This window comes from Salvelinus alpinus, chromosome 33, assembly GCF_045679555.1.
Source record: "Salvelinus alpinus chromosome 33, SLU_Salpinus.1, whole genome shotgun sequence".
NCBI lineage: Eukaryota > Metazoa > Chordata > Actinopteri > Salmoniformes > Salmonidae > Salvelinus > Salvelinus alpinus.
In genome coordinates this window covers 6,838,807-7,074,241 of record NC_092118.1, presented here as the reverse complement: position 1 = coordinate 7,074,241, position 235,435 = coordinate 6,838,807, and the positions used below count along the sequence as shown (strand labels likewise).

The following is a 235,435-nucleotide window of genomic DNA, read 5'->3' as shown; positions in this document are numbered from 1 at the left end:
CCAGTATATGCTTTTAAAGATGTTGATGATGAGTATGACATGTCTCCTCTCCAAGGCTCAGTAAGCTCCGATTCAAACTAGACAGCTCTGCAAGCGTTATGATGTCAAAATAGGTTCGTTACTCACAAAATAAAAATGTACACGCAATCGAAAGAGTGCCTATTCACTCACATCCCAAGGATCCCGAATAGCACTAACCTTACTGCTATGCAGAAGTCGGAAGTCTACGACAGCTCAATATATTGGAGGTGCCGAAGAGTGTTTTTTCCCTGTTGCTTGTAAAATATTTTTGTATCTTGTTTTGGAAGTACATACTGGGGGTCACGGGAGTAAATTAAGCTAGTTGCTCAGCGAAACCCCACATTTGTTAAATACCGAACGTATTTTTACATAACGCTTGCAGAGCTGTTTAATGAGAGTTTGAATATGAGTTAACTGTTAGAGAGGAGACACTCGTCGCTGACATCTCTAACGCACAGATACTAGGTAATTAGCCTGTTAATTGCACAGATATTGGGTAATTTGCCAGTTAGGTTGAATAGTACCTCTGGAACAACACGTTTTCCTACCAGTCATTTAGATGTTGTTGGTTTGGGCCATGCATTTATCTCGGATTTGGAATTTGCTTTAACATTGGTGCTGACTACGCTGTAAATTTAAGTGTGAACGTGTCTGGCGCATTAGCAAGGATACTGTTTTAAATTATTTAACCTTTAACTAGGCAAGTAAGTTAAGAACATTCTTATTTACAATGACGGCCTAACCCGGACGACGCTGGGCCAATTGTGCGCTGCCCAATGGGACTCCCAATCACGGCCAGATGTGATACAGCCTGGATTCGAACCAGGGACTGTATTAAGGCCTCTTGCACTGAGAAGCTGTGCCACTCGGGAACCCTGTAGACCCGAAGCATAAAGAGAAGCACTGCCTTTTAAATCAATGACTAAGGAGGTAGCTAGCTGATGAATGTTAGTTATGTGAACTCCAGTCCAGTCTACTACTTTTAGCTGGCAGGCACGCGCTACTGATTTTGTAATGGAGAAAAAGAAATTGACATCAACATTATTTTCTACTTCCAGCTGGTGCAGATGTAAAGATATATTTAAGTTGTTCAATTCCTGCATAAAATGGGTATTATTCCACCTGGTGGATTACTGTGTTTACATTGTCTAATACACACTGTAATAAAGGTATGGGATTCTGGGTGTTCCATAGCTCTATGGAGAGTTGCTGTAGGTGAGTTGAAAGGTCCCGGGATAGAAATGATATCGTTTCATCATAAAATCCACCTTTTACATCAGCAATGTATGTTATTAGTAACACATGTTGTTGGTGTGGCGTGAAATAAGCCACTCTTTATGTTATTTGCCGAATCTTAGTTTGCCATGTGGGTTTTTTGCTAAAGTTCCCTCTTTGAAGTTGGTAGCTAACTTGAAAATGCATATTCTTTAGGAGTGTTATTTGTATCCCGTCGACTACTCATCATGCAGCCATACTGTGTGTGTCCCATGAGTGCAGGTAATTTATGACAAATGTATAAAGAATGTTTTATACATTTATGAGCACCAGCTAGCAGCGTTTTGGCCTGGTTTTGTTTGCTTAGGAAAATATGGTACATTCTAGGTGTATTGAATTTCTTCGCCACAAGAGTGTGACGTTGAGTGATTTGTCGGGTTCATTTGATATATGTTGAATACTTAAGTGGATGATCGTTCGTTCTGATGTGAATATGAGATTACACATGGAAACAATATATTTGTATTATAGTGAATTAGGGATTGTTGAATCCACTATATGATAATGACTTTGATAGACATTTCCATTGTTATTTTGTTGGTATATTGTACCGCAGATCTATGGAGAATTGCTGTGGGGGTGCTATTTATATCCAGTTGACTACTCATCATTCATCCATACTGTGTGTGTGTCGCATGATTGCAGCTTGGAAATAAATGAACAATCCATCCATTACTCCTTCCTGTGTTGACTCACTGACTTGAGGGACGGGACCAGGAAGGTCACACAGACAGAAAATGTCAGGTGGGTGATAACCATGAATGAGGAATATGAAACAAAATTCTTCTGCAACTCAGCTGAGGTGAGCTGATGATTTATTTCCTATGGAAATCTAATGACCCTCCTCTTGGAGAGAGATGTGGACTCATTTCAGTTCTGCTCAATAATCTACCTACTCAGCTGCTAATCATCAGGATTTTGATAAACTGATTCAGGTGTGGTAGAGCAGAGTTAGAACAAAAGCCTGTCTAGGTGGGTTCGCCCTACTCTATCTGTTTGTACAGTAGCTTAATTGCCACATAAATACAGAACCTCTGATTTAAAAACAGGAGCTTCGTGGTGCTCTTGAACACAAGGTCAGGGACATGTCTGGTATGTTCATGTGGGCAAGAAACATGGCTTGTGAGTTTTATCATAGGAAATGTGAAGTTGTATTAGAAACAGCTTTGTTTGTTTTGAAACTGGAGTGGAAAGCTGAGGGGGTGGCGCAGCTGCGACTCAGCACAGTGGACCTGACCGGGGTGCCCAGTCTAGAGAACCTGCACAGAGGAGTGGAGTTCGCACTCAGTCACCGGGAAAAGGGCTCCAGTGTCTACGTCCACTGTAAGGCCGTCGCAGTGCTACACTAGCTGCTGCATACATCATACAGGTGAGTCAGTGGCTTTGGCCAGCAAACGACAGTTTGCTTTCCATAGATTGCCACTGCTGGCTATCCTGATCATCACTAGTACTGAATTAGTTATCTATCGAACTTGTACATCAGTTTGTTGGTCTGTTTACAGGTACACTGCTAGGGTCCAGAGGAAGCATGTCAGATGTTGGCCTCTGTCCGACCACATGTAATAATTTGTTCTACACAGCTGGAGATGCTTCGGCGGTACCATCAGCAAGTCTGTGGTGTGGGGTTCCATTTAAGATTGTTGAGAGGCTGCCAGCATACTTTATTGCACTCCTACAGAAACTGTAAAATGAGCTTTGTCAAAACAAACCATATTCTTCTTGAAGAGTTTTTTGACCTTGAGCTTATTCTTTATTACATTGTTTTGTTACTCAACTGGATCAAGTGCATTGTATAATTCAAATGTTTTATCACAGCTCATCAGAACATGAGGTATAATAAAATGCAATCCCCATCAAAGTACTGACAGGTGGGTGAGGGGGTGGGGTGGGTGTATTTTAAAAGCATGTTTCTACATAACATTTTTTCTTCCTTAATAGGAAATTTGATTACAATTTCTATGTTAATTTTTTTATTTTTTTTACAAATTTCACTGATTGTGTGTTTATGTACAGTGGGGAGAACAAGTATTTGAAACACTGCCGATTTAGCAGGTTTTCCTACTTACAAAGCAGGTAGAGGTCTGTAATTTTTATCATAGGTACACTTCAACTGTGAGAGACGGAATCTAAAACAAAAATGCAGAAAATCACATTGTATGATTTTTAAGTAATTAATTTGCATTTTATTGCATGACATAAGTATTTGATCACCTACCAACCAGTAAGAATTCTGGCTCTCACAGACCTGTTAGTTTTTCTTTAAGAAGCCCTCCTGTTCTCTACTCGTTACCTGTATAAAATACACCTGTCCACACACTCAATAAAACAGACTCCAACCTCTCCACAATGGCCAAAACCAGGGAGCTGTGTAAGGACATCAAGGATAAAATTGTAGACCTGCACAAGGCTGGGATGGGCTACAGGACAATAGGCAAGCAGCTTGGTGAGAAGGCAACAACTGTTAGTGCAATTATTAGAAAATGGAAGAAGTTCAAGGTGACGGTCAATCACCCTCGGTCTGGAGCTCCATGCAAGATCTCACCTCGTGGGGCATCAATGATCATGAGGAAGGTGAGGGATCAGCCCAGAACTACACGGCAGGACCTGGTCAATGACCTGAAGAGAGCTGGGACCACAGTCTCAAAGAAAACCATTAGTAACACACTACGCCGTCATGGATTAAAATCCCGCAGCGCACGCAAGGTCCCCCTGCTCAAGCCAGCGCATTTCCAGGCCCGTCTGAAGTTTGCCAATGACCATCTGGATTATCCAGAGGAGGAACGGGAGAAGGTCATGTGGTCTGAGACAAAAATAGAGCTTTCTGGTCTGAACTCCACTCGCCGTGTTTGGAGGAAGAAGAAGGATGAGTCCAACCCCAAGAACACCATCCCAACCGTGAAGCATGGCGGTGGAAACATCATTCTTTGGAGATGCTTTTCTGCAAAGGGGACAGGACGACTGCACCGTATTGAGGGGAGGATGGATGGGGCCATGTATCGCGAGATCTTGGCCAACAACCTCCTTCCCTCAGTAAGAGCATTGAAGATGGGTCGTGGCTGGGTCTTCCAGCATGACAACGACCCGAAACACACAGCCAAGACAACTAAGGAGTGGCTCCGTAAGAAGCATCTCAAGGTCCTGGAGTGGCCTAGCCAGTCTCCAGACCTGAACCCAATAGAAAATCTTTGGAGGGAGTTGAAAGTCCGTATTGCCCAGCGACAGCCCCGAAACCTGAAGGATCTGGAGAAGGTCTGTATGGAGGAGTGGGCCAAAATCCCTGCTGCAGTGTGTGCAAACCTGGTCAAGAACTACAGGAAACGTATGATCTCTGTAATTGCAAACAAAGGTTTCTGTACCAAATATTAAGTTCTGCTTTTCTGATGTATCAAATACTTATGTCATGCAATAAAATGCAAATTAATTACTTAAAAATCATACAATGTGATTTTCTGGATTTTTGTTTTAGATTCCGTCTCTCACAGTTGAAGTGTACCTATGATAAGAATTACAGACCTCTACATGCTTTGTAAGTAGGAAAAACTGCAAAATCGGCAGTGTATCAAATACTTGTTCTCCCCACTGTATATATTGGAAAATAATGACTTATTATAAAAGAATAGCTATTGATACTTCATCCATGGAAACATAACCGGAGTGAACATGTAGCCTAATTATCTGGAAAGACGATGTTGAAATGAGCGTTTGAATCAGGAAAGTTCTCTCACGATATTCAACCAGGAGGTTGAATAAAATGATATGTTAACGTACTTAAGCAGTTTGTGCAGTTGGTCCTTTTGGCGGTAAGAATGTGAGACAATATCCACAGGACAGTATCGAATTATGCTGAACAAAAATATAAATGCAACATGTAAAGTGTTGGTCCCATTTTTCATGAGCTGAAATAAAAGATCACAGAAAGGTTCCATATGCACAAAAAGGTTATTTCTCTAAAATTGTGTGCACACATTTGTTTGCATCCTTGTTAGTGAGCATTTCTCCTTTGCTCAGATAATCCTTCCACCTGACAGGTGTGGCATATGAAGAAACTGACTAAACAGTGTGATCATTACATAGGTGCACCTTATGCTGGGGACAAAGGGCCACTTTAAAATGTGCAGTTTTGTCACAACACAATGCCACAGATGTCGCAAGTTGAGGGAGCATGCAATTGGCATGCTGACTGCAGGAATGTCCAACAGAGCTGTGGCAAGAGAATTTTATGTTAATTTCTCAACCATAAGCCACCATTTTAGAGAATTTGGCAGTACCTGCTACTGGCCTCACAACAGCAGACTACGTGTAGCCCTGGATATCAGTCTTAACATTCCACAAGGAGTTGAATGTACCTGAACAGAGACCAGCAACCAGGCTAGTATACATTTTGGATAAAAATTAGTATAGTATCAGATAGCTCTTGATGAGATCTATCCCATGTTAAATTACCTGTCTGAAATTTGCATTAAAAGTAAATGGTAAAACAAAGACCATCAACCGTTGATTCAACTGCATCACTTCATCTGTAAATGGCGGTGATGCAAAAACTTTTAACAAAGATTTATATAACTAAACCAAGATGGACCACAGCCTGTCGTTTACAACGTGAACAAATTAGTCATAGTGGGCAGAAAAAGCAAAGCCAAGCACGACCTAGCGAGATCCTATCCGCGCGTACTAGCACTCATCTGCATATTTCCGCCAGGGAACGCCTACTCTAAAATGCGGATGTGCAATAAAAAAAAAACAGAAGAAAATGGATTACGTCATTGAAAAAACATGGCGGCATCGTTAGTGCGTTTTGTTCGCGGAGGTTTCAGCAGGACTTTGAATCGTAAGTACATTTCGAGTGGTAACTGTGCACTAACATGCTGTCTTAATGTTTAGTTAATGTGCGTGATAACGTACTTATATTGTTAAGATCGCGCTATCTGTAGTCGGCCGATTCTCACTTGACCTTCCATCAAATTTACTAGCAAGTCAGTGGTTATGTTCCAGGTCGGGATTTTAGTTGTCACTGCCCATCTAGAAGCTTGTGAACGCAAGTCCGATTTTGATTATCTGCGCAGTACGACTGAAACAGACGACGTCTGGAACGCACATTGTAATGTCAGTTATAAACTGACACTAACAGGCATGTATGCCTTGTATACACTATATATACACAAAGGTATGTGGACACCCCTTAAAATTTGTGGATTCGGCAATTTCGGCCACCCTTTGCTGACAGGTGTATAAAATCGAGCACACCGCCATGCAATCTCCATAGTCAAACATTGGCAGTAGAATGGCCATACTGAAGAGCTCAGTGACTTTCAACGTGGCACCGTTGTCAGTTTGTCTGCTAGAGCCGCCCTGGTCAACTGTAAGTGCTGTTATTGTGAAGTGGAAACGTCTAGGAGCAACAACGGCTCAGCCAGGAAGTGGCAGGCCACCCAAGCTCACAGAACTGGACCACCGAGTGCTTTAGTGTGTAAATATCGTCTGTCCTCGGTTGCAACACTCACTACCTAGTTCCAAACTGCCACTGGAGGCAATGTCAGCACAAGAACTGTTCGTCGGGAGCTTCATGAAATGGGTTTTCCATGGTCGAGCAGCCACACAAGTCTAACATCACAATGTCCAATGCCAAGCGTTGGCTGAAGTGGTGTAAAGCTCACTGCCATTGGACTCTGGAGCAGTGGAAATGTGTTTTCTGGAGTGATGAATCACGCTTTACCATCTGGCAGTCCAACAGACAAATCTGGTTTTGGCGGATGCAAGGAGAACACTACCTGCCCTAATGCATAGTGCCAACTGTAAAGTTCGGTGGAGGAGGAATAATGGTCTGGGGCTGTTCTTGGTTCGGGCTAGGACCCTTAGTTCCAGTGAAGGGAAATCTTAACGCTACAGCATACAATGACATTCTAGATGATTCGGTGCTTTCAACTTTGGCAACAGTTTGGGGAAGGCCCTTTCCTACTTCAGGATGACAATGCCCCTTTGCACAAAGTGAGGTCTATACAGAAATGATTTGTTGAGATTGGTGTGGAAGAACTTAACTGGCCTGCACAGAGCCCTGACCTCAACCCCATTGAACACCTTTGTGATGAATTGGAAAGCTGACTGCGAGCCATGCCTAATGCTCTTGTGGCTGAATGGAAGCAAGACCCCGCAGCAAATGTTCAAACATCTAGTATAAAGCCTTCCCAGAAAAGTGGAGGCTGTTATAGCAGCAAATGGGGGAGGGACCAACTCCATATTAATGCCCATGATTTTTGAATGAGGTGTTCGACAAGCAGGTGTCCATATACTTTTGGTCATGTAGTGTATTAGCTAGCAATATTCTTGTTATGACAATGTTATGTAGCCATAACTGAGTCAAGTAACGTGAAAGTGTTAGTAACTTAGCTGCTAGTTAACGAGCAGTCAACTAGCTCAGAGGAGAGGACCATGCTGGTAATCCATGCTGGTAAAAGATCATCAAGGACAACAACCACCCAAGCCACTGCCTGTTCACCCCGCTATCATCCAGAAGGCGAGGTCAGTACAGGTGCATCAAAGCAGGGACCGAGAGACTGAAAAACAGCTTCTATCTCAAGGCCATCAGACTGTTAAACAGCCACCACTAACATTTAGCGGCCGCTGCCAACATACTGACTCAACTCCAGCCACTTTAAAAATGGGAATTGATGGAAATTATGTAAAAATGTACCACTAGCCACTTTAAGCAATGCCACTTAATACAATGTTTACATACCCTACATTACCCATCTCATATGTATATATACTGTACTCTATATCATCTACTGCATCTTGCCATCTTTATGCAATACATGTACCACTAGCCACTTTAAACTATGCCACTTTATGTTTACATACCCTACAGTACTCATCTCATATGTATATATACCGTACTCTATACCATCTACTGCATCTGCCTTGCCGTTCTGTACCACCACTCATCCATATATCTTTATGTACATATTCTTTATCCCTTACACTTGTGTGTGTGTGTAAGGTAGTAGTGTGGAATTGTTAGGTTAGATTACTGTTGGTTATTACTGCATTGTCGGAACTAGAAGCACAAGCATTTCGCTACACTCGCATTAACATCTGCTAACCATGTGTATGTGACTAATAAAATTTGATTTGATTTGATTTGATCCAACCTGTTTTAACATTAGCTAGCCATTGTGTATGTAATGCTATTTTATGTAATATGTTACAGTTGCCAATCAAAGCCCATGTCTCGTGCAAGCGAGATCCGAGACTACTGAAACAAAACGTGAGTATACCAGTGTATAATAGAATTCACCCAGGCCGTGGCATTTGTCTTTATGGTGTACATTGCAGATAATCATCATCATCAGTATGTTGAACCCGCAAAGTCCTAGTCCATCCCCAATGTAGTATAGTTATCTAACCATTTAGCTTTCAATTCCGTCAGTGATCTTTGCGACACTGAATACAATAGATGATTGAGTGCAACAATAACTGTATCGCCTCTTCCTTTATTTGAATCAATTTCATGTGCCCATCTCTATGTAGCCACTGTCAGACCCAAGGATGCGGTCACCCATAACCAACTTGCTACTTTTGGAGAATATGTGGCTGAAATGCTTCCTAAATATGTGCAGCAAGTCCAGGTAAGATAATGTAATTGCACCAACTGTAATGAATACAGTCAGCTTTAACACGAAGACATCCACACAATCATACCATGATTGAGCAACCATTTAGGGAAACTATACTGTAAATCCTAAATGCGTATGGTGCATCTAAAACATTGGGAACATACACATAAGGCTAGAAAGGAGCCCACACTTGGGAATTAAGCTGGCAACCGGAAAGTTGCTGGTGTCAAATCCTAGATGCCATTGTGCCCTTGAGCAAGGCCCTTAACCCCCCACAACAACAGGTCCCCGGGCACCCAGTGTGGCAGCCCCCCGCACCTCTCCAAAAATTTGAGGGTTTGGGTTAAAAGCAGTTAATTTCGGTTGGACCTTGTGTACAATTGACCACTAAAGTAATCGTAATCTTAATTTACCTTCTTAGAAAGCTTGATGTTTTGTATAGCTAGTTGTATGTCATTTTGAAGCCATATGAGCTTCACAAGGATGCATGTTATATCTTCAGGTGACGTGTTACAATGAGTTGGAGGTGATGATCCATCCTGACGGGGTTGTCCCTGTGTTGACCTTTCTGAGAGACCACAGCAACGCTCAGTTCCGAAACATGATTGACCTTACTGCAGTGGACATTCCCACCCGCCAGAATCGCTTTGAGGTACCATTCCTTCCATACCCCCAGCCCCATAAGTAAGAATTTAACCAGATTGTTTTGACGAACCCTGATCTCTATTCAGAGTTTTTTTTTTTTTTTATATATATGCCTAAGTCTGTTTTCTTTGATGGTGAATAGATTGTGTACAACCTGCTCTCCCTGCGCTACAACTCCCGGATCCGTTTGAAGACCTACACCGACGAGCTCACCCCAGTAGACTCCTCTGTGTCAGTCCACAACGCAGCCAACTGGTACGAGAGGGAGGTAAGTCTGACAGTGACATCGTAAGAATGCTTTGCTTGAAGGGTTAAAAGATTTTAATGTACCATTTTTTTGTGTTGGCAGCTCAGGATTTATGTTTTGCCTGCCAAAGGCAAATGCTCATGAAAGGATAGGTTTGTAAAACTAGCAGTAATTTACCAAAGTTACTGGAATCTTCGGTAATTAACAGGTAATCTATGGAAATCTATTGTAACTTTGGTCAGTTATACTCTAATAAAAAATTCTCATAGTATACATTTTTGTATCTGTTCATATTCTACATGAGTTTTTAGTGGAGGCCATATGGTTCAATAGAAAATACATAATTATTGATAAAGAGCATCTAATCAACAATGGCATTATTTCAATTAACTCTTTTAATTAATTAATTTTTCCAACTATTGAAATTTTTCACAACTGCCAGCAGTTTGGCACCAATATATTTATAACAAATACATATTGACATAGTAAATTAAGTGTGGGGGGGGAAATATAATGGATATTTCATACTGAAACTCATATATTAAACAATGATATTCACTAAGTTGATGGCCCCACAGAGTATAAGGCCACACAGAGGGCCAGCTATAACTACAGACACCTGGATAATCTGAAGTACCCAAAAAGGCCACTAGATGTCATAAAAACAACATGAATGTTACCAAAATTCTGGTAGTTTACTGGGAAACTTAGAAAGTTTTCAGAAATATACCCTCCCTTTCCAACACTATGAAAGGATATGTTTTGTGCTTGTCATTAGGTGTGGGACATGTATGGAGTTTTCTTCGCCAACCACCCTGACCTGAGACGTATTCTGACAGATTATGGGTTTGAGGGGCATCCATTTAGGAAGGACTTCCCACTGTCTGGATTTGTGGAGGTAAGGTCAGATGTGAATGCTGAGAAGTGTCCCATGTAGTTTACATGCATTAAAGGCCGAATTATAACCTAATGCTATCCTAAGATCTGTACATGTGACTTCACATTACTGAAGTGTTGTATCTACCACAGGAGGTTGGTGGCACCTTAATTGGGGAGGACGGGCTCGTGACAATGGCTGAATGAGTGGAATGGTATCAAATGCATCAAACATATGGTTTCCATGTGTTTGGTGCCATTTCCATTTGCTCTGTTCCAGCCATTCTTATGAGCTGTTCTACCATCATCAACCTCCACTGGTATCTACCATATTATTCATTCTGTCCATCTGGTACATCTCAGGTGCGTTATGATGATGAGGTGAAGCGTGTGGTGGCAGAGCCTGTGGAGCTCTCACAGGAGTTTCGGAAGTTTGACCTGAACAGCCCATGGGAGGTGTTCCCAGCCCACCGTGAGGCCAAGGCACCTGAGCTGCCAGCTGGGGATAAGCCAGCTGACAAGTAACCATCTACCAGAGATAAAATGCCCACACCTATATATAATGACTGTACTGTTGATGGACCCATGTCCCGCTTGAGCCCACTTAAATATTTATGTAAATAAAAACAAAAGGTAAACATTTATTTGTTTGTCTTTGATATTTATTTATTAGTTGGATGTGCTGAGTAGAGATTACATTTTGACTGTATGTTTAAACTCTAGTAGACTGTAGCACTAGTAGAAACAGACCTTACCTGCCATACCATAGCAGACCAAAAGAGGGCACTGTGTGCATGTTAAAAAGCAGTTCCGTACAGGTTATATAGAATTTTTTTAACACTTTTATATTCAAGACCACAAATGATTTAAATGTTATTATTGGATTAAATTGATTTGTATATTTTGAATATTGTTGAGGTTTAATGTCTCATGAGTCGATTAGCATCATGCTGCTATAAGCTCTCTCTACGGGCATGTTCAAGTTCACTGACATAGATGTGCCTTCTACCAATAAGAGTACAGAAAAATAAGCATTAACTTTATTTATTCTGCTTCACATGTTCCAAAGCATCCATTGTATAAGAAATATTTTTAACATCTCAAGGAGCCAACAAGAAGCAGACTACTAACACATGGGTTGAATGTACCCAGGGCAAAATTTTATGCAGTTTACAATCATTCCTTTGTAAGGACAAAGATATAAGCACAGGTCACCAATGTGTTATTTACAACAACAAAAAGTTATGGATAGAAATACGGTCTCATTACAAAGATCTTCAAAGCTGTTAGACGATTATTCTCCATGACAGCATGCATGAAATTATTAGTCAAAATATTCTCCAAGACTCAATTCCCAATATCATAATGCCGGTTATCTCTCTGGAAATTGATCTCACTGAGCTCTAAGAAATAATACTTTTTGTGGGTTCGTTAATCTCTCAAGTTGTCATGCTAGTGGTTTTTAAATATAATTAAAGCTGTTCTACAAATTTGGTCCACTCAACACGAGGACTATTTCCCATGCACATAATGATTAAAATTAGAACTACAAAGCAAATGCTAAACTACAATTTTCCCATACAAATTGAAAAATTATACATCTGTTTCATATTTAATAAATTTGCTGTATCGAAAAAGTCATTCCAGCCTCAGGGTACAAAAGTTGCCACAATTAGTGACACTTGGGCATTAGGGAGTCAAGAGTGTGACGAAGGATGTGCTCTAAAAGTAGGTTGTGTAAGGGCAGCAGCACCACAGGAGTGAGTATATGCCTGACACTGCAATCACAGGCAGGTAAGCATTATTCTTCAAGAATCTTGTTCTGGAGGCAGCTCTGCTGAGTAGTCACTAGCTGGCACAGCCACAAAGTCATACAAATCTGATTTTAAACATAACCTTAACTACACTGCTAACCCTAAAGCCTATAACATTTTGACTGCAGCTAGCGGAAATGGCTCAGTTCTGCCTCCAGGGCAAGATTCATGACAAACATCAACCTGCTGTTAGCATAGTAGATGACCATTAAGTGGGAGACTAACTATTACTGAAATAGTCTCATTATTCAGCAAGTGTCACATTTTGTGTTAATTCCTTTTGATAAGATGCTAATTCAAACTGAGAAGGAACACTACCCAGAGATGGTGTACATAACCCAATAGGCCCACACAACTCAGGATGTGACCCAGATGCAGACACAGGAGGCGGATAGTACAGTTCTCGTATTTATTATACAAGGGGGCAGGTAGAGGTCAGTAATCCAGGGGAGAGTCAAGGAGGTACAGAACGGCAGGCAGGGTCAGAGCAGTCAAAACTGGGAAGACTAGAAAACAGCGACTCAAACAGGGAAAACACGCTGACAAGACTAACTGGCAACAGACAAACAGAAAACACTTGTATAAATACACAGGGGATAATGGGGACAAATGGGAGACACCTGGTGGGGGGTGGAGACATGCACAAAACAGGTGAAACAGATCAAGGTGTGACGTGGAGAATCAAAATACAGTATTTGCTGGAGTGTAAAATTATCATTACAATTGGACTATATGCTATTTTTATATGTTTAAAATCTCAAACTGAGACTGTAATTTGCTGAAGTCTGGCACAATTTTAACAGCATTTTTCTCTCTTGGGGGTGTGTGAATTAAACCGGCACGATTATCATAAGGGATGATATAGGCAATTCAATTTTCTCCACAGCGGTCACCATCTGAGGAAATAAATTAAACTCTGCTAAGTTAGAAATCAAATTATGAGCCTGGTGCCCCGAGGTCCAAAACTAGCATGTGCTCTGTGAGAATGTGCTCAGACTTCAAGCTACAACCAGGATGAGTATGGTGTCTGTCCAATGGACAGCCCTGCACTGTAAGAGGACATTTATTCTAAATGTTGGTCATGCTTTTAGGTTCAAAATGCCATTTTATTTCATTGTGATCAGACACTGGCCTTAGCAGAAACTCACTCTGAAAAGAAGGAAAAATACTCATTTTGACACAAAACAAGTGTCCCCATTATTTGACCATGCCTTTCAAGACATTGATAAAGGTATGTTAAAAATCCAAATAAGTATTAACTGAGACATCATATCCTGAAAATATCAGAAATGCTAGCACATAATAACATCTTCATTAATGCAAGACTGCAAGTTGGAGTTTGACAAAGTACACCCATTGAAAGAATTAGCTGGACATAGAATAATTGAGTGTAGTAGGTCCACAGCCAACTGTGTTCTTGACACTGTCCCTTCCGGCTCTGCTGTTACTGCTGATTGGTGGCTGGTTTTTGTATTTCTGGATAGACCAGGAAGCCAGTGAAGGTTATATACTTGGCATGGTTGCTGTATGCTCCAAAGCCATTGCGTTGGTGGCTATAAAGCCAGACGATATCACCACGGCGCAGAGACAGCATCAGACTTTGGCTCTGCAGAGCCTTCTCAGTATCACTGTCATCGTAGATCATGGCCTGCACCTCCAGGTGGTTCTTCATCAGCTTGATTGACAGGGTTTTGTGGGGAAGCTTGCCAGCATTGAAGGAGAAGAAGTAGGCTCCTGGAATACGGCAGGTGAATACACCTTCGGTGACGTTAAAGTCAGCGCCAATGTTGACAAAGTCTGTGTCAAAGGCGATAGGACGGTGCTCTGTGAAGCCCTGGTCCACCCCTACGATGCTCTGAGTGCGGCCAACGGAGAAGGCTGACCTCTGGTCCTCCTCTTTATCCTCTACCTCCTCTCTCTTCTCTACGTTGTCCCTTTCTCCCAGCCTATCCTGGTCTGTTAGGGTGTGGTCATTGGCATTCGCCTCGTTTCCATACTTGGGAGTTGGGTCCTCGTGCTTGGGGTCTTGGAAGGTGTAGGTGTCAGGGTAGATTAGGTAGCCGTTAAAGGTGGTGTAGTGACCTGTGTTGCTGTAGATGGCATAGCGGGGATCACCGTGAAGGCGGAGCCAGACTGTGTCACCAAAGTCCAGCTGCAGCATGGCGCTTTGGCTCTGCACTTTACGCTCCTCTCCCGCATTCTCATCATACACAATTGCCTGCACCTCATTCCTGTTCTTCATTAGCATGACTGACAGGTCACGACTGGGGAACTTCCCCACTGTGAAGGAGAAGTAGTATGCTCCCGGGATGCGGCAGCGGAACATGCCTGCCTTTGGATCAAAGTCCCCACCGATGTTAACATACTCCTTGTCAAAGGTCACCACCATCTTTGGTCCACCCTCCATGCTGCTGGTGCGTGCCACTGAAAAGGCAGAACGCAGTTCTGCATCCTCGGGCAGGCGAGCGAAGGCCCACGTGCAGGTTACCTGACACATCAGGCCAATCAGGAGACGGCTAGCTGATATAGTCATCTTTCCTGTTGGGAAAAAGTTTGGCCCAGTTAATTAAACAACAAAGTCAGGTGCTTAATCTCAATATAATACACAACAGATATACCATAACAGACCAAAAGAGAGCACTGTGTGCATGTTAAAAAGCAGTTCCGTAGCAGTGTGATACCATGGTGCAGGGTATATATAAATTGACTGTATGTCAACAATCGAATAGCTCAAGTCTTTGCCAGCTCTATTGAGAAGTAAAATCAGAAACAAGTGAGATTGTTATTCGTGATTCAATACCACCTGGATCCATTGAGGATTCAATCTTCTCTGAGACACTTGCTTTGAAAATATGTTTACCCCAAACGGAAGCAGCATTTAATACGTCCCTAATTAGCATTTCATTTTACTCGGGCTAATGAAGGAACAAAAAGATAGACAAGAATATTTGCCCTCCGCTGGCCGAGGTGCCAAACCAACTGGAGAAAACACACATTCATCTTCACCCAAAGTCATCCGTTTACTCAACATCAATTATATCACGACTTAATTCTCTCCTGTCTCATCACTACAGTACATTGATCCCAATATCTTTGTAAATGTGATAGTGCTTTGACAAAGGGGCTTGCTTTGAAACACGCCAGCGATCATCGTCAAGGCTTGATCCAAATCACACTAATCGGACTGTTTCTTTTTTATTGAGGGTAAACAAAGTCTGGTCTACTAGGTCCTGTCATCTGTCAAATGTCTGTGTGTGTTGCAGTAAATATTGATTTTAGGATCAATGCAGGCAGATTTCGATATCATACAGTAATTTCCTAGTATGGCTACTAAAGTTCAAAACACTAATGAGATCTTCTCTTCCTGCCTGTGTGGAGTCATCACTAAAGCCATAACAGAAGTGGACCTGTCAGAAGGAGTTTCAGACCATGTCTTAAATTGACTTTATCAACATACAATAGGTTATTCCATGGGGAGTCTTATAATTTCAAACAGAAAAGAAGGAATTAAACAGAAAAACATGAGATCCCATGGGATTGATATTACTATTTATAAACAGCACTTGGACTGACATGAACACAATACACATAGTTATCTTCCTTTCCTCTGTCATTGAAGGGGGGGTTGAACGAGATTTGCGTCTTGGCGGTGTGTTTCGATGTGGGTGTTATGTTTGCTATATTGTACTCTAGCAGTTATTGCTGCTTGTCCTTCTCGAGTCACGGTCGCAAGATTTCGCCCTCAAAAATAGTACGAATTAATCTAAGATAAATCAAGAAATCTCTAATTCATTTGGACTTTTGGTTTTTTCAACTTTCTCACTGTCTATTACCGGAGTGTCCGTCTGGCAGAGTTTCATAGCAAATCATGTTATACAACAAGATGCTTGCGAATTGGTATGCATTTTGGAATATTGACAAGTAGTTGGGTTGTGTGCGCAACGTCTCAATTCTCATTTTGACCAAAACAGTGATCATTGAGTCTGCCACTGGAATGCGGTACAAAGGCACTCCTCCCGGTTGTTCTGGAGAAGTTCCCAACGCCGTGTTAGACGCAGTGGCGAACCACAATATCCATTCATCCAATTACATGCGTTAACCCTTTACTGGCTAGAGACGAGTCTGTAGCTCAGTGATAATTATGGTCAGGCCATGTGAATCAAACCTTTTTCATTATAACAGCTGTTGCAAATCTCAGTTTTGGAAGATACTGACTTTATGATAAAAATTATATTATTTACACATTGTAGTACATTTGTACACTGACTAAAATCGATGCAACATACGCCGTTTTCAACTAGATACATATTTTTTGGGGGGGAGGGTTTCAGCTGCTGTGAGGCTATCAGTGAACGACAGTTCTAGTATTGTGTGACAGCAGCCTCAAAGATTTGTTGCATTCTGCATTTGACTAGCCTGCTGCAAAGAGGTTGCTCATTTCTTCATGGTTGATGCAGAGTGACATGTTGAAACCTGCTCCATGAGCGCAGCATCCCTGTTTCCATCCAAAGATGAATCAATCGCTAGTGAATAAATCTAAATGGCAAGCTGACTGAGGGCTGAGTCTTGCCCTTACAGTGAATGTGACATTGTCTGTGTAGATATTCATCACATCTTCAATTACATTGGAGGCATTTACAATTATGTTTTTCTATTCAACCTAATATCAGCAGAATACATAATCACTTCTATTTTGAATGTTGATAGCTTTGTTGGTAATTATTTAATATTTTGAAATCTATTTTGAGTGTGTGCATGTTTTTTTTCGGGACACTGTGCAATAACCAGGGGCTATGAGAGTCCAAAATAAGTTAAGAGTGAGCAGCATTTCCTCACTTTAATGCTGTTGGTGAAAAGCATTCCACCACGCTGAGCCATCTGCTAGAGGTGACAACAAACAAATGCTCAGAAATGAATAAGTCCCAATGGTGGCCAAATAGTCTCATCCCTGGAGTGTGGATGGATCCAAAAGTGGGCCTAGGTTGTAGAATGTTAATTTAGATACGTGCAATAGTAGACTCTCAGTTAAGGGATATTACTTAAACGTAAATATTAGCCTATCGTACGTTTGCAATGATATTAATCAATTTCTGGAAGTATATTCTCGTATACTCAAGTAAAATGTCACATAATATATAACAAATATAATATGTTATATGTGCAACATACAGGGCATTCGGAAAGTATTCACCCTTTACCCCTTTACTTATTCCACATTTTGTTACGTTAAAGCCTTATTCTAAAATGTATTAAATTATTGTTTTTTCCCTCATCAATCTACACACAATACCCCATAATGACAAAGCAAAAACAAGATTTTTTTGCAAATGTATTAAAAATAAAAAACACATACCTTATTTACATTAGTATTCAGACCCTTTGATATGAGACTCAAAATTGAGCTCAGGTGCATCCTGTTTCCATTAATCATCCTTGAGATGTTTCTACAACTTGATTGGAGTCCACCTGAGGTAAATTCAATTGATTGGACATGATTTGGAAAGGCACACACCTGTCTATATAAGGTCCCACAGTTGACAGTGCATGTCAGAGCAAGAACCAAGTCATGAGGTTGAAGGAATTGTCTGTAGAGCTCCGAGACAGGATTGTGTTGAGGCACAGATCTGGGGAAGGGTACGAAAACATTTCTGCAGCATTAAAGGTTCCCAAGAACACAGTGGCCTCCATCATTAATAAATGCAAGAAATTTGGAACCACCAAGGCTCTTCCAAGGGCTGGCTGCCCATCCTAACTAAGCAATTGGGGGAGAAGGGCCTTGATCAGGGAGATGACCAAGAACCCGATGGTCACTCTGACAGAGCTCCAGAGTTTCTCTGTGGAGATGGGAGAAACTTCCAGAAGGACAACAATCTTTGCAGCACTCCACCAATTAGGCCTTTATGGTAGAGTGGCCAGACGGAAGCCACTCCTCATTAAAAGGTACATGACAACCCACTTGGAGTTTGCCAAAAGGCACCTAAAGTCTCTTAAACCATGAGAAACAATATTCTCTGATTCTCAAGATTCTCTTCAATGACATTTTAAACCTCTCCCTGTCCGAGTCTGTAATACCAACATGTTTTAAGCAAACCACCAGTCCCTGTGCCCAAGAACACTAAGGTAACCTGCCTAAATGACTACCGACCCGTAGCACTCACGTCTGTAGCCATGAAGTGCTTTGAAAGGCTGGTCATGGCTCACATCAACACCATTGTTCCAGAAACTCTAGACCCACTCCAATTTGCATACCGCCCCAACAGATCCACAGATGATACATCTCTATTGCACTCCACACTGCCCTTTCCCACCTGGACAAAAGGTACACTTATGTGAGAATGCTATTCACTGACTACAGCTCAGTGTTCAAAGCTCATCAATAAGCTAAGGACCCTGGGACTAAACATCTCCATCTGCAACTGGATCCAGGTGGTAAGGGTAGGCAACAACACGTCTGCTACGCTGATCCTCAACACATGGGCCCCTCATGGGTGTGTGCTCAGTACCCTCCTGTACTCTCTGTTCACTCATGACTGCATGGCCAGGCACGACTCCAACACCATCATTAAGTTTGCCGATGACACAACAGTGGTAGGCCTGATCACTGACAACGACGAGACAGCATATAGGGAGGTCAGAGACCTGGGCGTGTGGTGCCAGGACAACAACCTCTCCCTCAATGTGATCAAGACAAATGAGATGATTGTGGACTACAGGAAAAAGAGGACCGAGCACGCCCCCATTCTCATTGACAGGGCTGCAGTGGAGCAGGTTGAGAGCTTGAAGTTCCTTGGTGTTCACATCACCAACAAATTAACATGGTCCAAGCACACCAAGACAGTCGTGAAGAGGTCACGACAAAACCTATTCCCCCTCAGGAGACTGAAAAGATTTTTCCTCAGATCTTCAAAAGGTTCTACAGCTGCATCACCGAGAGCATCCTGACTGGTTGCATCACTGCCTGGTATGGCAACTGCTCGGGCCTCCGACCGCAAGGCACTCCGACCGCAAGGCACTACAGAGGGTAGTGCGAACGGCCCAGTACATCACTGGGGCTAAGCTCCTTGCCATCCAGGACCTCTATACCAGGCAGTGTCAGAGGAAGGCCCTAAAAATTGTCAAAGACTCCAGCCACCCTAGTCATACACTGTTCTCTCTGCTACCACACGGTAAGCGGTACCAGAGCGCCAAGTCTAGGTCCAAGAGGCTTCCAAACAGCTTCTACACCCAAGCCATAAGACTCCTGAACACCTAATCAGGCTATTTGCATTGCCCCCCCCCCCCCCCGCCTATTTTACACCGCTGCTACTCTCTGTTGTTATCATCTATGCATAGTCACTTTAATAACTCTACCAACATGTACATATTACCTCAATTAACCGGTGCCCCCGCACATTGACTCTGTACCAGTACCCCCCTGTATATAGTCTCGCTATTGTTATTTTACTGCTGCTCTTTAATTACGTGTTACTTTTATTTCTTATTCTTATCCGTATTTATTTCTATATTTTTTTTTACTGCATTGTTGGTTAGGGGCTTGTAAGTAAGCTGTAAGGTCCACACCTGTTGTATTCAAGGAATGTGACTAATACAATTAGATTTGATGAAACCAAGACTGAACACTTTGGCCTGAATGCCAAGCAAGTCTGGAGGAAACCTGGCACCATCCCTATGGTGAAGCATGGTGGTGGCAGCATCCTGCTGTGGGGATGTTTTTCAGCGGCAGGGACTGAGATACTAATCAGGATCGAGGGATAGATGAATGAAGCAAAGTACAGAGAGATCCTTGATGAAGTCCTGAGCGCTCTGGAGCAGGTTCTCAGACTGGGGGCGAAGGTTCACCTTCCAACAGGACAACGACACTAAGCACACAGCCAAGATAACGCAGGAGTGGCTTTGGGACAACACTTTGTCTGCTGAATCTTGTAAGCAGGAAGACAGGATCACAAAAACCTCAACATTTGGCATTGACCCACAAAAACATGTAATCAAGCACAAACTAATTTTCGCAAGCACATGACCATGGCAATAGCACTGCTGTCAAGGGTAAACATCAACAGTGTTTATAATAATGCCCTGATAATTAGGTTTTCAATAACCCAGCATAACCACCTCTTAAAAAGAACCTAAAAGTAACAGCCAACTAGGAGTTGTTTATATAGGATTATGTTAATCAGACATCATGTTGCTACAGCATATTTCAGGTTCATGTTATATGATACACAAGGTTTAAATGAAATAGGCACACAGAAACACAGTGGAATCATATCCATATTCAAAATTTGACCAAAATCTATATTTGTTTATTGCGTTCTCATTTTTCTTTGGTCTACTTTCAAATATGAGAAGTGGCTTCTCTTATTTATTCCTATTTTTATTTTATGCTTCTTATTATATTTCCACTTACAGGATATACTACACAGAGGATAATACTGTATATCCCACTCGTGAAAATCAACAGAGAAAAAACAAGTTAAAAGCCTACATTTTCATAGTAACTAAAATTAGATTTATGTGTGAAATGTGTTTTTACACTTTCAAAGAACATCATTGCCACACAACCTAAAGGTAATGAGAGGCAATCTCAATGAGCGAGCCACTCAATCTCTCTCATAGGCATAAAGTGGTGAAATAGTCCCCTCTCTCCCATATGATCAGCCTCTGAAAATAACCTGCTCAATCCTAATTCCAGCATAATAGCATCCTTCTGTCAGCTATCTGTGGTAATTCATGTAAATCATGCATGACAATGAGGTGTACCGCCACTATGCCATAGTTACAACCCTGTAGGCACCAGACATATGGCTGATACCATAACTTTTGTCATCCGATCATTGATCTATGAACAACAGTTCATTTGGTTAGTTGGTGCATTTATCAATGGAAGATGTGCGTACATGACATGTTATTGTAAATTTAAGATAAAGTTAAGTGTTGACTGTAGATTTTCCTCTCAATAAACTCACCACCCTTCTCTGCATTTCCAAAATGTACATTTCTGCTTAGCATCACCTACTTCTGCTGTCACGCCCAGATCTGTTTCACCTGTTCCTGTGATTGTCTCCACCCCCTCCAGGTGTCGCTTATTTTCCCCAGTGTATTTATCCCTGTGTTTCCTGTCTCTCTGTGCCAGTTCGTCTTGTATGTTCGTCAAGTCAATCAGCGTGTTTTTCCCGTACCCCTTTTTTGCTATTCTCTTTTTGATAGTCTTCCCGGTTTTGACCCCTGTCTGACTCTGGACTACTTTCCCGCCAGCCTGATCATCCTGTCTGCCGTGACCTTGATTCTGCCTGCCCTTCGGTACCTTTTGGACTCTGAACTGGTTTTGACCCTTTTGCCTGTCCACGACCATTCTCTTGCCTTACCCTATTGGATTAATAAATATTGTAAAACTCCAACCATCTGCCTCCTGTGTCTGCATCTGGGTCTCGCCTTGTGCCATGATATCTGCTTTGAATAAGGATGTTTTTTATTATCTTTGCACCACTGACATTGGGGATCAGATGGATATTTTCTTCGACCGCGCAGGTGACTGACCAATGGTTAAGCCAATTTTAGTACATCTACCCCTGAGTGTGGATGCATATCAAAGTGAAGACTTCAGAGGACCCTGGTATCTGAGATCATATGACGGGTCCCTGCCGCTTCTGTCCCTCTTATTAGTCACATCCTCGTCAGATGTCATCTCACTGCTCAAGTGGAGCCTTAACACGAGGCATGGATCTGTCACCATCTGGGGTCATTGGCTCAAACGAGAGAAAAGGGGTAGGAGAGAGAGAACCAGCAACAGGGGGAAATGAGAGCAAAGAGCTTTTTAAAATGTCAGGCTTGAGAATTAATCTGTATCTGTGAAACTATTTGATGTTTTGCGCATACCATCATGATTAAAAAAACGGAGAGGAAAAGCTTTCCCTGGACTGGCCCTTGATGCACAGTCCCATCATTTATAATGGGACAGCAGTAATGACTCAGGAGTACACAGACACAGTCCATTAACAGCGAAGCACGGTTTGTGTTCGATCTACACCCTACCAACAGGAGCAAGACACCTGGTGAGTATCTCACATATTGATTGTGTGAAGAGAAGAGGCTCACTGAGCAGTTGACTTGACAGCTCCCCAAACGGGTCCATAGTTGGACTGGATTCAAATGGATCTCAAGATTTAAAGTGCTGAGGAAGACTCACAGCAAAGAGTATCAAACACAGCCACTGTTTGGGGACTGAAGGGACCTCTACACAACAACCACTGCCCATGGGACAATGTATGAAACTCAGTGGTGGAAAAAGTACCCAATTGTCATACTTGAGTAAAAGTAAAGATATCTTCATAGAAAATGACTCAAGTAAAAGTGAAAGTCCCAGTAAAATCCTACTTGAGTAAAAGTCTAAACGTATTTGGTTTTAAATATACTTAAGTATCAAAAGTATATATCATTTCACATTCCTTATATTAAGAAAACCAGACAGTGCTATTTTCTTGTTTTTTTAAATTCACGGCTAGCCAGGGGCACACTAACACGCAGACATCATTTACAAACTTTAGGATGTGTTTAGTGAGTCCGCCAGATCAGATGCAGTAGGGATGACCAGGGATTCTTGATAAGTGTGTGAATTAGACCATTTTCCTGTCCTGCTAAGCATTAAAAATGTAACGAGTACTTTTGGGGGTCAGGGAAAATGTATGGAGTTTTCTTTTGGAATGTAGTGAAGCAAAAGTTGTCAAAAAAAAAACAAAAAAAATACGACTTTAGTACTTTCAAGTATTTTTACTTAAGTACTTTACACCATTGATGAAACTGTCAGGCCCACTTCTCTCTTTCCTTGATGAACATGGTATGGGTACTCAATATACATGATACTCCCATCAGCATTATCATCAAATCAAATTGTATTGGTCGCGTACACAGTTTAGCAGGTGTTCTGGTGTGTGCAGCGAAATGCTTATGTTCCTATCAATCAATGCAGTAAATTATGCACAATTATCCTTCCAGATCCCTCTATCCTACAGTATCATAAACCTCTGCAGTAGGGCAAGATTAGTTGCGTTGGAACATTTTAAAATTAGGAAGATTTAATATTAGCAACAAAAGATAAAATACCATAATGACATTGATATTACCTCTGTGTGAAATATCAAACACTTTGTCGTTTAACAGTCTTGTTTTGTATTGTAAACTTTTGTGGTTAAAACCAGTGATCTAGATACTTAGCTACATGCGTAGTGACAACTCTGTCGAATGTGTGTATGACTGAGCCTGTAATCCTCCCACTCACATTTAAAAAAAATAAAAAATGAAAACACTAACTCTCTCTGACTAGGACACCTGCCTGACCGAGTTTGCGTTTGTCTCTATGTTTCTTTCTGCTTTTATGTACCAATTGGAATTGGTTAAGATTAAAGCCCCCTCTGCGTTTTATCATCTCCTTTCTTCTCTATACCTCCCACTGCTGTTGACAGATCAACCTGAACCAGGGATTGGGTGGGAGATGATAGCATTCTCCATGTGCTGTAGATGAATATTCTATATACCATGCCCACGCATCCTCCTGCGAGATGTTATTACCTTCTTCTGGTCTATGCATTGGAAACACTCAAATATGAACAAAGGAAGAGAAATTGAGAATACAGCAGGGGATGTACATAGGCAGAGAGCATTGTTGCTGGAGTCACCTAATAAACCACAATCTCAAGGCTACAGCGATCCTCTCACCTCCCTGAGATGAAGAGGGGTACATGATAGATAAAATGATAGTCCTGTTTACTCAGCAGTGTTTGGCACCCCGTCCAGAATCCGTATTGATGTTGCTGTAGATCGGTGCAGACAAATAACGCATGTTGCTTAGACGCAACAAGATTCTAAAAATGCACAACATCTACTTCATGCAAGAGAAAAAAAAGTAACCCCCTCTATACTGCAGTAATCCTTCATTCAAGGTGTCCTTACCTCTTTGTAGTAGACTGTGCTGTAGGAGAGAAATGCTCAAAGTTCTCCAAAAGAGCTCTGCACCAGGAAGCGTTCACTGTCTTTGTGTGTATCAACCTGCTGCTGCTGTCTGGGAGGCTGTGTAAGCAGCACACCCACATATATATACACACTCACTGGAGGATATGAGAGTGATGAAGGGGCTCCTCATCTGATCAGGGAGACTCTGGAAGTGCAGAGCGCTCCTCTACTAAGGCATTTTCGGAAGCGGGGTGACACAAGGGGGGATTGGAAAAGGTGGGGGGGGGGGTTTTGATGTGATATCTTGGCATGATCTTCCATGTATCTCAAACAGATAGTGTTTCCAGAATGTGCCTATGTTTTCTAATTGGATGTTTGTGAATGTTTGTTTGCGTGTGTGCATAATGGCTGTGTGTGTGTGTGCGTGCGTGCGTGTTCACATGAAAGGGGAGGAGAGAGCCTGTCAGGGTTTAATCACTGAAGGGCTTTGTTATATTGCAACAATGTTGCCAATTTCACACTCATCCACATTGTTATAGTCATTATCCTCATTCTCAGTGGGGAAGAGGGTGGAAGAAGGATAGCATGTAATGCCCTCAATTTGAAATGTATCTGACAATACTTATTTTATATTCTCATTCAAATGTCACATTATGTTCCTACTGCACGTATTTAAATGAGCAATCCTTCAATGTGTAACTTTCCCAGGATTTGGCACACACGGTGTTCCAGCAGCAGGTGCTGCTAACTCAGCACCATGTAGACCTCCATTCTGTTCATGTTTGCAGCAAAATACCAATTTTGGCTCAGAACAAACAAGGGGAGAGATGATGCCACCAAAGTTCTCTCACTCTTTGTGATCAGTAGCCCTCCATTCTTCCTCCACTTTCCTGGGTAATCAATAAGACCGGAGTCAATATAAATGCTGCATGCCTGGTAATGGCTGGCACATAGAGGTTCAGGTTGACGTTTGATGGGCGTTTAATGGTCTCTAGTGTGGATTAAAAAAATATTTACTGAAAATGTATTGGTATATGTTCTGGTTTAAACAGAATCTCATTGAAATATCGTAAAATGCGAGTAGTAATCAACAAAAACATTATTATTATTATGAATGGGAAATTACATTGAGCTGCACTACCTGAGCCACTTGTGTGGGTTGTAGACTCCGTCTCATGCTACCACTAGAGTGAAAGCACCGCCAGCATTCAAAAGTGACCAAAACATCAGCCAGGAAGCATAGGAACTGAGAAGTGGTCTGTGGTCACCACCTGCAGAACCACTCCTTTATTGGGGGTGTCTTGCTAATTGCCTATAATTTCCACCTGTTGTCTATTCCATTTGCACAACAGCATGTGAAATTTATTGTCAATCAGTGTTGCTTCCTAAGTGGACAGTTTGATTTCACAGAAGTGTGATTGACTTGGAGTTACATTGTGTTGTTTAAGTGTTCCCTTTATTTTTTTGAGCAGTGTATATATAAATATATGGATGAGCAATGACAGAGCGGCATTGGCAAGATGCAATAGATGGTATAAAATACAGTATATACATATGAGATGAGTAATGCAAGATATGTAAACATAAGTGGCATTATTAAAGTGACTAGTGATCGATTTATTAAAGTGGCCAATGATTTTAAGTCCGTATCACTGAACTTATTTACCGGGCTGGACTCTTTTTATGCCCGAGGTACAGGACATTTCTAAATGAACATAAGTGCATTGATTTGTTATATTGTGTGTGGGGGTGTGTGATCATTTATGTTGTTAATACAACTACGCAAAAGAATACACTTGTTTGAAGTTCTTTCCAATGTTTTAAGGGGTTTATGAAAAGTATATTTCCATCTTGACTTTTATATAAGTCCTTTGTATTGGTGTGACTTGACGGACCAGATGGGACTCATTCCCTCCCAAACTAAAAGGAGAAACCCATGCTTTCTCTGGTAGGCACAACCTACCTGGCACCCCTATAAATAACCTCAAGTCAAAACCGTTACAGTAGGCTGCATACATGGACACTCTGTGTTAGTGATGGCTGTTTAACAGTCTAATGTCCTTGAGATAGAAGCTGTTTTTCAGTCAGTCTCTCGGTCCCAGCTTTGATGCACCTGTACTGACCTTGCCTTCTGGACGGTAGCGGGTTGAACAAACAGGCAGTGGCTCGGGTGGTTGTTGTCCTTGATAATCTTTTTGGCCTTCCTGTGACATCGGGTGCTGTAGGTGTCCTGGAAGGCAGGTAGTTTGCCCCCGGTGATACGTTGTGCAGACCGCACCACTCTCTGGAGAGCCCGGCAGTTGTGGGCGGTGCAGTTGCTGTACCAGGCGGTGATGCAGCCCGACAGGATGCTCTCAATTGTGCATCAGTAAAAGTTTGAGGGTGTTAGGTGACAAGACAAATTTCTTCAGCCTCCTGAGGTTGAAGAGGCGCCTTCTTCACCACACTGTCTGTGTGGGTGGACCATTTCAGTTTGTCCGTGATGTGTACGCTGAGGAACTTAAAACTTTCCACCTTCTCCACTGCTGTCCTGTCGATGTGGATAGGGGGGTGCTCCCTCTGCTGTTTCCAGAAGTTCACGATCATCTCTTTTGTTGTATTGATGTTGAGTGAGAGGTTGTTTTCCTGATACCACACTCCGAGTACCCTCACCTCCTCCCTGTAGGAGTACAGGAGGGAGCTGAGCACGCACCCTTGTGGGGCCCCAGTGTTGAGGATCAGCGAAGTGGAGATGTTGTTTCCTACCTACACCACCTGGGGGCAGCCCGTCAGGAAGTCCAGGACCCAATTGCACAGGGCGGGGTTGAGACCCAGGGCCTCAAGCTTAATGATGAGCTTGGAGGGTACTATGGTGTTGAATGCTGAGCTATAGTCAATGAACAGCATTCTTACATAGGTATTCAGTGTGTGCAGTGTGATGGCAATTGCATCGTCTGTGGACATATTGGGGCGGTGAGCAAATTGAAGTGAGTCTAGGGTGACAGGTAAGGTGGAGGTGATATGATCCTTGACTAGTCTCTCAAAGCACTTCATGATGACAGAAGTGAGTTCTACGTGGCGGTAGTAATTCAGTTCAGTTACCTTTGCCTTCTTCGGTACAGGAACAATGGTGGCCAACTTGAAGCATGTGGGGACAGCAGACTGGGATAGGGAGCGATTGATATATGTCCGTAAACACACCGGCCAGCTGGTCTGCTCATGCTCGGAGGACGCGGCTAGGGATGCTGAGCCTTTTCTATCCTAGCATTTGTCATCCTCCTTTTCTCCTTGGTGTAACATGTCACACATGACTTTGACATCATGGCTATGGAGGGTAGGGGAGAAAGTTGGAGGGAATGTTTATGAGGAAAAACCTGACGTGTTTATTGCTTAAATATATCTCTTCTGGTTTCAAATCAGGGCCTATTGAGCGAATACTTATTCATGCATGCCAAGCATAAAAATGTAATGCAGAGGGATCTATTTGTTATTTTGGTATTTTATTAGGATCCCCATCTATGGAAGGTATCTGCTGGTGGCATGTGAATAAAAATAAAAAATAAAAAATAATTTCACCTTTATTTAACCAGGTAAACAAGTTAACAAGTTCTCATTTACAATTGCGACCTGGCCAAGATAAAGCAAAGCAGTGCGACAAAAACAACAGAGTTACACATGGGATAAACAAACGTACAGTCAATAACACAATAGAAAGATCGATATACAGTGTGTGCAAATGTAATAAGATTAGGGAGGTAAGGCAATAAATAGGCCATAGTGGCGAAATAATTACAACTCACCATTAACACCGGAGTGATAGATGTGCAGAAGATGATGTGCAAGTAGATGAGATGAGCAAAGGAAGGACTGGTTTGATCAGCAGAAGAGGATGGAATATTCCCATAGGACAGTGATGTAACAAGTGATTTCCATTAAAGCGATCACAATTTCCCCCTGGTTAATAATTCAGGGTAGCAATCTGCAAATGGTTACTCAATGTTGCACTAAGGACCTCAATACTGTCCCGAATAGTTTCTGTATTCTTGATTTATAATAAGAACGCAGTCACAGTACACAGTCAAAAGCCAGTGCTTTTTCGCCTATTGTTCACATCTCTCCTAAATGTGCACTGTATATGTGTGTCATAAAATGACGCTACTCATAAATGTTTTTAATCTCAACAATTAACATGAAGGAGATGAAAGGAGCATCCGTTTTATCTTCAGGCCTCACAATGCTGCGCGCGGAAAGTATTGTTCTACAAACCACGTGCCCCTTTGAAATGTACGTACTGTTGGAGGTGGCATGGGGACCCTTTGAGACCGTATACCTAAGACCATGTTTGAGAGTTGGGCTGGCCTACTTTCCTCATTAGCTGTTTTTGTAGAACAGTCTGAGGAACTAATTGGTACACAATTTGTTATTGGCAATGGATCTTACGGAGATTCGAGATGATCCTTTTGAAATGAAGACAGATTAGCCACAGCAAGAGGCAACGATGGAATACAGAAATAACACTGGTCATGAGTGTAGTGTTGGAATCCGCACACGATAGGAATATTCAACCGAGGTGAATATCATCCCTGGAAAGAGAATCCACAACCCCATGTCCACGTCATTCTTGTCCTATGGTTCTGATTTATTTCTATCTCACCTGACAAATTGTGGCCTTCATGCTTCACATTCTGAAGAATCATTTCCTGACTCCAGTCTATAATCTTGTTACATACGGAAGTGCTTTCACCCAAAACCAAAGGGATTTCACACGCCTGTCCTATCTCATCCCCATCTCCAAAGTAAGCTAACATTCCAGGCATAATTATTCCACCTGCTATGAAAATAACAATGTGATTTTCGTAATCTGATCCATGTAATCTAATTGAGCATGATCTGTATTGATGTAATTAGGATATATATTACAGCAAGGAATGTACACTGAATTTTTAAGGATGAATATATCGACAAAGGGAGGACACATACCATAACACTTAGATCTACTGGACTGACAGACACAGTTCTTCCTCAGTGTAGAAGAACAGACTGTACAGGCTTGGTGGCATTAACAAGATGCCCTTGCAGGTATAAGCAGTCCACTGTCTAACCTCAAAAGCACAGCCATCATCAATCTATGACTCACTTCAGCTTGGCTGTGACATAGCCTTGCCCTACAGAGGAGAAAAGGGTATCGTGACAAAGGGAGTCTGATTTTCTCCACTTTACTCTATTCACAAGAATGACAACAGCATGAGGAATCAGTTATTGGAAGAGATTTTTTCACACCCTCAATTGACTTAATTTATTCCCTATTTTATGTAACTTTTTTTTAACATACTGCTTTCTGCTTTAATATTCTGGCACAGGGAGGGAAGTTATGAATCCCTGTTCCCATAACATCTGACAGTTTGGCAGATGGAGCGGCAATTATCATGCCTCTATAAACTCCTGCGGGCTCCTGAGTGGCACAGTGATCTAAGGCTCTGCATCTCAATGCTAGAGGCATCACTACAGACACCCTGGTTCAAATCCAGGCTGTATCACAACTGGCCGTGATAGGTAGTCCCAAAGGGCGTCGCACAATTGGCCCAGTGTCATCTGGGTTTGGCTGATGTAGGCCGTCATTGTAAATAAGACTTTGTTCTTAACTGACTTGCCTAGTTAAATTGAACCCCCCAAAAATAAAAAAATAAATATCTGCTCCTTTCAAAGTCTCTCAGTTTCACTTCCCCACATGCTATCAGTAGTGGGGAGATGGCCTATTGGTTGCAAGCTGTGCAGGTGAGGTGAGGTGCCTTATTACAAACACGCAGGCATGCAGACAGGTCACAAGGTTACAAATAGCAATCAGATGAGGCATGTGTTTTTCTTTTGGTATATAGAGTGAAATACAATGATGATTGACTGATTAGACATGAGTTTCGTTTTTAGTAAGACATTCACATCATGGTCGTAAATCCAGGTCTTTGGAACATTATCCCGACATGTAAGATAACTAAAGGCCTCATGTGGAGAGGGCTGAAGAGATTCTCTTCCAATAAATTATGTCACGCCCTGACCGTAGACATCCTTTGTCTCTATTTTGGTTGGTCAGGGCGTGAGTTTGGGTGGGCATTCTATGTCTGGTGTTCTATGTTGTCTATTTCTTTGTGTTTGGCCATGTGTGGTTCTCAATCAGAGGCAGCTGTCTATCGTTGTCTCTGATTGAGAACCATATTTAGGTAGCCTGTTTTCCCACTTTGAGTTGTGGGTGATTGTTTTCTGTTTAGTGTTTTCGTCACCTTACAGAACTGTTCGTTTGTCGTGTTGTTTTGTTAGAGTGTTCATATTTATTAAAATAACGTATTATGAATACTTACCACGCTGCACCTTGGTCCTCTTCTCCTTCTCCCGACGACAATCGTTACAAATTAGAGCTCAGAGACGTTTTAAAGTCATGCAGTGAGGCATTTCAGAATCCAGTAGGGTCGGGACAAGGTCTACAGTGGTCTGCAGTGAAGCCAATGTGATTTGCAGCAGTGGCTGAATATGATGTATATTAAGAACACACAAATGTAGCATCCACCTATTTAGAATTGAATGCAGGAAAAGACAGGGAGCAATTTATTAATTGCTCAATCGATCCCTTTACACATGAGGAATACTTTGAAATTGATGGTCATCTGCTTCTTAAAGGGATATCAATGGGAATATTGTCATAGATAGAACCATTCAAAGGATACAAAGTCTCGGGATACTGTTTCAATTAAGAGAGAAGGCTGTTACTGTGAAAACTACCACATTAGATAATTACCTAGATAATTACACACTACGAATGATGTCAGTTTAAGGGGTAAGTGTTTGGACAAGAAAGGCCATATCATTACCATCAAGCGATAATGAATATCTTGCTAAAACTGCAACAGAAAAAAATGGGTGGCAAGAGGGGAGACCTGAATGGGAGCGAAGGGGAGGATAGAGAGCTAGTAGTCATACAATATTTAAGAATTTCATGCCTTTCTCAAGGTCAACCATGTGTGCAGTTCCCCGGTGCTATTGGTTCCTCGCATGACTCACACGTAGCTCTCCTGTGGCTTTCCAATAGGCTTGCATGTCTCCTCGATCTGTTCTGCCCTATCTCGCTAATAGGATCTGACAACTCTAGTCTATAAGCTGCAGTGGTTACACACTTTGGTGGGCATGGCTATTGGAGATACACTATACCATTCACATCTTCATTTCAATTATATATTTTTCCAGTGATTTCTCAAGAGTCAAATATGCATGAGATATGAAGGGCTCGCTCAAATTGTGTCACAGTTTCCCATGCACTCAAATAACTAATTGTCTATACACCTGCCACATCAGATACTTCAAAAGTATTGCTACACTGGAATCACAGTTCTATACACTTTGAGACCAGAGGGCTGGAAGAATCCAAATCTTTTAAAGCAGTGAAAAAATGTCTCCTCTCAAGTTGGTCATACAGGGTTTGGCTTTGTTAATGATTCTGCTGCTGCAAACCAACCTTGCCCACTTAATAAGCATGAATGAATTATGCAAAGGAATGGTGCAGCACTTTACATTGTATAATGAGCATCAATGCTGAGTGCAAACAGTCATACAGCACCATTCACGCTCAAACAAGCAAAAACAATTGCTGGACAAAATTCAAATGTGATGCTGTGCATATTGTTTCCACATCAAAGACAGAGCTATGTGCATATTTAATCATTGTCAAAGCTCACACGTTGCGCATTTATTTATCTAGAACTGTCTAGAACTGTTCATGCTAGTCCTCAGGACAACTGCTGGCTGAGTATCTCTTAAACAGTAGCGAATGAAGTTTGCAGTAGCTTTTTCTTGTGTCGTCTGCTCATCTCATCACCCAAATCCCCGACCTAGAGCGTCCTGCCTCTGTGCCTGATAACAGCTTCAGAACAACCCAATATTATAATTGACTTTCCTCTCTCTACATTCAATTACCGGAACAATGAAATTCAACAGACACCGGGTCAAGTTGGGAGCACGTGGTACCAAAACACTGTATCCACAAATTTTTTACATTTGTGTTTTTTTCATCAGAAATGATTGCTTATGTTTGTGTAAAACATTTCTGCTCTCAGATTTTTAATTAATAGATTTTAGATGTGTATTCAAAATGTGTTATTTTGCTAAATGATACATATCCGTTGTTTAGCTGGAATGGAACGTTCTATAATGTATATTTGACTGTAATATGTGGATTTCTCACCTAGCTAGCTTAAGATGAATGCACACATTTTACGTTGCTCTGGATATGAGCATCTGCTAAATAAATAAAATGTCAAATGTAAATGTTTTGCATACAGATCACATATTATTGTATTTATACATTTTGTTTTTAATATATTGATGTCACAAATGTATAATTTGTACAGTTCTTTATTAAAAATGTAGTTCTTTGTTACATTGTAAAACCTAGCAGTTATACTAATTTCTCAGAGTGAGGCGGATATATGGCATTTAGCAAATTCTGAAATGAAAGATTTCAAACAAATACATGTCTGTCACTGAAAAACCGCATGTCATGAATATAGTGAAAAAGCACCAAATTCTTTCAAAAGTTATTTAAAACAATAAAAGCTCATTTACCAACATTTTTGAAAATGGATGTATAGTGTTCTGGAATTAAACTCTTAATTTGCGGGTAAATTACTTTTGTTGATTTCCGCCATTTTCATGCTAGTTCCCTAAAGCTCTTGAGTCCCACCATGACGCAGGAGCGTTTTGGACTTCTAACCTCTAAAGGCCTCTACACTGTTTATGTGCGTAGATCTATGCACGTGAATGTTCTTAGGTGGAGATGTTTTTTGGGGGCAAGTGTAGTGGTCTTAAACACCCTAGAGTTGATGTCCGCGCCCCTGCAAAAAAACAAAGTAGCATAATAAAAACATCCACATCAAAATCCGTCTGTTTAAAACCTGTCTGGCTCCGGGGTTCCGCTAGCGGAACTCCTCCCACATTCCACTGAAAAGGCAAAAAATATATATTGTTTAGAAATATTTAACTTTCACACATTAACAAGTCCAATACAGCAAATGAAAGATACACATCTTGTGAATCCAGCCAACATGTCCGATTTTTTAAATGTTTTACAGCGAAAACACCACGTATATTTATGTTAGCTCACCACCAAATACAAAAAAGGACAGACATTTTTCACAGCACAGGTAGCATGCACAAAACCAACATAACTAACCAAGATCCAACCAAACTAACCAAGAAACAACTTCATCAGATGACAGTCCTATAACATGTTACACAATAAATCTATGTTTTGTTCGAAAAATGTGCATATTTGAGGTATAAATCAGTTTTACATTGCAGCTACCATCACAGCTACCGGCAAAAATAGCACCGAAGCAGTCAGAGTAATTATAGAGACCAACGTGAAATACCTAAATACTCGTCATAAAACATTTCTGAAAAATCGATGGTGTACAGCAAATTAAAGACAAACATCTTGTGAATCCAGCCAATATTTCCGATTTTTTAAGTGTTTTACAGCGAAAACACAATATAGCATTATATTAGCTTACTACAATAGCCTACCACACTACCGCATTCATTCATCAAGGCACGTTAGCGATAGCAATAGGCACGTTAGCGATAGCGAATAAACCAGCAAAAGATATTAATTTTCACTAACCTTCATAAACCTTCATCAGATGACAGTCCTATAACATCAGGTTATACATACACTTATGTTTTGTTCGAAAATGTGCATATTTAGAGCTGAAATCAGTGGTTATACATTGTGCTAACGTAGCATCTTTTTCCCAGAATGTGCGGATATTTTTATGACACTCAACTATTCTGACCAAATAACTATTCATAAACGTTACTAGAAAATACATGTTGTATAGGAAATGATAGATACACTAGTTCTTAATGCAATCGCCGTGTTAGAATTCTAAAAATAACTTCATTACGACATCCAGCTTAGTTATAGCAAGAGAGTGCCCAAAATCTGGGCGCAAACTACTAGTTCACATGTTCGACAGATATATGAAATAGCATCATAAAATGGGTCCTACTTTTGATGATCTTCTATCAGAATGTTGTACAAGGGGTCCTTTGTCCAGAACAATCGTTGTTTGGTTTTAGAACGTCCTCTTCTCCAGTCAATTAGCACGGAAAGCTAGCAAAGTGGCGCGAAGCTCTCCTTCCTGAACAAAGGCACACAACGCAACACGCCTAACGTCCCGAAAAAAATTCAATAATCTAATAAAACTATATTGAAAAAACATACTTTACGATGATATTGTCACATTTATCAAATAAAATCAAAGCCGGAGATATTAGTCGTCTATAACGACAGCTTTACAGAAGGCAATACCAGGTCCCTTCTCGCGAGTTCCAGGAAACAGGAAATGGGTGTCACGTCATGCCAAGAGCTTTTATTCCACCTCAGATCAAGATAAACACTCAATTTCTTCTCTCACTCCCTAATGACATCTAGTGGAAGGTGTATGACGTGCATGTATACTAATATATATCAAGCCCATTTATAGGCAGGCCCTAGAACAGAGCATCGATTTCAGATTTTCCACTTCCTGTCAGGAAGTTTGCTGCAAAATGTTTTACTCACAGATATAATTCAAACGGTTTTAGAAACTAGAGAGTGCTACAACAAGTCACAGTAAAACATACATTTTTTTACATTTTTTTGTATACAATCTACATTAACAATCTAAATGGACCAAAAACAGGCAATAGAAAAAACTGTCAATGGCAATGTGAGAAAATTATGGTAACTAGTCTGGCCCTAATTCAGGTAAAAAAAAAAAACATGTAAGCCAGGGCGGGATCAGCCAGCGGCGGCTTCCCGCATGCGCGATTCATTTGCAGTCTGGATGCAGAGGGGTGAACATCTCCTGCTCTGACTGCAGCTGGGAGGGACTGCTGCGCGAGGACTGGGCCGCCTGAGTGTTTTGGGATGGGGGTAGGGCCCACGGCAGCACCCGCTGCTCGTTGAGAAGAGTAAGAACGATATGTGCTTTCAGGTCAGAGTCTCCAAAAGTCTCCAATAACCCTAGAAAAGTCGCTAGATTTGTCGCAAGTCGCTTTTTTGAAAATGTGTCGCTAGAGGGGTCTGAATACTCGCTAAATATAGCGACAGTCGCTAAGTTGGCAACACTGAGGGAGAAACCCGTGCCAATATATCTAACAAACACTGGCTTCTCGGGCATTATCAATTAAGTCAGCTGTGGTGGATAACAAAGAGAATGTATGGTTTCATTTATTAAAATCAGCGTCATGGATTGTCTTTCTTTTGGCTGAACAGTGTCCTGACAAGAGAGTATATTTTTTCTGCCAGGCAAAGTCGCTCATCATAAGCTCATTGTTATGGATGTATCCAAATACATCTTAACTAGAAAACAGCTTAAACAAATGCAAATGCAGCTACTTTGCTGTTATTCTGGCTGCACCTTTTGACGTGACTGTAAATTAGCCGTAGTTGGCTAGCTAGCAAGCAATGGATAATAACGTTGCCAGTCAGTATGGCAATGGAACATTTAGAATGAACGACTGGGTCGTGTCCATAGACACAGAACAAAAAGAACGAACGACTGGGTCACGTCTCTAGTGTTGGGACTATATCTTGTGGAAGGATGAAATAGTACGAATCATTTTTTAATGAAAATATGTCAATCATTATTTGAATATGTTGGTAACCCGTTGTATAAAAGTGATAATGCCCTCGAAGCTGGTGTTTGTTGGATATATTGGCACAGTTTTCCGGCCCGAGACAACACCCGTACCAATATATCCAACAAACACTGGCTTCTCGGGCATTATCACTTAAACATACACTTAGTATTACTTTCCTAGCTACAGTATACATACAGTATCCTGGCATATTACACAATTTATGCAGCAGCATACAAGACATATTTTGGGACTCCCTGTTGCTGTGCTCACTTGAACAGGAAGGTGGCACAGCGGTCCTTCTTGTGAGCAAACTTTGTCATCATCTGGATTTATGGTGCTTTCAAGATAAGTAGGAACCCCCAAAAAAGTTCCCAGTTGTCTTGAGTGGACTGAAGTCGGAGATTTCCCAGTTGCAAGTTGTTTTGAATGCGGCAGAAGTCATGCTGGATTGACAGCATGGCCAATGTATTCAACCATTTCTGGCTCATGGTGTGTGAATGTTTTATAATTTTAAGCTTGGAAAAGAAACACTTTCACACAGATGTTTTAAATCCTTAAATCCAGAGTTGGACCACACACCCTCTCCACTGAATATCAGGCAGGGGAAGTAAAATAGTGATTGCTTTGCAACACTCCCAGTTAGCCACTGATTCCTTCCAAACCACTCATTGTTGAATTTGAGATGTCAGACTTGTTGTGTAATGTTTATGTCCAATGGCCAATGAGCACCGATACATTTTATCTATAATTTCTCTTCGTATGACAAGGATTGAAAAGTATTTTGCATCAGATAGTCGACATGATTCATGATGATGACTGTTTGTCTAGCTGGCTAGCTAAGATTTTGAAAGTATGATGTTGACATGATCAGTCCAATCAAAGCTACGGTAGATATGACATGATTTTAACTGTGGCCCAAGGTGAACTGCCTAGCTCTCCCTGTAGATTCTGTAGGGAAGTAGTGTCCCAATGAGTGACAGAACACTGAGCCAATCACGGCACAACTAAAGATTACACTACAAACACGACTCCAACACAATCATTAAGTTTGCTAATGACACAACAGTGATAGGCCTGATTACCAACAACGATGAGACACCCTATAGGGAGGAGGTCAGAGACCTGGCAGTGGGTTGCCAGGACAACAACCTCTCCTTCAATGTGAGCAAAACAAAGGAGCTGATCGTTGACTACAGGAAAAGCAAGGCCGAACAGGCCCCCATTAAAACCTCTTAGGGATCCCTTAAAGCGCCAATCCCGTTAGCGAGATAGATTTGACAACATCCAGTGAAATTTCAGAGCGCCAAATTCAAACTACAGAAATATAAATATTCAACATTCACGAAAATATAAGGGTAATACATCAAAATAAAGCTTAACTTCTTGTTCATCCAGCCGCTGTGTCAGATTTCAAAAAGGCTTTACGGCGAAAGCACACCATGCGATTATCTGAGGACAGCTCCCCGCATACAAAAACACGAAAATCATTTTTCAACCAGGCAGGTGCGACACAAAAGTCAGAAATAATGATATAATAAATGCCTTACCTTTGAAGATCTTAATTTTTTTGCAATCCCAAATGTCTCAGTGACACAATGAATGGTCGTTTTGTTCGATAAATTCCTTCTTTATATCCCCAAAATGTCAATTTATTTGGCGCGTTTGATTGACCAACATGACTACAAAGTATTTAATAAGTTACCTGTAAATTTGGTCCAAACATTTCAAACAACGTTTTTAATCCAACCTCAGGTGCCCTAAAATGTAAATAATCGATACAATTTAAGACGGGATAAACAGTTTCCAATACCGAAGATCATTCTGCCCTGAATGATGGGTCTCCACTGCATGAGACATCCCGAAAATCAGTCTTCTCACGAAAACGTCTGTAGGATCTGAACGGTTTGGCCTGCAATATGTCCACTCTATGGAAAGATGAAACTCCACGACCCAACAAGCTCACGGGACTCGTCTGAAGTCTGCACCGCCGATCTGACAACTTCTGTCTGTAGCATCCAAACAACTTGGACTACTTACTAATATGAACCCTCTATGGAAAGATGAGGCTCTCACGAATACATACAAGTTTTGCTTTAGGGTGCCCACAAGCCTCACGAGACTCGTCTGAAGGTTGTCAGGTACCAATAATTTTAAAAAATGTAAATACTGTACTGTATATATATGGATATATGGAATTAGTTTAGTGCCACACCAAAAAAGGGGTTAAATATGGGTAAAAAAATGAATTATAATTTCCTGATCTTTCTTATACAGTACCTCTCAGACATAGGACAGACACTTTAAAATAAACTTCCTTTTGATATTTTTTGACTTTGTTTTTCCATGTATGAATCTGTTATTCAATGGGTTTCTATTGGCTAATGGCAGTATATATATATTTAATATTCTAAAGGGGTCCTAAAACTCAAAATCAAATAGCTATGTGATCCTTGGTATGACCATCTTAAAAGGATTTGGTACAGACTGTTGGGCTGTTGCACTGGACTCATCTACTTATTCTACATCCGCTGACACCAATCATTAGTCGTGTGATTATCAGGCGCTGAGCTAGACAAGGGTGGATCCCGAAAACGGTCTTCTCACAAAAATGTCTGAAAAGTCAGAGTGGTTTGAGCTACAAATTATAATGACCCATCTATGAAAAGCTGAGACTCTCACGAACACACACCTCTATGACGATCAACAACAATTTCTGTACTTACAACATTCTTATAAATGCATTTATTTATTTTTTATGTCTCCATTTGTCAATAAAACTCATAAATGCAGCTGTTTATGTCAAATTGTTTTGTGTTCTACTTGTTGTCCTGAAAAGAAAATGGTACAACACTTCAATGTGAGGCTAAATATGAGGACAGAGCAAGCAGATGAATGAAAGTAGCGCTGTGGGAAGCCTGGTTTCAATGGACTTAAGAATAAAACAAGGATCCTTTGAACCTGTTTGTGAATGTTTGCTTTGCACCTTGCTGTCTTGCCTTACAAGTAGAATACTAAAATAGTTTGTGTGATTTTATCTGCCTTAATTAGGAGTCTGACTTATTCCGACAGAGAAAGACAGAAATGACAGAGTTGGATTGGCACAAACCAGGAAATAATGTGACCTTACCAGCTAAGTGTCTCCTTCCCAATATTATCCCCAAGACCAGTGTGATTGATTCTCTCTGCTTATCTACAGGCTACTGAGTTTTGTGGGAGGGAGAAATGTGGGGTGTCAAATTTCTCTCAGTCCCCTGAGGAATCAGTTATTGTTTCACAAAAGGATATTTATAGAAATGGATCTTTGGTAGACAATCCTATTTTACTTAATAGAAAGCCTGCAATGTGCCATTGCTTACTGTATCTTACTGTGTACAGTTTACTGTATCTACAGAGGATGTGGTTTCACTTGAATGTTATTATCTTACAGCACACTTATGACTACAGTATTTTAGAGATTACCAAGGAATATTAAGGTGGCAATATTTTCAGACGGCATAATCTTAAAAATGTAAGCGCTTCTCCTTGGTGCCCAATTATAGATTCTCTCTGTACTGTGGCAGACAGCTGCCAACCCATCTACAGCCACATTTATTCCTTCTCATCCTTGTGTAACTCAATAGAGATATACTGAGGTTCAGTTTTTATTTAATTGAGTGTTTTATTTTTTGCACTAATAATCTGTGGTGAGCTTGTTAAGCACTGCATCCAGAAAATAATGTATAAAGATAAAGTGATGAATGAAAAAAATGCAGCAAATTATCAAGGGTCCTTTGAAACAAAACTAGAAAATATTCAATTAAATGTTGAAATAGGGTCAAAAGATATTTGGTAAATTATAATACCACTCCTAATAAATTATAATAATTAGTAATATCACACTCAAGGGCCTTGCATGAGATAAATACTCCCAGTGGATTTTTTTTTTGTTGAGAGACAGTACAGCTGAGGTTCTAATATACACTTCTCTTCAACCACCCCTCCCTCCTTCTCTTATCCTTGGTGTAAAAAGCCAGTAGACTGGCAAGACTGACCCAATACTTGGGAGATTTCTTCCAGCCCATTTTCACCCCGGTGGTGGAGGGACATAATGTAGAGAGGTCTGGCGGAAAGTGATACAGAAACAGAGAAAGGTATTGGAACTGGAACTACTATGGTGAAAGTGGGCTACAAAGAGAATACAGGGAGTGGAGGGAGAGAAAATAGTTCCCAGCTGCTGTTCCAAATACATTTCATTCAAACCTATAGTTTGTTATGGTCATTAAGTACAATATAGCCTACTGGGGGTAGAAAACAGAAAGAAAACAATGATTGGTGAGACATTCTGGAATTGTAGTTAGACTTCAAACCATGGCAAATACACTCAGTCCTGCTCGACACCCCTTTGTCATGAAGGGATGCACCTGATCAGCAACCATGTTCAGATACGCTGCGGTGTTCAATTGTTGCTCAGTTGGTATCAAGGGACCTAATGTGTGCCAGGAAATTATTCCCCACACTAGTACACCACCGCCACCAGCCTGTACCGTTGACACCAGGCAGGAAGGGTCCATGGACTCATGCTGCTTACGCCAAATCATGACTCTGCCATCAGCAGGACACAACAGGAACCGGGATTCGTCCAACCAGGCAATGCTTTTCCACTCCTCAAATGTCCAGTGTTGGTGATCACGTGCACACTGCTTCTTCTTGTTTTTAGCTGATAGGATTGGAACCTGGTGTGGTTGTCTTCTGCATTATCCCATCTGTGACAAGGATCGACGAATTGTGCTTTCCAAGATGCCTTTCTGCACACCACTGTTGTACTGCGCTGTTATTTTTCTGTTTGTGGCCTGCCTGTTAGCTTGCACGATTCTTGCCATTCTCCTTCGACCTTTGTCATCAACGAGCTGTTTTCGCTGTCAGGAATGCCGCTGACTGGATGTTTTTTGTTTGTCGCACCACTCTCGGTAAACCCTACACACTGTCGCGTGTGAAAAGCCCAGAAGAGTGGCCGTTTCTGAGATACTGGATCTGGCGCCTGGCACCGACAATCATACCAAACTCAAAGCCGCTTAGGTCACTCGTTTTGCCCATTCTAATGTTCAATCGAACAGTAACTGAATGCCTCGATGCCCGTCTGCCTGCTTCATATAGCAAGCCATGGCTACGTGACTCTGTAAGAGCGATTCATTTTTTGTGAATGGTGTGGTGTACCTAATAAACTGGCCATTGAGTGTGCATGCCATCAAGAACATTTAGTTCAAATATGGCTAGCAAAGTATCATGTAGGCAATTGCTTTCAAAAGCAGCCTACTTTACTGATTCTCAAGGGATGAGAAATAAATAGCCTTTTCTCTTTACTGTAGTAAGCTATCATTCCATGGCTATCCACCTTTCATAAAATGTACTATGTGGAAGCTCGCTATAGCACTCTGGAGCATCGTTTTCCTCGACATTCTCTCTTCTCTGTTAACGTGCTGTTGCTAAGAGACCAACCAGCCTCCTCATTCTCACTCCCCACTCCCACACACTCTGAGAGTGAGCATGTTCCCTGTCACAGACCCCTCATCTGATGTTCAACACTGTAAACTCATGAAGTGTGGAGAAAAGAGGGTTGGGGTAGAAGGGGTCCCTACACAACTTCATTGTGCTCTTCATCTCAACCCCCCATTCCTATCTGGTGCACTTTGTAAAAAACCACATCTCCATACAGGATTTCATAAGAAAGGTTTTTGTTTGGTGGGAGAGAAATCTGGCATTTTCTATAACCATGATTATCTACATGATTTATTCAAAGAGTGATTTGCATTATTTTCTCGAAAGAAAATTCAGGAAGCAAAAGAGAACAACTAGTAATGGCGTCTTTTTGTAGGCAAAAACTCCGCCACGGCTCGTTGGACAAAGCCAATAAGGAAATTGAGTTTTTGAAAATAAGATCTGTGGTAAACACAGGCTTAGGAGATCTTATACGTTTTGTTCTAATAGATCATCTTCATCAGCTAATGTCACTTTTTCTGAATTTTAAAGCATTTATGTAATTTTTTTTAAAGCACATAAAGGCTTCATTATTCATAAAAGTATAAGATCTCCTAAGCCTGTGTTAACCTCAGACATTTTTTCTGCATTGAATGAACCAGTGACTAATTTCTGGTTTTTAGAGCTACAAGCTGGCAAGCTTTATTGTCACTAAGAGAGCCCTCTCTAGTTGGCCTAGCATACGGTACCCATCGACATCCAATATTGTCAAAGACCAAAAAATACAACTTCTGAATTATTCATGTGTACGTGTGTTGTGCCATTGGCTCTCCATGGGGTTTTGACACTCATGTTGGTCAGTGGCATATAGGGAGGATCCAAGGCTATTCCGGTGCACATGGAGTTAGGTCAACAGCTTTTGTAAAACCTGATGGCTGTAATTTAAATGGCAAATAACTAGAAAGAATACCTAATTGTATTAAATAAATTAACTGGATAATTTGTGCAGACCAAAAAATGTACTGAATGTTAAATATGTATGCCACTTGACAAAAAAAAGTGATTACGTCATTTTATTTTAATGTCATTTGAAACCGCTATTTGGTTCAGTGTCTTTCTCCTCCATTGCCCATCTGTAACCATCACACAACCTAAGTCCTCCTGGTTAGATAATGGATTTTAATTGCATATTTATGACTGGCATAGGCAAACTTAAGGTGCCATTGATCACATGGGAAGTTTGTACATTAATCATTTATCATGAGACATATAAGGGTTTCAAAATACTCTATCCGCACACATCCTTCGATGCTCTTCCTTTATAAGCCTAATGTTGGGAGCTGCAGTCTGTCATCATCATAAATAATATAAATTCAACTAGTTTCCTTATACAGTTAATAATTAGAGGAAAAATACAGGCCAGTTTATTAGACCCTTGGAGCCATTTGGTGTGTGTATTAACAGTAAACACTACTTAGGTTACAGAATGTTTGCAAGAGTTGACAAGCAAACATGCGCCTCCAAAATATAATCTCCAGCTCTGCGGGAGAGTTTTTGTTGATGTTTATACATGACTGTACCTCAAATTAATTCAAAGCATGACAAAAAAATGGCAGAGTATGGAGTGAAAGGCTCATATAAAATGTATTTGCTAGTGTGTTGAGTCATTTAACTCAAGTAAAACAAGAGCAGCAGGAGGGAAAGGAGAGAGAAAGAGAGAGATTGCGCAAGGGAGGGATGATTAAAGTTATTTTATCAGTTCAATGGATGAACATTCCGCTGTGCTTTGAACCACTTTTCAATCCCTGTGCCAGACACCCCTCCTCTCCAGCTCACAGTCGGAGCCGAGCAGGAGGTGCTGAGGCTGAAAGTAAATTGGGACTGTGCGCTGTCTAACTCCTCCGGGCTTGCTAAGCTCAGCACTCACTCCAAAGCATCCTGTCACGGCTTACAGCAGTAACACAACCACATTTAATTTGCCATCCTTTTACAATATCGTCACATTTTGTGTCCAATCTACTGAACGTTCGCATTCCTGTCTCTAAAAATAGCTAAAGTGGAGGAACATAAGATAGTTATACAAGCCCATTTAACTTGTAGATGCTGCACATAAAAAAAGGGACAATTGTATTTGGTGCAATGTTTTCTTTTCATTGTCCCTGTTCTTCTAGGTCTAAATAGTTCTGTATGGGTACAGTACTTGACTCGTTTCCCCTTTTTTTTTGCGGCCTCCTTCTAACCCATCACCGAATGTGAGACCAATTATCAGGTTGATGATGGTACCAGCGAGTCACTGACAGATCCCAACAGTCTGACTTACCTGGAAACCTACAGAAAGGTTTCAACTTTTGGAAGATGAGGCAGACATTTTTCAGTATATTTCTGGATGCTTGGATGTACGGATTATATATTGTGTCCAAGGTGGCTTAGCAGTTCAGACGTCTTTTTCTGTTCCGTATTGTTCGTGTCCAGTATATATATATATTTACACCTTTCTTCGCATATCTTTTATCTATTTTATTATCCAAGAACTCAACTACAAAAGCTTTCCTGCAAAAGCTTTCCTGCAACCCGCTTCACCAATTACAAAAAGTATTATTTACCTCAATCTGAAAATCCATCGTGGAAGCTAGCCAGGGGCTAATTCAGAAGCTAGCCTGAAAGCTAACCAGAAGCTACTCCGATAGCTAGCCAGAAGCTAATCTGTAGCTGCCCCGAAATTAGCCGGTTTGCTGGCTAGCGTTGGTGTTTCAGCTGCCCACGTTTAGTGGTCATCAGCTATTCCTTTAGCTCGATAATCTACCGGCACTTTTGTGCAACGCGACTCGGACCGGAGCATTCCGGGACTCTTTTTCTCTCAGTTTCCCCGGATTCCAGCCGCAGGCTCTGGACACTTGTACCTTGATTTCGCAGCTAGCTAGCTGCAAACCGTGTGACTATTGGCTTACGTCGACCCCGGAGCAAACTCTAATCATTCTGGAGCTAGCCAGCTGAGGAGTTCCATCACCATCCGGACCCGTTTCTTTTGTTGCTGCTGCAGATACGGAACCCCACCGGGCCTTCACGACTGACTGCCGCGACTGACTGCCGACGTTATCTGCCCGAGGGATTTATCCAACTGGCACCTCCGTCCCGACGTTACCTGAACGCTCATCTGAGGCCCGCTAATCGTTAGCTGTCTTATCGGCTGCTATTTGAACAAGTATATTGGACAACTATTATTATTATTATTATTTATTTATTTAATTTTTTCCTTGGGTCACTATATCTATTTTGCCAATTTGGATTGATCCCCTCTACCACACGGAACCCCACTACACGGAACCCCACTAACCTACCGACGGAAACGCACGAGGTATCTACAAACAGACCTCCATCCTATGCTGCTACCGATAGCCATATACCCGGCCAGCTGTCTGGATCGCCACGACCCCAACCAACCTCTACTCACTGGACCCTTATTGATTACTCGATTAGCATGCCTCTCCTTAATGTAAATATGCCTTGTCCATTGCTGTTCTGGTTAGTGTTTATTGGCTTATTTCACTGTAGAGATTCTAGCCCTGCTCTCTATACCATATCCAACCTCTCAGTTCCACCACCCACATATGCGATGACATCACCTGGTTTCAATGATGTTTCTAGAGACAATATCTCTCTCATCATCACTCAATACCTAGGTTTACCTCCACTGTATTCACATCCTACCATACCTTTGTCTGTACATTATTCCTTTAAACTATTTTATCGCCCCCAGAAACCTCCTTTTACTCTCTGCTCTAGTAGCTCTAGGCGACCAATTCTCATAGCTTTTAGCCGTACCCTTATCCTACTCCTCCTCTGTTCCTCTGGTGATGTAGAGGTGAATCCAGGCCCTGCAGTACCTGGCTCCACTCCTATTCCCCAGGCGCTCTCTTTTGATGACTTCTGTAACCGTAATAGCCTTGGCTTCATGCATGTTAACATTAGAAGCCTCCTCCCTAAGTTTGTTTTGTTCACTGCTTTAGCACACTCTGCCAACCCGGATGTTTTAGCCGTGTCTGAATCCTGGCTTAGAAAGACCACCAAAAATTCAGACATTTTCATCCCCAATTACAAGATTTTCAGACAAGATAGAACGGCCAAAGGGGGCGGTGTTGCAATCTACTGCAAAGACTGCCTGCAGAGTTCTGTTATACTATCCAGGTCTGTTCCCAAACAATTTGAACTTCTACTTTTAAAAATCCACCTCTCTAAAAACAAGTCTCTCACCGTTGCCGCCTGCTATAGACCACCCTCTGCCCCCAGCTGTGCGCTGGACACTATATGTGAACTGATTGCCCCCCATCTATCTTCAGAGCTCGTGCTGCTAGGCGACCTAAATTTGAACATGCTCAACACCCCAGCCACCCTACAATCTAAGCTTGATGCCCTCAATCTCACACAAATTATAAATGAACCTACCAGGTACCACCCCAATTCCGTAAACACGGGTACCCTCATAGATATCATCCTAACAAACTTGCCCTCCAAATACACCTCTGCTGTTTTCAACCAAGATCTCAGCGATCACTGCCTCATTGCCTGCATCCGTAATGGGTCAGCGGTCAAACGACCTCCACTCATCACTGTCAAACGCTCCCTGAAACACTTCAGCGAGCAGGCCTTTCTAATCGACCTGGCCGGGGTATCCTGGAAGGATATTGATCTCATCCCGTCAGTAGAGGATGCCTGGTCATTTTTTTTAAATGCCTTCCTCACCATCTTGAATAAGCATGCCCCATTCAAGAAATTTAGAACCAGGAACAGATATAGCCCTTGGTTCTCTCCTGACCTGACTGCCCTTAACCAACAGAAAAACATCCTATGGCGTTCTGCATTAGCATCGAACAGCCCCCGTGATATGCAACTTTTCAGGGAAGCCAGAAACCAATATACACAGGCAGTTAGAACAGCCAAGGCTAGCTTTTTCAAGCAGAAATTTGCTTCCTGCAACACAAATTCAAAAAAGTTCTGGGACACCGTAAAGTCCATGGAGAATAAGAACACCTCCTCCCAGCTTCCAACCGCTCTGAAGATAGGAAACACTGTCACCACCGACAAATCCACTATAATTGAGAATTTCAATAAGCATTTTTCTACGGCTGGCCATGCTTTCCACCTGGCTACCCCTACCCCGGACAACAGCACTGCCCTCCCCTCTGCTACTCGCCCAAGCCTTCCCCATTTCTCTTTCTCCCAAATACAGTCAGCTGATGTTCTAAATGAGCTGCAAAATCTGGACCCTTACAAATCAGCCGGGCTAGATAATCTGGACCCTTTCTTTCTAAAACTATCTGCTGAAATTGTTGCCACCCCTATTACTAGCCTCTTCAACCTCTCTTTCGTGTCGTCTGAGATCCCCAAAGATTGGAAAGCAGCTGCGGTTATCCCCCTCTTCAAAGGGGGGGACACCCTTGACCCTAACTGCTACAGACCTATATCTATCCTACCCTGCCTTTCTAAGGTCTTCGAAAGCCAAGTCAACAAACAGATTACCGACCATTTCGAATCCCACCACACCTTCTCCGCAATGCAATCTGGTTTCAGAGCTGGTCATGGGTGCACCTCAGCCACGCTCAAGGTCATAAATGATATCGTAACCGCCATCGATAGGAAACAATACTGTGCAGCCGTATTCATTGACCTGGCCAAGGCCTTTGACTCTGTCAATCACCACATCCTCATTGGCAGACTCGACAGCCTTGGTTTCTCTAATGATTGCCTCGCCTGGTTCACCAACTACTTCTCTGATCGAGTTCAGTGTGTCAAATCGGAGGGTCTGTTGTCCGGGCCTCTGGCAGTCTCTATGGGGGTGCCACAGGGTTCAATTCTTGGACCGACTCTCTTCTCTGTTTACATCAATGATGTCGCTCTTGCTGCTGGTGATTCTCTGATCCACCTCTACGCAGACGACACTATTCTGTATACTTCTGGCCCTTCTTTTGACACTGTGTTAACAACCCTCCAGGCGAGCTTCAATGCCATACAACTCTCCTTCCGTGGCCTCCAACTGCTCTTAAATACAAGTAAAACCAAATGCATGCTCTTCAACCGATCACTGCCTGCTCCTGCCCGCCTGTCCAACATCACTACTTTGGACGGCTCTGACTTAGAATATGTGAACACCTACAAATACCTAGGTGTCTGGTTAGACTGTAAACTCTCCTTCCAGACTCACATCAAACATCTCCAATCCAAAGTCAAATCTAGAATTGGCTTCCTATTCCGCAACAAAGCATCCTTTACTCATGCTGCCAAACATACCCTTGTAAAACTGACCATCCTACCAATCCTCGACTTCGGTGATGTCATTTACAAAATAGCCTCCAAAACCCTACTCAATAAATTGGATGCAGTCTATCACAGTGCCATCCGTTTTGTCACCAAAGCCCCATATACTACCCACCACTGCGACCTGTACACTCTCGTTGGCTGGCCCTCGCTTCATACTCGTCGCCAAACCCACTGGTTCCAGGTCATCTACAAGACCCTGCTAGGTAAAGTCCCCCCTTATCTCAGCTCGCTGGTCACCATAGCAGCACCTACCTGTAGCACGCGCTCCAGCAGGTATATCTCTCTAGTCACCCCCAAAACCAATTCTTCCTTTGGACGCCTCTCCTTCCAGTTCTCTGCTGCCAATGACTGGAACGAACTACAAAAATCTCTGAAACTGGAAACACCTATCTCCCTCACTAGCTTTAAGCACCAGCTGTCAGAGCAGCTCATAGATTACTGCACCTGTACATAACCCATCTACAATTTAGCCCAAACAACTACCTCTTTACCTACTGTATTTATTTATTAATTTATTTTGCTCCTTTGCACCCCATTATTTCTGTCTCTACTTTGCACTTTCTTCCACTGCAAACCAACCATTCCATTTTTTTTTTTTTTAGTTTTTATTTTACTTGCTGTGTTGTACTCACTTCGCCTCCATGGCCTTTTATATTTTTATTTATTTATACATATATTTGTTTGCCTTCACCTCCCTTATCTCACCTCACTTGCTCACATTGTATATAGACTTATTTTTTTTTTCTTCACTGTATTATTGACTATATGTTTGTTTTACTCCATGTGTAACTATGTGTTGTTGTATGTGTCGAACTGCTTTGCTTTATCTTGGCCAGGTCGCAATTGTAAATGAGAACGTGTTCTCAATTTGCCTACCTGGTTAAATAAAGGTTAAATAAAATAAAAAATAAATAAATATATTTTTTGTATGTTTGGCTTATTCATGTCTGACACCCATTTGTGTGTTTGTGTGTGTGTGTGTGTGTGGTATGCATTCACTATATTACCTTACTTATTGTGCTTATTTTTTTGTAGAAAAGTCACTAGTTTCATTGGAGGTGTAGGGGAAACCACAAAATCTGTCCAAATGGTAAGGAATTCTCTACGGTAACGGAAACAGTTGGTTTTAAGACATTAAATAAATAATGTATACACTGTACATGAGATTCAGATGCCACCTAGTGGAAGGAATACAGAGAATTTGGCGTATATACAGTTAACTTTTTTTGAGCAAATATGAATGCAGCTAGATACAGTACAGTAATAGTAAAGATTCCCGAATTCTAATAAATGGGGGAAACATGGGATATGAAATCACATTAACATTACCCATACAACCAACCCAATAAAACAATCATTACTGAATGTCTTACAATCACCCAAAATAGTATCCACAATAACAGTGTCAACATGACACAAATTGGGTGGTGAAGCATCCACAACACAATTTAAAGCAATGACTGGGATGAGTATTGTGCGAAGTGAATTTGACCTCATTCAGAAGCTAATTGATTAGCTGGTATTTGATTTTGTTTCGAATAGTTGTTGTTTGAAATCTCTGATGTAGTCTTCCAAATGTATTTATTCAAGTGTCCTCCTATTGGGGTGAAAATACAAAAAACTAAAAAGGGACACACCATCAGCAGTGTTGACAAAGTTGACAAAAGCAATCCTTTATTCTCAAGTTATGAAATGCATGATTGAAAGTAGTGATGCACTGATATTACATTTTTGGCCACTACCGATATCTGATATTTTCATTGCACCAAAACAACGATACCCGATAACCGATATGTAGAATTTTATCTGCCTTTTATGCATTCTAGTACAGTTAAATAGTTAACACACACACATGGACGCAGCGGTCTAAGGCACTGCATCTCAGTGCAAGAGGCATCAGTACAGTCCCTGGTTCGAATCCAGGCTGTATTAACATCCAGCCGTGATTGGGAGTTTGTTCTTAACTGACTTGCCTAGATAAATAAAGGTTACACACACACACCACACTGACCAAAAGGTTATTTTGTTGGCATTTACATATGTCCCCATTACCAGTAAAACATCAACTAAATCTATTTATTTCACTTACTTGCTGTGCTGTTTCGTTGTTAATTTGTTCAGTCGTTTCATTCTCAACCAGGATTTCTATGGAACGGCGTTTGGGTCTTTGCGTGTCAAATAACAGTATTTGACGTGTCAAATAAGCTTGTTGACTAATCAGGACCTGAATATGACTTCATGTCACATAATAATTTAACGCATTCATTAATTTTTTACATAGTTATTACACATTGATTACACTATCACTCGTATTTCATATGTCACAACGATTCATCGATACATATGCTATGATGCTGGTAAAGTTGTCTCGCGCACCTACAGTGCTGGTCATAAAAAAAAGCTAGCTAGCTCATGAATGCAAACAATGTTCTTCCCCAAAAACTATGTAGCAAAACTACATAATCTGTTTCAGTAGCTATAGTTAGCTAACTATATAGCTAGGTGTCATCTAAAATAACCCTAATTTATAAAACAGTTATTCTTTGAATAATGTTGGTCTGGCCCATCTATGTGAAGCTAGCCACAATTAGGATTAGCAACAATTGTGGATTTTGCGGTTAGCCTTCAAAATAAAAGTATGGAATAGTTTAGTTTATTAATTCGGCCATTTAAAAAAAAACAAGCACACATACAACTTAAAAGCCATACATGCCCATGAATAAAATCATCGAGGATAACACACAATAAAGTCTGGGACTTATTTCCATTGTGGTCCTCTTGACACAAGATGGCTAGACAAGATCGAACACAGAATGGCAGTGAAATAATAAAACAAAAACATAGAAGAAGAACATCTACCTCATCATTCCAGTTACATCATAGGGGTTATTCATATGGGCACAGAAGGCACATATTTTTACTTTATTTTTTAAAGCTGTCCAGAGAGGACGTTGTTTTAAAGGCAGAGGCAACTAATTCCATTCCAAGGCTCCAGTATACAAGAAAGTACCTTTCCCAGCATTACTCCTGAACCTGTATAAGCACACATCAGCAACACCTGATCTGGTGCTGTGATAGTGTGCATCCCTAACACGAGGAAAGTAACACTTAGATATCTGGGAGCAGGACCATAAATACTCCTGTAAACCAAACCTAGTCTAATCTGGGACACCCTAGCCTCAACAGGCAGCCAGTTTAGTTCCTGAAAGCAGCTCCTGCCTATGTGAGTACGTGGATTCACCTTCATACTACCCTGATCAGCTTATTCTGGGCTATCTGGAGCTTCCCCTTCATAAATTTAGATAAGCCCCCAAACCAGGAAGTACTAGCATAGTCAAAATGGCATTGAATGTGGGCAGTAGCTAGCACTTTCATGGAGTCCTTATCAAGCAGCTTGGACTTTCTAGCCAAAAACTTAGTCCTGGCATTAACCTTCCCTAGCACCTTATTGGCCATGCTCACACCTCCCAAGCTTCCATCAAGGATACATCCCAAGTAGCTGACAGAGGTTTTAGTAGTTGGCACCTCACCCCCTAACTCCACTCTGATTTCAGACGACCTACACAATTTAGGTTTGGATCCAAAAATACTTGCTTCAGTTTTCCCTAAGTGCAGAGATAGCTTATTATCTCCAAGCCATTTGCTAATGTTAGTAAGCTCTGTGCTAAGTATGCTCTCCAACATAGTTTTACTTTTGTGAGACACCAGAAGTGTAGAGTCATCTGCATAAAGAAAACGTGGTTTTGCCTGAGACAGTGAACCATTAACCTCTACTACTTGCTCCCTTCCTGATAAATAGGACTTTACCCAGCCTAGAGGGATACTGCTTAACCCCAGTGCCTCCAGTTTGGAGATTAGGAGACAGTGGTTAACTGTATCAAAGGCCTTCTGTAGGTCAAGCAGTACCATTCCACACAGATTTCCCTCATCAATCTCTTTCCTGATGAAGTCAGTCAAGTAAAGTAGACATGAATCAGTGGAGTATGTTTTTCTAAAACCCGACTGAAAATCATACATTAGACCCTGTTTGTTAACATATTCATACATTTGCTCATGTACAATTCTCTCCAGGATCAGCAGAATCTATTAGAAACCTTGCAGGAATATTACCCAGGCCTGTGGCTTTGGAGCATTTAAACTCTGCCAGTATACTGACTATTTTGGCTGTTGCTACCTTTGCAAAAGAAAAAGAGTTTGGCTGAAACCCTAACTCTACATAATACTTCTTGACTTGGTTGCTTCCATACATACCAGAACTGGTGGGCAGCTTGCTAACCAGCTTGCTGGCAACAGAAGTAAAAAAAGAGTTGAATTCATTGGCAACCTCTGCTTTTTCATATACCATCTCCCCTTTGATTTTCAGTATAATACTGTTTAGTTTATTTTTGGTAGTACTACTACAGCCTAGTTCCTTAAATGATTTCCAAAGCTTTTTAGGGTCATTTTTGTTTTCAAATATTTTCGAAGCAAAATAACCCCTCTTAGCTTCATCCATCCTCCTCTGTGCTTCATTTCTGTGACGTTTATATAGGACAAAATCAGGCTGTTCTTGAGAGTTCTTAAATTTTTTAAAGGCCTTATTCCTTGCTTGGATAGATTCTAGAATCTCATGATTAAACCAAGGGCTAGATCTCTGCTTTACCCTGACCCGTCCCATGGGAGCCATCACATTCACCCCATCAAGGAATCTACATTTAAATACTTCCCAGGCACTGTCTACCCCTACACTATATAGCACAGGTGACCAGTCAATTTTACCCACTTCCTCCCTAAACTTTTCTACACAGTATTTTCTGAGTCCTCCGATTCTAATGGTTTTGTGACACTTAAATCTTAAAAAATCCTCCTTGTGCAAAATGTAATAAAATGATCACTGATTCCATAGACTATTACTCCACTCTGAGATATTTTAGATTTATTAGACATCAATATTAAGTCAATTGTACTATTTGCATAATTCTACTATTTGTATTCATTTGCATCACTGTCAATGACATACTTTTATTTTGAAAGCAAACCGCAAATTCCACTATTGTGCCTAATCCTTATTGTGGCTAGCTTCACAGCACATAGCCCGGTCTGGTCAAGTCTGATCAAGCCAGATGAAGCTAGCTGGCTGCTTAAAATGTTAGCTTTGGGCAACAGGGTTAAGTAGCTGGCTAGCTATTTATTTTCCTGAACTGAAGTTCAATTTCAATAAGCGAACAAAAAGTGGCAACCTAGCTAATACCTACTTACAAGAATTCCTAAATCATTGCTAAGAACAATGAAAATGACTGCAGTTTCTACTGGTCATTGTTTTCAGGCTGGTTGTATTGGTGCTAGCTAGGTACAAAGCTAAAGCTAACTAGCCCAGAAGTTGTGGTCGAACAAATTATGCTTTATTACCAACGCGGTATTGTAGACACATCGTTCATGGGCGGTGTTTGCTGGTTTGTAGACTTTTTTGCACAGCTTTGACAGTGCTACTGTATCTTTTTTGACACGCAAAGACCCAAACGGCGTTCCATAGTATGTATGTTGTGAAGCTAATAGCAGTGATGCTATTACTGTGTAACTCCTGTAGGGCAACATCTGAAAAATAGCGCACTTGGTAGTGTGTACTGGTGCTCGACCAGTCGGGGAAAGCCAACATCACCCATGACAGAGAACGGTTGATTGTCAAGGGCAATGAAATCCATTATCTTGGTTTTAATGGATTTCGCCTTTGAGTTGTCTTGCTGAAATTTTCTTACTCTTTCAAATGACTGCTGGACTTGTTGACTGCTCGATCCACACAGCAGACATTGTGGACTAGGTTAGGAATGCTGTGTTGCATTTACATTTACATTTACATTTAAGTCATTTAGCAGACGCTCTTATCCAGAGCGACTTACAAATTGGTGCATTCACCTTATGATATCCAGTGGAACAACCACTTTACAATAGCACATGTAGCACAACATTTTACGTGGCGGCGGTAGTTTTGTATCTAAGTTATATAGGTATGCACGGTAGCTTTGACATCGGTTTTTAACAACGGTGTAAAACTACACATCGGGCAAATACCGATGTTGGCATTTTTAGCTAATATCGTCCGATTCCGATATGTTCACTGATATATCGTGCATCCCTAATTGAAAGATAACTTTTATTTTCTATTGTAAGATATAGTAAAATAAAGCCAAATACTCACTGCAGTAGTACAACCTGTTGACCCTCACGATGTCCAGGCAACTCATCTGTCGAGCCCTACCAATTTGAACATTAGATTCTGGCTTTGGAATGATGGTTGGCAGTTTACCATAATTTTGAGAATGCATACCTGAAAGCAGTGGCTGTTCCAGCTTGTATGGCTCCCTGTGCGAATGTCTACTTGTAACATACTCATTTCCAGGGTGGAAATGCAAATAATCTTGATCCTGCTTCCACCACACAAATTGGATGCAGGTAGACAGGTGGAAGGAGATCAGTCCTTTTATGATGATATCTCACTGCTCTAAAGCTGCAAAGAAAGAATAAGACGATGTTCACAGCACTGAATTTAGGACCCTTGAAATTAAACAGCAATCATAATGAAAGTAACTTACTATATGAAGAAGAGATATACACAGGCACAACCCCATTCCTGCTTTTGGGCCACTTGCAATCTCTAGCAGTGCATGGGGAAGCATTCCGAATCCCAGTTTCCATAGCAATGTCTCCAAATAGGATGAGTGGATCATGACTGTCAATGCCTATGGTAGGAAATAATGGTAAACACATCAATCCAGAGTTCTTTGCCATGGTTTCACCTTGTGTCATTATTGGACCACAGAAATATTAATTAGAATGAAAACATATTTCTGTGCATCAGACAGCATAGTGGACACAAGATCCAATAGATTGTATACACATTCTTGAAGTAAGATCTTACCTAAGTTTTTGTTCGCTGCCTCAATTACGTCGGAGACGTCAAGATCACTGTCAAATGTATCTGTAACGAAGACAAAACATGAAAGGCAATCTAGAGTAATCATCGTACAATAACTGGATCATGTAGCAGGTTGAATTAATGTTTCAGATGTTATCTTGGCTTGTCTTCTCATTACAAGAAAATATGATTTATGGCCTACCTGTGGTGTATATGTCCTCATTTCCAGTTGTCACCTCATTCAAAGCCTGCAAAAACAAGGTAATACATAATTACAACCAATAAAATAACACATGCAATTTATTTAGTATGGCAATGGAAGCAGTCATAATATTTGTTTCACTACAGCCTGTGTTCATATGGGACTCCCAATCACGGCTGGATGTGATGCAGCCTGGATTGAAACCAAGATTCAAGCCTCTTGCACTGAGATGCAGTGCCTTAGACCGCTGCGCCATTCAGGAGTCCTTAAATGATGAAGGTGCTCTGGTCAAAGTGTTTTCCCTCTTAATCGAAGAGACATTCAATAGTTTAGACATTCAATAGTTCAACTATGCAATATTACTCAGAAATAATCAAATGTGAAAATAAATGTACACATCCAATACCTCCAACGTTGAACAAAAAATAACATTGTAAAAAGTCAGTCAAGTATCATTCAAAGTATGGTGTAGGTACTGAGTACTACCGTAGCTTCGTCCTTCGAGAAAGAGCAGTTTAGCACTTGCCTGATGTAGGAAAAACTGCAGGTGAAGTGATGAGCACGATCTCTTCTGCTGTTATACACAGATACCGCAAAGTAGGAATGTGTTACCTATTTAAGCTTAATCAACTAATTTGTTTGAGATATGGATCACGTGATACTGAGATTATAAAAATGTTTAAACGTGAGAGATTGTGATGGTTCCTTGGAATCTAGGTAGATACGATGTTTTAACTGCTGAGTGGTTAAGGTGCAGGCTACTGTAGCCTTCCAAGACAGGTGATAGCAAATTATTATTTAATTTTGTTATTTAGCCTAACCTGGGTCAAATATTTTAAAATATTTGTCTTTGTCTGACAAATTTTTGCCCTGAAGAATAGATCCAATGGAATAGTACCAAAATTGCAAACTCCAAGCTAAATTAGGTGCACCTCAAATAAATGTACTTGACCCAGGTCTCTGGGGTTATCACACATTTGTCAAAGCCATAATCCAGTTGTCTTTGAAAATATCAATGAATGTTTTGGTTGTGGAATAAACATAGAAATAACAAATAAATCCTGATAGATGATTTAGATAAATAATTTTGAATTGCCTGACACTTTATAATCAATAACACTCATCTCAGACTTGAACATGTGCAGCCAAAATAGTCTGCAGACATGCACCCCCCCCCCCCCCCAAAATCCTTCCTCTAAATTGCCATGTACATCAAACATTAGGAAAACCTTCCTTTGCCCTCAGAAGAGCCTCAATTCGTCGGGATATGGACTCCACAAGGGGTCGAAAGCGGTCCACAGGGAAGCTGGCCTATGTTGACTCCAATGCTTCCCACAATTGTGTCAAGTTGGCTGGATGTCCTTTGGGTGGTGGACCATTCTTGATACACATGGGAAACTGTTGAGCGTGAAAAGAACTGCAATGCTGTTGGGTTTGACACAAACCGGTGAGCCTGGCACCTACTACCATACCTCGTTCAAAACCAACATTTTTTGTCTTGCCCATTCACCCTCAATGGCACATAAACAATCCAGGTCTCAATTGTCTCAAGCATTAAAAATCCTTTAACCCATCTTCTCCCCTTGATCTACACTGAGTGGATTTAACATCAATAAGTGATCATATCTTTCACCTGGATTCACCTGGTCCGTCTATGTCATGGAAAGAGCAGGTGTTACCGTTATGTATACTCAGTGTATGTATGAAAACGATGGTTTACAGTTGATGCTTTTCACACTATTTTTTGCATTTATATTCAAGTTTTTAAACTTCAACAAACATCAACTTCAATGCATCCCTTAAAAATAAAATGATTTCAGAATTCGTTTACAAACAATAACCATCATTACTGTAAACACGGTCTTTGTTTTCATTATGTTTTGGTTCAAACGAACACACAAGTCCAATGCTATTGCAAAGCAACTCAGTCACTACATTGCAGGAAAAGTATTCTATATAAACGGTTCTGTACACTACTCCTGGGAAGGCCAGTGCTTTAAGGTCATGTTATCAGCGCAAATGTAGATTTACTACCTACTACAAATGTGCAGACTAATATCCAGGAAGTTCCAATATTTGTATGCCCATGTGACAAACACTGGAGTCATTTTAATGGCTTGTTTGTTCACTGGTTTATAGTAAATCATTCTGTTTCTCACAGGGCATGGTTCACCAATGAATGTCTAGACATAAGTCTTAAAAAGTATCCTTCAGGAAGATGTGTAATGAGAAAATGTGATATTTATTTCATTTCACTTTTTCTATTAAACTCCAGACAGATGGTTGTGGTTCACAACTCATTTCCAAGCATAAGAATCCATTTGACAATACTACTTGATTAAAAAGTGAAAATAAGTCAGCTGGTGGATTGGGATATGATTTAAACGGTTTATTTCTGAATTGTACATAGATTAGCTTGTTGCTTGTTAGTAGTTTCATGTAAAACCATGTTCACAGTGAGCGCAGAGCAGTGGAGACAGACATGTTCACGTCGCCCTCAAAACAGTCTCATAGCGGTACACATCTGCATCTCACTTCTTCCCACAGGTTTAAATCAACTTATACAAGTCTTACTCTCCCTGGTTTAGTTGGTTTAGTTCATATGCAAAAAATGATAATTAAAATGATTTAAACAAGAAAAATAAATTAAAATGCTAATAAAAGTGACTGTAGGTAAAGATTTGCGATATGGAATTACTCTCATACCCTCATCTAACAAGTATGGCTATTTGACTGAAAAAAAGCAAGCACATCGAACCAATGTGGGTTTGAATGCATTGTAACCTTAATCTACTAACTATCCCAAACATACCCTTATCAATATTATGTGTATCTACGTACTTTTACATACTAAAAGTTAGGGAAAATGAACATGTGAAGTACACAACATATTGTAAAGAAACCGCAAGTAACAGGTGAAAAACTGTGCATACCATCTCATCTTAATAAATACTTGAATTGTGAATTGTGCTTTGAGTGAAAGCTATTGAAATGTCAAAAGTTGACACACAACTGAAGTGTGAGATCGTTTCTGCATCCTTGCAGAGGCACCCTCTCGTGATCAGTTAACTTGCTGTGTACCATCCTGTCCTCCAGGGGTCGCTCATATCGTCACCCAGCCTAAACCACTGCCGAGTGCTGCCAGTCACATGGCAGAGGAGAGCTCTGCAAACATCCTTCCCTGGTATCCTTTTCAAAAGGCACTGTACTGGTTATGTCTCTCACAAACAGAGGATAAAGTCCATGGGATAATGACCTCCATTCTTGGTATTAATCCTCTAGTAGTTACGGAAACAGTTTTAAAATTTGGACTGTATTCCCGTTTCATTATTCTTGAAATTAAGAGCAACAGCTGTCTCGACAAATACAACAAGTAGTCTTCTGGGGGACTGTCTGCGCTGGTGTTGCTGTCGGTAATTCTCATGATGTCTGTACTCTGTGGTACCATTGGCTGCATTTTTTTGCCCAGGAAGGGGGTGGGTCATCAGGATGTGACGACCTGGACATAGTTAGCAGGGTAAAGGCCCACATCTCCGTTGGCCAGCTGCCCTTTGCACCAGCCCTGGTCGTCCTCCTCACCCATCTTCATTAGCTCTTCACCTGAGTGATGAGAGAGCAGAAAGCACAGGGGAACATGCTTAATAATAACTCACACTGTTTCTTCCAGTCCCATGCATTTCTAGAATATTCCACTGACACCACCTGTTGGGAGTGTGAAACATCTTCAGTGCATTTCATGCATCCATATTCATGTAATGCACTTCTGAATCTCAGTTTTGTTACAGGGACCACCACAAGGCGGCAACATAATTACCTGTGTACATCATGTTCTCGCCATATCCAAATGAAATTACTTAATTATTGACTATATCACCTCTTAGTTTAGTCTAAGGTGCTCTTCAAGAAAGCAACAGCTTATTGTGTAAGGGCTTATTCCTTCTCCAAAGGATTGTTAACCCCTGCCCTGTTTCAAATAATTTGGATTTTTGTGATCCATCAAGACTGGAACCAAAGTAGACCAAAAGCAAGGCCACAGTGCAGATCAGAGTTAAAGTAAGGTCTACTAAGATATCTCTACATGGGCACTTCAACTCCTATTATCCTCTCCAAATCCAAGGGTACACGACCGCCCTCTGTGTAGACATCTACTAATCTAGGAGATCGCCCCAGACAAGGACATTAGCTCGCAGTTAGACTGGGCTCTAACGGGGGCTCAGACTGGTTAAGCTCCACTGGGAGGGAGACTTTGGAGTGTGACCCCACCAATCAGAGGGGCCAAGCACTGCCTTAACGACAGCTTTATTTTCACTAGCATAACAAGGGGGTCCCCCTGGGGTCGTCGTGATCATGGGAATTAGCTGCTAATCAAAATAACGGACAACGTTACCCTGTGCCTTTTGGCTGGCAGGAATCATCTAGGACAGGGGTCGGGAACCTATGGCTCCCGAGCCAGGTGTGGCTCTTTTGATGATTGCATCTGGCTCGCAGATAAAACAAAATATTCTCACTTGTTTTAATCCATCCATCGATTTTTCACTGCTCATGTCCTGTTCAGGGCTGCAGGAGCAATTGTCCATTATTTTAATTAAAGGATACTGGCCTACGTTGGCCGTTGCTAGGTAAAACCTCCTTTTGAATCAGTCTGCTCGGTCATTAGCTCAAAGCTAACCCTTCGACGAAGAAGATGGCGAAAAGAAAAGATGACGAGTATCGTACATTTCAGGACGAATGGACCGAAGAATTCGCCTTTGTGGAGAGAGCAGGTTCTGCGGTGTGTCTAATTTGCAATGACAAAATTACATCGATGAAACGGTCGAATGTAAAGCGGCACTTCGACACGCGCCATGCTACCTTTGCATCAAAATACCCTGCGGGAGACAGCAGAAAGAAAGCGTGCCAAGAGCTACTGAGCAGGGTGCAAGCTAGCCAGCAGCAACTCCGCGTATGGACCCGGCAAGGTGACTATAATTCCGCTAGCTTTGCTGGATCTTTAGCAATAGTGAGGAACGGAAAACCATTCACAGATGGCGAGTATGCTAAAACGTTCATGCTGGATGTAGCCAATGAACTTTTTGATGATCTTCCGAACAAAGACAAGATAATTAAACGGATACAAGACATGCCTCTGTCGGCAAGAACTGTTCATGATCGTACCATCGTGATGGCAAACAAAGTGGAGGAAACGCAAGTGAAGGACATAAATGCAGCGCCGTTCTTTTCCCTGGCTTTGGATGAGTCAACAGACGTGAGCCATTTGTCGCAGTTCAGCGTGATTGCAAGATATGCTGTTGGTGACACACTGCGCGAAGAAAGTCTTGCAGTTCTGCCATTAAAAGGGTCCACAAGAGGTGAGGATTTATTTAAGTCTTTCATGGAGTTTGCTCAAGAAAAAAATCTACCTATGGATAAACTTCTCTCAGTTTGTACTGATGGTGCTCCGTGTATGGTGGGGAATAAAAAAGGATTTGTGGCGCTTCTCCGTGAACATGAAAATAGACCCATCCTAAGTTTCCATTGCATTCTACACCAGGAGGCACTTTGTGCTCAGATGTGTGACAGGCAGTTTGGGGAAGTGATGTCGCTGGTCATTCGTGTGATCAACTTTATTGTTGCTCGAGCCTTAAATGATCGCCAGTTTAAAACACTGCTGGATGAAGTTGGAAATAACTATCCTGGTCTGCTTTTGCACAGCAATGTGCGTTGGTTGTCAAGAGGGAAGGTGCTTAGCCGTTTTGCGGCTTGCCTGAAAGAAATCCCGACTTTCCTTGAAATGAAAGGCATCGAGCATCCTGAGCTAGCCGAAACTGAGTGGCTCCTCAAGTTTTACTATCTCGTAGATATGACTGAACATCTGAACCAGCTCAACGTGAAAATGCAAGGCATTGGAAATACAGTGTTATCCCTTCAACAAGCTGTGTTTGCTTTTGAAAACAAGCTAGAACTTTTCATCATGGATCTTGAAACAGGTCGTTTACTACATTTTGAAAAACTGAGCCAATTTAAAGATGCATGCACAGCAAGTGAGCCTATTCAAAACTTTGATCTCCACCAGCTAGCTCGCTGCACATCCAGTCTCCTACAGTCCTTCAAAGCACGCTTTGGAGAATTTCGTGAGCACACTCGTCTTTTTAAGTTCATCACCCTTCCAAACGAGTGTTCACTGAACACAGCCGACCTGAGTTACATTCCTGGTGTCTCCGTCAGAGATTTTGAAGCAGAAGTGGCTGACCTGAAGGCCTCAGACATGTGGGTGAATAAGTTCAAGTCACTGAATGAAGATTTGGAAAGAATCACACGACAGAAAGCGGAGTTGGCGAGCAAGCACATGTGGACAGAAATGAAAGAACTTCAACCCGAAGACCAGCTGATTCTCAAAACTTGGAACGCGCTTCCTGTCACATACCACACACTGCAGCGTGTGAGTATTGCTGTATTGTAAGTCGCTCTGGATAAGAGCGTCTGCTAAATGACTTAAATGTAAATGTAAATGTATTGACCATGTTTGGATCTACGTATGCATGTGAGCAGTCATTCTCACATCTTAAAAACATCAAGTCCAACCTACGATCACGTTTAACGGATGAAAGCCTCAACCTCACCAAGTACCAACCAGACTACAAAGACATCAGCAAATCCATGCAGCACCAGAAGTCGCATTAATGGTGAGTATTATAACAACATTATTTAAGAATAAATTCAGAGGCTTATTATACTGACATTTAGTTGAATTCACTTTTAAAATATATTATATGGCTCTCACTGAAATAAATTTCCAAATTTTTGGCTTTCATGGCTCTCTTAGTCAAAAAGGTTCCCGACCCCTGGTCTAGGATAAAGAAGTGCATTTTGTGAAGTCTCGACCAATGACGTGGTTCAGTTCAAGGTAATTCATACACATTTCAAAAACCATAATCGTCATGACTATCAATTGCAACACTTACCTGCAGTGTTGAGGTGTAGGAGTGTAAAAAGGATAATCATTTAGCTTGACACACCATTTATTGCATTCTTATTATGTACACATCCATTTTGAATGTTAAACATCCAGAATTAGGATGAGTATCTTCAACCAAAGCTGTAAATACAATAATGTTTCAAACAGGATATCCTATGAAAATGATATCAAGGATATATCAGGAAATAAATCAGACCAACGGGAACCAAGGCTGATCCTATACAATACATACATTTTTTTTTTTTTTTTTTTAATAAAGGTAAGTGGTAGGATACAAATTATATTGCTGCAGTGTCTTCAAATCTGATGCTCATGTTGTGTAAATCACACTTGTATTAATTCTCCCACTGTTTGTCCTTAAATTTTCACCATGTTGACCAAATTAACAAATTATTATAATTTTTTCTTCCCACAAATGGTGAATTAATATCCACGCCACTAGTTTAATAAGACAAAGTGAGCTGTGGCTGCCATGCAGACATTGGTCCTCGTGTGTGTGTGTGTGTCTGTGTTGATGTCCAGTGACATTAATAAGCATTAGTAGGGATTAATACCTGCTTTAAAGCTCAGCTCATCGGCCTCCTGCCCAGTGTAATCATACAACGCTCTAACTCGTACACCTTCTACCTTCTCCTCTTCCTTCTCTAACCCATTAGCAGCGATGACCTTTCTGGGGATGTCTTCGTCAGACCAGTCTGATGAGTAGTCTTTCACCCCTCTGTTGACAGGAAAGGGGAAAAAAAGGGCAGAGGGTTAGTATACCTTGGCAAAAAAAGCTAAACAAATCTATTACTTTGTGTAGTCCTACAAGGACTGTATGAAGAAAACAATTAAAGTGTCATTTTAGATTCCATACATGGAGACTTCAACCAGAAATCAAACAAAATGTCTTGTAACACGGGGCCATGTATTCTCATTATATCACTGTAGCAATAACTTTAACCAACAGAGGGTGGTAGCGACCACAGGTTTCCCCCCCCCAACAAGTTCTATGAAAGGTGACACATTAAATCAATGTACCTTCATTTGATCTCCGTGCTCACACGCCAAGTTAGAGCGACACTGTATGAACATCTACTGTGACTGGTGTATGTATGTTTAACAGAACACGGAGGTTAAATTCAAAACGCATGAAAACAGGCACAGACACAAGGCCTCTGACTCAGCACTAGTACAAACACTAATTAGAGGCCGCAGCTCTCTGAGGATACAGGAAGTTAGTAACCGTGGTCCCCCATGGAGTTAAGAACACAAGACGAATATAGTAGCAGAAGCCAAACACAGTTTTTCAAAAAGCTGGAATAATTGGAGTTTAAACACCTCAGAGGTATACGTCTTTGGAGCAAACCAGCGTTGGCGCAAACCAACAGGAAGTTAATTATTCTTATGTTATGTCATCCTTTTGTTTGTTATGTTATTGAAAAAAACAAACACTTGGCCTCAAGTACCAGTGTTAATTCTTTATTACAAATAAAAAATAAAGTACTCCTCAAACAGCCATTGTCCCGTGGGAACAGTGAGTCAGAATAACAAGACACTGTACTCCACTACTATTATTAGTCTTTCCTGCTCCATGCACAAGGCAGCTATTGTATTATAGAAGAGGAATGTCACACTAACATTGTTAAGTACCTGTCCTAAAGCTGAGAAGACAATTCATGAATAGTGGTGCAGTCGGACAAAGAGTCATCTCTAGCTCTACATTTGAACAACTCATTTGGTACAGAAGCTACAGTGATAGTGCAGGGCGGATAGGTCATGTGCAGGTCACAGAGCGCACAGTTACCTGGTGGTCTCCTGAGGGGTCTGGGGTGCCTCCTCGCTTGAAGGGACAATGTTGGTCAGGGTGACCACGTCCTCCGCCCGGCTGTTCCTCGCCTTCTGGTTGGAGATGGAGCGGTTTGACTCAGGGGACCATTCCTGGACAAACATTTATATGAGACTTCAAAAAGCATGGAACTATTTGATGTTTTCTAACTTTCACCAGCTGGTAACATACCGTTTACTCACACATACAGAGGCTTCTTCTAAACAGTATAGTTTATATTGAACACCACCGAGTGAAATATCTATTGTACTCATCTGGCTTAGTGTGTTTTTTTAATCAATACCGTCAAAACCACACCCAAACACCACAAAAGAACAGCCACCTCACAGACCTGTAATCTAAACCAAATCACCATACAAATGAAAAGCGGAGAAAAAAAAATATACAAAAACAGTTAACTGAGGATACAGTTTCACCAGTCACATGTTGATGCATCATCTTTGGGATGATACTAAATAACCAGAGGGCTTTTGAAGCCTTGTGCCTAGTGCTGGATCCACTACAGAGAGCTATGCTGCTCCCCAGCCAGGACAAAGGGGCCCCTGTGTCTGGGGAAAACCAGTGGGAATGCCAAAAGATTCCTAAGGCGACAGAGGAGAGCTGCCTCATTCTCCACAAGCGTCACAGTGGCTTTGCCTGGAACTGTAAACCAATGCCGGTTTCCAGATCAACATGCTCCTGCGTGCCAGCCAGCTCTCGCCAGCTTTAAATTGATCATTATGAAGTAGAGGATTTTTTTTGTTCACAGTAGCTGGAATTTTCCACAAAATAGAAAAATTGCCTGCTGCATATGCAGTAGAGTTAAGGTGGTGACTGAGGAGCAGTTTTAAAAATGGACAGTTCTTAGGAACCTTGGGCAGTGTGTGGGGTGGTCAGCGCAGGCTTCAGCTCTGAGAACGCACTACAGCATTGCAGAACCAACTCAGGTCCACATGTCACACAAGGGCCCATTCAGTGTCATCCCAATTTGGAATTTACCAACAGTTTAAGCAAAAGCTCAATATGGCTCTATGGGGAAGATTTCTTATTTATATGAACAGTGAACACCTTTTACAACATTTCTTTACCAGATCATTTGGGTTTCATATATACTATTTGATAATCAGTAAACGTAGGCAACATATTTATTATTATAAGCTTACAGTATGCAATTTGCATTGTAACTCATGTTTGCTCAAAGTCAATAGACAATTTGTTTACATAAAAAGGTTAGACAGACAATGTCCTTCACCTCAAACTGTGGCCAGTTCATGCTCATGCCAGGCCCATGGGTGTTTCTCCACCACCTCAGATCTTCGCTGTCATTGGCTGCAGTGATGGTCTGGCCCAGGTCACGGTACAGGACCTTGAATCTAAGGGACAAATTCCTCTGTTAAATCACCGGAGTCACATTATCCGCACTTAACACAATACTGTGGTCAATGAGCAAGATGGTTCAACACGTGTGCGGATGCAAAGCGCAATTATCTAATGTGAACATCTTGGGTATGAATACACAGGATAACAGGGGTATGTGGAAAAATGAGGGCACACGTTCCCAAAAACATTTCATTATAGGAACATTTAAAAAAAAAAAAAAAAAAAAAAAAGGGGGAGGATATGCTGAGCTCCACAAATAAAACTGAAATCACAGTAACATTTTGTTGGAATGTGTGACGGAGGGTGTTTTTGTTGTGGGATTGGTGGACTTCATCCAGTCAAACCCATAGCTCAACTTTTACTTTACTAGGTTCGTCTCAATCTCTGGTAATAACAAGCGATAAGACTAAATTTCACTGAATATTTGCTCAGCCGGAAGACCAGACCAACCATCAACAGTTCCATGGTGACCTGGCCCTTGTCTAAATAGAGTAAGGTCCTGTTATGAAAGACTGGTATGGTAGTTAATGGACAACACCAGCGGTTGAACATTCCCTCCTTGTGTACACATACTGTTGAACAGAAACGTAGGCTAATTCTACGAATTAGTTGCACTATTAGATGCCCAAAGTTAACTGTTCAATCTTGTGCAATTTATGCAACTGTTAAACATGACTAATGTCTCAACGTCCTACCTGTAAGCGGCAAAGAATGTCCAGTGCCCAACTCAAGACGAGGAAGATTGATTTTTGAAGAAATATATTTATGAACCAAGATACGTTTGTTAACTATAAATAGATGTGTCCGGAAACCAAAAAGATGACCTCACTCAAGATATTTCACAGTTGACTTACAAGGGTAGAGGTACTAGTCAGCAGAAGGAGTGATTGTCATACCCATCCTTGCTGGAGAGGTCCAAATGTTTGTGAATGTCCAGCAGGACCTCCTTGAAGAAGCACAGTCTGTTCTTCTCGGCCTCCTGGGTGATCTCAAACACCTGCTCCATGTCCTCCATGTATCGTGGGTTACAGCGGTTCAGCTCCTCCAAAGCCTTCTCATAGCGCTCCTTTGCCTGGAGTTAAAAACCAGACACACAACCCACTATACATCTAGCTTCAGACACAGATCACAGCATCGCCATCTTTACGTGCACAACAAAAAAGAATGGGAGTAATTGGTAAAAGCGCATTAGCCATATACGTTTATGTACTTTGTCCTGTTATACCATTTGAAATATTTATAAAATTTGAAAGACTTCCTGTCAGATGCCAGGAAGCACTTGGCTTTGGTGTGGCTAATGATGTTCGGCATGTTGGTTATCAGAGAAGGAGCCTTCCGTCCCTGAGCAAACAGAGAGCTGTTACGGGGTGTAGTCTCAAGAGATTAGCTGTGGGCAAGTAAACCGACAAATCCAGTTTCTCAGGACTTACTGTATAAAATTACAAACTATCCCTACATTTTAAATTAGGTGGAGCTCTGTTTATAGGACAGCTTTTGATTACGAACTCGACTTCAATGGGACCTTACAGTGCACTTCCTACAGCTCATTATAGTTTAGACATGGTGGAAGACTAACAGCCTCCACAGATCCAGCCAGTCAAAAAAAACAAGAGCTCTCGGTCTTTCTGCTTGTCACTGCAAGGCTGCCACCTGACAAGCCTCATCACGCCAAACAGTTATGTTTAAAAAAAAAGGAACGTCGGTATGTGCTTCCCCACCCACAATTTCACACTTGAGGACAGGCTGCCTCTAGACAGCACACCAACTAAAACAAAGCTTTGTAACTGCACCAATTCCACCGACACATCCACTATTTAGACTGGTCGGTCCCATTAGCTGAACCTATAAGGCTGGTAGAAAAAACATATTGAATCCTCAAGAGGTTGGCTTGTTACTTGTGTTCATGGGTTAACAGTAGGTTCAAATAAAGGTTCAGGATTCCAGCTAAAGTACAGCATGTAAGAAAAGAAGAAAAAAAAAACGAAATGACCTCAAGCCTCTTGACTAAAATAAATGTTATGGAACCTGATGACTACCTAGATGAACACTTATTGTTCACATATGTGGAGTTTCAGTACCTTCTCTGCTTCCTGGTTGCATTTCTCAACACGGTCTGTAAATTTGCGGACCTCTTCCTGTGACTTGGTGGGGTCAGCCTTGGCATGGGTCTCGCGAGTCAAAGCAGTCTTCTCCTCTTTACGGGCCTGCTGGTAACTCTTCTTAGACGACTCCACCTTGGACAGGGGAATTCCTCTGTTTACATCACCAACCACACATCTATTGTATTTGGTACAAGTCATTCCCTAGGATCTAGACCTCAGCTGAATCTGGTAATTAATAGTGTGGCTGTTGAACAAATCGATGAGAACAAATTACTTGGTGTTACCTTAGATTTGACAATGACCGTTTGAAAACATAGATTCAATGGTTGTAAAGATGGGGCAAGTTCTGTCAATAATAAATAAAATGCTTTTCACACCACACTCCAAAAAGCAAGTCCTGCAGGCTCTAGTTTTGTCTTATGCTGATTATTGTCCGGTCGTGGTCATGTGCTGCAAAGAAAGACCTAGTTAAGCTGCAGCTGGCCCAGAACAGAGGCACATCTTGCTCTTCATTGTAATCAGAGGGATAATATAAATAGTCTCTCTTGGCTAAGAGTTGAGGCGAGGCTGTTTATAGAAAGAAGGGACGCAGTCAGTGTTAAGTTCTTAAATGTTGTTTGCATATTCAACTAACACACAGCTCTGAGACACAAATTCAAAGCGTACAGTATTATATAGAGCCATTATTGCATGGAACTCCCATCGCGTAAATCAACAGCAATCCTGGTTTCAGAAAACAGATAAAGCAACACCTTACGGCACAACGCCTCTCCCCTATTTGACCTAGATATTTCATGTGAATGTTTTTGATACACTACATGACCAAAAGTATATGGACACCTGCTCGACAAACATCTCATTCCAAAACCATGGGCATTAAATATGGAGTTGGTCCCCCATTTGCTGCTATAACAGCCTCCACTCTGCTGGGAAGGCTTTATACTAGATGTTGGAACATTGCTGCGGGGACTTGCTTCCATTCAGCCACAAGAGCATTAGTGAGGTCAGGCACTTATGTTAGGCGACTACTCCTGGCTCGCAGTCGGCGTTCAAATCAAATTTATTTATATAGCCCTTCGTACATCAGCTGATATCTCAAAGTGCTGTACAGAAACCCAGCCTAAAACCCCAAACAGAAAGCAATGCAGGTGTAGAAGCACTGTGGCTTGGAAAAACTCCCTAGAAAGGCCAAAACCTAGAGAGGAACCAGGCTATGAGGGTTGGCCAGTCCTCTTCTGGCTGTGCCGGGTGGAGATTATAACAGAACATGTCCAAGATGTTCATAAATGACCAGTACGGTCAAATAATAATAATCACAGTAGTTGTCGAGGGTGCAGCAAGTCAGTTCCAATTCATCCCAAAGGTGTTCGATGGGCGTTGAGGTCAGGGCTCTGTGCAGGCCAGTCAAGTTCTTCCACACCAATCTCGACAAACCATTTCTGTATGGACCCCGCTTTGTGCTTAGGGGCATTGGCATGCTGAAACAGGAAAGGGCCTTCCCAAAACTGTTGCCACAAAGTACAGAATCGTCTAGAATGTCATTGTATGCTGTAGCGTTAAGATTTCCCTTCACTGGAACTAAGGGGCCTAGCCCAAACCATGAAAAACAGCCCCAGACCATTATACCTCCTCCATTAAACTATGCATTGGGGCAGGTAGCTCGCTCCTGGCATCCGTCAAACTCAGATTCGTCTGTCAGACTGCCAGATGGTGAAGCGTGATTCATCACTCCAGAGAACATGTTTCCACTGCTCCAGAGTCCAATGGCGGTGAGTTTTACACAACTCCAGCCGACACTGTGCATTGCGCATGGTGATCACAAGCTGCTCGGCCATGGAAACCCATTTCATGAAGCTCCCGACGAACAGTTACTGTGCTGACGTTGCTTCCAGAGGCAGTTTGGAACAACGGTAGTGAGTGTTGCAACCGAGGACAGAATTTTTACGTGCTACAGCACTCGCCTGTCCTGTTCTGTGAGCTTGTGTGTCCTGCCTCCTCGCGGCTGAGCCATTTCCACTTCACAATAACAGCACTTACAGTTGACCGGGGCAACTCTGGCAGGGCAGGAAAATGCGAACTGACTTGTTGGAAAGGTGGCATCCTATGACAGTGCCACGTTGAAAGTCAATGAGCTGTTCAGTAAGGCCATTCTACTGCCAATGTTTGTCTATGGAGATTGCATGGCTGTGTCCTCGATTTTATACACCTGGGTGTGGACGAAATAGCCAAATCTACTAATTTGAATGGGTGTCCACACACTATATACAGTGGGGAGAACAAGTATTTGATAACCTGCAAAATCGGCAGTGTTTCCTACTTACAAAGCATGTAGAGGTCTGTAATATTTATCATAGGTACACTTCAACTGTGAGAGATGGAATCTAAAATCTAATCTAAAAATCCAGAAAATCACATTGTATGATTTTTAAGTAATTAATTTGCATTTTATTGCATGACATAAGTATTTGATTACCAACCAGTAAGAATTCCAGCTCTCACAGACATGTTAGTTTTTCTTTAAGAAGCCCTCCTGTTCTCCACTCATTACCTGTATTAACTGCACCTGTCCACACACTCAATCAAACAGACTCCAACCTCTCCACAATGGCCAAGACCAGAGAGCTGTGTAAGGACATCAGGGATAAATTGTAGACCTGCACAAGGCTGGGATGGGCTACAGGACAATAGGCAAGCAGCTTGGTGAGAAGGCAACAACTGTTGGCGCAATTATTAGAAAATGGAAGAAGTTCAAGATGACGGTCAATCACCCTCGGTCTGGGGCTCCATGCAAGATCTCACCTCGTGGGGCATCAATGATCATGAGGAAGGTGAGGGATCAGCCCAGAACTACACGGCAGGACCTGGTCAATGACCTGAAGAGAGCTGGGACCACAGTCTCAAAGAAAACCATCAGTAACACACTACGCCGTCATGGATTAAAATCCTGCAGCGCACGCAAGGTCCCCCTGCTCAAGCCAGCGCATGTCCAGGCCCGTCTGAAGTTTGCCAATGACCATCTGGATGATCCAGAGGAGGAATGGGAGAAGGTCATGTGATCTGATGAGACAAAAATAGAGCTTTTTGGTCTGAACTCCACGCGCCGTGTTTGGAGGAAGAAGAAGGATGAGTACAACCCCAAGAACACCATCCCAACCGTAAAGCATGGAGGTGGAAACATCATTCTTTGGGGATGCTTTTCTGCAAAGGGGACAGGACGACTGCACCGTATTGAGGGGAGGATGGATGGGGCCATGTATCGCGAGATCTTGGCCAACAACCTCCTTCCCTCAGTAAGAGCATTGAAGATGGGTCGTGGCTGGGTCTTCCAGCATGACAACGACCCGAAACACACAGCCAGGGCAACTAAGGAGTGGCTCCGTAAGAAGCATCTCAAGGTCCAGGAGTGGCCTAGCCAGTCTCCAGACCTGAACCCAATAGAAAATCTTTGGAGGGAGCTGAAAGTCCGTATGGCCCAGGGACAGCCCCGAAACCTGAAGGATCTGGAGAAGGTCTGTATGGAGGAGTGGGCCAAAATCCCTGCTGCAGTGTGTGCAAACCTGGTCAAGAACTACAGGAAACGTATGATCTCTGTAATTGCAAACAAAGGTTTCTGTACCAAATATTAAGTTCTGCTTTTCTGATGTATCAAATACTTATGTCATGCAATAAAATGCAAATTAATTACGTAAAAATCATACAATGTGATTTTCTGGATTTTTGTTTTAGATTCCGTCTCTCACAGTTGAAGTGTACCTATGATAAAAATTACAGACCTCTACATGCTTTGTAAGTAGGAAAACCTGCAAAATCAGCAGTGTATCAAATACTTCTCCCCACTGTATACACACAAAAGTATGTAAGCTGTGTGCCATTTTAAAATGGATGAGAATGTTCTTGTCAATTAATTATTATTATTATTTTTTTTTTTTACATTTTCAGTCATTTAGCAGATGCTCTTATGCAGAGCGACTTACAGTGCATACATTTTTCATACTGGTCTCCTGTGGGAATCGAACCCACAACTCTGGCGTTGCAAGATCCATGTTCTATCAACTGAGCCACACGGGACAAGCAACATTAATGTTCTGTAATATGTCATATTTGGTGTGGACCCCAGGAAGAGTAGCTTCTGCTTTCGCAACAGCTGATGGGGATCCTAATAAAAAAAAAACAGATCTAACCACAATATGTACAACTAATCTATTATTGGTCATTCAGGGTTGATTATGTACGAAGATTAAACTGGTTTAAAAAAGCAAAATAAGTAGAGCAACACTCACGTCTTTCAGTTTCCGAACCCAGGGTTTTTGTGCCTTGCGGAAACCTTCCTCTGCATCCTTTGTCTCCCGGAACCCTCCGATCATCTGCTTGTGGAAGGCATCTTTCTGCCAGTTACGGACCTTGTCGCTGTCCTCCACAGCCAGGTGCTCCTTCAGCTCCATGTGGATCTCACTCAGCCTATCAGCGGCATTCATGAAGGCATGCCACGCCTTCTCCAGGGTGCCATACTGAGGCCCTTCAGGTAGGGAGAAGTCACAGGGTTAACGGACACGTTTCACTCCAATAACACATGGCTCCAAGTCATTCAATGAGAGTCAAGTCATTATACAACCAGTAAAATGACCTACACTACCGGTCAAAAGCTTTAGAACACCTTATTTTTTTACTATTTTCTACATTGTAGAATAATAGTGAACACATCAAAACTATTAAATAACACAAATCAGGTAGTAAACAAAAAAAGTTAAGATATTTTCTATTAAGGTGACTCGAGTAAAAGTCACCCAATAAAATTGTACTTAAGTATATTTTAAAACAAATACTTTTAGACTTTTACTCAAGTATCAAAAGTGAAAATATAAAATTCCTTATATTAAGCAAACCAGATGGCACAACCATCTTGTTTTTTTTATTTACAGAAAGTCAGGGGCTCACTCAAACATTTAGACATAATTTACAAATGAAGCATGTGTGTTTAGTGAGTCTGCCAGACCAGAGGCTGTAGGGTTGACCAGGGACGTTCTGTTGATAAGTGAATTGGACTTTTCCTGTGCTGCAAAGCATTAAAAAAAAAATTTAACTTAAAAAGTCCCCCCACTACCAGGCCAACTCACCTTTCTCCACCACGCCCCTCCACTTCTTGGCCCAGTCACTCAGCTGCTGGGAATATCCCTTCTCAATCTTGGCCCGCTCCGTGAAGCAGCTGACGAGCTCGTTGCACAGCTTGTGTCCATCGTCGATACGCTTCACCGTCCTCTTGTAGTGCCCCGGCTAAGTAAAGACGGACATATACTTGTGTAAGAAAGATCTGCTAAATAGGGAGAAAGTTGTGGAAATATGGCCGTTGACTTGTGGTTTAGTCAAATTTACCAGTTAGAGAGAAGACTGGGAAAATTTGACAACCCACAGTTGACCTCTGAATACAGAGAGCACATGAACATCTGGACAGTCATCAAGAGTGGCCTTAGGTTGCAGTAAATGTCAGACAAACAGCTGTCAATGCCTCAGCTTATTTTGTTGACTGCTGCAGAGGATACGTATCTATGAAGCCATTCAAAATGAGCTGAAATTTTAACACGTTTGTACCTGTCAACATAGCACACAAAAATCAGACGGATTAGTTTGCTGGTTAAATGGGAATGCCACAGGCCAGGGAGAGAGATTTGTACATCGTTACAACACTATATATATACACACACACACGACATTTGTAATGTCTTTATTCTTTTGAAACTTCTGTATGTTAAATGTTGACTGTTCATTTTTATTGTTTATTATCTACCTCACTTGCTTTGGCAATGTTAACATATGTTTCCCATGCCAATAAAGCCCCTTGAATTGAGAGACATATTACATAATCAACCACTGGACCCTTTAATGCATAGAGCAGGTGACTAGTGCTGCTAGTTTCCCTCAGAGCAAGTGATAACTTGATGGGGTGGGGCAAAAGAGGAGCTAATGAGGGGAGGAACCTCTTGTAGCTAGGTACATGGAAATGTATAATCAGCAGGGACTCATTATGCGTGTTGCCCATGCGAACGATGGAAGGCTGCCCGAGGGGGCAGTCCCGTGGTAGTCCCACTTCCACACTAGATTGGTCAGCTCCACAGGGTTGGCAGCCCTGAGGGTGTAGGGTGCAGTTGTCGAGCTTACCTCCCAGAAGCTTTCGCAGCTCCCGACGTCTCGCAGGTCTCCATTGGAAGACATCTCGGGGTCGCCTTTACAGCACAGAATGATGGCGGCTATCTGTTACAACCGAGGAGAGAACAACATGTAAGACTGTCGATGGACTATGGAGCTGGATATAGTTATGTGCAACCCACTCAAACTTCTGGGAGTCAAATTCAAGAGAAATGCAGGAAAAATTGCCAAAAGCAACAGCAGCAACTACTATGTCATCACAAGGGAAAAGTAAATCACTGCCCTACTTGGCAAGCATCCATAGGGTTAATACCAGAGCAGTGGCTGGGCAGAATATATATATATTTTTAAACAGTATTAAGTATTTAGACGGTATTTTTATTTCCCCCCTTCTTTCACCCTGACCCTGCTAACTTTCATGTATTTTCTGATGAAGCGATCCACTGGCATTACGCCACATCCTTAGTCTGTAGAAAAGGCCCCATAGCTTCTCCTCACAGAGCTAATGAGTCTACCCTAAAGGTGTAATCCAGTAATCCCGTAGGGTGAGGGGAGAGAAAGGAGCAGAGCAGGTCTCACCTCTGAGTGTCTGTCTCTGTCAGAGGATTGAGCTGAGGCAGACTAGTTTTAGCCAGGCTGGGGTTGCATGAGATAGAAAAATGACGCCCTGTCATTGAGTTTAACCCACCACCACACTTAATCAGCCATATTAATAGCAGGTCTTATCTAATGCCAACCCCCCAAAAAAATTCTCTAACACATCCACATTCCTTGAGCTCGCATATGCCTGAAAACAACACTTGTTGCGTGGTCAATTGACCAAATTATTTAATATTGAATTTAAAACAATTGTCAAAACAAAATCTAGATCCATTTTTAAAATTCCCACCTCAAAAAAATGAACTGTGTACAGAGTTCACACTTCCCTATACATCCACTTCCCCTGGTCCCGTTCCTGATTGTATTAGCTAGTGGTGCCAAGGTCGAACCGCTTCCTTTGACAGACAACAACTTGGAAGGAAGACTGGGGATTCTGGGGACATTCATTACCAAAGCTATACGGTGTGACTTTGCACTGCTAAACACCAGCCGCCTCCCTATCAAGTCTGAAAACTCACAATTGAAAGGAAAAATGAATAAAAAAAGTAACTTTGCAAAAGGATTTGGCCACAAACCTGTGGACTTCGTACAGCACAAACGCTGAACAAAAATATAAACGCAACATTAAACAATCTGTGGCATTGTGTTGTGTGACAACTGCACATTTTAGAGTGGCCTTATTGTTCCCAGCACAAGGTGCACCTGTGCAATGCGGTTTAAAATCAGCTTCTTGATTTGCCACACCTGGTCATGTGAATGGATTATCTGGGAAAGGAGAAAATGCTCACTAACAGGGATGTAAACAAATTCCTGCACAACATTTGAGAGAATTAAGCTTCTTGTGCTTATAGAACATTTCTGGGATCTTTTCTTTCAGCTCATGAAACATGGGACCAACACTTAACGTCGCACTGCATGGGGCAAAATGGTGGTCACACCACATACTAACTGATTTTCTGATGCAAGCCCCTACCTTTTTTTGAAAGGCATCTGTGACCAGATGCATATCTGTATTCCCAGTCATGTGAAATCCATAGATTAGGGCCTAATTAAATTGACTGATTCCCTAATATGAACTGCAACTCAGTAAAACATTAAATTGATGCATTTATATTTTTGTTCAGTGTATACACACACGTCGACACCCCATTAAATGAGTGGCTTTGGCTACTTCAGCCACACCCGTTGCTGACAGGTGTATAAAATTCAGCACACAGCCATGCAATCTCCATAGACAAACATTGGCCCGTACTGAAGTGCTCAGTGACTTTCAACGTGACCTTTCCAACAAGTCAGTTGGTCAAATTTCTGCTCTGCTAGAGCTGCCCCGGTCAACTAAGTGCTGTTATTGTGAACTGGAAACGTCTAGGAGCAATAAAGGCTCAGCCATGAAGTGGTAAGCCACACAAGCTCACAGAAGGGGACCGCTGTCTGTCCTCAGTTGCAACACTCATTTCCAACCTGCCTCTGGGAACAACGTCCGCACAATAACTGTTTGTCGGAAGCTTCATGAAACGTGTTCTCTGGAGTAATGATTCACGCTTCACCATCTGGCAGTCTGCCGGACGGATCTGGGTTAGGCGGATGCCAGGAGAAAGCTACATGCATAGGGCCAACTGAAGTTTAGTGGAAGAATATTGGTCTGGGGCCATTTTTCATGATTCGGTCTCGGCCCGATACAGTATACAAGGACATTCTAGATGATTCTGTGCCCACTCCTGTTTCTGCATGACAATGTCCACATTAACAAAGAGAGGTCCATTCAGAAATGGTTTGTCGAGATTGGTTTGGAAGAACTTGACTGGCCTGCACACAAAGCCCTGACCTCAACCCCATCGAACACCTTTGGGAGGAATTGGAACGCCGACTGCGAGCCAGGCCTAGTCGCCCAACATCAGTGCCCCGACCTCACTAATGCTCGTGGCTGAATGGAAGCAAGTCCCCGCAGCAATGTTCCAACACTAGAGGCAAAGCCTTCCCAGCAGAGTGGAGGCTGTTGTAGCAGAAAAGGGGGGGGGGGGGACCAACTCCATATTAATGCCCATGATTTTGGAATGAGATGTTCGACGAGCAGGTCATGTACTGTACATGGGCTACACCATTATTCTGAGAATTTATATAGGTAATGGACCTACAAATATGATAGACAACCATAATTCCATCCAGTTTTATTGTAATCATATCGTACGTAGAAGAAAATCACGACAGCTGAAGGAAACCGGACGTTTTGGTGTAATTTTATAAAGGCCGAATAACAGGTATCTTTTGGTTATCACTATGGCAACAGCATACAGGAACAATAAAAAAGCTCAATATTTACAACTTGCAGTTAAATGAGAAAATAAAAGGAACATAAATGTTATATTAATTATGCCAGAAATGGTGGTAGAAACACCTTTATGTGCAAATATTGATATAATAGCCATCATATCGAAGATAATTTAGAGTCTAGCGTTGATATGGTGTTTGGTTCTCCCACTACGACTCAGGAAACCATGCAGTTTATTAAGATAGATTAATTAAATGAACCTCACCATAATAAAGCGCTGCTCTACCATCAGGGCAGGTCCTACAGGCCCTAGATGTTGCACCTGGACTACTGTTCAGTCATGTGGTCAGCTGCCACAAAGAAGGACTAAGGAAAATTGCAATTGGCTCAGAACAGGGCAGCACGGCTGGCCCTTGGATGTACACAGAGAGCTAACAATAATATGCGTGACAATCTCTCCTGGCTCGAAGTGGAGGAGAGACTGACTTCATCACTGCTTGTATTTGTGAGGTATTGACATGTTGTATGCACCGAGCTGTCTGTTTGAACTACTGACGTACAGCTCAACCATCCATGCATACCCCACAAGACATGCCACCAGAGGTCTCTTCACAGTCCCCAAGTCCAGAACAGACTATGGGAGGCACACAGCACTACATAGAGCCATGACTACATGGAACTCTATTCCACATCAAGTAAGCAGTAAAATTAGATTTAAAAAGGCATTACACCTTATGGAACAGCGGGGACTGTTGCTTAATGTGTTGTGAATGTATTGTAACATTTAAAAATGTTACAACTGCCTTAATGTTGCTGGACCCCAGCAAGAGTAGCTGCTGCCTTGGCAGGAACTAACGGAGATCCGTAATAAATACACGGCAGTGAAAGTGCACGGTGATGAGCTTGATGCTTCTTTCCAATAAATATTGAGGCTCTTATTCTGGTGACATGACCAATGCTTGACTGTCGTTTGACAAATAAAAATGTTCTTATCCATAAAAATCAAATCTGTAGACTAGCCAACCTGCACTGTATCTGGAAGCTGCTGGCTAGAATGCAGATGCCAAGACCAGAGTAGACACATTTGCTATTTAACACAACAGTTTGACAAAAACTAAAAATCGGTAGAGTTGAAAATGCAATGGGAAAACAGTGAACTTCAGATTTATTTTATTCGGTACATGAAAACATAAGCTTAACGGTACATTGTGTGTACTTCATCACGCACTGATTTTAATCCACAACAAGTCCATTTGGTGTAAACATACCACTGGCTGGAAAAAACACATTTTCTTTATGTGGATTCTAGAATAATTCACATGGAAATGTCCCAATTGGATGGAAACCTAGCTAATGTTAAAATCGCAATTTCCTTAGAATACCCTTGGTGAGTATTGCAGTTTAGACATTCAATATCCTTGAACTTCCTGCTGGCAAGGAGAGGGGTGGTGCTAGCAGGAGAGGCATTTCCCACAAATACGCCAAAACAGGAAAATGAGAGGCTCACTTCAGCAAGGCCTGCTAATTGAAAAGTCAATATCTCAGACCCATCTCAGAGTGGAAAAGTTGGGTGGTGTGGGGAAGCAGCACGACAACAGTGATTGAGGCCCTGGGGTCAAGTAATATAACCCCTGAACGATGATGGAAAACAAGCAGCTCGTAAGGCGGGGTCAAGTGAGTCAACCACCACTAATCTCCATTCAATAACCAGCTGACGGCGTAAGTAAGACATTTCAGCAGCTTGAGTAATCTAGGTCACATTGGATTCAACATACTGATACAAATTCAGTCCCTGGAGGGGCCAAAGGCTCAGATTCAATAGATACTAATATGAAATGTTTTTCTACAGATGCCATACATTTATGGAATCTAGGGATATTATAGTGTCCATTATCGGGGGTGTATATTGAAATCACAAGAATAAGAGCAGAAAGCAGAGCAGCCACCTATAGAGTACACACAATTCATACTACAAAAAATTAAGTCTGTAAACATGACAGGCTGCAGAAACACACACTCAGGTATCTGGGTCTTTTTGCATGTAGCCTCTACTCAGAGATTACATGCTCAATCTTTAGCATTTCTGGAACCCTATAAATTACAATTAAAAAAGTCATGTCGAAAAACAATACTCAAAAATAGAGGTGGAATGAATAAAATGAAATTCCTTGCCGGACTTCCTTTTCTATTCAATTTATATTGTGTAACAAAAATCTTGAAAGCAACCTTTCTATAGAGGACCATAAAGAGATTTCCTAAATGCTGTGGAAAACAAAGTATATGACAAGCATTAAGGAAGACCCCTGACACTTGAAAGAACATAAGTGAGCAACAAACTTCCACATAGGCCCTGTAGGCAACAGACCATGTGCTCCCGAGTGGTGCAAGGCACTGCATCTCAGTGGCGTCACTACAGCCCATGGTTCGAATCCAGGCTGTATCACATCCGGCTGTGATAGAGTCCCATAGGGCGGCGCACAGTTTGCCCAGCATTATCCAAGTCGATTTAAGAATTTGTTCTTAAATCGACTTGCCTAGTTAAATAAAAATGTGCTACAGGCCTTCATTTGGACATCATCCCTGTGTCAGAGGATGTTTACGTTCCACCGGTCACCAACTTTGTTTAGGCAGTATGCTCAGTTCATCCAGATCACTTAGCAGACCTGGAATTTGTCTGTTTAAATCTCGGGGAGATTAAATCCTCAGCGGGGGCATGGCTGACAGAAGACAGCAGGTCCTGTTTAACAGAGGGTTTTGGGTCGAACACTGCTGAACCCTTCATGGAAAAGGGCACAAGTCGTCTCAAGTCAGAGCTGGAAACAAGTATTTGTGGGCAAGTAGGCCGTGGACTGAACAGCATAGAGGTAAACTGGATACCAAATGGCAGCACATTCAGAACCCATTATGGATGCTTTCATCCCTCCCCCTTAGACGTGGCTTTGAGAACATGTACCATGTGGAACTGGTTAACTTACATTGCTTAGACAAACATTCCAGCTAGATTAATCCCCCCAAAAATGACAATCTAGAGATAGAAACACTACCTGGAGAGATTAAGTTCTAATGTACATGCAGAGTACTGAAAATGGCTCTTCTCAGAATGTTACCCATGCTGACCGAGTAAGAGAATGAACACAGGCTCATGTTTTCTTCCAAAATTGGGTCAGATTAACAAGAAGCCAAGAGCTCATAAACCACACTGGAAACTTGTAGTCAATCTGATTAAATGTATACGAGCAGCATGTGCAGCTATTATTTTCACTGAAAACGCAGTTTAAAGTCTGAGCAAGCATAGAATGTTCTGCAAATACTTTCCTTGTTGGATTTCTGCAACACAGTGCAGTCAGAAAGTATCCAGACATCTTGACTTTTCCACATTGTTACGTTATAGCCTTATTCTAAAATGTATTTAATACATTTTTCCCCCTCAATCTACACACAATACCCCATAATGACTAAGCAAATAAATAATATTTTTAAGTTTATAAAAAAATATCACATTTACATAACTATTCAGGCCCTTTACTCAGTACTTTATAAAACGTACCTTTGGCAGCGATGGGGAGCATTGCTGCACAGCTATTTTCAGGTCTCTCCAGAGATGTTAGATCGGGTTCAAATCCAGGCTCTGGCTGGGCCACTCAAGGACATTGAGACTTGTCCCAAAGCCACTTCTGGGTTGTCTTGGCTGTGTGCTTAGGGTCAGTGTCCCGTTGGAAGGTGAACCGTCGCACCAGTCTGAGGTCCTGAACGCTCTGGAGCAGGTTTTCATCAAGGATCTCTCTGTACTTTGCTCCATTCATCTTTGCCTCGATCCTGACTAGTCTCCCAGTCCCTGCCGCTGAAAAACATCCCAACAGCATCATGCTGCCACCACCATGCTTCACAGTAGGGATGGTGCCAGGTCTTCTCCAGACGTGACGCTTGGCATTCAGGCCAAAGCATTCAATCTTGGTCTCATTAGACCAGAGAATCTTGTTTCTCATGGTCAGAATATTTAGGTGCCATTTGGCAAACAAAGCGGGCTGTCATGTGCCTTTTACTGAGGAGTGGCTTCCGTCTTGTGAGTCTACCATAAGGGCCTGATTTGTGGAGTGTTGCAGAGATGGTTGTCCTTCTGGAAGGTTCTCCCAATTCAACAGACGAGCACTGTCAGAGTCACCATCGGGTTCTTGGTCACCTCCCTGACCAAGGCCCTTCTCCCCAATTGCTCAGTTTGGCCAGGCAGCCAGCTCTAGGAAGAGTCTTGGTGGTTCCAAACTTCTTCCATTTAAGAATGATGGAGGCCACTGTGTTCTTGGGGGCCTTAAATGCCTCAACACAATCCTGTCTCAGAGCTCTACGGACAACACCTTCGACCTCATGGCTTGGCTTTTGCTATGACAGGCACTGTCAACTGTGTGACTTTATATAGACAGGTGTGTGCCTTTCCAAATCATGTCCAGTCAATTGAATTTACCTCAGGTGGACTCCAATCAAGTTGTAGAAACATCTCAATGATGATCAATGGAAACATCTAAGAACAATTTCGAGTCTCATAGCAAAGGGTCTGAATAGTTATGTAAATAAGGTAATTTTTATTTTTAAATAAATATACAAAAATGTCAACAACAAAAATAATTGCTCTTTGTCATTATGGGGTATTGTGTGTAGATTGATGAGGAAAATGTGTTATTTAATACATTTTAGAACAAGGCTGTGTCATGATATGGCCCTTTCTGGGTATAGATCGTGGCATCCACCTCTCTCTCCTACACCCAGGTTCTGTTGTCTCAGGTTGTACATTCCTGGAGGAGACTCTCTCCCCTGGCAATGCAAAAAGAGACACAGAGAACAAAGGATTTCACATGGCGAACTCCTAAATCCCCAAATGGGAATTTGATACAAAATGCCCACTTGTGAGAAGGTAGGATTGGTCCGTGGACACTTAAGGGACGGGTATGACGAGTGTGTTTCATTTGGTGACCTCAGAGAGGACAGGAAACACATAAATGTAGATATTCAGAGAGATAGTTATCAATTATGGGGTTTGCATCCAATTCTTGTGAAATGATGTAATGTTAAACCTTTAATGTGAAAGAATTGTATTGCTACGAATAAAAACCCCTCCTGAGGAAATCCTCTTCAGACCACGCATACCTCTGTGTAAGCTGAGGTGGCACAGGTTTGAGTACCAAGACTAAGCAAACCCAAAGCGTGAGCTGTGATTGCGAAAGGTTATTGAATTCCTAACCATACCATGTGGAGCATTGGCTACACGGCTGGAAATTGTTAAACTGAGACTATCGATCCCTACAGAATAAGAGCAAATTTTAGATACTAATTACTAGTCTGCAGCTAGAAATTATGTAAACCTGGGATTGCGAATGCCGACAACCTCCGAAACATCTATTCTATGAGAACATATCTGAATGGTACACTGGAGTATCCATTCTAACCACGAAAGACTTTGATCTTTAGGGAAGCAGAGAGAGAGAGACGATGAACTGACTCTCCAACAGAAGGACTGATGCTTTCAACAAAGATCACAACGACACACTGGTCGTAAATATATATTGATTGTAATTATTCCCAAATGAGTGAGCGTTCATGTGCAAAGGATTGGCATTTCAATTAATATAATTATCAACTGTGAAATGACTCCTTTTGTCTTTCCCGCCCTTTTCAGTCCACACCCACTTCCCTTTGTCCACCAAGCCGTCATATCGGCTTAGCCCACTAGGGAACCTCCCCTATCATTTCCTTGTATCCATATCTACTGTGTTGTTTGTTTATGCATTTCTGTGATTATTTAGTTAGTAAATAAATGATTAAGACAATTGGTGTATGGATGATTCATAATAAAAAGGCTCGGTTCGTGCAGATAACCAACAATTTACGATGTTTGGAATGAGACTAACGTGAGGTAAAGAATAATTCATGAATTAGACGACTAATTGATCAGATTTTAAATATCTGAAGAGTTATTAGGAAAATTATAACTTTGTAATCTGAAGATTTTCCTTGGTGCCCCAACTTCCTAGTTAATTACATTTCCATGATTAGTGTAATCACGTAATTATTATTACAGAGAATTGATATTGATTTGATAAACAGTCTTCACTTTAATGATGCCAAAGACACGACAGCTGTAAGGTAACATGTGGTAAAGGGGTCTGGATACTTTCCGAATGCACTGTACAACTCCTAAATATAGAGCAGTCGTGCACTGAACACAAGGTGATACTCCCACAGAATTTCACAAACCAAAGCAAACAGTTGCGTTGCTACACAGCAAAGGAAACACTAGTGGTGCATAGTACTGAAGCATTAAATTGTATGGCATGTAAGAACTCACCAGATAATATTAATCATTGATTGCTATCGATAGTGACTGAGTAACATCTTTTTTTGCGGAGAAAGACTTCACACATTCTAATTATCGGATTAGAAGCCAGGCATTCTTATGTGAATTATGGTATAGAGGTCGACCGATTAAATCGGCATGGACGATTAATTAGGGCCGATTTCAAGTTCTCATAACAATCGGTAATCAGCATTTTTGGATGGCGATTATGCCCGATTACATTGCAATCCACGAGGATTGCTAGCTAGCATTAAACTTCTAAAAAAACAAATCCTCACAATCACTAGTTAACTACACATGGTTGATGATATTACTAGTTTAACTAGCTTGTCCTGCGTTGAATATAATCAATGCGGTGCCTGTTAATTTATCATCGATTCACAGCCTACTTCCCAAAACGGGTGACGATTTAACAAAAGCACATTTGCGAAAAAAAGCCCAATCGTTGCACCAATGTACCTAACCATAAACATCAATGCCTTTCTTCAAATAAATACACAAGTATATCTTTTTTTAAACTGCATATTTAGTTGAAAGAAATTCATGTTAGCAGGCAATATTTACTAGGGAAATTGTGTCACTTCTCTTACGTTCTGTGCAAGCAGAGTCAGGGTATATGCAGCAGTTTGGGCTGCCTGGCTCGTTGCGAACTGTGTGAAGGCCATTTCTTCCTAACAAAGACCGTAATTAATTTGCCAGAATTGTACATAATTATGACATAACATTGAAGGTTGTGCAATGTAACAGCAATATTTAGACTTAGGGATGCCACCCGTTAGATAAAATATGGAACGGTTCCGTATTACACTGAAAGAATAAACGTTTTGTTTTCAAAATGATAGTTTCCGGATTTGACGATATTAATGACCTAAGGCTCGTATTTCTGTGTGTTATTATATTATAATTAAGTCTATGATTTGATAGAGAAGTCTGCCTACCACCGCTCAGTCAGCAGCAGGGACGTAAGCATTCATTCAAACAGCACTTTACTGCGTTTGCCAGCAGCTCTTCGTAATGCTTGAAGCACATCGCCGTTTATGACTTCAAGCCTATCAACTCCCGAGATTAGGCTGGCAATAGTAAAGTGCCTATAAGAACATCCAATAGTCAAAGGTATATGAAATACAAATGGTAGAGAAAAATAGTCCTATAATTCCTACGACCTAAAACTTCTTACTTGGGAATATTGAAGACTCATGTTAAAAGGAACCACCAGCTTTCATATGTTCTCATATTCTGAGCAAGGAACTTAAACGTTAGCTTTTTACATGGCAGATATTGCACTTTTACTTTCTTCAACACTGCGTTTGTGCATTATTTAAACCAAATTGAACATGTTTCATTATTTATTTCAAACTAAATAGATTTTATGTATGTATTATATTACGTTAAAATAAAAGGGTTCATTGTTCATTCATTATTGTTGTAATTGTCGTTAATACAAATATATATTTTTAAAAGAAAAATTGGGCCGATTAATCGGTATTGGCTTTTTTTTGTCCTCCAATTATCGGTATCGGCGATGAAAAATCATAAAAATCGGTCGACCTCTAGTATGGTAGAGGAAGACTGAGGGAGATGACAAACCTCATAGCAATATCCCCAAAGGTCAGACAAACTACCCAATCCAAAAATATTCAGTCAGAGCAACAACAAAAAAAATTACATAAAAAATGCATTATCCACAAATTGCATAGGAGTGGAACCCGAAGAGGACTTACCCAAGATTAACTTAAATGAGATGGGATGAGGTCAAAGATGAGGTCCCTGTCGAGGAACTCGGCTTTCTCTGTGGTACTGGAAGAAAGAGGAAGTGTGTGACAGGGAGAATAGAGGAGCACAGCATGAGCAGTGGAGGAGAACCACTCACGGTCAGTGTGACTGAGGCTGGCAGTCAGATGAATATAATACATCCTGGCTCCAAAAGGTGGCAGATTCTGAATTAGAGAGTGAAATGCCACACACAGAAGTATTGGATAACCAGTCATGGGTGTGCTGGAAACCTACGCAGTGTGGTGGTCTTGGAAGAGACCCTCAAACTATGGAAGGTCATGATCACAACTAAAATAACCTGCTAAGAATCAAATAAAGAGAAGGAATCCATTTTAACACCATAGAAATGTTGGAACTTCAGCCCCAATGTTAAGTTACCAACCCTGGGCTGGGGGGGGCTTAGACATGGTTACTTACAGATGAAGTCAAATATATTGGCACCCTTGCACTTTAAAATGGAGCAGAAGTTCAGTTCCCTTTAAAACATTTTTTTTTTTTTTTTTTTTTACTGGTCGAATGGCTATTTTTACCTTGTTGCACCTGCAACTTACCAGAGGTGAGAAATTATACGAACGAGAATCACTTGCTTTCAACCATATTTATTGAATCATTTAGTCCAGGCCTTTTTTTACTTAAGTGAATAATCTTACATCTAATTTAAAAATATTGTCCTTTGCAGTTGTAAATCAAACAAATACATGTGAACACTAAACATTCTCAATTTCAACAAGGGATTGGAACACATTTTTTAAATACCTGATGGCAGTAGTAACTACTGTAGCTACCTAGCCAGCTAACCGCTCTGATTCAGAGGGGTTGGGTTATATGCGAAAGACACATTTCAGTTGAATACATTCAAATTGGACAACTGACTAGGTATCCCCCTTTCCCTAACCTCTGTAGCCAGCAAGCAACGCTAAAAGGGATTGCAAACGGGTTAGCATAACTCTAGCCCCCCCAAAAATACGTTTTTCTAAATATTAGCTAGCCGAATAGCATAAGGCCAGCAAACACTTTCCTCATACTCTAGGAATGTATTTCCGCAAAATACGTAACGAAAGGTGCCTCTCGGTCCCAAAACTAAAGTTTTCTGGAGACTTGTGGGAGGAGTGCTGATGACGTCGCCCACTGTATGCGCTTTCGGTAGCCTGATTCTGTCCAGAATGAGGAGAAATCCGCAAACAATGCATCCCAGAACAACTCCTGAAGTGGTCAGCCAGATCTGAACACAATCAGACAACAAAGCAAATTGTGCATCTAGACCAGTCTTTTCAATGCGATCTTTGAATTCTGATAGCAGAAGACGCATGTAAGTGTCAAGTGTAGACACGACCAAAGAAACTGAAAGCAGGTGACACCGCCCCCCCAAGGCATATTAGACATTGCTTCGCTACATCAGGCTAACATTAATCACGCTTCTCTCATACGGCCGCTTAACAGAACCGAGACATCCTCCCTGTCAACAAACTGCATTTCCTCTACTTAAATTAAAGCTTTCCAGATATCCATACATTTATTGCAAGTTACTTTAAGTTGATAGACATGTTAGGGGCACGCAAACAGGGATCCAACCACTCAAACTGTTTTGCACTCAAGGATGCTAATACTAAACCAAACCCACGTTGAGTATCTGACCGTTCTGTTGACGTTCTAGGTAGCCCATCAGAAATGGAGTAAATTAGTTGAACAAGCCCATCCCTTAGAATGAACAGATCCAGAGGGCCCTCCACTGAAGCACATGACTTCAGTGATCAGGCATGTCAGTCACTGACAACTGAAGTCATGGATTATTTCAATGAGTGACATGGCTTAATTACATAAGCAGGCAGGCTAAAGGATCTAGATAGCACAGTTTCCCCAAATGTTTTGGGTTTTTCCCTAGCACTATACAGCCGATTCAAATAACCAACTCATTATCAAGCTTTGATTATTTGTAATCGGCTGTGTTGTGCAAAGGCAAAAAACTAAATATGCACCTAGGGGGGGGGGGGGGCAGGACAGATTTTTGGAAAACTCTGGATAGGACAGTGATGCAAAGTGTTCTCCACTGTCACCAAGTGATACAGGAATGTTTACAAATTAATGTTGTGTATACAGTTCCTGAGGTGAATCTCATACTCTTATTAGATTGTTTGAAAGATTAAATAATATTTAGTGGCTGGTCAGTTGCACACGCAAGAATATAACTAAAATGCCACCTCAATTCAAGCCCAATGGTTTGCACTGCTGCAAATCTTCCATGGAGCACTTACCCCAGTAAAAGGATCCACTGTTTGGCCACAGCACAGCTCCATGTACCCTACCCTAGTGGGCCAAGTGAGCCTCAAATCCCAGTGTTGGTAATGTGAAACAAAGATGTGTTTGTTCCACAACCAATGTCCAATAACTTAGAACAAAGGAATAAAAAAAAGCATACAGTCATCTGTGCTAAAATCTCTGATGTGTCAATAATCAAAACAGGTTGCCTACAATGAAAAAAAGAAGACCAGCAGTACTGAGGCCCTCAACGACTTTGAATATCTCTGTACTTTAGTTTCAAGGATTGTAAGTGGGAATAATCTAATGTAGGAAGGAGTTAAAAGCAATGTCAACTATCATTGGACTGCGGCTCCCGAGTGGCGCAGCGGTCTAACAGGCCGATTACAATACTCTCGTCGTGTGTGTGAGCGTTTCAAAATAAATTCAGAAATCTATATTATTCAATTACTGAGCCAACGACCGTCTGCGTTGTCAAGGGCTAAATTAGAAGTCAGCTCTATTTCTGACACAGATCGCACTGCAAGTCCTGCCTCTCCCATCTCCTCATTGGTTTATAGGAGCAGGTACCCACGTGCAATCTCCTCATTCGTTTTACCCACGTGGGTGACTGAAAGACGAACGAGGTCAGTGGCGGTAATGCACCTAATTTATGAAAGTTGCCAAACGCAATATAAAGTCAAGAGAGGAAAAATCCTGGAAGGAGGAGAGATGACTAGAAACGATTCGGTTGACCGTTTTATGTGTGGATTAATTGGTGAGTAGAGGTCCTTGTGCAATTCAGGTAAAATAACTAAAAAATACATTTGTGCACAATTGCACGCGCCGCGCCGGTTTGGGTTCTGTGTAATGCATTGCATCTCAGTGCTAGAGGCGTAACTACAGAACCTGGTTTGATTCCAGGCTGTATCACAGCCAGCCGTGATTGAGAGTCCAATAGGGTGGTGCACAATTGGCCCAGCGTCACCAGGGTTTGGCAGAGGCAGGCATTTGTAAATAAGAATTTGTTCTTAACTGGCTTGCCCAGTTAAATTAAAGTACAGTTAGTACTGTCCTACACAAAACAAGCCAAAGGAAAGGCTGATTCAGCCTTATTTTAGCTACTCATTTCTAAACCACAGTTCTTATGGTGCAGGATATTCTCAATGACAGCTCTCCCGGCTCAAGATAGAACAGCAGGAAGGGTTATTTAAGCAATGAGAAAGCTTGGCAGCAAGTGTGAGACCACAACAGGCTACATTAGACACACAGGGTCTAATGCATTGTGCCTTAAAGTTAGGCAAGGGCATTGTCTCAATGTGATGTGTCATACATTAACATATTGTACCAAGTCCAGGCCAGTGTTTCCCAAACCAGTTCTCAAAGAAGGGCTGGGGTTCCCAGGATAAACATATAAGCTACACAGCAATACATGAGACCAGAATAAGATCCAATTCTGTTGGATAAAGGAAGCAGTTTTGCTGAACAATAACTAGCACAAGTATCAGACTAGCCATACTCTAAAATATTCTGTACCGATTTTCTTGCTTCGTCAAAGTATGCTGGGATCAGGCATATCAGGGGTCGTGCTTATAACGACTCAAATCTATATTTCTATGAAATTACACTTGCTTTTAAAAAGGGTGGGGTTGTTCTCATATTGCAACAGAGAAATGCATATTCAATAGGAGGTTCCTCAACTTATCCTGTGTAACTTAGCCTATGGATATTGGCAGTTGTTCTGCTCAACAATACAACTAATAGACATATTGTTGATCGATTGGAAAAGATTGAGCAAATGCTTTGTCTGTCAGTTGGCCTACACAACGTTTATTAATCTCAAATTCACTTCACAGTTTTACACAAACCGACAAATCTTGAATGTTTTCCAACATAGCTTGCTGTCGAATAGCAGTAGCATAATAGTTGATATCACATGTGAATCCAAACAATGTGATAATGTACCGTGAGATAGTCACCCATCAACACAATTCACGATGTATGTTTGATCTTACATTCATGGAGTCGTAGTTACGCCTATGGTTTAGCCTAGCCTGGGTGATAACTCTAGGTCATTATCGACAATGTAACTTCTGTTCAAGGCAACAATGGAACAAACGCAAACACGAGTCGAATTGTAACAAAACTGTAACAATTTGGCGACCATAATAGAATAGAACGTGTCTACTATTGTTTCCATCCAGTTTGCGACCTACCTGTTGCAGCTTCAAATCCTTCGTCACTCGGCGCTGGAGAAGCTTACCAACTCCGGAGTGAAAATTCCCAAAGCAATCCCTTGATCAAACCAAATAGGCGAGAGATGCAAACAATATTATTCTCTTCATAACCGAGAGTGCATCAACAATTTCGCTCAAGAACTTTCCCGAAGAAAGTGAAGGCCATCGTAGATACCACTCTGCCATTGCAACGAAGTTATAATTATTCGATTTCCTGCCCCTTCAAATTCACGAGGTAGGCCTAATATCATCATCGGCGTTAAATGTACTTTAGTCAGAAACTGTGCAACAGAAGCCCCAAACCTTGTGCTATCCGACGGGCCTGTAGGTACAGGCAATCCTCCCGGATGTTCTGGAGAGGTCTCCAACGCTGTGTAATTAGACGCGGTGGCGAACTACAATATCCATTCATCCAATTACATGCGTTAACCCTTTTACTGGCTAGAGACGTCTCTAGCTCACAGTGATAATTATGGTCAGGCCATGTGAATCAAACCTTTTTCATTAATTATCACTCAACACATAGGCTACAAGTCTACTTGACATAACATACGTGTCTGTGGAATCAATATATTTTATTGATTTATGCCAAACAATTGTTGCTTGGTCAACTACCTTATTCAATTACTTGTGAACAGCACCATCTCTAGGTCATCAGGTAAATCACACAATTAGTATTTTGTCTGGTTTCTGTTGAAATTAGGCTACTGTAGCCGAATGACAATACTTTTTTCAGTACAATAATCTTCAACAGACCACAGCAAATAGTGTGAGATGATTTGAGGTTGGATGTGATCTATGAGTAAGGAAAAACAAATGGATGATATTGACCTAAACTGTAGGCTACATACAGTAGAACTATTATTTGACCTCAATCTTTTGGAAATATGCTGAAGAGTGCTGTAGTATGTCCTTCTCTTCTGACATAATGCTTAATTCACCCTGAGGGACTTTGAGGAGTCATTGGGCTATCACATGCAGATCTTTGGCTGTAGTGTTAATGTTAGAGCAGAGAGATTATTCTAGAAACACCACTCCCACACCTCTCAATCTGACAGATCTGTTTACTGGTTTACCTACTATAGCTCACAGTTGCTGGAGGACATTAAAGGCACAATCAACCATGTGTCTCTCATATAACTTCTCAGAAATAATAATTTCTATCAAATGGACCTGAGAAGTTATAGGAGAGACACATAGTTGAGTGAACCTTCAATGACCCCGAGCAACTGTAGGCTAATGAAGAAAAAGAGGAAACCACAACGGGGTTGTTCTATGAGAAGAAAGCTGTACTGATTTGTGATGTTCCCTGGAACACATCCCCACCCACTACGTTTAAAAAAAAAAAAAATACTGAACAAAAATATAAACGTGTAACGGATGTGAAATGGCTAGCTAGTTAGCGGGTACGCGCTAGTAGCGTTTCAATCAGTTACGTCACTTGCTCTGAAACCTAGATGTAGTGTTGCCCCTTGCACCGCAAGGGCCGTGGCCTTTGTGGAGCGATGGGTAACGACGCTTCGTGGGTGACTGTTGTTGATGTGTGCAGAGGGTCCCTGGTTCGCGCCCGGGTCGGGGCGAGGGGACGGTTTAAAGTTATACGGTTACAAACGCAACATGTAAAGTGTTGATCACATGTTTCATGAGCTGAAATAAAAGATCCCAGAAATGTTCCATTACGCACAAAATGCTTATTTCTCTCAAATGATTTAGCACAAATGTGTTTACATTCCTGTTAGTGAGCATTTCTCCTTTGCCAAGATAATCTATCCACCTGACAGGTGTCATATATGTAGAAGCTGATTAAAACAGCATGACTATTACACAGGTGCACCTTGTACTGGGGACAGTAAAAGGCCACTTTAAAATCAATTTTAGAAGAAGGCTGTAACGTAACAAAATGTGGAAAATGTGAAGGGGTCTGAATACTTTTCCGAATGCACTATATATAGCAAATTTAACCCAACGCGGTTTCACTTTGACTGCTATACAAATTCTATGTATTGCTTTGTGATTTTTTTGCCGCTGGAAGTTTCCTGTACAATGTGGACGATGCTGAACTACACTGAACAAAAAAATAAACGCAACATGTAAAGTGTTGGTCCCATGTTTCAAGAACTGAAATATAAGGTCCCAGAAATGTTCCATATGCAGAAAAATCTTATTTCTCTTAAATGTTGTGTACAAATTTGTTTACATCCCTGCTAGTGAGCACAATTGTCAGGTGTGGCATATCAACAAGTGGATTAAACAGCATGATCATTACACCTTGTGCTGGGGACAATAAAAGCCCCTCTAAAATGTGCAGTTTTGTCACACAACACAATGCAATTGGCATGCTGACTGCAGGAATATCCACCAGAGCTGTTGCCAGATAATTTAATGTCCATTTCTCTACCATCACCGGCCTCAAATGTCGTTTTAGAGAATTTGGGAGTACATCCAACAGGTCTCACAACCGCAGACCATGTGTAATGGGGTCGTGTGGGCACCCGGTCATATGAAAGTGGCTCACTTTTTAGCCAGGTCAATTTCTATGGCAATGAATCCTTCAGAACTAACCTACGCCAGGCTAACTCCACTTAGCCTGAATGAAATGGCTGAGCTGTAAATTGAGGACTAATTCAATCAGATTCCCTCCAGTTTGCAAAGATTTCATCATCCCCTTCATTTGAGGAAGATGACTGATTCCATATTTTATTAATCAAATGTATTTTGTGTAAACAAATAAATCATATTACACATTTAGTAATGACAGAATGCATTTTAAACTTCACGCACAGTAACACTTGTATGACTTAATAAATAAACAAATATTGATAGGAGTGGGGAAAAACATTTGCTTGTGCATTGATAAGCACACCAAAGACGGCATTAACGATAAGTTATAAAATAAAGACGGCACTTCTGAAAGCCTATGTCACACCATAGCCTGTTGAATTTGCACGATAATTGTTCTTTCATTTTGATTTCGACACAGACTTGCCCATTGATTGATGTTTCAGCATTGTGTCAAAATGATGAGTTCGGTGTTCAACTAGCCATGTGCGACATACAAGCGTCAGTTACAAGCCTGCTAGTTAGCGGCAGGCAGGTGAGCAATATCCAGTCGTAGTCCGGGAAGAAGCCTGAGTTGGAATGTGATGCTAACTGAAGCTGGTTAGCTTTAGAAAACCCTGAGTAGATCTAGCTTGCTTCGTAGGATACCCCTCTGGTTAGTTCTGAAGGATTCGTTGCCATAGAAATGTACCTGTCAAAAAGGTGAGCCACTTTCGTATGACCAGTGGAACTCACAGCCGACCAAAGTTACCTTGCTAACTCCTCGAACCAGCATTTTAGTATACCCGTCTGGAGCGGCGCCTGAGATGAAGTCACCCAGTAAAATACTACTTTAGTAAGTCTAAAAGTATTTGGTTTTAAATGTACTTAAGTATCAAAAGTAAAAGTATAAATCATTTAAAATGTCCTATATTAAGCAAACCAGACAACACGATTTTATTTTCAAATGTTATTGAATTTACAGATAGCCAGTGGCACAGTTCAACACTCAGACAAAATTCACAAACGAAGCATTTGTGTTTAGTGAGTGCCAGATCTGAGGAAGTAGGGATAACCAGGGATGTTCTCTTGATAAGTGCGTCAATTAGACAATTTTCCTGTCCTGCTAAGCATTCAAAATGTACTTTTGGGTGTCAGGGAAAATGTAAGGAGTAAAAAGTACATTATTTTCTTTGGGAATGTAGTGGAGTAAAAGTTGTCAAAAATATAAATAGTAAAGTACAGATACCACAAAAAACGACTTAAGTAGTACTTAAAAGTGTGTGTGTATATATATATATACACACACACACACACACACACACAATAAACCCTTTTCCCATAACGTTATCGAGCCAATTAAGAAGGAATATCATAGTAACTTGTAAGGACAGTAGAAGCTAAATTTGAGCATCCCTTAAAATAATAATCATTGCAAGCTATGACTGCTTAATCATAGCAGTCAAACAAGTTGAATCGACATCCATTGATGGGTTTAATAAGGGCAAATTATATTTTCTCTTGCCACATATTCAAACTCTTTTATTACATAAGGCACAAGGGTTATGGTATATGGCCAATATACCACGGCTAAGGGCTGTTCTTAAGCAAGATGCAACACGGAGTGCTTGGATACAGCCGTTAGACGTGGTATATTGGCCATATACCACAAATCCCCGGGGTGCCTTATTGCTATCAAAATGGTTACCACTGTAATTAGAACAGTAAAAAGTAAAGTTTTGCCGTACTTGTGGTATATGGCCTGATATACCCCGACTTTCAGCCAATCAGCATTCAGGTCTCGAACCAGGTTTATAAATGTAAATAAATCCCCTTTGGCATGTGCATAACTATAGATAAATCTGACAGGAGAGTTTGAGTGATGAAAGTTGGACAGAGGATCTCGAAATCTCTGAGCAAGAAACACTTGGATAAATATAAACTAATGTTAGGCTATTTTATGGCAATTGTGCTGTTATGTGCCAGATGTTAAGACTACAAACTGTTATAAATGGCCCTTTTGTGAGATTGACTTGTCATTTCAATAGGCTACAGACTAAATTCAATTTTGCCATAGTTTGCTTAGCTAAAGGCAGGTAGCCTATAGCCCCTGATAGGCCTACATGTCATTTCAGATAGTCTACAGTAGCTTATACAAGATGTAGCAAAGATGTAAAATTAAATTGGTTTGCCAACTCCTGGTAGGCTACACAAGTGGCACAAATTGATGACTCCAGTGATAAACATTTCAACATATGTATTTGATCAAATGGTAGCCTACAATGGCATATACATTAAGTCTACTTGATGGCCAACAGAGGCAAATGTATAATTCTCCACATTTAGCCTAATGTCAGTTTAATTGAGGACTTTTCCCCATGCAAAAGAACCACACAAGAGAGTTCCATAACTACCATTTCAAATTTCAACTCGGGCTGACCCCGACACCAAAGAACTGAGCATGCATAAAGCCCTTCGCTCGTTACCGTATTCTCTAAGCAGTCAACTGTAGAATGCAGTTGAAACCACCTCCGAGCGAATTTACGTAATGCGCTCTAGTGCGCCAAGTCGTTTTCCAGTGCTTTGTTTCCATTTATTCATGTGCATTAGTTCTTGCGTATTATTATGTTTTATGGAAAAAGGGTTGGAAATAAGTGTCTCCATAATGACAATCTAAATAGCCTACTTACAACTGGTAAAAGGTTGTGCTGCTCTCTTTCCTCTCGCTTACGTGACTCAGCCAATAACTTTAATGTTCCCTCAACAAACACACACCCCACCCTCTGGCCCTCCTCACTAACTCAGCAGCAGCAGCCTGCGTCACTGCCAGACAGTCAGCAGCAGGTCACAATGAAATATATCTATATTTTTAAGAGAAATGCCATGGCGGACGACGTGCAATTTAGAAATAGGCCAAAAACCTGCGGCTAATACATTTTCACCCGCGACATCGTTTTCAAATTAGCCCAATTTGTCCGGATAACTCAGCATGGCAAAAATGTTTGCAGGTGTGGTTCCCTTGCATGAGTTGATTACATTTCATTTTTTAAATTGAACCTTTAACTAGGCAAGTTAAATTCAACTGGTGAAAACCCTCCCACTTGCTGTTCAACAAATTTTCTCGAAAAGTTCATTCAATAGGGTTTTCAGCACATTTATCACATTTAAAATTTGGTGTAGTGTGGATTCAGAAAGAGTGGGACATAAACTGGGACAGCTTAATATTGGCGTATGTATTTATTGTTCTGACAAGAGAAAATCATTACTATTGGTACTAAGCCCCTGCAGAGAAACCACATGATCAAAATTACATCACTTCATTGACATGATGTAGAGCAAGCTTCAAACAGGAAACCCACCCCACAAAGCACATGGTAAATCAGTGACATTAGGAAACATCTTGAGGATTTTACAAATGTTACGTGTTGAGCTAATATGTTGGATAGATGTCGAAAAACAATTTGGAAATGCAAAAAGTGTCTCACTTATTCTAAATTCACCTTACCGTAACATTTTCTTGACAGACTCACTAAAATATAGTGAACATTTTTACCACAATGGTAGCTTTAAAAATCTGATATTGTATATTATTTAGGGTTAGGAAAGTATTTATGAATAATACAAAAAAACGGTTTGGAGAGCTTTTATGCACAAAGTATATGGGAGGATAAAAAATACAGTGGTTTGATTCATCCTGAAAGTTGCCATATTCAGTTGATACATCGATGAAATATTGGAAGGTGAGAAAAGTGTACAATAGGGGTTGAACAGTAGAGCTATAAATCTACCCTAATAATCATAAATCAACTGTAGGTTTGGCGCTATATGGTCATTTGCGAATGGCTACGAGGTCTACAGCTTGGCTCTCCAAATTTCATCCCTGAAAAGGTTATAAAGCCAGCATTTCATAAACTTCACTGTGGAAAAGGTGATACATTATGGTAATATGCTTCACTTTGCTGCCATATGACTGGTGTCACATTTATCTCCAAGTAAAATAGATCAAAAACAATTGTCATTTAGATTTACAATCCCCTTCCCCAAATAGTTTACTAATTTTCCTAGCTCTTATCAATTTGTAAATTACAGTGCATGGAGAATTGTGTTAATTCCATTGAGAAAAAGAAAGATGTTGTTTCACTTGGAACCGGCAGGTTGCTCGACCTTATTAATTGCGCGTAAAGGTGGTGGAATGATGAGGGGAATTAAGTCAAAGTCAGAATACAGCGTATCTGTTAAATCTGTGTCACACTTTCATTTCTTTGATACCGGGTGACTCGCATGCTATTCTCATGTTTAAATTCAAGGTCAGATTACGCATAGAGAGAAGTGGATAAAAAGAGAATTACTGTACGTTCCATTTACTCGGGCTCAATTTGGGTCAGTATTCCCCCCCCCCCCCCAATAGGCACTATTATAATTACTCATTGCCCATGAAAACACAATTAAATTACAGGTAGTGCGGAGCATTTAAAATTATAGTGAAGTAATATGAATAAATAATGGTTAATAAGTGTTAAGCAGTAATGGGCAGTCACTACCAACATTGGACTTTTATTCATTGTTTTATTTTGTGTTACAGCACAGGTATTATTTTCACGATTTGGACATTAATTCACTTTGCAAAGCTAATAAACATGTGTGAGCAGCATTTTGTATTCCTAGTTGAATTAGTTAGGGAGCGTAAACAATGTACAAACTTTTTTTACATTTGAATTTCAATAGCTCCTTGGTCATGTGACCTGACTTCAAACAAGGTTCAGAATATACACTCAGTGGGCCTACACATTGCACACCCTTCAGTTTGTCCATTTTCATCTCACATGATTTTACATTAAATTGCCTGCTCTGCACCCCTGAAGGACAGTGTCACTCACACACCTATTCACTTGGGCCTTCCTGACCTCCAGGCAGGCCCCCTATTGACCTGGTGACCTCTGACTCCTGGTCTCTAGGCCTATACTCCCTGCCCGCCCTCTCCCTGGGCCTGAGTGTGTATAGCTTACTCCCTGGAACTACATACCTCCAGGCCTCCACACCTACTCTCCCTACCCGGTCAACACCCATTTCCATTGGCCTTAAGAGTATAGCTTACTCCCTGGAATTACTAAGACGTCTACAGTCAAAACAGGCTCTGTGCACGTGGTAATTCAAAACAGGCTCTGTGCTCCTGGTGACCCGCCCGCTTTTTTCTGCTCAGTCCCCACACCAACATCCATGGCCAGAGTGCTTCCCCCAGCCCCCCGAGTCCGGCCGCCCCTGCTTGGACTCAGACTGCTCCCCACCTTGGAGTTCTCCTTGTGCACCTGGTAACCTAAAACAAGCTCTGTGCACCTGGTGACCCGCCTGCTTTTTCCTGCTCAGTCCTCAACCCAACCTCCACAGCCTGAGTGCTGCCCCCATGTGGGAGGCCTCCTCTTGCACCTGGTGACCTTTTTGACTTCCACAGCGAGTCCCAACCGGACTCACAGTCCCACCATAGGACGGGCTCGGGCGGATGGGCGACCACCACCTAGCCTCCTACCTATCCAGAGCCCAATGATGCCTTCTACCCACCTGCCTGGGCTCTCTCACACCGTCTGGCCCCTGGCCCTTCTGCGTGCACCTGTTAACCCTTAAGTAAAGGAGGATGGTGGAGGAAGACACCTTCCGTCCCCGACAAAAGCTTGGCTCGAGGGCTGACTTTCAATAGATTGCAGCGAGTGAGCTGCTCTGCTACGTACAAATCCCTGGGCGTGGATGGTACTACCCACATCAGACATAGGCCTCCCTCCCCAGACAAGCTGGATACCTCTCCCCACTTCGTAGGGCATGAGCCAGATCCATGCAATGCCCTATCACTGCGGGGCCATTGGGTCTAGTCTCCGACTCAAGTCTAGTGAGCGTAGAGGAGACCTCCCCACCTACAATGCGTGGGGCAGGCGAGCGCCATAGCTGGAGAGATCCGCGAGAAGGGCCCGGCGCGCGTCCAGAGTTGCCGCCACCAATCGCCGGACCCAACCCCCCACCGGTCCGCCGGTGGACACCACCCCGACGAATCCCCGCACGCAGATCCTTGCGAGACCACACACAAGAGACCGCGAGATGGGCCACACAATGAAATGGTGGTGAAAGGAGGGTGACGGAGGGACTGCTCCCCCAGCCGCGGTTCGAGCCCAGCCCCACTTCGCACCCCAGCTCGAGCGACCCAGCCCTTAGAGCCAATCCTTATCCCGAAGTTACAGATCTTTTTTTCCAACTTCCCTTACCTACATTGTTATAACATCCCAGAGGCTGTTCACATTGGAGACCTGCTGCGGATATAGTAAAGTAATATGGCCTGGCGTGAGATTTACACCCTCTCCCCCGGACTTTCAAGAGCCAGGGAGAGCTCTCCGGGCGGCACCAAAACAGCAACGCTTTCCAGGGCTTGGGCCCCTCTCTCGTGGCGAACCCATTCCAGGGCTCCCGCCAGCTTCTCCGGGATCGGCCGCATTACCGCACTGGATGCCTCGTGGCGCCCGTCTCCGCCAGTCCGTGGACATTCTGAAAGTAGTTTGAGGTCACTCGGTCACATTACATGTAAAATCGTGTGAGATGAAAATGGACAAACTAAAGAGTGTGCAATATACAAGGGTAGTCATTGGACATTCTGAACCTTGTTTGAAGTCAGGTCACATGACCAAGGAGCTAATGAAATTAGAACATATACAAAATTCATGTGAAATCGTGTGAAATTAAAATGGACTAACTGAAGGGTGTGCAATGTGTAGGCCCGCTGAGTGTACATTCTGAACCTTGTTTTAAGTCAGGTCACATGACCAAGGAGCTATTGAAATTTAAAAAAAATATATAAATCATTTAAAATAGTGTGAGATGTAAATTGACCAAAAAAAAGTGTGTGCAATGTGTGTCTATGCCATTGGGTTAGCTAGAACCAGTTTTGAAATTTTTAGGAGTAATGGTTAAAAAGCTATTGAAATTTGAAAAATGTGATTTGTCAATATGTTGACCGTTCCTAACTGCGGTTGGTGGATGTAAGGAAAACTACAGGTGGATATCCGTCGAATATCCAGCCTGAATCTGTCTTTACCTTGGTCGGAGTGACTTGTTTGATGGGAACTCAGCGGAGAGCCCCCTCAGGTTGTGAACACTGCACTCAGTAACTTAAAAGGTATTATACTGTATTTATATTGTAATAATTATAATGTATTTTTTATTTATTTTTTACTTTGGTGGAAATTTAAAAAACGAAGTAATCACTTGTTCCTAAAAAAAAAAAAGTCTAAACCTCAGAGGCAGTTTTAAAAGAGCAGAAAGAGGGCAGTCACACTTATAGACATGTATCTTTTTCAGCAAATAACTGAATTACTGTGCCTTAAATTGAATCTAACAGCCCTAGGCACAAAGCATGACAGGCTTGTTAGTACATGCCTCTGACATATAGAGCAAAGCCTTTACCAAGACTACCATGATGTGAAGGCTTCTCCAAGTACCATGACAATCACCACCAGAGGAAATGAATAGCATTCTTTATCAAATTACTTGCTAGAAAGAATGCGCAGTACAGTCGGCCAAAATCTGTTCCTTGGAGAGAATGAAGCACAAGCAGTCCTCGGGTTCAGTGTCACAATGATCATTACTCTCCATCAAACAAGCATGAAGCATCCAGTGGTCCACATTTTGTAAGAACGCTGGTCAGGTGACTTGGACCCATGAGTACAAGTAGTAATTGAAAACATTAAAAAAGCCAATTTTGTCCAAATGCAGTAGCCAACTTCATTCACAAGCTTAAGAATACTTACCATGACAACAGTTCACTAGAAGACTAGATAACCTTTGTCCTCCCCAGTAAGTGCATGTGCATTTTTGGTGAAAGGTCACAGTCCCCTTTGAAGGAAAAATCAAAAAAAATTAAAAAGTTAAAAAAGTTGCACTAAAAGGAGTCTAGTGTTCCCTTTTCCTGCATCCCCCACCAGGGGGCAGAGCTGGGAGGCATTCAAACAACATCTTCACTCTCCCATGAATCCTGCCTACGGTGGAGTTTGTACTTTTGTCAAGATTCAATCTCATTGTGAACGTGACTGTAGCCGTTGGAGGGATCACGTTGCCGACAAAGCACAGCGAGCAGGAGGACGATAAGGAGGAAGAGCAAACAGCCACAAACTGCTAGTCCGATGACCACCTCTGATGGGACCAGAGAAAGACACATTAGATATGTCAAACACACATTATTAATCGTTCCATGTCACTTCAGCAATGACACCCACCATCTCAGATTGTTCTGAAGTAGTTTTTGCAGTTAGAAACATAATATAAGCTTTCCTGCAACTTTATTTTGTTGAAATATAATTTGATCTCTGAAAAATTCAGGTGCACCCAAAATTGGCCATTTTAATTTATAGGATTCCTATAATATATTGAATAAATATCGTACCCAACATACGATTTGGTCCGAACGTCTTCCTACCAATGTGTAAAACAGGAGAACCCCCCCCCCCCCCCAAAAATAGTATTGAACTGCAGCTTGAGTATTGTTTTATCCATCTATGTAATCCCAGTGAATTTGGTGATGTACTTCCCCCCCGTACAGGTAAATTACTTATTGAAGTTATTTGTTTTATGTCCCATCATACATACTGGTATTACCAGGAACTCAGTGCAGCTTTCAACTTACTCTTGAAAGTTGTAATAGTAGAATGCACAAGGTGCAATTTCAAAATTGGGTAGTGCATTATCAGTTTTGTTAGTCAGTCATTGCATACCTTAGAGAGCTATGTATGACTTGTCAGAAATGTCCAGATCAATTAGCTCATGTCTGCTAACGCTTTTTAGCTTGGTGTTTTAGCCCATAGACTTTGTAGTAATGTTTGAGTCACTCAAATATCACATGAATACACAGACATGACAACAGGAAATAAGCTTTACCAACAAGAGGGGTGTGAACAGTGTGTCATGAACAGTGCTTATGCCCATAGAAATAGACGTGGCACTCACATGCGCAGGGGGGGGGGGGGGGGTCGCGGGATATTCCCCAATGCTGGAAGGGGGGCCTGAGCTAAAAAGTTTGGGAACCCCTGCATTAATGTATTCTGTTGTTGGGGTGGTATTGGTGTGGAGGGGATCTATAGGTGGCTTTTGACAATTGTTTTGAATATCTTACTCATTGGTAGGAAGAAGTTTGGTCCAAATTGGATGCGAGGTACTATATAGAATATATGAACCCTATCAATAGAAAAAATTTCCAAATTAGGTTAATTTCACAGAGATCAAATTACATTTCAACAAAATAATGTTGAATGAATATCTTATCCGTTTCTAACTACAGAAACCGTTTCAGAACAATCTGAGACGGTAGGTTTCAAAATCCTCTTTCTTTGCACCATTTTAATTCAAGGCAATGAATTAAAATGAGGCCCTTTATCTACTTCCCCGGAGTCAGGTGAACTCGTGGATACCATTTTTATGTATCTGTGTCCAGTATGAAGGAAGTTAGAGGTAGTTTCGCAAGCCAATGCTAACTAGTGTTAGCGCAATGACTGGCAGTCTATGGGTAATGCTAGTTTGCAACTTCCTTCAAAATACACACAGAGACATAAAAATGGTAGCCACGAGTTCATCTGACACTGGAGAAGTAGATAAACAGCCTCTGGCAAAATCCCGAAGTATCCCTTTAAAGTGGAATGACCCTTATTCAACACATTCTATTGCTTCAAGGCTCTTTATCAAACGGCCCATGTTACTCCCATCATACCTGTATCCTTTGTAGGAGACTCAACCATGCACTCCTTGTCCCAATCCTCTGGGATGGATGGTTTGGTGAGGCGCACAAAGTCCTCCAGGGGGCAGAAGAGGTCACAGCTAGGTATAGCCAGTTGGTAAGGCGCTCTTGTGGTGTCATTGCGATAAAACATGGCCACTGTGAATGATCTAGATGGGATAGACTTCCTATATTAGACTGACAGCAGATCTCAATCAGATATAAAATACCAGTCAAAAGTTTGGACACACCTACTCATTCAAGGTATTTATTTTTACTATTTTCTACATTGTAGAATAATAGTGAAGACATCAAAACTATGAAATAACCCATATGGAATCATGTAGTAACCAAAAACAACAGTGTTAAATAAAATATATTTGAGATTCTTCAAAGTAGCCACCCTTTTCCTTGATGACAGCTTTGCACACTTGGCATTTTCTCAACCAGCTTCATGAGTTAGTCACCTGGAATGCATTTCAATGAACAGGTGTACCTTATTAAAAGTACATTTCTTTCCTTCATAATGCATTTGAGCCAATCAGTAGTGTTGTCAAGGTAGGGGTGGTATACAGAAGAAGATGGTATTTTACCAAATAGGGCTAAGTCCATATTAAATGGCAAGAACAGCTCAAATAAGCAAAGAGAAACAACAGTCCATCATTACTTTAAGACATGAAGGTCAGTCAATCCAGGAAAACTGGAAGAACTTTGAAAGTTTCTTCAAGTGCAGTCGCAAAAACCATCAAGAAGACCCAGAGTTACCTCTGCTACAGAGGATACGTTCATTAGAGTTTCCAGCTTCAGAAACTGCAGCCCAAATAAATGCTTCAGAGTTCAAGTAACAGACACATCTCAACATCAACTGTTCAGAGGAGACTGCGTGAAATCAGGCCTTCATGGTCGAATTGCTGCAAAGAAACCACCAGTAGTAGTATAACTTTTTGGGTTACTATATGACTCCATATGTGTTATTTCATAGTTGTGATGTCTTCACTATTATTCTACAATGTAGAAAATAGTAAAAAATAAAGAAAAACCCTTGAATGAGTAGGTGTTCAAACTTGACTGGTACTGTACATATTTTTTGGGGGACCGAACGTTGCTTATCTGAGCCAGTTCACAAGATAGCACAGTATAATATAACTACACACAGTTTGGTATAGCTATTAACAAGGGTCTTATTCCATCACGGTACAACCTACCCGTTGTCTTCCTGATAGAGTTCAAATATGTGGCAGGAGGCATAGGGCGGCTGCTTTCCATTGAAGATACTCAAACTCGACTGCAAAGCCACAACGGTGGTGTCATGCTGAAAAGTAACACAAAAGACTCATGCATTCGGCACATTTTACCACGGGGCGGAGTGAAAATGTTGCCATTTTAATTGCTGCAATTCTACACATTTTGCCATGGGGCGGAGAGAAAATGCAGTTGTTAATAATATGATAACTGATGAGCAATGGCCCCACCCGGTCAGTAATTTGTCCATGCTTACTACAAGTTTAGATAACTGGCCGCTAGACTAACTTTCAATACCCCCAAAAATGTGCTGACATGGGCTAATTGAGTGACTGCTGATGTGCGACCAAATGTAAAAATTCTACCTTGTGTATTTTATTATTCTAACTCTAAACAGTAAGTTGAGACCTTCTGAGTCTCCCCCCCCTCCCCAAATTTGAAATTGGTCCACAGGCCTACAGTGGGCCACCAGTTGCCCGTCCCTGCATTAGATGAACAATTTGCAGCAAACAGCCCAAGGCATCCACGTAAAAAGGAGATCATGCACAAGATTTAAAAGCTTACCGCAGAGAGCATCATCATCTTCAGACGGCGATTAGAGCCGGGAAGAGCAGACTCCGAGATGTTATTTACAATTCTACCCAAGAGGACACCTATTTAATGGAGTAGTAAAAGCCTATAGTTAGCAGTTAAGTAGACAATGAGAAGATTTACCATCTCTTATCTCATTCCTTCAGTGCTATTGCCATTACATAAAACATCAGCTGACTTCAATGGTGGTTGTGGGGCTAGTCTTCATCTCGATGATGTGCAAAGTAGTTTAATCGTTTGAGATGAGCGTACTAAACCAAAGATGTATGAATGCATATTCAAATCTCTAATCCCTTTCATATATTTGAGGGCCATATGAAGAAATGCAGTAACTAAACGGAGTGGCTGCCGATCCAACTTTTTTGGACCCCTCTTCCCGACAGCTAAAGATCCCGAAGCTTCTGCGCATGTGCGGGACCCTCTACTTTACACACAGTCGCACAGGCTTCTCTGGCGAATGGTGTTGTCTACTAAAGTAAGATCAAAGCTGAATCAATGTCTGCAAGAGCGCATAATGATAGTATTCTACATAACAGAATTTAATATAATACCATTGTATAACATTGCTGTAAGACAACAAACACCACCTCATTGTGCGAACGGTCACATTTCTCTCATGTGGCCAAGACTCAGCAGCGCACACCACAAGACAAAATGTGTGCTTTGACTGAAACATGCTAATTTGTTAAAACAATATGCTCAAAAATGTGCTCACTGTAGGCTACTTCAAGCCAACAAGAAGATCTAAATGCTTATCCCCATGAATCTGATTGAGATCAAATGGTTGGTATGCAAATGCTGCTTGGACGTTTCACCAGTAAAACCTGAATAATTATAATTTCACGATTGACAATGAGAAAAATAAAGGGAGGGTGACCACATATTTGGGAGTAAAGTAGTGGTGACGAAACATGCGCAGAACGTGATTCGGAATCTTCAGGGCCCATTGAATTTTTTAAGAGTTATCCGGATTTCGGCTAATCGGATTGGAATAACGCATTAAAATAGAACAGGAGTCTCCATTCAAGTCAATGATTAATCTGTTCTATACATTTAAACCTATCCGACAGATGAAATCCAGATAGAACTTTTTAAAAACTGGGCCCAGTTGTGGGGAAAAGGAAACCAAGGAGGTGGGACGGGACAGTTACCTACGGCTCCGCAGCCTTGGCCATCACTAAATAGCACGTACAAAAGGAAATGTAGATGGCTAAGCTGAAACACATTTCTGCCCTTCCCATTCTGACAGTTGGCATTACCTCCTTGGAGACGGCTTTTCTCCTGATGCTTGTAGACCTCAAACAGGATTTCAAAGCCAAAGTCCTTGAGCTTCCTCAGATCATCCATGATCTCAGGGGTCACCCAGTCAGGAGCGGTCATGTTGTGCCTTGCCTGAAATGACATGGGTGGTGAACGAAAAACCTCCAATATGCTCATGACACTGAATAAAGGTGAAACTACACAACAATGTTAGTAAGATAATAATACCTTTCAATTTACATGCTGTTGTCTGTCTCTAAAGTAAAATAGTATGATATTGCTACAATTACAGTGTAGAACATCCAATAAAACAAGGTTAACAATAACCACCAACGAAATGAAAGTAGGTATAGGCGACATTTCTTGATTAACAAGTTTCGTGATATACAAATAAATAGTTTTGATCTGTCTGGAGACAATCAATGACCACATTGCAGCCTTTGTCTCCCCAGCCCTTCCCAAATGTTTATACATGGTAGGTTGATTTCAGCTGACCAGAGTAGACTGAAGCATGACTTCCCTCACGTCGCAACAGTCACAAGGCTGAGTAGCCACAGGCTCACAGTTCTGTTTTCACTTCCATAAACCACTGTGGTTCCTCACTAGCTAAAACATTGGCTGTAGAAACATTTCACATCCTAACTTAAAAGTTTAACATTGACTCAATCTGCATGATTTATGGCAAACTGTACGGTGGAAATTCTGTAATGTGATACAACTATAAGGAATTATAGCTAAACTCAGGACCCTGTCTTTCAAAGATAATTTGTAGAAATCCAAATAACTTCACAGATCTTCATTGTAAAGGGTTTAAAACACTGTTTCCCATGCTTGTTCAATGAACCATAAACAATTAATGAACATGCACCTGTGGAACAGTCATTAAGACACTAACAGCTTACAGACGGTAGGCAATTAAGGTCACAGTTATGACAACTTAGGACACTAAAGATGCCTTTCTACTGACTCTGAAAAACCAGGGTCCCTGCTCATCTGCGTGAATGTGCCTTAGGCAAGCTGCAAGGAGGCATGAGGACTGCAAATGTGGCCAGGGCAACAACGTCGCCTATGGGCACAAACCCACCGTCGCTGGATCAGACAGCACTGGCAAAAAGTGCTCTATACTGACGAGTTGCGGTTTTGTCTCACCAGGGGTGATGGTCGGATACACGTTTATCATCAAAGGAATGAGCGTTACACCGACGCCTGTACTCTGGAACGGGATCGATTTGGAGGTGGAGGGTCCGTCATGGTCTGGGGAGGTGTCATAGCATCATCGGACTGAGCTCGTTGTCATTGCAGGCAATCTCAACGCTGTGCGTTACACGGAAGACATCCTCCTCCCTCATGTGGTACCCTTCCTGCAGGCTCATCCTGATATGACCCTCCAGCATGACAATTTCACTAGCCATACTGCTCGTTCTGTGCGTGATTTCCTGCAAGACAGGAATGTCAGTGTTCTGCCATGGCCAGCGAAGAGCCCAAATCTCAATCCAATTGAGCATGTCTGGGACCTGTTGGATCGGAGGGTGAGGGCTAGGGCCATTCCCCCCAGAAATGTCCGGGAACTTGCAGGTGCCTTGGTGGAAGAGTGGGGTAACATCTCACAGCAAGAACTGGCAAATCTGGTGCAGTCCATGAGGAGGAGATGCACTGCAGTACTTAATGCAGCTGGTGACTGTTACATTTGACTCACCCTTTGTTCAGGGACACATTATTCCATGTCTGTTAGTCACATGTCTGTGGAATTTGTTCAGTTTATGTCTCAGTTGTTGAATCTTGTTATGTTCATACAAATATTTACACTTAAGTTTGCTGAAAATAAACGCAGTTGACAGGGAGGACGTTTCTTTTTTTGCTGAGTTTATTATAGGTAATAAGCTGCTTACCTCACAGAACAGGGTATCATGGACACTCCAAACAGTCTCAATGGTGGTGTTCTTCAGACCAGTTTTCTCCCGTATCATCGCTATTAGATCCTTTAAAAGCAAAGGATCAAACACTGATAATCTAGACAAGGGGCATTCAAAGTTAAGATTGTCGACACAGCTTTGACAGCTCAACATGTGTGGTTGGCAAGTGATGGAGAAGAAATTCAAAACAAGGTAGAAACAATGGAACAGCAAACATGTTGTCCCCCACAAATGATGCTGCGCCCCCCTAGGCCAATCAGTGCAATTTTGTAAATGATGGATCTCTAAGGCAAGACGCATCATTCATCCAAGTTTCGTCAATATCGGGCCAGTGGTATCTGAGATATCAAGTGGGTTAGCTAGATTCATATCCCTGAGCATGTGTGCCAAATGATCACTCGGAGTCAAACAGATCAAGCGATGTAAACATGTGCCTGTTCTAGCGCCACTGTGTAGTCGACATGTTCTTGTACATGTTGAGTCTTGACAGTGTTTGCAACGTGTAATAAATTGTTACTACACAAATATCCTTGACTGATTTACAGTGCATTCATAAAGTTCAGACCCCTTGACTTTTTCCACATTTTGTTACATTACAGCCTTATTCTAAAATTTCTGAAGTAGTTCTCCCCCCTAATCAATCTACACACAATACCCATAATGCCAAAGCAAAAAGTTGTTTTTTTTTGGTTTAAATGTTAGCTAAATTGATTAAAACTGAAATATCACATTTACATAAGTATTCAGACCATTTACTCAGTACTTTGTTGAAGCACCTTTGGCAGCGATTACAGCTTGTAGTCTTAGGTATGATGCTACAAGCTTGGCACACCTGTATTTGGAGAGATTCTCCCATTCTCCTCTGCAGATCCTCTCAAGCTCTGTCAGGTTGGATGGGGAGCGTCACTGCACAGCTATTTTCAGGTCTCTTCAGAGATGTTCGATCGGGTTCAAGTCCGGGCTCTGGCTGAGCCACTCAAGGACATTCAGAGACTTGTCCCGAAGCCACTCTTGCATTGTCTTGGCTGTGTGCTTGGGGTTGTTGTACTGTTGGAAGGTGAACCTTCGTCCCAGTCTGAAGTCTGGAGAAGGTTTTCATCAAGGATCTCGCTGTACTTTGCTCCATTCATCTTTGCCTTGATCCTGACTAGTCTCCCAGTCCCTGCCATTGAAAAACATCCCCACAGCATGATGCTGCCACCACCATGCTTCACCGTAGGGATGGTGCCAGGTTTCCTCCAGACGTGACGCTTGGCATTCAGGCCAAGAGTTCAATCTTGGTTTAATCAGACCAGAGAATCTTGTTTCTCTCATGGTCAGAGTCCTTTAGGTACCTTTTGGCAAACTCCAAGCGGGATGTCATGTGCCTTTTACTGAGGAGTGGCTTCCGTCTCCCCACTCTAACATAAAGGCCTGATTGCTGGAGTACTGCAGAGATGGTTGTCCTTCTGGAAGATTCTCCCATCTCCACAGAGGAACTCTGGAGCGCTGTCAGAGTGACCATCAGGTTCTTGGTCACCTCCCTGACCAAGGCCCTTCTCCCCCGATTGCTCAGTTTGGCTGGGTGGCCAGCTCTAGGAAGAGTCTTGGTGGTTCCAAACTATTTCCATTTTAGAATGATGGAAGCCACCGTGTTCTTCGAGACCTTTAATGCTTCATAAATGTTTTGGTACCCTTCCCCAGATCTGTGCCAATCCTGTCTTGGAGCTCTACAGACAAGTCCTTTGACCTCATGGCTTGGTTTTTGCACTGTCAACTGTGGGACCTTATATAGACCGGTGTGTGCCTTTCCAAATCATGTCCAATAAATTGAATTTACCACAGGTGGACTCCAATCAAGTTGTAGAAACATCTCAATGATGATCAATGGAAACAGGATACATCTAAGAACAATTTCGAGTCTCATAGCAAAGGGTCTGAATAGTTATGTAAATAAGGCATGTGTTTATTTTGAATAACATTTGCAAAAAAAAAGGGGGTATTGTGTCGAGTAAAAAATGGGGTATTGTATGGATTGATAAGGATTTAAATAAATAAAAAATTCTCCATACGTTTTAGAATAAGGCTGTGTAACAAAATGTGGACAAAGTCAATGGGTCTGAACACTTTCCGAATGCACTGTATATGCATTTATAAGCCAGACCATGCCCATGTGAATATTTACTGGTCAATAGCGGCCATGTTGTTTTAGGTACTAGTCTGGAAAGTCTTGCATTGAGAGACCTTTGTCCATAGATGCCACATATCAAGTTTTGTGCATTAGGTGCCAGAAGAGTAGCGTTTTTAGTGTTTTTCTAAATATTCAAAATGGTGGAAAATCCACCATGGCAGACCTTATGGGTCCCTGAGGCAAATCTGATCCTTGTGAGGAGGCACCTATGTTGAGAATTACATGAGTTTAGGTCAAGCGGGGTTAGGGGACGTGATGAATCTAAAGATGAATTGTGAAGACTCAAACCATAGCAGACAGTTAACAAAAGGTAATCACATTTCATAAGAATACGTCTCTAGCCAGTCATCACCTTAATTCCAGTGACTGCAGTGCCACTTACTTTGTATAGAAATGTCATGTTGAGGTACTTTTCTGTGCGTTCAGTCTCATTCATGAGGATTTTATAACGAGGGCAACCCGGAATGGGAAACGACAAAAGCTGAAATAGATAGACATTTTAGATGTGTACATTAGTATGGAGGTAGCCAATAACTTATTATTTAAAACAAAATCATATTCAGAATTTCTTTATTTTGTGGCTGCTGTCCATCTTTGGATATCACCCAAGACCTCATCACCCTGCTCACCCTCTCCTCATCCTGGGGCACAGTGTGAACAGGAATAGGCTGCCACTCCAGTGATGGGTTGAAGACCTGTGACCCATTGGGAGGGTACAATCCTGCCAGGTTGGCCTCTGCACTCATCAAGGTCCGGTCATAGTCTGTGCTTCTCACAGAAATCTAGACAAAGAACAATAGGAGGGGTAGTGGTTATCATTGAAACAAGATACTTCTTTTTGCAGTTCAGTGGCTACAGCCTTGAGCTGGTTTTACTTAGATTTTTCTTCTTTAACCTTTATTTAAGTCTGTTAAGAACAAATTCTTATTTACAATGACGGCCTACCCCGGCCAAACCCGGGCGATGCTGAGCCAATTGTGTGCCGCCCTATGGGCCTCCCAATCACAGCCGGATGTGATACAGCCTGGATTCGAACCAGGGACTGTAGTGACACCTCTTGCAATGAGATGCAGTGCCTTAGACCGCTGCGCCACTCAGGAGCCTAGTGCATTTTTGGAAGAGTCCACAGTTTGTTTAACCTGGGCGATACACACGATCCAATTGGCATTTCTAATTGAAATGAGTGTGTGAGACATAGTACCATCATAGTTTCAACAAGGAACTAAACCATAAATTACCTCACGTCGGTCATAAGTGTCATTTAGAAAACCCTGATAGCGTTTCCGCAGCACCTGTCCCAGCTCAAAGTGCTGCCTCATTCCTTCCTGTAGAGATCCCAGAAACGGTGTGTTATTAGTACAGCAAGAACCACACCCGTCAGTGCATCAGGATTCTTCCTCAACACTTATTCTAGCTTGGGTACCAGTTTGTTTGAGGTATCATTCCACTCAGTGTCATGCTAAATATAGCTTTCGCATGACATTGAGTTCAAGGAGTTGAATGTTAGCAAAACAGGTTCTGGATTTCAGGCTAGTGCTATTCAGTCCTTGATGACTTTTTAAAATTTACCTGCGAGAGCTGTCCAAAGCCCTGGGGCCAAGAGCTCTCCTGGTAGCGATCAGTAGGGTAGGCTTTGACTGGGGATCGGTCACCATGGCGGTAGAGCTAGGTAAAAAAATCCCAAACATGATATTCTAGGCAAGTGACAAACTGGTTGGACTAGCTTTCCCCATGTCCGGCACAAGCAGGATCCTACACCACAATTTGGCTGAACTCAATCAATGTGTATTTTGTCTTGCATTAACATAGTGTGGGGTTTTATAAAGGTTTTTTGACATGCTTAACTAACTATAAGCTAGTAGGGCTTCTTATGTATTAAGGTTTGAATTGCTGACTCTTGTGAACCTGCATTTTCCATTGTTCTCACTCTTACCAGTGCTCAGGGCCTAACCATGAATATCAGCCTGAAATGTGTGTGTGTTAAAAGGAGAGAAGCAACAAATGTATCAGTAGTGTGAAGCTGTACTGTGTGACCGAGACTGTGCTAATCTTAGAGAGACACAGGAGGGGTTGAATCATGAGACTGCTGACTGTGGTGTACAATGGACTATAACCCAATACTATAACAAACGTGATTAGCAACCATATCATATGTGATTGAATAATATAACAAACGTGATTAGCAACTATATCATATGTGATTGAATACTATAACAAACGTGATTAGCAACTGTATTAAATGTGATTGAATATTAGCTAACTGTTGGTCTGGGCGCCTGGGTGTCTGTGTGTGTGTGCCGAAAGTAACAGTTAGCTCAGATAAGAAGCTGGGAAGCTGTAGTTAGCCTTGAGCGAGAACAGTGGACATTGTATAACAGGTGTGAATAGCTCAGACAATATTACAGAGCTGTCTGACCCCAGTCTTTGGGGTGAAGAAGCGTAATCTACACAGCAACAGCGACGGGACAACAGAGAGCGCAAAGGGGCTAGGACTAGCTTATGTGCCAACATCAACGATAGGCTGGGTGAGTCTAAACCACGCCCAGTCTCTACTCTGACAGGCCGGCTCGGAAGTGGGAACTATCTCTGTCATGAGTATTTATTATAATGTCTTTGTCAGTAACAAGAGTCTTCTCTGTTACCACCCTGCGGGGTGGTGCAGTGGACCCGTATATACCAAAAATGTATTTGCCATTTATTAACTTTTGAATTAAACAATTATTTTAACCAAGTTCAGGTGTACTATTGTTCCTATCTCAGTTGAACTTTCGCAACCCTAACAATAGCCACACTTACTAGAGCAAAGTCACCATAGCAACAATCCAGTGTTGCTGTTCATCCAATTTTTTTCCCTTATTATTTGTGACCTTATTAGTCAGCTAGTTAACGTTACGTGAAATAGTCATTGAGGTCACATACTAGCTTGTACAGCCCTAAAACAGGCAACAGTGAAACCGTATTAGCTTAACGTTATCTAGGTAACGTTACACAGCACTAACTGTCCAGACTCGATATTGTTTACCAGTGCGAAGGCTAGCCTATAGCAAAACAATGTTGCTAGCTAACGTTAGTTCCTCTTTTGGTAACATTACACATTCCAGCTAGCTATGTTAGGTAGTTAACGAGTTAGTAAGTAGCTAACTTTAATGTTACACAATAAGTGAACTGGCAAAGAGAAGACTGACCGTCAGAGACGACTGTGTATCTAGCCAGTTAACGTTAAACAAACAAGATTAGCACACACAAATTAACGCTAGCTGGCGAACTTCAGCTAAACAAGTCAACTTGCAAATCAACTGTATGTTTTTATTTTACCTTTATTTAACCAGGTAAGCTAGTTGAGAACAAGTTCTCATTTACAACTGCGACCTGGCCAAGATAAAGCAAAGCAGTGCGACACAAACAACAACAGAGTTACACATGGAATAAACATGCGTACGGTCAATAACACATATAAAACAATTAAGTCTATATACAGTGTGTGCAAATGGCGTGCGGAGGTAAGGCAATAAATAGGCCATAATAGCGTAGTAATTACAATTTAGCAAATTAACACTGGAGTGATAGATGAGCAGATGGTGATGTGCAAGTAGAAATACTGGTGTGCAAAAGAGCAGAAAAGTACATAAAAACAATATGGGATGTGCTAGGTAGATTGGATGGGCTATTTACAGCTGCAGCGATCGGTTAGCTGCTCAATTAGCTGATGTTTAAAGTTAGTGAGGGAAACGTAAGTCTAACAGCATACTCACCACAGTTACAAATGTCAGTCTTCTGTCTCCAACAACTTTACCTAAAAGAGCGAACATTGTCAATAGAAGCAGTACAGTGGAGTCCATCGTCAACGTCTGGTTACTTGAACACAGTAGCTATACAATACAACCTTAAAAATATATTTGTAAACTCCTTCTTCGATGAGGTTTAACGGCAGTTGCCATCCAATAAAAAAAGCATTACCGCCATCTACTAGACTGGAGTACAACCCTCTTATACTTTGCTTGAAATAAATCAATAAACAAATATTGATACACTCACAAAACGTTTTTTTTATTTTTCATAAAATTAAAATAACACCACCCTACTCCACTATTTAACCCTCCTGTTGTGTTCTTTTCATGTTAACTAATTCTGTGTTCCAGGTCCAAAATTACCGCCCGTTATAGCTGATTATAAATCCATAATAATACATATATTATCACCTAATGTTGTCTGAGATCTTTTTATCAATTTAAGTTCTTGTGAACATTACAAGTTTTGAACTTCTATTTTCTATTTATGGCTTGTAGGCCTCATTGACCTGAGCTCATACAACTCGTTTTTTAGTAAGAAAAAGCATAATGTATGGATTATTTTGACTATAACAAATACTCAGATGAAACATATTGTGCTATTTATCACGGACTACTTTGTGTCAAAGTTTGACAAGGACTCTCTCCTCCTCACCAGTGTCACGATCAAAGATATGATCAAGAGCCTCACATACAGTATATTGTTTGGTCATTGTGCTGCCACAGAATGAATTGTGAGCAAGGCCTCAAAAATGCTTTATATACCAGAGCTACCAGAAAAGTTCTATATGTTATTGAAACAATGTTGCGATTGTATGTGAGAATGCCAACAGGTGTGGTTCCCGTTTGGGAAAGATTCTATTGGGGAAAGGTTCCCGTGGGGGTTGCCATGGAAGCCAAGGGGGAGTGAGTTGTGTGTGTGTGTGTGCTCAAACACACATGCATGTGGGGGTCTGGGAGAGGAAGTGTGTCCATCTGATGAATGGGCATGTGCCTGAACACAATTTTATACACTAATTGTAGTCTCACCCATTCATTTCTAATGACCGGTTATTTTTGACCGGGAACACCACAGGTGTACAAAAGTTAAATAAAACACCCAAAATGTAATGAAAATCATCAAAATGTATTTTGTGTGTTCAAATGCCCTGTGTGGACACAGGACAATCAGATTAAATGAACTACATTTTTCAAAGAGAAAACTTCCGTCCAATTCGACCGGAACACAGCAGGAGGGTTAAATGTATTTAGTCCTACCTCATGCCAACAACCTGAAGGGATGGGACATCACCACATAACACACCCTGTAACTCTTCTGATGTCAAGTCTCACACACCCAAATACCTCTCTGCTATGGACAAAGATCCTCTGCTATGGACAAAGACCCTCTGCTATGGACAAAGACCCTCTGCTATGGACAAAGATCCTACCTCGTGGACTTGTCCAGTGATTCAAGATGCGTTCTGTTTCTCTGATCCTACTCTCCCCTTTTCATGCTATTTAACTAGGTTTTGAGGCTTTGAATATTTGTTTTAAACAATAGCTGTAGACTAACAGTGAAATTATTACTTACCGCCCTTCCCGAAAATGCTGAAAGAAAAATGTACTAAAATAAAATAACAAGAGGAATAAATACACAATGAGTAACGATAACTTGGCTATATACACGGGGTACCAGTACCAGTACTGGCTTATTGTAGAGTTCTAGTGGTTATTTGTAAATAGGTACTCTGCCAAGGTGAGTAATAGAAATAAAAGATACAATCAGTTCAAAAACGTTAATATGTTAATAAGGGGGGCATCAAAATGTTTATTCAACAATAATGTTACATATAAATACATTGAAAAGCAATTTATAATTGACATTTTTATATCTGGAATAACAGTTTAATTGCCATTCCATAGATGGCACTGTCCCCCAGGCTGCTCCCCGTCAGGGGTCTGAGGATCTTGAAAACAAAATAGGCTCTTGAAACGCATCTGTGCGTTGGTAGATGTGCTGTACATTGTTGTAAACAATTATTACAACTACTATATACTGTTATCACTGTTATTGACTGTTATAAACAAGCATTACATTATAAATGTGTGGACCTGTAAAGGATGGCGATTGCACCGCAAGGGTTGTGGGTTCGATTCCCAGGGCCCCCCGTACGTAAAATGCATGCAGAAATGACTGTCGCTTTGGATAAAAGCGTTTGCTAAATAGTATGTATTATTATTACATCGTTAAAACAACAGACCTACAGTGTGAAGGTATTTTGACTTTTCTAATGAATATTTGTGTGGAAGTTTACATCAATTGGAAAGACAGCACATGTGTCTGTTTAATTATTACTTGATTCAAAAGTTGTGGACAGAAATGTGGGTAGAAATAAATAAGGGAAGGGTGTAGTCAGTATTAACCAGTGATCTACTATAACACAGGGTATAATGTAAAGTTAAAATGAAATAATAACATGCACATCTTGTTCTTTTTTAATTCAGGTTTTATTAAGTCAGGGTAACTTGGTTATCATGGCTATGTGTAACAGCATTGAGATCCCCTCTGGAACCAGAACTGACTTCAGATTTACTGATCCGATAGACCCATAACTACTGTGTACACACACACACACACACACACACACACACACACACACACACACACACAAATGTATGTGGACATACCTTCAAATTAGTGGATTTGGACATTTCTGGCACATCCTTTGCTGACAGGTTTATAAAATCGAGCACACAGCCATACCAATCTCCATAGACAAACATTGGCAGTAGAATGGCCTTATTGAAGAGCTCAGTGACTTTTAACGTGGCACGTCATAGGATGCCACCTTTCCACGAAGTCAGTTAATCAAATTTCTGCCATGCTAGAGCTGCCCTGGTCAACTGTAAATGCTGTTATTGTGAAGTGGAAACTTCTAGGAGAAATAAAGGCTCAGCCGCGAAGTGCTAGGCCACACAAGCTCACAGAACGGGACCGCCGAGTGCTGAAGCACATAAAAATCCTCTGTCCTCGGTTGCAACACTCACTACTGAGTTCCAAACTGCCTCTGGACACAACGTCAGCACAATAACTGTTCGACGGGAGCTTCATGAAATGGGTTTCCATGGCCGAGCAGCTGCAGATAAGCCTAAGATCACCATGCGCAGTGCGAAGCGTCGGCGAGTGGTGTAAAGCTCGCCACTATTGGACTTCTCTGGAGTAATGAATCACGTTTCACCATCTGGCAGTCCGATGGACAAATCTGGGTTTGGCGGATGCCAGGAGAACGCTACCTGTCCCAATGCATAGTGTCAACTGTAAAGTTTGGTGGAGGAGGAATAATGGTCTGGGGCTGTTTTTCATGGTTTGGGCTAGGCCCCTTAGTTCCAGTGAAGGGAAATCTTTATGCTACAGCATACAATGACATTCGAGACGATTCTGTGCATGCACAAAGCGAGGTCTATACAGAAATTACAAAAGTTTGTTGAGATCGGTGGAAGAACTTGACTGGCCTGCACAGAGTCCTGACCTCAACCCCATCGAAAAAAATTTAAAAGTCAAGGGTTCTGAATACTTTCCGAAGCACTGTATAGAGACACACATCCATACTATTATGACAACAGTATTGGAAAGGGGGATACCTAGTCAGTTGTACAGCTGAATGAATTCTGCTGAAATGTGTCTTCCGCATTTAACCGAACCCCTCTAAATCAGAGAGGTGCGGGGGGCTGCCATAATCGGCATCCACGTCTTCGGCGCGCGGAATGCATTCAGTGTATTAACTGCCTTGCTCAGGGGCAGAACAAGAGATTTTTCCTTGTCAGCTCGGGGATTCTATCCAGCAACCTTTTGGTTACTGGCCCAACGCTCTAACCACTAGGCTACCTGCCACCCCAATGACAATGTCTGTCGTGGAACTATTATTTTCAATGTTCAAAATCAGAAAAAGAAAGGGCTCTTCTACTGAAAAATTATGAAAAATACAGAAACAAATTAAAATGTAAACACCTTCCCCACTCAATGATGAGCTCTGTACTCCAGTCTTCAGGACTGTCCAATAGTGTAGGGAAAGAATATGAATAAAGAAAAATGTTCCATCATTCTTGCCAATGCAGATTAGTCGAACAAGTCAGAGTTTTTAATGTTGTAATACTGTAGCAACTTTTTGACAGAAGGTTGTAGGAACGGGGCTTTAGAGGAGAGACATGGTAGTGAAACCTCTCAGCCTTCCTGTTCAAAGTCCTCCATGAACTTCCTGACCTTGAACAAGTCCTCCATGTTGACAGTGGGTCTCGTGGAGGATAGTGAGCACAGCAGGTCAGACTGGAGGGCAGAGGGACACACCGAGAGGACGAACAAAATCATGAGCATGGTTCAGCAATTACACAAATCTGAGAGTCAGTTTTCAATGCCTGGACGTGTATGTTGAAACAGCATGTTCCAGTATGTTTGTGAGCAGTGAATGTGAATGTCAGTGAACATAGTGAGTGTGTCTGTGTTGTGAATGTATGTTTCTCACCATGCAGATAATGGGCATCAGCAGCTTGTCACTAGACACATCCATACAGGTCAATTCTATGGCAGCCGGGTCCCCAGGCGAGCATGGGGTTGGTCATCCATCATTAATTGACTGCTGGCACGGGACGGCCCTCGCACCTAGAGTACCATCACAAACAACAAACTATCTGAAATCTCCTCAATAGTAGAGAAAGCGATACACCTTTAGTATGGTTTACAAGAGTCGACTGCAATAGAGTTCCTATATCATGTGTATAAATTACTTTTTGGAATTGTGTGGTTGACTGCACTTTCCTGACAGGCTGCATGAGGGCATTTCATAGGATGATGCTAATGTCGGCCCCAGAGTAGCCATCTGTCTTTTTGGCGAGCTTACGCAGGTCTGCGTCACTCAGGCTGTGGGTCATGTTTCCCAGGTGCATCTGGAACAGAGATCGAGAGAGAGAGACACATAGCCAATAATATAGCATTTGAAATGTCTATATTGTTTTAAAAATGTTGTGAGTGTAATGTTTACTGTTAATTTTTAATTGTTTATTTCTCTTTTGTTTCTTGTCTATTTCACTTTCTTTGGCAATGTAAACATCTGTTTCCCATGCCAATAAAGCCCTTTGAATTAAATTGAGTTGAGAGAGAGAGAGTGACAGAGAGAGAGAAATAGAGAAAGACTACCTGGCCCACCACTCCACCCTGGACTTGAACAGCCTTTATGACCAGGTCCACCTCTACAAGGCAGCAATCCCAACTTTTGCCAGGACCATGACGGACGTCACCCTCAACCGTAGCCCCAGGAACTCACACAGGAACAACAGAGCAACGGACACCCTGCCCAGACCAGTGAGACACCCTCCCAGACTTGCAAGACCCCCTCGTGAAGGACCTGCACCGAGATGGCCCACACCAAGAGGCCCTACACCTAGACCACAGCAATAACCAGCCACACCCCAACCAGCTAAGACCACCCCAAGAAAACCCTGGCCACACTCTATATAGGCCCCCCCATATCAGACATATGCCCCTTTTGCCTACCCCATGCCCCCACTCCTGTGGCAAGGACCTCAACATGACAGCAGGACATATGCCCAGGCCGTGAGCAGAGCAACAGGCCTAACCCCCACTATTACACCCCCCCAAGCCCCATCCCCCAACTTAAGAGGTATGTATCAGATGCTCAACATGCTCTGTTCACAGCTACTGTGATGGTCCGGGCCTAAACCACACAAAAACAACACTAGACACTATGGAACACAAAGCTTTTACTATCTCATCCTGGAATATACAAGGTCTGAAGTCATCTGCCTTTGGCCTAAAGAGCAGGAACCCAGACTTCATCAAAGAAATTACAAGAAACATGGTATAAAGGAAACGGACACACTGGTTGCCCTCTAGGTTACAGAGAGCTGGTAGTCCCATCCACCAAACTACCAGGTGTGATACAGGGAAGAGACTCAGGGGGTATGCTCATTTGGTATAGAGCAGACCAAACCCACTCCATTAAATTAGTTAAAACAGGAACATTTTACATCTGGCTAGAAATTAATAAGGAAATAATCTCAACAGAGAAAAATGCCCTCGTGTGCTACCTACTATATCCCCCCAGTAGAATCCCCATCCTTTAACGATGACAGCTTCTCAATCCTAGAGGGGGAGATCAACATTTTTCAGGCCCCAGGACCTGTACTAGTCTGTGGCGACCTGAATGCCAGAACTGGACAAGAACCTGACACCCTCAGCACACAGGGGGGACATACACCTACCTGTAGGTGACAGCATTCCTTCCCCCATATGCCCCCCTAGACACAACTATGACAACATAACCAACAAAAACGGGTCACAACTCCTGCAGCTCTGTCGGACGCTGGGTATGTACATAGTCAATGGTAGGCTTCGAGGGGACTCCTCTGGTAGGTACACCTATAGTTCATCTCTTGGCAGTAGTACTGTCAACTACTTTATCACTGACCTCAACCCAGAGTCTCTTAGAGCATTCACAGTCAGTCCACTGAAACCCCTATCAGATCACAGCAAAATCACACTCTACTTGAACAGAGCTTTGCTCAATCAAGAGGCATCAAAGCCAAAGGAACTGAATAATATTAAGAAATGCTATAGATGGAAGGAAGGTAGTGTGGAAATCTACCAAAAAACAATTAGGCAGCAACAAATTCAATCCCTTCTAGACATTTTCCTGGACAAAATGTAATAGTGAAAGTGTAAACTTGGCAGTAGAAAACCTAAACAGTATATTTGACCTTTCAGCTTCCCTATCAAATCTAAAAATTCAAGCAGACAGCCTAAGAAAATTAACAACAATGACAAATGGTTTGATGAAGAATGCAAAAATCTAAGAAAGAAACTGAGAAACTTATCCAACCAAAAACATAGAGACCCAGAAAACCTGAGCCTACGCCGTCACCATGGTGAATCACTAAACCAATACAGAAATACACTATGGAAAAAGAAGGAACAGCACGTCAGAAATCAGCTCAATGAAACTGAAGAATCCATAGAATCTAACCACTTCTGGGAAAATTGAAAAACTCTAAACAAACAACAACATGAAGAGTTATCTATCCAAAGCGGAGATGTATTGATAAACCACTTCTCCAATCTTTTTTGCTCTATAACAAAGAACAAACAGCAAAAACATATACATTATCAAATACAAATTTTAGAATCCACTATTAAAGACTACCAGAACCCACTGGATTCTCCAATTACATTGAATGAACTACAGCACAAAATACAACACCTCCAACCCAAAAACGCCTGTGGGGTTGATGTTATCCTCAATGAAATGGTAAAATATACAGACCACAAATTCCAATTGGCTAAACTTAAACTCTTTAAAATCATCCTCAGCTCTGGCATATTCCCCAATATTGAGCCAAGGACTGGTTACCCCAATCCACAAAGCGGAGACAAATTTGACCCCAATAACTACCGTGGGATATGCGTCTCCAGAAACCTTGGGAAAATCCTCTGCATTATCATTAACAGCAGACTCGTACATTTCCTCAGCGAAAACAATGCACTGAGCAAATGTGAAATGGGCTTTTTACCAATTACCATACGACAGACCTCTTATTCATAATTGACAAACTGTAACGGCTGTCGCTCTCCTCATCCTCAGATGAGGTGAGGAGAGAAGGATCTTCGGACCAAAATGCGGAGTCAGGGAAATATGCCATCTTTATTTTTAATACGAAAACTGATGACACGAAAACAAACACTTACAAATTTACAAAATAACAAGAAAACGACGTAGAACGGAACCTGAACATAAACTCACATGACAAACGTAAACTCACGAACAGGAACGTTACATCGAAACACACGAACAGCCAAACAGTCCCGATAGTGAATAACATCGACAACGACGAAAGACATCACAGGAGACAATCACCCACAAACAAACAGTGAGAATGCCCTACCTAAATATGACTCTTGATTAGAGGAAAACGCAAACCACCTGCCTCTAATCAAGAGCCATACCAGGCAAACCAAAACCAACATAGAAACGAATAACATAGACTGCCCACCCAAAACACATGCCCTGACCATAAACACATAAAAACAACATAAAACAGGTCAGGACTGTTACAGTACCCCCCCCTCAAGATGCGCACGCCGGGCGCACAAGCACAAAGTCCAGGGGAGGGTCCGGGTGGGCAGTTGACCACGGTGGTGGTTCCGGCTCAGGACGCTGTCCCCATACCACCATAGTCACTCCCCTCTTCTGTCTACCCCTTCTATTGACCACCCTAACACTAACTTCCCCTAAATAAACAGCTAGCACCGGGACAAGGGGCAGCACCGGGACAAGGGGTAGCACCGGGACAAGGGGCAGCACCAGAACAAGGGGCAGCACCAGGATAAGGACCAGCACCGGAATAAGGGGCAGCACCGGGACAAGGGGCAGCACCGGGACAAGGGGCAACACCGGGACAAGGGGCAGATCCCGGCTGAAGGACTCTGGCAGGTCCTGTTTGGACGGCTCTGGCAGGTCCATGCAGGCTGACGGCTCTCGACGCTCATGGCAGACTGACGGCTCTCTACGCTCATGGCAGGCTGACGGCTCTCGACGCTCATGGCAGGCTGACGGCTCTCGACGCTCATGGCAGGCTGACGGCTCTCGACGCTCATGGCAGGCTGACGGCTCTCGACGCTCATGGCAGGCTGACGGCTCTCGACGCTCATGGCGCTCTGACGGCTCTGGCTGCTCATGGCTCTCTAACGGCTCTGGCTGCTCATGGCTCACTGACGGCTCTGGCTGCTCATGGCTCACTGACGGCTCTGGCTGCTCATGGCTCACTGACGGCTCTGGCTGCTCATGGCTCTCTGACGGCTCTGGCTGCTCATGGCTCGCTGGCGGCTCTGGCAGATCCTGTCTGATTGGCGGCTCTGGCAGATCCTGTCTGGTTGGCGGCTCTGGCAGATCCTGTCTGGTTGGCGGCTCTGGCAGATCCTGTCTGGTTGGCGGCTCTGGCAGATCCTGTCTGGTTGGCGGCTCTGGCAGATCCTGTCTGGTTGGCGGCTCTGGCAGATCCTGTCTGGTTGGCGGCTCTGGCAGATCCTGTCTGGCGGGCGGCTCTAGCGGCTCCTGTCTGGCTGACGGCTCTAGCGGCTCCTGTCTGGCGGATGGCTCTGTAGGCTCATGGCAGACGGGCGGCTTTGCAGGCTCATGGCAGACGGGCGGCTTTGCAGGCTCCTGGCAGACGGATGGCTCAGATGGCGCTGGGGAGACGGATGGCTCAGATGGCGCTGGGGAGACGGATGGCTCAGATGGCGCTGGGGAGACGGATGGCTCAGATGGCGCTGGGGAGACGGATGGCTCAGATGGCGCTGGGGAGACGGATGGCTCAGATGGCGCTGGGGAGACTGATGGCTCTGGCCGGATACGGCGCACTGTAGACCTGGTGCGTGGTGCCGGAACTGGAGGCACCGGGCTAATGATAAGCACCTTCCTACTAGTGCGTGGAGCAGGGACAGGGCACACTGAACTCTCAAAGCGTACTCTATACCTGGTGCGTGGTACCGGCACTGGTGGCACCTGGCTGAGGGCACGCACCTCAGGACTAGTACGGGGAGAAGTGACAGTGTGTACAGGACTTAGGAGACGCACAGGTGGCTTAGTGCGTGGGGCCGGAACTGGAGGCACTGAACTGGATACACGCACTATAGGGAGAGTGCGTGGAGGAGGAACAGGGCTCTGGAAATGCACTGGTAGCCTAGTGCGTAATGTAGGCACTGTAGGTACTAGGCTGGGGCGGGGAGGTGGCGCCGGAAATACCGGACCGTGCAGGCGTACTGGCTCTCTTGAGCATTGAGCTTGCCCAACCTTACCTGGTTGAATACTCCCGGTTGCCCGACCAGTGCGGGGAGGTGGAATAACCCGCACCGGGCTATGTAGGCGAACCGGGGAAACCATGCGTAAGGCAGGTGCCATGTATGCCGGCCCGAGGAGACGCACTGGAGACCAGACGCGTTGAGCCGGCCTCATGACACCTGGCTCAATACTCAATCTAGCCCTACCAGTGCGGGGAGGTGGAATAACCCGCACTGGGCTATGCACTCGTACAGGAGACACCGTGCGCTCTACTGCGTAACACGGCGCCTGCCCGTACTCCCGCTCTCCACGGTAAGCCTGGGAAGTGGGCGCAGGTCTCCTACCTGCCCTTGGCCCACTACCCTTTAGCCCCCCCCCAAGAAATTTTTTGGAGTTACTCACGGGCTTTTCGGGCTTCCGTGCAAGACGTGTCCCCTCATAATTCCGGTTTCGAGCTTGATTCTCCGGCTTCCATCCACGTCTCCTAGCTGCCTCCTTAAACCACCGCTCCTGGGCTGTGGCTGCCTCACTCTTCTCACGAGAGCAGCGATATTCTCCAGTTTGCGCCCAGGGTCCTCTACCAGACAGGATCTCCTCCCAAGTCCAGAAATCCTTGTTGCTCCGTCGAGCATTCCCATACCGCTTGGTCACATTTTGATGGTGGGTGATTCTGTAACGGCTGTCGCTCTCCTCATCCTCAGATGAGGTGAGGAGAGAAGGATCTTCGGACCAAAATGCGGAGTCAGGGAAATATGCCATCTTTATTTTTAATACGAAAACTGATGACACGAAAACAAACACTTACAAATTTACAAAATAACAAGAAAACGACGTAGAACGGAACCTGAACATAAACTCACATGACAAACGTAAACTCACGAACAGGAACGTTACATCGAAACACACGAACAGCCAAACAGTCCCGATAGTGAATAACATCGACAACGACGAAAGACATCACAGGAGACAATCACCCACAAACAAACAGTGAGAATGCCCTACCTAAATATGACTCTTGATTAGAGGAAAACGCAAACCACCTGCCTCTAATCAAGAGCCATACCAGGCAAACCAAAACCAACATAGAAACGAATAACATAGACTGCCCACCCAAAACACATGCCCTGACCATAAACACATAAAAACAACATAAAACAGGTCAGGACTGTTACACAAACAAACAAACCAAAACAAAGGCAACGTCTTCTCATGCTTTGTTGTTTAAAAAAAAGCTTTCGACTCAATTTGGCATGAGGGCCTACTATACAAATTGATGGAAAGTGGTGTTTGGGGAAAAATATACGAAAGAAAAGCCATGTACACAAACAACAAGTGTGCGGTTAAAATTGGCAAAAAACAGACACATTTCTTTCCACAGGGCCGGGGGGTGAGACAGGGATGCAGGTTAAGCCAAACCCTCTCCAACATATATATCAACGAATTGGCGAGGACGCTAGAATGGTCTGCAGCACCAGGCCTCACCCTACTAGAATCTGAAGTCAAATGTCTACTGTTTGCTGATGATCTGGTGCTTTTCTCCCCAACCAAGGAGGGCCTACAGCAGCACCTAGATCTTCTGCACAGATTCTGCCAGACCTGGGCCCTGACAGTAAATCGCAGTAAGACAAAAGTAATGGTATTCCAAAAAAGGTCCAGTTGCCAGGACCACAAATACGAATTCAATCTAGACACCGTTGCCATAGAGCACACAAAAACTATACATACCTCGGCCTAAACATCAGCGCCACAGGTAACTTCCACAAAGATGTGAACGATCTGAGAGACAAGGCAAGAAGGGCCTTCTATGCCATCAAAAGGAACGTAAAATTTGACATACCAATTAGGATCTGGCAAAAAATACTTGAATCAGTTATAGAACCCATTGCGATCTGGGGTCCGCTCACCAACCAAGAATTCACAAAATGGGACAAACACCAAATTGAGATTCTGCATGCGAAATTCAGCAAAAATATCCTCTGTGTACACCGTAAAACACCAAATAATGCATGCAGAGCAGAATTAGGCTGATACCCACTAATTATCAAAATCTAGAAAAGAGCTGTTAAATTCTACAACCACCTAAAAGGAAGCGATTCCCAAAACATCCATGACAAAGCCATCTCCTACAGAGAAATTAACCTGGAGAAGAGCCCCCTAAGCAAGCTGGTCCTGGGGCTCTATTCACAAACACAAACAGACCCCACAGAGCCCCAGGACAGCAACACAATTAGACCCCAAAAATATAATTACTTGACACATTGGAAAGAATTTACAAAAAAACAGCAAACAAGAATGCTATTTGGCCCTTAACAGAGACTACACAATGACAGAATACCTGACCACCGTGACTGACCCAAAATTAAGGAAATCTTTGACCCCGAAGGCAGACCGAAGGCAGACCTGGCTCTCAAGAGAAGACATGCTATGTGCACATGGCCCACAAAATGAGGTGGAAACTGAGCTGCAATTCCTAACCTCCTGCCAAATGTATAACCATATTAGAGACACATATTTCCCTGAGATTACACAGACCCACAAAGAATTTGAAAACAAATACACTTTTGATGAACTCCCATATCTATTGGGTGAAATACAACAGTGTGCCATCACAGCAGGAAGATTTGTGACCTGTTGCCACAAAAAGGGCAACCAGTGAAGAACAAACACCATTGTAAATACAACCTATATTTATGTTTTTTTATTTTCCCTTTTGCACTTAAACAATTTTCACATCATTACAACACTGTATGTAGACATAATATGACAATTGAAAGGTCTTTATTCTTTTGGAAGTGTAATGTTTACTGTTATTTTTTGATTGTTTATTTCACTTTTGTTTATTATCTAGTTCACTTGCTTTGGCAATGTAAACATATGTTTCCCATGCCAATAAAGGCTGTTAAATTGAAAGTTGAAATTGAAAGACAGAGAGAGTGAGACATTGAGAGAGAGAGAAAGAAAGAGAGAGAGAGAGAGCACGCTAGAGGGAGAAATACATCGAGAGAGATACAGATATTTATCTGTTTATTTACTTTACCTTTCATACTTCAACTACTTGCACATGGTTACAACACTGTGCATAGCCAATAATACAATACCTGAAATATCTATCATCTTTTAACACTTTTGTGAGTGTAATGTTTACTGTGATTTTTTATAGTTTTTTTCCCTTGTTTAATTTTCTTTTGTTTCTTGTCTATTTCACTTTCTTTGGCAATGTAAACATTGTTTCCCATGCCAATAAAGCCCTTTGAATTAAATTGAATTGAAAGTAAGCCCCAGTGCTCCGACTGACTCTGACAGTTGAACTTGACTATATGTTAAGATGGCGCCGAAGACGATGGCTGACGTTTTACATGCCCGTAACCAATTGTGCTATTCAGTTGTTTGTAACTTATTTTGTAACTTATTTAGTACATAATGTTTCTGCTACCGTCTCTTATGGCCGAAAATAACTTCTGGACATCGGAACTGGGATTACTCACCACAAACTGGAAGAAGCATTTACCTTTAACGAGTCTGACGAGAAAGATATACTGCTCTCCCGGGAACAGGCCCAGATCCCCGTCATTTCCATGAAGAAAAGACGGAGGAAAAGAGGATGCAAAGCAGGCTGCCTTTTGAGAATCCGTAGGCGAGCGAGTAAACTCCTGTAAGGGCTGTTGTCCTCCTCTTCCTCAGATGAGGAGAGGAGAGAAGGATCAGTGGACCAATACGCAGCATTAGGGAAATATGCCATCTCTTTATTTGACACGACGGCACACGAAAACAAAACACTTACAAAATTACAAAACGACGTAGACGAAAACCTGAACATGAACTTACATAACTAAAACGTAAAACTCACGGACAGGAACAGACTACATCAAAACGAACGAACAACCAAACAGTCCCGTATGGTACATACATCGACTACACAGGAGACAATCACCCACAAACAAACAGTGAGAACACCCTACCTAAATATGACTCTTAATTAGAGGAAAACGCAAAACACCTGCCTCTAATTAAGAGCCATACCAGGCAACCAAAACCAACATAGAAACAGAAAACATAGACTGCCCACCCAAAACTCACGCCCTGACCATATACACATACAAAAACAACATAAAACAGGTCAGGAACGTTACAGAACCCCCCCCTCAAGGTGCGAACGCCGGGCGCACCAGCACAAAGTCCAGGGGAGGGTCTGGGTGGGCAGTTGACCACGGTGGTGGCTCAGGCTCTGGACGCTGTCCCCACACCACCATAGTCACTCCCCGCTTCTGTCTTCCCCTCCCAATGACCACCCTCAAACTAACATCCCCTAAATGAACAGCCAACACCGGGATAAGGGGCAGCACCGGGACAAGGGGCAGCACCGGGACAAGGGGCAGCACCGGGACAAGGGGCAGCACCGGGACAAGGGGCAGCACCGGGACAAGGGGCAGCACCGGGACAAGGGGCAGCACCGGGACAAGGGGCAGCACCGGGACAAGGGGCAGCACCGGGACAAGGGGCAGCACCGGGACAAGGGGCAGCACCGGGACAAGGGGCAGCACCGGGACAAGGGGCAGCACCGGGATAAGGGGCGGCAGGTCCCGGCTGAGAGACTCTGGCAGATCCCGGCTGAGGGACTCTGGCAGGTCCCGGCTGAGGGACTCTGGCAGGTCCCGGCTGAGGGACTCTGGCAGGTCCCGGCTGAGGGACTCTGGCAGGTCCCGGCTGAGGGACTCTGGCAGGTCCCGGCTGAGGGACTCTGGCAGGTCCTGGCTGAGGAACCCTGGCAGGTCCTGGCTGGACGGCTCTGGCAGGTCCTGGCTGGACGGCTCTGGCAGGTCCTGGCTGGCGGAAGGCTCTGGCTGATCCGGTCTGGCGGAAGGCTCTGGCTGATCCGGTCTGGCGGAAGGCTCTGGCTGATCCGGTCTGGCGGAAGGCTCTGGCTGATCCGGTCTGGCGGAAGGCTCTGGCTGATCCGGTCTGGAGGAAGGCTCTGGCTGATCCGGTCTGGAGGAAGGCTCTGGCTGATCCGGTCTGGAGGAAGGCTCTGGCTGATCCGGTCTGGCGGAAGGCTCTGGCTGATCCGGTCTGGCGGAAGGCTCTGGCTGATCCGGTCTGGCGGAAGGCTCTGGCTGATCCGGTCTGGCGGAAGGCTCTGGCTGATCCGGTCTGGCGGAAGGCTCTGGCTGATCCGGTCTGGCGGAAGGCTCTGGCTGATCCGGTCTGGCGGAAGGCTCTGTAGGCTCTTGGCAGACGGGCGGCTTTGCAGGCTCATGGCAGACGGGCAGCTTTGCAGGCTCATGGCAGACGGGCAGTTCAGGCGCCGCTGGGCAGACGGGCAGTTCAGGTGCCGCTGGGCAGACGGGCAGTTCAGGCGCCGCTGGGCAGACGGGCAGTTCAGGCGCCGCTGGGCAGACGGACAGTTCAGGCGCCGCTGGGCAGACGGGCTCAGACGGCGCTGGGCAGACAGATGGCTCCGACGGCGCTGGGCAGACAGATGGCTCCGACGGCGCTGGGCAGACAGATGGCTCCGACGGCGCTGGGCAGACAGGCAGTGCAGAAGGCGTTGGGCAGACGGCCGACTCTGCCCTGCTGAGGCGCACAGTAGGCCTGGTGCGTGGTATAGGCACTGACAGCGCTGGACAGGTGGGAGCAGCTGGAGAGAGAACCCGGAGAGACAGCCTGGTGCGGGGGGCTGCCACCGGTGGACTGGTACTTGGAGGTGGCACCGGGTATACCGGACCGTGAAGGAGGACACGTGCTCTTGAGCACCGAGCCTGCCCAACCTTACCAGGTTGAATGGTGCCCGTAGCCCTGCCAGTGCGGCGAGGTGGAATAGCCCGCACTGGGCTATACTGGCAAACCGGGGACACCATTCGTAAGGCTGGTGCCATGTATGCCGGCCCGAGGAGACGCACTGGTGGCCAGATGCGTTGGGCCGGCTTCATGACATCCAGCTCGATGCCCAACTTAGCCCTCCCAGTGCGGCAAGGTGGAATAGCCCGCACTGGGCTAAGCACGCGTACTGGGGACACCGTGCGCTTTACCGCATAACACGGTGTCTTACCAGTACGACGCCTTCTACCTCCACGGTAAGCACGGGGAGTTGGCTCAGGTATCCTACCCGGCTTTGCCACACTCCTCGTGTGCCCCCCCCAAGAAATTTTTGGGTCTGACTCACGGGCTCCCAACCGCGTCGCCGCGCTGCCTCCTCATACCAGCGCCTCTCAGCCTTCGCTGCTTCCAACTCCGCCTTGGGACGGCGATATTCCCCTGGCTGAGCCCAGGGTCCTCTACCGTCCAGGATCTCCTCCCAAGTCCAGAAGTCCTGGTTGCTCTGTTGAGCATTCCCTTGCCGCTTGGTCCTAGGTTGGTGGGTGATTCTGTAAGGGCTGTTGTCCTCCTCTTCCTCAGATGAGGAGAGGAGAGGAGGATCAGTGGACCAATACGCAGCATTAGGGAAATATGCCATCTCTTTATTTGACACGACGGCACACGAAAACAAAACACTTACAAAATTACAAAACAAGAAAACGACGTAGACGAAAACCTGAACATGAACTTACATAACTAAAACGTAAAACTCACGGACAGGAACAGACTACATCAAAACGAACGAACAACCAAACAGTCCCGTATGGTACATACATCGACGACACAGGAGACAATCACCCACAAACAAACAGTGAGAACACCCTACCTAAATATGACTCTTAATTAGAGGAAAACGCAAAACACCTGCCTCTAATTAAGAGCCATACCAGGCAACCAAAACCAACATAGAAACAGAAAACATAGACTGCCCACCCAAAACTCACGCCCTGACCATATACACATACAAAAACAACATAAAACAGGTCAGGAACGTTACAACTCCCACTACCATCAATTCTACTTGCTAACATGCAATCATTGGAAAATAAAATGGATGACCTACGATTACGATTATCCTACCAACGGGACATTAGGAACTGTAATATCTTATGTTTCACCGATAATATAGAGCTGGAGGGTTTTTCAATGCACCGGCAGGACAGAGAAGCTACGTCTGGTAAGACGAGGGGTGCGGGTGTGTGTCTTTTTGTCAATAACAGCTGGTGAGCAATGTCTAATATTAAAGAAGTCTCGAGGTATTGCTCGCCTGAGGTAGAATACCTTATGATAAGCTGTAAACCACACTATCTACCAAGAGAGTTCTCATCTATATTATTCGTAGCCGTCTATTTACCACCGTAGACCGATGCTGGCACTAAGACCGCACTCAACCAACTCTATAAGGCCATAAGCAAACAAGAAAATGTTCACCCAGAAGCGGCGCTCCTAGTGGCCAGGGACTTTAATGTGGACAAACTTAAATCAGTTTTGCCAGCAAATTTTTACCAGCATGTCACATGTGCAACCAGAGGGGGAAAAAAATCTCGACCACCTTTACTCCACACGCAGAGACGCATAAAAAGCTCTACCCTGCCCTCCATTTGGCAAATCTGACCATAATTCTATCCTCCTGATTCCTGCTTACAAGCAAAAACTAAAGCAGGATACCCGGGCCAGGTCGATTAGAAAGGCCTGCTCGCTGAAGTGTTTTAGGGAGCGTTTGACAGTGATGAGGGGTGGTCGCTTGACCGCAAAACCATTACGGACGCAGGCAATGAGGCAGTGATCGCTGAGATCCTGGTTGAAGACAGCAGAGGTGTATTTGGAGGGCAAGTTGGTTAGGATGATATCTATGAGGGTGCCGGTGTTTACGGATTTGGGGTTGTACCTGGTGGGTTCATAGATAATTTGTGTGAGATTGAGAGCATCAAGCTTAGATTGTAGGATGGCCGGGGTGTTAAAAGCATGTCCCAGTTTAGGTCACCTAACAGCACAAGCTCTGAAGATAGATGGGGGGGCAATCAATTCGCATATGGTGTCCAGGGCACAGCTGGGGGCAGAAGGTGGTCTATAGCAAGCGGCAATGGTAAGAGACTTGTTTCTGAAGAGGTGGATTTTTAAAAGTGGAAGCCCAAATTGTTTGGGCACAGACCTGGATAGTAAGACAGAACTCTGCAGGCTATCCCTGCAGTAGATTGCAACTCCGCCCCCTTTGGCAGTTCTATCTTGTCGGAACATTTTATAGTTAGGGATGGAAATTTCAGGGGTTTTGGTGGTCTTCCTAAGCCAGGATTCAGACATGGCTAGGACATCCGAGTTGGCAGAGTGTGCTAGGGCAGTGAATAGAACAAACTTAGGGAGGAGGCTTCTAATGTTAACATGCATGAAACCAAGGCTTTTACGGTTAGAGAAGTCAGCAAATGAGAGTACCTGGAGAATGGGAGTGGAGCTAGGCACTGCAGGGCCTGGATTAACCTCCACATCACCAGAGGAACAGAGGAGGAGTAGGATAAGGGTATGGCTAAAGGCTAAAAGAACTGGCTGTCTAGTACGTTCAGAACAGAGAGTAAAGGAGCAGATTTCTGGGCACGGTAGAATAGATTCAAGGCATAATGTACAGACAAAGGTATGGTAGGATGTGAATACAGTGGGGGTGGGCCAGATGGACCTGGCAAGGCTAGCTCCAGGCTAATTGGTTCTTGCTTCGGGACAGAGACGTTAGCCAGGAGTGGCCACTCGGATAGCAGCTAGCTAGCTGCAATGATCCAGGTGAGGATTTTTTTTTTTTAATAAAGGTTAGGAATCTGGAGATATGGGGAAAATAAGTCAGATTTGCTCTGGTTTGAGTCGCGCTGTGCAGACTGGCGAGAGTTGTCCGGGGTAAAGGTAGCTGATGGTCGCTAGCAGTGGCTAGCTGACTACTAGCTAGTAGCTAGTTAGCTGGCTAACTTCTGTTGGGGGGTTCCGGTTCAGAGGACGGATCAGCAGGGCTCCGTGTGGTAAACCAGGCCAATTGGCAAAATAGGTGTAGTGGCCAAAGAATTTGTCAGATGGGTCTCTTAAGGTAACAGTCCGATGTGCTCTAGACAGCTAGCGGGCCGTTGCTAGCAGGCTAGCGAGTGGGCATTCAGGGGGCGTCGCGACGGAGGAGTCAGTTGAAAAAAACCCTCGGGCGGAATTACATTGGTAGTCCAGTCGTGATGGGTCGGCGGTGGTCCAGGTATTGTAGCCCAAGGAGTGGGCCTCTTCGGCTTGCCGGGAGATGGGCCTAGCAGATGGGCCTAACAATGGCTAACTGACTACTAGCTAGTAGCCAGTTAGCTGGCTAGCATTTGATGGGGGTTCCGGTTCTTAAGTATAAAAAAATAGCAGATCCATACCACATTGGGTGAGGCGGGTTGCAGGAGAGTATATTGAGTCTGTAGATGGAAAGTGATATTAAAATATATTTGAAAAACGAGGAAAAACTATATTTACACGCCGACAAGACAAAACACACGTCCGACTGCTACGCCATCTTGTTAATGTATTTTAATTGAAGAGGTCAATGTACGTATATTTAAGTTATATTTATTTTAAGTTATTCATTCATGTTAAGAGAATTTTCCATTCAAGAATTTTACCATTAAAATTACATTTAGACTGTAAAAGATGGCCTTTAGCACATTTCTTATAGAGGGTATCAGTCTTGCATCAAATAGTGAATTCCACTGTATGCAGAATGTTGCATGCATGTCTGCACAGTGTTATATTTTCACAGCTCACTGTCAGTAAATATCGTACAGTAAATATTGGACTACAAGAGAGTTGCAAGCCTGCAAAGGTAGAGTTATTTAAAGCTTTGAATGGGTCGATTGGGTTCTGGAGGTGTGTGGTTACAGCAATTGCGCAGGGTTGGTGTGGCCTGTTGTGGTGGGGCCCAAAATCCCTGGCGGCACCCCTGCATTGACCCACCCCCCTCCATTTGTTTTGTACACTGCTGCTACTTGCTGTTTATTATCTATGCATAGTCACTTCACCCCTACCTACATGTACAAATGACCTCTAACCTGTACCCCAGCATACTGACTCGGTACCCCCTGTATATAGCCTCATTATTGTTATGTTATTGTGTTACTTTTTATTATTTTTTACTTTAGTTTATTTGGTAAATATTTTCTTTACTCTTCTTGAACTGCACTGCTGGTTAAGGGCTTGTAAGTAAGCATTTCACAGTAAGGTCTACACTTGTTGTATTCGGGGGCATGTGACAAATAAAGTTTGATTTGAGATGAGTAAGACTTTCAGGCCTACCAGAGTTACTCCTATAATCTTACAATACATTGCTTATCTTTATACAAAATATTATGATCGAAAATGAACTAATTAGCCTCCTGTACATCTGTATAACAGACACAGTAGCCATCTGACATTAAAACAATGCATGTCAGTGTTGTAGGATGCCACCGGCATATTTCTATCTGTCTGGGGTTAGGCCTAAGCTTCTCTTGCTTTATATAGGCAATATTTATTTTTATTAAAATGTTAATATCATTCAGTAGACACCTAAGCCTTAGGCCTATGCATGCAATGCCCTGATACGTGTAGTGCTCAAATCTCGTGACAGCTGAATGGTGAGGCAGACAATAATTGTTTTAGGAAAGTAGCCTTAAACACATTAACAAATAGGCTATACAGTTTTGCATATGCTACACATCGAAACACAAGGAATAGTGTTTTGTCATTTGTTATAGGCTGTTTTTAACGACACGTAATTGTGGCTCATTTGGCCAATTCAAATCTTCCCTTTCATGTTGTCAGGTGCTTAAATTTCCTAAAGAAAACTTTGAAATGGCATACTGTTTTATGAAATTTTACAATATTCGAATTAAAGTCGCCAATTGGATGGAAACCTAGCAAGTGCGCCAGTCCAGCGTCACTTTGATAATGCCTGCATATCATGGTTCACCAGCAGACCCGAACATCTAAAGAATAAGTTACCTGCCAAACAAGCTTGTAAGAATTGTACGTAAACTCCTGGAGGCTGAGCATTTTTTCGTCTCTATCTATATACTTGTATATGTATTTATGTTAAAAATAGGGACCAGAATGGAAATAAGTCCGACTTTATTGTGCAATCCAGGTCACTTTTACAAATCTTTGTGTACTGTTTGGATTGAGGACCAAGATCCTATGGCCCAGACCCAGTTTGGAAAACGCTACGTTGTATAATAATGAACTTATATGTTTACATGTTTTCTGTAAAACATTTAGAAATGGCGATAAATGTAGATGAACAATACATTGCTTACTTTAAAGCAAAAGTGACCCTTTGTAAGCTAGCTATTTATTGCACTGAAAAAAGCTCCCTGTTTGACGCCCACCCAGGTTCCTGTGTTCAACTAGTAATGCCTGATGTGCTGTAGAAGATCTGGCCAGTTGGCTAATGTTTTGGAGAACATGGGCTAATAGCTAGCCTAGCTACACTGCTAGTTTGCTAACCACAGTCGGTCAACACAATATAAAAACATCGGAGAAAATAAAACATAAATATACGAGACAGTTTCAGGCGCTAGTAAAAGTCTAATATATGTAACTAGTTAAGTCGTCAATAACATCCAACCGTAGCAGTGGGAAAAGGTAGGGACGTGGTCGAGTATATCGCTAACGTTAGCTATTTTGGCCAAATGCCTTGTTTGGGTTGGTTGTCAACGCTTGAGTTGGACAAACGCTGGCTTGTTAGCTTGCTCGTTTATTGGGTGATGGGTAGCTACAGATTGTAACGGTTGTCAACGCTAGGTATTACTTGAGTTGGACAAACGCTGGCATTTTAGCTTGCTAGTTTATTGGGAGACGGATAGCTACAGATTGTAACACAATATAATGTGATTTAACCAAATATTACTGGTAGTTACAGGCCTGGCTGTACAAAACGTCGTCAGAGAGTTTTCAACTAACAACTTTAACCTGTTATTGGCGTTACTATCTTCGTCCTCCACCATTATAATGAACCACATTTGTTGGGTTAAATCACATTATCTGGTTTTACAATCTGGAGCTAGGAGACGGGTAGTTAACTCGATTTTTAAGTTTCATGACAGCCTGTTTTCGTTGTTTCTCTGTGTTTCCGTTTTTCTGCCAGAACCCACACCACCAGTTGTTTGGTCATTAACGTTATGTTGTAATTCTGTAAAACGAACAGATTTTAATTATTCATGCCACCAATGGCAGCATTGTCATCAGCTCCTCATGGCTGTTAACAAATGACAACTGCATTGATTAGGTAACTAATAATTAAAAACAATGTTTAGCTAGTTAGCTACAAACATGGTTCTGTCATCAATAGTTGGATTTCATCATGCTATGGTAAGGTAAAGGTGTAGACTACAAGCTAGACTCCCCTTTAGACTACAAGCTCTCCACACACACTTTCATATGGCCTTTGCTTAGACCCTTTGGTGACTGAGACCAACAAACACCAGTGTGAAGGAGAGGGAGGAAGGCCTGATCTTTGAGATGACTGTCTACCCAAAGAATTCCGTGCGGATCTTATCTGCCCGGGAGCGTGGGACCCGGGGCCTTGGCTCCCAGCGCCTCCTGCAGCAGCTTGTTGAGGAGAAGACCCGGAGGATGAAATGGCAGAGTCAGGTAAGGAGCATCCTTGGTGAGGAATGGATGGCAATCATGGAAATCGTGCAATGTATCAAGTTTAACTGAGATGAGTGGTGACTTTTTATGTGCTCTTTTTGTTTTATTTTCCACAGAAAGTGGAGTTGCCGGACAGCCCTCGTTCTACCTTCCTGTTGGCTTTTAGCCCAGACAGGTCAGAATGACATCCTATAAAAAATGTGTTTAGAGGAGATAGAAAGACACCAAGACTGGAAGATTGTATGGTAACTGTTAATGTTTTCCTTTCATATAGGACCTTAATGGCCTCCACTCATGTCAACCACAACATTTATATCACAGTGATTAAGACAGGGAAGTGTGTTCACTCTCTGGTTGGCCATCGCCGCACTCCTTGGTGTCTGACCTTTCACCCTACCATCCCTGGTTTGGTGGCTTCGGGATGTCTTGATGGAGAGGTTCGCATCTGGGACCTGCATGTGAGTGGCTGTCATCTTCTCATGCAAAGGAACCCCAGGGACTACATGTGCTAACATAGACTTACTTAGATGATGACTCCGTCCTCTCCTCCGTGACCTGGAAACCGAAGTGGTTGAGGACGGTGTCAGTTAATTAGTAGGTGAACGGAGGACTTATGCTCACTTCCTTGATGCACATGAGTATTCCATTCAGTGGCTAGCGCTGAAGTGTTTTAAAATCCGCCACACCCCCTTTGAATCAGCTGTTTTCTCGAAGGAGAAAAGCATGCACACATTTAATAAGAATGCAGCACTTATTTCATCTATAAAATGTCTTGCACAACTAGCTATATATGTTTTTTTTAATCACTTTACACATTTATTTTGGGATTCCACCCTGTAAATGTAATTTGCCTTATGGAGCGGAGTCTCATTTCATACAAGCTAATTTGTTTCCTCGCCTCTGCTCCTCGATTACCTTTGACATTTTTCAAAAACAGGACAGAGGAGAGTTGAGCAAAACCAATTGAGATTCTCCCTTTTTATCTGTCCCATTATGGCATCTGTAAGAGCACAGGCAGCGCCGTTGAGGCCATCTCCATTTTGAAGTAATCAATTATCTTATTTTTTTGTGTTTGAAAAATGCATACAGCTTATATTGGTGTTTTACCGCCACCTGCAGTACAGGAGTCCTGAACCAAATCTTGTCAATAATTTATTGTGGCCACAAGATGGTAGTGATACAGCTTAAAGCCATTTACAAACCAGGTAACCCAATTTGAAGAAGAAGCCAATGCTCTGATCATTGGCTGATCCCTCTCAACCATATGAATCCCCACCCGGTTGACTACTTTTAAATGGTGAAAGCCCTTTATAGCGTACCACAGTATGAGTCAAAATACCCATAAAACCTAAGGTCAAACAGGGAAATGGTTCCAATAGTTTTTTCACCATTTCATTTTTCCTATAGGGGATTTTAGAAACACTTAAAATAGGGGCTGTGTTTCGTGTAAGCTTACCCTGGTGTGACATTTTGATAACCGTGTAAATCTCTCTAGGACAAAGTGACTTATCAATATATTCCCCTGTATTTATCCCCCAAAATGTGATGCTAATTAGCTGCTAATGTGGCTATTATACAGAACCACAAATGCCATGATGATCTGATCTAGACTGCTGAATCGAGGCAAAGGTAAGAATCTCTGGAGTAGCTATCTAATGTTAGCAAAATGTTAAATCTAGACTTGGTTTCCTCTATCGTAATCGCTCCTCGTTCACCCCAGCTGCCAAACTAACCCTGATTCAGATGACCATCCTACCCATGCTAGATTACGGAGACATAATTTATAGATTGGCAGGTAATGGTGCTCTCGAGCGGCTTGATGTTCTTTACCATTCGGCCATCAGATTTGCCACCAATACTCCTTGTAGGACACGTCACTGCACTCTATACTCATCTGTAAACTGGTCATCTCTGTATACCCGTCGCAAGACCCACTGATTGATGCTAGGGATGCACCGATATGACATTTTTGGCCATACCGATATCCAATATGTTCCTTGCCCAAAAGAACGACACCGATATTTTACATTTTAGCTGCCTTTTAAACATTCTAGTACATTAAATAGTTACACACACACACACATATGGACACAGCGGTCTAAGGCACTACATTTCAGTGCAAGAGGCGTCACTACAGTCCCTGGTTCGAATCCAGGCTGTATCACATCCGGCCGTGATTGGAAGTCCCATAGGGCAGCGCACAATTGGCCCAGCGTCGTCCAGGTTGGGCCAGGGTAGGCTGTCATTGTAAATAAGAATTTGTTCTTAACTGACTTGCATGGTTAAATAAAGGTTACACACACACCACACCACACCAACCAAAAAGTTATTTTGTTGTCATTTACGTATGTCCCCATTACCAGCAAAGCATAATCAAAACCTATTTCTTTCACTTACTTGCTGTGCAGTTTCGTTTTTAATTTGTTCAGCAGTTTCATTCTCAACAAGGATTTCATCATACATGTCAAGCAGTGAAGTTTCAGCTCTGTCTGTTCGTGACCTCTCTTACTCTGTGCGCACTGTCACTGTGTCCGTTTCCATCTTGTCCAGCTGTGTATATAAAATTTCACGTAAACCCTGTTTCTAGTAGTGATCCTTGTACCTAGCATCGGGCAATGGTAGCGACACAGTAAAGAGGCTCAGAGAGAATACCACAGAATCGCTTGTTCAGTCTCGAGTACTTTTGCAAGTTTTAACCCCATGCTCTAATCGGTAGTTTTGTTGAGCAGGCATTTCAATTCCATGACAGAGGGTATAATGTCAGCTGCAGACGCAGTTGATTAGCTTATTTCTCGAGTCAGTTGTTCCAATGAGGGAGTGTGTTCATGTTTCCAAGTTTCAAACATGTTCTCAAATGCCATTGAAATGGCAGCAGCACATTCTTGAGCATGCAATACGGCTTTCCTCAGTACGAAATCCTCATCGACCTACTGTGCTATCAGACTCAGCATGCTCAGCATGCTCATGGGGCTGACACCGCTGGTCCAAATGTCAGTCTTGACGCCTATAGCAAGTAGCGTAATGAATTCCATTATCTTGGCATTAATGGATTTCGCCTTTGAGTTGTCTCTCTCTAGTTGATGCTTATTTATAAAACCCTCTTAGGCCTCACTCCCCCCTGAGATATCTACTGCAGCCCTCATCCTCCACATACAACACCCATTCTGCCAGTCACATTCTGTTAAAGGTCCCCAAAGCACACACATCCCTGGGTCGCTCCTCTTTTCAGTTCATTGCAGCTAGCGACTGGAACGAGCTGCAACAAACATTCAAACTGGACAGTTTTATCTCAATCTCTTCATTCAAAGACTCAATCATGGACACTTACTGACAGTTGGGGCTGCTTTGCGTGATGTATTGTTGTTTCTACCTTCTTGCCCTTTGTGCTGTTGTCTGTGCCAAATAATGTTTGTACCATGTTTTGTGCTGCTACCATATTGTTGTGTTGCTACCATGCTGTGTTGCTGCCTTGCTATGTTGTTGTCTTAGGTCTCTCTTTATGTAGTGTTCTCTTGTCGTGATTTGTGTGTTATCCTATATTTATAAAAAATAAATCCCAGCCCCCGTCCCCGCAGGAGACCTTTTGGTAGGCCGTCATTGTAAATAATAATTTGTTCTTAACTGACTTGCCTAGATAAATAAAGGTTAAATAAAACTTGTAATGAATAAATTGGCAACATTTCTTTAAATTGACAATTCTGAGAACTGTCTTGTGCAAGTCTTAAGTTGTCATAATACCTGTTAGCAAAGGTGTCAGCTAGAGATCATGTGCAGGAGCTTGCAGGGATGTGTTGTTTTGCATGATGTCTACAGTGCCTTGCAAAAGTATTCATCCCCCTTGGCGGTTTTCCTATATGGTTGCATTACAACCTGTAATTGAAATAGATTTTTATTTGGATTTCATGTAATGGACATTCACAAAATGGTCGAAATTGGTGAAGCGAAAAAGAAAAATTACTTGTTTCAAAAAATTCTATAAAACGGAAAAGTGGTGCGTGCATATATATTCACCCCCTTTGCTATGAAGCCCCTAAATAAGATCTGGTGCAACCAATTACCTTCAGAAGTCACATAATTAGTTAGATTGCACACAGGTGGACTTTATTTAAGTGTCACATTATTTCAGTATATAGACACCTGTTCTGAAAGGCCCCAGAGTCTGCAACACCACTAAGCAAGGGACACCACCAGGCAAGCGGCACCATGAAGACCAAGGAGCTCTCCAAACAGGTCAGGGACAAAGTTGTGGAGAAGTACAGATCAGGGTTGGGTTATAAAAAAATATCAGAAACTTTGAACATCCCACGGAGCACTATTAAATCCATTATTAAAATATTTAAAGAATATGGCACCACAACAAACCTGCCAAGAGAGGGCTGCCCACCAAAACTCACGGACCAGGCAAGGAGGGCATTAATCAGAGAGGCAACAAAGAGACCAAAGATAACCCTGAAGGAGCTGCAAAGCTCCACAGTGGAGATTGGAGTATCTGTCCATAAGACCACTTTAAGCCGTACACTCCACAGAGCTGGGCTTTATGGAATAGTGGGCAGAAAAAAGCCATTGCTTAAAGAAAAAAATAAGCAAACACGTTTGGTGTTCGCCAAAAGGCATGTGGGAGACTCCACAAACATATAGAAGGTACTTTGGTTAGATGAGACTAAAATGTAGCTTTTTGTCCATCGAGGAAAACGCTATGTCTGGTGCAAACCCATCACCCCGAGAACACCATCCCCACAGTGAAGCATGGTGGTGGCAGCATCATGCTGTAGGGATGTTTTTCATCGGCAGGGACTGGGAAACTAGTCAGAATTGAAAGAATGATGGGTTGCGCTAAATACAGGGAAATTCTTGAGAGAAACCTGTTTCAGTCTTCCAGAGATTTGAGCCTGAGACAGAGGTTCACCTTCCAGCAGGACAATACTGCTAAAGCAACACTCGAGTGGTTTAAGGGGAAACATTTACATGTCTTGGACTGGCTCAGACCTCAATCCAATTGAGAATCTGTGGTATGACTTAAAGATTGCTGTACACCAGCGGAACCCATCCAACTGGAAGGAGCTGGAGCAGTTTTGCATGGAAGAATGGGCAAAAATCCCAGTGGCTAGATGTGCCAAGCTTATAGAGACATACCCAAGAGACGTGCAGCTGTAATTGCTGCAAAAGGTGGCTCTACAAAGTATTGACTTGGGGGGGTGAATAGTTATGCATGTTCAAGTTTTCAGTTTTTTTGTCTTGTTTGTTTCACAAGAAAAAATATGTTGCATCTTCAAAGTGGCGGGCATGTTGTGTAAATCAAATGATACAACCCCCCCCCCAAAATAAATCAATTTTAGTTCCAGGTTGTAAAAATAGGAAAAATGCCAAGGGGGTGAATACTTTCGCAAGCCACTGTACTTTGATACAAATGAGCATTTTCGAATCTGAGCGTAAATGGAGCAGAATATATTGGTAAATATTACCTTGTCCGAGAAAGATTTACATGGTTATCAAAACGTCACACTAGTGTAAACCTACTCGAAACTTAGCCCTTTTAAGTGTTTCTAAAATCCCCTATGAGAAAAATGAATGGTGGAAAAACTATACGGGAAAAAACGGGTTATATCTGTTAGGTAAAAAAATTTCCGAGTAAATATCTCACTGACACTAGAGAAGCTGAACCAAGTTTAACAAAGACATGTTTCCACCATATACACTCCACTTTAGGCACGCCTCCTCTCCAATCCTTACATCTTATAGTTCGACAGGAAGAGGATAATAAACCGTGATTTTTCCCTTCAGGGGATCTGACCTGACCTCAACTCCTCCTTCGCCTAATCCATAGATGTCCATCCGCTTCCTCTACAGCAATCCTGTGACCTCCTCCCGTCCACCGCTCCCGTCCATCTGAGTTTACAAACTCAGAGACTTATCACACCATACACAATTTTATTTCCATCTCTCATCACACAACAAAATGACATTCTAGCTGAATCTGCTGTCTTGTTCCATGTCAGCTGGAGCGCTTTTTGTTTCTCCACTCTCTCCTTCTGGTTCCTAAGAGAGGGACAGCATAAGACTTGGAAAGCAACAAAAAGACTCACCAAACATTAACAGTATTAACAATGTGATAAGCTATGCATAATTATATGTGCATGAAAACCAAAGTCTGAGACCATGACAATTCCCACTCTCTCTTCACCTGACTCTATGCCTCCAGGATACATTTCTGCTGGATTCCACGAAAATGAAAGCCCTAAAAAGCCTCGTGCTTTCGCCCAGTCTTCCCCGTTCGGCCCCAGGTTCCGAGAGGTGTTCCCAAGTCATATCATTTTCACTTTGTTCCCCATCTCCTCCATTGCCACACCCCTACATCCTCTTAAGATAACTCGGCACTGTATATGCTTTCACATCAATGACTTCAACATGTTCTTTAGAGTACAATTACCCCAACATCTAACCTCTTTCATATGATGCATTAATCAATAAAGCAGCTAACACAACTCAACTATGATGTTTAAAGTAGCTCCCAGACCCAACCCATCTGCATGTCTTACAGTGGAATCTAGTCTTTCTCTTTCGCTCTGCTTCCTCTGTCATGATGTCTTCAAGCTCACCCATTATGCAGCTTGACCTCACTTCACGTGAGAACAATGCACCCACCAAGGAGAGACATGACGATCTTTACTGCTGCAGGTGCTATAAGGAGTAGTGTGTGTATGGACCAGACCAACACTGTCCCAAAACCCCCGCCTGGTGCATCTTGATGTACACTCAATCTCCAGAATTCAGCCCGTGCCCTTGGTTATCTCTGCTTTCACCTGAGGATATACATAATGCAACACATTTCCTGACAACATAAACTCTCCTCTTATGGCAAGATCACTAATTTGTGACATTTGAATAACAGCCTCCCCTGTACTCCCAGTTACCAATCCATGTGGCACGAGTCCTCATTAACTGATATCCCAACAATGCTAACCCCTGCTTCTACTAACATGGCCCATGCCTATAACCTTCAATTAATCTGTCAAGTGTTCGCCGGCTGTTAGAAATTGGGAAAAAGATTAATGAGTTGGGACGAATATCCAACCTAACAAATCTCTGAGTCACAGGTTTCTTGAACGTTTACCATAGTGTCTGAAATGCCACCACTATCTCTTCTTCTCTCACCATGATCTGGGTATGTGTAATGTTCAATTAAATCCCCATATTGTGTACAGTTAGCTCATAGGAGAGGGAGGACAGCTATCTCCTGTAACAATATACAGTCTCTGGGAATGATACACTATCATGATCAAATGTTCATTTTGTTCGATAAAGTTCATATTTATGTCCAAATACCTCCTTTTTGTTTGCGCTTTTAGTCCAGTAATCCAAAATGCAGAAGGCGCGGGCACTAAGTCCAGACGAAAAGTCAAAAAACGTTCCATTACAGTTCGTAGAAACATGTCAAACGATGTATATAATCAATCTTTAGGATGTTTTTATCATAAATCTTAAATAATATTCCAAACGGACAATTCCTTTGTCTTTAGAAATGAAAAGGAACGGAGCTCGCGCTCGTGACTGAACTAAAGGCTTTCAACCAGACCACTGGTTCAAACTGCTCTTATGAGCTCCCCCTTCACAGTAGAAGCCTGAAACAACGAGACTGTTGACATCTAGTGGAAGCCTTAGGAAGTGCAATCTTACCCCATAGACACAGTATATTGGATAGGCAATCACTTGAAAAACTACAAACCTCAGATTTCCCACTTCCTGGTTGGTTTTTTCTCAGGTTTACCGCCTGCCATATGAGTTCTGTTATACTCACAGACATCATTCAAACAGTTTTAGAAACGTCAGAGTGTTTTCTATCCAAATCTACTAATAATATGCATATCCTAGCCTCTGGGCCTGAGTAGCAGGCAGTTTACTCTGGGCACGCTTTTCACCCAGACGTGAAAATACTGCCCCCTACACCAGTGAGGTTAACCAGTTTGCTAAATTTTTCCCATATTCGAGCCAAATTGGTAGAATGCTGGTGCGATTCTTTCAGCGTCTCCATGGCTTTATTAAAATCCTCTAGCTCCACATTACAGGGAGAATCGGGTCCGTTTGTCGCCATATCAATAATTATTATTCCCTAACCTCTCCAGACGGTGTTCAGTGTGTTTTGGATTTCTTCACTCCTGTCTATAATACACACCTTCTATTAATTATTTTCCAAGGTAGCGCTACACACTTCCCCGGATAATAATGAATTGGTCACGGCACTTAATACCTTGTATTAGAACGATACTATAGCGTCTGCGAATGTATTACTGGAGAATACGGATGACTTAATGGCTTTTTCCCGTATTGCCTCCAATATCCCTATTATTGATAACAGACATCACCAAAATTATTCACACTTGTCTTCCTATTTCCACATAATCTGCCATGGTTCACCACCCCAACAGGGCATAAAACTAACCTCTTTTTCACACACACACACTCACACCCTGCGCTCTCACGGCCACTGCGACTGGGCTTCCACCCTCTCATTACAGGTTTAGCAGGGAACCAACCCCACCAAGAATTTACCCCCTAGGACTTACCCTTTGCAGGTTCCAGCCTGCGCGGACTTACCTTCCGGGACTCACCCTATTCTTATAGTAGTCAAATGAACAATCCCAACCAGAATTTATCCCCTAGGACTTACCCTTCAGGTACTAGCCTGCTGGAGTTTACCTTCTGGGACTTACCCTATACTGTATAGTACTAGCAGGAACCAACCTACTAGGAATTTACATTTACTTTATAGTACTAGCAGGAACCAACCTACTAGGGATTTACCATTTACTTTATAGTACTAGCAGGAACCAACCTACTAGGAATTTACCATTTACTTTATAGTACTAGCAGGAACCAACCTACTAGGAATTTACATTTACTTTATAGTACTAGCAGGAACCAACCTACTAGGAATTTACCATTTGCTTTATAGTACTAGCAGGAACCAACCTACTAGGGATTTACCATTTACTTTATAGTACTAGCAGGAACCAACCTACTAGGGATTTACCATTTACTTGATAGTACTAGCAGGAACCAACCTACTAGGAATTTACCCCCTAGGACTTACCCTACAGGTACCAGCCTGTACGAGTTGACCTTCCGGGACTTACCATCTACCATAAAGCTACGACCAGTCGTTACACAATGGGCCTACCGAATTAAACTCAGGCTCTCCCGGTCCATATTCTATAATGTTCAGCCTACGATTCTCATCTCCCCGAGATGTCAAAATGAGTGGAAACAGGTATAGGAAGTTGCCTACCTTGTTTGTTGACAGCTCTGCTCTACTGATCTGGGCTCTTTGGTTTGGCTACAAATCGTGGTGAACTCTGCTTGCAGCGCCACCTGTTAGGTTCACATTTTTCAGAGTAAATAACTCACGGACACTAGAGAAGCTGAACCAAGTTTAATTCTTCACAAAGGGTCGACACAGCTGTATTGAGACAAAGACATGTTTCCACCACTACCAGTATATACAGTCGTGGCCAAAAGTTTTGAGAATTACACCGATATTAATTTTCACAAAGTCTGCTGCCTCAGTTTGTATGATGGCAATTTGCATATACTCCAGAATGTTATGAAAAGTGATCAGATGAATTGCAATTAATTACAAAGTCCCTCTTTTCCATGCAAATGAACTGAATCCCCAAAAAAACATTTCCACTGCATTTCAGCCCTACCGCAAGGACCAGCTGACATCATGTCAGTGATTCTCTCGTTAACACAGGTGTGAGTGTTGACGAGGACAAGGCTGGAGATCACTCTGTCATGCTGATTGAGTTAGAATAACAGACTGGAAGCTTCAAAAGGAGGGTGGTGTTTGGAATCATTGTTCTTCCTCTGTCAAACATGGTTACCTGCAAGGAAACACGTGCTGTCATCATTGCTTTGCACAAAAAGGGCTTCACAGGCAAGGATATTACTGCCAGTAAGATTGCACCTAAATCAACCATTTATCGGATCATCAAGAACTTCAAGGAGAGCGGTTCAATTGTTGTGAAGAAGGCTTCAGGGCGCCCAAGAAAGTCCAGAAAGCGCCAGGACCGTCTCCTAAAGTTTATTCAGCTGCGGGATCGAGGCACCACCAGTACAGAGCTTGCTCAGGAATGGCAGCAGGCAGGTGTGAATGCATCTGCACGCACAGTGAGGCGAAGACTTTTGGAGGATGGCCTGGTGTCAAGAAGGGCAGCAAAGAAGCCAATTCTCCCGAGGAAAAACATCAGGGACAGGCTGATATTCTGCAAAAGGTACAGAGATTGGACTGCTGAGGACTGGTGTAAAGTCATTTTCTCTGATGAATCCCCTTTCCGATTGTTTGGGGCATCCGGAGAAAAGCTTGTCCGGAGAAAACAAGGTGAGTGCTACCATCAGTCCTGTGTCATGCCAACAGTAAAGCATCCTGAGACCATTCATGTGTGGGGTTGCTTCTCAGCCAAGGGAGTGGGCTCACTCACAATTTTGCCTAAGAACACAGCCATGAATAAAGAATGGTACCAACACATCCTCCGAGAGCAACTTCTCCCAACCATCCAGGAACAGTTTAGTGACGAACAATGCCCTTTCCAGCATTATGGAGCACCTTGCCATAAGGCAAAAGTGATAACTAAGTGGCTCGGGGAACAAAACATTGATATTTTGGGTCCATGGCCAGGAAACTCCCCAGACCTTAATCCCATTGAGAACTTGTGGTCAATCCTCAAGAGGCGGGTGGACAAACAAAACCCCACAAATTCTGACAAACTCCAAGCATTGATTATGCAAGAATGGGCTGCCATCAGTCAGGATGAGGCCCAGAAGTTAATTGACAGCATGCCAGGGCGTATTGCAGAGGTCTTGAAAAAGAAGGGTCAACACTGCAAATATTGACTCTTTGCATCAACTTCATGTAATTGTCAATAAAAGCCTTTGACACTTATGAAATGCTTGTAATTATACTTCAGTTTTCCATAGTAACATCTGACAAAAATATCTAAAGACACTGAAGCAGCAAACTTTGTGGAAATTAATATTTGTGTCATTCTCAAAACTTTTGGCCACGACTGTATACTCCACTTTAGGCACGCCTCCTCTCCGATCCTGACCTGTTATGGTTTGACAGGAAGAGGATAATAGGATAATAAACCATAATTTCTCCCTTCAGGGGATCTGATCTGACCTCAACCCCTCCTTTGACTAATCCACAGATGTCCATCCGCTTCCCCTATAGAAATCCTGTGACCTCCTCCCGTCCACCCAACACATTCCAAAGCCATCTGTCTTTCTACAGAGAACCATTAACCTCTGACATAAAAACCAGTCTCTTCCACTCCTTTATATACTATGCTTATGAGTATAACAATGTTCAAAGTTTACCCCGAATCCAACATATCCAACTAGAGATCTCTAACTATCTTTGTGTGGGGCGCTGGTGTAGGTGACCATGTCCTCTCTTGCATCATCACAAGTTTGACTTTTTACCAATCGATTTCCTTGAACTCTCTTAAAAGTAGTTGGATGATATGACATTCTGGGTTTTTGTGCATAATATTGACACTAATCTTCTTCTTTTGAACATTGTGTGGCCCATCTGATGCCCAGGGTGGCAGTGAGAGCTGGTTCACTGAGAGCAATGTGGCCATTGCCTCCCTGGCCTTTCACCCTACTGCCCAGCTCCTTCTCATAGCAACAAACAATGAGGTTCACTTCTGGGACTGGAGTAGGAGGGAGCCATTTGCCCTGGTCAAGACTGCCAGCGAGACAGAGAGAGTCAGGTCTGACGAAAAGCTCCACCTTCCTCATCTCCCTGTCATTTCCACTGTGTTCGATTAGTTGACATGTTGAAACTTTGCTGAAATTTCTGAATTTGAAAACCGAGTCAGATATTCTCAAACTGTATTTAAAGCAAAATGGAGATGATGACACATGTGAATGCTCTGTTGCAGACTGGTGAGGTTTGACCCACTGGGTCATTACCTGTTGACCGCTATAGTGAATCCCTCTAACCAACAGGTGAGACTCTGTCTAATACTTTACGTTATATACTTTACATTAGGTCAGTTACGTCATATCAAGAACATTGTGTTCCCGTTGTGTGCTTTTCAGCAGAGTGATGATGACTCTGAGGTCCCCATGGATAGCGTGGAGATGCCCCACTTTCGCCATCGATCCTTCCTTCAGTCCCAACCGGTCCGCCGGACCCCCATTCTCCACAACTTCCTGCACATCCTGTCATCGAGGAACTCAGGCTCACAGTCTGAGGAGCAGCAGCATCCTGCACCCGCTGTCAATAGTGCTGCTGACTATCCTAGTCTTCCCTCAGGACGTTATTCCGCCCTGCGGAATCGCTCCCGACCCCCCTACCAGGGTTGTGTGCAACACCTTGGTATGGTTTGCTTCTGCAGTCGGTGCTCTGCCACCCAAGCCCCTTCACCATCTGGAGAGGACCCCTCTGACCCTGAGAGCCTGGAGACCCAGTCCTATGCCTCCACCTTCTCCTCTGCTCGCACTGAGCCCCGGCAGCCCTCTGAGCCTCGCTCCTCACACCGTCCCTCTGCCTTCAGCAGTGTGTACGGCGGTGCTAGAGGACACTCTTTACGCACTCCATCTTCAGGCCACCAGCAGCCAGGCCGGGAGGGTTCTGGGCGACTGGCGGGGGGAGACTGGATGGGTAGCATGCTCAACATGCGGCCTGAGCGTAGTGGGGGTGTTGGGGTATCTCCACCCAGGACTAGTGCATCGTCTGTCAGCCTGCTGTCTGTGCTGAGGCAGCAAGAGTGCTCCTATCAGTCGCCTGTCTACACCTCTGCCACAGAGGGAGGAAGCTTTCCCCCAGCTGTTATGAGCCCCCACACCAGTGGAAACAGCTCTGTAGATGGACCCAGCACTAGTAGTGGACACCACTCTCTTGGGGAGGGAGGGAGCAACAGCCCCACCTCTATCCGTAACGTGCTGCAGTGCAACTTGAATCGCTACTTCATGGAGTATGATCGCATGCAGGAAATGGAGCAGTCAGGTGGCGCTGGTAGAGAGAGTAGCCAAGAGCAACAGACACGGGAGATGCTCAATAATAACATAGACTCTGAGTGGCCTGTCACCCCTCATTATCATCCCCCCCACAGCAGTGATGGTGGTTCTGGTCCCTTCCGCAGCCATATGAATCGCTGCAGGGTCTGCCACAACCTGTTCACGTTTAACCAAGGTACACAGCGCTGGGAGCGCACTGGCCAGACCCCATCACAAGAGGAGGGGAACACCTCATTGCAGCCCCCAAGCCCCAACCCTGCCTTTCACAACATGAGGCAGACTGTGCTACAGGATCCCCAGTCCTCTGACAGGAGACAGTTAGCACAGCCACAGCCCAGTGCTGATGAACCTGGAGGGGACACAGCCTTCCCTCACCGGGGAACCCCCAGCCCGCAGAGAGAACAGGCAGTGGGGTCGGTGTATAATCAGGAGACAGTCCAGTGGGAGAGGGTTTACAGACAGTCGGCCAGTCCAAGTCCAGCGGTGAATGTACCACAAGAGGCCTTAAACCAAGAAATGCCTGACGAAAGCCCTGATGACGATTACCTGAGAAGGTGAGAGAATCGGGTGTTAGGGTCTTGTTTATCTATATTTTGTGCAATTTGTTAAATGAAAAACATAATCGATGCATAGCTTTTTCCAATATACTGGAAGTAGCATGATGGCTGAACTCTGACTTTGAGGCAGTTATAGATGGAGGTGAGATGCAACATTCGACACGTCTTATAAGCTGCCAAGTCCGCCCTACCACAACACCTACACATAACCCCAAGTCACCCCATGCTTGTGACATTAGTGCAATCATACAGGCAAACTTTGCATATCTTGCTTTTTGTGCTTCATTCGAAGTTGATAAAAGGCCATTTCCAAACTTGTGCAGTCATTAGGGCTATGTTTTGGTAAGGATCTCTGACAAAGGGGCGGCAGGTAGCCTAGTGGTTAGAGCGTTGGGCCAGTAACCGGAAGGTTGCTGGATCGAATCCCCGAGCTGACAAGGTAAAAATCTGTCGTTCTGCCCCTGAGCAAGGCAGTTAACCCACTGTTCCCCGGGTGCTGAAGACGTGGATGTCGATTAAGGCAGTGCCCTGCACCTCTCTGATTCAGAGGGGTTGGGTTAAATGCGGAAGACACATTTCAGTTGAATACATTCAGTTGCACAACGGACTAAGTATCCTCCCTTTCCTATCCCAATTAAAGTATACATTTCATTCGGTTTTGAGACGATGCTCTGCCTCCATGGCTTCCCCTTCTTGCTCATTAGCTGCTTGGCAGATGTGTCTTCTGGAGGGTTTTGTAATGCCTTCCTTGGCAGTTTGCTTTGCCTCGACTGTAGTGGGCCTTACTTGGCCTGACTGTCTGTCAACTGCCCCACTGGCTACAGTCAGTGGAATGATTAGGCTTTGACCTTCCTGACCTTGTCTTCACGACCAATTCAGTCGAAAGAAAATACATGCGGGTATTGATGTATGGTGTTGCAGAAAAAAAAGCCATCTTTCTGTCCAGTGTCTGTGTTCTTTTGCCCGTCGTAATCTTTTTATTGGTCAGTCTGAGATATGGCTTTTTCTTTGCAACTCTGCCTAGAAGGCCAGTATCTCGGAGTCACCTCTTCACTGTTGACGTTGAGACTGGTGTTTTGCGGGTACTATTTAATGAAGCTGCCAGTTGAGGACTTGTGAGACGTCTGTTTCTCAAACTAGACACTCTAATGTACTTGTCCTCTTGCTCAGTTGTGCACTGGGGCCTCCCACTCCTCTTTTTACTCTGGTTAGAGCAAGTGTGCGCTGTTCTGTGAAGGGAGTAGTACACAGCGTTGTACGAGATCTTCAGTTTCTTAGCAATTTCTCGCATGGAATAGCCTTCATTTCTCAGAACAAGAATAGACTGACGAGTTTCAGATGAAAGTTCTTTGTTTCTGGCCATTTTGAGGCTGTAATCGAACCCACAAATGCTGATGTTCCAGATACTCAACTAGTCTAAAGAAGGACAGTTTTATTGCTTATTTAATCAAAACAACGGTTTTCAGCTGTGCTAACATAATTGCAAAAGGGTTTTCTAATGATCAATTAGCCTTTTAAAATGATAAACTTGGATTAGCTAACACAACATGCCATTGGAGCACAGGAGTGATGGTTGCTGAAAATGTGCCTCTGTACGCCTATGTAGATATTCCATTACAAATCAGCTGTTTCCAGCTACAATAGTCATTTACAGCATTAACAATGTCTACACTGTATTTCTGATCAATTTGATGTTATTTTAATGGACAATTTTTTTTTATTTTCTTTCAAAAACAAGGACATTTCTAAGTGACCCCAAACCTTTGAACGGTAGTGTATATATAATTATGTTTGTGGATGAATTTACTTCTGTTGGGTGGCTTTTATGAATAGCATTCAAAAAGCCTACAAAAGAGCTTTCTATTGGCTGATTCTAATACTTTCCAAGTGGGGAATTCAGACCTCATCTTTCTACATGTTTCCATGTCAGAAATTTCAGAGTTGTATTGAACGCAGAATTACCCCCAATCTCCAAGCAGAGACGCATTGGGTCCCATTTTTAGAGTCTTTGGTATGACTCGGCCAGGAATCGGATTCCCAACCTTCCAATCAAAGGGCGGAGACAAGCTAATTTGTGATGGACCTGTGGAAGATGGGCTGTCTCCATGTTGCTCCTCAGTGTTCCACTTGGTGGCAGTATGGTACTGACTAGATATTTAGAGATGATTGCCAGGACAGCTCTGCCTCTCCTGTGGCAACTACCATTGACAACTTACTAGTTTCTAGAATAGGCATACTTAGACATAGGCTAGCCTTTTAGGATTAGTTAGGGAATTAGCATAGGTATTAGCTGTGAATTTTATTCCCACAAAGTAGGAGGATATGATGTGCTCAGCACAACATGTCTGATTGAGCAGTGGCAGCTCAGTATAAAAGTATGGCATCTATTTTACATAGGCTTAGAAGGTCATTTGCCTGACGACTCAAACTGAATTCTTCCGCTGCCCTATTGTTCGCCACATAGTTCAGTCGTTTGTGCTGACGTCAAAATGATGTGTGTGTTGTACAAAACAAAGTCATCAGCGATTGGATAATCTAAAACTAATCCGTGTATCAAAGACAATGACACATGAACTTTACCCACGTGTGTTCTGGCTCTGGCCCAACCCATCAGTTTCTGGGACCAATCAGATGGTCGAGAATGGATTTTCATTCTACAAATCATCGGGAAGGTACTCAGATCCAGACAGATCCAGGCATAGCATTTGGCTGGAGCAAAGAGTTTGCTTAGCCAGGCAAGAAAGTAATGCCTATTCTCGTGAAAACTGAAATGGAAAAAGTTAAATAACCTAATATTTGCATAACATTTTGCTACAGTCATTGAAAACACACACGGTCATAGTTTTTTCACCCTCTCTCATTTTCCGTCTTGCATCAATCCCAATCCATCCCCTGTGCCCTGGAAGGCTGCAATTAGCCTCTGTTTCAAGGGCAGGGTTGTGAACTTTAACAATGTGAAGTTACCCGTCCTGCCCAACCTCTCATTATCTAGCCTAATGCTGGGGCTTGTTGCATGGAGAGCTCTCCAGTAGCCCGAGGGTGTTGCTCTACTTTGTCTGACACGAGGCCAAAGCATTGGGTCTAATCTGTAGGCTGTCAAGAAGTGTCTGGAAAGCAAATGACCAAACTGAAGTTTGGTTCTCTGTTTTGTTCACATCTCTTTTAGATTCCAGTCTATCTCATAGACTCACAGCTGCAGGTCACCCTAAATGGAATATGTTCAAGGTTTTATGCGACTATAATAATGATGTTAGAGCTTCAGGCTACTTTGTGTTGTCTAGCCAAGCTGGGCACAATGGCTCAATGGTTCAATGGGTTCTTTCTTTTGTGTCCACATTCTGAAGTTACCTCATTTGGGAAAAGCATTGATGTAGCAGATTTAAAAGTGATTTAACAAAATGAATAGGCCTAGGCTTATATTGGGCTGTATTATTTATTGCAGTAATTGCTTTTTCAAGGAGAGGTGTTGGCTACTGTATTCTAAGACATTTTCTGACTTGTTTTGAGCCCAAATGACTAGAGCAGTTGAGGTATACATTTTAAAAAAGTTCTAATCTAACAATGACATATTTAGGGATTTTTTTGCTTACCTTAAAGCCTCTGAAGTATAAAGGCCATAGTTTTATTAGTTGTCTCACCATCCTCTATAGAAATGGCATTCAAGTCCTGGATCAGTGAAAGACTGGACCAATTTAATGGGTTGTTACACAGGGCTGTGACATTTCAGATCACAAATGAACGTCCTTTAGGACTTTAATGATACTTTTTAATTGACCAAAATGATGGTTAAAAAGACTCTGCTCCAAGACGAAGATGTAGATAAATGTGAATCTCAAGGAAGGGAATTCTTTGAGTTATTCCGGTAATTTGGCCATTGTAGTCCTCACAGTAATGAGCACGTTGTTTTGTGACTTTGGGGTAAGGATTAAAGCAGGAGGATGGGAACTGCATGTTCAGTCTCATTAACATGTCAGCCACACTGTATATTATTCTAAATGGTTTCAATGTTGACACTGTTGGGCTAGCGGGCTGGCCAGTCACTTGAAATAGTCTGCACTGCATATGTGCTGTTTTAAAACAAGTTTTGAATCCAACAATTAAAAATGTAGCATTCTAAATCTGAATAAATGATTGCCGCACTTCCATATTTGGATTAATAGACTGTCTATTTCGGAGTTGCTTTTTGTCTTTGTCTTATGGGTCCCAAAAATGTCAAATTCAAGATTTGAAATTGTCACATGGTGTCTCTCCTTTGCCACACACACGTCCCTGAGCTTCTCTATATTCACCTTTAACACCATGCTAACTTCAAAATGTTAGTTTTGTCAGGAATCTGACTCTATTTCAAGCGTTTCAGATGAATGGCCTGAAAAACATAACCTAAAGCCAATCTTTCTCTGAAACATCCAGTTTCATCCAAAAATAAGAGCTAGAGCTAATAAGAGCTGAATGCAAGTCGTGAATTGAAATGTAGCCATTTTTCATGGTCTTTGCATCGTCTGGCAACATTCCTAGTGTGGGAATACTGGGTCTCGATAAAGGTTCAGAACGTCGTCAGATGTTTTATTGGCATTATCAAGTATAATAGATTGGACTGTAGTGCATTGACTCCGATCCTAAATCTAACCTCCAAATCACCTGTCCCTGGACTCTGGTGGTTATTTTTTCAATTTAATTTCGTATTTTTTATTTTATTTAACCAGGCAAGTCAGTTAAGAACAAATTATTACTTACAATGACGACCTAGGAATAGTGGGTTAACTATTATCAATAATTAAAAAGAGCTAGGAGACATTCGTATCCATTGGTTGTCACCCAAAAGGAAGCACCTGATATGTAGGGTCTCTATGGTGTGTTTGTGTTAATTGTGGAGGTATCCATTCTCTTAATTATACCTCTGAAAAGTAGCGAGATAGGAGAGAAACATTGTTTGGTTGCATCAGCCACAGAAATGGCTCCTTTCTTTCACTGGAAAGCTGTTTAGACTAGTTGGTGATAATGAATATGGAAATGATTTGGGCTCATCATTAAACAACAACATGTACAATAGCTTTGTTGGTGGTGTTTTCCTTATACCTAACCATCCCTTTTGCTCTGTTTCTCTTTCATAGGAGACTTTTGGAGTCATCTCATATGTCGCAGTCTCGGTATGACATATCTGGCTCCCGGGACCATCCCATTTATCCAGATCCTGCCAGGTGAGTCTTGTGGCAAGTGGTCAGGGCTATTGATGATTTACTTGTAATATGTAATTCATAAGAATATATATTTTTTAACCAGCCAAGCATACTAGATTAGCATGTAGCATTCATTACAAGAACCAACAATAAATAGCCACTTCAATAAGTCAAACACATTGGTTGCTCAAACACAGGGGTGTCAAACATACAGTTGATTTTCCCTCGGGTGGTTTGAGTAAAAATAAGTAAATAAAATAACATGACTAAAACCAAATAGAAACTCTGCAGAAATTATATTGGACCTACATTTATACAGTCTCTTCACTCTGTCCTCTGTCTAACAATCACCAAACACATAAGGGAGACACAGTGTGTATCGACAATTTCAAAAACAATGGATAGAGCACAATTTATGGCAAATTTTGATGGCAAGGAAGTATGACACATTTTCAGTTCGGCCCTCCGGACCTCGGTGTAGTGCTCGAACAGGTGCAGACAAGCCAGCAAACAAATGGCAAATGTTTCCAATGTAAACATCATTTCACTAGCCTCGTAGAGAACTAGGCTTCCCTAATCCGGAAGCCTGGTGAAGTCTGGCCTAAATTAGCTAAAAGGGGATGGAGACCTGGTCTAAAACCAATCAAATGCCTTGCTTGGGCGGATCTTAAGACACAGCACTCCTTCAACAGTCATGTGGGGGAGGGTTCTTGGAATGTAACATGAAACAAAAATGTAGCCAGCGGACCATTCAAACTGTTTACGGCTAATACAAAATTCTTCAGACCTCCAAAGAAGGCATGACAAGGTTTTTGGAGTAATGGATACGCGAGACTACCATTTCACCAACCTGTGCACACTTGTCTCTGTGTGGTTCTCGGGCGACAGTATGTGATAGCATTGAACATTATATACTGTGAGACGAACTAGACAGTATCGCCTCAGGCATATGATGCTCACGTTAAGTATTGTCAAAGGTCACTGCCCTCAACATCTGCCAGTAGTCCAGCTGTGTGGCATATATTGACTTATTCTAATGCATGCAGTTCTTTGAAATACATTATCACTGCTATAAATGGAATTGGACATGGTCGTCGTCAAATATAAGGTGCATTCGGAAAATATTCAGACCGCTTGACTTTTTCTACATTTCGTTGCAATATAGCCTTATTCTAAAATTGTATCATTGTTTTTTTCCCCTCATCAATCTACACACAATACCCCATAATGACAAAGCAAAAACAGGTTTTTAGACATTTTTGCAAATGTATTAGAACTATAAAACTGAAATATCACATTTGCAGAAGTATTCAGACCCTTTACTCAGTACTTTGTTGAAGCACCTTTGGCAGCTGTTACAGCCTTGAGTCTTCTTGGGTATGACGCTACAAGCTTGGAACACCTGTATTTGGGTATTTTTTCACATTCTTCTCTGCAGATCCTCTCAAGCTCTGTTAGGTTGGATTGGGAGCGTTGCATAGCTTTTTCAGATCTCTCCAAAGGTGTTCGATCGGGTTCAAGGACATTTAGAGACTTGTCCCGAAGCCACTCATGGGTTACTTGGCTGTGTGCTTAGGGTTGTTGTCCTGTTGGAAGGTGAACCTTCGCTCCAGTCTGAGGTCCTGAGCGCTCTGGAGCAGGTTTTCATCAAGGATCTCTCTGTACTTTGCTCCGTTCATCTTTCCCTCAATCCTGACTAGTCTCCCAGTCCCGTCTGCTGAAAAACATCCCCACAGCATGATGCTGCCACCACCATGCTTCACCGTAGGGATGGTGCCAGGTTTCCTCCAGACGTGACCCTTGGCATTCAGGCCAAAGAATTAAATCTTGGTTTCATCAGACCAGAGATGTTTCTCATGGTCAGAGTCCTTTAGGGGCCATTTGAAAAACTCCAAGCGAGCTGTTGTGTGCCTTTTACTGAGGAGTGGCTTCCGTCTGGCCACTCTACCATAAAGGCCTGATTGGTGGAGTGCTGCAGAGATGGTTGTCCTTCTGGAAGGTTCTTCAATCTCCACAGAGGAACTCTGGAGCTCTGTCAGTGACCTTCGGGTTCTTGATCACCTCCCTGACCAAGGCCCTTCTACCCCTACTGCTCAGGTTGGCCGGGCAGCCAGCTCTAAGAAGAGTCTTGGTGGTTCCAAACTTCTTCTATTTAAAAATTATGGAGGCCACTTTGTTCTTGGGGACCTTCAATGCTGCTGACATTTTTTGGTACCCTTCCCCAGATCTGTGCCTCAACACAATCCTGTCTCAGAGCTCTACGGACAATTCCTTCGACATTATGGCTTGGTTTTTGCTCTGACATGCACTGTCAACTGTGGGACCTTTTATATAGACAGGTGTGCAATCGCCATCACACTGCACACTGCCGTATCCCTTCTGGACAGGAGGAATACCTATGTAAGAATGCTGTTCATTGACTACAGCTCAGCATTCAACACCATAGTACCCTCCAAGCTCATCATTAAGCTTGAGGCCCTCGGTCTCAACCCCGCCCTCTGCAATTGGGTCCAGAACTTCCCGATGGGCCGCTCCCAAGTGGTGAAGGTAGGAAACAACATCTCCACTTTGCTGATCCTCAACACTGGGGCTCTACAAGGGTGGGTGCTCAGCCCCCTCCTGTACTCCCTGTTCACCCAAGCACACCTCAAACTCAATCATCAAGTTTCCCGATGACACAACAGTAGTAGGCTTGATTACCAACAATGACGAGACAGCCTACAGGGAGGAGGTGAGGGCTCTCGGAGTGTGATGTCAGGAAAATAACCTCTCACTCAACGTCAATAAAACAAAGGAGATGATCGTGGTCTTCAGGAAACAGCAGAGGGAGCACCCCCCTATCCACATCGACGGGACAGCAATAGAGAAGGTGGAAAGTTTTAAGTTCCTCGGAGTACATATCACTGACAAACTGAAATGGTCCACCCACAAAGATCGTGTGGTGAAGAAGGCGCAACACCGCATCTTCAACCTCAGGAGGCTGAAGAAATTTGGCTTGTCACCTAAAACCCTCACAAACTTTTACAGATGCACAATTGAGAGCATCCTGTCGGGCTGTATCACTGCCTGGTATGACAAGTGCACAGCCCACAACCGCAGGGCTCTCCAGGGCTCTGCACAACGTATCACCGGGGGCAAACTACCTGCCCTCCAGGACACCTGCAGCACCCGATGTCACCGGAAGATCATCAAGGACAGCAACCACCCGAGCCATTGCCTGTTCACCCCGCTACCATCCAGAAGGCGAGGTCAGTCAGGTGCATCAACGCTGGGACCGAGAGGCTGAAAAGCAGCTATCTCAAGGCCATCAGACTGTTAAATAGCCATCACTAGCACAGAGGCTACTGCCTACATACAGACTTTAAATCATTGGCCACTTTAATAAATGGATCACTAGTCACTTTAATAATGCCACTTTAATAATGTTTACATATCTTGTATTACTCATCTCATGTATATATTGTATTCTATACTATCTATTGCATCTTAGCGTATGCCGCTCTGTCATTGTTCATCCATATATTTATATTTATATATTCTTATTACATTCCTTTACTTAGATTTGTGTGTATTAGGTATCTGTTGTGGAATTATTAGATAGTACTTGTTAGATGTTTTTATTGTTTTGCACTGTCGGAACTAGAAGCACAAGCATTTCGCTACACTCGCAATAACATCTGCTAACCATGTGTATGTGACCAATAAAATGTGATTTGTGTGCCTTTCCAAATCATGTCCAATCAATTGAATTTACCACAGGTGGACTCCAATCAAGTTGTTGTAAAATCTCAAGGATGATGAATGGAAACAGGATGCACATGAGCTCAATTTCAAGTCTCATAGGACATGGTCTGAGTACTTATGTAAATAAGCTATTTCTGTTTTTAGTTTGAATAAATTTCACTTTGTTATTATGGGGTATTGTGTGTACATTTCTGAGGATTTAAAATGTTTTTTAATTCATTTTAGAATAAGGCTGTAACGAAACAAAATGTGGAACAAGTCAAAGGGTCTGAATACTTTCCGATTGCACTGTAAATGGAAATAGAACATGGTCTTTTCATGGTAATACATTTTCATACATTGCAGGCCTAGACAACATGTGTCCTGGACCTCTGAGTGAAGTGGTGACGTTATCACTATCTATCTGTTTCCTACCTTTCTAACACTGTCTTGCTGAAGAGTGATGAATTGCGCTGAACCTGGAGATTCTCAATTTAGTTTCTGGGATTGACTGCCAGCAGAGCGCCGAGGTGGTAATCTTGTGAGGTTGAGAGTAAGGCCTAGTCCTCTCAATAAAAACACATTCATCTAGGGACAGAGCTGCTCTGCTTAGGAACCAAGGTGCAATATTGAAAATCAATGTGTGGCCCAGAGCAGGGACATAATGATCAGTACAACCAACTTTTGGGAGAGAGTGGACACTTGACAATTGGCTCCTCACTCTCTGTCGTCATTTTCTTTGACCTGTGATATTGAAGGCTTAACACCCTTTCTAGTGGTGAGGATAGCACTGACACTTCCCTCCCACCTCGTTATTCTCTCCCATTTATTTATTGTAACTTTATTTAGGAAAGGGCGGAGTGCCATTAAAACCAACGCGCATGACAAACACTTACACAATCATAGGAGCATAGAAAATAGAAAATACAATCATAAAAAAACAACCACATTTCTCAGTGAAGAGTTCCTCAACCAACATTCAGAATTTCCCAAAAGTTCAAAGGCGTGTAGACTAAATGTAAGGATCCGTTAAAGGTTTTCTAATTTTAAAATCCAAATCTAGTTCCTCTTCCATTTTTAATATCATCAAACATTCAAGAGGAAGAAGTAGCCTAGGCCTATCTGCAAGAGTAACAGTTACACATAGTTCCCACTTGAAGACATTTCCTATATGTTCTGACCATGAACATTTTCTTACATGCTGGCAACCATCCAATACAATGCATTGAGACCGCTGAAAAAACAGAATTGTGCCCGAGGGGATTGCTGCCGTTTTTACGGGCTCCTAACCAATTGTGTTTTTTTGCTTTGTTTGCAACTTATTTTGTACATAATGTTGCTGCTCCCGGCTTTTATGACCGAAAAGAGCATCTGGATATCAGAACAGCAATTACTCACCTTGAACTGAATGAAGATTTTTCATTTAATCAGTGTGATGCGAAGGATATAATGCTGCTCCCAGATAAGTCCCAAATCCCCTTCATTCGCATTAAGAAAAGAAGGAAATACAGGGGGTGGAGATCAGGGTGCCTTGTGAGAATTCGTCGACGAGTGGGTAACCCGCCTCTACCATCCCTTTTATTGGCCAATGTGCAATCACTGGAGAATAAACTGCATGAGGTCCGTTCGAGACTATCCTACCAACTGGACATTAAACTGAAATATCTTATGTTTCACCGAGTCATGGCTGAAAGATGACATGGATAATATAAAGCTGGCTCGGTTTTCCGTGCATCGGCAGGACAGAACAGCTACGTCCGGTAAGACGAGGGGTGGGGGTGTGTGTCTATTTGTCAATAACAGCTGGTGCGTGATTATTATTGAGGTAGTTTCGAGGTATTGCTCGCCTGAGGTAGAGTACCCCATGATAAGCTGTAGACCACACTATCTACCAAGAGAATTCTCATCTATATTATTCGTAGCCATCGATTTTCCACCACAAACCGACGCTGGCACTAAGACCGCACTCAACGAGTTGTATAAGGCAATAAGCAAACAAGGAAATACTCATCCATAAGCGACACTCCTAGTGGCCGGGGACTTTATTGCAGGCAAACTTAAATCCTTTTTACCTAATTTCTACCAGCATGTTAAATGTGCAACCAGAGGGAAAAAAACTCTAGACACCTTTACTCTACACAAAGAGATGCATATAAAGTTCTGCTTCTCCCTCCATTTGGAAGATCTGACCATAATTCTATCCTCCCGATTGCTGCTTACAAGCAAAAACTACAGCAGGGAGTACCAGTGACTCGATCAATACGGAAGTGGTCAGATGAAGCAGATGCTATGCTACAGGACTGTTTTGCTAGCACAGACTGGAATATGTTCCGGGATTCATCAATAAGTGCATCGCTGACATCGTCCCCACAGTGACCGTACGTACATATCCCAACCAGAAGCCATGGATTACAGGCAACATCCGCACCAAGCTAAAGGCTAGATCTGCCGCTTTCAAGGAGCGGGACACTAAACCGGACACTTATAAGAAATCCCGCTATGCCCTCAGACAAACCATCAAACAGGCAAAGCATCAATACAGGACTAAGATTGAATCAACTACACCGGCTCTGACACTCGTCGGATATGGTAGGGCTTGCAAACTATTAGGGAATACAAAGGGAAACCCAGCCGCGAACTGTCCAGTGACGCGAGCCTACCAGATGGGCTAAATGCCTTTTTATGCTTGCTTCGAGGCAAGCACCACTGAAGCATGCATGAGAGCACCAGCTGTTCCGGACAACTGTGTGATCACGCTCTCCGTAGCCAATATGAGCAAGATCTCAACATTCACAAGGCCGAGGGGCCAGACGGATTACCAAGACATGTACTTGCATGCGCGGACCAACTGGCAAGTGTCTTCACTGACATTTTCAACCTCTCTCTGACCGAGTCTGTAATTACCTACATGTTTCAAGCAGACCACCATAGTCCCTGTGCACAAGAAAGCGAAGGTAACCTGCCTAAATGGCTATGGCCCCGTAGCACTCACGTCGGTAGCCATGAAGTGCTTTGAAAGGCTAGTCATGGCTCACATCAACACCATCATCCCGGAAACACTAGACCAACTCCAATTCGCATACCGTTGAAACAGATCCACAGATGACACAATCTCAATCGCACTCCACACTGCTCTTTCCCACCTGGACAAAAGGAACACCTATGTGAGAATGCTGTTCATTGACTACAGCTCAGCATTCAGCACCATAGTGCCCACAATGCTCATCACTAAGCTAAGGACCCTGGGACTAAAGCCTTCCCTGTGCAACTGGATCCTGGAAGGGCCGCCCCCAGGTGGTAAGGCAACAACACATCTGCCACGCTGATCCTCAACACGGGGGCCCATCAGGGGTGTGTGCTTAGTCCCCTCCTGTACTCCCTGTTCACCCATGACTGCATGGCCAAGCACGACTCCAACATTAATTTTGCTGACGACGTAACGGTGGTAGGCATGATCACCGACAATGATGAGACAGCCTATAGGGAGGTGGCAGTGTGGTGTCAGGACAACAACCTTTCCCTCAACGTGAGCAAGGCAAAGGAGCTGATCGTGGACTACAGGAAAAGGAGGGCCGAACACGTGCCCATTCTCATCGACGGGGCTGTAGTGGAGCAAGTCGAGAGTTTGAAGTTCCTTGGTGTCCACATCACCAAACACACCAAGAAAGTCGTGAAGAGGGCACGACAACCCCTTTTCCTCCTCAGGAGACAGATTTGGCATGGGTCCCCAGATCACTGCTACTATGCTGCTACTCACTGTTTATTATCTATGCATAGTCACTTTACCCCTACCTACATGTACAAATTACCTTGACTAACCTGTACCCCCGCACATTGACTTGGTACCGGTACCCCCCATTATTGTTATTTGTTATTTTTTGTACTTTTTTTACTGTAGTTTATTTATTAAATATTTTCTTAACCAACAAAGCAGTTTTAAGAAAATAGAGTGAAGTAATCATTTCACAATAAGATCTATACCTGTTGTATTCGGCGCATGTGACAAAATAAAATTCGATTTGATTTGAGTATCTGAGGTGAAAATGGGTCTTTATATGGCCAATTCCTAGAAAGCCTTTTCTAGGGAATTACTCAAATAATTTCCCATTGAACATTGTGAGAAAGCTAGTGGAACTTTGTAGGTGCCTTGTCATTTGTAATTTGCCTGTATAGCTTGCAGCCAGGAAAGAACGACGTTAAGAGTAGATAGTGTCCATAATCTGATCATCTCTGCTGTTAACCTGTTTCAGAGCTTGACAGTGTCGTTGATAGCGTTCCCTCGTGGGCAGACCTCATAGATATCCATGTCCGCTGCTGTTCCTTCTCACCTCTGGTGTGCTGGACCCTCCATAGAAAAGAACACGATGCACCCTCCTACCTTCTCTTCCCAGCGCATTCTAAACTCCAGAGTTGAAATTTAGGATTTTGTTTCTAGGATATCCACTTATCAAAAGATGTTGTCCTGTAATGGAACCTGCCTCCTTTTATTTTGGCCATTGTGAGAAGGTTTGACCCCTGTCACGTCAGATTCATAAAGCTTCAGTGGAATTGATGGCAGATGTGGCAAACTCATTAGTAGAGTCAGTTTAGGATCACTTTTAATACTTGCCAGGTGTTGATTTATTTCCCCGTACTTGTTTTAGTTTCTAATCCAGTATTTTGCATTGTAATCCAATTGCTGACCCTCTGGGCATATTGGTTACATGATTGAATGTCCATGCAATAACTTTTTGATTAATGTTACTCAGGATTTTCCAGCTGTTCAAGTAATTGTGCAGGCAGATAAACTCATTTGTGACATGAACAGCTCTGCAGGGATTGCATAGCAGGCTACACTATAACTTCAAAAAAGCATGATCTTAAATCTTAATATCGAAGTATGCAAGCTCCTTGAGCCCTTGTAAAACAATCAATGGGAAAGCTAGACCGAGGTGTGCATACAACTTGACTTGTGATAATTGCATGGATGGATCTTGCTTTTGAAAAACCCGAAACCCTAATCTTCTCCTAGTTATGTCATTTGGATGGATTTATCTATTTATGTTTGTGGAGTGTCAACATTGACTGTCCCAGACCTCCTTGTCTGCTGTCAGCAGCACAAACTAACATATTTACTTTACTGATTTAGCTATGTCTCTGCCTTCACCTCTTCTGACTCTTGAGCTTTGTTTACTCAAACCAACACGTTGGTTTCAATCTAAACACTCTAGTCTGTGGCCCTAGCCCAGTTTAGGCTATTTACAGTATCTAACATCCATTTTCCTCTTAGTCGGTACTCTGACTAGGCTGTAGATATACCATAGACGCTTTCAGATTCTAAAACAATTTCTACACAATGTTCTCAGCTTAGCGAAGCCTGATGAAGACAATTTATAGTTTAGTATTTACACTGAACAAAAATCTAAATGCAATTTCAAAGATTTTACTGAGTTACATTTCATATAAGAAAATCTGTCAATTTAAATACATTCAGTAGGCCCTAATCTATGGATTTCACATGACTGGGAATACATACATGCATCTGTATACCTTAATTTAAAAAAAGGTACGGGCGTGGATCAGAAAACCAGTCAGTACCTGGTGTGACCACCATTTTGCCTCATGCAGCGCGACACGTCTCCTTCGCATAGAGTTGATCAGGATGTTGATTGTGGCCTGTGGAATGTTGACCCACTCCTCTTCAATGGCTGTGCGAAGTTGCTGCATATTGTCTGGAACTGGAACACGTGGTCGTACACGTCGATCCATAGCATCCCAAACATGCCATGGAAGAACTTGGTCATTTTCAGCTTCCAGGAATTCTGTACAGGTCCTTGCGACATGTGACCGCGCATTATGCTGAAACATGAGGTGATGGCGGCAGATGAATGGCACAACAATGGGCCTCAGAATCTCATCATGGTATCTCTGTGCATTTTATATTGCCATTGATAAAATGCAATTATGTTTGTTGTCCGTAGCTTATGCCTGCCCATACCATAACCACACCACCAACATGGGGCACTCTGTTCCCGTTCACAACGATGACATCAGCGAACCTCTCACCCACACAACGCCATGTTGCCATCTGCCGTCTGCCCAGTACAGTTGAAACCGGGTTTCACCCATTGAGCACACTCCAGCGTGCCAGTGGCCATCGAAGGTGAACATTTGCCCACTGAAGTGGGTTACGATGCTGAAGTTCATTCTGGTCAAGGCCCTGGTGAGGACGACGAGCACGCAGATGAGCTTCCCTGAGACGGTTTCTGACAGTTTGTGCAGAAATTGTTCGGTTGTGCAAACCCACAGTTTCATCAGCTGTCCGGGTGATGATTCTGCAGGTGAAAGGTCCCTGGCTGGCGTGGTTACATGTGGTCTGCGGTTGTGAGGCCGGTTGGACGTACTGCCAAATTCTTTAAAACAATGTTGGAGGTAGCTTATGGTAGAGAAATTAACGTTAACATTAAATTCTCCGGCAACAGCTCTGGTGGACATTCCTGCAGTCAGCATGCCAATTGCACACTCCCTCAAAACATGAGACGTCTGTGGCATTGAATGCTCACTAACAGGGATGTAAACATATTTGTGCACAAAATTTGAGAGAAATAAGCTTTTTGTGCGTATGGAAAGTGTCTGGGATCTTTTATTTTCAGCTCATGAAACATGGGACCAACATGTTGCATTTATATGTTTTTGTTCTTTGTATATAAAAAAAAAACTGTCAAGAATGCTTTAATTGCAGACATATACACTGAGTGTACAAAACATTAGGAACATGTCACAGACTGACCAGGTGAATCACTTGATGTCACTTAAATCAGTGTAGATGAAGGGGAGGAGACCGGTTAAATATGATTCTTTTTAAGCCTTGAGACATGGATTATATACGTGCAATTCAGAGGGTAAATAGGCCATCAGTTTCCCATCCCTGGTCTATAGTCTTCCAATGTGGTGTAACTCACTGGATCTCAGCTTCGTGTTTATTCAGCTCTGTTTACATGGGGAGCACTCTGTGTTCAGTTAGCTTCTGAGATGCCCTTCCTGTGTAGGTTTAGTGCTGTGGTACCAGAGTGCAGCTCAAGGCTTATCCACTTGGATCAGTCAGTAATTGAACCACATTGTAACTATGGCCCTGAGAGTTGAAGCATGAAAGAGAGGGAAATGTACTTTCTTTTTTTTAAAGAAGAAGCCTGCTCCATCTTTACCGTTTGTTGGGCTCTGACAATACATGGTCTTGGGTTTGTTCAGGTTTTTCTGGTATTAGCACTGCTTTCTGCCTGGTTTGCTCGTTTTTATTCATCACTTCAAAAATAATACATATCTACACAGTACATACAAAAAAAACGTGATTGGGATAGCACAATAAAGTCAGATTTCTATTGTCTATTCCTCCTGGGTTATCTGATCACCATTGCTTTTAGTTGTGTGTCCTTGCTGTGTTCATAGGTTGTCACCTGCTGCATATTACGCCCAGCGGATGATTCAGTACTTATCTCGGCGGGACAGCATTCGCCAACGATCACTGCGCTACCAGAGCCGACTGCGGCCTCTCTCATCCACCTCGGATAGCCCAGGAAGCAACTCCTCCCCCTCCGTTGAGAACAACGAGGCGGACTTTGAGGAGTTTGAGTGAGTCGTCTTCAACCTACAACATCCAATGCCTTTTTGTATCCCTTGACACTTGTTTATGAAGACATTTACGGAACACATTATGATGAAACATCCTATAATTGTCAAGAGCTTTGGGATTTATTCCACAAGAAGCACTATTAATGGAATTATTTGCATGAAACCATACCATAGCGGAATGCTGTGCTTTTCTGTCCCCAGAGGGGAGGCACCATTGCCAATGGGTGAGATAAATTAATTCCCTCCATTATGTCTCCACACACCCTCTGTATGATCTGGAATGCATAATGACTGTCTAACAAAGCAGCAGCAGAAAAACCCTCCTACCAAAATAACTTGCATATCGAATGCCTGATGCGTGGCTCTCAAAGGTTGAATTCGTGATGGTGCAGAGAGATGGTGTTGCTTGCAGGACCATGATCCTCCAGGGTCAGTGATTTGTAACATTCAATGCTCCCAGGACTTATTTGAGGGCATCAGTCTTCTCAGGCCTCTTTGGCTGAATGAGGTCAAAGGAATTCCCCTGGTGCTATTCCTCTCCAGCAATTAAGGACATATTATTTATAATGATAAGAACTGTTTGTCAGAATGATCAACTAAGTTATTCGTCGCTCTATCAACTTTTTTAGAATGCCTTTTATTGTCCTTTGGGTTGGATTCCGAGTCACAGGAAACCAGCTGGGACATTTTCCTGGAGCATGTAAACGGTCCAGTGTTGCTAGTTATAACTGGGTCATTGCATGGTGTGGCGTCAGCTCCACATCAGTGGAGACAGTGTCTGTTCTCTTCAGACAAGATTAGACATGTGCTGCCACCCTCTCGTTCATTATTGAACCTGATGGGATTCAGGGAATTATAACAAGACAACATCCCCTTATCCCCCATTCTAGATTTAGGCTTCTGCTAGCCAATTGTTTTATGATTGGTGTGGATCAGAAAACTTTGTAGCCATAGTGAGTGCAATTAACAGTATGGGGTATGGCTCCATGCATCACAGACACAACACTGTTGTTAGTTGAAGAGAGAGGGGGGGTCTCAGATTTCTGGGGGTATGACGTTTCTCAACTCTCAGTAATGAGCGATTGTCACCGTTTAAAAAAACGAAGTTTGCGGTACAGTAAATCTTTGAGATGTGGAGCCTCGTGCACGTTGGCCATTTTGCTGCTAGTACCGCTGGAAAGTTTTTAGGACATTCAATCTACAGTTAGATTGAGCAATTACACGGCTAACTATGAGACATATTTACAGTTAGCTATATAGCTAATGTGTTTTGTTTTCCACTTGGCGAATTAGCCCCAAATGAATTAGCCTACGTAGGCAAGTGGATCTCTATTGAACGAAAAAAATCGGGAGAAGTCTGGAGCCCTATTGTGACAGTGAAATATAGCAACAGTCTATTTTCCTTAATAAAGCACCGCGGATGGCTTTATAAGATTATCATTTTATCAATAGCGCTGGTGCGACCAGCACTGTCTGAGCGGGGTCTTTCTGGAGCAGGATGATACAGGTGATTTTAAAAATAATTTAAAAAACTATTCTTAACACAATACACACTATTGATAGGTGTTTTGTTTGATTTTCACAAAATCAAATATTTTAACGTGCAGAACCAATGTTCCTGTAATGGCACAGTCTTCCTTTGCAAGGTCAGATATTTACATTGGAGTCATTTTAGCAGATGCTCTTATTCAGAGCGACAAACAGGAGCCATTAGGGTTACGCGCCTTGCTCAAGGGCAAGGCTGGACATTTATTCAACTTACTTATGGGTGCACCTTGTCCCCATTTTTTGTTTGTAGTTTGTTTTAGAGATGAACCGGTATAAATGTCATATCACGATTATAGTGATCAAAATTATCACGGGTATCAGTATTATCGCGGTATTGTTAAAATGTGCTGGAAATGTTCAGAAAGTACTGATGCACGCACTGAAATCATTTCACCAAGTTTTATATTGAAAACCAACAAACAACAAATAAAATGAGCAGCACTATGCATTTTTTGTGTGCATAAACATTAAAATAATAACATTAAAATAATAACATTAACATTAATGACACCATGTGGCCATGAGAGTTAAAAGTTTCCCTAGTGCAGGTTTTAATGAACACAACCTTAAGTAAGCAAATCAAACGTGCATGTAAAAGCAACACAAGTAAAGCAATGTGCATGTAAGAACAATACAACCATATGTAAACACATCCAATGTGCAGGTGTTGACATTAAAATAACACAAAATATGTAAACAAATCAAATGAACAGCACTGATTGTATGTCCGTTCTCTCCTTCATAAAGAAATCAGGTGCTGCTGGCCTAACATCCTGTATGGATGCATCTTTGTTCATTGAAATGAAATGTAAAATGTAAAAATATCAGCATATTTACTTTGTCAGGTTTAAGTAGTGATCTGCGTGGGGAGACGATGTGCCCGCTGGCACTGCATGTTCTGCAGACAGGGTGACCATCTTCGATTAAGTTTCCCTCAACACTCTTGCAAAACCCAAAATACGACCACACTTCAGATTTGGTCCTCTTAGAAGGCTGAAAAATCTCCCGAGCGCCGTCACTGCCTTCCGCCATGTTTTCACACAAAACAAAACCCACGTGGCATGCTGCGCCCGCGTCAGACTGTTGCTAACTTTGGTTGATGCTTGACAGTATTTACTGTGAGTTTTTCAAACCGCGGTAATCGAGCACAGTTTTAATGACAATAAAAATTTGAAACGGTAATATCAACCGGCGGGAATTTTACCGTGATTTATCGTGAAACCAGTAACCGTTTCATCCCTAGTCTGTTTGCAAGTTTATGAAGTCCTCCTCGACCAGGTAACTATTACATTATGTACTGGACATTTATAACATGGCCCGCAAAATAGGTTTACTTTAGACTTGAGCGTCATACATAGAATGAAGTTATACGGCCAGTCAGCCACAGAGTATCATTACAGTGGGGAGCAAACAACATTTTGCCGGTATTAAAATACAGTTCTGGGTGACTGATGTGAGATGGGGCATCTTCAAAGCCAAAATATGACCTCACCAATTTGGTTCATGAATTATTCCGCCAACCTGACTGCCCGACTTAGAAATTCATTGCTGAGGGTATATGAGTGTTGGCACATTTCATATCAGTTATTGAAATGTATATTTATGGAAGCATGTCTATTTCCGGCCTGCTTTCCGATTAGAGTACTTTCAGAGGCTCCGCGTTCGTTGGGTTTTCTCACTCTCGCGTCCTTCACATTGTCTCAGTTTTCAAGAAGTGTAAAGCAAATTCTGAATTTGAAACGTCCAGTGGATCACACAGAAGCCGCGTCCTCTCAGCTGATACTCTACTCTGATGGAAATATGATGCATATTTAACTCCTCCTGGGGTCGGCGAATAAATTACAGCAACCAATGTTCCTGTAATGGCACAGTCTTCCTTTGCAAGGTCAGATATTTACATTGGAGTCATTTTAGCAGATGCTCTTATTCAGAGCGACAAACAGGAGCCATTAGGGTTACGCGCCTTGCTCAAGGGCACGTCGACAGATTTTTCACCTAGTCTGCTCAGGGATCTGAACGAGCTACCTTTCGGCTACTGGCCCAACGGTCTTTAACCGCTAGGCTACATGCCGTCCTGGTTCTATACAGTGTCTCCTTGGCCTGGAAATATTTAGCCTTTGTTTTTCCTCCTTTGAATGTGTCCAGATTAGATTATACTGTGTTGTGAAAAGGGGCCCACTTACTAGCAGTTTTTCAAACCTGTTAATGGAGAAACATTGGAGCCATAAATAGCCATCTTTATGCATTGCATCATTTTCAAACTTTTGCGAATCTTCTCTGGAGTTTCTGTTTGGCTGCTTGGTTTTTGAGGCTGCTGGATGATCACAAGCAGTACTGCAACTTTCTCCCTTTGGTCTGGGGCTCAAGCTCAAGCCAATAATAAGTTAGGCTAACAGAGTCCAGCTACTCACAGGTCTCTCAGTTAAGCTCAGTTAAGAGGGTTTTAATTTTTCTTTGTATGTGTTTGTCTGTTATCTCCCTCTCTGTCCGTCTGTCTGTCTTCACAGGGATAACGGTGATCGCGCCAGACACAGGGCTCCGCGCAACGCTCGTATGTCTGCCCCCTCGCTTGGCAGATTTGTTCCCCGGTGGGTGGCCCTGATATGATTAATTGATTGATTGTTTTATTGGGAAAAAGGTGCACGGAGTACAACCCAAGGGATAACACGTTAAAGCGATTCCACTGGTTTCCCTGATGGAATACACACAATGCAGAGCAAACAAACAAAAACAGCCATCCCTACAATAAAAAAACAGCATCACACAGCATACAATAAATACTGTAAATACATAACAACAAAAAAAGAAAAGAAACAGAAAAACAAAAACATAAAATAGTCAACCTATTCAAGCTCATCATTTGTCCTCCTGGACTCTGAATACATTATACTTATTGGCTCTTCATATTCCAATGGATGTTTTTTGGCCAATGATATGAGCAGCCAATGACATAACGGGACTCTGTGTCCCGAGGATTAGTATACAGGAAATGTTTTACATATTCTCCAACTTTTGCTAAAGTTTGATTTGAATCGGTCTAACCAAAACCAGGGGTGAGCATTAGCACAATCATACAGCATAATTTTTAAATTATTTCTTTGAACCTTTATTTAACTAGGCAAGTCAGTTAAGAACAAATTCTTATTTACAATGACGGCCTAGGAACAGTGGGTTAACTGCCTTGTTTAGGGGCAGAACGACAGATTTTTACATTGTCAGCTCGGGGGATTCAATCTTGCAACCTTTTGGTTACTAGTCCAACTCTCTAAACACTAGGCTACCCTCATCAGTTTGTGCAACAATGTAGAGTCGGGTAAGGCTTTTATAAAAACTTACCTGTGCTTTTTAGTCCCTTATTACGCGACAGAGATGGTCTCCAATTTTCTCATATCTTAATTATGGGGTGAGTAAACTCTGTCAGTTGTTGTGTGATTTCTATATAACGTGATGCTTCTCTCTTTCTTCAAGGAGGTTCCTACTGCCTGAGTATCTGCCATATGCTGGCATCTTCCACCATGAGAGGGGCCAGCCTGGCCTGGCCACCCATTCTTCTGTCAACAGGGTCCTAGCAGGTAGGCAGAGTTATCCCTCATGTTTTCATCTTGTGTTTCTGTTTTGGAAACTAGGCTGCTAGCAGAGCTGGCATTCCAGTAATATTTCAGATCACGTTGGTGCTTTAGGATCTGGCTGCCCACACAATGTACCATTTTCGGGATGGATGAGCAGTTCAGCCACTCATGAGTGTTAGTGCAGCAGCACAGGTAAGTGTTTGCGAAGAGGGCCTCTGCGTAATGACTGCCCTGTGCTCTCCACCCACGCTTTTGGAGCAAAATCCACATGCTCCAGTGGTATCGATGTGGACGTTGCAGATAATGAATTCGTCCACGAGAGCGCTTCAGAACCTCTTTTTTTTCCCCTGCCCGCCCACACTCTTGCAAACATGCTGGAACGCCCACACCAGCCCCAAAGAGCGAACTTATCAAACTAACCCCCCCCCCCCCCCCCCCCCTTCCGACATGATTCGTGTGTCAAAATGTGAGTTTCTCTGAAGTCCCGTCTCAAGCATGCTTTTGCATTATGAATGGTTTCTGACTCCTCATACCCAAAGGTAGAACGCGTTCACAGGTCATGTCAAACCAAGCCAAATAGTCCCGCTCACCTTTTGCTTCCGTTGGCTGACAATGACCGATAGTCACAGTGAGACATTAGAGGAGAGTGCTGCTGTGGCTGCACGGTGTTGTTTCTCATTGTACTGTATCACCGTCATTGTGTGTGTCTTGCCCACCGCTGAAACCTCCTACGCACTCCAAATGTTTTACAATTAGTGTTTCCTTTCAACTTCAATGAAAAATTCTTACATTTGTGTGTGTGTGTGTGTGTGTGTGTGTGTGTGTGTGTGTGTGTGTGTGACGTCTAGTTAATAAACAGAGAAATTACATCAGGGTTTTATGCCTGTTGAGTCAGGAGAGACGTTCTCCGCCCATCCCTCCATTTGCTTCCTACGCTGATTGCTGTGCCACCTGTGTTGGTGATGGTTTGTAATGTTGCTCTTGAAATGCCACAGCAGCGCACGCAGTGTTTAAGTTTAAATTACCTTTCACAGCCATTCAGCATAGCTCGTTCATAGATGGCCTAGTCTTCTTTTGTTTTTGCTGTGTAAATGTAGTGAAAATTGAGAACTGGCTTTGTCACCAGCAGAGGACAGTAATGACCATATGCTTGTATATGTGTATGAGCCTTTATGTAAGAGATATAAATGCAAATCTTTAATCATTCCAAAAATAAATAATGCTGGTGCACATTTATATAACTGCCAGTTATCTTTTTTCAATGGAAGGGTTTTGTCTTTTAGGGGTTCACTGTTCATTTTTGTGATACAAAAAGTGCATTTTAAACATTTAAACATTTAACTTTTAATTGAAACATTTAAACTTGCATAAAGACAAGAGGTACAGGGCACACGTCATTCAGAGTTTAAGAGACAATTGAGCAGCTAAACCGGGTCGAGGCTATGTCCCTTCTCATCTTGGTGGCCAATCAGTGTCTGAGCAGAAAGAGAATTTGTAAATGGAGAAGGTGACCTGCGATGACATCTCATTGTCACCCCAAAGGTCAGGAGAGAAGGGAACAGACAGGGTGATATTATCTGCTCAGACTGTAACCCAGAGTGAACCCACTGCAATTACCAATCCCAGTGGAGAAGGACCGTGGAGAAGGACAATAATGGAGTGGACAGAGAGGGTTGTTGGTTCAGGCAGCATACAAAATGGAAATGATCTGATAGAACACAGACAATGGTTGTTCAGAATATTTTGGCTCAGTTCCCCACTATTTTCATTGTACCAGTAAATCATACATCATTAATCCATATTTCTATCTAAGGACATTAACTGAACTTAGTAGTATCTACCATCTCCTATCTTTGTCCAACGTTCTTTATTTTATGAACACCATATGTTCGATGCCAGCGACTTATATGATATTAACCAAGAGCACACCAAGTAGCAAGTACTGTATTGTATTGCATGACTATAGAGAAGCTACTTTTATTTCTGCTCCATCTCCCTTGTCCCCCTCTGGGGTTTTCTACTTTTGACTGGGCTGGTGGCAGATGTCAGCTTTTCACCCCTCTGTGCATTGACATGTTGGTCGAGGCATCTGTATATCAGTTCACAGATATGCCAGCAACATCGAAATTGCTGGAACTGATGACACCCTTACACAAAGGCCCTCAACCGTACAGCTTTTAATGCATAACACACAGTACTTCAGATCGGTACTCTTCTATTTCCGTGGCTGCTACTTCAGTGTCTCTGTTTTTCTAGGATCTCTTTCCCTATTGTGTGAAAGTTCTTCCCTTTCGATAAATCCATGGCAAAGTAAGGGTTTCATGTCAAAACAGAACGTATCATAAAGGGAGCAGTTCAGAACCATTGAGGACATACAGTGTTTTAAATCACACGTAAGCTAATCTTGTCGTGCATTATCCTTTTTTCACTCTGCTTTTTTTCAATAAAGGGTTATTCCACTTGTGACGTTGACTAAAAACATTCTGGATTTGTGGTTTCTTTGCCAGTTCCCATTGCTCAGATACTTTGCAATATAATCTTACATTTTGTGATAATGTGAGATTTTGTTTAATGGATGAGTTGGCAACAGGGCCAATGGCATCTAAGTCGAATCCAATTTGATTGGTCACATACACATATTTAGCAGATGTTATTGTGGGTGTAGCGAAATGCGTGTTTTCCTAGTGTGCAGGGATGGCTGTTTTTGTTTGTTTTCTCTGCATTGTGTGTTTTCCTAGTGTCCAACAGTGCAGTAATATCAAACAATTCAGAACAATACACACGTAAAATAATGGAATTAGGAAATATATAAAATATTAGGACGAGCAATGTCGGAGTGGCATTGACTAAAATACAGTAGAATAGAATACAGTATATACATATGAGATGAGTACAGCCGCATGTAAACATTATTAAAGTGACTGGTGTTCCATTATTAAAGTGACCAGTGATTCTATGCATATAGGGCAGCAGCCTCTAAGGTGCAGGGTTGAGTAACCGGGTGGTAGCCGGTTAGTGATGGCTATTTATTGGCTGCTCTTATATTTTAGGGAATTAAAAGCGCAATGTCGTCAGCAATAGGGCAGTGGATTTAGCCCAGAGCTTGTATTCTCATCATTGAGTAATGTACACTACATTAACCAGAGGTCAAACCATTGGCATGTGTATGATGCAATATAGAATGGTTTGTGCTTTAATACATACTGTTTTAATTCAATATTTAGTATCGGTCTGTAAGTGCGTGTTCAGATGTGAGAGTACCTGGAGGCATGCTGTATCAGTGAGACAGGAAGTCTTAATTAAGGCAGCTAGCTCTAAGACAGTCCGTCGGTCATGTTAGCTCTTTCCCAGAAGTTGAACAGCAAGGGCCCAATGTTCCTTTCCCCCCACTTGGGCTTTGTCTTGGGACTACTGCCAAACAAAAAATATGAGCTTCAGGGAAATCACACGTTCAGCCAAGTGGAGAGAGGATATGCCAGGTGTGTTTTATTATGTGACGCTCCGGGTCTCTGACATACTGTGAAAAGAGGGTCTTGTCACTCTCTTGTCACTTTGCCCTGCTTCAGTCCCCTATAACCTCATTCACCTTCGGTCTGATCAGTCACTTTCTCTCACTCGGTTTGCCTTCTCTTCACCCCCACACTGTGTCTACTTCACCCCTCTTCTCTCTCCTCCAACCCTCCATTGTTGTCTTTCCTGCTTATCCCTACGCTTTTTTTCTCTTAAGTCACTCCATCCTAAATCCACCTCTCCTCCAAAGTAAATCTCTTGAGCTTAACTCGTATAAGGAGCTACTTCCTTGCTGATGTATAGAAGAAAGCAATTCCCTCCTTTTAAGGTTCACCCTTTGAATAAGTCATATCATTTATTCTCATGTACCTTGGAATTTGCAGCAGCAGCTCCCATGCTGATTACAGGTGGGAGGGTTGAGAACAGCATTATACATGTTAAAGATGTACACGAGCAAGTCCCAAACTGATGTGTGCACAGTGTACGGCTTCTTCATTTCCAACATCTCTTCCTGATCACTGCTTCAATTGTTTTTCTGCTCAAGTTATTTTCTTTAGCTGTGCAATTGAATACCCTATGTCAAGTCAGGGATGGGAAACTGCCAACCCCCCCCCCCCCCCTTTTTGTAGGCCCGCGGATTAATTCCTCACCGCCACGGTTGAGAGTTAAAATAGTAGAATACACAATGTGCAATTTCCAAATTTGTTTGTGCATCAGCAGGTTTTCGCATATGTCAGTCGCTGATATTCACTCAATAAGCCCATGTTCAGCTACATCTTTTTTTATTGATTGGTAAGTTAGTCTAGCGGCCAGCTGTCTAAACTTCTAGTAATAATGGTCAAATTACCGACTGGGGTGGCCCCCATAGATTTTGTTGGTCACTCTCACTCAGTTATCATATTCAAAACAAAATCTTATCTCCGCCTCATGTCAAAATGTGTAGAATTGCACGTTTTGCTGTATGGATGTTGTTATGTAGACCCGCGAAACACTGCGGCCCCACTCCTGCTATTTTCCTCCTCTCTTTACATTTCCTGTTTGGGTAACTTTCAGCAGATATAAAAAGTATGAAATGCTTACTGCTGCATTCTGCTTGCTCTATGTTGTCTTGTTTCCCATTACAATACCATTTTTATTGAACTCCTGTCAATGCTCTTTGGTTTTGCTGAATTTGTCTGTCGGTTGGTTGTGTACATTGAAGTTGTGCTGTGGTTGTCTGATAATGATGTTCTGATTATGATCAGGGAGGGTTATGTAACATTGTGATAACAATGTTAGAATATCTGAATGTTCTTTTCTGTGATCCGACTGCAGATCGGGCTGTTACTAGCTTAAATGCTTACTGGTAACTGACGGCATGCTGCCCGGTTGTCACCACTGAATGCTTGTTATGTGCACTCACCAATGAAAAGGCGAAGTTTCCAGCTGTCAGCATTAAGCTCAATACATTAGGGATTTAGGCAGTTTCCTGCTTTTGGACTCATTTCTCCATTGGCAGACGGGCAACAGATTTTCCGTTGTGCAGTGTGTCATATCCCAGGAAGTGTACCCAGCTGAATTCTATGTGCACAGGGCCTGCATTATTACACTAAACACGTAAAGAAGTTGTACCCTCTAAAAAATAACCCTAAAATGTCTGCGATATTATTAGACTGTATAATTTATTCTCAATGTTTCATCATGATGCAATAAAGCAAGACTTTTTAGAGCAGGGGTCTTCAACCTTTTCTTGCACAGGGACACCCGCCCAGGCAAACCGACGACCAAGGGACCCCCATAATATGTTAGCACAAAACAAATGTTCTCGTCTTTTCTTATCAGGTGAATAGCAAGGAGAAGTAATCAACCATATTCTTTATTTTTGTTTGTTTGTATTTTACCCTCCTTTTTATCCCCAATTTCGATCTTGTCTTATCGCTGCAACTCCCCAACGGGCTTTTGGGAGAAGCGAAGGTGGAGTCATGCGTCCCTTGAAACATGACCCGCCTAACCGTGCTCCTTAACACCTGCCAGCTTAACCCGGAAGCCAGCCGCACCAATGTGTGGGAGGAAACACCGTTCAACTGGCGACCGGAGTCAGCCTGCAGGCACCCGGCTTGCCACAAGGAGTCGCTAGGGTGCGATGAGCCAAGTAAAGCCCCCCCCGGTCAAACCCTCCCCTATCCTGGACGACGCTGGGCCAATTGTGCACCGTCCCGGCCTGTGCCACAGCCGGTTGTGGCACAGCCCTGGAATGAACCCGGGTCTGTAGTAACGCCTCTAGCACTGTGATGCAGTGCCTTAGACCTCTGCGCCACTCAGGAGGACAGTAATCAAACATTTTTAGTTCATAGATTTGGTACATTGTTTTTTATTTTGACCTCCCCACATTATAAATGGAGGAGGAAGTGTAAACTCTAACATAGCCTATTAGATAGAAACGTAACTCCAAACATATTTTCACAAATAGCAGCAGTCAAGAAAGCTTACCAGCAGCCAGTGGCACTTGCCGCGACTGGTACTCGCGGGTGCTTTTTCAAAGCCTATGTCAGATTCTCCAGTGAGTGTAATTTGCTCAATATTAGGAGTTGAGAAATAAAGTTGACATCATTAGAAATTATATTCTCCTCTTTTCTACTGTAGGTATGTAATTCTAAATGTGTTTATTCTGTTGTTGCTAGCAATATTCATAAAAACATGTATTATTATATCAATGTTTTATTATTATTATTTTTATATATACAGTTGAAGTCGGAAGTTTACATACACTGATGTTGCAGACACTAAAACTCGTTTTTCAACCACTCCACACGTTTCTTGTTAACAAATTATAGTTTTGGCAAGTCAGTTAGGACATCTACTTTGTGCATGACACAAGTAATTTTTCCAACAATTGTTTACAGACAGATTATTTCACTTATAATTCACTTCATCACAATTCCAAGGGGTCAGAAGTTTACATACACTAAGTTGACTGTGCCTTTAAACAGCTTCGAAAATTCCGGAGAATGACGTCATGGCTTTAGTAGCTTCTGATAGGCTATTTGACATCATTTGAGTCAATTGGAGGTGTACCTGTGGATGTATTTCAAGGCCTACCTTCAAACTCAGTGCCTCTTTGCTTGACATCATGGGAAAATCAAAAGAAATCAGCCAAGACCTCAGAAACAAATTGTAGACCTCCACAAGTCTAGCTCATCCTTGGAAGCAATTTCCAAACACCTCAAGTTACCACATTCGTCTGTACACACAATAGTACGCAAGTATAAACACCATGGGACCACGCAGCCATCATACCGCTCAGGAAGGAGACGCGTTCTGTCTCCTAGAGATGCACGTACTTTGGTGCGAAAAGTGCAAATCAATCCCAGAACAACAGCAAAGGACCTTGTGAAGATGCTGGAGGAAACGGGTACAAAAGTATCTATATCCACAGTAAAATTAGTCCTATATCGACATAACCTGAAAGGCCACTCAGCAAGGAAGATGTCACTGCTCCAAAACCGCCATAAAAACTCCAGACTACAGTTTGCAACTGCACATGGGGACAAAGATCGTACTTTTGGAGAAATGTCCTTTGGTTTGATGAAACAAAAATGGAGCGGTTTGGCCATAATGACCATCGTTATGTTTGGAGGAAAAAGGGGGAGGCTTGCAAGCTGAAGAACCCCATCTCAACCATGAAGCACGGGGGTGGCAGCATCATGTTGTGGGGGTACTTTGTTGCAGGAGGGACTGGTGCACTTCACAAAATGGATGGCATCACGGGGAAGGAAAATGATGTGGATATATTGAAGCAACATCTCAAGACATCAGTCAGGAAGTTAAAGCTTGGTCGCAAATGGGTCTTCCAAATGGACAATGACCCCAAGCATACTTCCAAAGTTGTGGCAAAATGGCTTAAGGACAACAAAGTCAATTGGTATTGGAATGGCCATCAGAAAGCCCTGACCTCAATCATGTAGAACATTTGTGGGTAGAACTGAAAAAGTTTGTGCGAGCAAGGAGGCCTACAAACCTGACTCAGTTACATCAGCTCTGTCAGGAGGAATGGGCCAAAATTCATCCAACGTAGTGTGGGAAGGTTGTCGAAGGCTACCCGAATTGTTTGACCATGTTAAACAATTTAAAAGCAATGCTACCAAATACTATTTGAGCGTATGTAGACTGCTGACCCACTGGGAATGTGATGAAAGAAATAAAAGCTGAAATAAATCATTCTCTCTACTATTATTCTGACATTTCACATTCTTAAAATAAAGTGGTGATCCTAACTAACCTAAGACGAGGAATTTTTACTAGGATGAATTGTGAAAATGTATTTGGCTAAGGTGTATGTAAACTCCCGACTTCAACTGTATATATTTCTCAAACCCCCTGCAGTACCTATGGGTCTCTGGACCCCCGGTTGAATACCCTTGCTTTAGAGGCTATGGTGTATTGTGTATGTTGTCTAGGCCCAGCTAGGGGGTAGTGTTGACCTGTGGCTGTGGAGCCACAGGTCAAGATCTTTCTCCTCCCTCCTAGGTCTTATGGAGGAGGGACGTTTATGGGGATAATTCAGGATGAGCTGAGTCTATGGCAGGAACACACCAGTGCTCCATACTGTTATGGGCTCTTTAAAATCTTGCCTGGAAATTCCCAAAGGATATGCATTTGGATTTAGTAATACTTTCTTGAGAGCTGTGTCAGACAGTTGACAGCAGCTTTCTCATCACCAAACGTGAAAAACCTACCTACTTTTTCCATTAAGTGTTTTTTTATGAAGTGAGTACGTGCTAAGAGTCGTCAGAGGCCCGGTGGTTAGAATAGAGTGTGTCTATTATATTAAGTTATTGTTCAGAGATAACGTAACCATACACAATAGCCTTTTGAAAAATTCACTCTACAGAGTCTCCATCTCCTCTGCTCTTGGAAATTAAAAATGGGTTTAAGGAAGGCATTGGTAATCACTCTGCTGTGCTTTAGGCTCACTTCCACTTTTGAGTAAAGCACACTGGCAGTGTGGTGAGTGGCAGATGATCCATTTTTGCTAGTAGATGAATGGTTTGTTGATTTGCAAAACGCAAGTAATGCTGGCTCAGTCAAAACTTTAAATGTAAGAACGCCCCAGCAGTAGTTGGACACTGGACTCTAAAAGCTACACCTCATCTGCCCAAAAAGTTCTTCCCTGTCCAGTTATTATGACCTCTGCATAATTCATGCATCTTTCTGCTGTTTATGGTACCTTCAAAATGTGTACTTGGACGAGCCCGAAAGCACATCTCTTTGCAGGCCAGTTACAGCCTCTGTGGACTTTCAGAGCGTAAACCATGGGTATAGACCTAATAGTTTGTAATGGAGCTACTCGTTTAGACATGTTCTCAAACACTGACTCAATCATGCACACACTTTGCAGTACTCTTCAGATCTTAACCACATTGGGCTCGTTTTGACATCGCTTTCTTTCGGGTTCTGTCAGTTGTGGTTGAAGTTAGAAGGGATTGACTTTCTACTGGCAAAATGTAAACAGTTTTAAACTGTCAGAACACAGACTGATTGTCAGTCCGATTCCATTTCTTTAATGCCCCCTCTTGTTGCATTCCTTGCGTTATTTTCGTAGTGTGGCAAATGAGATTAGCATTGCTCTTGTATTAGGGCTGTCATAAATATTCCCCGGTTTTATTTAGAGTTTTTTAATCCAGATTTCAGCCTTAAACATTACGTGAATTATTTTATAGTCAACAAATCATCTTGGCCCTTACCACTGCCTTGTATCTTTTCTCCTCTCTAAATTTCATCAGTCGTGCCTCAATGCACCGTTGATGTAACCACAGCAACCAAATCCGCTGTGATTTCATGTAACTTTGATAAGATGGGTGATTACTCTGCTATTGGGCAGTTGTCATGCAAACTTGATGTCTTCCTGTAAGAAGGAAAAGTGCAGCCTTGAAAGAGGTTTAGCCCGTTACCATGGTGCAGCAGATAAAAACCTCACACTGCAGTTTCTGTAATTTTTTATACAATTGTGTCATGTAAGCATAGCTAATTATGGCAAACTCAATCAGTTTTTAATCTACTTTGCTTTTTAAACACCTTGAAAGTAGATGAAACACTCAGTATAAACAGCCATTGTCTCTTGTCTTTATCATAGTTTATTTTGCAGTCAAGTCAGTAGAACAACTTGTTTTTGTCTCGCAAGCCTGAGGCCTATCTCCATTTCAAATTAACTGTGAGAAAATAATTGCGGTTGCTGTTTGTAAGTGTCCTAGACTCCCGGAGTGACATACACACATACTGCCACAGACAGAAAATGTGTCAAGTGTATGTAATTACTTGGGGGCATTTACTGTAGCTGATGGGCAGTTACTATTGATGTTTCTGCCTCTGGTGCAGTTACTACAGACATTTACTATGTACTGACTGGTGGAAGTTTGTTCTGACATCAAATCAGAACCAGTAAATTCATTTATGATTTAGGCCTATACCTCATTATTCATTAGGACCTTGCAATTGGCGATATTGCAGTATTAATGCATTTCTTTTCATACATTTTACAGAATTTTAGAGCTGTTTTAGAGCAGTTCTTTGCCTAGTAGGTTTAGACATTCTTATGAATAATATATGTTCTAGATTGCTCTTTTTGGTATAACAGCATACAGACACCAGTATCTACCTTTGATGGTTATTAAATGGTTTAGTGCACTATAGTTTTTCACCAATACCCTTTTGATTTGACATTAGTCCTACACTGACATATGTGCACCTGGTCAGGATTCCATTCTCATTAGCCACGTTATTGGGCATCCTATTAACATAACACTCTGGGAAATCAAAACCGCTGGTTTGTTCATGAGCGAGCGTCAACATAAGAAACGTTTATTTATTTTTTAAATGGGCTCAACCAGAAGCATTTACACCTCTGGTCGACAGTATGTTGTTTACTGAGAAAAAGGAAAAATCCTGGTACTGGACCACTGCGGTTTTACCTATTGTTGGATGACAGCTCAACAAAGGCTTGACAGAATTCCAAAACTGTAAAATAGAAAACACATTTTTCCCATAACCTAATATAGGTATTATAGAAATGCGTCGTGGCTTTACTTGCATTAATCTGATGATTGTTATTTATCTAATCAACTAACTATGTTTCATTGTTACCTGATTTAAATGAATCATGTAACAATTAACTCATTAGGAATTTGGGGCACCACGAGAGCGGTTGTTTAAAGAGTTACCATCTCCCGAATATAACTCTAAAGGACTTTACCTATCACATCCATAAAACAGTCAACATATTAATCATAACCTTGTATCATATCATCATTCTGAACAGTCTACTGCATCTGCAAAAACCACAGCCTTACTTATGATTCAGTACTACACAAATTGGTTAAATTATTTATTTACTAGCTAACTAAATGATAACACAGGATAAACATACACACTTAATACATTAGAAAAAGGTCCCTAGCGGACTGACACAATATTGCGGCTTGTTATAAAAGAGATTGGGAGGTCGAGAGAGAGCGGGACAGAGACATAATACTTTGGTACATTTAGAAACTACTCTCACAGTAATCATATACTTTGCAGACGAACCTCCACCTGTTTGGAGTAAGAAATCATGAATGTATTTACGTGTAAATGTCTTTGTCCGTCGTGTAGTCCTGAACAGAACTACAGAGTTGATTCCCCTTCCATTTGCTCCTAAAGCTGCTTATTTGAAGATAGTCTAGCCAGCCGTGTCGATGGTTCTCAAGGTTGATGAGTGTAGTAGAATACGATGCTTTGAAAAGTAGTAGAATGGTCCCACTTAAATTCGCTTTTCTAGATACTTTACTTAGGACAGCTAATCCGCTGTCATTGTCTGGGAGGGGACGTTATCGTCTCGACCTCGTTTTGAGATTTCAGAGTTCGAACCACTTTGGACGTGAGCTGCAGCTCGACGCCTTTCTGGTCTAAATGTTCATTTATTTACCAATCCTTTTATACACTCTGGTCGAAGGGACGGTTCCGTCAGAATGACACGCTCTCTGACCTCACTAGCTGTTGCTACTTACTGTGCAAAGTTTATACAAAAACATTGTCTCTGTTGGCTGCTAAAATCAAATCCACATCTTAACAAAAATACTTTCATCATATTCCATATTTCATACACAATGTAGAGGATGGAGATTTCAAGTTATAGTATTTCTTTTATAACATTTTTTTTATGACAACACAAAATAACAACCCATATGACATTATTATTCTTTAGATCGTCTCTGACCATTCCCCACATTCTATGTTAGAAATATTGTTCCAGTATTCGCTTTAGAATGTATTCGTTTCGGCAGGAAACTGTCTGTGTAGATAAAGGAACATTCCTGTGTGAATTTGGAGAGGAATGTTTTCTCTCCTTGATTTACAACAGGGTGTGAACTGTCAACCCCCCACCAGTTCCCTCCTCCCCCCCCCCTCTGTGGGTGAGAGAGGGTCTGGTTGAAGTCATCCACTACCAAGCTGTCCTGACCTATTTGGATCCTCACAGGACAGTCATGACAAGTGATTTGTGCATTTTTTTTGTTTCTCTGTTTTCTTCTCCTAGGTGCGGTTATTGGTGACGGTCAGTCAGCTGTGGCCAGTAACATCGCCAACACTACCTACCGCCTCCAGTGGTGGGACTTCACCAAGTACGACCTACCTGAAATCAGCAACTGTGAGTGGACCAACATTGTTGAAGTTGTCGATTGGTTGGGATGGCGATTTGTTGGGGTGGAACAAGAAACTTAGGTCTACTCATAAAGATATGCCCTACCTTTCTTTCCATCTTTCATTCCTATGTGGAGATTGTTTCAGATCCAAGCCCAGCACTGACTGCTATTCTGTAATGCTTTCTCTCTCTGTCCATCTTGCCCGCCACTGGTCTTAATGGTCTGGTTCATTTCACAGTACTAACCCTGCAGGACCATGCTGAGTGCATTCTACTTTTGTCCCATACTTAAGGGTATGGGAGATTCAGTGGCTCTGTTTATCATCAGGCTCACATAGTGTCATGGTCGGGTTATTACTCTGCTTCAGGCCAGGTTATTCCTGACATCAGGTCAAAGACAGAGAGCAGAGGCCCGCTGCTCAGAACACCACCTGTAAATATAAAACCCCACTAAGTTATTCTGCTCTAATGCATTCAGTGCCCAATCAAGCACCTTTTCTGGGTTTCGTTTTCTATAACATTCTGTGTTTGAGGGTTTTGTTGACAAGCTATTATTTGAAAGGTTGTAATATGTTATGTAACCGTGTCTATTTTAAGTATTTTTTTTGGCTTCGGCAGTTACTGTAGTGTACTCCTAGCGGTTCAGCGCATCATTATACCCATTACCTACAATAGACATTGGGGAAGAACATCATCCTCAAACTAAGCCATTACTTTTATAGAGGATTTCACTTCTAATTCACCTCTGCACGTACCAAAGGTCTGTAACTTTTGAGTGTTTGGTCCCCATGCTAATTGTCCAAACTTGGGCAATGTTAAAAGATTGTTCATTTGGGAGTAATCAAATAAGAATCGAAGAAACAGGAAACTTATACCAGAATATAGGAAGCGGAAGCCTATGGTATTCCCTAGACCGACCAGGGTTCATCAACTACATTTTTTTTCTTGAGCAGATAATCAGTGGGCTTGAACATCATTTGTAGACTGCAAATAAATTGTTGCCTGCAAATTGACCGCAAGAAGCACAAACATATGATATTTGACTAAATAATAATAATTTCAAACCTTGCTTACACGATCACATATACAGAGCCTTTAGAAAGTATTCATGCCCCTTCACTTATTCCAAATGTCGTCATTACAACTTGAATTCAACATCGATTAAATATTATTTTCAATTATCACCCATCTACACATAATACCCCATAATGACAAAGTGAAAACATGTTTTTAGAAATGTTTGCAAATGTATTGAAAATGAAGTACAGAAATATCTGATTTACATAAGTATTCACACCACTGAGTCAGTACTTTGTAGAGGCACTTTTGGCAGCGATTACAGCTGTGAGTCTTTCTGGGTAAATCTCTAAGAGCTTTCCACACCTGGATTGTGGAACATTTGCCCATTTTATTCTTTTCAAAATCTTCAAGCTCTGTCAGATTGGTTGTTGATCATTGGTAGACAGCCATTTTCAGTTCTTGCCATAGATTTTCAAGTAGATTTAAGTCAAAACTATAACGAGGCCACTCAGGAACATGTTCTTCTTGGTAAGCAACTCCAGTGTAGATTTGGCCTTGTGTTTTAGGTTATTGTCCTTCTGAAAGGTGAATTCATCTTCCAGTGTCTGGTGGAAAGCAGACTGAAGCAGGTTTTCCTCTAGGATTTTGCCTGTGCTTAACTCCGTTTCTGTTTTATCCTGAAAAACTCCCCAGTCCTTAATGATGTCAAGCATACCCATAACATGATGCAGCCAACACTATGATTGAAAATATGGAGAGTGGTACTCGGTAATGTGTTGTTTTGGATTTGCCCCAAACATTACACTTAGTATTCTGGACAAAAAGTTAATTGCTTTGCCACATTTTTTGCATTATTACTTTAGTGCCTTGTTGCAAACAGGATGCATGTTTTGGAGTGTTTGTGTTATTTACATGCTTTCTTCTTTTCACTCTGTCAATTAGGTTAGTATTGTGGAGTAACTACAATGTTGTTGATCCATCCTCAGTTTTCTCCTATCGCAGCCATTAAACTCTGTAACTGTTTTAAAGTCACTATTTGCCTAATGGTGAAATCCCTGAGCTTTTTCTTTCCTCTTTGGCAACTGAGTTAGGAAGGACACCTGTATCTTTATAGTGACTGGGTGTATTGATACACCATCCAAAGTGTAATTAATAACTTCACCATGCTCAAAGGGATAAACATAATAAAATAAATGTAATCTACCAATAGATTGATTGCGAGGCATTGGAAAACCTCACTTGCCTTTGTGGTTGAATCTGTGTTTGTACTTCATTGCTCGACTGAGGGGCCTTACAGATAATTGTATGTGTGGGGTACAGAGATGAGGTAATCATTCAAAAATCATGGTAAAAATTATTATTGTCACAGTGTCCTTGCAAATGTTTACTTCTGAATGTATTTAGGCTTGCCATAACAAAGGGGTTGAATACTTATTGACTCAAGACAATTCAGCTTTTCATTTTTAATTTGTAAAAATTTCAAAAAAACATAATTCCACTTTGATGATATGGGGTTTTATGTGAAGGCCTGTAACACAACAAAATGTGGAAAACGTCAAGGTGTGAACATTTTCTGAAGGCACTGTATCTCTCTCTATTATGTGTGGGAATACTTTGGAACAGATTTCCTAAATTAAAATCACTTGGAGCTGATTTGCTGGTGTTTTTACGGTCTTATGTCCCCCAAAAAAAGGAAAATAAAGTATATTTATTTTTGCTAAAAGACTTGGGGGACCATAAAAAATCACCCGCGAGCCTGCCAGTTGGGGAACCCTGCCCTTAATTTTAGTTTTTTTTACCCAACAATATACCTCAGGTTGGTGAGATGTGACTCACCCACTCTCAGCAATGTGATTTTAGAAATGTCCATAGGGGAAGTGTGGAGGGGGGGAGGGTATCCATAGGGGGACTAGCAGGGGTGAGGGGGGAGCAGATAGCTGACTAGTGGTGGCTAATCTGCTGCCTGATGGTCTGAGGTAGAAACTATTTGCCAATCTTCCAGTTTTTGCCATGACGCTTCTGCGTTGTCTGAGGGATTGAAGCAGGGAGAGCAGGGCGTGGCTGGGGTCCTTGATGATCTTCTTGGCCTTCCTGTGAAACCTGGTGTTGTAGGTTTCCTGTAGGGCAAGCAGTGTGCACCCAATGGTGTGTTCGGCCGCACATATCACCCTCTGAAGAGCCTTGCGGTCCGCGGCAGTGTAGTTGCCATTCCAGACTGTGATGCAGCCCTACAGTATGCTCTCGATCGTGCTCTTGTAGAACCCTTAGAGGGACCTCAGGGACAGACCGAATTTCTACACATGCATGGGTTGAAGAGTCGCTGTCGTGCCTTCACCACGGTGTCCGTTTGGTTAGACCATTTCAGCTTGTCTGAGATGTGTACGCCGAGAAATGTGAAGTTACTGACCGTCTCCACAGTGGCCCCATTGATGAGGTTTGGGGTCTGTCAAGCATGGGCACAACGTCGTCAGAGTACCTACCTCCTCCCTGTAAGCTGTCACGTCATTGTTGTAAATCAGGCCCGTCAGGAAGTCCAGGATCCAGTTGCATAGGGAGGAGTTCAGACCCAGGGCCATGAGCCCTGTAATGAGCTTATGGTATTGACATCTATGGTATTGACATCTAATCTGAAAAGTTATTTTTAATACTGATGTGTTATAGAATTCAAACAGGGATGCCCTGAACTGAAGTCAAGAGTTAAAACGTGTAAAATTAAAACAATATTGAATTAATCTGACCTATGCATTTGTAACAAAAGCTCAACACTTATATTATGGAAAAAAGACTAGGTAAATCACCGGAATGAATGTAAATAATTTAAAAGCAATAATGATAACTTTGCCTCCTGATAAGAACTTAATTTCAGAACGCTAGTACAGCAGATGTTCCCTGTTCCTCCTCTCTGTGAGAGTAAGTTGTGAACTCGATGTGGTGTGTATGGCTCTCCACTAAGCTCCACAGACAGACTGGGCTGTGGGCCCTCTCCGGAATGCTGCTCATATATAATTGATGTGGGTGGTGCCTGTAACAATGAACTGTAACAGCTGTTTGGGAAAGAGGAAGAGATGCGTTAACCAGTGTGTGTGTGTGTGTGGAGCTTCTCAGCAATGATTAAAGCAGAGGGTCTGAAATACAATCACAGTCAATGCATATGGCTCTCCCCATCTTGATATCGAAGTTCTTGCCAAATGCAGACTGACTGATATGCTAATTAGAGGTCGACCGATTAATCGGAATGGTCGATTAATTAGGGCCAATTTCCAGTTTTCATAACGATCGGTAATCTCTATTTTTGGACACCTTTATTTAACTAGGCAAGTCAGTTAAGAACACATTCTTATTTTCAATGACGGCCTAGGAACGGTGGGTTAACTGCCTTGTTCAGGGGCAGAACGACAGATTTTTACCTTGTCAGCTCGGGGATTCGTTTTTGCAATCTTCCGGTTACTAGTCCAACGCTCTAACCACCTGCCTTACATTGCACTCCACGAGGAGCCTGCGTGGCAGGCTGACTACCTGTTACGTGAGGGCAGCAAGAAGCCAAGGTAAGTTGCTAGCTAGCATTAAACTTATCTTATAAAAAACAATCAATCTTAACATAATCACTAGTTAACTTCACATGGTTGCTGATATCACTAGTTTATCTAGCGTGTCCTGCGTTGCATATAATCGATGCGCCTACTTCGACAAACGGTGATGATTTAACAAGCGCATTTGAGAAAAGAGCACTGTCGTTGCACCAATGTACCTAACCATAAACATCAATGCCTTTCTTTAAAATCAATACACAAGTATATATTTTTAAACCTTCATATTTCAACAAATGTATTTATTGGCTTTTAATTTATTTTATTGGCCAAAATACGGCATTTACCGGCTGACAGAAACCCTGCCGGGACGATACCAGTATCGCAACACTCTATAGTATCTTGGCAAGGAAAAAAACACTAAGCGAATTTAACTTCTTTCGGAAAACAGCCCTAATGTTGTCATTTATTCATTTCCCCAAGCTATTAGGACACAATATTTTACATACAGCAGGTTTTTAAAGGACCAAAGAGTTTGGTCTGCTTCGTGTTTTCATTTTTGCCCTTGACAAAATATTGCAATACTCCTATCGTCACAGACCTAGTTCACATGCTAAGAAGTATTTTCACTCTTGGAGAGTAATTGGTGGTTACAAGCAGATTGCATAAGTGTGGAACCATGCCGATATCGTGAAACATTTTCAAAGGCCCCACTCTCTCTTCTCTTGCTAAATTTAATTGGTTGTTGGAACAGTGCATTCACATCAATAGCACTCGTAGAAAGCTAGCCATACATATTCTTACAAAAAGTGTAAAACCAATGTGTCCTCAGATGTCTTGTAGAGCGGTGGGGGCATGGAGGAAGTGGGATAGTAAACTCCCAAGGAAGGGATTACATTGCCCATCCTCCAATTTAGTTATTTTCCCCCATTAATGACATTTGGGATGGAAGAGGTGGCACCTCTCTTCACTGTTACAGCTTAAGTGCCATATTCTATTCCAGTGCCATTTCTATCACAAAGTTGGTACAAGACATGCTTTTCATGCAGTGTTATAACTTTGTTTTGCAAATCCAACCCGTGTATATACAGTTGAAGTCGGAAGTTTACATACACTTAAGTTGAAGTCATTAAAATCGTTTTTCAACCACTACACAAATTTCTTGTTAACAAACTATAGTTTTGGCAAGTCGGTCAGGACATCTACTTTGTGCATGACACAAGTAATTTTTCCAACAGACGGATTATTTCACTTATAACTCACTGTATCACAATTCCAGTGGGTTAGAAGTTTACATACACTGAGTTGACTGTGCCTTTAAACAGCTTGGAACATTCCAGAAAATGATGTCATGGCTTTAGAAGCTTCTGATAGGCTAATTGACATAATTTGAGTCAATTGGAGGTATACCTGTGGATGTATTTCAAGGCCTTCCTTCAAACTCAGTGCCTCTTTGCTTGGCATCATGGGAAAATCAAAAGAAATCAGCCAAGACCTCAGAAACAAATTGTAGACCTCCACAAGTCTGGTTCATCCTTGGGAGCAATTTCCAAACGCCTGAAGGTACCACGTTCATCTGTACAAACAATAGTACGCAAGTATAAACACCATGGGACCACGCAGCCGTCATACCGCTCAGGAAGGAGACGCGTTCTGTCTCCTAGAGATGAACGTACTTTGGTGTGAAAAGTGCAAATCAATCCCAGAACAACAGCAAAGGACCTTGTGAAGATGCTGGAGAAGTATCTATATCCACAGTAAAACGAGTCCTATATCGACAACCTGAAAGGCTGCTCAGCAAGGAAGAAGCCACTGCTCCAAAACCGCCATAAAAAAGCCAGACTACGGTTTGCAACTGCACATGGGGACAAGGATTGCACTTTTTGGAGAAATGTCCTCTGGTCTGATGAAACAAAAATAGACCTGTTTGGCCATAATGACCATCGTTATGTTTGGAGAAAAAATGGGGATGCTTGCAAGCCGAAGAACCCCATCCCAACCATGAAGCAAGGGGGTGGCAGCATCATGTTGTGGGGGTGCTTTTGCTGCAGGAGGGACTGGTGCACTTCACAAAATAGATGACAACTTGTGGATATATTGAAGCAACATCTCAAGACATCAGTCAGGAAGTTAAAGCTTGTTTGCAAATGGGTTTTCCAAATGGACAATGACTCCAAGCATGCTTCCAAAGTAGTGGCAAAATGACTTAAGGACAACAAAGTCAAGGAATTGGAGTGGCCATCACAAAGCCCCGACCTCAATCCTATAGAAAATTTGGGAGCAGAACTGAAAAAGCGTGTGCGAGCAAGGAGGCCTACAAACCTGACTCAGTTACACCAGCTCTGTCAGGAGGAATGGGCCAAAATTCATCCAACTTATTGTGGGAAGCTTGTGGAAAGCTTCCAAAAACGATGACGCAAGTTAAACCATTTAAAGGCAATGCTACCAAATACTAATTGAGAGTATTTAAACTTCTGACCAACTGGGAATGTAATGAAATAAATAAAAGCTGAAATAAATCATTCTCTCTACTATTATTCTGACATTTCACATTCTTAAAATAAAGTGGTGATCCTAACTAACCTAAAACAGGGAATTTTTACTAGGATTAAATGTCAGGAATTGTGAAAAACTGAGTTTAAATGTATTTGGCTAAGGTGTATGTAAACTTCCGACTTCAACTGTATGCCTGCTGGGGGATTAGAGATCACAAGCCAGCATCCTCAAAAAAACTCAACTGAATGGCCAGGAAGCTCCCATCTTCTCCTCCCAGAACTGTTCTAGATTAGGAAACATAAGGGTGGGGGCACAAAAGTTGCTCTCCTCTCATCCCGACTTAGTCAGAGCTTTGCACCATTACTGGCAGAATATCCCGCCTGTGAGTGGCTGAAGGGGAAAGCTAATTTGTAGTGCGATAAACTGCCCGATAATGTTTGGAGAGAGGGTGAGGGAGCAAGAGGAAGCTTGCGGAGGAGGGGCATCCTCTGTCCTCAACGAAAATGAGATTTTAAACAAACCTGTCTGGGAGTTGAGTAAGGAGATTGTTTGAAATGGTATGGCCATATCCTGGACGAGCGATGTCGATTTGATCGATGACAGGATATGGCACAAGAGAGTTCCTTTTTTTTTAAACCCAGGTCAGCTATAATATCCACTAAGCCTAGAACAGTTTACCAAACAATGCCACGGTTCCCTCACCAGACAAAGCCATCCGTCCTATGGATGTTTGCCACATCTCATCCCTGTGGCATAGTAGAGACTGTTCTCTTAAAATGCAAATCACAGTATGTTGGCAGCAATGGCAGGAAGCTGTGCCAATTTTATTGCTGATAGGCTTTGAGGTTTAATTTCGCAGTAAATAAATGTATTAGTTTAGCATTTGAATGTGAAGGCGTTGTGCGTGACAATAAAGTATCCCTTTTCGTTTCGACAATCATCCACTTATCCCACATTCTGTGTACGAGACAAACAAATACATCTTACGCAACACAAATCATTTTGATTATTGTTGCTTAAGATTGTTGTTTGTCAGAAAGGCCAGCCATTAATTTTAATTAGGCTACTTAACAGTAAGGGAAAATGTAATAATGGTTTCTTGCTCCAGTAATATGGTTACTCCACTTACATTAATGTATTTAGCTGTTGTTGATATTGTTGTTGCTAAAACAATGTCATGCTTGGGCAGTCTAAGTCATGGGAATTGTACTGCTTTTTGGCAGTATTTTTTTGGGCAGTTGTTTTTGAAGTGGTTTTTAAATATAGTCTACATGTTCTAATTTATACGGAGCCACAGGAGATAACTGAAATCTAGAACCGTGTAGACACGTGTTATCTGGAGGCTAGTGAACTTTCTCAACATTGTAACTGACAACTGTGCTCAACTCTCTCAGTTACTCATACATTGCATACAGTGTACCCTATAAAAGTTTAGTGTATTTGTTTGTGAAAGCACACGCTGCTGCTTCACTAGGCATGCGTGGCATGCCCACTCTGTCCATTTAGCTGTGCTAGATGGATTGAGCTCATAAAGCTGTCACAGCTTTATAGCTGTCACAGCCCTCAAGGCCCCGGCCCTACATTGTTAATACTTCACTGCTTTACTTAATTATCATGGCCCAGCTTAAATATTCCCCACAAGCAGCTGTGATCACCCCGTGTAGGGGCATACACTATGCACGCTGTCCACCCCTCCCTCACCACATCCCTCACCAGCCATCACAATGGTCCTCACTGGTTCCATGACAGACATTCTTGGGCTAGGTTATTGGAAGGAGAGCTCTGCTCCCTCAACCAAGGTGTAGGCAGGCAATGACCAGCTAGAGGAACTGGAGCATGGTCTGCTAACAGCTAACTGATGATATCCCTCTACTGCCTGCTGTATGTGACCCATTTGTTCGCTTTGGCACAGCTTGCCATAAGGGTACCCTTTCTTTGTAAAAGAAACACTAACCGTTTTATACTCTTATTTGGGACCCTTAGCTTTTAGGAGAGCTGTTTTTTCTTGTTGATGTTGAATGGCTGATACAATCTAAATTGCATGACATTGCCAATGTGCTTGTGGATAGTTTCCCCTCGGAAAATGGAATGCATTTTATTTAGCCTATTTCCATCAATACATCAGGTTGTCAGTATAGTCATTAACAGTATTACCTCCCTTCTCCTTACAGTATCTTGGAGGGGAGTTATGTGTTAATATAGCCGCCGCTCTCAGCCTTCTTTGAGAAATGACTTAATCATGTTTTGGATTGTTGTCTCTAGGGAGACGGGAAGGGATGATGCCGGGTGTTGGAATGGAACATTAAGATCAATGGCAAAATAAATATTCAATGCCTTTTTCAAGTCTAACTTTCGGTAAATATTTTTGAACAGACTGAAATTAGCATTTGTTTTCTTAGCAATGCTGTCTGGAGGTTTATTGGAGATGGGAACTATTCTTTCTTTTTTAAAGCAATTTACTATGTCAATGCAATATGGACTAGTTTAGGACTTATTTGAGTGTGAATAATATGACCAGTATTGTTAACAAACATTTATCCCCGCTGTCTGAGAGCAACAAAATATGATTGAATGCTAATGTCAACCTTTCTTCTCCTTGCATTCTCCCTTCAAACTTCTGAGACATTCACCTGTTTTACAACATGCCCTCTTTGTATAGTCGATGTGCACCAGACATGTGGGAGATGTGTGAAACTGAACGCTCACATCTGTCTTGTCTCCTCCACTGCAGCCTCTGTCAACGTGCTGGTGCAGAACTGCAAGATCTACAATGACGCCAGCTGTGACATTTCTGCAGACGGGCAGCTCCTGGCTGTGTTCATACCCAGCAGCCAGCGGGGCTTCCCAGACGAGGGCATCCTGGCCATCTACTCTCTGGCGCCTCACAACCTGGGAGAGATGCTCTACTCCAAGAGATTCGGTGAGTCATTGTCTCTATTAAGCACGTGTGTCAAACTCATTCTACGAAGGGCCGAGTGTCTGCGGGTTTTTTCTCCTCCCTTGTACTTGATTGAAATTGAAAGCAAAAAAAACAACCAGTAGACACTAGGCCCTTCATGGAATGAGTTTGACACCCCTGTTCTAAAGTAACACGGTGGCCCAAATGATTGTCTATGAGCCAGGCCCCCAAAGCAGGGGCCGGTGTGTCTGACACGGAGGGGGAGAGAGGAAGATAGTAGCCTAACCGACTCGCACAAATTAGACAAACTTGTTGCTGTGATAGGTTATCTATCACCTCATCTGGTAGTGTCTGTCTTGACTGCGTCACATCTATTTGAAGAAGCTAGCTAACTACCCTAGCCAGTTAAATTAGCCAGCTAGCAAGGATCATTTATGCTATTTTGCTGCGATCTTGTCCTTGTCTACAACAACTCCATATTAAACAACAGCCTACCCCTTCTCATTTAGACAACTTAATTCTGTAATTGTAATTACATTTTGCATTGATTAGAAATCTCCCACTTTACTTTCTACGCATGGAGCCTCTGACTGTAGTGCTGCTTTGATTGACGACAGTAAGTTACACGCTTGAAAAGTGTGTAGCTTAGTCTACAGGAAGTTTTTTTTTTATGGGGCTCACTCATAAAAACTGTGAAACGTTTGTTTTATAAAAATTTTGAATGTCCTGGTATATATATCCTTGTATGTTGCAATATCAGATATATAATAAAATAATACACCCTCGCAGGTAATCGAAGACTAACGTCCGCTCTGATTTTCGAGTATTCAAATAACCGTGCCCATCCCTAGTAATGGGGCCGCTATGTTTTTGAATTGTAACTTTGGTGATAGAGGCACCAAATTGCACAGACAACTAGAAAAAACTGTGTTTTAAAAAGATTTGTAGATACTGGGCCATCACAGAATTTCCGCATTAACCCCATAGAAGCCTTTTTCCAATATGGCAGCCAAACAACTTAATGGGGTCTTATTGGACAATTTCACATGACCATACATGTATGAAATATAATTGTAGTAAGCCCAAAAATACCTCCGACCCCCCGGGCCATGGACTTTAAGGAGTTCTTCGAAATATATATTCTGTGCTGTCATATCAATCTTACAATCTTTAAAGTCCCATTTTGAGCTCCCGCGTGGCGTTGTGGTCTAAGGCACTGCATCTCCGTGCTTGAGGCGTCACTACAGACCCTGGTTCGTTTCCAGGCTGTATCACAACCGGCCGTGATTGGGAATCCCATAGGGCGGCGCACAATTGGCCCAGCGGCGTCCGGATTAGGGTTTGGCCGGTGCAGGCCGTCATTGTAAATAAGAATTTGTTCTTAACGGACTTGCCTAGTTAAATAAAGGTCAAATAAAAAAAAATGTAAATATATATTTCAGCAGTATTGTGTAAATTGTAATCTATTAATGAAGGCGTATTAAGCAGGAAGATTGAAAAAGGCAAATTAAAGCTTTAATCTAAGCAACAGATTTTTGGTGGTAAGTAGATATGGGAATGTGGGAGGCCTACTTAATTAGCTTAGCCATAAATTCAAAGCAAATTATTTAGAGCAGGTCTGGACCCAAAGTAGCTGTGAACACAGTAATTCACAGTTAATCTACTCTTGCGAGCAGTACAAACACTTACCAATCATAAAGACTAGGCAATAGCTTAATCAAGTACACAAATATACCTTTTAGATTTTTAGCAGGTGCAGGCTGTATTCAACAGGGAGAGACTCTCCATTTTGGATATAATCCAGATTCCTAACTGGATAATATCATCGGTTTCCAAATGGTTGCCTTTAATGAGAGCGGTTGTTTTACCGTATGTTTCTCAAGTGGGAACAAACATTCATCTGTCGTCAAAAACCATTAAAACCATTCATTAAGAAATACTTCACTGGTTTGTTAGGAAATTAAACATGACTTGCAGTAGCCTGCTTGTACAGTAACAGGCATCTAAGGCATCAGAGAAGGCAGGACAGTTTAATTGAATGGTTCCTGTTGTCTGTTATTTATAGCTGCTTAGTCAATAGAGACACTCAGAATGCAATCCCAATTATATATAAAGCAATTTACAGTATGGAGTGTTTCAGTCAGAATGTAAATACTGCTTTTAGGCCCTCAAGTAAAACAATGACAAAAGGTGTTCAATATTTGCTTTAAGTTTATATGCCAAACCCATCCATGCTCAACAGAAAGTAGCCTAACCATCTCTTCTTTGTCTAGGTCCTAATGCCATTTCTGTCAGCCTGTCCCCAATGGGCCACTACGTGATGGTGGGCTTGGCCTCTCGTAGGATCCTGCTCCATCACAACACAGACCACATGGTAGCGCAAGTGTTACGCCTGCAGCAGCCCCATGGTGGAGAGACTTCCATGAGGGTGAGTTTGGCCAACGTTAACCCCTTGGAATTTCAGGAACAACAAGGTATTATGCCATTTATTTGCACTTTCATCAATGCATCTTGATTCAGGTTGATTTGCATTGAACTTGAAAATGCCAGCAAGAACCTAGACCCAAATCATCTGTAAGCATCTTCAGGGTGACAGTAACCAAATGAAACCTCACAAATCTGGAGGTAAAGAACATTGTAAATGATGAGCTTCTTCTGGCTGGCAAAGAGTATGACTCTTTATAAATAGCTACTTTAACTCCATCATTTGGGGGGGATGAACAATAGATTTCCCCCCCATTATCTCTAACCAACTGAGGAGGAACGTCAGACAGACATTACAATTCAGTACAGCACAGTAGCTGAATAATACCCTCCCAGCTCCAGCCCTCTCACAATGGCCAGCCAGATTAGCAACCCCAAACAATCAAACCAGTGCTGGTAAAGCCTGCATTGACTCTACTTCAACTGGATTCTGAAGGTACCAAATATCTTTATTTCCAACAAGATGGGGGTAGAAAATGGGCTTACAATCAGAGAATTTTCACATGCCTCCAGGTGCTGGCTCTAGCCTTTTACATTCCAGCAGTGCAAAGTGAGCTAGTGTAATTGAGAAACTTCTGTGGCTAGACCCCAAGTAGAATCATGGTTATGCACATCTCATTTAGTCTTTAATCGACCCCTTGATCTCTCGTGGCCCTTTGGCTGATCACACTACATACAGTGTGTTCCCTTTCCTCTTTCAGAGGAACGTGTCTGCTGTTACAGTCTTGATGTGTTACACACATAACACAGTTACAAACTGTGAAACATGTTTTTTTTGTTGAGGCAACCATTTTTTTTATAATCCAGGTGACCATTTAGAGAATGTACCACACCGTGTACACAATCGCACAATGTGCCACACTTAAATAGTAATGAAGAGTCTTTGAAAGTTTTCTGTGTTTGGAGGCTCAATATGTGACTCTGTTTTGGCTGTACATGTATCAGAATGTAACAGGGGTTGTGGTAGGTAGTGTATGAAGGATGAGGGGTAAAGTGTTTATGATGCAGGGCTTGGAACCAGGGATCCATCTGTGACATCCCAGTGACCCAGAACACAGCCCGGTGTCCCATGGTCACACCAGAGTCAGCCCTCAGAGGCCTTGATGAAAGCAGGAAAAACAACACTAGGGTGCCACTTTGATGTTGTCTTTCTGTCTCTGCCTCTTGCTGTTTGTGAGACTGTTCTCCGTCCCTCCCAATTTTTGAAGATGCCATGTAGCCCTGGCAACTAGGCTATATGATAATTGAGATGACATTTTAACTTTGGGGGTGGGGGGGTGCGGCACCAGTAACTATTCTAACTCTAAACTTCTCACATTGCCAGTGGTGAAATTGTTGTGAAATAAGTTTTCTAACTGAACAGTTACATGGTCTGAAGAGAGCCATAATTAGCCAAATCTAATTGAACAAATTGTGAATATAGTTTTTTTGTTTTTAAAGCTGCCACACGGCGCATCAAAGCCCATCTCTGATTTGAAGTGAACTAAGAGGTGTTTTTCTCAAAGCGTTTTGTCTCGCGTTAATAACTTGGCTCGGATCATCACATGATTGGCATTTATGTTACTCTTACATAATTTACATGTGGGAGAGGATATTGGAAATTTAATTGAAGCCTATTGGATGATAACTTGTTTTTAACTAGGACAGAAGAATTTATAACGGACTATTTCCGACATAAGATCCACTTATTGTATGGGACACTTTTAAATGTGCCTTTAGAGGCCATGCAATTCAGTACTCATCTCTAAAACAAAAGCAATTTAGGTCAAGAGTCCATATTAACAAAGGAAATGGAAGGACTAACAGTACAGATAGATAGCAATAAAAACTGTACCCTAGAGGGTCAGAATAAGTTAGAGGAAAAACAAAAAGAAATAGAGGAACTTATTCAAGATCAAGTGTAATATATTATTAAAAATAAAGCAAACTGGATGGAATATGGGAAAATGCACCAAGCGGAAGTAAAGTACTTTAAGCATATGTTTTCATTTGTCTCCTCCATCTCCATTAACCAAAGCTAATTGTATGGATGTTTTTTATATTAATAATGTAAAATTAACAGCTGTACAGAAAGACTCATGTGAAGGCCAAATTACAGAGGAGGAACTTCTTGACGCAGTTAAAGCCTTTAAGGCTGGGAAAACTCCAGGGCTGGATGGCATACCAGTGGAAGTATACATAACTTTTTTGATATACTCAGAGGACCGTTATTAGCATGTTTTAACCACTCCTATATACATGGTAGATTATCAGACACTCAACAAGGTCAGATTTCATTACTACTGAAACAGGATCCAAGTGGTAAATACACTGCTCAAAAAAATAAAGGGAACACTAAAATAACACATCCTAGATCTGAATGAATGAACTATTCTTATTAAATACTTTTTTCTTTACATAGTTGAATGTGCTGACAACAAAATCACACAAACATTATCAATGGAAATCAAATTTATCAACCCATGGAGGTCTGGATTTGGAGTCACACTCAAAATTAAAGTGGAAAACCACACTACAGGCTGATCCAACTTTGATGTAATGTCCTTAAAACAAGTCAAAATGAGGCTCAGTAGTGTGTGTGGCCTCCACGTGCCTGTATGACCTTCCTACAACGCCTGGGCATGCTCCTGATGAGGTGGCGGATGGTCTCCTGAGGGATCTCCTCCCAGACCTGGACTAAAGCATCCGCCAACTCCTGGACAGTCTGTGGTGCAACGTGGCGTTGGTGGATGGAGCGAGACATGATGTCCCAGATGTGCTCAATTGGATTCAGGTCTGGGGAACGGGCGGGCCAGTCCATAGCATCAATGCCTTCCTCTTGCAGGAACTGCTGACACACTCCAGCCACATGAGGTCTAGCATTGTCTTGCATTAGGAGGAACCCAGGGCCAACTGCACCAGCATATGGTCTCACAAGGGGTCTGAGGATCTCATCTCGGTAACTAATGGCAGTCAGGCTACCTCTGGCGAGCCCATGGAGGGCTGTGCGGCCCCCCAAAGAAATGCCACCCCACACCATGACTGACCCACCGCCAAACCGGTCATGCTGGAGGATGTTGCAGGCAGCAGAACGTTCTCCACGGCGTCTCCAGACTGTCACGTCTGTCACATGTGCTCAGTGTGAACCTGCTTTCATCTGTGAAGAGCACAGGGCGCCAGTGGCGAATTTGCCAATCTTGGTGTTCTCTGGCAAATGCCAAACGTCCTGCACGGTGTTGGGCTGTAAGCACAACCCCCACCTGTGGACGTCGGGCCCTCATACCACCCTCATGGAGTCTGTTTCTGACCGTTTGAGCAGACACATGCACATTTGTGGCCTGCTGGAGGTCATTTTGCAGGGCTCTGGCAGTGCTCCTTCTGCTCCTTCTTGCACAAAGGCGGAGGTAGTGGTCCTGCTGCTGGGTTGTTGCCCTCCTACGGCCTCCTCCACGTCTCCTGATGTACTGGCCTGTCTCCTGGTAGCGCCTCCATGCTCTGGACACTACGCTGACAGACACAGCAAACCTTCTTGCCACAGCTCGCATTGATGTGCCATCCTGGATGAGCTGCACTACCTGAGCCACTTGTGTGGGTTGTAAACTCCGTCTCATGCTACCACTAGAGTGAAAGCACCGCCAGCATTCAAAAGTGACCAAAACATCAGCCAGGAAGCATAGGAACTGAGAAGTGGTCTGTGGTCACCACCTGCAGAACCACTCCTTTATTGGGGGTGTCTTGCTAATTGCCTATAATTTCCACCTGTTGTCTATTCCATTTACACAACAGCATGTGAAATTTATTGTCAATCAGTGTTGCTTCCTAAGTGGACAGTTTGATTTCACAGAAGTGTGATTGACTTGGAGTTACATTGTGTTGTTTAAGTGTTCCCTTTATTTTTTTGAGCAGTGTATAAAGATCCAGTCCATAAAAAACATTGGAGGCCTTTTACAATTCTTGCAAAATGCTTAGGGCATAGAATTTCAAAGGTATTCTCGGATATTATTCATCCTCATTTTTTTTTACATGGACAATACATTGGAGGTAATATAAGACAAATACTTGAAACAATAGAACACAATGAAAAATCTGGGAAACCAGGCCTGGTGTTCATAGCCGACTTTGATAAAGTACAACTGGAGTTTATATGAACTCAACAAAAAAAGAAACATCCCTTTTTCAGGACCCTGTCTTTCAAAGATAATTCGTAAAAATCCAAATAACTTCACAGATCTTCATTGTAAAGGGTTTTAACACTGTTTCCCATACTTGTTCAATGAACCATAAACAATTAATGAACATGCACCTGTGGAACGGTCGTTAAGATACTAACAGCTTATAGACGGTAGGCAATTAAGGTCACAGTTATGAAAACTTAGGACCCTAAAGAGGTCTTTCTACTGACTCTGAAAAACACCAAAAGAAATATGCCCAGGGTCCCTGCTCATCTGCGTGAACGTGCCTTAGGCATGCTGCAAGGAAGCATGAGGATTGCAGATGTGGCCAGGGCAATAAATTGCAATGTCCGTACTGTGAGAGGCTTAAGACAGCGCTACAGGGAGACAGGACGGACAGCTGATCGTACTCGCAGTGGTGGACACGTGTAACAATACCGGCACAGGATCGGTACATCCGAACATCACACCTGCGGGACAGGTACAGGATTGCAACAACTGCCCGAGTTACACCAGGAACGCACAATCCCTCCATCAGTGCTCAGACTGTCTGCAATAGGCTGAGAGAGGCTGGACTGAGAGCTTGTAGGCCTGTTGTAAGGCAGGTCCTCACCAGACATCACCGGCAACAACGTTTCCTATGGGCACAAACCCACCGTCGCTGGACCAGACAGGACTGGCAAAAAGTGCTCTTCACTGACGAGTCGCGGTTTTGTCTCACCAGGGGTGATGGTCGGATTCGCGTTTATCATCGAAGGAATGAGCGTTACACCGAGGCCTGTACTCTGGAGCGGGATCGATTGGGAGGTGGAGGGTCCGTCATGGTCTGGGGCGGTGTGTCACAGCATCATCGGACTGAGCATGTTGTCATTGCAGGCAATCTCAACGCTGTGCGTTACAGGGAAGACATCCTCCTCCCTCATGTAGTACCCTTCCTGCAGGCTCATCCTGACATGACAATGCCACCAGCCATACTGCTCGTTCTGTGCGTGATTTTCTGCAAGACCGGAATGTCAGTGTTCTGCCATGGCCAGCGAAGAGCCCGGATCTCAATCCCATTAAGCACGTCTGGGACCTGTTGGATCGGAGGGTGAGGGCTAGGACCATTCCCCCCAGAAATGTCCGGGAACTGGCAGGTGCCTTGGTGGAAGAGTGGGGTAACATCTCACAGCAAGAACTGGCAAATCTGGTGCAGTCCATGAGGAGGAGATGCACTGCAGTACTTAATGCAGCTGGTGGCCACACCAGATACTAACTGTTACTTTTGATTTTGACCCTCCCCCCCCTTTGTTCAGTGACAAATTATTCAATTTCTGTTAGTCACATGTCTGTGGAACTTGTTCAGTTTGTCTCAGTTGTTGAATCTTGTTATGTTCATACAAATATTTACACGTTAAGTTTGCTGAAAATAAACGCAGTTGACAGTGAGAGGACGTTTATTTTTTTTGCTGAGTTTATAAATGCCTGGAATATTTTAATTTTGGAGAATCTTTTATTAAATGGGTTATAATCATGTATAGTAGCCCTTTGTGTAAAATAGTAAATAATGGCTACTTCTCAAAGTTTTAAACTATCTAGAGGAGTAAAACAAGGTTGTCCACTATCGGCATATCTATTTATTATTGTCATTGAAATGTTAGTTATTAAAATCAGATCCAACAATAATATTAAGGGATTAGAAATCCAGGTCTTAAAAACAAAGGTGTCATAGTACGCTGATGATTCATGTTTTCTTTTAAATCCACAATTTGGATCCCTCTACAGCCTCATAGAGGATCTAGATACTTTTGCTATCCTCTCTGGATTAAAACCAAATTATGATAAGTGTACTATATTATGTGTTGGATCACAAATACATACAACGTTTACATTACCGTGTAGTTTACCAATAAAATAGTCTGATGGTGATGTGGACATACTCTGTATTCATATGCAGAAAGAAAGAAATTATCTCACTCCAATGAATTTTAATAGAAAGTTAGCAAATATAGATAAGATCTTGCTACCATGGAAAGGAAAATACCTGTCTATTTGTGGAAAAATCACCCTGGTTATCTCTTTAGTCATATCCCAGTTGACCTATTTGCTTATGGTCTTGCCTACACCTAGCGACCTGTTTTTTTATATAGTTCCTCTGTCCAGTGTCTGTGTTCTTTTGCCCATCTTAATATTTAATTTTTATTGGCCAGTCTGAGATATGGCTTTTTCTTTGCAACTCTGCCTAGAAGGCCAGCATCGCGGAGTTGACTCTCCCCTGTTGACGTTGAGACTGGTCAAGCTACAATTGTCATTTACAACATTAACAATGTCTACACTGTATGTCTGATCAATTTGATCTGATTTTAATGGACAAAAAATAAAGACATTTCTAAGTGACCCCAAACTTTTGAATGGTAGTGTATGTAACTTGTTGTTTTTTGTTCAAAATTGAAATTATGACTCTTACATATCATAGCAAAAGGGGACCGTGTTAGATGTGTTCTGAATTTGTACGTTGAACATTTTGCATTCCCTGCTAGTACAACTGACACACCGCCCAAGTTATGGCAGCGTAGACAGTCCAACGAGGCTCTCTGAGCTCTTAAGCAGATCCCCAATTATTCTGTCTTCCTCCTACGTTTGGAGATGAATGAAACAGCTTTTTCCCCCTCTCCTTTGTTATTTCTCCCTTTTGTCTGAGTGGTGTAAAATGTATGCAGATGTAGACAGACAGGTATACAGTGGGGAGAACAAGTATTTGACACACTGCCGATTTTGCAGGTTTTCCTACTTACAAAGCATGTAGAGGTCTGTCATTTTTATCATAGGTACACTTCAACTGTGAGAGACGGAATCTAAAACAAAAATCCAGAAAATCACATTGTATGATTTTTAAGTAATTAATTAGCATTTTATTGCATGACATAAGTATTTGATACATCAGAAAAGCAGAACTTAATATTTGGTACAGAAACCTTTGTTTGCAATTACAGAGATCATACGTTTCCTGTAGTTCTTGACCAGGTTTGCACACACTGCAGCAGTGATTTTGGCCCACTCCTCCATACAGACCTTCTCCAGATCCTTCAGGTTTCAGGGCTGTCGCTGGGCAATGCGGACTTTCAGCTCCCTCCAAAGATTTTCTATTGGGTTCAGGTCTGGAGACTGGCTAAGCCACTCCAGGACCTTGAGATGCTTCTTACGGAGCCACTCCTTAGTTGCCCTGGCTGTGTGTTTCGGGTCGTTGTCATGCTGGAAGACCCAGCCACGACCCATCTTCAATGCTCTTACTGAGGGAAGGAGGTTGTTGGCCAAGATCTCGCGATACATGGCCCCATCCATCCTCCCCTCAATACGGTGCAGTCGTCCTGTCCCCTTTGCAGAAAAGCATCCCCAAAGAATGATGTTTCCACCTCCATGCTTCACGGTTGGGATGGTGTTCTTGGGGTTGTACTCATCCTTCTTCTTCCTCCAAACACGGCGAGTGGAGTTTAGACCAAAAGGCTCTATTTTTGTCTCATAAGACCACATGACCTTCTCCCATTCCTCCTCTGGATCATCCAGATGGTCATTGGCAAACTTCAGACGGGCCTGGACATGCGCTGGCTTGAGCAGGGGGACCTTGCGTGCGCTGCATGATTTTAATCCATGACGGCGTAGTGTGTTACTAATGGTTTTCTTTGAGACTGTGGTCCCAGGTCTCTTCAGGTCATTGACCAGGTCCTGCCGTGTAGTTCTGGGCTGATCCCTCACCTTCCTCATGATCATTGATGCCCCACGAGGTGAGATCTTGCATGGAGCCCCAGACCGAGGGTGATTGACCGTCATCTTGAACTTCTTCCATTTTCTAATAATTGCGCCAACAGTTGTTGCCTTCTCACCAAGCTGCTTGCCTATTGTCCTGTAGCCCATCCCAGCCTTGTGCAGGTCTACAATTTTATCCCTGATGTCCTTACACAGCTCTCTGGTCTTGGCCATTGTGGAGAGGTTGGAGTCTGTTTGATTGAGTGTGTGGACAGGTGTCTTTTATACAGGTAACGAGTTCAAACAGGTGCAGTTAATACAGGTAATGAGTGGAGAACAGGAGGGCTTCTTAAAGAAAAACTAACAGGTCTGTGAGAGCCGGAATTCTTACTGATTGGTAGGTGATCAAATACTTATGTCATGCAATAAAATGCAAATTAATTACTTAAAAATCATACAATGTGATTTTCTGGATTTTTGTTTTAGATTCCGTCTCTCACAGTTGAAGTGTACCTATGATAAAAATTACAGACCTCTACATGCTTTGTAAGTAGGAAAACCTGCAAAATCATCAGTGTATCAAATACTTGTTCTCCCCACTGTATGTGGTCATTCATCCTCGCTTCACAGGGTAAGAGATAGGCAACGCAGAGGCAGGAAGTAGTACCCGTGTCTGTCACCTGATATGGTTGTCATAGCAGCAGGTTTGGCTAGTCATATTGAGAAGTAGCGTGACAAGTCAAGGTGACTGCTCTTAAATGAGCACTCCAACAACGTCTCTCCTGAACTTGATTCACTTGAGGGAACAGCCAACCGCTAAGGAGCGGCGTTCTGACAAGGCAGACTCAACAACACTAATCAGCACTTCAGCATACAGACTAAAGTTCTAGTATTGTTCTGCTATTCCCACACTAGTAACGGATTATGTCTCAGGTTCTGAATCATCGGGTTAATTGATAACCAATATATTAACATGAAATGAATTAATATGCGATAACATGCTAATCTAATGTGAAAGATTAAGCTCATTAGAAGACAGCGCTAATGCAATAAAATGACTATTTTTTTATTTAATTTTTTAAGATGTTGGGGTTGTATCATATTGGGACAATAGTGGTACTCTTTGCTGTGGCTGTAATTGATTTATTTCCATATGTCCCCATTCCCTCCAGAGAATGTTTGATGTGGTGTACCCCATGGCCGCTGATCAGCGGAGACACGTCAGCATCAACTCGGCCCGCTGGCTCCCAGAACCTGGCCTGGGTCTTGCCTACGGTACCAACAAGGGAGACCTAGTCATCTGCAGACCTGTGTAAGTCTGCACTACGCACTCTATATACCTCTGTTTCTCTCTTTCTTGCTTTCCCTCTCGCACAGTGCAACCTGCCCCTGGCTTAGAGAACTAAGTTTGTCCTCACTACCTCTTCTCTCACTACCACAGTATGTTTACATCAGGAGTGGCCTGTGGCTAGATTTCTCCCATAGCACATTTCTCTACATGCCATCTATTTGTTTTACATTTGTATGGAAACAGTGAAAAAACGAATAGCCAATTAGTGTGTTTTCTATCCCTGCTTTAGATAAATATATGTTTCTGCTGCTGAGGACAAGAATCCCCTCGTTTGTGTGGTTACGTAATGGCCCGAGAGTCCCAGTGCTCATGGCTTTAAAGCCTTTGGCATTCGGGAAGGCAGGCAGCAGCTCCCACCCACCCACCCACGGCAGGCAGGCAGGGCAGGGAGAGTTGGATCGATGGAGCGCCCACTGACTTATTCAGCCAGCTGTCATCAGCTAAGTCAAGTCAGAGGAGCTTGTTCTCACTCACTCTTCATGAAGTTTCTCAGTTATGTTTTTCTCCGTTCTGTCTGGCTGTCTGAAATAAATTGTTTGGTGTTAGTGGAAGAATGATTTGTTCTCCCTAGCCCCCCGGGCCTGCTTTGTTACTTCGAAGAACAAAAAAATATAGCTTAGATATCATCCAACATCGGTAAAATGTGCATTATGACCAAATAGTATTTTCTACACATAGAAATGACAAACCTTACTAACAAACCAAAAGTTTACTAACAGCAATAGTTAAGTCTAGACAAATGTTATGTGATTTTGGAGAGGAAATTTGGGGAATTATATCTAAAACATCCCTAAAGACATTGCAATTCATCAACAGCAAAATTGTCTCTAATTTATGTCAGCCATTTTAATGATCCAACCATAATCTTACCCAGAAAATCACTGTACATGCAAGAGAGACCTACAACCGCATCTATATCGTGAAGCCCTAATTGTGATCTGTAAAATTCAGTAACAGCATTCCGACACGCAGAGCACCACAGGTGCATAATAACCAAACAAACATCACAAGAGGAAGAACACACACAGTCCTCCCCTTGGACATACTACCTTCACTCACAGGCACACATACTGTACAGTACACCACTGCAGCATAGACTCCACGTCCCTATTGGGGAAAGCCTATTTTTTATTTATTTTATTTAACCTTTATTTAACTAGGCAAGTCAGTTAATAACAAATTCTCATTTACAATGACGGCCTACACCGGCCAAACCCAGACAACGCAGGGCCAATTGTGCGCCGCCCTATTGGAACCAGTTGTGACACAGCCTGGATACGAACCAAGGTATCTGTAGTGACGCCTCTAGCACTGAGATGCAGTGCCTTAGACCGCTGCGCCACTCGGAGGACCAATTATTATTATCCCTGTGTGTTTACTAATGGTAGAAACAGTTGTTTCAATCAGTGGCTCATCTCCTAGTACACTGTTGAGCAGGGATCATTTCAAGAGGAGAATAAAGAGTTTTGGGGGATTTGGGTAGCACTTTGTATTTACAGCCCAATTTCGCTGGCAGATGTAGGTGGTTGTTGTGGGATTGATTTTTTTTTCAGCCCCATAATTCAATTTTGCATGCCTGGTGTAGCCTTTCTGTTTTATTATATAGAATAATGCAATTAGACTTTTTAATTTATTTTATCAAGCATGCTGTGCTGTAAGCGGCTTTGTTTCGGAGCAGGGACGTGTTGTTGCTGATGAAACTGAAATGAGATCAGGACAGAGAGAGAGAGTGGCCTTGTTTGGGAAATAGTCTCATAAAATAATAACTGTCCCCCTCTTGGTCCTAATACTGTCGATATGATTTCTTTATCTATCTCCTGAAAGTTTGACTCTACTCCCACCATGTATTCTGTTCTTGGCAGCTTTCACTTGGATTGTATACTTCAACTTCCTTTCAGATTCACAGCTAGTGTGCTGGAGGTCTAAAATGTAAGCTTTTCACAGGCCAAATACTCTAATGGTACAGGAAGTAATTCCTTGCTAGTTAGTACAGGGTCTACATCAGGTTAAATGCAGACTTTGATTAGTTATCCGGCTGGAACCCGGGGTTTCACATGTACAGGTACCTAAGGAAATCTATCCTCAAATTGATTATCCCACTCCTGCTTCTCACTTTACACAGTGGCTTCCTTACATTTGAAGCAGAAATTGTAGGGACTTGTAAACCAGATGCACACTCATGATATCCAGCACCTTCTCTCTATAGTACTTAATGTGTATCATCATCATCATCATCACACACTGATATCCCATAAATGCCTCTAACTGTCATGGGGTGGCGCGGTTCTGTGCCCGCCGGAGTTTGGAACAGCTGGAGGAGAACAGGCCAGTCACCCAGAGACTGCTGGGTAAAGGAGCCCTGAGGAAGAGCTCTCATTATCCCTTTTATGGAGGCATTTTAGGACCATTGGCAAAACAGTTGAGGCTTCAGCTCTGGCTCGTTGTAAACCCAAACATCTCTGTCCAAACGTTCTCTATTCCAGTTCTTAGTCTTGTTCTAAGTGTGTTAAAGGAGATTCTAGCAAAACTGCACTCACTACAGCTGGACGTCGTACTGTACTTGCTAATGAACCTCATCTGCTACATAATATCCAAGACAATTATGAATAAGCAAACAGTGCCCATATCCAATTACTGGTTCAGACACAGGTTTGAGTTGGGCCTGTCCAAGCATATGTCAAAATAACTTATGCATAACATATGCATGTGTCTAATGTTGAATCATTCTGATAATATTTGCAGAGCTCAATGTTATATCTTAAGATATATACCCCCCCCCCCCCCCCAGGGTTTCATGCAAATGAGAGAAGACATAGATTGTCTTCCTCCTTTGGGGATTTGGGCAGGTCTCTTCGACTGCCTGGTGTGCTTGTTGTAAAGCAGACAATTTGACAGGTTTGAAAGCAGTAGCATGTCAGGGGCTGCCGTTCCAGCGATTTTAAGTGTCATGCACTCAATTTGTCTCTCAGATATATTATTTTTGCCTGAGGGAGTGAATAGAATATCCCCTCTTTCTCCCTCTCTCTCTCTCATCCATTTTTTTCTTTCAGCACACCAGTCCATCAACTGCACTGTTTACACACCAGAATATGGTATTTGGAAATATACACATACTGTTTATCTACCTCCCGGCATGAGAAAGAAGAACAGTCCATATAAGATATCCACTTTTGTGCTATATCTTCCCAATTTGATACCTGCCAGCAGTTTTCCTAGATCCATGGTAACTACCCCAAAAAGAGCCATTGCTCAGTTTCTTATCAAGTATTTCATTTCCCTGTATCATACTTATTTTAATTAACGGTTGTAGCGGAAGGGTCGTTAAGTGTACATGATTTATCAGTGTCTCTCACAGGCTGCTGATTTGCTGACTCTGCTGCTTGTCCACTGATACTGGGGATTAATGGAACATGGAAACTTATTTTGCTCATTTCCTTCTAATAAAATGCAGTTCATTAATCCTTCTAATAAAATGCAGTTTGGGATTAATAGAACATGGAAACTTATTTAGCTCGTATCCTTCTAATAAAATGCAGCTGGGGATTAACGGAACATGGAAACTTATTTTGCTCGTTTCCTTCTAATAAAATGCAGTTCATTAATCCTTCTAATAAAATGCAGTTTGGGATTAATGGAACATGGAAACTTATTTAGCTCGTATCCTTCTAATAAGATGCAGCTGGGGATTAACGGAACATGGAAACTTATCTTGCTCGTTTCCTTCTAATGAGATGCAGTTTATTAATCCTTCTAATAAGATGCAGTTTGGGATTAATGGAACATGGAAACTTATTTTGCTCGTTTCCTTCTAATAAGATGCAGCTGGGGATTAATGGAAATTTATTTTGCTCGTTTCCTTCTAATAAAATGCAGTTTATTAATCCTTCTAATAAGATGCAGTTTATTAATCCTTCTAATAAAATGCAGCTGGGGAATAATGGAACATGGAAACTTATTTTGCTCGTTTCCTTCTAATAAAATGCAGTTTATTAATCCTTCTAATAAGATGCAGCTGGGGATTAATGGAACATGGAAACTTATTTTGCTCATTTCCTTCTAATAAAATGCAGTTCATTAATCCTTCTAATAAAATGCAGTTTGGGATTAATGGAACATGGAAACTTATTTAGCTCCTATCCTTCTAATAAGATGCAGCTGGGGATTAACGGAACATGGAAACTTATTTTGCTCGTTTCCTTCTAATGAGATGCAGTTTATTAATCCTTCTAATAAGATGCAGTTTGGGATTCATGGAACATGGAAACTTATTTTGCTCGTTTCCTTCTAATAAGATGCAGCTGGGGATTAATGGAAATTTATTTTGCTCGTTTCCTTCTAATAAAATGCAGTTTATTAATCCTTCTAATAAGATGCAGTTTATTAATCCTTCTAATAAAATGCAGCTGGGGAATAATGGAACATGGAAACTTATTTTGCTCGTTTCCTTCTAATAAAATGCAGTTTATTAATCCTTCTAATAAAATGCAGCTGGGGAATAATGGAACATGGAAACTTATTTTTCTCGTTTCCTTCTAATAAGATGCATCTTATTAATCCATCTAAGATGCAGTTTATTAATCCTTCTAATAAGATGCAGCTGGGGATTAATGGAACATGGAAAATTATTTTGCTCGTTTCCAACTAATAAGATGCAGTTTATTAATTATTTGAATAAGATGCCATTTATTAATCCTTCTAATAAGATGCAGTTTATTAATCCTTCTAATAAGATGCAGTTGATTAATTATTCTAATAAGATGCAGTTTATTAATCCTTCTAATAAGACATCGTTCTAATAAGACATCAAACAATACACTCACTGGTACAAAATCTTGTCCGCAATATTATCACTTAAGTTAAAGGAAAACACTTGTCGGTCTCATACATTTTGTTTCTGATTCATACAGGGGACTTGTAGTGAAGATGTGATCCTTCTAATAAGATGCAGTTTATTAATCTGTCTAATAAGAAACAGCTGATAGATGCATTTGAATGGTGCGGTCTTCGCAGAAACTAACGGCTTGACTATCTCTAGCTATTCAATGTAACCAGGCTTTATGGAGGGCTTGCATTTTCCCAACACTCAGGCCACAATACTATTTGGGTGTGACTTAAAGACATGCTCTGGAACTATGGCGACTAATAAGTATTTTTTTAACCTTTCATGAGCCTCTACCCCGGGTCCGGGATCACCCCCCACCCCCCCACACACTGATTAGCATAGCTAGCATAGCTTCACAAGTAGATAGTAGCATCTAAATATCATTAAATCACAAGTCCAAGACACCAGATGAAAGATACAGATCTTGTGAATAAAGCCACCATTTCAGATTTTTAAAATGTTTTACAGGGAAGACAAAATATGTAAATCTATTAGCTAAACACGTTAGCAAAATACACAATTTCTTTGTCCACCATTTTTTCTCTCCACCAGTAGCTATCACCAATTCGGCTAAACTAAGATATTGATAGCCAATAACCAATAAAAAACCTCATCAGATGACAGTCTGATAACATATTTATGGTATAGGATAGGTTTTGTTAGAAAAAAGTGCATATTTCAGGTAGAAATCACAGTTTACAATTGCACCGACCATCACAACACGACTAGAATTACTATAGAGAGCAACGTGTATGACGAATTTACTCATCATAAAACATTTCATAAGAATAGACAAAGCATAGCAATGGAAAGACCCAGATCTTGTGATTCCAGACAATATTTCAGATTTTCTAAGCGTTTTACAGCGAAAACACAATAAATCGATAAGTTAGCATACCACATGTGCAAACGTTACCAGAGCATCGATTCAGGCCAAAGAGAGCTATAACGTAATCATCGCCAAAATATATTAATTTTTTCACTAACCTTCTCAGAATTCTTCCGATGACACTCCTGTAACATCATTTTACAACATACATATACAGTTTGTTCGAAAATGTGCATATTTAGCCATACAAAACCGTGGTTACACAATGAAAATAGTATGAAATCAAGCCTCAAAATGTCGGACGTCATCTTTCAGAGTGATCTAGTTTAATCGAAAGCTAATCATATACTTGACTAAAAAATACAGGGTTGACAGGAATCGAAAGACAAATTAGTTCTTAATGCAACCGCTGATTTACATTTCTATAATTATCCTTACTGTGCAATACAGGGTTCGCCAAGTGAAGCGATAACAAACAAAATGGCGGATTATGCGTTTAAAATATTTCGACAGAACAACGATTTATCATATTAAATATTTCTTACTATGAGGTGATTTTCCATCAGATTCTTGGGCAATGTATCCTTTCTTGGGTCTAATCTTCTTTTGGTCGATAGATGTTCTCTGTCCTTCGAAATGTCCACTAACATCGACCGAGACCCCGAAACGTGACCAAAGCTTCAAAGTGCACGACAAAGAAATTCCTCAAAATCGCACTAAACGGATATAAATTGCTATAAAACGGTTCAAATTAACTACATTATGATGTTTTTAACAACTATAACGACTAAAAACATGACCGGAGAAATATCACTGTCTAAACAACCATTTGGAAAGAGGCAAGTCCGATGTTCATCTTGCGTAAAACGCGCGAAGGGAAAAGACTGTACTTCCACGTCTTCTTGTTTTATAGTGGCTCTGATTGTGCAATCGACTCCATTCAAAGCGTGATGACGTACTGACACCCAGAGGAAGACGTAGGCAGTGTCGGTTTCTCCATAGCATCTACTGGCACCTTAAAACCGACCCCAGATCAGGGGTAAAAATTTCTGAAATCTGACTCCCTGTCAGGAAAAGTGCTGTAGAAGTAGTTCTGTACCACTCAGAGACAAAATTCCAACGGCTATAGAAACTAGAAAGTGTTTTCTATCCAATAATAACAATAATATGCATATTGTACGATCAAGAATTGAGCACGAGGCAGTTTAATTTGGAGACCAAAAAATGCTCATGCGGAACAGCACCCCCTATAGTTGCAAGAAGTTAACCTCCCATTTAGGGCTGAATGTTGAGTTCATACATGCATAATCTATGAGCAGAATTACTGTTTTAGCTAAAGTAGCTATAAAATCCCAATTTCTTTGAAAGCGACTGTTTTTCTGGAAGCTGTGCTGCGCCCTTTTCCCCTAAATTTCCCCCACGTGGCCCAGCCCCCTAGCAATTAAAGTTATAGCCAATGAGCTTTAGCCCCTTGCCATTTGAGTGGCAGCTAGCAAGATTCGCACACAGCAGAGCAAGAGAGAGCAATGACGTGGTGCAGATATCTGCACATACAGTGGGGAGAACAAGTATTTGATACACTGCTGATTTTGCAGGTTTTCCTACTTACAAAGCATGTAGAGGTCTGTAATTTTTATCATAGGTACACTTCAACTGTGAGAGACAGAATCAAAAAGAAAAATTCTGAAAATCACATTGTATGATTTTTAAGTAATTAATTTGCATTTTATTGCATGACATAAGTATTTGATCACCTACCAACCAGTAAGAATTCCGGCTCTCACAGACCTGTTAGTTTTTCTTTAAGAAGCCCTGCTGTTCTCCACTCATTACCTGTATTAACTGCACCTGTTTGAACTCGTTACCTGTATAAAAGACACCTGTCCACACACTCAATCAAACAGACTCCAACCTCTCCACAATGGCCAAGACCAGAGAGCTGTGTAAGGACATCAGGGATAAAATTGTAGACCTGCACAAGGCTGGGATGGGCTACAGGACAATAGGCAAGCAGCTTGGTAAGAAGGCAACAACTGTTGGCGCAATTATTAGAAAATGGAAGAAGTTCAAGATGGTGGTCAATCACCCTCGGTCTGGAGCTCCATGCAAGATCTCACCTCATGGGGCATCAATGATCATGAGGAAGGTAAGGGATCAGCCCAGAACTACACAGCAGGACCTGGTCAATGACCTGAAGAGAGCTGGGACCACAGTCTCAAAGAAAACCATTAGTAACACACTACGCCGTCATGGATTAAAATCCTGCAGCGCACGCAAGGTCCCCCTGCTCAAGCCAGCGCATGTCCAGGCCCGTCTGAAGTTTGCCAATGACCATCTGGATGACCCAGAGGAGGAATGGGAGAAGGTCATGTGGTCTGATGAGACAAAAATAGAGCTTTTTGGTCTAAACTCCACTCGCCGTGTTTGGAGGAAGAAGAAGGATGAGTACAACCCCAAGAACACCATCCCAACCGTGACGCATGGAGGTGGAAACATCATTCTTTGGGGATGCTTTTCTGCAAAGGGGACAGGACGACTGCACCGTATTGAGGGGAGGATGGATGGGGCCATGTATCGCAAGATCTTGGCCAACAACCTCCTTCCCTCAGTAAGAGCATTGAAGATGGGTCGTGGCTGGGTCTTCCAGCATGACAACCACCCGAAACACACAGCCAGGGCAACTAAGGAGTGGCTCCGTAAGAAGCATCTCAAGGTCCTGGAGTGGCCTAGCCAGTCTCCAGACCTGAACCCAATAGAACATCTTTGGAGGGAGCTGAAAGTCCGTATTGCCCAGCGACAGCCCCGAAACCTGAAGGATCTGGAGAAGGTCTGTATGGAGGAGTGGGCCAACATCCCTGCTGCAGTGTGTGCAAACCTGGTCAAGAACTACAGGAAACGTATGATCTCTGTAATTGCAAACAAAGGTTTCTGTACCAAATATTAAGTTCTGCTTTTCTGATGTATCAAATACTTATGTCATGCAATAAAATGCAAATTAATTACTTAAAAATCATACAATGTGATTTTCTGGATTTTTGTTTTAGATTCCGTCTCTCACAGTTGAAGTGTACCTATGATAAAAATTACAGACCTCTAAATGCTTTGTAAGTAGGAAAACCTGCCAAATCGGCAGTGTATCAAATACTTGTTCTCCCCACTGTATGTGACGCTGTATGCAATTTTCGGGACCACTTTTAGCTCGTCAGCACTACTTTCAGTACTGCATAAAAAGTATACAGAAGAACTGGATAATTTCTTTCATTTGTGTTTATAGTAGTAATAATAATAAAACATTTCATTTTTATAGCGCTTTGAATTTACATTTTTTTTTTTTTTAACTAGTCACCTACTGTGTCGTCTCATATCTCTACATAGGCAAAATATATATACAATAAAAACATCATACATTTAGAATCAAGGCAGGAAATAGCAGTATTAGGCTAGGTGCTAAAAGGACTTCCCAGGTTAGGACTATAAGAAAGACAGTCAGTAGAAACGTGTTTTAAGGCTCGCTTTAAAAGTTCCAATTGCACTGCTCAGATGAGTTTGCAGGCTTGAGAAGGTGGTTGATGGCTGAGAAAGAGGATTCTGGGGTTAGCTTTGTTGTTGTCGATCATGGTGGAGTAGAAGGCTGATCGTGCTGCTTTTAAGGCAGCAGAATAGCTTCTTTGCTTGGTGGTCTTTGTAGGCCAGTAGATGGACAGTGAAGCCGTCCTTTCTCCAACGCCTCTCAAGCTTACGGCCATGAGTCTTCATTCTGTGCGGTTCATCAGTGAACTGGGTTGAAGAGTGTTGGATGGTTACTTTCGTGTTTTTTCGGGAGCAGTGATGTTCAGGGTATTACCCATAGTGCTGTTATACAGGTTGGCCATGTCGTCGGAGGGCCAGCTCACTGCAGTCAGACTCAAAGGTGGGCTAGATATGTTCCAGGAAGAGGGATGGGTTAAGTTTCCTTAGGTGGCAGAATTGAAAGGCCCCCTTTGGGCGGTGGAGCGGAATGGGAGCAGTCAGACCATGTCACAGGCTTGTGGTCAGATACACCAAGTTCGAGGACATCCAAGTTAGAGGCAGGGACATCTCCAGTGATAATGTATTGTGTGTCGACGATTGTGGGTGGGGAACATTTACATGTTGCACATGGTTTAGGCAGTCCAGCATGTTAAGGAAGTCAGCAGCCGTAGAGCACTTGGGTGAGTCAACATGGATGTTAAAGTCTCCCAAAATGACAATGTTGGAGAGGGTGGAGCATACAGAGGTTAATAGTTCAAAAAACTCAGGAATAAAAAAAAAACTGTGCTTGTCCGGAGGGGGGGGGGGCGCTCCACCGCCTTTTCAATGTATTTATATCCAGGCGGAGCTGCCGCATCTAGATGCTAAAAGTCCCCCTCTTTGTGCCATTTTTCAGTGAGGCAGATCAGGTCAAAATCATTCTCTGAGATAAACTCATACAAAAGAGGAGACTTGTTAAGGCTTGAAGATTGTAGAGTGCACGACGTGTGAAGGCATTGGTGGAAAAACGTTCATTACATTTTGGTTGGTTCACTGCTCTCTGTATGGACTGTATTGGCTTGGAGTGGGTGACGTAATTTGCCTGAGGGTCAGCCTGCAGAAATGGCCAGGCCCGTGATCACCTAACTTCGGTACTCTCATCGTTAGTGCATACAGTAGACTTTGGTTTGTTAATTAGTCTCCTACCGCCTCGTCGTCCTCACCATGTTTTCCGTAGGAGCCCGAATCGAGAGACTGTTCTTAAGGTCCTTACTCAGGGTTGTTTTAATCTGTTCAAAACTTCTGAGGAATCCTTCTGTGTAGTAAATGAAGTTGGCTGCCATTTCATGAAGTTGGCTGCCGAGTCTTTTCATCCAGCCTTTGGTCCAGGAGATGAGGATCTAGCTCGGCTGGTATTTGAATCCAAAACAATTTGCTAGTTGATTGGAGAGGTTGGCGAAGTAGCCAAATATGTTAACTAATTTAACGTTGATGATTTAAAAAGCGAAAAATTCACATGTTCTATACTTGATAAGCTATCAAAAAAACGAAATGTTGATTAAAACAATGCGCTTAAAAAACACTTTTTAATTTAAAAAAAATATTTAAATTTTTTTTAACTAGTAAAGTCAGTTAAGAACAAATTCTTATTTACAGTGACTGGGTTAGCTGCCTTGTTCAGGGGCAGAACGACAGATTTTTAACTTGTCAGCTCGGGGATTCAATCTAGCAACCTTTTGGTTACTGGCCCAACGCTCTAACCACTACGCTACCTGCCGCCTCCACTTAAGAAATAATTATGGATAATTTTGCCGCATTAAAATACCGAGGCTGCCTCTAGGTGAACTCCAGTGCCCATCTGTCTCTGTTTAAAGATTTAATCCAATCCTACTGGACAGGAATGTTTTAAATGTCATTTTATGGTTTAACACCAATGGAACAGACAATTATTGGTGAGATTCTCAGACCAGTCCGGTATTATGAAAGCCATCTCGACTGTTTCACTGCGAGGTAAAATGATGTACGTTGTATTTATACTCTACACGGAAGATAGCTGGAGTGCTTGCCCTGAATTGATTTTTATCCGATGAAATCAGTTGTGGATGCATCCAGGTCTGACAACCTGCCTCAGTCAACGTTGTGTCATTTTGAGCTATGATGCAATGAAGCGGCACTAAAGATGTTTCATCTTAATGCTGGGGACCATTGTGAGGGATCTGCTTGTTGGTAATGTATGGACTGCTCATTCTGTCTAGCAAAACATTTGGTTTTATGATGTACAATACATCCTTTTTTTGCTTGAAATACTGTAACTTATTGAAAGCTTTAGCATATCGTGCTGTGTAGGTCTGACATGACAAGTGGAACATTGGAACTGACCATTTTTAGTTCTCTGATTTAACATACAAATATGACCAAATTATAGAACATTAATGACGACATGATAGTACTGACTCATTGTACAATATCCCTCTCTCGTTCCTTTTCTTTATATCTCTCTCTCTCTCTCTCCGTCGTCTCTGCCCTCCAGAGATGCCCAGTCAGACGGAGATAGCCCCGCTGAGCACAGTGAGCCCGTATTTGCTGTCAACAACAATCGAGGCGGTGGTACCGGTGGGAGCCGCGACGGAGAGCGGCCAGGGTGAGATTTGGCAGGGGTTGGCCTTTGAGGATGGTGTGTGTGAGAACAATAGCTAGGTATATGTGGCTTTCAGAGAAGGGGGATGTGCAAGTCGAGTTTTTTTCTTCAATGAGATATGTAAGTCTTCTGTCTAGCAGGAATTCTCTGAACTGTGCTTACACGTCTGTCAAAGTAAAGGGAGCACTAGTTCTTTGTGTTGACATTGGACTCTCCCCTTTTGCTCACAACAGTAAGTTGTTTTTCAACAAAATGCAATGCCAACACTCAAGTGTCATACACACACTTACATCCATATGGCCTTTATCAGCGTTGACCATGTGGCTGTGTTTTGCAGGAGCAGCAGGGCCCCCTTGAGGTCTGAAAGGGACATGGGACTTATGAACGCCATCGGTCTCCAGCCCCGTCACCCTACCCCCGTTGCGACATCACAAGGCACACAGACACTCGTCCCACAGCTTCAGAATGCCGAAACACAGACACACACATTCCGGGCCTCCGAAGCAACAGACAGTACGTCTACCTATATCTATACCCATGTCCCTCTCCCCCAGTCCCTCCAACATTTACCCTGTCTACTAGATCTACAATGACTTTGGAAAGTATTCAGACCCTTGACTTTTTCCACATTTTGCTACGTTATAGACTTATTCTAAAATTGATATTAAAAAAATAATAATAATAATAATACAAATCCTCAGCAATCTACACACAACACCCCATAATGACAGTGAAAACAGGTTTTTCAAATGTTTTGCTAATTTATAAAAAGAAAAAACAAACACCTTATTTACAAAAGTATTCAGACCCTTTGCTATGAGACTCGAAATTTAGTTCAGGTGCTCCCTGTTTCCATTGATTATCCTTGAGATGTTTCTACATCTTGATTGGAGTCCACCTGTGGTAAATTCAATTGATTGGATTTGGAAAGGCACACACCTGTCTGTATAAGGTCCCACAGTTGACAGTGTATGTCAGAGCAAAAACCAAGCCATGAGGTCGAAGGAATTGTCCGTAGAGCTCAGAGACAGGGTTGTGTCGAGGCACAGATCTGGGGAAGGGTACCAAAAAAAATCTGCAGCATTGAAGGTCCCCGACTCCATTATTCTTAAATGGAAGAAGTTTGGAACCACCAAGACTCTTCCTAGAGCTGGCCGCCCGGCCAAACTGAGCAATCAGGAGAGAAGGGCCTTGGTCAGGGAGGTGACCGAGATCCCGATGGTCACTCTGACAGAGCTCCCAAGTTCCTCTTTGGAGATGGGAGAACCTTCCAGAAGGACAACCATCTCTGCAGCACTCCACTAATCAGGTCTTAATGGTAGAGTGGCCAGACGGAAGCCACTCCTCAGGAAAAGGCACATGACAGCCCGCTTGGAGTTTGCCAAAAGGCACCTAAAGACTAAGACCATGAGAAACAAAATTCTCTGGTCTGAGGAAAGACCTTTGGCATGAATGCCAAGCGTCACATCTGGAGGAAACCTGGCACCATCCCTACTGTGAAGCATGGTGGTGGCAGAATCATGCTATGTGGATATTTTTCAGCGGCAGGGACAGGGAGACTAGTCGGGATGGAGGCAAAGATGAACGGAGCAAAGTACAGAGAGATCCTTGATGAAAACCTGCTCCAGAGCGCTCAGGACCTCAGACGGGGGCGAAGGTTCACCTTCCAACAGGTCAACTACCCTAAGCACACAGCCAAGACAATGCAGGAGTGGCTTCGGTACAAGTCTCTGAATGTTCTTGAGTGGCCGAGCCAGAGCCCGGACTTGAACCCGATCGGACATCTCTGGAGAGACTTGAAAATAGCTTTGCAGTGACGCTCCCCATCCAACCTGACAGAGCTTGAGAGGATCTGCAGAGAAGAATGGGAGTAACTCCCCAAATACAGATGTGCCAAGCTTGTAGCGTCATACCCAAGAAGACTCGAGGCTGTAATCGCTGCCAAAGGTGCTTCAACAAAGTATTAAGTAAAGGGTCTGAATACTTATGTAAATGTGATATTTCCGTTTTTTATTTTAAATAAATTTGCAAAATATCTCAACTTGTTTTTGCTTTTTCATTATGGGGTATTGTGTGTAGATTGATGAGGGGGAAAAACGATTTAATCAATTTTAGAATAAGGCTGGAATCTAACAAAACGTGGAAAAAGTCAAGTGGTCTGAATACTTTCCGAAGGCACTGAATATCGTTTTCATAATACTGAGCTGTTCAACTATGTAATGTCTTAACAGGTAAGTCATAATATGCGATATATATATATGCAGAGAGCCCAATGCTCCCCTCAAGCATATTGTAAGAACTTTCAATCACTGAATTCACAACTAGGTTCCATTTTACTGCACAACACTTTCTGCTGTTCTGTTTCAGTGCATTTCTACAACGGCTGGGTTTTTTCATTAATGGGGAATTTGTTCCTCGTTGCTGTCAGGAAATACAACCTGGCAAATTAGTAGCGTCATAATTGAATTCACTTTTTATGGAATCCTTTTCATTTGACGAATTTGGCATTTAAGACTTAACCTAATTGCAATCAGTCTTAACAACCTCCTTGACCTCATTCCATACAGAGCGGAACAAAGACCTCAAAGGCATGCACCAAAGGCTTATACAGTACCTGGCAACAGGAAGCAAATACTTGTTTAGTTAATTAAAGGTACATTTCACAATTTTTCAACTTCCTATTCATCATCTTCAGCACCACCCCAACATCAACATACTGTATGTGAAAACGCTGTGTTTCTATATTTTGTGGTAAAAAAAGATAGAGGAAGATAGTGTCTTTCCAATGACATCATCAACCAATTAGTAGGCAATGCCTACTCATAATTGGTTAAAATCACATGATGCACATCAATGATGTCATTGGAAATACTTATACTTCCTCTCTTTTTTACTACGAAACAGAAAGGTGTCATTTTCACATATGTTGAGGTGGTGCTGGAGATAATCAATGTGAAGTTAAAAAAAAATAATAATAATAATAATTTTTTAAGTGAAATTGCCCTTTAAGACAATAACCTCGGAATTGCCCTTGGTTCCAAAGTCAGGTGAAGTGGACCATTACTTGTCTGTTGTCCCAGTGGTAATATAGCAATACCAATTACCCGATATCTCTGCATTAACTGTCTTAGTAACAGATCACAGAAATAGATGTTGTGATATTGGGTCTCATCCAAAACCCGTCTCTCTTGGGGCACTGAAATATAATTTTCATTACTGTATCTTCATGTTTCCCAGTGGCACATCTGGGAACGTGAGCGCTATCAGAGAAAATGAGACCTGCATGGTCCACTTTTGTGTGTCTGGGCCTTCTTAAGGTACTATCTAAAGGTGTTTTAGACTCAATTCCATAAGAGTCAATATCCACAAACAGAGCACCACAGTCCATTTCGGTTCAGCTGGAATGTTGTACACAAGGCATTACGTTGCGAGAGCATTAGCACACCTCCATTTTACTCATTACAAATGAATGATTGAATCAAACACCTGGCGAGAAATCGAAAACAAGCTCTCATGCCAAGCCTTTGCAATCAAGGGCCTTTCACCTTTCGTCCAATCGTATCCGGCACTTAACATTTATCTCTGTTTCTACTCCCCTATTGTTGTTAATGTACCGATGACTGGTATAATGGTTATATAGCATAGCAAGGGGATAGAGATCCACTGTACTGTATGTAGGCGTGTACTAACTACCTCACTTGGAACCAGTTCTGACCGTGTCTGTTCATTCTGCCATGGTCCTCGTCATACAGGTTGAGCTATGAGAGGATTCTCTGACAGGTGTCCAGGAGTTCGACGGTAATTAAGGTTGATTGCTTTGACTCCAACCCGCCGCCCTTCAAAAGTTAACTGCTCAGACGCCGCTACTCACCAGTGGAAATGTGCATATTTCTTGAAGTGGAGTGTTTTCCTTCCCATAAAAAAAAGACTTGAGTCCCTCTTATATAAGAAACGCTAGAGGTGAAACGCTGTAAAATAATCTTACATAATACCTACTTCCTTACCCAAACCTGAAGTTAGGTTTCATCATATCTAATATTATCTGATATATATATAATCCAAGGAGTTTTCAGTGGTAGATGGAGGTATTTGTATGCAAATTGTGTATTTGACAGTTTTCCCCAAAAATTATGGAGGTACGAAACGCCACTATCGGGATGCCTAATATTATTCATCACAAGGAAAAGGTTTTTAATGATTAAAACCTGAATTTATTCATCATAATATTACTGGTGTGTGCAAATTGACTGTAGGTCAAAATAGTCCCAACGAATGGACAACTTTGCAATTGCGTTTGCCTGTTGCACTGTTGGGCCTGGTGCAAAGGGAAATTATATTTACGTATCATTCGGATCTGAATCATCCATCCACATACTGTGGGCTGGCTGGTTTGACTAATCAGCATCTCCACGACTGTGATGCCTTAAGTGACTCTTTAGCAGCTCTCTCCAGTGCGCATGCCTGATGGAGTGTTGCCGTTGGATAGAGCAGGCATTGGGAACACGCCTCCGCACATCGCATTGAACAGCACACTCCTCGGGCCCAATTCTTGTTCAGCAGGTTGTATTCAAACATTGCTCGACGTGTTCATTTGAAATGGATTAGGAGCACTGTTGTGAGAGGATGATCGCATTTTGTGATAATAGAGTCATTACACACCTACCGTATTTATGCCTTGGCAGTCGAGCCTTTGTGCTTCAAAGAATAGCTGGCTCAAAGAATACTCGGCATGACTCTTGCCCAGGGTCTTACTTTCACTTTTGTGTAAGGCCTAATATGTCATTTTAGTTAAGTAGGTCTGATTTATCGTATTCCCGAATGATCCCCAAGAAAGAAACCAACCAGCACTTCTGTTACACCCACCCGGCAAAGTGACTTTAGCCAAGATTCCGTTTGAGTCGAGTCCTCCAGCCAGTCAGACACCCTGTGTATTGTGCGGAGGAGAGTATTAAACACAAGGTGACACTTCGCACCTGCTTTCATTAAGGCAGCGACACACTTCGGAGAGCCCTAATAGCCCACCGCACAGGTAAATCAGCCTGCAGGGTCAGGACAGTGATGAAGCTAAAGCACCTGAGTTGCATTATTAGGCCAAATGATCATTTATTCCACGGAGAGAGAGAGAGCGGGAGAGTCAGAGAGACTATAGGAAATGCTCAGCGCTGGTCCTCTGATGTGCCAATAGAGGCCGTGTGGGTACGGAAAACGTTCCCTCAACACCTTCTGTATTTTTGGGGTCACGCTTGGGAGATGACACAGGGCAGAGCAAATAAGCAGACGCTCTCTTACTCCACCGAAGAGGATTTAAATGGCGCCTCCCGCTGTTCGATGGGGATATGGAGGATAGACTGAGGATATTTGACTAATCAACAGTAGCAATAGAGGACACCCAGGACTATTTACTATCTGGGTCGTCAAGAACCCTCTCCAGTTTAATGACTGGAGACTTTCAGTATATTGAAAAGCGTGTAATTACACGGGTTATACCGTATATGTGTGGGGTGAGGGAGAAATGATCTTTCAAATCTTCAGTTTACTTTTTTACTGAACTATGGTTTAATGGTTTGAATGAGAATCATCTTAGATCTGAAACGTCACCAAACAGTTTTTGTACTTTACATTGTTTGTTTCTTTGTGGTTAACCAACCAAGGCTCATCTGTCATCTACTTATTAAGAGGAGGCGTCGTTAAGGTATATGGGTGGAATCCATCACTGAACACATCCTGTCATCCCTGCTAAGGCGAAAACCTAAATGGATTTGTACCTGTCAAGCTATACTGTGGGAAAACTTCCACTCAAAAAAGGTTCTGCAGTTCAGTTAGCAGGTGGACAGGTGACACACTGAGAGTGCTACTCACACAGCCTCTGGCCTTGTGGTGTCGAACAGTCAGATAGAATTGGTCTTATATCCAATTCCCTGATGCCATGTGAGTTTTAGTATAATCCCCTAGCCTTGTCAGTCTCTGGTTGGATTGGATCTCGAGGTGAAAATAGTCACGGCAACATTCACCTTTGATGTCACAATCAGATATCCACGATTTTGGAGGTATGAGAGAACATGTATAGGAGAAACTGTCCCTAGTCCAGTTTTGCATGTTTTGGCTTCTAAAAAAAAAATTTTTTTACTATCCTCACCCGCTCTCCTCATCGGCAGACGGCAGCCGCCCAATGCAGGCTTTCATCTCTCCACTTCGCAGATGAAGCAACAAAATACTGCACTAATCCGATTCCTCTCCCCCTCACTGAGACTACACATTTCTTTAGGAAACATGTTTGAGGGATATGGTTAAACACAGCACAGGTTTCTCAGTCAGAGTAAATCTATATTTCTACAAATATATCATTGTACACAGTACATATCCATCTCCTTGACGTATTTCTTTTTTGGAGCAGATCACCTTGAAGAATTCCCTTCACAATGAGCTTGTTTTCGGGGGATTTGAATGAGTTTTAATGTTTACCTGGGAAAACGGTTGTAATCTGACTGGATGTAGTTTTCCTCTTACATGATGAACACAAGATTCTGTTGGCGTCACCAAGGCACGCATGTATTCTAAACCGTATAAAATGAAAGGTAAATGTACATTCTCCCCCAGCGAACAAGGTCTCAACATGTGCTGCGTTTATTTCCTTCCTCCCCGAGTTGGTGGACACATAAGGGACCTTCATCCAGGCAGCAGCACAGAGACGACACCGTCTCTGTCAGCCGAGGCCTCCACAGAGGCCAGCACCACCTTGGCTAACCCAGGTAACCCCATCCAGTCCTCCTCCTCACAGCTTATTCTCAGTGTAAATAGAATCGTATCTCAATTTGTGGGGTCATTATATGCCACAAAATAGTGTTAAAAGTCCAGACAATCTTTGCCTGAGAGCAAAACAGCTGCCAAATAGGAGACATAATGTAGCTCCAGGTGAGTCAGAGAAAACACACACGAGGTCATCTCAGTTCTTTGTCTATGATCTCAACACCGTTCTACCACCACATCATTAGCAAAACCAGTCAGTCAACAGGGGTGGTTGGCTGTGATAAATACGTTTGGTCCTTGTCTGAGACGATTGTCAGTACTCACTGTCTCCTTATCTCTGGGATTGAGGAAACGGAGGGAGGAGGCCTCCCTCTTCCTCCCTCCCTCATATTCTCCCCTTCATTAAACCTGTTAATGGCCTCTCCCTTGTAGGGGCAACAGAACATCATTACGGCTGGGATTATTACAGCCCAGACGTCGACGCTCACACATTTCTTACGCTCTAGTGAATATGATCTATAGACCACAAATGATCGTAATGTGCGTTGTGAATACAGTAGCCATAAACTGTGGAGTGGATGTGACTGTTGTCAGCAAACATGGTGCGAAAAATAATATTGTACATAGTAAACAGTAGCTCTTTTGAATGTTCTTCCAATTTACAGTAGTAGCCTCATCCATACGAATAATGGCACTGCCAGGGCCACTGTTCTGCTGGCACACCCAGTGTAATTCTGCAGATAACGGTATAATACCATTGTTCATAAACTTTTATGGTTGCTTGGAGCCCAATTCAAATGAAGAACAAAAACTTACAGCCTGTGTTTACTCTTCCAAATTGACACATTTCGTACTCCTAACAATTTAAGCGCCTGACAAAAACAACAATGCAGATGCCTCCTGTTTTCAGTAGAAGGGACAGCCATAAGTACAATAATACTTTTTTTAAAGTACTATGTTCATATCCTGAATGCCTGAAGTTTTGGATGCTAAAGTTGCCGTGTTTCCACCTTATGGTACTGCACTTGTGTGCTTCTGACTGTGGCTTTGTTTTTGACACAAATTTCATTATGAATTTCTTTGCGGAGTCCCAGGAGAGTCCGTGACTGACAGATAACACCCAGTACTCTGATCTGTCAGTCTGGCTTCTCCATGCATCGCTAGAGGCAGCCTACTCACTCTTTCATTTTCATTCTCCGAAATCACATTAAGTGCGATTGCAAAACATTTAGGCTGCCGACGTTCGCTCAGTAATCTTCATATACAGTTTTTTTTGCCTGTAGAGGAATATTTTTTTTAAATTCATGGATATAAACAGCCAATCACGTTGTGGCAAAGCCAAGTAACCATGTGTGCTTGACAGATAGGCGTAACACTGCGTTGCATCATGTCTCACTCTATTCATACTCCACTGATGTTACAGTACACAGCTGTCTAGTTTCAAAGATTTATTTGGCTGCACTTCCTCCGAGATGTTGCTTAATATATTTTTTAGGCTCGGTAAATAATCTTTGATTTCCTTTCAATAGGGGATTGGGATAAGTTGAACTCTGCACCAACAGCAGCTGCCTGACTAATATGATTACAGTATGTGGTATTACTGTAGGGGCTAGATGCTAGAGCAGACTGGTAACGCTGTTTTAGGAGTGGATTTAGCCAGGCTAGTTGGACACTAAGACATTAGCCAGCCTTGTAATTAGCTATATTCTTTCCCTGTCAGGTAACGTGGCCATCATTAGGGCTAGCGCTACGGCTAGCGCGGATATCACCGCGCCGTGCCAAATCACAGAGAAGAGGCCCACCTCGATCACGTCATGCCTGCCACTCCCACCTTCCCTCAAATAGTTTATACTGTGGTTACATTTATGGCGGCAGTTTCTCAACCGCCAAGCAGAGGACATGCATCTGTGTAAAAAGTGGAAATTGTTTGTTTTTCATGTGTGTGTTGTAGTTAGGTGCAAACAACATGTTGAGCGAGTAGAACATTGCGAATCAACATGTTTTTGCTTTAGTAATGAAGTGAATCCAACATTGAGGAAATGAATGTTACTGTTTCTACTGTATGTGTTACCAAGCTCTCCCTGTCTTTTCCTCCTCCTCCTCCTCCCCCAGGGGAATCTCAAGACCAGGGCAGTGGGGAGGACGCTGTTTCTCGGCTCCGCGGGCTGATCGCTGAGGGTGGTATGATGGCCGTGGTCCAGAGGGAGCAGAGCACCACCACGGGCAGCTTCGGTAACAGCGTCATCGTTAGCCACTGCATCCACCGCGGCTCCCAAACTGGGACAGAGGCTCCGGGTGGGGGCAGAGGCACCCAGGGCAGGGGTCAGGGTGGTGGTGATGGTTGGACGTCCCTCTCTCCGCCCCACCGTGGCACTCTGTCGTTCACAGAGCCCACCTCCCGTATTCTGACCCACCAGAGCATGCAGCTGGGTGAGAGCTCAGCCTTCCTGTTAGAGCCCTCTGGGGCCCATAGCAGGACAGTAGCACCTCTCCCCTCCCAGTACATCACAGTCTCTTCTCATCTCAGCCCTCAGGGGCCCATTGGGGTGGAGGAGGGGGCCGATGGGACCCCTATGGACACAGACGATGCGTTTGAGGGTGTGGGACTTGTCGATGATCTAGATCTACACTCGCCCTCTGCTTCCTCCTCCTCTTCTTCAACCCTGTCGCCTGTTGTCTCCCCTCTCGACAACAACAGCTACAGTGCCAGTTACCATGGAGACCCCTACAGTCGATAGACGGTCATGTGCTTTCCATATCCATCTGATCTCTACCTAGAAGACTCTCCTTCCTCTAGCCGTATTACATTGACTACTGTTTTTCTGGAGACTTCCAATCCCAACAATGAAATGAGGCACTTAAAACTTCATCCTACTCCTCCCTTGCATGTGGTGTTTTCTATCCAATAGTAGACTGGATGAGACCTATCTTCAACCTAGGATTAGGCTTGGTCTCTTCCTTGGATGTGGTGTTCTTTTGCGTGCCCTGACTTCAGTTTGAGACTTGTGTCATTGCCCAATTGAGTGCAAGAATCCAAAGTTACAGTTTGACCATTCCATCGGAGGGAGGTGGACCTGAATGACTCTTTTACAATCAGGGTTCCGATCGGTGGTTTTCAATTGCCATCTAGGATCAAATTGCAACTTTCTTCAAAACGAACGTGTTAAGACTCTTGATCACTATTAGCAAAAAGCTGAGTAGAAGCACATTTTATTAACCAATCACATTGGTACAATTTGATTGTGAACCTGGATGATTCTGTATCTGTTTTTTTATGTCTATGAATGATATTTTATTGTGTGAGAGAGAGAGGATGTTCTATGTCACCCTTTGTAGTTACAAAACGTTTCATTCTTCCGTTATAGTCGTCATGGTTGATTAGTGGTTCGCAAAGATGTAGTTGACCCAAGATAACTTTAAATATCTTGTACTACATCGGAGAGCAGCATTACATTACAGAGTAGAATTTAGGGTTGCCAATATTTAGGGAGACCAATTCCACAATATGCTACTCCAAATATGGCCGATATTCAATATTATCGCTGTGCGCTGTTAATGACAAAATAATTCCAGACTCCTTTCTTTGCTATTTATGATATCATAACCTCCTTCTCATTTAGACCTCTTTTCAGCATATTGATACTGCCTAACTGATAAAACTGCACGGTTTTGATTTGTAAAGTTCAAATAAGAGTATCGTCTAGTGCGTCGCAACAGCTCGACCATATAGTTGATAACAAATATTGCCGATCCTCGAGTTTGTCATTCGTTAAGCCAAACCTAGTAGCGTTACAAGACGTTGCTACCAGAGAGTTGCCAGATAATACCGTTACTCTTTCCTCCCCAGTGTAATGCCTGTATCTGGTGTACAGTGTGCGGTCGGATGTGTGTGTGATAAAGATGAATCCGTCCGTACCCAGAAAAGAAAACAAACAGCATGACTTGTGTATTTCAAAGGTTGATTTAATAATAACAGGGTACAGTACACATGTACTACTGGCATGTAGATCATGAGCCCTAGATCCGCAGCCTCGTAACTTCCAAACTTGCTTTGAAACACCTAAATGCTGTGCCAAGTATTTGAAGTGAGGCATTTTGACAATAGTGCATCTCTTCTACGTTTTCAAACTGTCACCCCATGTCTTGTGATGGTCGTCTTTTATACAGTAGGATTCTTCTCTAGGTCCACTGTGGTATGTTGAGCCCAGTCATCTAAGGCTAAATGGAATTTGAAAAGGAGATCCATCCAGAAGGCTCTCTTTAAAATGGCCAGTTTGCCTCCCACGAGCCGCCGCGGTGCCTTGAGGGTTGTGTTGTTGTGACAGAGAGGCAGTTGGAGGTGCACAGGGGTGATGATGCTGATAGCATTCCGAGTCGCCACAGGGGCAAAGCTCTCTAGGTTGAATGGACAAAGCACAAAGCTGTGCTTCAAACAGCTTTGTCAGTTCTTAGTCCTTTTTAAAACTGGTTTGGCAATTAGCAGTAATCTGCAACATATAATACATTTTATTTCATGTTTTTCCTATCAAGGTGGTCGGTTTTGACAGTGAAAGAAACTGTGTTGAATTAATGAATTTGGAAGTGCTTACTGCAGCTCCATGGTGAATGGGTTACTTTTTGGATATTTGGATGTGAAAAGTTACGCATTATGAGCAGGTTTTTGTCTCTCAGCCACTGTTGGTCCAGCCAACTTGCACTGCTTATATCTGTCTCTCTCTCTCAAAAGTATATTGTGATTGTATCTGTTGAGTTTATTTATGTTTTAGAAAGATAATGGTTATAGAAGAAGATATGCCAACTTTAAGTACTAACGTAAGGTTGATCATAATCTTTTTTCATATACATTTACCAAAGTTGCATTAGTCATGTGACCCTGCAGCAGCACTGTCTATCTCTGTTGTTCAGATCACTTCTAGGAGAGCAATGCACCATTTGTCGGTTCATATGCTGATCTGACTACAAACAACTTCAGGAAGATTGTCAAAAAGATAAATATATTTTGTTCATTGTTTATCCGATTGTGAAATTATCTTCCCAGTGTTTTCCTATGCTGTATGACTGACCACTCACTTGTATTGTGCCGATCTTCATTTTAATTTGTCCTCAATTAAGAGGTTCCATTATGGCTTGTAATGACTCCTGTACGGTTATGGGAAATACTAAATTACCTCTCATAGCGTCAGACTCTGAGTGAAATTAGATTTGGACAAATATATGCTTGTTATTCAAGCATTAATTTGTTTCATGTTAGCGTATGATCCATGAGGGACAATACCATTTTGATTTTATACAAATATCATCTGTTTACAACTTCTAACCATCGACCCTTGGAAAGAGCAGGAAGACCGGAGTCTCATTTACAGTTCTTGGGTTGGATATCAGAGTGATCTCGGTAGGAGTAGAAAGGGGTGTAATGGGAAAGTGTTTGCGACAGACAAACCAAGAGACCCATCAGGCATCAGAATGGTTCAGGCTAACCCAGATCTGTCAGACTCTGCTCCTGAAAAGACCCCCCTCCCCTTTGGAAACTGGAGCAGACAGCTGACACAGTTTTCTTTTGTTCCCCCCCTTTTTATTTCTTTTTGAGCACACTCATCTCCTGTTTTTCATGTTTTTGGTTTTTGAACGTGTGGAATTGACCGTTTTCTTTCACCTGATCTCTATTGTATTTGAAGAGGATATGATTGACTGCATTCTAGTGTCCTGTTGGTCAGGAGGGTTAATGGAAAGGATGTGTTCTAATCAGAAGGCAGGAGCTTACATTGGCTTCATGGTGACTGTTGGGTGAGATGGAGAGAGAAATGGAAATGGGGCAGGAGAACTGAACAACTGATCCCTGTGGGCTCCAGTCCTGCTGGGCTTGAAGTGGGAGAAAAACAGTGAGCGAAACAGCAGCGTTGGATTTGGTCACCTTGATGCTCATACAGCATTGCGTTCGATGACCTCGTCTGTTTCAGCTTTCACCTATCTGTGCTCTTTTATTACTCGGTTCACCAACATACAATAATCAGCGTGTGTATCAATTCAAAATGCAATCAAGACCATAGTTAAATAGTGGAACTACAGTATATGCAGTAGAAATCTCCACAGCCCAGGACGTTTTGCGACTACCCGTGTTTTTATTTTCTGTGCAATTAAGGGCAATATGTACTCACATTATATGTACTCACATTACATACTCAACGTATTTAGTTATAACGCTTTACACTGTTCACAGATCATCACAAAATCAGTGTAGTCAAGACGTTACACTGTCATATTTTCCTACAGGTGATATTCACATGTTTGTGCAGCAGAATAAAAATGTCTGTGACCTTTTGGATATGATTGAAATTTGGATCAAATCTGTTTAGGATTTTTTTTTTGTCTGAGATGTGTTTATAAATTGAGGATAATGAGCTTCCTATACAAATACTTTCAGGGAAATTCTGAAGGTCATGAGTGTATTTGTTCTGTTGTCACTGACTCACCATAGTGTCTTTTTCTCACATTTATCCATATGTGATCTCCTGAGTGTACGTGAACTCAACAAGGAAGTGTCTTCAGTGTGCATGTTTTTTGTAGGAGATTGTGATTGGAAGGGTTTTCTATCTACTTTAAAGGGTCAAATGCAGTATATCACAGTAGTCAATGTGCAACTAAGTGCTGTTAAAACACCAAAGATCCTATAAAATATATGTTGATCATAAACAAATAGAAATGTAAAGCTAAGAAACAATACATTTTCTTTTTTTATTCTCGAGGGTGAAAGACGATATCATACATTTTCCTTCCATCTAGTAAGAAGTGGTCCCCTTACATGGTGAGCTGTTATGACCCGTTTGAAACTTTGTCATCGTCTCCCTCCTTGCTATTTTACAGTATGAGAATTTCAAGAGAATGTATCGTATAATGAATGCATTAATTGATAGCACAACGGCAATATATCCTGCCAGCTGTTTATAATCCCTGAACAGTTTGTGTTCAGTCAATTTGAACAAGGCAATGTCATTGGGGGTGGTCGTGTTCACAGTACAGAATACCGTGCACAGGATCTTCAAGACTGACCTCCTGCTCTTGAGAGCTTGGACCTAGTGCTAACGTTAGATAGAACTAATTCTTTCTGCAGATATTTTGCTTCCTCCATTTATTTGTATCATCTTTGTGGAGCTTTGTGGGTTTATTCATGGCAAATGTCTCTGGTAAACAACCCACATCCCCTCCTACAGAAAGACTCACTTTTGGCCAGCAAGGCATTGAGCAAAAATAACGAGAGCAATCAAAATGAAAAAATATTAGGATTGTTTCCCGCTTGGGGGTTTTCATGTCTTCCAGAATCATTTGCTCCTTGAGAATTTTTTTTATTTTTATTATCATGAAACTGCATCCTTGTTTGTTTTTTACTTCACCCAAAAGGATAACTATTTATATTCTGCTGAATTATTCATACTTTCTTGATAACTACTCAGGGGAAGATATAAAATCAACCGAATCGTTGGATTACTCACAGTCGCTGCTCTGCTGTATCAGATCTGACCAAAAGGTCCCACAATGATCTGACACATGGACACCCTGGGGGTTTGAAGAGGTCGAGCTTTATCTAGTGTTTGCCCACCTGAACAACTGAGGGTGTATGCGTTTACACTAGAGATGAAGATTCAGACCGGTGCAAAGAGGTAGCGGGAAAACAAACAAACAAAGCCGTGCCTCTATATCAACTGGTAGGATTACACAACGGTGTAAATGGATGGAAACTAGACCTGGGAAATTGATGAAAGCATTGCACTTAACTTTATAAATTACCATGGAGAGTGCTGTTGGAAATGACTGAGGATAGGACCTGGCCTAGCCAGTCTGATTCCCCATACAATCCCTCCCTTTGCCACTGTGAATGTTGCTGAGGTGCAGGAGGCAGAGAACTTACATAACTACAGTATGCTCCTCTGTGAATGGATACTCCCTCATAAGCACCTACACAGACTAGCCTCTGATCCAGCGCAATCATCAGGATATTGAGTCAGATAGGTGGCGGAACTAATTGGATGCTGAAGCTCAAGTTACACCAGTCTTGTTGCAGTAGCCATCTTCCAGACCCAAAACTTTCTCCCTGGAGACCAACTCTGAGTTGCGGTCCATCTGCAATGGCTGCTCAATGTTCTTGACGAGGAGAGGCTTCAGTGAGGGAGTCGATGTGGTTAACTGTATGCCATGTGCTCTGGGGAAATACTGCCACAAAGTAAGAAGTTTTTAGAAGAGAGAAAGGCCTCCCACTTATTTCCTCGCTCTTTGTTTGCCCCCTTCCTCTGTTGCTCTCCCTCTTCAAGTTGTTCTTCTCCCTCCCTTGCCCTCTTCCTTCCCCTCCCCCCCTGTTCCACAGATGCTCTCTTTCCTCCCTCTTATCACCCCACCCATGGTCTCTCCACTCCCATTACAATTTCTGCATGCCCCCCTGCCATGTCTCCTGTGAATAAGAGGCTGGCACTTCAAAGCAATGCTTTTAATTAATCCAATTTGGTGAGGCAGTTCTAGGAGGGCACCTACCGTTCAGGAGAGAGGGTAGCAGGGTGGATGATGGGTGTCCTCAGAGGTGGTATGGAAAAAAGAAGCCATTACCCATACTCCACCACTCCATAAGTGGGGCCTGGGGACGTTCGGGTGAACTCTTCACTTGGTGTGTCTACAAAGACACCAGGTACTTGCACTACTTTAGTTATCGATGTGTGTCTTATCTTTAATGAGTTCAAGCGTATAATCATGCATCACCACAGGCTCAAGTAACGCATGCAACCTGCAAATGGGCAAATAACGAATTAGGCCAACATCCAAATTTCAATGGAAGACTATGGAGACAAAGTGCTTGACTGTCTTTTAGCCACAGATCTCCTCATAATGAATTAACTGTTGCAACAAAAATATCGGTCGGCCCCATCCCTTTGTCTCCATTGTCTTCCTATGAAATTTGGATGTTGGCTCCTAAATGCTCCCCTTTTGGTTAAATTGGGGCACATTTTTTAATCATTAGGACTTTTAAATGGGTGTGGAGTTTGTCCTGGAAACAAACAAACACGCACACCTGCTGCAGCTACGTTGTTCCTGGTAGAATAATTAACGCTGTTAAAGCTACCCCACTAAATATCTACCCTTACTACTACAGGGGAAGTTGAGCACCAGAACTAGTCAGGGATTGTTCCTGATTCATTTTCATTGTCCTCACACAACTAGGAGCAGAACAATATGATCGAGCAAAGCCATCTCATAATGATCCCCTGAATCATTATTATCTTTCCAATGCATGAACTATCACAGAACACTGAGGTTTTGGTGAGATTGATTGTTAATGGTCTATTGAGAGTAAGGGCCGTTATCTTTCTCTCTCTCATATGCATTCAAGCTTTTTTTAATCTGCTTTTTAAAATTAGTGTAAATCTTCCCTCTAGCTTCAAGTAGTGTGATTTTGATGTAATAGGTGTGCTTTATTGTTGTATGAATTACGGTACATAATAAAAGGACACAAAGCACAAATCATAATAATGTATTACATTTACTACATAGAATTTTTGTGCTGAAGAAATACAGGTTGTTGTGCAACAACTGGGGTAGTAGAGTATACTATGTACCAGTGGAGGCTGGTGAGACCCACGGCATAGGAGCGGAACGCACGGAGACCACAAAGTGTGTTTCAAAATGTCATCAAAGACTAATTATTTTAACCTAAAGCATTTAATAAAGACATGTATAGTACAATATTATGGGGAATGGGAATGAGAGGGCTCCTTACAGTGTTGGGAAGGGATCACAGCCGTGATTGAATGAGGGTATCAGGCATGAGTTGAGGTGTTCAGAGGCTTGACCAGTGCAGTACAAGATTTGACTGGGAAGACCCAGAACAATAACACAACACACTACACAGCTAGACAAAAGAGATAAGAATGAGTTAGTCCAAGCAAGGAGTAAAATCATTGATGTGTTGTAATGTGATTGTGTAAGTGATTGACTCTACATACAGTAATGAGAGAAAATGAATAGGGGTTCTCACAGTGCTTGGAGGGGAAACATTCAATGTGCCAGTGGATGAGCGGGCACATGAGACGAGGCTTCAGTTCATGTCAGGAGAAAGTTGACAAAGGTAGTGGAGTGGAGTGGTCATCACTGCTTAATCAGGGAACAGGAGGGGACTTAGCTGTAAATAGAAATAGCAGATACATTCCATTACAGCTGCGCCATCGTAGGTTTGGACGAGTTTCTCTATGACGTTAAACTCCGACATCTCAAAATTCATGGAATCAAACACAGACTGCGCATCTCGCCCACTTGACACATCAAAGTAGCCCAAGAAACGTTCCTGAATAAAGCCCTGACCATCCACATACCTGATGATCACTGACAACTGCAAGCAGACTGGTGGCACCATAGGTCCCAGAGCGGTGGGGCAATTTTTATCCCCTGGGGCCTGGAGTTTTTCATTATATTTTAACCTAACTAGGAAAACTCTGAACCCTATACCCTTTTGGGCTCCCGAGTGGCGCTGCAGTCTAAGGCACTGCATCTCAGAGCTAGAGGTCCCGTTGGCCGGGGTAGACCGTCATTGTAAATAAGAAATTGTTCTCATCTGACTTGCCTAGTTAAATAAAGGTCATATAAAAAAGGTATGACTGTGATTAATCAGTTGTAAAAAGGTTTTCTACGGGCTATGATGGGACCAGTTAAACCAGTCACATGTTTCTTTTTTTTAACTCCTGAAAAACACTCCTGGCCCGGGGGATGAAAACACTGTCAGACTGCATCTACCTTTTGTTCTTATTTGTTCATATACATTATATTTAGACTAGATTCGGAGGGGGGTTTATTCTACCCAGACACATAGACAACAACTGATAGACAATAGAACTCACAGGGCTGAGCTTGCTTTACGCATGTTTGCGTCATGCAGACCTATGCAACTGTAGGCCTTCTAAAACATTTAAACACATCAGTCATCACTACTATGTTTATTGATGAATTCCAGTTAATAATTTGATTAAAAACGTATAGGCACTCTAGCCAGCCCAATTTTGAATATAAACTAACTTTGATCACATTCACATTTTCTACTGACACACAAATGGACTATAAATACATAACGTTACCAATTAGTTTACCCTGACCAGATGGCCTGGGTGCATAGGCTGTATGCAGCTCCTCTTATTAGTAGAATACAGTTGATCAGACTGAAAAATAGTCTTGTTTGTGAGATGTCAGATTTATAATGTTTAAGTGTAGCCTAGGGTGCTGCAACACTTATGTCAGGAGTTTTTACTTGTCTGTCCTGAGTGATTATGTGTTATCATCTTTGCTAAATAAATATCAGAGGAAAGTGTAAAGCCTGGAAAAGCGTGGGAAAATGCGCTAAGTCAACCTCTCTCTTTAATTTTACTTTTAATGGATGATGCGATCAAATCATTCGGAATTGTTTTCGACATCCCAGAAAATACTGTCGAAAGTTCGATATGCTCAGCTGGTAAAGGATCGTTACGTGCAATTACCTCTGCAAGCTCCTTGTAGTTAGTTGCCCTTGTTGGCGGAAACTTTCTCGTCGTGTCCTCTAAAAGCTCATTATTGCATGCCCCAAAACGCAGTGGTGTTGATAAGCCGCTTGAGAACATCCCTGTTTCGTCTTACTTGCTCGTTGTGTTGCGCAGTTTGAATACGCAGACCTTCATCATAATCGATGTAGCTTTTTCCCAGAAGCTTGTATCTGATTTGGGCATTTGCTCCCTGCTTTTGTTTTGCCGTTTAACTGAAGGATCGATGTTCTTCAGGTCACTGTACCCACCTTTCGACCAAGGCTCAGACTTTCCAAAAAGCAGGCAAAGCCAACAATACAGGCGGCTTGGTGAAAGGCTCCCTGTTAACCAGCTATACTTTTGATACCAGTTGGTATTGAATGCCCTCACTTTTTCATTCTTCGCCATGAAACTGATCTCAGGCAGAGGTCGACCCTCGCTTTTAATTCACACCTTTTCCGTGTGCCCCAGAGAATGAAAGAGGTTATTCAGCATTGGCCATTCTGGCAGAGAAAACTGCACACTCCCTGGTAGCTACTAAAGTTAGCAAGGCAAATTTAAATAACATGCACTAACTGGACACAAAAATAAAGTTCTGAAAACAATTTATAATATACCTTCTCCGTCTCCTGTAATTTGAAAAAACTCATTTGAATTGAATAATATCCGCAAAATGCTCAACTATCCAACAATGTCACCAAGCGTCTCAACACATAGAACCCCCATAATGCTCTGTAGCGCAATCCCAGTTCAACACACTAACTTCGTTCTCTGATCCTAATTCTATGATTGTATGGACAACATGTCAGTTCATTCAAGTTTTGTATTGAAGTCAATATAGCTACACTATGGTGCTACCCCAGACAGTGCTGTTGAAGTTACTGTAGACCTTCATTGCAAAACAGTGTATTTTAATCAATTATTTGGTGACATATGAATATATTTTGTATATGTTTCACCATTTTTGTTTTTATGAAATTTCACTGAGAGGAATGGTCATCCCCTTCCTCCTCGGGGGAGCCTCTACTGCTATGTACTGAAGTGAAGCATAGCAGGTGGGTAGGTCCCACAATGGCTGGGGAGTAGGGGACCTTCTCTCGTGAAAGGTGTACTCTCGTGAAAGGTGTATTTGATATAATATCATTGGGTGAAACACGAGAGAAAAGGAACATGACAGTGTTGTGGCACATCACTATGTTGCAAGGGACTGCGAAAGGAGGAACATGAATAAATACAATTATAGAGGTTGGAATTAAGAATATGCCCATGTAATATGTATTGAAATATGACAACCTATCCTTTGTCAGTAACTGAACATTAAAGAGATGTTATAGGATTCAGATTCCAGCCAACTCCAACATTTACACAAGGATATAACCATGGAAATTGATTGTATTGGGCAGATGTAGCGTATCTACCACACTGCCACTCACCCACATAGCCTATGACAGGACAGCTCTAGGGCAGGTTCACAGAGAGGAGCGGAGGAGGAGACGGAGGTAGAGAAAGCAAATGGACTGAGACATAGAGGGGTGAGTGGTAGTTGAAGAATGGATGGACAAAAGGCACTGTCCTCCAGGCTACATGAACTAGCTCATCTCACATAGTTTCCACCTTGGTCCATGTGGTATCTTTATGTGTTTGTTGACCTGTGTCGTGATGCAGGAAATCTCCCCATCCTAGATAACTGAGCCATGGTTCTCTCTTTTCTGGGTGAATGACCTCATAAAGCTTAACGCCATTTCCTTACAGACTTAACACCGGGGTGTTAGTGTCCATCCATAACGCCCCATGCGGTCAACCTCCTTCAGTGTAATTCTGACTTAATTATGATTAATCAATACATAATTCATTATCTTTAACCTGCTGTCAAAGGCTCTTGCCTGACCAATCCACACCACGTTTGGATTATACGGAAAACCAGATTTTATCAGATGTTCTATTTTGTTGTCATAGGGTTTTGTAACATT

At 42.4% G+C, this 235,435-nt stretch overlaps 5 protein-coding genes, 2 long non-coding RNA genes and 1 pseudogene across 19 annotated transcripts; 3 read left to right on the top strand and 5 right to left on the bottom strand.

The window, feature by feature from the left end:
- The first annotated feature begins 1,926 nt into the window (after positions 1-1,926).
- Positions 1,927-3,148, top strand: LOC139563035 (uncharacterized). The gene is made up of 3 exons (XR_011672477.1): positions 1,927-2,040; positions 2,484-2,665; positions 2,799-3,148. It is a non-coding gene; the product is annotated as an uncharacterized lncRNA (long non-coding RNA).
- A 2,835-nt stretch (positions 3,149-5,983) lies between these two features.
- LOC139563034 (NADH dehydrogenase [ubiquinone] iron-sulfur protein 3, mitochondrial-like) lies at positions 5,984-11,318 on the top strand. The gene is made up of 7 exons (XM_071381288.1): positions 5,984-6,124; positions 8,501-8,557; positions 8,821-8,918; positions 9,409-9,558; positions 9,694-9,819; positions 10,577-10,696; positions 11,038-11,318. The coding sequence occupies exons 1-7, from the start codon at positions 6,070-6,072 to the stop codon at positions 11,197-11,199; spliced, it is 768 nt and encodes a 255-aa protein (XP_071237389.1). The 5' UTR covers positions 5,984-6,069; the 3' UTR covers positions 11,200-11,318.
- Positions 11,319-13,211: 1,893 nt separating this feature from the next.
- On the bottom strand, positions 13,212-24,561 carry LOC139563033 (complement C1q tumor necrosis factor-related protein 4-like). 2 transcript variants are annotated; one of them, XM_071381285.1, is made up of 2 exons: positions 21,452-21,539; positions 13,212-15,026 (listed from the first exon to the last, which is right to left on the bottom strand). In XM_071381285.1, the coding sequence occupies exons 1-2, from the start codon at positions 21,492-21,494 to the stop codon at positions 13,933-13,935; spliced, it is 1,137 nt and encodes a 378-aa protein (XP_071237386.1). In that variant the 5' UTR covers positions 21,495-21,539; the 3' UTR covers positions 13,212-13,932. The 2 variants fall into 2 exon arrangements, with proteins under 2 accessions (XP_071237386.1, XP_071237387.1); XM_071381286.1 differs by lacking the exon at positions 21,452-21,539 and adding an exon at positions 24,432-24,561 and having other exon boundaries at positions 13,807-15,026.
- A 32,756-nt stretch (positions 24,562-57,317) lies between these two features.
- Positions 57,318-94,059, bottom strand: LOC139563032 (protein kinase C and casein kinase II substrate protein 3-like). Of its 7 annotated transcripts, XM_071381279.1 has the most exons (12): positions 89,092-89,219; positions 88,768-88,846; positions 84,265-84,340; positions 73,341-73,433; positions 72,302-72,458; positions 71,468-71,703; positions 67,164-67,319; positions 65,982-66,157; positions 64,958-65,078; positions 63,685-63,818; positions 62,453-62,616; positions 57,318-58,543 (listed from the first exon to the last, which is right to left on the bottom strand). In XM_071381279.1, the coding sequence occupies exons 4-12, from the start codon at positions 73,392-73,394 to the stop codon at positions 58,428-58,430; spliced, it is 1,314 nt and encodes a 437-aa protein (XP_071237380.1). In that variant the 5' UTR covers positions 73,395-73,433; positions 84,265-84,340; positions 88,768-88,846; positions 89,092-89,219; the 3' UTR covers positions 57,318-58,427. The 7 variants fall into 7 exon arrangements, with proteins under 7 accessions (XP_071237380.1, XP_071237382.1, XP_071237385.1 ...); XM_071381281.1 differs by lacking the exons at positions 88,768-88,846; positions 89,092-89,219 and adding an exon at positions 94,017-94,059; XM_071381284.1 differs by lacking the exon at positions 84,265-84,340.
- A 4,761-nt stretch (positions 94,060-98,820) lies between these two features.
- LOC139563336 (lysosomal acid phosphatase-like) lies at positions 98,821-112,161 on the bottom strand. Its single transcript, XM_071381967.1, has 11 exons — positions 111,994-112,161; positions 109,811-109,906; positions 109,480-109,566; positions 108,871-109,023; positions 108,624-108,722; positions 106,048-106,137; positions 104,158-104,290; positions 102,872-102,960; positions 102,271-102,377; positions 101,060-101,235; positions 98,821-99,492 (listed from the first exon to the last, which is right to left on the bottom strand). Exons 1-11 carry the CDS (start codon positions 112,078-112,080, stop codon positions 99,362-99,364), a joined length of 1,248 nt encoding a protein of 415 aa, XP_071238068.1. The 5' UTR covers positions 112,081-112,161; the 3' UTR covers positions 98,821-99,361.
- Positions 112,162-116,126: 3,965 nt separating this feature from the next.
- On the bottom strand, positions 116,127-125,430 carry LOC139562847 (vacuolar protein sorting-associated protein 4B-like; annotated as a pseudogene).
- Positions 125,431-133,117: 7,687 nt separating this feature from the next.
- LOC139563205 (activating molecule in BECN1-regulated autophagy protein 1A-like) lies at positions 133,118-228,270 on the top strand. Of its 6 annotated transcripts, XM_071381549.1 has the most exons (19): positions 133,118-133,331; positions 134,142-134,339; positions 134,456-134,514; positions 134,614-134,797; positions 145,938-146,110; positions 146,282-146,348; positions 146,442-147,916; positions 153,031-153,117; positions 164,245-164,427; positions 168,483-168,563; positions 169,444-169,547; positions 181,603-181,713; positions 191,482-191,670; positions 193,923-194,077; positions 203,180-203,319; positions 215,089-215,199; positions 215,534-215,709; positions 221,841-221,945; positions 224,056-228,270. In XM_071381549.1, exons 2-19 carry the CDS (start codon positions 134,208-134,210, stop codon positions 224,679-224,681), a joined length of 4,158 nt encoding a protein of 1,385 aa, XP_071237650.1. In that variant the 5' UTR covers positions 133,118-133,331; positions 134,142-134,207; the 3' UTR covers positions 224,682-228,270. The 6 variants fall into 6 exon arrangements, 5 of the variants coding, with proteins under 5 accessions (XP_071237650.1, XP_071237651.1, XP_071237654.1 ...); XR_011672505.1 differs by having other exon boundaries at positions 133,118-134,339; positions 221,794-221,945; positions 224,056-224,191; XM_071381550.1 differs by having other exon boundaries at positions 133,118-134,339; positions 146,445-147,916.
- A 3,174-nt stretch (positions 228,271-231,444) lies between these two features.
- Positions 231,445-234,186, bottom strand: LOC139563206 (uncharacterized). The gene is made up of 3 exons (XR_011672506.1): positions 233,445-234,186; positions 231,959-232,102; positions 231,445-231,832 (listed from the first exon to the last, which is right to left on the bottom strand). It is a non-coding gene; the product is annotated as an uncharacterized lncRNA (long non-coding RNA).
- Positions 234,187-235,435: the final 1,249 nt, after the last annotated feature.

Coding starts and splice junctions, on each gene's coding strand:
- LOC139563034 (XM_071381288.1), top strand. CDS start 6,070: ATGGCGGCATCGTTAGTGCGTTTTGTTCGCGGAGGTTTCAGCAGGACT. Junction 6,125..8,500: donor TTTCAGCAGGACTTTGAATC/GTAAGTACATTT, acceptor AATATGTTACAG/TTGCCAATCAAAGCCCATGT. Junction 9,820..10,576: donor CCAACTGGTACGAGAGGGAG/GTAAGTCTGACA, acceptor GCTTGTCATTAG/GTGTGGGACATGTATGGAGT.
- LOC139563033 (XM_071381285.1), bottom strand. CDS start 21,494: ATGCTAAGCAGAAATGTACATTTTGGAAATGCAGAGAAGGGTG. Junction 15,027..21,451: donor TGGAAATGCAGAGAAGGGTG/GTGAGTTTATTG, acceptor TTTTCCCAACAG/GAAAGATGACTATATCAGCT.
- LOC139563032 (XM_071381281.1), bottom strand. CDS start 73,394: ATGTCTTCCAATGGAGACCTGCGAGACGTCGGGAGCTGCGAAAGCTTC. Junction 71,704..72,301: donor GAGGGGCGTGGTGGAGAAAG/GTGAGTTGGCCT, acceptor CCCTACCTGAAG/GGCCTCAGTATGGCACCCTG. Junction 58,544..62,452: donor TGAGCTGAGCTTTAAAGCAG/GTATTAATCCCT, acceptor CTCATCACTCAG/GTGAAGAGCTAATGAAGATG.
- LOC139563336 (XM_071381967.1), bottom strand. CDS start 112,080: ATGGACTCCACTGTACTGCTTCTATTGACAATGTTCGCTCTTTTAGGT. Junction 109,024..109,479: donor ACACTTATGACCGACGTGAG/GTAATTTATGGT, acceptor TTCTTTGTCTAG/ATTTCTGTGAGAAGCACAGA. Junction 102,961..104,157: donor GAAAAGCCGTCTCCAAGGAG/GTAATGCCAACT, acceptor TCCATTAAATAG/GTGTCCTCTTGGGTAGAATT.
- LOC139563205 (XM_071381549.1), top strand. CDS start 134,208: ATGACTGTCTACCCAAAGAATTCCGTGCGGATCTTATCTGCCCGGGAG. Junction 215,200..215,533: donor CGCGACGGAGAGCGGCCAGG/GTGAGATTTGGC, acceptor TGTGTTTTGCAG/GAGCAGCAGGGCCCCCTTGA. Junction 221,946..224,055: donor CACCACCTTGGCTAACCCAG/GTAACCCCATCC, acceptor CTCCTCCCCCAG/GGGAATCTCAAGACCAGGGC.